Source organism: Pelmatolapia mariae, linkage group LG16_19 (assembly GCF_036321145.2).
Source record: "Pelmatolapia mariae isolate MD_Pm_ZW linkage group LG16_19, Pm_UMD_F_2, whole genome shotgun sequence".
NCBI lineage: Eukaryota > Metazoa > Chordata > Actinopteri > Cichliformes > Cichlidae > Pelmatolapia > Pelmatolapia mariae.
Window position 1 is genome coordinate 9,697,486 of NC_086241.1, and position 266,697 is coordinate 9,964,182.

Consider the following 266,697-nt stretch of genomic DNA (forward strand, 5'->3'; position numbering starts at 1 on the left):
CCCTTCTGAAGCTGTATCGGAGTGTGTCACATTTTGCTCTTTGACCTCTGAGGCCAGGTCATCATAATAAAGCGATTCATTGGCTTGAGCTGCTGTGCCTTTCTCTAAGGGCTTTGCTCAGTTTCTCATCAAAGGTTTCCTGCTCTGAGCTCTATGCCTACTGAGATCAGAGGGAAATGACCCGAGTCAGGGTTACCTACTGCTCCGACAGAGCTTTGGCCCATCCTGCCGCTGCTGGCCCAAGGGCAGGCGTGCCCTGCTAAACTCTGGAAGTATAAGAATTATGATCAACTGGCAGAGAGCCCAGAGAATGTCTGTGAAGAAGGGCAGCATTGTGGACCTTCCTCCGGGGTTTGAGAGCCCAGAGTCAGTCTTTAACCCAGATCATGACCTCTCCTTAGTTATTCTCTATTAGCAGCCAAACTGGAGGTCAGATGGTCTGAGAACCTCGTCATGAGTAGGCCGTTGAGGAATGCCATAGTTTGATTGAAGTTAGGAGGATTCGTGTGATTAAAGGCTTACGTGAATGAGAGAGCAGGCATGTGTATGACCTTGTGTTAGTTATTGCTCAGAAGCATTTTGATTGCTTCTCTTTTATGTTTTCTATACTTTTCCTCTTCCTGTCATAACCAGCACAAAGAATACGCCCACTCATCTCCCTCACTCAATGCATTCTTTAAAATGAATGCTGTGTCATTCGGATTACAGGGGCATAATTGTACACTTGTCTGCTAGGTTGAAATGAAGCCTTTCCTAATATTCTTGTGTACACTGAAATGATAGATCTGTTATTCTGGCAAAGAGAAATGTACTGGGTAAACACCACAGGGAGAATGGGCAAGTCAGTTCCTACCAACGTTCCTTTGGTTAGGCTAACTTGCATTTTTTGTGTAGGCCACACTGACCCAAGCATCTTTCCTTTCTTTCTTCAGGAGGAATAATCATGATTTTAACTGGTTTCAGCAGATGGCATCACATCACTTCAGCCCTGGCTCCTCTCCACTGACTTCCTATACATAACAGAACTAACTTTAAGATTTAAAGTATGCCTGCGTCTGGCTTCCAAGGTTCATTTCGACTCTGTGTGAGAAATTTTGACCCCATGAGTCAGTTCACTTTAAATCCTTTTTGGGGCTCTTAATGATGGTTCAAAGTCAGGGCTTTATGCAACTTCTTCTCTAATCTTTTAAAGACTTATCTGATTGTCTTGGTTTCCTCGAGCAGCCAGTGGAGGATTTATATTTGAAGACCTTGGCTTTCAAAGGACACTTAAGCTCACTGTTGAATAACACTGGTTCCCAGCACAGCACAGACATGACATGAGCTCCACATGAAGATTTCATCTACCAAAGCCTGTCTAACCAAACAGCATTCGACTGTCAGTGAAAACTACAGTCAGCGCCAGTCCAGTAGGATGGTTTATTCATGGTAGATGTTCCACAGATCTCCTTTAAGTCTGACACCTAGTTTTTGCTTGCCATTGTCACCCTCATGATGCACAAAGTGACATCACAACTTATGGTGCACGCCACTTCTTGTGTACCAATTTTGTAACCTGGCTGGGTGTTACATGTGTTATTATGTTGGCCTTTCAGTCATTGGTCAGCACAGAGGCTCAGAGAGTCTTCAGAGTGAGAGGCTGACTTGACTTTGTAAATTATGAATTAAAAGCTCTACAAAAATAAAGTTTACACAAAATATTCCAAAGGCTGTTTCTCCACCCTGAACCTGAACTCTTAGCCCTTTGGAGTTGTAGTTGATGAGTTAGTATTTTCAGATCCCACAACACTGTAATTATGTAGTGGAAATGCCATCTAGAAATACAGTCTGAAAGTCTGAGCACAGCTACAGTGGAATGATTGGCCTTCAAAATGAGTTCTCTGCAGTAGAACTTGCCCTTAAAACCTTGCAAATAGATATTTCAACATGTTTGTTTTTCCTTAATCATACAGTCCTGGAAGCACTTAAAAGAGCCGAGCACCGAGATAATCTTCATCCCATCATAAATCAGTGGAGCAAGGAGGAGACTGGTGCCATACATTATTTTAGAGAAACCAGCCAGCCACGCAAAGCTGTGGGGTCGGTTTTCTTTGACTTCCACCTAGTGACTTAAGAACAAGGCCTGAGCATCTCACAGATATCATATATTCGTCATTCTGTCCCTTCAGGCAAGGAAGGAGGTCTGCGAACATAAACCTGCTGAGACAAAACACAAATTGTTTCCTTCCATTCAATGCACAATGCCACATAAAGTTAGCTCACACTGCAGGTTTGTGTAGGACAATAAAACCAAGCAGTGCTGTTAGAAGGAAGAAAAAAGTGTTGTGCTGTTTTGGGATCTAATTCTTTCATTCACCATGAGCTTCTTGCATCAGTTTAAACCGCATGAATTTGACTGCGTGTCATCTAAAAATACACTGAAAGCTGCTCATCGCTGTCCACGTCGAGTGAATTTTGGTTTACTAGGTAACCATCAAAGGTTCCCGCTTATTAAAAATGGACAAGTGTCAAATGCCTCTTCAACTGCAAATTTTAATTAAGCAGATTTACAAAAGGAATTCAGACATTGAGTCATTATCACTGTGCTGATGCAAATTCCCTAAATATCCCACACAGCCAGTATGGCCATCAAGTAGTGAATGAAAAGTGAGTTATGTTTATGTAAAGTCTTTATATTAATTTAAATACAGAAATAGATCAAAGATAATGATAAATGATAAAAACCCAGTATATTATTCCTAACACTGTCACTGGGCCACGTAGCTGATCACTTGGTAATAAAGGAAAATGAATTCTGTGTGAAAAGATATTTAAAATATCATCTTCATGTCAGGGTGGTTGATGACACTGTGATAAAGACAGAAGGAAGACAGTACTTTTTAGCCATATGGGGTAATCAGGGAAGTGGAGACAGCTGGGTCAAACTGGACACAGGTAGGACAATCAAGACAACAAGACAGGGAAGGATGAAAACTGAACCTAAACAGGAGGCAACAAACTACCAAAATAAAATAGGAAGTAACTCAAAGGTTAACTACTACACAGAAACAAACTACACTGTACAAAAGGACCACTGAGGAAACTCAGGCTCTATAAACAGTGACTAGGAGTCAAATACATGAACTAAGGGATCCGAATTCTAGTGTATAAATCAAAATCTCAAGTTATGAACAAGAACAATGAAACCAAAATATATATTTTGAAAACAAAATATCTAAAGTTCACCAAAATACAGAACCCAGAGAACACACACTAAACATGATATCAAAGGGCGCAGGGAGGTTAGAGTAACAAACACAAGGAACCACATTTAAATAACACAGCAGTGAGCTGATTTCTAAAGTTACAAGAACAACACCTAAAATACTGAAACAATATCAGGTAAACAACAGGAAATCAAAACTTTAACCTAACATTAATCAGAAACTCTGAATAAACCAAACTGAAAACACCAAAAAATAAACAAAAACCTATCTATCGTGGGAAAGATATCTTGACATTAGATCTTAGACTTTGAAATATAAAAATTTAAAGGTACAAAAAACCTGCACCATCAGTGAAACTCAGTGTAGTTAGACTAGAAACAGACTTGCTAAGCTAATGCTAGCTACCTTGTTAGCAAGTTCCATCAAAGTTCCACAAATACAAATCCCTACTAATTAGTGTTAAATAACCTTGTAACAACACACTTTATTTTTCAGGCAAATCCATCATTAATGATCTAAAAGTAACCAGCAGCACTTCAGTGACTTAAATCAGTGACAGTTGATCCCCGAGACAGCTAGTAGTTCTGAAGCTGTTATCCAAAGCAGCACATCCCCAAGTCCTTCCTGTATCCAAATGGAGTTTGGGGTTCTAAAAAACACATCCAGTGAGAAGTTTTGTGAAAGAAAACACTTTTTTAAACTAGACTATAACATTTCTGTTGTAACAACCACAAAAAATAGTCATCTAATAAATCATAAACAAATCAACATGGGGTTGAATCCTCCAAAAATATGTATAGAAAAAAATATGTTCTCCTAGTCTTGTCAAAAAAGCCTGAAGAAAAATCCAGGGCAGGCTTTTAGTGTAACTCAGGTACAGCACAGAAGGCCTCACTGATATGTCGGCTTTTAGCACTCCAAAGTGTCAAAATGTCCCATTTTAGGTGACAAAGCATTATCACACATCTAATATCCAGCAACATGGGTGGGGGTGACTAAGAGCATCTTTTTGACTCGCAACAGGACACCCCTGCTACACACTTAAATATCCAACACAGCCTCTACAGCTGCACAGCTATTCTGAGCTAAACTTGAGAACAGTTCTCAGCAATGTCACACGTTTAATTGTTATTCCTTCATTTATGCATAATATCTACATATCCAGTGAATATTACTGAGCGTAAATTATATATAGCTGCAATGGTGTGTTTAGCTGCAGGAAAAACACAAGTAAAAGATTTATTACCATATTTTGCCAGCCAGAAAGATTTTTGGGTTTTTTTATTTTCCTGACAAAAAACTTCAGTTCCTAAAAATTTTTGTTTTTTCTCTGTTTCTACAAAAAAAAAAACATTACAGGAGAAGTAAACATGTCAACAAACTTCTATCAATTTTAGTTTTAAACTTCAGCGAATTTTACCTTTCATAGCAACTTTACAGTGGTGAAAATGTTTATGACTCGCCTGTTTAAAGGTTGCATTACCAAGTTATCATGGTCTCGTTGAATGACAGATGGATGGTGACACAGTTGGCTGTATATGGTAGGTATCTGCTAGGTTTCACCTTAGCTAAATAGAGTCCATGAACTGGACCTTTGGACTGTGTCTGTGCTATTGGAGCCTTTTGGAGCATTTTTAATTCAATTAACTGACCAATAACGTAGCTTCTTTTGCATTTAATTGTACTAACAGGCCAATCCAAGAAGTCTAAGTTTCAGTATTGGTGAGTGAAATTCTAGGATTTACTATGGTTGTTATCTGATGCTCCCATACAGTCTATTGATGAACTCACGCTAGCTACCCTTAGTTGATAATCATATTTAGATGATGAGGTTGGATGTTATTTTTAGTGCTAAAAGCCCAACATGGCAGCAGTCAAAACAATATTACTGAGTTCAAAACCAACATGTGACGCATGTTTCTACAAAGTGTCAAAGGAGGGAAGACCTTTTGGTCCAGCCACGTATGAACAGCGTTGATTGATGTTCTTAGTCCCTAAAGGGCACAAGAATAAGACAGTGATGAACTCACAGCACACATTGTCATTTGAGAAGTGCAATTTCAGGATCAAATAGAATTATTCTGCATCGTAGGCCAGATGAATGAGATACCTACAGTGACTAAAAAAATTAATCTTTTTTTGTCTTAACCAGAAAGTAAATCAAATGTTCATAACCATCATAGCAAGTGCACTTTCTTTGATCAGATTAGCCATGTTTACACATCATGCTGTCACTAAGGTATAAAAGCCACAGAGTGATGGTCCTGATGCAGACGTCATGTGAGCTGGCAGCGGTTCAGGGCCCCTGAGTGTAAAAGCTGCTCCCTGTTCAGAGTGAAAAACCTGCTTTGTACTGAATCAAAAACCCCTGGCTGGTTCTGCTTTTCTCCTCTGGCTGCATATCTCAGTGACAGCGGTTGCAGGAGCCAGACCCTCACCACCAACCCTGAAACCCTCCCTCTCACTCCCCCCTGCTCATTTCTGTCCATTAGCAGTCCAGAGGGGGAGGTTTAGCTGAAAACAAACAACAACAAACAAAAGACCAAAGTGGGGCGAGGAGTGCAGCGGGGGGGGGGGGGGGGGGGGGGGGGGTTGCAGAGGCAGAACTTCTGTGTGAAATAATTGCGAGGAACAATTTCAAACAGATGCCTGTTTGGACTTGGCCCTGGGCTCGTGTCCCCGTTAAATATAGTGATTTGATTGGAAAACAAGCAGTATGAGATGGGCTGGTGGCCAGCCGCACCATTCGGGGGCTCTCTAATGACCCCCGGGGGTCGAGGGGTCGTTGGAGTAAAAGCAGATCAGAGAGGATGTGGGGCCAGCGGCCAAGACAGGGCCCATAAATCTAGCCCATTCTCAGAGGAAGCTATCTTTTTTCACTTGGCCATCAGAATTAAAATACAATCACAATCGTCACATTGTGCTGCCTCCAGTGAGCAAAGGTTATAATTCAAAGGCAGCAGACAGAGTTGGGGGGCTGGGATGGGTGGTGGTGGACTTCTGGGAGAAAGGTCAACAGGGTGGTGTATTTTAGGCTGGATGAGAACCGCGGCTCAGGGGGCTGTGGGAAACTTATTTTTCCATATTTTAAAATCTGTGATTACTGACTTTGCTGAAAAAGCATGACATTACTCATAAAAGCAAGTGTGACAGTGCAGCCTGTAGCTCACTCTTCCAAAGTTCACAAAAATGTTTATTCCAATCCTCTAAATCTGCTTTATGATCTCTGCAGTAAAGTATCGTGAATGGGATGTATTATTGCAGCATTTGTGAGGGGCAAAATCTCCGATGGCACATCGGACCGAGAGTTTTTCTTCCGATTTTCAGCCGGCTCAGCTTTTCACAGATGTGCTAATGTTGGGTGGACAGCTGTGCTTTATGGCAGAATGGCGCAAGATGATCGGGATCATTTTCATCCCCGCTGACCGCTGAAGGAACACACGTGCTTTTCAGTTCATCAAAAATGTAAAAAAAAAATCATCAGGCTGCCAGAGAAAAGAGAGTGAGAGCGAGGGTGAACAGATTTCTTTCTCCTGCAACAAAGGCCTTAGTCAGTCGGGCCTGTGAGCTCAGATTAGTGTTACACAGCTCTAACACGCTCCCTGCAGGAGGAAGTCATTCATCAAAACCACTCTGACACAGGGCAAATTTTGTGCAGCGTGCATGTTCAGGTTATATCGTGACTCAGTATTCTTCATGCCTCTTGCTACTTGTTCTAAATTCCTGTGTTTAGTTAAAGATCTTTTTTGTAAAAACCTATGCCTAAAGAGTTTGAAACCTTCTAAATGAACTGAAACGTTCGGTTCCTGGATGAGCAACTAGACTCATGCTGCCACCTTCTGGTGAAAGTTTTCACTGATGGTTTTTCTTTGCAACAGAATTGAAAGAAACAACCACAATGACGTTACGTATTTGTACTGACCTCTGTGTATTGTGTTGAAATGATATCAGCTGAAGGTGAACTAGGACCAGTTGTGTTTGTGTAATACCAATATGGACTACAACATGGTGAAGGAACTAAATCGACACAGCATTATCATTGCAATAACAATGGGCAGCACGGTTGCACGGTGGTTAGCACTATTGCCTCACAGCAAGAAGGTCCTGAGTTCAATTCCACCATCAGGCCAGCGTCATTCTTCGTGGAGTTTGCATGTTCTCCCTGTCTTTGCGGGGGGTTTCCACGGGTCCTACGGCTTCCTCCCACAGTCCAAAGGTTAATTGGAAACTCTAAATTGCCCATAGGTGTGAGTGCAAATGGTTGTCTGTGTATAGGTGTTAGCCCCACGACAGACGACCTGGCGACCTGTCCAGGGCGTACCCTGCCTCTCGCCCTAACACAGCTGGGATAGACAACCCTGAAAAAGGACATCAAGCGGAAGCTGATGGATGGAACGGTATGGCGAGAGAGAATTATCAAAGGTTTAAAGAACAGCAGAACAGATTTGGCAACATTTCAACTCACACGCTCGTAAAACACTGCCTCCAGTGATGATAATTAGTCTTAAAATTTATAGAGGGTAATTATAAATAGTACCGTTTAAATGTAAATCCTGTGTACATGACCATTTATAATAATGACTTTTTTTAATGAATAAAACATGGTAGTATATCGTTTTTTGATAGTCATAAGATGAACCTTTTAATGCATTTTATAAATGGTATGAATATCACTGGTTGGTGAGGTTGTGTCAGCGTTGCAGGTGCCGCATTGGCTTCGTTTTATCTTTGACTGTACTGTGATGATATAAAGAAAGTGTTTAACAATTTCATTCATCAAACTCTGCTGCAGGTCTTAGAAATTACTAGTTTTGAATGATATAGGCAATATTTGGATTGTGGATTATGTGTACTAGCAACCATAATATTATAGTGTTATGTAGTACTATGATATTATTATATGAGCGTCTGGCTAAATTAACTTTAAAGTATTTTAAAATGTGTTCTTCATTGAAAGGACTCACTTTTAGTTCTCTAATTCACATTGTGTGAAGCAGCAGAAACTCCTTTCTCTGGCAAGAGCATCGGGTTTCACTCACATGGCCACTTTGACCTTTTCACCTCCCGTATGCCTAAAGTTTCACTTTGGTATGAATGTCAACAAATTACAGTGACATGACTCATCTAAATGTAACAGAAACTAGTTAAAGTTACATCTCAGGTTGCCAAGCTACGTCCAAGTGAAGCTCCTAAAAGATTTACAGCATGTGTTCCTCTGAATCTACATCTATAGATGGCTCACACATCTAACTTTCTCCATAATATGCTAGAGAAAGGCTACACTTATCACCAGAATGACCTTCTGACCCCCAGAAGTGACCTTCTAAAGATTGCTTTCAGCCATGTGGTGCAGGGGTACTTATACTTGGAGATATCGTCTGACTCATGTCAGAAAAACAGAAGAAATCAGGAAGAATAAGCCATCTGTGCATAAAGAAACAGTGGGTACTCTGTCTAAAGTATTATTATAATGCATTGATGTTATGGTGAAGTTCATTTATAAATTCTACTTGAATTGTATTAAAATTTAAGTTAAAAAAACAAACGATAAAGGTTGAACCACAAACACATTTACTGGCGCGACAGCCTAATTTTTATTTTTGTTTATGTTTTTGTATATTTAACTAGTTTATATACCTCTAGGGTGCGAGCAGATCGACTGTTCAAATCAGTTTCGAACCTTGCTTAATTTGAGCTTTAACTTTAGCAGTTGCAGAGACACCAATCAAATCTTAAGCCAGATCCAAGATATTAAACTATTTTTTCTGTTCAGTTGTATTTTAGTTTTGTGGGGTTTTTTCAGTCCAGAGGGTTTTTTTTTACTCAAACCTGACACCAAATTCACAGTTTTCACTCAAAAGCTATCAATCACCCATCAGAATATAGAAAAAATGGTAGCAATTATCGTCTTTAAGCCAGCATTCTCACACTCTTTGCTCTGGAGCCATCCAAGTGACAGGTATCCCACCTAGCTGCTGCATAGAGATCTATTATATTTTCACTGATTGTCCAGTAAAGGCAGGGCAGCCCCCTTTTTTGAAATTTTCTTACCATGGCCATATTTTTGAAACCATTAACGTGTAAAGCAAGTCCTTGGGATTCTTATGGTTCAAAAACCATTTAAAAATGAGTTACGGGCTCAGATTTAGAAACAGTTTATCAAGAGGTGCGCCGAGCCAAATTTAACAGGGATTTAGAGTGACAGTGAGTGATGAGAGATGATATCACCGTGGCAACTGACAGCTGATTCAAATGTGGGCAATTATTTTCAGTTCGTGATTTTAAATCAGTTCGACTGGATCATTTGGATTAGCAGATTACATCTCAGGCCTGTTTCTGATTGGTGGATTTAATTTAAACAGGCATCTTATTAGAGTATGGACAATTAATATCAGGATTTTAATTAAATCACCTGCGAGCTCAGACAATTTGATCAACTGGACTTTTTTAAAACCACTTTAATGTCTGTTTTTACTGTCAGCATACAGTATGGAGGGAAAAAGCCACAGATTTTCAACTAAAACCCGAAATACCATTATAAAAGCTACAAAATGATTTCAGCTGCAGACACTGTTCAGCTTGTATTTCAGAATTACTTCTCTCTTACACACTATTGGCTTTTCCTAATAAAACAAATGAGTTGCTGCCCCCTGGTGGTACGTTTTAGTTAAATTCTGCAAAAGCTCTACCTCCTTATATTAGTGTACTTAACTACTTATGTAGTTTGTAGACAAACATACACTGAATGTTAGCGTACTAACATTGTACCTATTAATATTAAAATGCCCTTTTAGCAAATTAAACTGTTTTCCATTGCAGGTTAATATCATCCAAAATTGAAGATGCATTAAAGGCCTTCACAGAAGAAATGCAGTGGTGATGCTCACTATCTTGTGTCAGATTTAGAAATGTAATCTCTTATTGATGTGTGTCACATGGTGAGCCATCTGCTGCTTTGCCATGTGTGCGAGACAGACTAGATTTGTTTCTGGGGGCCATGAACTTATACTCACAAAGCCCAGAAAGTAGCACCCACATTCAGCGAGACTCCATACTTTACCTATCATCCTGACCCACAGGTATGATGATAGGTAACACCATGTGGAGCCTGTGTGTTCAAAAGCCTGTGCCGGGCAGGGGGGAAGTAGATGGGAAGATAAAAGAGGGCAGCACTGCCCTGTTAACTATTCACATTTTATGTATTTTATTGTTTGCATGACAATAAACTGTAGTTATCTATTTTTGACTATATATCCTGTATTGTTTTATGTTTCATAAATACCTTTTTTGGTCTGTCATCCAAAAAAAAAGCATAAAGTATCTCATACTTTAAGCTGTATGAGGAGCAGTCACGGGGTTATATAATGCAAATGCTTCTTAGAGCTTTTGCATATGACCTAAACTGATCAATTCCATTTCATTCTCCCCCTTATTTGAACATAGTTATGCACTTCTTCATTTCTGGAGTCTACATATAACTATTTGAGTGCATGTGCAGTGCATTTTAAAGTAACCCTTACATAGTAATGTTACAGTACATCTTTATTAGGCAGCAAAGGTATTGCAAAACTCAGTGCTAGATTTTACATGGAAAACAAAAAACAAATCATGTTGTTTTAAACAAAACTGCAAAAGTAATATAAGACAATATGATAAAAGGTCAAGTGTTGGAATTCTAAACGTCAGACAACTTCATATACAACTTAGTTGTATTAATCAAATGATCATTATGCAAAAAATTAGTAGTACAAAAGTACACAATTCATATATAAATGTACTATAAAACAGATGTAACTATACTATTAGATCCATCATATATCACTTTCAGTCATATAACCTAAAACGCGACAACCAGTAACAGTTAAATTCATTTTCAAATATCACATAACAGTTATTAAAAAAAGAATCTCACATATGCAGTGACTTGTGAGCTACAGTATAAATGTTGTTAAGACATTGCTCAAAGGTTTTGTATGACAAATGCCCCCTCCCGTTGCAACAATAACAAAAATACAAACATCATTTATGTAAAGTACACAAGAAAACATAATCACATATAAGCCAAAGACGACAGTTAGTCAGATGTCCAGTGCAAACTCTGCCAGATAAAGGTAGCGTGTTTCAGCTCTGTCATGACCATGCATAATCATTTTTGTCCAATGTCAAATGCAACAGGTCCTCTCATGGAGAAACCAATGAAGAATGACACTTTTGACCCCTCTGCATGCCCACTAATCTGGCTTCGATACATTGGGGTGACTGGAAAACCAGTATCTGCCATTATGCAATCACTATGCACCTCCCCTGTGGCCCTATAAAGGAGCTCCTCCACGTTCCTCTCCTTCCATATTTTGCCACTTCCCCACATGGAGGCAAACTGTTGGTGCCCATCCACGATGCACTTTTTGATTTCTCCAATGTGAACCAGTCGTTCATATCCAGGCTTCTTCCCCAGCAGGAAATGGATAACGGGACTCTTGCCGTTGTACACTTCCTTCATCTCTGCATGATAAGAGGTTTTCATCTGTGAGATGTACCTTCCAAGTTCTCTATATACCGGACGGTTTGGCTCTGGCCATAACAGCAGAACTGCAATGAAGTAGAGCGGCAAACTCTCACTTAATGGGATTTGCCCACAAAGAACTTGGAAGAGAAGGTTTACCATGGCTTCATATGCCTGTAACAGATGTGATTCCAGTTTAAGACGACTCAAAACAACATTGACATAGATAAAGTTCACTTTCTCCTTTGGAGTTGGGCAACGCCGACATATAAAGAGATACTGTCTGGCAATCTTTTCCAACTTTACAGTTGAGGTTTCATTTGAGAGACAGCTCAGAATCCCAGAATAGGTGTCAGCCTTTTCCTCTTCCAGGAACTGTCTCGTCTGGTGTAGTTCCAACATGGTGTGCAAGGTTTTATTCTTCAAAAGAGATGCAGAATCTGTCTTACAGAAAACCTTTGCATAATGTCTGAAACATCTGAAAAGCTCATTTTGGGACATTTGCTCGCGGCTATCTTTCATTCCAAATCTGGAGCCCAGATTTACATAAAAATTGTCAAGGAAGTCAAAGTTCTTCTTCATCCTGTATTTGAGGTTGTAAAGTACATCCTCAAAGTGTTTCAAAATGAAATAGTAGTGTTTGTTTTTGGTGTGCCAACGATCCCTACTTTCTAGGTCGGAAAGTTTAAGCTCTCCAGAAAGAACCTGGCTCATTATGTCATGACGAAGACCATCAGAAGAGAAAACAGGGGTCTTTGCCAGCACATCAGTGACAAGCACACCAACCTGAATTTCTCCCAGGCAGCCAGAGGTGTTGAAAGTAGAGTTGTCTGTTTTGATTTGTAATCGTTGGCGTGACTCCTTCTTTGCAAGGTTCTGTGTTTCCTGGAATGCTTCCAATGCTGACTGAGACAGTTTCAGAAGTGTTTTCAGTTTCTCTGGACTGATGGGTTCTTCCTTGCAGTCTGCAATGGCATTCTTGAGCTCATGCTTGATCACTTGTGCTGATGTATCTGCAATATAGGAGTTGTCTTTGTAAAGATCTTTTGCTTTTTTTGCCCAAAATTTTGCCTCTACAAAATCTTTCTTTCTCAGGTAATAGTACCGAGCAAGTAACTGGGAGACAATGGGATCTTTCTCATATCTCTTTGAGGCATTTTTTAACACCATCTCTTCCAGTCCAGGTGTTTCATTTGCAATGTCCTGAATAAGTGGAGAGAACTGTGATTCCTCTAATTCATGATATCGCTTGACCAAAATGTGGTGAACGTCTTGCAGGAGCTTGCTTTTGCCTTGTGTGCTTTCATAAAACTCGTCTGTGGTCAGCAGAAGGTCAGCAATTTCTACTTTTTTGACATTGTGTGTTGCTTTAAGTTCCAACAAACACTGCTTTGCAATTCTTGAGTGGATCATTTTCACAGCTCTGAAGACTACCTTACCCTGAACTGAACAGCTGGTTATAAAAGTAGAAAATTTTCCAAAACCACGTTCAACTTTGTTGGATCCACAAAACGGTTTTGGTTGAAGGTCAAGGAATTCCTCACACAGAGAGACTGATAGAGAGGCCCCGCGGCAGTAAACATCCAACAGAACTAAAACTGCAAGAAGCTGGGCATTTTTCTGATTCATATTGAAGCTCTTCAGTGTGTTGCGGACCACACTCTCAATATATTCTGACTTAAAGTTCTTCTTCATGATCATGAAACCATAGAATGTTTCAGTGTTCTTGTAAGTTTTCTCAATTTCGACTAGTTTTTCCTCAAACAGTTTCTTTTCCTTATCAGAGAGATTATTTCCAATGAATACAGTATCTGCCGTTTGCCCAGTCGTTTCAGAAGACTCTGACCTCATGCAGTTCAAGAAAACCACCTGCGCAGACTTAGACTGAATTTTTTTCTCTTCGCATTCTTTTTCAATGAGCTGCTGCAAGTCAAATACTTTTTCCATATCATCAAAGTCATCTATCATCAGCAAAACAGGGACACGTGGCAGCTGCTCCTGATGTTTATACATGAGAAGTTTGGTCACCTGACTGGCTACTTCAGCAAAGTCAGCATTGTTGTTCCTGAGGACAGCACAACGAAATGTGTTCCGGAGAGACCACAATATGTGCATGGCCAAAGTTGTCCCACCACATCCAGGTACATGCAAGAGGTTAAACAACACACAGGCTTTTCTCAGAGAGGATAAATCAGGTATGATTGTATCCTTGATGTAGTCAAAGTGGTCTCGTTTGATAAACGGTGTGGATCCAGGCTGCTCCGAGAAATAGAAATTCCACCACGTTACCTTTCCACCCTTGTAGAAGTTCTCCTCTATCACATTTTTTTCCTCATTTCCTCCTTCACATTGGTTCACGCAAAGGACATCTAAAGTATTCAGACTTCGCTCTACTTTCTTCTCAAATAACACTTTGCTTAACCCACCACACGTTAGGAAACGACTGGATCTGCGATTCTCTGACCAAAGGCTAAGGATAGTGCCATTGACTTCTGCAAAGCTGAGATCATGTATGCATCTACCTGAGATGTCGATTCCACATCGAGCCTCAATTAAGTCTCTCCAGGAGGTGAATGCTTTGTCATTGTCACATATGCAAAGGATCTGATCTGTGCCTCTGAGTTCCTGCAAGAATGTACTGAAAGTCTCCACAAGGGGGTCCATCTTCTCACTCACTCTTGACAAAATTAAAAAAATGACGAGGAACCTCTTGTTTGGAAGGACATCTTTGCGACACAAGAAGGAAATGACATCTCTGACGGAGGCTCCCTTGTCCATTAACCACTGGTCAATGTCTGAGGGCGACTCGTGCTCAATGCCTCCATTGCAGAACACCCAGCTGGTGTTTTGAGTTAATTTCAACTTGTTCGCAATGTCTTCAACTCCTTCTGTGATTTTATATCGTGCTGGTGAATGAACATTTACTGGGCTCTGCTGGTCAAAATATTGCTCTAATCCCTCTTTAGCTGATTCTGGATCAAAGTCCAACACAGCTGTTGGGTTCAGATCTACAAGAAATTTTAGATAATCTAACTGGCTTGGGTGTGACTTGTTAGTTATTATCACATACTGCTCAACATTTGATTTATCTAAAGACAGAGAGCCACCAGTGATCATGTGACTGAGTCTAGAGCCCTGAGTGCTGTTTTTTATCACACTGAGGTGCTTCTCTTCTGCCTTTTTCCGGCGTTGTGATCGCTGAGCCATACTTTCTAGAAACTGCTCGTACTCTCGCTTGTTTGGTTGCGCAAGAAGATCTCTGCTGCTACCACCATCACGGATAAAGAAACATTTTGATGGTTCTGATTCAGTTTCTTTACTTTTGCCTTTTTTCTTGCCCTTTTTTCTGGTGTTTGTGTGGTAGCTGTTTTCTTCACAGATCGTAGTCTCTGGAACAACGTCGACTTCTATGACACATTTGTCAGATGATGTCATGTTCTTGTTGAGAACTTCAACAAATCGAGGATGTCTGACGCATGTCTGAGCAGTTTGTTTATGTTTATATTCAAAATGATCATCAATGGCAGATTTTAGTTCATTTGCAAAAGCCTCTCTGTCCTCAACAACCACACCCAACACTTGACCGTGGGTGAAGTCCGGTTTGTCTCCTATTCCAAAATGTATGGTGCCGTTGGTACGGCTGTTCATGCAGGCAGCTGCAAAGCGAATGACCTCAGATGTGAACTTGTTCATTTTAGTTTCTTCTGTTGTGCTGGTGAAAGCTTTGTACTCGTGGCAGGGTTCAATCAAATCTGAGGCACCTGATTCTGTAACATCAAGAATGCTGCTCTCCGTGTATCTGAATGTATCGTGGTATCTACAAAATGGATACGGCTTGCATGGTTTTCCAGGCTGGTTTCTAGAACCTACTGGCTCTTCTTTTTTAAATTTCACAACTTCATCTCTAGCACGAATGAGAAGTTTAGCCGGTCCAAAAGTCACGCCAATTTTGGTTAAGTCAGTTGTATCTAAAAGCAGAAGACTTTCGCCATTGATGTCTTCATTAAACAATATTTCAGCAACTTTGTCATCCACGCGATCCAATTGGAGAACCCATTGCCTCACTTGATGTTTACTCCAATCTTGTATGTCTGATGACAGATCCTCCTCCTGGAACTGAAATATAAAGTCCAGTTAACATTCCTAATTTCTAAATTAATTATTAGACACTTCAATATTTAGTGAATATGTCTAGTATTATGTGGAACAGTTTAAAACATGAACCTATGTTTTAATTAATAAAAGCTCACTTCTTAACATTTGTTTTATTGAAGCATTTTTCAATTTTTACTTACCTTCATTTCACCTTGATCTGCCATGACAGTACTGCTTCCTCTTTCACAAATATAGATTAGTGATGCTACAAAATAATTTAAATAGAAATATTAGCAATAGAGAAAAGGGAACTGTATTGATAGTAGCTCAAATTAAGCAAGTTCAGCCTCACCTTAATTTTTCCTGATCATCAATGATGGCTGGTCAACTTTTCACACATATTGGTAACTAATGCTGCAAAAAAGTAGAAGTATTATAAACACATGGCTGAGGCAGTTTAGGAGTAACAAGGGAGGGATTTAAGAACCAACGAGACTAACTTATTTAGTTTCAGGGGGAATATGTATGACATTGTTAATCTCAATAATCGTTAAGATGTGCTTTGCTATACAGGATTTCAGTATATATACAGTTTTTGGTCTCCTTTATTTCTGTGGTCTCGATAGGTGCCAAGTATTGATTACAGGGTGGGCTGTTTAGCAATTGGTTACCCAGCAACCACACAATTGGAATTCACGTAGTATATGACTTTGCATTGTCTTCATGAAATAAGCAAAAACTTGAAAAAGATGTAATCTGGATGGCAGCATATATTGCTGAAAACCTATAAGTTACCATAAGTTGGCACCTATGCAGAGCTTAGATCTTGATAGGGTTCAGGCCTGTACTGCATTAGAAACAGACCTGTGTTGGAGATCACTGCATGACCTTACAAACACTTCTGAAAAGTGTCAGCAGTTAACACAGCTCTTTGTTGCATTCACACATGCAAGGATCAAACAGAGAAGCAAGATACAGAAACACTGCTTCCTTCCTTAAAACCAGGAAGCAGCCTGTGCAGGGCTCGCAAAATTTCAAAATCCCTGGTAGCCCTTCGGGCAGGGACTCTTCAGTTTTTGGTAGCCCAAAATAAATTTAAGTAGCCCGAATAAAAAAGGGAGCAATTTTTTTATGTTTTGTTTCCGTTACAATATTATACATTAAAGTATAATATTGTAACGGAAACAAAACATTAATCAAAAAATTGTTGAAACACAAATTACAACATTGTATAAAAATTACAATCATCAACTCAAATGCTTGGTTCTAATTGAACAGAAATTTCTATGAACTTGTAAGAACTGTACAACAGGAATCAGTCTGTGTCAGATCCTGAATTTGAAATTTCCACTGAAGTCACGGATAAGAAGCAAGTGGAACCAAGATCTAGGCCATTTGCTTTTTGAAGTTTGCAAAGACTGCTAAATTTTGCCAGTGGTAGTTCACTCTTTGCAACATAGTAGGCTGTTCTAAACAGATTTTTCAGGTTGATTATTAGTATGTTATTTGCAATTGGTGTTTGTTCTGGGAAAGATATTGCAGACTGAGCGATAATGCATTTCTTGCATTTCTCATGGGTTCTAATGGGGGCCTTTCTTAAAATTACTGGTCCCAGTAACAAAGGCACTTGTCCACTCAGAAATCGAGGGAAACCAACAACACACCCGGCAGAACATTATGTTATTTACACGGGTGCACATAAGTGGTCCGCATTCGCTGTCAAAATAAAAGACACGCACCAGATAAGAAGTTGCAATGCACGTTTGCGTCCATATAAAAGGCACTGTTGTGGGATTTTCACGGCACATTCTGCACCAAATCTCTGTGCGTTCATCATTTGTTTAAAGCCAGCTCACCTCCTGCAACCACTTTTCCGAGAATACGCGCTTCTTTTGTGGTTCGGACTCCTTCTGACATTTCTTTGGAGGTGGAGGAACACCAAAGTAATTGCTTAAAGGAGCTTCTTCGACATCTTTAAGAGTTCTAAACAAATGCCTGTCCTCCTCCAGAAAATTATGTACGCAAACACGCGTTGCAACTTCTTATCTAGTGCGCGTTTTTTATTTTGACAGCGAATGCGCACCTGTGGACCACTTATGTGCACCCCTGGTTATTTAGCTTGTCATATTGCAGCCACAGAAATTCTTTTGTCCACGAAACCATAAAGCTGCACTTTCTTTTTGCCTTATAGTCTGATTTGTCATAACTTTTCCGTTTTGTGGTAAGCTTTCCTTTGGCTGTCACTTCTTCACCCTGACCGGTCTTATTTGGCTCAGCAGAACTAAAATATATATCCTGCTTCTTTTACACACGCACTCACATAACGCTCAGCGATTCTCTGCGCGATCAACCTCTCACATGTTTAAGCTTCTTGCGGGAGATTTCACTTGTCATGTTCGCATAGTAAGCTAACGATTGATAAGACGATGTCAGAGGAATTTGTGCGCAAATTATCGTCACTCACCAATCAGTACTGTCGCTCTCTATACACAGTTCGCGCGATTGCAAAGTGAAAGCAAAAAACAAGCGCAAATTCAAATGCAATTTCAATATGTCACATATAGGGCTGCTCGATTATGGCAAAAATGATAATCACGATTATTTTCTCTGAAATTGAGATCTCGATTATTTGACGATATTCATTTAACAATAACAATGTATTGAATAATGGCTTTAAAGATTGTCAAAAATAGTATAAAATAGTGTGCAAATACTGATTACAGTGCAAATGTTTGCAATATAAAAAATAAAATGTAAACATCTATGTTTAGTGAACCCATAATGTTTCCACACCACTGAAGGTTCTTTTTGTACCTCTCTTTTCAGCCAACGGCAGTCACTCTCCTCTCCAAATAACTTCTGCTTAGCTTTCCGAGCTTCCGTCTGTTAGCTCCTCTTAATTGTTGTGGCGCGTGTTTGAAACGCAGAGAGGTGCGCTCGATTTGCCACACGGAGCAGCGCGAGAGTAAAGCACGAGGGAGGTGCTAATAATCGGCTCAGTCATTTTTAATGATCGTTGAAAGCCCAGATCGTAATTTAGATTAAAATTCGATTAATTGAGCAGCCCTAGTCACATATTGACAGTGGCTCACCGACGCCAATGACATAATTACCCAGCTACATTTCCGAAAGAATGCAAAAGCATTGTCATATATTTTTCCTTCCTATGATAGCCCGACGGGCAGGGCAGGGATAGATTCTGGTAGCCCGACTGGAAAAATCGCTAGCCCCGGGACGTCGGGCTAGCGATTTTGCGAGCCCTGCTGTGGTCTCACCACTTATCCTCCGGACTAAAGAGGATGTTTAGTTACATCGAGACAGCAGCCTCGATAATACATATAATAATACAGGATTATAAATTAATGTGCATGGTATAGGTAAGTTGTACGTGTGAGAAGGCCCCATTGACGCTGAACTCTGTGTACCGGTTTAGTAGCACTGCTGCTCGTGACGGCAGAGGAAACAGAGGTTCACTGATCTCAAAGTGAGGAGTAATGATGAGTTTTAAAGAAAAGTTTAATTTTCATGTGCAGCTGGTTTATTGGCAGAAGGCTCTGCTCTTTGGCTCAGGTGCACTATGTGGCATATTACATAGTAAGATGTTTTGAGTCAGTTGTATGGTACAGTGTGTGCTTGCATGAGAGGCCTCTGTGGAACTGTGTATGACTGAATTAAAGCAAAGTACATATGTCAAGCCCTTGACATGATTCTGTTTTTCCAGTGTGGTCCTTAGTGAAATATATTCTAATGATACAAAATTAAGAAAAACCATTTACATACATTATTAGGATTAAGAAAGCTGCCTGAATTTTTTTTGTAGTAACCCCGTTGCAATACAAGAATCAGTTTTGGAGTCGAATTTGTAGCATGATTTAGTGTCAGTGAAACAGAAATCTGAATTTATTATGTTCAGGACTATTATTACAATTATTAGTAGTAGTTTTGCTACTAAGCTAAATTCTTTTAAACATGATCGTATCTGTTTTCTCTGTATGGAAGAGGATTAGGGCCACTAGATATCACAAAGAAAAAAAAATCTCTGGTGGAATTTTCTGTTTATAAAGTCTGCAACACGGTCAGCTGTGGTCAAGGCATTTAAATTACTGTAAGCAGGAGAGCTAACACAAATCAAACATCACAGTTCTACAGTCATGAGAGCTCTGAAACAGAAGTAGTGCTCCCACTCTTTTATCCATTACAAGGAAGAGGGAAAAAGTCACAAACTTATCATAACACACATCGCTGTTGTTTTGTGCCCTTGACATTATTAGCACCTGCAAAGGGAGTTGTCTTCTCCAACTACTGAGGCTGAAATAAGTTCATATAGTTTTAGAAACTTACACTGAACAGTCCATTACAGTGTTAAAACTAGGCATATGCATAAGCCACTTAAACACTTTAAATGAGAATAATAGAAATTTTCTATTACAATTCCAAATGACTCCCCACATTTTTTAATGGTTCTAATCCTCTTCCGTACTTCTGATTCAGAAGCACACCAGTGGTTTCAGTGGTGTGCTCTACAATGCCAGCTAGAGGTTAGAATAAAACCAGGAAGTGGTTTTAGTGTTTAATGTTTTTGTTCAATCCACAAATCCAAAAGACTTAAGGCAACAGAACCAACAGAATCATTCAAAAACTGATTAAAGGACCCGAGCCGACTGACTTTTTTCTTTTTAAATGTGATACAGTAGGTATTAAGTGGAGACAGGAAGATATGTAATGTATGGTAATATAAGTAAGCTAAGTGTCATCATAGAAAGGCAAACCATGTAAAGTTAAACGAAGAACCACAAAATAACTGGTTGCATCCTTACTACGCATTTACTATCTTTCCATTGATCTTTATAACAATGAAGGCTCAAAACAAATATTGACGAAAACTTACATTTCATTCAGTCTGCTCTTCAGTCCTCTCGGTTTAAAGCTGAGCTCCTCTATCAGGTTAATATGTCGGTTTTGGAGAGCAATAAACCAAAGACGCTTCTCCTGCTTGTTTGCGGAGGATACAGATGAGAGAAGACTGAGGAAGAAGACTTCAGCTGGGCGGGTCATTCACGGGAAATGAAACCTAACCAAAACTGTCCGTGTGTTTCGATTATTCTTACCGAAACGACACTTGTTGCGAGATGGGTGACTTCCTCCGTGATTTGTCAGCATTGTATCATGTTCTTTTCGTCGCCTTAACTAATTGTGAAACGATATAGTAAAACCTCTGATTCCGGAAACCCTCCCAAACAAGTCAGTCTATGAGGTCCTTGAAATGTTCCACTGGGAGTGGGAAAGTGGTAAAGTTCAGTTCCATGGTTGAAAGAGCGCCCTCCTTCCCAACTGTAAGTTACACCGAATTTTAAAACACATGTATAATATCTAAGAGCTGAAATTTAACTGAGCTGGAAAAAAAAATGTGAAAAATAAAAAAAACTGAGGGATTAAAAGCATCCTCCTACTGCGCATCACTGCATCAGCTGCAGCTATCTCCGCTGTGCCTCCCAGCAGCGGGTGCCACAGCTGAAAGTGAAGCAACAGCGAGGTAGTAAAAGTTGCAGTTCCACTTATGTCCACTTGAGGCTCCAAAGTCCCCATAGACGCCCATGTTGAGACTTTGGACCAGTGACGGTAGAAAACAGTTTCTAGAGTCATTGCTTTGGAGTAGCGAAACACACCCCACCTGTCATTTGCTGGATGTTAAGAGATTTGAATTTAAAAATGACTGTTAAATCGCAGTTTTTTTTTTAACTGGAAGGACTCAATGGGGTATGGCCCTTATTCATATAAAATATATAGTGCTAATGCAACAGCACTTTTCTGTTCATGTTTGACTAACACATGTACATTTGTAGTATAAAATCACCCTGTGTGTTCTCAACAGTGGAAACAAAATCAAAGCATATAACCGAGTAAGTAGAATAACACTTCACATCATCTTCAGTTAAAATGATCACAACTGGGCCAAGTGCAATCACCTGGATCACTGATGACTTTTAAATGACTTCTTATGAGACAATCTACAAAAGACAGCAATCGGTCCCTTCCATTCAGCCAGTGTTTGCACTGCAAACCATTTCCATAAGAAGGGTTTTTTTGTTTGTTTCTTTTTGTTTATTAAGCTGCTTAACACCAAACTATGAAGCATTCAAGCATAGCAACGGGCTCCTCATGAACCTGTTTTCCTCCACTTTGATGGAAGGGTGCAGTCACAGCTCTCGCCTAAATTATATGAGGACCTAATGGCCTGGAATATTGAACCCAAAAGGACATAATCCATAATCCTGGATGGTCCATCACCCATTGTCCCTCCAGAAGTCAAACAAGGGTGAAGATCTGGTTTACTGTTTTGTGGCCAATTCACATTACTCCTGAATCCAGGGATCAGCAGGGTGCCAGAACCTTCTCACCACCACAGCGGAATATATTTTCCTGGTGAACATCTGCAAGGGAAATGATTATGGTGGGGCAAGTTCACCACATATAGCACTGTGGGGAACCAGTGGTTCAAACATTTCATTGATGAGAAAAAGTTGATGTGTATTATTAAGGCCAAAGGCACTAGGTATACTATTTCACTAAATGCAAAATGTACAAATTATTTACCACCGACATCAACTGAAATCACAGGTATTAAAACATGAAAGTTACTCAATAATACAATAACGTCTAGTGACCTCCTATATTGATTAATGTAAGTAAAGAAGGTAATGATAAATACTACAGAGAGCACAGAGGTGAAATAACAGTAAATATTCAGATTGCAGAAGAAACATTAACAGGAGTTGTAGAGCGTGCACCATGGTAGAAGAAGAGTTGTTATACGGAAGCAGGAGAATTGCGTATTTGGACAGTTGGAAAAGCACCACTTCATAGAAATGTTGATTTATTGATCAAATGCAGTAGCTTGGAAAACTGTAAGATCCACACTGCACATATTAGAGGCAATTTTTCACAGATATAGGTAGGGAAAATCATCTGGACCTTCAAATATCAGGGGCTTAGCCCAGACATGAAGTCTTCTGAATTTCTACTCCATAACAGCACTTTTTCAAAGTTATTTACTATAGTTCGTAATTCAACCTAAACACCATTTTCATACTGAGTTCCAGCTGTGGCAGGAAAATATAGCTGTCATGTTATGTAGTTGTTGTTTTTTTGATGAGAATGAAGAGTTTGGCAGTTGAAAAGGGGAAGATATTTACAGGTGTTGGCCTTAATCTCTCATGTTTGTAGAAGTAGTAGCAAACTATAAATGTGTTTTATTCAATAGATGTCTGTTATGTGCTTAGTCTAATGAGCGTTGAGTGTCCTGTGTTTACAAAGTGCATAAAAAAAGGCAAAATATACATAAGACATACAAATGCAGCTTGTGCTGTTTTCATGTGCTTAAAATTAAGACCAATTTTATTGCATCTGTATTTTTATATTCTTACACTGTAGAGAAAACCAACCACAGAAAGACGATCTATTCCTGACAATCTATTCCCTGAAACACTAACCTACTCACAGTGTGCACTCTGCTTTTCTAAAGGTTGAGAAAGATAAGGAGTATCTCTCAATCAGGGAATCAAACCTTGGTCTTGTGCAAAAGAGGCAGGGACACTCAATACTGTAACCGTGGGAAAAAGAGAAGAGTGCAGTAACCATGTTAACCACGAGACAAAGTGAAACACTTTCTCTGTTTCATCTTTTGGATACTTCCAGATTTACATACAAGCTTCTGTGTGTGGGATTTGACCAGGAACACTGCCACATTGTGGCCAGAGGGGGTATTACTTGTGTACTGAAAAGAATTACGACTGGTAACTGCAAAAATCAGAAGGAAAGAAGGATCCTCCTCCAGTGAAGTTAAACTTATCTTTACATACTTTTTCAGCATACAGAGACATAGTGAGTCACATCCTTTTAAGGTTGTTTAGCAGAAGTGCTGGCAGTGCAAAACTCACTTTATGGATTTTGGGTCGGGTGTCCAAGGTAAAGGTAAAACAGGTAAAACATCTAGGTTTAATATGCACAATAGTGCAACAGTCCTGTGAATGTTATGTCATCATCTGAATCAAAATGACCAAAAAGAAAAGTCTGATCAAACACCTGTTTGTTATAAAGTGCAGAGCTACATGGAGAAGCAGTTTCCAGATAAGGTAATATTATTTACAGGTTCTTTGTGGGTCAAAGGATTCAGGGTCTGTCTCCGAGCTTTATCCCCAAGCTTGAAGTAACTATTAAAAAGAAAACATAATTTATCACCGTATCCAGCAGATCTTGTGGCCACAGTATTAGGTCTACAATTAGTGGAAGAAAACATGTTTTTTAGGGTATAACTCATAGCAGCTCCTTCACAACTGAGCCTCCAGTTAGCATCAGCTGAGACAGTTTGTCTATAACTTCTTGTCTGGTGTGGTAGGTGTTCAAGTAAAATTCTACTTTTGAATGGTCAGCAAACTGCACGAGACATGTCCATGCAGGTGGTTGATAATACTGATCATGAATTCTCTCACGCAGGGCAAGTTACTACTGCCAATACTGTTTGAGCAATCCACCAGGAAGACAATGTCTCTGAGCACTATTCGTGGTTGCGCTGTGGTTACCTCCAACACCAAGGAAAAGCACAAGAACTCATTAATTGCTTTCTGCAATTATAATCGTAAACTCCAAACCACAGAGATGCAGGGCCAAAGTGCCTACAAGTGAAACCTTTTAAAAACATCTCTCGAGTTACCAGCACAACCTGGTGTTTAGTGTTCACTTCAACTTCATCATGTTTCTTTCGGTGCGAGAACAGGATTTTAGTGGTTTTCCTTAATTTAGAAGTGTCTGAATGAGATGTATTTCCACCCATTTATTTATGCTTTTCTTTATGTACTGCATGAATTAAACATCACTGTGATGTGCAGTTTAAGTTAGGTGTATTGAATCTAAGAGACAAAGAGCAGTACCTGGCATTATGAGGCTAAATAAGACAGAGCATGAAGAATTTTGGTGGTTTTCTAAGTAGTAGTCGGAAGTCCTTCGTCATGAACACAATACTGTCTGGAAAAGCAATCTGCTTGAGCTCCTGTTTGTCAGCAGCCTTGGAGCCTGCAGCCTGAATCAACACACCCATTAGCTGTTGCAGATTCTTCCACACTGTCATTGCACATTTCAGCAACAGTACAAGCTGGTGTACTCCCTGCTGAATATGGCTGCCCCTCTCAGGCAGTACAACATATTTTCCTGGACAAAGTTCAATGCTGCTCCAATGTTGACTATCTGTCGTGGTCTTGATTGGAAGTTGCCCAAAGCAGAAATGATTGCGTCTCTGTTACCGTGGGTGTTGAGAGCTATCCGGAGTCTCCGGAAAGCACTAAACTGGGTGATACCCACTTAAACTGCATCTGGACTGATTGGCATGCTTTCCACAAACCTCCTGATCAATTTACAGGCACTGTTGATGGCTGCTGTTTCCATTGTACTATTGAGCAGGAAAATTATGTCTCATTTTTCAATTTCTGCAGCTGAAAGAGTTAAAAAAAAATTATGTCAGTCAAACAATATCTATCAATAGTTATCATTCAACTGGAAAAGGGCAAAAGGTGTCATTCTAATATCAGCACACCAGTTCAGCTTGGTGCTGAACTCCTCTACCATGTAAAAAAGGCAAAAATGCCACAAAAAATCTTTTAAAAAAGATATTCTAATATCAGATTTATGCAGTATTTTATATTTATATTAAATTATGTGGTAAAGGGTTAGGTATTTTGGATAGGAGAACTTAGAGTTACAGCTTCTGATTTTTAGCAATGTGATGCTTTCAGTTATATAGCTCTTAAGATACAATATATATAATAAAAACTACAGCCAAACAAAAACTGGGTCCCAGTTATGGTGTGATGTCTCAAGTGGGCATTAGAGTATGTCCTGAGCGATGACCCCTAGACACATTTTATACAGTACAGTACAGTATAAACATACAGTTTCATATATTCTGATGTGTCTATTTTAAAGCTTTTGCCCAAATGAGAAGAACTTTTTGAATTCAGGTCCAAAACATAATAACTGCAATAATAAAAATAACCAGTCCAGCAGGTGTAAATAGAAACTAAATATTTTAGACAATAAAAATCCCACTGACTGCTGCTGAAAACTTAACATCTGTAAAATGACTTCTGCCGCTTCTTTAATGAGATTGACTTGACTGAACTTACCTTCCTGAGCACTGAGCTTAGGAAGAAGTCCTGCAAACACGACACCCAGAAGGGTACACAACGGTAACAACTGATCCCTTCTCATCTTCAGAAAAAACTTAAAAGACACCTGTGAAAAAGAAAAAAAATAAATGTCAACTTTGTTTTCATAGTAAAAGCAGGCTGAAAAGCAGTTATGCTTGATTAGGGGTGTGGCCTCTTTGATTGATAGCTAGCTTTTTGCTAGGCTTCACCTCAGCTAACTGGCATGCTTGTGCTGTTGCTTGTGCTGTTATTTGAGCATTTGTTATGCAATTATCTGACCAATAATATGTCTGCTTTGCGGCAAATTATACCAGACTGTGCTATTCAAGAAGACTGTGCTACAGTTTTGGTGATTGTATTTTCCAACGATTATTAGTTTGTTACCTAGAACTAATTGACAGATATCTATATCCATGCAATTACTAAAAAAATGTTTAGCAGAAAATTCCTCATTTGATCTCATGGAAAAAACGGTCTTCCTGGAATAATAATTACTTTACCTAAGTTTACTTCCAAACATAACTGGTTTTAATGGATATTTAGGAGTGCTACACTAGTTTAACATGTCAGATAAATTACATTTCTAGAATTTGACTCCACACATTAGTTTAGCTCCTAGGCAAAACATCACACAGAAGTGAGGCATTTTTAAGCACACACACATACACGCACCGTTCACATGCATCATTGTCCAAGTCACCTTCTTCTCCAGTCACACTGCTATCTGTGATCTTTATGAAGTACAAGTCAGAAACTCCTGCTCAAACATATGATTCTCTCACCTTTCATTTGCTTACTGACTTGATGTCAAACCTAAAGTAAAAATTAAATGAATTGAGAAATCAAACTCTTTCTGCGACAACACAAGCAGCAGATATAAAACTTACCCTGCGTCCAAGTAGCTGTTCTCCACTGTATTTGTTTTAGAGATAAAATGACAACAGTGATGTAAAATGAATGAAAGGGGGAACTATTGGTCACCATTGTCCTGGTAAACAGAAAGGGACAGACACTCCTGCACTGAATCTGTGTTGTTTAGGCCAAGATGGGACATATTTCCAGTTCTGCCTCCTCTCTATTCCTAAAACCATTTTTAACGAAAGAGGAAAAAAGGCGGAGACAGAGTGGATAAGAGGGGGAAAGTGAAGTAAATGAAAACCAACCTGTTTGCTCTGGATGTGACCAGTGAGGAGGATGATGTCCTAAATTCTTTAAGGAGTAAAGCTGACTCCAAACTTCAGAAATACTTTTCACAGGCTTTTTGATATTCCTTTTATTCACAGCTTTCCACTGTGTGTTCTTTCAATTTGGGGGTTTTCTGTAATTTGCATTATCTAATTTTTTTTTAAGCTGCAACAATATAATGCAGTTTAAGTATCATTCATTAATCTGTACCAATATGTACCAGTGTACCTGCACATGTGACGTGACAATAAAAGTGATTTGATTTGATTTGATCTGCCGATTAATCCAAGCTTAGGATAACTGGTGACCTGAAAGACCTTATGTATAAAAAGAAAAAAGCCTCCAGGTGTGGGAATAGGAAAGTAGTGCAGCATGACCTGAGGATGCTAGGACTCCTACAGGAGGAAGGTGGTGGACACGCTCGAATGGAACAGCAGGAAAGTAGTCTTTTTTTTTCTGTAGGTCACGAGCAGTTGTCTAAGCATTTCACTGCATATCGTACTGTGTATGACTGTGTATGTGACAAATAAAATTTGAATTTGAATTTGAAAGATGTGTTGAGTTGAATGAAGTAGTTATACAGCACAGACAGACAAAGAACTGAACAATTTCTTCAACTGTTAACATGATAACAAGCGAGAATTTCCTGGGGAGGTAGTACAGATGCATGCTAACGGCTACCAGATCAATGTCTCTGCTGCAGAATTGTTCTTTCACAGTGATGTGCCCAGGGTTACAGCATCTGTCGTTCACAAACACTGCCAGTCCCCCTCCTTTCCTCTTTCCTCTCGGAAACTTTTAATGGAGTGAAATCTGGGGAATGGAGTCTAATAGACTCATCATCAAAAGGGTAAAACATAGCATTAGAAATTTTGCTGGTTGACTGATACAGCTGTCTCAGGGCCTCCTGAGGACTGTGCAGTTAACCTCATGATAGTGAAACCAAAAGGAGGAATGAAAGAAAAGAAAAATGTTCCGCTCTTTTCCCCTCTGCTCTTCTTCCCTTTTCTAGAAGGCAGTGGGGGGGTAGAGCGTACAGCCCGATCCGGCAGGGAGGTGTGGGAAGCCAGATCGAGCGCCCCCCTTCCGGCTCTCCTCTCTGCTCTCTTGTCCCTTTTATCGTACTTCTCTCTATCACCTTTTCTATCCCTTTGAAGAAGTGAGGCTCCATAAATGTTAAAGAGGTAAGTATTATTTCTCAGTTGCAGTCAATAGATAAAAGAAAAAAAACTGTAGAAAACTAAACAGAAGAAAAAAAAGAAATAATAATTTAACATAAATTATTATTTATTCAGTGACAAACTCCGGGGCCTGATCAACACTGCTAGGGCCTCTTGGATGAGGGTGTCTAGTGATAATGGTCTTGCCCAAGGACACAACGACCGGTTGAAGCAACCTTCCGATTACAAGACGAACTGCCAACTCTTGAGCCACGATCGGTACCAATGATGAATAGATCAACCAGCATTGCAAGTAATGGACCATCAATGATGGTAGGAAAGAAGCTGCAGAACTGCATTTGTGGCTGTATACGGGCCTTAAAATCCACCAAGGCAGGAAGAAGTGCCTCAGCAAGCTGAGAAAGAGGCCTCACATTGACACTTTTAAGAAGTAAGTTAAATCAGTCGATTGAAGCCCAGAGGCAGGAGAATGCCCACAGTCCTCAGGGTATCAGCACCCCGATCGAAGTTCATTGTCATACAGACCCTCCTATAGCCTCCAGATTGGAACTCAGTCAAATCCAGCCGGTAGCAGCTCCCAGTCATCATCTACAGCTATGGGGCAGAGCGGTTTGGAGTAAAGAACAAGACTCAGAGACAGCAGTAAGGCCTTTTAAACCAGTTAAAGTCCAGGAGATAGCGTGAAATTGACAGATTAGTGAAAGAGAGAAGACAACTGAGGAAACAGTGGAAGAGGGCCTATGAGACAGAAAGGGAGGGACTTACTACCCTGGAGGAGGAAATAAATCAACAGCTTTAACACGAGACCACCTAAACGGAGTGAAGTGGAGAAGTTAGTGAAGCAGGCAAGAGCAGCATCGGCCCCAGTACCTAATGGCATCTCCTATAGCAGGGGTGGGCAACTCCAGGCCTCAAGGGCTGGTGTCCCTGCAGGTTTTAGATGATTGAACCAACACAGCTGATTTAAATGGCTAAATTAGCTCCTCAACATGTCCTGAAGTTCTCCAGAGGCCTATTAACGAACTAATCATGTGATTCAGGTGTGTTGATCCAAGGTGAGATCTAAAACCTGCAGGACACCGGCCCTCGAGTCCTGGAATTGCCCACCCCTGTCCTATAGGCTCCATAAAAACACCCTACAAGTCCTCAGATACCTGTGGAAGCGGATGAAGGTAGTGTGGCACAAAGGAGTGATTCCAAAGGCCTGGTGAAGACCAGGAGGTATTCTGATCCCTAAGGAGAAGAACTCCTCATCCATCAGCCAGTTTCGCCAGATCAGATCACACCTGCAAAAAAAACCCTCCCAGCTTGGTTCATTACTCAAATCATGGGTAAGACTGCCGACCTGACTGCTGTCCAGAAGGCCATCATTGACACCCTCAAGCAAGAGGGTAAGACACAGAAAGAAATTTCTGAACGAATAGGCTGTTCCCAGAGTGCTGTATCAAGGCACCTCAGTGGGAAGACTGTGGGAAGGAAAAAGTGTGTCAGAAAACGCTGCACGACGAGAAGAGGTGACCGGACCCTGAGGAAGATTGTGGAGAAGAACCGATTCCAGACCTTGGGGGACCTGCGGAAGAAGTGGACTGAGTCTGGAGTAGAAACATCCAGAGCCACCGTGTACAGGCGTGTGCAGGAAATGGGCTACAGGTGCCGCATTCCCCAGGTCATGCCACTTTTGAACCAGAAACAGCGGCAGAAGCGCCTGACCTGGGCTACAGAGAAGCAGCACTGGACTGTCGCTCAGTGGTCCAAAGTACTTTTTTCGGATGAAAGCAACTTTTGCATGTCATTCGGAAATCAAGGTGCCAGAGTCTGGAGGAAGACTGGGGAGAGGGAAATGCCAAAATGCCTGAAGTCCAGTGTCAAGTATCCACAGTCAGTGATGGTCTGGGGTGCCATGTCAGCTGCCGGTGTTGGTCCACTGTGTTTTATCAAGGGCAGGGTCAATGCAGCTAGCTATCAGGAGATTTTGGAGCACTTCATGCTTCCATCTGCTGAAAAGCTTTATTGAGATGAAGATTTCATTTTTCAGCACGACCTGGCACCTGCTCACAGTGCCAAAACCACTGGTAAATGGTTTACTGACCATGGTATTACTGTGCTCAATTGGCCTGCCAGCTCTCCTGACCTGAACCCCATAAAGAATCTGTGGGATATTGTGAAGAGAAAGTTGAGAGACGCAAGACCCAACACTCTGGAAGAGCTTAAGGCCGCTATCGAAGCATCCTGGGTCTCCATAACACCTCAGCAGTGCCACAGGCTGATTGCTTCCATGCCACGCCACATTGAAGCAATCATTTCTGCAAAAGGATTCCCGACCAAGTATTGAGTGCATAACTGAACATAATTATTTTAAGGTTGACTTTTTTGTATTAAAAACACTTTTCTTTTATTGCTCGGATGAAATATGCTAATTTTTCGAGATAGGAATTTTGGGTTTTCTTGAGTTATGTATGCCAAAATCATCAATATTAAAACAATGAAAGGCTTGAACTACTTCAGTTGTGTGTAATGAATCTAAAATATATGAAAGTCTAATGTTTATCAGTACATTACAGGAAATAATGAACTTTATCACAATATTCTAATTTTTTGAGAAGGACCTGTATATTGACACATCAGTGCAGAAGGCCGGCATCCGGGGCTTCTCGGGATGTCTGGAGCATGCCAATGTCATCTGGTACCAGATTCAATTTGCCAAGAAATAACAAAGAGACCTTCATGTGGTCTTTTTAAACCTTGCCAACACCTTTGGGTCAGTTCTGCACGAGATCTTGTGGATGGCCTTCAACTATTTCAGCATACCAAACCACATCACAGGACTGGTCAAGACCTACTTTCGGGATTTACAGTTTTGTTTCACAGATGAGGACACCACCACAGCCTGGCAGCACCTGGGAATTGGATTTACGGCAGGCACGATTTTCCCTCCGGCATTTATCATGGCAATGGAGTTGGTCATGCGAGCACATCGGTGGGTAGTGGGAGGTGAGAGACTCAAGAGTGGCCTTCGTCTTCCTCCCATTAAAGCCTAAATGGATGACATGACCATTATTACAACAACAAAACCATGTACTAGGCAACTGCTACAGAGGCTCCAGGAAAACATCAAATGGGCAAGAATGGAGTTTAAGCCAAGTACGTTTTGCAGCATCTCCATCATAACAGGAAAACTGACAGCCGAGCAATTCTATATCAGTGGAGAACCAATTCCAACAGTCTTAGAAAACCATATAAAGTCCACATGGCAACTAGACCAACTCAGGCAGAACTTGGCTAATGACCTCAACCGGATTATTAACACTGCACTTCCAGGGAAAGTGAAGCTCTGGTGCTTCCAGTTTGGGTTATTACCCAGACTACTGTGGCCATTGACAATGTATGAGGTCTCACTCAATCATGCCAACAAACTAGAGAGACTCGTGAGCTCCTACGTTAAGAAGTGGTTAGGACTGGTTCCTCTGATGGTACTGCTCTTGAGCTCAAGGAGAGGACACAGTCCTTGCTAGGAAGAGAAGATGGCGGATTCCTCTTCACTGCGGTCTTCCTCCAACAGCTGCCGGTGCGAGCCAGCCTTCTGCTTGCCGCGAAGGATTACCGCTCACTCGCAGAAGAAGCGAATCATATTCTCCTGGCTACCAGGAACTTCAGCATCCAGGCGATAGTTCCAGACTCCCCGGCGGCATCTCCCGCACCCCACAACCAATCCGAATCATCAATGGTGGCTGGGATCGCGGCATGGTGCCAACGTGGAAAAGGGCTGTGTTTTTACTATTAGCGTGCTGCCTTTGCAGTTTTAAGGCCCTACTGTAAACAAAGGATCCATGCGCTGGGTCCCCAAACACAGGTATACTATACTATGTGTAGTGTACTTAAGCTCAGTACACTGAAGTAAGAGTACAAAATATATTTTTTAGACAAACTTCATGCTGACCATTAGCATACTATAATTGTACCTATTAATATTAAAATGCCTTTTAGCAAATTAAACTATTTTCCATTGCAGGTTAATATCATCAAAAATTGAAGATTGCATTAGAGGCCTTCACAGAAGAAATGCAGTGGTGATGCTCACTATCTTGTGTCAGATTTAGAAATTTCTTATTGATGTGTGTCACATGGTGAGCCATTTGCTGCTTTGCCATGTGTGTGTGACAGACTAGAAGTGTCTCTGGGGGGCATTAACTTATACCCACAAAGCCCAGAAAGTAGCATTCACATTCAGGAAGACTCCATACTTTACCTATCATCATGACCCACAGGTAACACCATGTAGAGCCAGTTTGTTCACAAGCCTGTGCTGGGCAGGGGGAAGTAAATGCAAAGCTAAAAGAGGGCATCACTTCCCTGTTAACCATTCAACAATCATCACTTTGTCCCATATCAGCTGCCTGAATAGACATATTTTATTGTTTTCATGATAATAAACTGTAGTTATCTATTTTTGACTATAAATCCTGAATTGTTTTATGTTTCATAAATACTATTTCTTCCTTTTTTTGGTCTGTCATCCCAAAAAAAAGCAAAAATCATCTCACACTTTAAGCTGTATGAGGAGTAGTCAATGGGTTGTATAATGCAAATGCTTCTTAGAGCTTTTGCATATGACCCTTTAATGAAATTCTAAACTGATCAATTCAATTTCATTTTCACTTAATTTGAACATAGTTATGCACTTCTTCATTTCTGTAGTCTACATGTAACTATTTGAGTGCATGTGCAGTTGATTTTAAAGTAACCCTTACATAGTAATGTTACAGTACATCTTTATTAGGCAGCAAAGGTATTGCAAAACTCAGTGCTAGATTTTACATGGAAAACAAAAAACAAATCATGTTGTTTTAAACAAAACTGCAAAAGTAATATAAGACAATATGATAAAAGGTCAAGTGTTGGAATTTTAAACATCAGACAACTTCATATACAACTTAGTTGTATTAATCAAATAATCATTATGCAAAAAATTAGTAGTACAAAAGTACACAGGTCCAAATATAAATGTACTATAAAAAAGATTTAACTACACTATTAAGTCCATTATATATCACTTTCAGTCATATAACCTCAGTCATTTTCAAATATCACATATCAGTTATTAAAAAAGACTCTCACATATGCGGTGACTTGAGAGCTAGGTGTAAATGTTGTTAAGACATTGCTCTAAGATTTTGCATGACAAATGCCCCCACCCCTTGCAACAATAACAAAAATACAAACATCATTTATGTAAAGTACACAGGAAAACATAATCATATATAAGCCAAAGACGACAGTTAGTCAGATGTCCAGTGCAAACTCTGCCAGAAAAAGCTAGCGTGTCTCAGCTCTGTCATGACCATGCATAATCATTTTTGTCCAATGTCAAATGCAACAGGTCCTCTCATTGAGAAACCTATTTAGAATGACACTTTTGACCCCTCTGCATGCCCACTAATCTGGCTTCGATACATTGGGGTGACTGGAAAACCAGTATCTGCGATTATGTAATCACTATGCACCTCCCCTGTGACCCTATAAAGGAGCTCCTCCACCTTCTTCTCCTTCCATATTTTGCCACTTCCCCACATGGAGGTAAACTGCTGTTGCCCATCCACGATGCACTTTTTGATTTCTCCAATGTGGACGAGTCGTTCATAGCCACGCTTCTTTCCCAGGAGGAAATGGATAACAGGACTTTTGCCATTGTACACTTCCTTCATCTCTGCATGATAAGGGGTTTTCATCTGTGAGATGTACCTTCCAAGTTCTCTATATACCGGACGGTTTGGCTCTGGCCATAACAGAAGAACTGCAATGAAGTAGAGCGGCAAACTCTCACTTAATGGGATTTGCCCACAAAGAACTTGGAAGAGAAGGTTTACCATTGCTTCATATGCCTGTAACAGATGTGATTCCAGTTTAAGACGACTCAAAACAACATTGACATAAATAAAGTTCACTTTCTCCTTTGGAGTTGGTTGACGCTGATTTATAAAGAGATACTGTCTGGCAATCTTTTCCAACTTTACAGTTGAGGTTTCATTTGAGAGACAGCTCAGAATCCCAGAATAGGTGTCAGCCTTTTCCTCTTCCAGGAACTGTCTTGTCTGGTGTAGTTCCAACATGTTGTGCAAGTTTTTATTCTTCAAAAGAGATGCAGAATCTGTCTTACAGAAAACCTTTGCATAATGTCTGAAACATCTGAAAAGCTCATTTTGGGACATTTGCTCGCGGCTATCTTTCATTCCAAATCTGGAGCCCAGATTTACATAAAAATTGTCAAAGAAGTCAAAGTTCTTCTTCATCCTGTATTTGAGGTTGTAAAGTACATCCTCAAAGTGTTTCAGAATGACATAGTAGGGTTTGTTTTTGGTGTGCCAACGATCCCTACTTTCTAGGTCGGAAAATTTAAGATCTCCAGAAAGAACCTGGCTCATTATGTCATGACGAAGACCATCAGAAGAGAACACAGGGGTCTTTGCCAAGCACACCGACCTGAATTTCCCCAAGGCAGCCAGAGGTGTTGAAAGTAGAGTTGTCTGTTTTGATTTGTAATCGTTGGAGTGACTCCTTCTTTGCAAGGTTCTGTGTTTCCTGGAATGCTTCCAATGCTGACTGAGACAGTTTCAGCTGTATGAGGAGTAGTCAATGGGTTGTATAATGCAAATACTTCTTAGAGCTTTTGCATATGACCCTTTAATGAAATTCTAAACTGATCAGTTCCTTTTTTTTAACTGAAAATTTCCTTTTCACTTAATTTGAACATAGTTATGTACTTCTTCACTGCTGTAGTCTACATATAACTGTGAGTACATGTGTAGTGGATTTTAAAGTTACCCTTACATAGTAATTTTACAGTATATCTTTATTAGGCAGCCAAGGTATTGCAAGATAAGATAAGATAGATAAGATAAGACTTTATTGATCCCATGGCGGGGGCATTTTTGTGTTACCTCAGCTCAGCTACAGATACACAAGGAAAATACAAAAAATACAAATAAAATACAAACAAATATAAAATATTTCTTTCCAAACGCCTTCGATGCTTGTTCCTGCCTGGGAACACGGCGGGTCTGAGCCCGCGCTGGAATGGTAGCACTGGGCAGGATGGCTGCTGTGTTTGCTTCGGATTACTCCTCACCCCCTACCCAACCCTGTGGCTTGTCACGTGTTCCATAATGTTGTGCTGTGGACATTTATGTGCTTTTTTGTGCAGGGGAGTTTTTTTTTTTCCTGTTCTCATGCTGTCCTCCCATAGGAGCCCAGCATGAGTACAGGTCTCTTTTTTTCCTCTTGTACTTTCCCATTGTAGTGTATATTTCAGTGTTTTTTCTGTTACGCTACCGATCTCCGACCTGTATCCCCATGTGATGTCTGTGTTGTCTGTGTGTAAGGTCAGGGGGGGCCATTTCACTGCAGGGCAACCTGCACATGGCGAATAAAGCCTTGATTGATTGATTGATTGATAAGTAAGATAATAAACTGTCTTACAATGGTAGCATACACAGTATGTGATTATGGATATAAAACTCAGTGCTAACTTTTACATGGAAAACACAGGAAGTGCACAGGAAATCATAGCCACATATAAGCCAAAGACAACGACTATTCAAATATGGAATTTTTTCTGTGCTTATCCCAAACTGAACAACTGGTTAAAATAGATAATTTTTCCAAACACATTTAAATTTTGACAGTCACAGAGACCCAACGGCAGTAGACATTAACGAAAAGGCAAGGGTGCACTATGTGTCCGCTCATGTGTCCTAGCTTAAAGTTCTTCTTCATGATCATTAAACCATTCAATGTTTTAGCGTTCTTGTAAGTCAAAGGAGCTTGCAAAGAAAAGAAGAGATAAGATGAAACTTTATTAATCCCTCGGGTGGGTTCCTCTGGGAAATTCAGTTTCCAATAGCACAGCACCAACAGAATATATATTTTATATATATATATATATATATATAATTAATTAAACCCTGATTCTTTTGTCCGCATGATAGAACAGAGAAAACCGACTCATAGTGTGTTAAAATATTGATATTTCTTTTTATTCAATCATGTTCCGGAAGAGAGAGACCCCTGCACAGCTCAAACGCAAGAGCAGTTGCAAGAGCTCTAACATTAGAATCATAAGCTGTGCCTCATATAGATTTTATTTTGGTACTTTACACGTCACACAGGCTCAAACATTACTTATATGGAAAGTTACTCTTTTCTGGGTCTTATCTATTAATATGCCTGTGCACTAAAACTTCCTGTTTTTCAGTCTGGCTAAGCACTTAGTTTGTGAGTCAAAGGTGGCCTTGTTCTACAAGCCTTCATTATTAAAGTACATAAAACAATATAATGAGCAGATACACATTAAAAATATTTCTTTTATTCCTAACAGTCCCCCTTTTTGTGTTTTGTAAGAAACAACATAATTCCTAATTTAGCACATTAAGTTTACTGCACTGCAATCCAACTGAATTTTATTTATATAGTGCCAAATCACAACAAAAGTCGCCTCAAGGCACTTCATAGATACAGAGAAAAACCCAACAATCATATGACCCCCTGTGAGCAAGCACTTTGGCGACAGTGGGAAGGAAAAACTCCCTTTTAACAGGAAGAAACCTCCGGCAGAACCAGGCTCAGGTAGGGGCAGCCATCTGCTGCGACCATCTGTTGGGGTGAGATAACAGAGACTTTTATGAGAGAGACCTAATATTTAATAATCCACATTTCACTGTTTCAATCTTTGGTTCAGATGTGGATTCTGTATTGTTCTTTCTTTGTGATTGTTTATGTTTAAGTTGTTTATTGCTGGCTTTTAGTTTGTTTTTTTGTCTGTCTGGGAGCTGACACAGTCTCTATTGAGATGGGGTTTTTTGACGGGGTAGCATCAGGAGAGAAGCTCCAGAGAGGCGTGTTCCATGTTAAAAGCTAAAATATAACAAAAGAGATTATACTAAACAAACAATACATTTCAATTGCCCAACCCTATCTGTCCCATCAACGGGTTGTATATTTTCAATGTTTCCTTATTATTTTGTCATAAAAATAAATCAAACAAATAAATCAAGCTGTGTGACAGCACCTTGCATTTACGCCGGGCTGTGAGCTGTCCTAAATCTACTTCCTACACCCCCTTTTCAACTAGAATCCCAGTTTAAAACTATACCTGACTTCCCTCAGTGCACACTATAAACACCAAAAGATACAATTAGCTTTTCTGGTAAAAGGTCCTAGATTATTTTGTCAACCTTTGGAAACATCCTCAATAGAATTAACCCGTTTCATCTTTAAAACTTAGGCCTGATTTCTATAAGTCCATGTGCGGGCCTGATTTCTTCGCCCCCTTTAACAGGTAGCGCACTGTGTTTGGGCAATTTACATAACATAAAAATCCTGCAACAATTCCTAAAGTCCCTCTCATCACTTTTATGTTCCCATTATAACCTGTGTCTAACAAGCTTTTGATCTTCTTTGCAATGTAAACAACTAGGTGTCTTCGTGCTCTGTTCTTCTCCATTCTCTGGTTGGTTCCATTCGGTCTCGGGCTTCCAGGATTCTCACCACCCCTGTGGTCGCTGTGGTACTGAAATCTTCTCCTGTAAAGGATAGAAAACAAAAAGCCTCTCTCTGCTACACCTCACTAATCTACTGTGTTCATCTAATGTTCCTTTAATCATTCAAAGTTGTTTCACCATATCATGTTCCGGGCTCTGTCCTTTATATTAACTTTACTTAATCTCAATGGTCTTTATGTGTGTAAGCAACACTTTTAGTTTTATTAAACACACCCAGGGTAAGATATACACCATCACCATCTAAGCATAAAAACAGACAGAGATCTTCTCCAAACAACTCAATTCGGAATGGTTTCATTCATCAGGGTTACGCCCCTTGATGCATCATAAATGAACCTAATATGCATCAGTTACAGTAAATGGTCAATCTTAAACCCCTAAAATTAGACAGAAACGTTCCTCTTTCTATCACACCTTCCATACAAGGCAATAAGTTTCAAGCCTACATGGTCCCTGAGGCAGATGCTCTTCTTTAACTTCTCTCCTGTCATCTGTTACCAAGTAGACTAGAATGCAGTTAGAAGCTAAATGAGTTTCAGGCCTTTGGCCTGGCAGGTTTATGGGTTCTATGTGTTTGTAAGCGTGTATGCGGTTTATCCTTCTTTGCTCTAAGTCAGCGGTCCCCAACCCCCGGGCCTTGGACCGGTACCGGTCCGTGAGTCATTTGGTACCGGGCCGCGAGAGTTGAGGCTCAGGTGTGAAATGTATGGTTTTCAGGGTTTTTATCGGTTTTCAGCGTTATTTTGTTATCGTTTTTATCGTTAACTCGGTTTTCCTGGGTCTTTTCACGTGTGTTATGAATAAATCTTCTTTTTTTTCGGTACCGGTACTAGTTTTATTTTGTTGTATTTATCCGCGACACTTTAAAGGCCGGTCCGTGAAAATATTGTCGGGCATAAACCGGTCCGTGGCGCAAAAAAGGTTGGGGGCCGCTGCTCTAAGTCACTTACACAATAGATTGTCTGACATCGCGCCAAACAAAGCTTAAGACCCTCTGTAGACCAAGCAACAACTCTGAATGAGCACAATCGCAATGTGTATAAAAAAAATCACTTCTACGTATATAATCTTCAATGTTATTCATTTGGGTAAGCGACACTTTTAACACCCTCTTAAGAAGCTCTCTCCTTCTCTCATCTGATCATCTCAAGCACGTCCTGTACAAAACTTACTTCCTCTTTTCAACACACATACAAGCTCTACCACCTTTGCCCTATATGGCTGTCTCGACATGTTTCCGATCAACTTATTCATGGCATGTCTATCTTTACAGCTTCTGCGTCACCAGTTCCTACACAAAGACAAAGCTAACTATGTTTCACCTCTACCCTAGAAATAAATCTATGTAATATCTGTATATGTAAGCCTGCATTATTACCACTTCTTCAAAAAGAACATGAAAATAACAATTTCTGCCTCAGTTTTACCATATCTAAATAATCAAAAACCCCAAAAGTCATAAAATGAACCTAAAACCCATTTCAAATTAAACCTTAAATCCCCCTTTTGAGACACATCTTATGTGTCACAAACTCAAAATGCTTCACCTGAGCTTAGGAAATTAAAAGAAAAAGGTCAGTCATATCATTTCTCAAAACACCTCAGCAATCCTCCTCTCAGGTATATCTGCTCCGGCCCTGCAAACCTGTGTTTAAGGAATGAAATCAATTTAATCATCATGTCAAATCTTTTCGAACTCCTGACTCCATCCAGAGCCTGCATCCTTGGAACTTCCTAGAAACAAAACCTGTGTGTTAACCTGAACTTCACATTTCATACTCAGTTTTCCCCACTTATGATCCAATCTGTGTTGTAGGAAAGAAAACTTAAAACAGAACAGTTATCAGTCATGTGTTTCTTCAGGTAATTGTAACATGAGTTATATCACAAAATGTTTCCCCTTTAGCATTTGGCATTTTACCAACACTATAATGTAATACCATAATCTAACCCCAGTCAATAAAACAGAAATTTTCTCAAAGCAAACGTCAGCAACCAAAAACCAGCATCCCCAGAATTAAGTCTTCCACTCCTCTGGCTTATGGCAAAAGCAAAAGCAAACAAAGCAAAGCAAAGCAAAGCAAAGCAAAGCATCCCCTTTCTCTTGCTGGCATGGTACATTGTTTGTCCACATTTATTCATCCCAACCTTGGTCCAGTCACACACATTCATTCACACGCATTCACACCAGGTATTGCAGACAGTGGAGACTCCCGCGCAAATAATCAGATTCTCCACCCTCAGCAACATGAGCTCATTCAATTGTTTTATTTTGTTTTGTAGGAAAATAGTTCTTTATGCTTTTGGACTGGATTGGCTCGTGGCAATCCTTTTAGACAGGGACTTTCAGTCTGATCAGGTCCCCACAGGTAGCCTTTTCCTCCGCCCATTGTAATCTGGAAAGCCCACCTTATGTTTGTTCTCCCGGAAATTTTTACGGCGCTGTCAATTCAATCTTCCAGGCCTGCTTAGAACAAAAATTTTTAAAAAAGAGAGCCGATTATTAGCTCATCAAAGCACAAAACAAAATCACCTGTCTGGTTTTCTCTAAGTGTACTGTTACAAAAATAATGGGCAACCTTAGACATGTCCATGTTTAATAAAACTCCCTCTATTAAAATAAGAAAACAACCCAAACCTAACCAACAGAATCAAACCATCACTAAAACAACAACCTCAAAAATCTTAAACACAGGAAAGTTTTGCCACAAGTTCTTCAGGGTCCTGACACTCCCAGGTCAACTGACATACAGTCAGGTCCATAAATATTGGGACATCGACACAATTCTAACATTTTTGGCTCCATACACCACCACAATGGATTCCAAATGAAACGAACAAGACATGCTTTAACTGCAGAGTGTCAGCTTTTATTTGAGGGTATTTACATCCAAATCAGGTGAACGGTGTAGGAATTACAACAGTTTGCAAATGTGCCTCCCACTTCTTGAGGGACCAAAAGTAATGGGACAGAATAAGAACCATAAATCAAACATTCATTTTTTAATACTTGGTTGCAAATCCTTTACAGTCAATCATAGCCTGAAGTCTGGAACACATAGACATCACCAGACGCCGGGTTTCATCCCTGGTGATGCTCTGCCAGGCCTCTACTGCAACAGTCTTCAGTTCCTGCTTGCTCTTGGGGCATTTTCCCTTCAGTTTTGTCTTCAGCAAGTGAAATGCATGCTCAATCGGATTCAGGTCAGGTGATTGACTTGGCCATTGCAAAACAGTCCACTTCTGTCCCTTCAAAAACTCTTTGGTTGCTTTTGCAGTATGCTTTGGGTTGTTGTCCACCTGCACTGTGAAGCGCCGTCCAATGAGTTTTGAAGCATTTGTCTGAATATGAGCAGATAATATTGCCCGAAACACTTCAGAATTCATTGTGCTGCTTTTGTCAGCAGTCACATCATCAATAAATACAAGAGAACCAGTTCCACTGGCAGCCATACATGCCCACGCCATGACACTTCCACCACAATGCTTCATTGATGAGGTGGTATGCGTAGGATCATGAGCAGTTCCTTTCCTTCTCCATACTCTTCTCTTCCCATCACTCTGGTACAAGTTGATGTTGGTCTCATCTGTCCATAGCAGGGCTCTAGACTAACTTTTTGACATGGGCGCACCGGTACGCCTAACTTAAAAAATTTAGGCATACCGGCACAAAAGTTAGGCGTACCGGCACAAAAGTTAGGCGCACTCAAATTTTTCAACTGCTTCGCTTAACACCGCAGTTTTACATGTGCACCTTCTTTGGGGGGAAGTCCATACAGACAATATTCATTTCTAAATTATTAACTAACAATCTTGTGCTTAAAGTGCTTTGTCAATATTGTAGAAAATGTTAAACTTAATCATCAGCTTGGCCTCCTCTGATGACCTGTTTGCCACTGCCTGCTGCTGAAAGGCAGTGGGGAGAGGGGACACTTGGGCAGTGCATTTATTGCAGCATGAAGTGTGTTTTCTGGATACACTGCTGCTTTTTCAGCATTCAAAGATTGATGGCACTGTGTCAGAGCTGGCTATGAATTTCAGACAGATCAGGCCTTAACTTAACACAAAAGTTATCAATAGTTCTTTTCATCTTTTCTTATTACCCACAGCTACATCCACTTCTGTCAGGCCTAGGCTGCTCACTAGAGCTGGGTATCATCACTGATTTCTATAATCCATTCGATTCCGGTTCTCAAAGTCCTGATTCGATTCAATTTAGCCTCAGACAGTCAGAAATATTATAATTCTGATCATTTATCAGTACTGATACATGTGAGACTTCATCAGAATTGTGAACATCACAGTAGATGCCTTTGTGTCAAAGTAACTGACAATAAAACACAGAAAAACATGAAGGAGATTTTCCTGGTCTGGCTTTTTATAACAGATAACCTTAAAAATATTCTGCAATATTCTGCAATTTTGCATAATTTTAAGAAGTTTAAATTTCTTCAGTATTGAACAGCAGAAATTAGGCTTTCTTGTCGGACATCATTTACATGAAAAAAGAAAAAGACAGCGCTGTAAACAACGGTAGACTGGTGGGTAATAAGCGAATGAATAATCCAGAAAACAGATTTGAGACGGGAAACTGTTCTTGAAGTACACACAGGGAGCTGTGTAGGAAGTGTAATTTTTATCGTGGGGAAGCAAAACAGCAAAAGTCAGAGGGAATTCATGACGACATTGATCAAATGTGAAGCGTAGTTTGCTGCTTCTTTTGCTGCTGGCTCGGCGAATTTTGGTTGGAGAGACAAAACCTGCAGCTCAGAATCAGCGCAAAAAGACGTAAACACAGAGCGACCCGACGCATCAGAATCGCTAAGCTCCGACAGCGTGTCCGTCTGCGGGCCGTCCGGTGAGAAAGCCGAGAAAGACAAAGCTGATTCTGATGCGTCGGGTCGCTCTGTGTTTACGTCTTTGTGTGGAATCCGTTAATGAATTGATATCGCCTTATTAAAGCTACTCACCTCCCTCTTCTACCTGCACTTTCCACTGGACCACGGCCAATCAGAGAGGTCCCGCCCCTGACTATCTCTGATTGGTTTAGTCCACGATAGGGGCATAATGTGTGTCTGTTGTTGACCACACGGAGTTGCAGAGATTTTTTTTTTGTTACCCAAACAGGTACGACCAAGTGTTGGTAACAGTTGGTCGCACCGGTGCGACCAAATGTTTTTCTTTAGTCGCACCACGGAAAAATTTGGTCGCATTTGCGACCAAATTGGTCGCACTCTAGAGCCCTGCATAGGATGTTGTTCCAGAACTGCGACGGCTTTTTCAGATGTCGTTTGGCAAACTCTAATCTGGCCTGCCTGTTTTTGGGGCTCACCAAAGGTTTACATCTTGTGGTGAACCCTCTGTATTCACACTGGTGGAGTCTTCTCTTGATTGTTGACTCTGACGCACATACACCTGCCTCCTAGAGAGAGTTCTTGATCTGGCCAACTGTTGTGAAGGGTGTTTTCTTCACCAGGGAAAGGATTCTTTGGTCATCCACCACAGTTGTGTTCCGTGGTCTTCCTAGTCTTTTGGTGTTGCTGAGTTCACCAGTGCGTTCCTTCTTTTTTGGAATGTTCTAAACAGTTGTTTTGGCCACGCCTGATGTTTTTGCAATCTCTCTGATGGGTTTGTTTTGTTTTTTCAGCCTAATGATGGCTTGCTTCACTGGTAGTGACAGCTCTTTGGATCTCATCCTGGCAGTTGACAGCAACAGGTTCAAAAAGCAAACAGCACACTTGAAATGAACTCTGGACCTTTTATTTGTTCATTGTAATTGGGGTAATGAGGGAATAACACACACCTGGCCATGGAACAGCTGAGAAGCCAATTGTCCCATTACTTTTGGTCCCTTAAGAAGTGGGAGGCACATATACAAACTGTCATAATTCCTATACTGTTCACCTGATTTGGATGTAAATACCCTCAAATAAAAGCTGGCAGTCTGCAGTTAAAGCACATCTTGTTCGTTTCATTTGGAATCCATTGTGGTTGTGTATAGAGCCAAAAATGTTAGAATTGTGTCGATGTCCCAATATTTATGGACCTGACTGTAATTTCACCTGCTCAATACACAGAAAGTCTTGTTAAACGCCACACAGTCACAGTGTCTCCTCCAGTGCAAGCTTCACTCCTACAGTCAAACAGGAAACCCAGGTTCCTATTTTTCTTTTCCTGTCACGAGTCATTCAACTACTTTGCATACTAAGTCATATCCCAAGAAGTTGCCGTGACAAGAGAAATACATGTTTAAACATTCCTACCTTATTAAATTATTTTATTTCTTTCTACAGTGATCACCTTTTTTTGATCAATCTGTACAAGAGCACTTCTAATTCGCTATTCTAAAAACTACTACACACTAAGCGATTTGGACAAGATGATAAACACTCACACGCTCAGCATGCTGTCTAGTCTTCATGAGCTCTCTTGTAATTCTAAGGTTAATGCATTTTCTGTTTCTGTGTGTGATTTTGTATATGTTTCTTTTCCAGTGTTCCAGACTCCTTCACAATTTTCTACTTAAACAGTCAGTTTTCTCTTTCCCCGATTTGCTCACCCAAATTTTGATTCCACACCTTAACAGCATTCCCTGTCCTCAGCCAGAGGTCAGAGCTTGCTTGTCAGGTTCATGGACACATCGCCCTGTTAACAATCCAACCAAAAACTGACCTGAACATTTCCAGTGATGTTAACCTATAACTTTCTTCCGACCGCTGCATGTGGAAAATTGGTCCAGGTCTGCTTCCACCTACAGATAACAAACAGACATTTTCATTATTATCATCAGTGCTTAAACGACCCGTTTCTCTCCGGTCAAAAATACCAATTATGTCATGTATACAAGTGTAAGCGTGTCTTCATTGCATTTTTTATGTATTCATGTTAATGTTCAGTGAGTGTAAGCTGTTTCTTCATTGCATTTTTTATTTTTGTAATCAGGTGTAATTCATGCCTCTTTGCGCTGAGCTGTAGATTCAAACTGCCTCAGTAAGATTTTACTCAGGTAACGCTGCTGAGAGTTGTGGCCTCAGAAATAGCTATGATCAGAGGATCATTTTGAGATACACTTATTTGTGAGTAAAAGAGTAATTCCGGACGTGGAAGTCCGATGAGAAGGACACCTTGGACTGGGCAAGGTGTCTAAGTGACTCAGGATTTCAGAGAATCGAGTCACTTGTGGTCTTGAGTTTTAATGGTAAATTGATTTTAAAGGAAAATCAATATTTGCCATGTTAAAGTAATTCTGAAGATATTACTAGATGTGCTGTGATACAAGTGAAGAATAAGTTGTGTACACGTGGACACACACACACACATACATATACACACACATATATATACATATATACACATATATACACACATACACACATATATATATACACACATATATATATATATATATATATATATACACACATATATATATATACACACATATATATATATATACACACATATATATATATATATACACACATATATATACATATACACACATATATATACATATACACACATATATATACATATACACACATATATATACATATATATATACACACATATATATACATATATATATACACACATATATATACATATATATATACACACACATATATATACATATATACACACATACATTATATATGTATATATATACACACATACATTATATATGTATATATATACACACATACATTATATATGTATATATATACACACATACATTATATATGTATATATATACACACATACATTATATATGTATATATATATATATATACACACATACATTATATATGTATATATATATATACACACATACATTATATATGTATATATATATATACACACATACATTATATATGTATATATATATATATATACACATACATTATATATGTATATATATATATACACATACATTATATATGTATATATATATATACACATACATTATGTATATATATATATACACATACATTATATATGTATATATATATACACATACATTATATATGTATATATATATACACACATACACACATATATAAATACACATATATAAATACACATACATACATGTATACACACACATACATACACGTATACACACACATACATACACGTATACACATACACATACATACACGTATACACATACACATACATACACGTATACACATACACATACATACACGTATACACATACATATATACATATATATATACATACACACATACAGACATATACATACACACATACAGACATACACATACATATATAAATACAGAGACATATATAAATAAAATATATGAAAGGGATAAATAGAATAAATAGGAATAAGAATACAAGGGAATTGTACATTTCAAGTATTGAAGTCTATTGCACCCTTGACTATTAACAAAAAGTATTGCACAGTGAAGTGAAGAGGCACTACAGCTTAGTTGTTCCCCCCTCCTTTGTCCTCCTGTTTCCCCTCCCTCTCCCCTCCAGAGAGGAGTTAAACAGTTTGATGGCGTGTGGGACAAAGGAGTTTTTAAGTCTGTTGGTTCTTGTCTTTGGGAGAAGCAACCTGTCAAAAAACAAAACAAAAAGAACCCCCCCACCCCCCCCACCCGAGGCTCATGTAAAGAGAAACAGAACAAAACAAACAAAAAATGTATGTCACACATCTGGAAAACAAAAGTCCAAACTTAACGCCAGTGCAGCCTCAGAGCAAACGTTTAGCCTCCATAAAAGCAGCTCGTTCCTTTGCCACCATTGCTGTAAAATCAGGAAATATGCTTATCTTCATGTCCTGCAGCAGCAACGGCTGCGACTTGGCGGCCCTTTGGAACACCTCTTCCTTCTCTTGGTAATAGTGAAACTTCACCACGATTGCCCTGGGGGAGTTTCCCTGTTGACCCAAGCTTTGATGAGCGCGGTCCAGCATCGGAGTAAAATCAAGGCCCAGTATGTCTTTAAGCATTGCAGCAATAACCGTGGGTTTCCCGGTGTTTTCAAAGCCCTCCTTTACCCCTACAATGCGTGCATTGCACCGGCGTTGTCACCCCTCAATGTCGTCCAACTTGCTGGTCAACTTAGCAAGTTGACCAGCTATTGCCAGAGGTTCTTAACCTCATTTTCCAACTCCACTGTCTGGTCTGAATAAGTATTCAAACCAAACTCAACACTTTCCAAACGGGTCTCTTGCTTCTCCAGATCTTCTTTGATTGTGTCTATTTTATCATTTAAATCTTTCGTGCTTGAATCGATATGGTCCAGTATCCTCTTTTCAGAGCTACCAATCGCTCTCATAATCTCACTCATGTCAGGGGGTGGTGCCTCCGGTCTGTCCTCAGCATGGTCCAAGGCTTTTGCGGCCTGCTCTTTCCCTGATCTAGTTTTGCTCATATTTCGTACAACGTAGCTTTGAAGATGTAAAAAGTGCCTCAGAGCAGCACACGGGCGTGTTATCGTACTCTTATTAAAAGTTCGTTAGTTTTGGAGCAGTGGAATTATGAAAAAAGTGAGTTCATTGAGGAGCCCTGTACAACACGTCTTCACATGGCTAACAGACACGCCCCTCCTTTCTCCAGCATTTTTTTTTTCAGATATTTTTATTGAATTTTTTTATAGTACAATACAAACAAATGTTGAACACCCTCACATTCACACACCCATCCATACATCAAACCTGCCTACATCACATTCAAATGTAGAAATGAGCATAGTTCTCACAGTAATACAAAAATACAATGGGTTAGGATAGACAAGATTTTCCCCTCCTTCCCTTCTTCTTTTCCTTCTTTTTCATAAATGTCCTTCACATCCACTCCCTAAAATATCCATATATGGCTTCCACATATTCACAAAGTCCCATTGTTTGCCCTTGGCAATATATGTTAGTCTTTCCAGGCCAAGAGAGACTGCAATTTCCTTCTTCCAGAGTCCCATGGAGGGAGCATCCATACTCTTCCAACATTGCGCTATGGCTCTTCTGGCTTGAAGTAGTCCATAGTCCAGTAATTTAGTTTTTTTTTTTTTTCCGAATACTTAAATTCCCTTGGGTATATTCCAAGTACACAGAGTTTTCATTTTAAAGGGATTTTTTACCTTAAACACTTCGGACAGATATTTGATAACATCTTTCCAAAATTCCTGGATTTTAGAAGAAGAGTTCTAAAATCCAGAGTTCCTTTTTCAACTAAACATTTAGTACAGATGTCCGGAATATCATTGGACATATGATGAAGCTTGACAGGTGTTATATAGGTTCTACTGAGCCATTTATATTGCAGTAGTTTAAAGCATGTGTTTATTGTTGTTTTTGTGCTTTTAAGCAAGCCTGGTTCCAGTCATTTTCATCTATGTCCTCTTGGATCTCCCTTCTCCAAGCATCCAGTTTATCTGCTGCTGAGTCTTTGGAGGAAAGCATCAGTAAATTATAATATATAGAGAGAAAACCTTTCCCTTTTGTATTCTTAATGCATGCCTCCTCTATTTTTGTCAATGGTGGAAGTATTCCGGACTTAAATGACTCCTCATACATGTTAAGAAGTGGCTGTATTAATTTAGTTTTAAATGTTTTATAGAATTCCATTGGAAGTCCATCAGGGCCAGGCGTTTTACCGCTATTCAGGTCGTCTATGGCTTCTGACGGGTCTTTTATTGTTAAAGGACTATCAAGGGCTGTTCTATCCTCTTCTGAGAGGGTTTGAAATTTTAGCTGATCAAGAAATGCATCTTGTGTTTCTCTGTTTCCTGTATATTCAGATTTGTATAAAGATTGATAAAACTCTCTGAAATTTTCGTTTATTTCTAAAGGGTCTCTTGTTATAATACCCGATTTGGATTTTATGTGGGTGATCGCTTTTTCTGCTTGCATCTCTTTTATCCTCCAGGCCAATAATTTTCCTGCCTTCTCTCCTTGGTCATAAAATAATTGTTTGGTCCACATTAAACTTTTTGCCACTTTCTCTGCTGTTAATTTATCATACCTGGCTCTTAGAATAGTCAGATTGTTTAGTTTAGTGGGATCATTGCTCTGGTAAAATTCTGTTTCATTAGATTTAATTTGCCTTTCTAACGATTTTAATTCTTGGTTATATTGCTTACTCTTGTTGCTACTGTAGCTTATAATTTCCCCTCTTATGTAAGCTTTAAATGCTTCCCACCTAATACTAGCTGTGATTTCATCTTTATTTATTTGAAAATATTGATCAATGCAAGTTTCTATAAATTTGACAAATGTTGGGTCCTTTAACAAAAATGTTTGCATCCTCCATCGCTTTACCCCTTGATCAACTTCACCCAATCTAACTGATAGACATACTGCTGCGTGATCACTAATCACAATACTGTTATACCAACAGTTCTCAACACAAGGTAGTAACTCTGTAGAGATAAGAAAGTAGTCTATCCGCGAATGACTTTGATACGAACTAGAATAACATGAAAATTCCCTGTTATTTGGATTCCTTGTCCTCCAGACCTCATTTATTCTCAAATCTTTCATATAGTTAAAAAGTATTTTTCTAGTCTGGGTATGAGTAGTGTCAGTTTGAGACGACCTATCCAGGTTAGGGTCCAGGGCGCAATTGAAGTCCCCTCCTATGATATAAAGGCCCTCCAAGGTTGATATTGTGAGAAAATGATTTTCATAGAAGGATGGGTTATCCTCGTTGGGGCCATAGATATTTATCAGGTTTATTTCTAACATGGAGATACTGCCCTGCACAATTACATATCTCCCATTTGGATCTGTAATCACCCTCGTAGTTTGAAATGGGATTGACTTATGTATAAGAGTAATGACTCCTCTGGCATGTCTAGTAAAAGAAGAGTAATATACCTGACCCTGCCATCTTTTGTTTAATAAATGCATCTCTGATGCAGTAAGATGAGATTCTTGTAGGAAAATAATTCTAGAGTTAAAATGTTTTAGTCGGTTTAATACTTGTTTCAGTTTAACTAACTTCCGTATCCCCCAGGTCATAATGTTAACGTTCAAAATATTTTCTTTTTGTTGTCCTCTCCATAAAATATTTTGCTTATTTTGAAATAAACAAAATAAAGGAAAAATTAAAAAGCAGGTTTGCACATACATTCACACACTCACACATACCATATAAAGAGCTTGTAAACAATTTCTGATTGAACATTTGCATTTCCTTGTTGGAAATGTCTCCCCCTCCCTTGAACAAATTATTTGGAGGGCATTAATCCACATCACTGAGGAGTAACTAGTCAACGCGACCTCTCCAAAACCCCATATATCAGACAGTGTACACTAACCATATAATGATACTGATTTTCCCCCATAATAAAGTAAAGTTTACCCTTGGTAGGACAAAACAAAACAAAAAAGACTTAGTTATGGTTCAGCTGTTAATATATAACCCAAAAATGATTGCGATTAAACTTAGAACGAATATGCGCTTAAAAGACGCCCAGTTATGTTAACATAAGTTCCACATAAATTTGAACTCACAATTTTATCTGTCTCTTATCAGTGACTCAATTACTGGTCAGTTATGTTGAAGCAGAGGCAGTCTTATGGAGTGTCTTAATGATTAACCTGTTGTTTAACCGACTCACTGGTGATGAGCACCCTCTGCTGTTTCCTTCGGCAGATTCTTGTAGAATTTTTCGGCCTCTTGAGGTGTTGAGAAGAGGTGGATCTTTCCACCGTACAGGATCCTGAGTCTGCATGGGTTGTGCTGGAATCCACGGAAGGCATTGATATCAATAAACAGCTTGACAACCGGGTGAAATCCCCGTCGGATCCGAACCGTCTCCGCAGACAGATCCTGCACAAATGTGATCTTGGCCCCATCATGTGTAATTTGTTGTTTTCTTGCTTCCCGATATACCAGTTCCTTCTCTTGGAATTTTAAGAAGCGAACAAGCACCGCTCTGCTCTGGTTTAGTTTCCCGGAGGCAAGCGTGCGATGCACTTGCTCCAGTGTGAATGACTTGTCGGGCGCTAGCCCCAGCCACTTAGGTAGCATGATGTTAATAAAGTCGAAGAGTGATTGTTGCCCCTCTGCTCCCTCTTTTATGCCGAAGATGCGCAAGTTCTTTCATTGTCCACGATTTTCCAAATCATCTGTTTTGGCTTCAAGAAGTGCGATTCGTTTGATAGCCGAGTTCAGTGACGTTTCTGTTTTTTCAAGTGTGCTTTCAACTTCGGCAATGCGGGCTTCGGCCTCCTCGATATGAGCCCCCTGGTTCAATATGTCTTGCTTTACCTCCGAGACTTTACCCTCCAGTGCAGTCACAGCGCTTGCCATCCCAGTCAGTCTTATATCAATGCTGTCCAACTTGGCTCCAAAATCCGACCGGATTTGAGTTCATCCAAAACTTCGGCTATGCTAGCCATGTTAGCATCTGTGTCGGACGTTGATGGTGTAGCGCCTGTCTTCCGTCTTCGGGTAAAGATTTCACACTGTTTCACAGATGAAGCTTTTGACATGTCAGTGCCGTATATTCCAGACCACACTGACAGCATATACAAGGGTTTTTTATGGAAAGTTTGTACACTGTCTTGAGAGTGACCCCACTAAGCTGCCATCTTCCAGAAATTGTTTTAAGATAAGATAAGATAAGATGACCTTTATTAGTCCCACACGTGGGAAATTTGTTTTGTCACAGCAGGAAGTGGACAGTGCAAAAGTTATGAAGGACAATTAGAATAAAATAAAATAAGAACAAATACAGTACACAACTGTACAGAATAGAATAAAAATAGAATACTATATACAGTAGAATAAAATAGAATAAAATATACAATAGGATAAAAATAGAATACAAATGCTATATACAACAGAGTGAAAAATACAACGGTGCCAGAAAGATTATTGCACATTTGTGTTATTGCACATTTGTGGATGTGTGTGTATGATCAGTTAAAGTCTTTGTTGTGGAGTCTGACAGCAGTGGGGAGGAAAGACCTGCGAAATCTCTCCGTCCCACACCGTGGGTGCCGCAGTCTCCCACTGAAGGAGCTGCTCAGTGCTGTCACAGTCTCATGCATGGGGTGGGAGATGTTGTCCAGCAGGGATGACAGCTTAGCCACCGTTCTCCTGTCACTCACAACCTCCACTGGGTCCAGAGGGCATCCTAGAACAGAGCTGGCCCTTCGGATCAGCCTGTTCAGTCTCTTCCTGTCCCCAGCAGAGATGCTGCCACCCCAGCAGACCACACCATAAAAGATGGCTGAGGCCACCACAGAGTCATAGAAGGTCTTCAGGAGTGGGCCCTCCACTCCAAACGACCTGAGTCTCCGCAGCAGGTACAGTCTGCTCTGCCCTTTCCTGTAGAGGGCGTCTGAGTTATGAGTCCAGTCCAGTTTGTTGTTCAGATGAACACCAAGGTACCTGTAGCTGTCCACAGTCTCAATGTCCATACCTTGGATGTTCAGTGGTTGCAGTGGAGGATGTTTGTGCCTGCGGAAGTCTACCACCAGCTCCTTGGTTTTACTGGCATTGATCTGGAGGTAGTTCAGCTGGCACCAGTCCACAAAGTCCTGAGTCAGTCCTCTGTACTCCTTGTCGTCCCCATCAGTGATGAGGCCGACTATAGCAGAGTCATCAGAGAACTTCTGCAGGAAGCACTGGGTGGAGTTGTGGGAGAAGTCTGCAGTGTAGATGGTGAAGAGGAACGGAGCCAGGACCGTTCCCTGTGGGGCCCCCGTACTGCAGACGACCCTGTCCGACACACAGCCCTGAGTCCTCACATACTGTGGTCGGTCGGTGAGGTAGTCCAAAATCCAGGTAGTGAGGTGATGGTCCACTCCAGAGTTCTCCAGCTTGTCCTTCAGAACCGAGGGAAGAATAGTGTTGAAGGCACTGGAGAAATCAAAGAACATGATTCTCACAGTGCTCCCAGCGGTCTCCAGGCGAGCGAGGGAGCGATGTAGGAGGTGAATGACGGCATCATCCACTCCAATGCCAGGCTGGTAGGCAAACTGAAGTGGGTCCAGTGATGAGCTCACAAGGCGCCGAAGCTGAGCCAGGACCAGCCGCTCCAGGGTCTTCATCAGGTGGGATGTCAGAGCCACCGGCCTGTAGCTGTTGAGGTCCTTGGGGCGTGAAGTCTTTGGCACTGGAACAACACAGGAGGTTTTCCAGAGCTGTGGGACTCTTCCCAGCCTCAGGCTCAGGTTGAAGAGGTGCTCCATCACACCACACAGTTGGTCCGCGCAGGACCTGACGACCCTCAAGCTGATGCCATCTGGACCCGCTGCCTTCTTGCCATTAATCCTCCTCAGTTCCCTCCTAACCTGGGTGGTTGAGAGAGACAGTCTGGAGCCTTGTGTTGATTGTGTATTGGATGCTGTTGTTGGGGGTGGGGAGGAGTGAGCAGGGTGAATAGAGGAGGTGTGAAGTGTCTGAGGTGTCAGAGGTGGAACCGCAGCAGTGGGGGTGGGTGAGTCTGCAGCCGATGTTGGAGACTGCCTCATGGCTGAATCAAATCTGTTGAAGAAATGATTCAGTTCATTTGCCCACCTCACATCCCTCCCAGGCAGAGAGTTCTGATGTTTGTGGCCCGAGATGGTTCTGAGGCCTCTCCAGACTTCACCAACGTTATTTTGCTGAAGCTGGTTCTCCATCTTCTGCCTGTAGCTGTCCTTCCCATTCCTTATCAGTCCCCTCAACTCTCTCTGCACTCTTTTCAACTCCTCTTTGTCTTTGGATTTGAAGGCCCTCCTCTTCTGCTTGAGGACAGCTTTAATTTCCGGGGTAATCCAAGGTTTGTTGTTGGAGAAACACCGTACAGTCCTGGTAGGTACGGTGTTATCCACACAGAAATTAATATAGTCCGTAATGCATGTAGTAAGGCTGTCGATGTCCTCTCCGTGGTCGTCACAGATCACCTCCCACACAGTCGACTCAAAACAATCCTTAAGAGCCTCCTCGCTCTCCTCCGACCATCTCTGTACTGTGCGGGTGGCTGGTGGCTCCCTGCGCACTAAGGGCTCATACACAGGGACAAGGTGCACCAGGTTGTGATCAGATCTGCCCAGGGGAGGGAGAGGTGATGAACTGTATGCCTCTTCAGCATTGGCATACAGTAAGTCCAGTGTTTTATTGTCTCTGGTTGGGCAGGTCACATACTGGGTGAAGGTGGGCAGTGTGGAGTCCAGTGAGGCATGATTAAAGTCCCCTGATATTATGAGGAGGGCTCTCGGAGATTGTGTTTGCAGTCTGCTGACCACTGAGTGGAGAGTGTCACAGGCTGCATCCGCGTTAGTGTCCTTTTCTCTGCCACTGTCACCAAAGTGTCCAGCTTCATGTCGACCATAGAGCAAACCTTCCTGATCAGTTTTTCCAGCCTGAATGAGTCCTTCTTTGCTGTGCTGCTCCCCCAGCACACCACAGCATAGAAAAGTACTCCAGCAACCACCGACTGGTAAAACATCCTCAGGAGCTTCCTGCAGATGTTAAAAGACCTTAGCCTCCTGAGGAAGTACAGTCGGCTTTGGGCTTTTTTATACAGGTGCTCTGTGTTGCATGACCAGTCCAGTTTGTTGTCCACCCACAGCCCGAGGTACTTGTACTTGTTGACCACCTCCACCTCCTCCCCCTCTATCTGAACTGGCAGTGGACCTGCTCTGGAGCTCCTGAAGTCCACAACCAGTTCCTTGGTGTTTGAAGTGTTGAGTTGCAGGTGGTTTGTGTGACTCCATGTGACGAAGTTCCTCACCAGACTTCTGTACTCCTCTTCCTGATCATCCCAGATACACCCCATGATGGCTGTGTCGTCTGCAAACTTCTGAATATGGCATAATTCAGAGTTGTAGCAGAAGTCAGAGGTGTACAGGGTGAAGGAAAAAGGGGACAGCACAGTTCCCTGTGGTGCTCCTGTGCTGCTGACCACAGTGTCAGACATGATGTCCTTCAGCCTGACGTACTGTGGTCTGTCAGTGAGGTAGTCTGAGATCCAAGCGACCAGGCAGGGGTCCACCTGCATCCTGTTCAGTTTTTCCTGGAGCATACAGGGCCGGATGGTATTAAAGGCACTGGAAAAGTCAAGAAACAGGATCCTGACCGTGCCTTTTCCCTTGTCCAGGTGTGAGTGGGCTCTAACACAGACCCGACAAAAGTTTCCAGATATAATAATGAAAGCCTCGGGGTCTAAGGAGCTTGGAAAGAAAAGCGTCTGGACTTCTTTAAGTTGCTTGAAGACGTTTCACCTCTCATCCGAGAAGCTTCTTCAGTTCTGACTACGATGACCTGGATGACTGAGAACCTTCACAGACACGAAAGCCTCTGGGTTTTGTGTCGGCAGTCTTGCTGTAACTGTGTGTATTGTAAGTTGTCTCAATTTCGACTAGTTTTAAATCAAACTGTTTCTGTTTCCTCTCAGAGAGATTATTTCCAATGAATACAGTATCTGCAGCTTGTCCGGTCTGGTCAAAAGACTCTGATCTCATGCAGTTCAAGAGAACCACCTGCGTAGACTTAGACTGAATTTTTTTCTCTTTGCATTCTTTTTCAATGAGCTGCTGCAGGTCACATACTTTTTCCGTATTTTCAAAGTCATCTATCATCAGCAAAACAGGGACACATGGCAGCTGCCCTTGATGTTTATACATGAGAAGTTTGGTCACCTGACTGGCTACTTCAGCAAAGTCAGCATTGTTGTTCCTGAGGACAGCACAACGAAATGTGTTCCGGAGAGACCACAATATGTGCATGGCCAAAGTTGTCCCACCACATCCAGGTACATGCAAGAGGTTAAACAACACACAGGCTTTTCTCAGAGAGGATAAATCAGGTATGATTGTATCCTTGATGTAGTCAAAGCGGTCTCGTTTGATAAACGGCGTGGATCCGGTCTGCTCCGAGAAATAGAAATTCCACCACGTCACCTTTCCACGCTTGTAGAAGTTCTGTTCTATCAGAAATTTTTCCTCATTTCTTCCTTCACATTGGTTCACACAAAGTACATCTAAGGTACTGAGACTTTGCTCCACTTTCTTCTCAAATAGCACTTTGCTTCCCCCACCACACGGTAGGAAACGACTGGATCTGCGATTCTCTGACCAAAGGCTAAGGATAGTGCCATTGACTTCTGCAAAGCTGAGATCATGTATGCATCTACCTGAGATGTCGATTCCACATCGAGCCTCAATTAAGTCTCTCCAGGAGGTGAATGCTTTGTCATTGTCACATATGCAAAGGATCTGATCTGTGCCTCTGAGTTCCTGCAAGAATGTACTGAAAGTCTCCACAAGGGGGTCCATCTTCTCACTCACTCTTGACAAAATTAAAAAAATGACGAGGAACCTCTTGCTTGGAAGGATACCTTTGCAACACAAGAAGGAAATGACATCTCTGACGGAGGCTCCCTTATCCATTAACCACTGGTCAATGTCTGAGGGCGACTCGTGCTCAATTCCTCCATTGCAGAACACCCAGCTGGTGTTTTGAGTTAATTTCAACTTGTTCGCAATCTCTTCAACTCCTTCTGTGATTTTATATCGTGCTGGTGAATGAACGTTTACTGGTCTCTGCTGGTCAAAATATTGCTCTAATCCCTCTTTAGCTGATTCTGGATCAAAGTCCAACACCGCTGCTGGATTCAGATGTACAAGAAATTTTAGATAATCTAACTGGCTTGGGTGTGACTTGTTAGTTATTATCACATACTGCTCAACATTTGATTTATCTAAAGACAGAGAGCCACCAGTGATCATGTGACTGAGTCTAGAGCCCTGAGTGCTGTTTTTTATCACACTGAGGTGCTTCTCTTCTGCCTTTTTCCGGCGTTGTGATCGCTGAGCCATACTTTCGAGAAACTGCTCGTACTCTCGCTTGTTTGGTTGCGCAAGAAGATCTCTGCTGCTACCACCATCACGGATAAAGAAACATTTTGATGGTTCTGATTCAGTTTCTTTACTTTTGCCTTTTTTCTTGCCCTTTTTTCTGGTGTTTGTGTGGTAGCTGTTTTCTTCACAGATCGTAATCTCTGGAACTACGTCGACTTCTATGACACATTTGTCAGATGATGTCATGTTCTTGTTGAGAACTTCAACAAATCGAGGATGTCTGACGCATGTCTGAGCAGCTTGTTTTTGTTTATGTTCAAAATGACCATCAATGGCAGATTTTAGTTCATTTGCAAAAGCCTCTCTGTCCTCAGCAACCACACCCAACACTTGACCGTGGGTGAAGTTCGGCTTGTCTCCTATTCCAAAATGTATGGTGCCGTTGGTGCGGCTGTTCATGCAGGCTGCTGCAAAGCGAATGACCTCAGATGTGAACTTGTTCATTTTAGTTTCTTCTGTTGTGCTGGTGAAAGCTTTGTACTCGTGGCAGGGTTCGATCAAATCTGAGGCACCTGATTCTGTAACATCAAGAATCCTGCTCTCCATGTATCTGAATGTATCGTGGTGTTTATCAAATGGATATGGCTTGCACGGTTTTCCAGGCTGGTTTCTAGAACCTACTGGCTCTTCTTTTTTAAATTTCACAACTTCATCTCTGGCACGAATGAGAAGTTTAGCTGGTCCCAAAGTGACACCAGTTGCAGTCAAGTCTGTTGTATTTAAAAGAAGAAGACTACAGCCATTGATGTCTTGATTAAATAATATTTCAGCAACTTTGTCATCAACACCATCCAACTGGAGAGCCCATTGTCTCACTTGATGTTTGCTCCAATTCTTGATGTCAGGGGACAGATCCTCCTCTTGAGTCTAAAATAAAAAGTTAGTTTTCTTATTTTTAAGTTTAAGTTTAAGTCACTACATGTATCATCTGATCTTTACTCCAATCTTGTATGTTTGATGAAAGATCATCCTCATGGCAGTGAAATATAAAGTCCAGTTAACATTCCTAATTTCTAAATTAATTATTACACAGTTCAATATTTACTAAATATATCTAATGAAAAAAACATGAACCCTATGTTTTAATTTATAAAAGCTCATTTCTTAACATTTGTTTATCACGAGAGAAATTATTCAGTCTCACCTTAAATGTTCCTGATAATCAATGATGGCTGGTTAACTTTTCACACATATTGGTAACTAATCCTGCAAAAAACGTAGAAGTATTATAAACACATGGCAGTTCAGGAGTAACAATTCTCTGTAAGCATTTAAGAAACACGGAGACAAATTTATTTAAATCCAGGAGGAGAATAAGAATATATTAAAGTGTAATATTAAGGGTAATATTAAAGGCCAGCTATGAGGGTTTATATACTGTGGTTGAGGTCATTAGACTGCTTGGTGACATTAAACTGTGATAAAGAGGAGCTTTAGTGGAGACTTTTCAGAGAATGTAGCTCATGTTTGTGCTGCTAGATGATAACAACAGGAGACGACCTTCGGGTCGTGGAAGCCAGACGTGAGGAATTGGGGTCGATAATTGGTGCCGTTGACCCGGATCCAAAATGGCTGAGAGAGACAAATTCGACCTAATCATGGGGTCGTGGAACGAGGCAAACAGAGAACCGGTCCAACAGAATGTAAAGGTAAGCAACACTTGTTACATCAAAGTGTACATATTGGACAAAGTCTAAATTATCTGTTCGTTAACTTAAACGATACTCATGCAAAATGCTTCCAGTGTCTGGGCACTAGAGAAAGAGACCTTTGCTAAGAACTACAGGTTGATGTCTGCTGGCCATAAAGTGTAAAACTCACTGTGACTGTTTAAATTAAAAGGACTTTAAGAGTCCTGTATGTTGTCCCACAGGTGAGTGAATTATTTTGTGTTGTTAAATAGCAGCTGGGTTGAGAAAAAGAGGTGGGTCAGATTTAGTGTAGTAGATCTACGCAGCTGTGTGTGTGTGTGGAGTAGAATGTGACAGGCACCATGTCACATTCTAGGAGAGGAGAAGGCAATGGGCTGTGAAGGTGAGAGAGGAAGTGGCTCTGGGTGGAAGACAGTCACTAAACAAATGGAGAAGTTAGGAGAGGCAGTCTGTGTGACTGCATGGGGAAAAGTGCCTAAAACAGAGGGCGAAGAGGCAAAAAGGGAAGTAAAAGAAATGCTGAAAATGCCAAGGGGAAAAGAGTATCATTAAGTAAAATAATTACAACAATTGCACAAAATTTAAAGGAGAATTAAAGGAGGAATTGGAAGAAGAAGACACGGGAATATTTAAATTAGGAATAAAATGAAATGCGAAAAAGAAGGGTAAAGAGGTGGCTAAATCGCAGGGCTCGCAAAATCGCTAGCCCGACGTCCCGGGGCTAGCGATTTTTCCAGTCGGGCTACCAGAATCTATCCCTGCCCTGCCTGTCGGGCTATCATAGGAAGGAAAAATATATGACAATGCTTTTGCATTCTTTCGGAAATGTAGCTGGGTAATTATGTCATTGGCGTCGGTGAGCCACTGTCAATATGTGACTAGGGCTGCTCAATTAATCGAATTTTAATCTAAATTACGATCTGGGCTTTCAACGATCATTAAAAATGACTGAGCCGATTATTAGCACCTCCCTCGTGCTTTACTCTCGCGCTGCTCCGTGTGGCAAATCGAGCGCACCTCTCTGCGTTTCAAACACGCGCCACAACAATTAAGAGGAGCTAACAGAGGGAAGCTCGGAAAGCTAAGCAGAAGTTATTTGGAGAGGAGAGTGACTGCCGTTGGTTGAAAAGAGAGGTACAAAAAAAACCTTCAGTGGTGTGGAAACATTATGGGTTCACTAAACATAGATGTTTACATTTTATTTTTTATATTGCAAACATTTGCACTGTAATCAGTATTTGCACACTATTTTATACTATTTTTGACAATCTTTAAAGCCATTATTCAATACATTGTTATTGTTAAATGAATATCGTTTCTCAATTTCAGAGAAAATAATCGTGATTATCATTTTTGCCATAATCGAGCAGCCCTATATGTGACATATTGAAATTGCATTTGAATTTGCGCTTGTTTTTTGCTTTCACTTTGCAATCGCGCGAACTGTGTATAGAGAGCGACAGTACTGATTGGTGAGTGACGATAATTTGCGCACCAATTCCTCTGACATCGTCTTATCAATCGTTAGCTTACTATGCGAACATGACAAGTGAAATCTCCCGCAAGAAGCTTAAACATGTGAGAGGTTGATCGCGCAGAGAATCGCTGAGCGTTATGTGAGTGCGTGTGTAAAAGAAGCAGGATATATATTTTAGTTCTGCTGAGCCAAATAAGACCGGTCAGGGTGAAGAAGTGACAGCCAAAGGAAAGCTTACCACAAAACGGAAAAGTTATGACAAATCAGACTATAAGGCAAAAAGAAAGTGCAGCTTTATGGTTTCATGGACAAAAGAATTTCTGTGGCTGCAATATGACAAGCTAAATAACCAGGGGTGCACATAAGTGGTCCACAGGTGCGCATTCGCTGTCAAAATAAAAAACGCGCACTAGATAAGAAGTTGCAACGCGTGTTTGCGTACATAATTTTCTGGAGGAGGACAGGCATTTGTTTAGAACTCTTAAAGATGTCGAAGAAGCTCCTTTAAGCAATTACTTTGGTGTTCCTCCACCTCCAAAGAAATGTCAGAAGGAGTCCGAACCACAAAAGAAGCGCGTATTCTCGGAAAAGTGGTTGCAGGAGGTGAGCTGGCTTTAAACAAATGATGAACGCACAGAGATTTGGTGCAGAATGTGCCGTGAAAATCCCACAACAGTGCCTTTTATATGGACGCAAACGTGCATTGCAACTTCTTATCTGGTGCGTGTCTTTTATTTTGACAGCGAATGCGGACCACTTATGTGCACCCGTGTAAATAACATAATGTTCTGCCGGGTGTGTTGTTGGTTTCCCTCGATTTCTGAGTGGACAAGTGCCTTTGTTACTGGGACCAGTAATTTTAAGAAAGGCCCCCATTAGAACCCATGAGAAATGCAAGAAATGCATTATCGCTCAGTCTGCAATATCTTTCCCAGAACAAACACCAATTGCAAATAACATACTAATAATCAACCTGAAAAATCTGTTTAGAACAGCCTACTATGTTGCAAAGAGTGAACTACCACTGGCAAAATTTAGCAGTCTTTGCAAACTTCAAAAAGCAAATGGCCTAGATCTTGGTTCCACTTGCTTCTTATCCGTGACTTCAGTGGAAATTTCAAATTCAGGATCTGACACAGACTGATTCCTGTTGTACAGTTCTTACAAGTTCATAGAAATTTCTGTTCAATTAGAACCAAGTATTTGAGTTGATGATTGTAATTTTTATACAATGTTGTAATTTGTGTTTCAGCAATTTTTTGATTAATGTTTTGTTTCCGTTACAATATTATACTTTAATGTATAATATTGTAACGGAAACAAAACATAAAAAAATTGCTCCCTTTTTTATTCGGGCTACTTAAATTTATTTTGGGCTACCAAAAACTGAAGAGTCCCTGCCCGAAGGGCCACCAGGGATTTTGAAATTTTGCGAGCCCTGAATGGGCAAACTGGGGTGTAGAAACTGAGGAATGCAGTGACGTGAAGAATCAGAATCAGAATAAAAGTGTTATTGAGCAGTGATGAAAATTATATTAAATGAGTGTCTTAGTGTGTTAGTACAGGTGACCACGGACCTGGATCAACCCTCCACGAGCATAGCGGCCGGAGCAAAATGATAGATTAACATAACTGGAACCATAACCAGGCCATGTTTTGGCTAAAAATTTCACAGCTTCACCTCCACGTACATCTTATTCTGAAAAACAGGCGTTGAAGCTAATCAGCCACTCTCTGAAGACAAAATTCGGCTTCAGAGTAACAGCATCTACTTCAAGGCTCAGCAGCTAGGGAACAAACAGCAGTGATGATAGAATTAGAGGAGACCATGGAGGAGAGATGAAGGCTATGAGAGCACATGAAAATTGTATCGAAGTTAGGGGCCAACTGACTCGTGGAGGAGAAACAAAATGTCAAACGAAATATTCAGAGGATGTAGCTCCTGTTTGTGCTGCTAGATGATAACAACAGGAGATGACTTTCGGGTTGTGGAAGCCAGCCGTGAGGATCAGGGGTGTAGATTATATTGCACATTTTGTTGGTAATGCAGCAGATCTGCAGAAGGTGTTATTAAAGAAGATTGTATTGAATAAAGTGATTGAATATATTTTGAATACACTGAGTTTGCGTCTTCTCTGACAAGCCTGAGGACAAAGGAATTGGGGTCGATAATGCCAAGTACTGATGACAGGGTGGGCTATTTAGCAATGGGCTACCCATAAACCACACAACTGGAATTTATGTAATATACATTTTGGCATTGTCTTCATGAAATAAGCAAGAACTTCCCTGAAAAAGATGTTATCTGGATGGAAGCATATATTGCTCAAAACCTATAAATCACCACAAAATGGCTCAAGTGAAACTAAAACATGAAAAAACTGTATAGTCCTAAGTGAGGGGGCTGAGGGGCTGAAGCATCTCCCTCACTAAGGTGAAGTACGCACCCACAATGTCTGACAGCAAGTTTTGATTTTGTTATGCTTTTGGTTTGAAGACCATTGATCACTCTCTCTCTCTCTCTCTGTTTTGAGGTCAACTTCCTGAAGGCCTGAGTCATGGAGTGCACACATGATTACAGCCTAATGATGTTCACCTGAAAGGAGCTCTCCAATTATCCATTGCTAGTGTGTTAAACCATCAGGTGAGAGCTGAGGGTGGGAGTAGGCCGAATCTTTAGTTTGATTTAATTTAGTTTGTTTGTATATTATTTAGTTGGGGTGTGTTTATAGTCAGATATGTGTGAGGTGTGTTAAAATAATTGCAGTATTTCACTGTAGATGTTTTTGTAGCTGGACTGTATCGGGGGAAATCATTTAAATTTTATTTGTGGTGGTATGACCGGCACCTATTTAAGGAGGAGTTTTCTGAGAGGCTGGGTTGTTCATCTTTAGATGTGTCGCTGTTAAGAGTGTTAAAATTCTGTATCTATATAAGAAATATATTCAGAGCTCTGAAAGACGTCTGAAGGCTCGTGTGGTTGTTTTTACCCGTCTGGTCCCTTCACATTATCTTGCGACCACTACATGCTAAAAAATATTTTGAATAAAATTTGTATAATTTGACTGTGTTTTAAAAGAAAATCCCTGACAGGCTGAATGTTTCTATAGTAAAAATAGGAAATTCATCATTCTATGAAACAATTTAAAAATGAAAGATTCCGACAAGTCTCTGCACACAGGAGCCAGGCCGCAGAGCTTAGATGTTGATAGTGTTCAGGCCCGCACTACATTAGAGACAGACCTGATTGGAAATCACTGCATGACCTCACAAACACTTCTGAAAAGCGTTGGCAGGTGATACAGCTCTTTGTTGCATTCACACATGCAACCATACAAGGAACAAACAGAGAAGCAAGATACAGAAACACTGCTTCCTTACTGAAAACAAATCTGTGGTCTTACTACTTATCCTCCGGATGACTTTTTTTGTTTTTTATTTTTTTTAAGCCCTTATAGTCCCACACGTGGGAAAATTTGTAGTCCTCTGCATTTAACCCATTCACTCAGTGAGGCAGTGGGCAGCTACCAATCCAGTGCCTGGGAAGCAGTGTGACGTGACAGTACGTTGCTCAAGGAAACCTCAGGGTAGCCGTTCAGTGGATTCGAACCCCCAACTTTCGGATCATGGGGTGAACGCTCTACCTACTGAGCTATTGCTGTCTTGATTACATTGAGACAGCAGCCTTGATAATATGTTTAATAACACAGGATTATACATTAATATGCATTGTATAGATAGGTTTTACACGTGAGAAGGCCCCATTGATGCTGAACTCTGTGTACAGGTTTAGGAGCACTGCTGCTGGTGAAGGCAGAGGAAACGGAGGTTCACTGAACTGATCTCAAAATGAGGAGTACTGATGAGTTTTAAAGAAAAGTTTAATTTTCAAGTGCAGCTGGTTTATTGGCAGAAGGCTCTGCTCTTTGGTTCAGGTGCACTACATGGCATTATGTGCATTACATGTTGTAAGTCAGCTGTATGTTGTAGTATGTATTCTTTTGCATTCTTTTTGATTATGTTACTGCAATACAATAATCATTGTTGGAGTCAGATTTGAAACATAATTTAGTATCAGTGAAATAAAAATCTGAATTCATTATGCTCAGAGCAATTATTACAACTACAATAACAGTAGTTTTGCTACTAAGCTCAAGTGATTTTAACATGACCTTCTCTGATTTATCTGTACGGAAGAGGATTAGGGCTACTAGAATTTACAAAATAAATAAATTTAAAAAAATAAAAATTAAATCCAAATTAACCCTATATTTTCTTCCCCAATGGCTCTAACCCTCTTGTACTTTTGAGTAATAAAAGTGATTTCACTAGTGTCCTCTATGATGACAGCTAGGGTTAGAATAAAAACAAGAAGTTGCATCAGCGTTTAATGTCTTTTCCACAACTCCAGAAGACTTAAGGCAACAGAACAGTATATAATTCAATAACTGCCGATCGACTTTTTTTCTTTTTAGATGTGATACAATTGGTATCAGTGGAGACAGGAAGGTATATTATGTCACGTAATGTAGCGTAATGTTAGTAAGCTTAGTGTCAGGACAACAACAAAAACCATAAAGGAGCTGGGACAACTAGTTAAATCCTTACTACGCATTTACTGTTTTTCATTGATCTTTATAACAATGAAGGCTCAAAACAAATACTGACCAAAACTCACTCACATTTCATCCAGTCCGCTCTTCAGTCCTCTCGGTTTAAAGCTGAGCTCCTCTATCAGTTTAATGCGGCGGTTTTGGAGAGGAGTAAACGAAAGAAGCTCTTCCTGCTTTTTTCGATCAGTGGCTGCAGAAAAGATGAACCACCTGGCTGCACTTCTTCCGACTGTACAAAAATGAAGCCAAACGAATTTCCCGCGTGTAGGAGTGTCACACTTTTGGAGAGGGATTCGGCGCAGTAGTTACTTGAGCTGACGTGTCTGTGTAACACTGAACCCCGGCAAAGAAGACACCGCCCACTTATAATTTCATTGGTTAAAACAGATGTTCCCAAAGTGTGGGGCGTGTCCCCGAGGGTGAGCGCAGAGCCAATGCAGGGGGCACGCTATAAATTAAAAGAAAGAAAAAGAAAAAGGAATGCTTGGACGCTGCTCGTATAATGGACACGTTTTTGACAGGGCTCCCACACAAACGCAAAGCAGAAGATGAAGCATCGGCAAATGTGTTTCCAAACCAACTTCCTTCCAAGTCAAAGATTAGAAAATATGGTAGTTTTTAAACTCTTTAGTTTTTGTTTTAAATTTGATTTTCTTTCAGTCTTTTATGAGTTTTGTTACTTTTGTTACAGTGTGGGCATTTGTCAAGATTTAAGACATTTATGTATGACATATGACAGTGCCTTCACAGACAAGTTTAACTTTAAGGACCTCTAAGTAGTGAGATATTGGCCTGGTGATTTGGTTTTGCTTGTAATTACTGTTGACTCTCCTTTTTCCCCAGTGCAGGTTTAATATCTTAAAAGCAGCCAAATAATTACTCTCAAACACAGCACAGTTGTTCAAAACAAGTCACTTCACCCAGAAAATACAGATCCTCAGAGCATCCGAACGCGGCACAACCCAGCAGGAGAACAAAGAGAGCCGAGGCAGCGGGAGATCACACTTCTCATTAAAACAGCATCATACAGTTTTGTTTGTTCATCGTTTCATTTTGTCTGCATGATGATGTGTTCCATTTATTTTGCTTTATTATCATCAGCGTCATTCGGTTGCATTTACAGCATTGCATTTGACATATTAAAGAATGATACAGCGCTCGTTAACACTAATTGCAACATAAAGCAAGAATCAGCAACTGAACAAATATGTAAAAAATGACTGGGAAACATTAAAGCTCAAAATCAACAGTAAGCTAAGAGCTGACAAGCATTTTCACTTTGATAGAAATCTTATTAAACATCACATTATTATTGGTATTAATATTATTATCATTACAGTGTCTAGTAAAACATATTTACAATCTGTACAACTCCACTGAGGCACGTCCCGGAGATCATTTTAACACAACGTGGTAACCATCAGTGTTTTCATCTGTTAACACACAAAGATTCAGTTAAAGATCATTTAAAATAAAATAAAAAAAACATCCTGATGAAAGCTTGAAGCTTAATATCAATAAATTGTTTCCTCTTGGTGTGCTCTGTGACTCTAAATAAAAACACAATGCAAAAGCACTGAAAATAAAACAGCTGAAAATGCTGAAACTGAAGAATTTGATTTATTCATTTTGAATTTGATGCCAGCAACAAGAAGCTTTTTCCCACTAAACTGCTTCATCTGTTCTTTGGAAGTAAGAACAGAGGAAACATCCTTGCTGCAGGAAACCAGCTGCTCAGTGGCCACCTTTGGTTTCTGGACTGCATCTGGACTCTTACTATAAAGCCATGCTTCAGGAATACAGCCACAGCCATGGTTTGGGATGATCTCAGTGAAATAAACAAGACTTTCCCAGTAAAACATCTAGATGGCAGCAGACGACTCCAAAACCTATAGATGCCATCCTGCAGGGATGTTCCTGTTCACTGTGTCTGAAGGCCTGAGCTCCACCAACATTCACTGTTTCAGCTCTTTTCTTGATATTATTTAGCAGATAAAGAAATCCTAAGTTTGCGTGTTATATTGAGAAAAGTTCTGTTCATGCTGTTTACCCACTGAATTCATCTGCAGCTCTGGGATTACAACTTTAATAATTACAACTTTTCCAGCCTTTAGTTGCCCCTGAACCAATTTCTTTGTTTTCCTCTCCAAAATGCTGAACAACAAAGGCCTCGAAGCAAAACATGCTGCCATCCAGACGAAGTCCTCTACAGGGAAGGTCTTGTGTATAACACCGTGACTATGCCAAGACTTACACTGCATGAATTCCACAAAACGGGTCAGGGGGATAAAGTGGTTTTCAGTCTTGTGTACAGAGATCTTTCCAGATTCTCTGAATCTTTTGATGATGTTATGTAGAGCAAAAAATCCCCAAACTGTTGGTAGCATTTCTACACTGTGGAATATTTTTCTTACATTATTGTTCAGTGCAATGAGTTGTTTTTTGGTTGGTTTGTTTTTAATACATTCATCATCTTTTCCACTTTCTTTTTGACCCTGCTCTGATTTATTTAAAATGTTTTTGTTGCATTAAATGTAAAGTGACCACTGATTTTTTTTAGTTGAGTTCTTCGTTTCAGTGTTTGATTTGCTGCCTTTGTAGCAGAATTACGTTAATTAAGTGCTTAAAGTGTTTGGAAATGAGTGCCTTTCTTTCCCTTTTCCACAGCTTCTTAACCTTCCCTGAAACAGGGCTGTACGGATAAAGGTCAGTTACCTCGTATGGTGCTGATGATGAAACTGGTTTCTTCCCTGAGGTTCTGCACCATCTGAAACAAAGAACACCACACACTTTGGTCTTGAAACAGCTGAAACATGTATAAAGTGCACTTCATGGACTTAGAAGGAATCTGGAGCTCATGATAGAGCTTTTATTGATGATCACTAACGGAAAACTAAGACTTCCTGTTCTGTCTGTCATGGTTTCAGAAGGCAGATATATTTTTATGGGGCTAATAAAAAAAGACAATAGCATCCTGTTTTAAAACTGGATTAGAGCAAAGCAGGCGCTCTCTCTTCCTCTTCTCAATGATTTTTCTAATCAAACTCAACTCAAAGATGACTGCGTTAGTGTTAGTAGAAGTTAATAGAAGTTACCTACAGATGGAAGTCAGGAAGCTTCCGATATCCGAACGTTACCCCTTGCCTACAGAATCTACATCCTCATTTGCAGATATGCACTCATATTAATCATTGCTGGACAGATACCTCATCTGAGACTAAGATGTGGATCCCGGTGGGTTTCTGTCTGTAGATTTGTGTGATCTGTTGTGGAGTGATGTTGTACAGTGTAGCGATCTTTTCAGACAGGTCCAGCAGTGTCAGCTCTTCCAGGTACAGAGCGTGGTAGACTGCAGAGGCAAGACAGACATACAATGATCACATCAGGTCAGAAGTACTCTCTGCCAGTTTCTGTGATGATTTCCTGATATTTTAGGATTTTGTCTCTGCCCAGTTCCAGCTGCAAACATTTATTTTTGAACTAGTAGAACAGAGTGCATGACTCGAAGTTCAAAATAACCCTTTTTTATCTTATACTGAGCCTTGGTGCAGCTCCCCAGTTGATGGACTGTCTGAAACAAGCATCTTTAGCTCCTCCTCTGTTGCTTCCTTTTATTTTCTCCTGATTGGCTGTCCCTTACAAACACAATATTTAAGGAAGAGAGTATGGGCAGATCCATGTATATTATCAATTGGACTCAGTCTTTTTCATGAGTTTTATTTTGTTTGTAGTTTAAGGACTGACTCTAACATCTGCTTCAGGTCTTCTTCAGGTCCTCTGACTTGTTTGGTCCAGCTCCGGCTGCCATCAGTCTTAGTTTTGAATATTTCATTTAGGGCTTAATAAACCTGCAGTTGTGTTTGGTGTTCAGGAATTGCTTGTTTAAAACCCATTCAGTCACACTACAGACAGAGGACTGAAAAAAAAAAGGACAAAATATGAGCATTCAGAGCCAATTCTCGTTGCACACTTACTTTCTCCACAGCCTGGTTTGATGGGAGGTTGATTTCTGGCCTGCTGCTGACACACATAGATGGTAAGACGGGGCTGTACACACCTGAAAATGTGAGCAAAAACTTGAATTGAATGTATTTCAAGGACCTGCAGCACTAAAGCTTAAGACGCAGTCTGCTCAAGAGGCCGATATCAAAAAATTTACTGTAATGGAGAAACAATGGATCATATCAGTGTCCAAATCCATCTTTATATATAATGTATGGCTGAGAGAAGAGACTAGACTAGACTTTAGGAAAATCCCAAAGGACCAGAATTGTGTGGACTTCCATATGACCTGACTTGTCTTAAAAGTCAAAGGAGTCGCCCCCTTCTGGTTATTAAAATGAATGCAGGTTTGAGGCACTTCAGCTGGCCTCACATCCAGAAACAGAAGCCATGCCTATCTTTTGTATATTCCATGATCCTGTGTCTGTAGATGCACCAACCAGTAAATCATGCAAATGGATCTGGGTGTGGCTGGGCAGTGTAATTTAATGTCTCACCTTCCCTTCATCGTGTTAAAGAGGCGGATGCCATCTGCTGGCCCACAGATCTGGATCAGATCCTCTCTGGTCATCCTCAGGAGATCAGCACCTGCAACAACAGCAGAAATCTGGTTCTGCTTGCTGCCCTGATCTACAGCAGATCTGATCTGACGCTGCGGTAGACAAACACATCGACACTAATCAGTTCTTCCTCAGTTTGTCTTTCCTGCACTGCATGCCTGCGCTTTCTGACAAAAGTTCCAAGACTAAAGTGTGTGGTATGTTTTTCACACGCGGTACCTGAGAAGCTGGTGAAGAGCCTTGAGAAAGGCGAGAACCTGTGACGGTGCAGCCACTGCTGAGTGTCCTGCGGCGAGGACGACGGCAGAAGGTGCTACATGTCAAAAAGAAGAAGAGCCCTTGAAATGAGTATAGCTGCACAGCATCCACTGTCTCCAAATAATGGCCTAAAAGGAATAAGAGAGCAACATTAACACTTTCACACTGCACCGGTCTCTGTTACTTACATCAGAGCAGCCAGGCATGAACAGCTCCCCCTGCTGGTTTGGAGAACAGTTGCTAGAGAAACGCACACATGAGGAGGAAAGAACACATTGGGATGATTGGTTGAGTATCTTCTTCTAACTGCCCTGAGACACATCTGTCTGCTCTTCATATGCTGTTAAAAATTCTCTGTTTTGCATCTGCTAATAGCTGCAGAAGTTCGTGCTTGTGAAAGTACTCTCATAGTGGGCAAAGCAAAATCACACCAGAGAAACATTTTCAAATTTTCGACCCGTAATTGAAACAAAACACAGTTCCCCTGCAGACCTTGACTGAAGAGATGTGTTTTATGTCGGTGGAAACCACCAAACAAGTGTTAAAGTGTGGTGTGAATGCTTACTCACCCCTCAGTGAAAGTGCAGGAGGTTGGTGAGCTGTGGTAAATTGGTGAAGGTGTGCTGCTGGTGCTGTGGCTGGTTAGATTTAAGGCATCGGGCCACGGTGAGCACTGCACACAGAGAAGAAGAGAGAAATAGAAGAAGATGTGCAATGAAGTGAAAAGCTTTTCACAAAGATTAAAGGATTCAAAATCACATTCAAAGTGCAGTGAGTGAACACAGATGTGTGCAAACTTATGGTCTACATAGTAACAACTTTAGATAGTTCATCTCTTTTAGCTCACTAGTTTGGTTTCATTCCATTAATGTGAGATTTAGAGGCGGTAGAGGAGGCAGTGCCATTCACCAATATTTCAGTTATTTTAAATGACAAACAGATGTAAAGACCCTACAATAACAGAGAGCTCTAACCTCACATGGCCTCAGCTGAACATCATGCAGACTTTGTACCAGACACGCGCCAGGATAAAGTCTATTAATGTCTCATCGGGCTGACATTTGTGTCGTAATATACAGCTTCACAGGTTGTCTAGTACAGAGCTCTGAAGAAAACTTTATTCCAAAAAACTCCAGGTAACTTTAATTGATTTCAGCAAACTCCAGAGCTGAAAGACAAAGCTACAGTAAACCTGCAGTTCCTCTAATGTCCACCAGAGGGTCCAGCAGTGAGTCAGTTCCAATGGTCTCCCATATTAAAGGAATTTTAGCCTGACACAAAAACTGCTTTGGTCTCTATACTTAATTTATCCCTTCATAACATCTGTATATGTTTGTAACAAAATAGGCTTTTAATTTGATATATACTTAAAGCTTGTATTATTAGGGGCGTGGCCTCTTTGACTGACAGGAGGATGGTGGCTGTAGCTGCTAGCTGTCTGCTAGGCTTCACCGCAGATAGAGGCACTGCTGGAGCCTTTGGAAGCATTTTTAATGCGATTATTTGACCAATAATGTGGCTGCTGTGCGGTTAACTGTACTAACAGACCATCCAAGAAGTCTGAACTCCTGATTAGGTGAAATTTTAGGATTTTATTTAACCAATTTAACACCAGTTAGCAAGTATCTATGTCACACTTAGCAAACACTTTTCACTTTCTTCCTATAAAGACTAAGTCTGTTATAAATGGTTTGTAATGGTAAGTATTGCTACAGTGTCATAGGTGATATTTGTAGTGAACATAACCAGTGCAATGGTTCCTCAGGTTCTCTTTTCCTCCAGGTGAATAACAAACTAGCACCGACAAAGCCTCAGTCACTGACAGCAGCAAAGAAAGAACACTTTTAAAACAAACAGTGCAACAAGCAAAGTGACATATTAACAAACAGTAATGTAATAGTGGTTTACATGGTTTGGTGAGCAAAGAAGCAAAACGAAAAGGAGGGGGGAAAATATTCAGATCTGATCAAATTCCAGAAACATCCAAGTAACCCAAGAATTTACAGCTGGGTTAAATAAAGTCAAAGCAGAAGGCAAACAAAGGGTCCTCTCAGGCCTCACCTCTTTCAGCAGGGTAGTGTCATGGGATGGCTGATACTTTTCTCTATCTTGAGGGGTCTTTTTATCAATCTTTTCCCGATCTGTCTTCAGTTTGCGATCAGCTCCTTTAGGCTTAAAAAAACAGGACGTGTGGTGTAAATCATGAGATTTGAGGATGTTAAAGATCAGAGATGAGCATGAGATAAGAGTAAATAAAGTGTTGTACCTTAAAGACTTTGACCTGGCAGCTGGATGAGTGGACATGCTCGACGTATTCTCCGTGTTCATTGGTGGTGTAAGTGTCCACCTGGATTCGGAAGGGCACCCCTTTCTCCCCGCCGTGCTTCCGGGGGGTGAACTCGGTGCTGATGCAGTTGACCTGAAAGGACAAGAGAATAGAGAAGAGCTGAAAAATAAATTCAGCTAAAGACCCCAACCTCCCCCCTCCGAGGAACCGAGACTGGAATCGAATGTGTACCTGGATGAAAACAGAAGCGTTCTTCAGGGGATCCCAGAGGAATTCGATGGTGTTGAGGTGCAGAGGGTCTGAACGAGGCTCCAGGATCCCCACTGACAGAGGGATATCTGCAAGTAATGAGCCAGCTAATTATTTTAGCTTTGATTTTAAAGCCCACATGAAGACATTTATGTTTTGGTTATCCTGTTAACATCTGAAGCTGAGGTGAGGTTTAATGTTAAAAGTTTAGCCCTCTGAAGTCTAAGAACCTAAGATTCAATTCAGTTCATGTAGCGTTTAGTCACAACAGCAGTCACCTCAAGGTGCTTTTTAGCAAAAGGTAGAGACCCCACATTAATACAGAGAAAATCCCAACAATCATAAGACGCCCTTTGAGAAAGCGCTTGGTGATAGTGGGAAGGATAAACTCCCTTTTAACAGGAAGAAACCTCCCGGAGGACATCTGCCATGACCTTTGGGGAGACGCGTCAAACGGCTATTGGTCATTGGTTACTGTCAATGCATTGGTCCAGCACAGCTCCATAATCATTCATACTTAAGTATGACACTACAGTTCACCACACGCCATCAATCATGGCATCACTTCTGCTGCACACTGTTGTACACGAGGAAAACCACAGCCCTATCTTAATCTTTGATATTTAGCATATTTAATTTTGTTGTGAGCGAATATTTGTGAGTTTCCAAAATCACTTCCCTCACTGTAGTTGGGTATTCACGCCATTACTGGACTTTCTGTGCAGTCAGACACACAACTAGTGACTTTGACCAAGAACCACCACAAATCTGTGAGTATCAGTGATCCATGAGTATGTTGGTATGGTGAGCTCACCTATGTCCAGGATTCGATCTCCAGGTCTGTTCCACCTCCATCCCTCCAGCTGCTGGTGCTCCATGTACTGCAGTCGACGGTCATGGAAAACCACGCGCACAATGCTCTGTGAACAAGCGGGATCAGGCTTCAGACAGGAGTACAGCTGTGAGCTGAGCACAGGGCAGCTCGCACCAAGCTGAACAGCAGGAATGTTGGGCAAAGTGCGAAAAGGCTCCCCTGTTTTATTTATACATGCACTGAAACAGGGCGTGGAGGGAGTACTTGCAGCTCCTTTCTTACCAATTCTTAAGCAGTCTTAAGAGTTAAAACTGTAGTCACAAAAGCCCAATGACCTGCTGCCAGTCAGGCTGCATGTAATACCTGAGGCATGCAGTAATGCTGGTGACTTTCCTTCTATGTGACAGAGCTCCCACAGTCTCTGCAAAACAAGATCCTCTCAGTGGACCGGTTTATGCTTCATCTCTGAGCAGGTCAGGTCATCTGGGGCTGGGGTCTGGTTTTGTTTTAGCGACATGCTAAGTTGAGTTTCAGAAGCTACAAGATGGTGGCCAAATGTAATTTGGGCATTTCAAACCACTGAAAATCCAGAAAAATGCGATGGACATTAACTAAACTGAAACCCTCGCAACTGAAAGACAAAAACCCTGGAAATTTGTATGCTGTCACAATTCTGTGTTGATGTTAACACATCAATACCTACGTTCAACTCTATGTACCTTAACCTTAAAGGCATTAGACATTTATAGTTTAATTAACCCTAACGACAACATTTACATGCCAAATGTATGATACAAATTACTGGCTGTAAAGATACACATAAACATGCATATAAGTAACAATTTAAATAATTAAAGGACAAAAAACAACCGATAGAATAATCACCAGACAGCGCAGTGCATTCAGCCTCCTATGATCAGGTAGGAGATGCCTAACCAACAGTAATAATACCAAAGGGACCTGGTAGATTTTAAGAAGTCAAGACTGACCTCTTCACTGACCTTTGGTAGCATGGATGTGATTTAGTCAATAGGAAAAAAGGAGCAACTTCGCAGCCCTTGAAAATGGTGCATTTCTCTGCAGTCTCATCTTGTTGTAGTGATGTGTAAATGTGCTGCACCACACAGCTACAACTTTAAATACAAGCAGACAAACCTAAAGCCCCGCGCTCAGTTATAAAGTAGTACTGAGCCATTTCTTTTGTATCAGTCATTGGTGGGTCCACTAACCAGTGACCTCCAGAGTTCGGGGATGGGGGTGTTGCCACTGGTCATTCGCCTTTTTCAGCAAATGCATAGAAATGTCTGTCAGACGCATTATCTCTTTGGGAATATTCTGGATTTAACGCCTTCTTTCATTCAACCCCACTTTTGAAGACTTACTTACAGAACCTTTTTCATCCAAATCCTAAAACCTTATGACATGTGGGAGCTCTGATCTCTTTTCAGTCACCTCCAACTGTTGCATAAAACAGCTTTAGCTACCAGCTAATAGAACCGCATCATGCTTACGCTCATCTGTAAGAAACTGAGCTCGATCAGGTTGGAATTTTAGCAACAGCCACCTTTTAAAATCTGCGTGGAGAAGACACAAATCCACAGATGAAACGAGCAGCCTGTAGAGACATGTATCATTGGGCTATTTATGGGGGAGGCTCGTGCATGACTGAGCAGCAGAGCTCGAACAGCTCTGGATGCTCCACGTCATGTGTTTGCACAGACGCCACCTGTCCCATTCCTGCGTCTCTAGGATGCTACGGCGAACATTACGATGTGTCCTGACGACAGAGACGCGTCAAGAGGATGCACTCACACCAAAATGAAGTAACTCTTAGGTGAGTGTGTGACTAACTTCTTCTTAAATGAGGAAGTAGAAACTTTGACTGCCATCTGAAACTTGGAGAACCCCAGAGATGCTAGTTTCGTTTTGTTTTTTTAATTTGTTTTTCACAAGGCCGAGGGATTTTTCTCATTTCAACTTCAGGAAACAACATTTCAGAAAAATTACAAGCACAAGGATCATGTGACTTAGATCCAGGTAAAGCAGACAGAAGCAGAAAAGCCTGGTGAGACATACCAAAGAGAGAAAGAGTGTGTGTGTGTGTGTGTGTGTGTGTGTGTTGGAAATGCGAGAGGAAGCTGAGCTGCACGTCTGTAGAGGGCTTATGTGAAGTTTAAGGAGGAGGAGCGGTGAGTTTGGGTGATAGTACCAAGCTCTTCAGGGTCGATACAGCACCCCCAAAGTGGAAGGGAAGGTCGAGGGACCGGCGACGAACCAGGGAAGTGAACAGACGAGAGGAGAAAGAGGGAGAGGTCACATGAAAGACAAAGTAAACAGACAAAACATACACAATACCTTACACCTACCTTCACATATTTGCTGCTTATATCTGTATACTCCACTAGTTTTCTGTTAAGCATACGGATTTCGTAGGACTGACCTACATTTTAAAACATTAAAAACATCCTGATTAAAAATTTTTTTAAAAGGGAAATCAATCAATCAATCAATCAATCAATCAATCAGAAAAGAGGCGTAGATATCAAGGCCACACACTGGAAAACGTTTCCGTATCGTCCTGATCAGACATAATACATTATCACAACAACATGTCAATAACACAGCCAATGAGGGACGCTAAAACTAACTGTCAGTGCTTCTATAACTAAGCTACAAACCCTGATGGCAATTAACTTTACTAATCAATACATGCCATCTTTGCATGGCCACAAGCTGCGTGGAACAGCAAGCTCACTTTCATTGTGTTTTTACTGCAAACAAATTACTGTAGAGCAGATAAGCAGGGCAAACTCGTAGAAACACAGAGGAAGATAAAGCACAGATAATAAAAACGTCACTGACAAACACGACAGACGGAAACAATCAGAAGGTTCCAGAAGGCAGAAAACGAAGGAGAGGACGAAGAAGAGGAAGAGGAGGGGAGAGTGTGAAATGCAAACAGCAAAAAATACATGAGAGAGAGAGCGAGAGAGAGAGGGGTTGATGAGTGAGGTTAGATGATACAAGTCAGACAAATTAACACTCACGTAGAAGCTCATCTTGCACAAATCAATCAATAAATATGAATACTTGATTCTTTAAATAAATAGATTCTTCAAATATTAAACATGACAAATCTTAATCATCAATAACAGAGACTGAGTGTGTGAGTGTAACTATGTAAACAGGATGTTCTGAGATTCAGGTCTAAAGTCAGAACCTATGGAAGCTAAGTCCAAAATTCATTTGCACTCTACATTACTACGAACGAAAAAAAAATGTGACCAATTTTCAGTAACTAATATTAAAATTTTAGAAATATTATCATATGTCCGTCAAATGAGCCAAACTGGAACCAATCATGTTTGACATGTCAGTCACTGGAAACCTCAATGACCATATTTTGAGAAACCCTCAAAGAGGGAAGTCCAATCCAAAAAAATCTAGAAATAATTAAAGCGTATTACATATCCAGAAGTTTTTAATTTTCGTTCACATGTGGAGGTGAAGGAAAATTTCCTGAAACTTGGAGTCTCAGTCAGACAAAACAAGCAAAGTGAAGATATTTAAACAATTATGACTTTTGGTTTTGCTTCCATGGAACTGGACAAATATCAGAAAACTTCAAGCTGATTTCTGTTGCAGAACAAACCTAATTGTTCTCTTAATGTATTTAAATGAATGGATTGAACTCTGAGCATGTCCCATGCTTCGGCTGGGACTGCGTGTGACAAAATGAGCTTCGGTCTGTACAGTCGTCACGGAGACTAACAGTGTAAGTACCTTGGTTGAGATAAGTGAGCGCTTCCTCTTGCAGCTTCACAGCCGGTGAAGTGGCTGCGCACAGAATGTACTGGAACGGGGTCCTTTTGGCACCATTTTCAGCCATGAGCCGAGCTTCTTCGTTCTTTAAGAAAGGTGCCAACGCCTCTCTGGAAGAGACCACGAGGAGATGCATGGGCACTGTGAGGCCAGCTGTCACATCTGATCTTCAGTCATTTAAGCCCAAAGGTTTGTTGTCATGCAGCACGGTTCAGGTTAAATACATCATTAAAGAAAAGAAAAGGTGGGCTAAATTGGGTGTTTTCTTTTTTTGTTTGTTTCTTTGTTTAAAAGATAAACTTAAGTATAAGATAAAATGTCTCTTAATTTTAGATCTGGTGTCAGTTTGATCAGATTTTTAAGTGCATGACTGTGTCGTGTGTTTTTGTTGCTGTACCGTTAGTGTTCTCTTCTAAATCTCTTAAACTGCACACTTTGAAAAACACCACACACATCATGATATCCAAAACTAAAAATCAAACTGAAACTTTTACAAACTGACATGATAAAGTGGAACTAACCTGAAATGTGGATTTTGAGTGCAATTCTTTGCACTCAAAGAATTGCAAAGAATTCTTTGCAATTCAGCAAAGAATTTTGTGTCATTTATGAAATGACATAAAACTCATTTCATGTCAATAACACATTACTGAAATGTGCTCCTGAATCACTGTGAATCAGCACATTTACCAAAGCCACACGAGCACCTGTGGAGCTGGTAAATTGCTGCACCTGTGTGTGAAATCCTGACATTTCTGGAGCTTGGCAACATGGCAGTGCTTTACCTAATGTAACTAGCAGAGTGCTGGTGGTAGGACTCAGGCTGGGGATGGCAGAACAGCATATTTTCCAGTGTGGCGGCGTTGTCTTGTATTCCAGGACCACAGAGAAGGCGTGGAGGCAGAGGGCGCGAGCGTTGTGCCTGCTGGCTTCCTCGGATTTCAGCTCAGAGAGGTTTGCAGCCCAGCCTCGCCACACACCCCTTATATGGCTCCAGTGATGTCATCAGTATACCTTGGATGACCTTTGAGAGGCGGAGAGCGCCGGCACACCTCCCACTACCAATGTCCACCTCGGGTGATGCATTAATAGCAGCTTCAGTTGATCAGTTGTTGACACTGCCAACAAAACACTTACTGTGGGTGAGGATGTTTAGAGGGGACTTATAGGAAACAAACACAGGAAGAGCCCTCAAATGAATGTCAGTAAAAATATTTATCATCTCTGATATTTCTAAAAGCCAACACAGCAGCTTAAATGACAATTAAATGATATTTCAATTTTAAAAAGGCACATTAATCTTTATTGCAGGTTTAGTTTCAGCAGGTTGAGTAGAAACCCCTGCAGCTCACCCCTCATAGCTCCTCAAGGGAGTGACAGATTAAGAGCAGGTCATCTCAAAGTCTGCCCGAGTTAATGTTTATCCAGAGCCGCTAAGCACACCTCAGCGCTCGGATGCAGGTCCAACCTGCGAGGGAAACAAAGACGACGACGTCCGAGCTTTGATCCACTCTCTGAACGTTACACAAGATGAAGTAAGAGGGGGGAATTGTGAAATGTGGAGTGAAAGGCCAGAAAGCGCTGAGATCAGTTCTCTGTCTTTTTATTTCTACAGCAAACAGTTTTTTACATCGCTGCAAACTGATCACACATTGATGTTAACATAAAAAACAAAACAAAAAACCTTCTGTACAGTTCATCATGACAGAACTAAATACAATAAGATCAAATAAAATATATAAATACAGGTGTGAATATTACATGAGCGCGTGAAGCCAAAGAAAGACTGCTGAACATGCATAGTGAACAGTCTGTGAGGAACGCCGACGCGTCTGTTTTAGATCCAGCGACGAGAGGACAGATGCGAGAAGATTGGTGGGTTTTCACCAGTTTGCAGGTTTGCTTTTGCAGTAAAAACTCAGCTGATTAAATGAGCGTGCTGAAGGACGCTGAGAAAGAAAAAGTCAAATCCTTTTGAGTACCAGCAAATTCACCGTGTTGTTTCTGTACATTCATTTCCTTAAAGAAGCAGAGTTGGACCATTCTCAGCGGATTTTGACAAATCAGGAATCAGCATTATTATTCATTATTCAGAGTATTATAAAGAAAAAAACTACAGCAGATCAACTGACCATCAAAACCAAATCAGGTCCAATAAGCTGATCAGACTGAGAAACTTCTTCCCAATCAGGGAATCGATGAAGTGCTTCACAGCAGGAATCCACCACTTAAAACTTTACAGCAGAATAAATTAAACACAGAGTGTGTACCTTTTCCGTACGAGCGCCTCCTCAGAGTTGAGTGATCTCATGATGTTAAAAGTGCACTTTAACAGCCGAAGAAGCTCCGGTCTCTCCGCGCAGCACTGAGTTGACGCGTGCCGCAGGTTCATGCAAGCCAAAAAAAACATAAAAAGTCTGCTTTTCTGTGAAGCAGCGGTCAGAAAGTGTATGTACAAAACACCTTTGATTTCTTTGTGGTTATTGCAGAAGCTGTGAAAGAGGAAAGAAGTAATACTGTGTTTGCACGGTCACAAGTCTGAGAGCGACGCGGCCCACTAGGCACGCTTCTCCTGCAGATTCACATTTTTTTGTTTGTTTTTCTTTTCTTTTTTTTAAAGAGCCGAGAGTGACGGTGCCGTACATCCCATTCACTCTCCGCAGTCCACAAACATAAGGCCTAGTCTCCCCCGACTCCTCATCTGCTGTATATACAAAGGACTTCCTGTAAGACAGAGTAAGCGCTCAGACACAAATGGAAGCAGGAAGTAAAAACAACGCAAACGTTACAGCTTTTAACAGGCTTAGCTTCCACCCCATGTGGCAACTATGGTTTGTGTTCTCTGTTAAAAGATCTGCACGAAATGTGAAGGATTGTCAGTTCTGTTTAGAGACGAGATCTGTATTGTAATCGTGACAGTTTGGGTTTTAAGCCACTCCTAAAGAGAAACGAGCACATTAAAAAAAGAAAAGAAATTACAATCAAAGATGATCCTTGGACTAAAATGCTCACATAGGACTTCCTCGTTTTGTCTTTCTGTCCATATCTAATTTTTTTTTCCTCCTTGCAATATTTGGTCTTCATGCCCTTAAAACAGAATTCACTGCACACTTTATGGGCTTGTTGCCATCACTGGGCCAGCCAAATGACATTTCATCCCAAACTGAAGATGATCTGACAGAAACATTTCTTTGATGTGAATATTTTACGCTTATAGAAACAAATCTAAAAGCAGAAGGGATGAAGGAGAAACAGATTGGAGCTGATGTGGAGATGGTGGGAACCACAGGAGGAGGAGAAAGCGCCATATCCTAAATCCAAAAATCCAAATGTGTCCAATCCTTCCCCACCAACTTGAAACCAGGACAGCAATCCAGTTCAGATGTTTCCAGAGTAGAGGCGGATGACACGAAGGAACAAAATGGGTTGAGAGGATGAGCTGCAGAGCCGTGATGAGGAGGGTGATGCTCAGAGACAGAGAAGCCTGATCTGGAGTCTTGGAATGGATGAAACCACCTCCATTAACTGTGAGAGGAGACATCTGAGGAACTGCTGCTATTGCTGTTTGTCGTCTGAGCACGCTTGATGTACAGGTTCAGTAACTTCATCTGCAAAAGGAAAGAATGGAGAAATTACTCTTAATATCAGCACACAGAGTCCTGCGTGCCCAGGACTGTCTTAAAGAGGAATACACTTCTTCATGAGTCAGATAGGGCGATAGGAAGCAAAAAGTACACACAATTTGGCTGGTTCCTTTAAAGTGATGAAAGCATTCATGACATCTTGTCATGCAATTAAACCGAGCAGAGGTAGAGTGAGGCTGAAACTGAAAAGCACAAACACCTGCAGTTCCTCTAATACTCACTAAAAGCTCCAGCAGAAATAAACAAGTTTACAGCCTGCTTCAAGAATGTCTTTATGTAGTTTACCAGTTCAAAACAACTCTACAGGTGGTCAATGCAATTATAACTCACTCCATTGTATGGTAGCGAGACTTAAAATTAGGGCCGTGGCCCCCCTGACTGACAGGTGGATAGCGACACAGGTGGCTGGAGCTGCTAGCTGCAGCTAGTTGAAGTCCCTGAACTGGACTGAACTGGCCTGGACTGTTTGTGCTGGTGACCGGCTTCTGAGGGATACCCTTCGGGGAAAAACAAACAAACAAAAACAAAAAAAAAAAAATCCCCCCCACAAGTTATTCTAATGGCTGTCAATCCACATCTTTACTGATATATGTAACAATCAGTTAACTATACAGGGAAGTACTAAGTGAAGTACTAAAATGTGCTATAGGAGGAGAACCACAAACTGTTTCGCAGGAGAATCTCATCACAGGGACAATTTGCTTTAAACAGGATAAAGAACTCAAAATAATCTCTTCGTTTCACATACACAAAATATTGGCACAGGCACTTTTTAAAAGATTCCCTAAAATGTAGCTGCTGATAAGAGGAAGGATTGTTATTAATGATTAACTGCATCCACTCAAAGTTATTTTAGCACTAAGATGATATCTTAGAGTGCAGCTGAAGACTGCAGCGGTGACTCTGTTTAGATAACCAGCTGACCAGGTGGTGGTTAGTAAAGGGGAGAGGTGGGGGGGGGGGTTGCAGTCAGGTGAACCTGACCCTCAGACCTTAACCATTACATAACTCAAGGACACTTTAGAAGGGCAAATATGACCCTGTGCTTTATAATTTGAGAACCAGCTGAGAAATAACAACATGGGAAGATGATAAGGCTCAGCGTCTGTTCAAGTGCTTTCGTTGTGAGGACATGCAAGTGGAAAGACTTGCTGGCGACGGTCAGTACCTTGCTTCCCGTAAGCTGTGCCAGGTGGGGTTTGAGCTCCTCACCAATCACAGAGTAGATAGCCACCAGACAGAACACACTGGCCTTGCGAACGCTGCTCTCTGTGTTGTCATAGCCCTGCGGAGAGACCGGGGAGCATCAGGTATCAAAGGCGCGTACACGCAGACAGACACACACACACATACACACACACCCACGCGAGGTCAGCAGGAACGTGGGAGGGGTCGCCAAGAGTGCAGACTACACGCAAATATTTCCAGGGACAAATAAGGCAAATAATTCCCACTGTCCAAATATGAACATTGTCCAAATAAGCCTCTGTGGCACTGATACGGATGTTTCTGCTCTGTCTGTGTTATTTAAGCTGGGTACCCCAGCAACACATTTAAAAGTAAAAACTCTGTTTAATCAAGTTTCTGAAATGTGAGTTTTTATTTCACAGTTTTGGAGGTTTGATCAGTTTTCAGCCTGCAAAACAAAAACAATCACACTCCAACAAATCTGCACTTCTGTTTTGGGCTCAGACCTGCAGGAGTCCGGGGATGATGTCGGGCAGCAGCTGCAGCAATGATTCCTTGGCGATGCGTTCAATTACTTTGGTTTGCATCTTGATGGCTGCCAGGTTGATGGGGTAGTCGGCCGTCTGCACTATGGGGCACAGCACCTTGATGCACTGCTCTGGGTGAATGGAGCCGGCCAGTGTTGCCGCCGCCTCCTCGGCTGCACGCACAACCTAAAAACATGTTTTTTATTTTTAACAGATAAGGCTGGTAACAATTTTATATCACACATCGTAAATCCAATCAGCTGGTGTGTTATTGAGACAACAGCAGGATTTCTGTATCACAGGCATGAGACTAAGTCAGACAAAGCCAAAGTCCCTTTTCCCCCCCCAAAGTCAGACATATTTAATTTCATATTTAAGAAGAGAACTTCAATCACATAAATGTTTTCAACAACCAACAGGAGCTCCGTTCTGTCAGTCAGTGTCTCCCTTTTTTTCTTTTGACTTATTTTTCTAGAACAAACAGAGACACGAGGCAGCTGCGTTCCTCCTCCACCGCTCAACACTTTATCTTCTTGTAAATTTCCACCAGGAGCATGATGGGAAAAACAAAAAAGACTGAACGCTCCTCTTTGGTGGCTGACAAATTGTCACGTTTACAGGCCGATTTGGATCTGAGAACTTCCCCAGAAAACATTTACATTTTAAACTTATTCTAATGTATTCTTACTGTTGCACTTTTAGTCCTGATTTTACACTTGAACCTAGCATGGCTCTGCTTTAAACTCACAGTTATTATATATCCTCACCTTTATGCTTGTATTTTAGGCTTTTATAAAGCTTTTCTTAATGACTCGTCTATGATTAAAAACATCTTTTTATAGTCTTCTGGTGTGTGGTAAGTACAGTGTGGGACAGTACTGAATTTCGCATGTTTCACAGGCTTTGAAAATTTGTTGGCTGCAAAATGACACACGTTTAGATTAACGCAATTATTGAAAAACTAAATACAGAAAAAACAAAAAAGTTTAAAGATAAAGAATAAAAACCTCTGGGATTTATGAACCCCTTTAAAGAGTGCTTTACTTCAGCATACTTTACACTTCTTCAGCAGGATACTATTCATTTATGCTGAAAAACGTTTTTAAAAAATTCCTCATGCTAAATTTCTTTGATTGATATGAGTTTTTTTGGTTATCTGCATGTTTCATCTCAGGTTGGTCGAGTGCATTTTTGTGTATTTTATGTTCAATTTGCTATCAACACGTGATCTGTGTTTATCTACACTCTGTACCCCTGCTGCACACCTGACCGACATGAATGGAAAATCTCTCTACAAGTAACTCTGAATAACTGCTGGAGTGAAGGGTCGAAGGTTGGACTTACTGCCTTCACTTATTTTAGTCCTTTAACCACACTGTAAAGTATTAATTATCAGGTTATTGTGAGCTATAAGAGGGATTAGAAATTATTAGAAACCAATAATCATTAATCTCATTGACTGCAGGCTTTTTGTTTATGTGTCATGAATGGCATTCGTCTCTTTCTCACATGTGCTTCTTTGCATATATAAACTAACTTCATGTTTAAGTGAACACGCTACTCAGTCTTTAAAGACATGAGAACCGCATCACTTTCAACACGGCACGGCCACATTCAGATATCAATGACGACTTTATGAAACAAAAATCATGCTCGGTGCCTTCGGTGCTTTTAGCTGAGTGGTGGGAGCTGCGTACTTCCTTGTGAGAGTCTTTGTGCGCCTCCAGCGTCTTCATGATGGTCAGCTCGGCATAGTTTTTAAAGCGGGCAGGCTGATTCCTCAGAATTTCCTTCAGCACTCGCAGAGCCAGAGCTCGAATGGTGTGCTGCAGGAAATGGGAACATAGAGAATATCATCCATACAAAACTACCTTCAGTTTCTTCAGATTACTCCGAATCACGACAATGCAAACACAAATAAAGAAGCCAAAAAAAAGAGATTTACATGTACACAAACTATCAGGTTACGTACATCTTTATCACCCAGGGTCTCCAGCAGGAGGAGGAGGATGGTTTTGAAATGTTCGTCCCACACAGCCATGCTGTCTTCTCGTGTGATCTTCAGCAGCTCCACCAGGGCGCCTTTACGTTCCTCTGAGCGCTCGTTGTGATTGGACAGCTCCTTCAAAAGATCGGCCACCAGGTCTGAGTGATCCTGCCCGACTGCTCACCGAGAGGGGACAAGAAGAAAGAGTTAAGAATTGAATTTCACAGCAAAAGGATACCTAATGACTACTGCCATGGGCTAATAATCACCCATCAACCTTTTTTTGTTTTTAAAAGACACCTAATGTCCTTTTCTTTTCTTTTTTTAACCACACATCCAGATTTTGACACAGGAGTCCTAAAAGCATCACGGCCCGATTTACTAACAGACTGCAGCAGCGCAATTCCTCCTTTGGCTGTTGTTGGACTTTAATAAGGAGGTGTGATGAGGTGCAGGTATTTTTGCACATGTATTTCCCTTTCCAGGGACCACATTTTGGGAGGAGGGTACTTAAACTGAATGTAGAAACTTGATTTGTGTCTGATGTGGCTGTGACCATTGCTGCGGTGATGCATAAAAAGCATCAGTATATTACAGGCAACAAAGAAACTCACAGTGAGCAGAAAAGTCACTGAACTAGAGCATGAAAGTCTCTCTAAACGAGTTTCTCCTCCTGCTGCCTACCAAAGACTTTTGGCTTTTGCACTGAGGGAATGTGATAAAACATTATTTTAAACTTTCTTTTAATGAACATTATTTTGTTCATAAAATGGGCAAAACAGACTCTACTTTTCTACTTCCAGAGTGATGCTGCAGTTGTAACGGATCTCTTACATAACATATAGAAATGTCTGTCTTGAAACAGCTAATATGTTTAGTAGTCAGCACTAAATGTAATTCAAGTTTTTCTAAAAGCTGTTTATGTTGCAGGGGTAGCTGTGAGTCAGATTCTTTCCTTTGACTTTAATAAATATCTGCAGCCTCAGGTGGCATGCAAGAAACTGAGAACAACGGGCATTTTCATGCATGTGTCAGTCTTCATGAACTTCTCTGGATCACTCAGGATGTGACTAATTAACATTTACTTTTGTTCTTCCACAGATCCAGTAAGTCCTGTAAGGTGGACTTTTGAAAAAAGCCCACAAATCCTGTGCTCCACCTCAGCTGTCAAATGTATTCATTAAAAAAAAAAGAAAATAAAAAAAGGCTGCCCTGATCTCCACAGTTCCCATCTATTTCTAGCTGAAGTCTTTAGATCAGAACGTTACTGTTCACTGTTTTCACCTCACTTATCAGATCTGGTCCGTTTTAATCCACCAATTTTTTTTGCCTTTGGTAGACTGTGCTGGCCATTACTGAAATGAACTGGCTAATATCCATTCATAAATCAAATTCACGCGTTGTTAGTAGATCACCCACAGAAAACTTCCGTTCCCGTCAGCAGCCTCATGTTAATTTTCCCCGGCTGGACAAAATGTGTGTCCTCGGAGGATGCAGATATCTACAGTTTGAGCAGTTAATATTAAAAATATAAAGTTAACTTTTTCATCTCTACAGACAAATTAGATGCAGTGAAAACATTAGAAACATTCAAATATTACAGCTGTAAGCAGAACCGCTTGGACTTTGTTAACAGAGAGGTGGAGTTAAAAGATGGAGAGACGATGAGGGGAGCTGAGTGAAGAATGCAAACACAGGTGGAGGGTGAGTGGAGGTGCAGGGTGGGCATGTTTACCAGGAGCAAAGACCTTGGAGAGTGCCATCTTGTTTTCACCGCTTTCCTGACGTCGGCCTGGAGAGGAGGAGGGAGGAGGAGGAGGGATGAAGGTGGGTGGGGGAGGGGAGGGTGGCAGAGAAAAGGATGTGATGACACCAACAACAACAACAAGTGAAGCACAGAGCGGCTGCGACAGAGGGGCTGGACGCTCACTGGTTTCTTCTGTCTGCTGTAAACACGAGCCGGCTGGTTCAGGATGACGTTTGACAACTAACCGAGTGAAATGGAGGGAATCTGCCATTTGTTGCCTCAACATTGTTGCTCCTTTGTGTTGTCACAACGACATCACGTGCTCACAATGCACGACCTGACGTTTGACTGAATGACAAGAAAGGCTCACTTAAATCTGTTTTTTTCACAGGAGGACACCTCAGATGGTAGCGTGTGCAGACCTATTCTGCATTACCCTCACGTTTAACAGCTTCTCTTGAACTCTTTTGTAGAAACATTTTCATACTTTTATTGCTGACATGCAATATCACAGTAAGAGCTGTTTTTTCTTTGTACTCGTTCTGTGGATGTCGCTGGTTTTATTTAACTTGTTTCATGTTTTTCTACCACCAGAATAAGCATGAGGCTTATTCTGTATAGATTTCAGTTTAAATGTCACACTGCAGACAATGTATAATAATCACAGAATTAAAGGGACAGTTCGCTCCAATATCATACTGACTTATTGTATAGATGGGGTGTGGGTGACATTATTTTTGCTAAGGTTAAATACGCGAATGACCACAAACTGAATAACTGAACTGATACATTTCTGGGGAAAAAGTGAAAAGTTAATAATATGAAGACTCAAAGAACATTTAAAGCAGTCTACATTTTCCTCTGTAGGTCAGTTCCAGCCTTAAGCTGCTTCTTATTCGTGTTTTGGAACTTATTTTGCTTTAGGATGTTGAGGGCCGGATTGACTCGCTGTGCGGGGGTGCGGCCCTTGGGCTTTGTTTTGCCCATGTGTGACCTGGAGTGTTTTGGTATGGGTAGTCCAGTTTTAGATATATCAGTTTTGGATAAGTCTGCCTTCTCTTCAGTATAAAGAAACTAAATGGTGCTCATCTCATGGAGCTTGGACCACATAAAAAGACTGCCTGAGATGTTTTCTTTGTATCGAACTACATCGCCAACCAGAAGAAAAACGCAGCTGGCTGACATTACTAGATCTTATCATGATGCCACAAGCAGATACAGTACTGTGCAATAGTCTTCAGTCACCCCTCATTTTTTGCAATTACTTGCTTTCAAGTAAAAAAATGCTCTTTAGCAACAGTTATCCAGGCTTTCTGGAGGTCTTTCTGGAAGTGTTTCTTACTACACTGGCTACTTTTTAACCTTTTCAGTCCAGTCCTTGTACCTGACCATTTTCAGAGGCATGTTGGTTGTTTGTTGAGCTACATAACAAATTCTAACAGCTAATGCACGTGTGACTGGGGTACATAGGTACTTTGCTCAGAGCTGTAAACATAAAAACATAAAATCGGCATAAACTCACAGTCTCTGAACTGCTCCACATCATCGTCGAACACGGCCTCCTTCAGGGCGCTCTTGTCGTACGTGCAAATGGTTTCTCCGTAGCCGTATGGGGCAAATTCTCGAGTCCGCGGCCCAGAGAAGGAGCGCGGCGATGGCGTGTTGAGCAGCGAAGTTTTGTTGTCCAAGGCAGTGCGACCGCCTTCCACCACGTCTAAGCCAAGCCGGGCATCAGACCCAGGAGAGGAAGCTACTCCTTCTCTCCCTGCCTGCGAGATGGGAGAGGGATTAGGCAGTGGTATAAAGAAGATCTGGAGCCATTTTAGCTTCAAATAACCATAAAAATATAAAAGCAAACCAAACAGTATGCAAAAAAATGACACAAGCCACACAAAAAGAAAGAGTATCCGAAGACTAATCAGTGCATTACATACACAGTCTGCCTGCAGTGGCTACAGAGGCTGAGTCAGCACTGATTAGTAGATGTGATGTTCTCATATAGTCAATAGACGTAACTTGGCAACAAGTTATCAAGCATTAGCTGACAAGTTAGAGCACCCTCCTCTCATCTAAACATGGTCACAACTGCTCTAAACACCGCCCAAAATAGTGGCGACTAAAATGTTTAAAAGGGTTACAGAAACCAGCAGGAGATACTAAAAGCACAGTTATTTCATGGTCAACATACAACCAGAAAGCCAAACCACTTTTGAGGTCTAAGAACCTAAAAACTGTTTGAAAAATGTCTTGAAAAATGAAAAATGTAATGCAGCAGTGTCTTAAAAAAGGATCATAATTCATTCTAAGCATTTAATGCCAAATCAAATTCCAGATTTTTCAGAACTGGTTCTGGATAAGAAGCTTGTGGCTTACTGCATCATCCCTCTTTGCCTCCCGTCTAATAGGCTCGTTCAGATCCTCCTGGCTCCGGTAGGAGAAGCTCTGGATGGCTTCAGTGACGCCACGCAGCGAGCTGTAGATCTCGTCTGAGTTCATGTTCTCCGTGTCGTACTCCATCATGCTGCCAGACACACGGACATAAAAAGAAACGCATGCATGCACTTTTATATAAAATATGCAGCAGAAGCAAAATACAGCCACATGAATCTGCAGACATATGCATGCGAAGAAGCTGTGCTCTTGACAGACAAGGAGACTGATTTAGAGCATGAAAGGTCAGCACTGACATAACCCTTAAAAATTATGGATTTTCAAAAGGATGCTTCCACTTTATTAGACATGATGGTTTAATGCATGAGCAAAACTAAAAAAAAAACAAAAAACAAACACTCTCAGATGGTTTGGCAAACTGGGTAAATAAAGGATGAGAGTGTGGATTCCTTAGGCCACAATCTCCAACGTGCCCGCCTCATTACCTGGGTGAATACGCTCTGCGCAGGACCCTTATGGTGGGGGCAGCAGAGGTGGAGTGAGGCGTAGGAGGAGGAGGAGGAGGAGGGGCAGGCGGGTGCTTTGATAGTCCGTCGACACCCCAACCCCATAACCGACTGTTGTCACAGCGCGGCCGGGAGGGAAGGACGGACAGACAGGAGTGAGAGAGCAGGGAAAGGTGGATGGAAACCGACAACACGAGGAGAGAGCACGGGACGAGACAAGAGAGGGGAGGAGAGAGAGGAAACAGCAAGTGCGCAGGAAGAGAAAGAGAAAAGACAAAAAGAAACTAGTCTGAGCTTTAAGGTTACGGGAAAGTGTTAATTAAAGAGGAAAGCAGAATCCCGTAAAAAGTGAGCATGTCGACTTCATCCGTGTAAATAGAACTTTTAACTGATTTTAAATTGGAGAGTCTCAATGTCAAGGTTGTTTCCTTGTTCACCTCACCGAAAGTCCTGTTCTGACCATAAAGGTGCCAAAAACAAGCTTCTCTGTTTTATAATTAATGGCAGGTCATTTCTTTTACACAATTCATCCATTTGGATTTTATTAAAGCATAAAGAAAGCACATTTTGTCCCTATTAACATACAAAGAAACATGTATCAGCTTCCAGGATGGAAAAATCAAGTGCAGTTCCTCTAACATCAACCAGAGGCACCAAAATAATCACGTTTACGGCCCTGTTCAAAAACAGTTTCCGTCTCTACAGCTAATCTCTACCTTCATAACGACTGTACAGGGGTGAATATTTTTACAACACACTTGTTTAAATTGTATTACGGTTTAAAGTTCGTATTGTCATGGCCTGTTTGACAGGCAGGTGGCTGTAGCTGTTACCCACCCTGTTTGTTCTGTAGGAGCATTCTGGAGCATTTTAATGCAATTATCTGAGCAATAATACGACTGCTGTGCAGTTAATTGTGCAAACAGACTGTCCAAGAAGTCTGAGCTCCAGTTTCAGTGAATAAAATTCTAGGATTTTTATTAAATGCTACTCAGATACTCAATCTGTATCTGTGTGAGGCACCCATATGGCCTGTCATTGCTAGCTAGCATCTTCTTGCCAGGTCTGACTCCTTGACTCCTGACTTCTTCACCATTTCAGATAAATCTCAGATGCACAAATGCAAGTGATCAGAACAGGACTTTGAGGAAGCAATCTGATCATGGCAGCTGGGCTGAAAGTGTTGCAACGCTGCCCAAAAGAAATGTTTTTTTTGCCCACATTTCAATTCAGTATGGTTTGTGATATTTATGGGTGAAGCTGGGTAAATTAGTTAATTGTGTGACTGTGATTTTATCTTGAAAGATAACCTTGAAAAAGCATTTTTGTGCTGCTAATGCTCTCCATACAAGGTGCACTGCAGGTTCAAGTGCAGTAACAATAACTTAAATAACTTATCAATGTTTATGGGTTTCTGCTGGCAGATAAAAGGACAATCCAGGCAGAGTGTGTGTGAGCTGAATGAGCTGCTCAGCGTGGAAGAATGAAACTGGATTTTAGGTAAGTGGGCTGCATTATGCTGTAAAAACAGCAGATTAATGCAGCAATCACCCTCCTCTGGTTTTCTTTTACAACATGATCGTGTATGACAACTTCAAAGGCTCATTTATCAGTCGCTATGCCGCGAAACTTTTAGCAATCAGACAATTGGCAGGAGGAGTTTTGCAAGATTTCTTTTGTCTTTGTAAATAATTGCTTCTTTGTTTTCACATATGTGTGAATGAATTATGGGCCGTAATCTCTAGAACAGCTCACTCAGTCTCAAGCTACTACCGACCCACCTGGCTGCGCGTTACTTTGTCTACAGGTGACACATGATGACAGCAGCAGTATCCCAACAGTTAAAACACAGCCATGCATCGACACAGTGAGTGTGTCATTAAGGACATAGTGTCATCAAAGGCGGCTGCCTACCTTGGAGAGAGTCCTCCATGGGAGCAGTTTGTCGGTGAGGTGAGAGGGCTGGTCCTGCTGGGTGTGTGACGAGCCGGCATTCGGCCAATAGTGTTACTCGGAGAGCCCTGAATATCAATGACATGAAATTACATACAACGTAACATCGTATTGAACCTAAACAGAAGTCCACCTCAAGTTCAATCAGTTCAACTCATCTTAGAATACCGCAACCTGGGTGACTGTAAAATTTTTCGCCTCAGTGACATAGAAATCTTACTGACCACATTGCTGCTGGTGTTGCTCGTGTTCTTCAGGTGATTGTGCAGCAGTTTGGTGGCGCCGTCCTGGAAAGTTTTGGGCAGTGCTCCCAGCAGCATGGTGAACTCTGGGGTGTTGAGCTCAAACAAAGCAATCAGCACCACCTGTGCCGCCTGCAGGCAGCGAGCACAACAAGTTAGGAAAGAAAGCAGAACTGCAGAGAACCTTCAGATACCTTCAAGCTTTCATGGTTTCAGAAGCACCTCAGCCAGGTAGCTACCTGCTCATTATAATGCACATTAGCAACATAGTGTCTTTAAATTAGCCATTTTAAAGCTCTCATTAACACCCTATTCTTCCTGACGATCTTCTCCCAATACTGGACTATTAACTTGAGATTTTTCCATCTGGTTGCTGCTTTTAGACAAAACGTAAGGAAGCAGCTGTACCTGAATTATGATCTTCAGAGGAGGCTATACCTCCACTCTAAATCATGTTTGACTGAATATGAACAAGCTACCCATTCTAATTCCTGAGGTTTACTCACAGTTAACTCACATTTACTTTGATAAATATGAATCTACAAAAGATTCCCTACTCTAACACTGGCTCTTCTTCACCCATGGCTCCCAACTATTGCAGTTAAATGATGCTATTCCAAAGTGAGGAGTCACAGGTCAAAAATGAGAGAATTCTACAGAATTTACAGGAAGCAGGGAAAGGGTTATAAATGCTGAACTGTACCAGGAAGCAAGAAACAGGTGAATTCCTAACACTGACATTCTCCTAAACTTCAGTGCATCTTATTCTAAAAAGCAGTTAATGATACTAAAAAGGTTCAGGTTCAGTTCTTACAGTTCAGTTCTCAAGGTTCAGTTCTTATGAGGCCATGAGTAAAGCATATTAAAATCATAATTTATGTACAAGATCTTCTTTATTTATCCAATAAGCAGTAATTATGAGGGTACTGGCAAAAGACTCATTGTTGCATCCTAAAAACTGCAGAACATGCTCGTGTAGAATAAGGCATCACTGAGTGCTTTATGGCTAACCTAAAGCCAATAGGCTAATATGCACACTAATGAGGAACTAGTTAATGCTTAACATGTGTATTCCAATAGCAAGCACATACAGTGGACATTATGACTTATCAAGTTAGAATAACAGTAATGTTTTACAATATTTTACAGAATTTGATACACAGGTTGTTGCCAATGCACTTCTGAAACCATGGAAGACATTCTTTCGCTTTCTGGCTCCAAGATGGGCTTCTTGGTGCAGTAATGGAGGCTTTAGCCTGTAGAAAAACATTTTTTGAAAGGTGAGAATTCAAAGATGCATTCAGTAGAAAACTAAAGGAAGAAGAATCTTTTCAGGAAAATCAGTGCTGCAACATGCAAGTGAGTAAAGATAAAGGAGAAAGTACTGGTGTGCTGCTGCTGCTGCAGGAAAATAGAAGTTGATGTTTAATAGAACAATGTTTGGTCTATTATTGGGAATAAGTTGTCAAATATGTCATGTTTGATCCTTGTGCAGGTTTCTGGTAAGAAGTGATGGAGAAATGACAACTGCACACCATTTTTACTTAGGGATGCACCAATCACAGTTTATATCGGCTATAATTCTGATTTAAATTACCCGATTGCATATTTATGACAAAACGATGATCGATTAAACATCCAACAGGTTGTTTTCAGGAGGAAAAAACTTGCCTTCCAGCATGTGCACAGCCCAGTTTGATTACTGTAAATATCTCTTTAAAGAATTTTCACACTTTATTTGAGCTTAACCAACATAGGGTCTAAAACATAAAATATAAAATCCTGATACATCGGATGAAACAAAGGATTTTGTGTGTGTTAAGAGTTCAGATGAGCTAATTGATGTATTTGTGGTTCCAAACACAGCGAAGCTGCCCATCTCTTCTTTACTTTTATAATTTCCATTTATAAACTCACTATAGATCATACCTTAATTTTAAAGTAAAAACACAAAAAGCCAAACATTTAAATCACCCTGTTGGCCCTCTCTTCTGTCTTTCACTTTGTTGGGATTAACAGTGCATGAACAGCTTTTATTGCCCTTAGTGCAATAAAAGTGATAACAAGGTATCATCAACTCAATTAATGTTATCTTTGCTTTAGCTGCTCTGCTCTGTGTGTGAATATATACAGTAAAACAGAGAGCACGGGAAGACAGGAGACTAACTCGAGCTTAAATGAGATGAGATGTGAGCAAATAAATTACATAATTAACTCAAATGTATTTTTTTTCGCTGTTAATTTAAGCCTGATATCTTTAACAGAAATGACTCTTTCAGGGTAATACAGTGTATTAATACTGGTGTGGAAAAACAAAAAAAGGCTATTGGTTAGGATTGGTTTAGTTTTGATGTCTTAAAAACTCTGGGTTGCTTTTTAATTTTGCAAAATGAGCAAATTCAGTAGACGTTTCTACTTGAAGTTTAACTATTAAGCTGATTCATAAAAAAAGATTTTAGGCAGTTCTCTTCATTTGTGCAATGGCTGAACTAAAAGGATGAGTGATTTATGAGCTTCACTGGGGATATTTAGTGTATCACAGTAGCACAAAGCACTTACAAGGTACTGCTGTCCGACACAAAAATCAGATTTGACCATGTGCTTCACTTTACCATAATTCCTCAAATATTTAGGGCTAGATAGAAAATTCAAATGGTTATTAAATGAGAATTATTTTGTATTTTTACAGCTAAAATTACAACGTAAATCCAGCCGGCCTGTATGACACTTGGGTGATAAAGGGTTAATGACATCCAGCTCTTGGTGCGACTATTCCCGACACACATATCTAAAATCTTCATGTTGGCATGCAGATATGCAGGTGGACGGCAGGTTGTTAGCGTGAGTCAAACAGTGTTAGGCACAAACTATTAAAACAAAAAAACGAGCATTCCTATTAATGTTGCACTGCAAAATTAAAATCCATCCAAATGCATTCAAAACTACAAGCTTTCCTGGAGAACTACGAATGTTAAAAAAAGTCTTTCCTGGTTGCACAACAAGCTCAGTTTATTTTGTGAGTGATCACTTTGCCAGGCACACACTGACTTTATTTGTTCAGCAGAACAGCTGGAGTGTAAATGGTGAGTGACAGGATGCCGCAGTTGGCTTTTTTCTTTTTCGCAGTCTTGGAGGTTTGGTGGCTGGTTAGGTACCGGGCAGGCGGGGCATTGCGTGCTTGTTGTGATGTAATTGGCTGCTGAAGAGGGCTCTACCTGCTTACACCTTTCTTCCTGGTTGCACTCAGTCGACTGCAGTAAGGCTGCAGTGCTGGACCTGCCTGCTAGCTCCTCGCTCACCCAGTTATGAAGGGTCTGGGGCAACAGTGGCAAGGCAGAAGGGGCATTACAGAATGGCACAGGACCCCAACCATCACAACCATCATCACAGAAGCAATATTTGAGAAGATCTGTGCATGTGGATTAGTATCCCCTGATAATAGATGTACCTATTGTATTCTTGTTGGTCTATTTACAGCATATCTAAAGATTTGGGCCCTGATTTGAAACTGGGTGAGGATTTCATTTGGAAGAGCGGCAGTGGAAAAACAAACAGTGAGGAACACAGAATGAGAACATATGACGCGCATTAGACAAGGGAAAGATAATGGGCCATTGACCCAAGGCCATCCACACGGAGAGTGCCTATTATCAAAGTTTACAACTGCTGCTGGACAAACACGACAGGCCGAGGAACCCAAATGAAATAAAGGAGCAGAGGAATACTATATGATTGTTCTGTAGTCAACAATTTTCTGTAAATTCCAACCCCACATTTTTGTTTTTGGACACTCCACAGACAGCTTTACATGATTCAAACACATCCTTCAATACGATCCTTCTTTATTTTATACTGTTTTTTGGTCCAAGCCGTTTTAGGTCCCACTGTGCCTCTTTAAAGGTGCTTTCGGTACAATAAATAAATAAATAAAACGTTCTAAAAATATCTATAGAATGTAAAGAAAGTGCAGAGATTAAGTAAGACATCTGTGTATTGTGTTGTAGAGATATCAACTGAAGATGAAAAAGGGGCCACACTGTACTCTTTGATAATACTAGAATGAAATAATAACTAGAATACTAAGTGTGAGAGCCTTAGGACATATTTTGGCCTACCTTCCGCACATCTGAACTTTTTGGTTCAGTGGTCCAGGTGATGATGCGAGACACCGCGAGCCGAGTCTCGCTGGAGTTGACAAAGTCTGTGGGATCCATCTGCCGTGCCAGGGACTCGATGTACTTTAAAATGGCCACTTTCACCTGAAGAGACAAGAAACCTTTAGTCTTGCTGAAATTATATCTGCCGACCAAAAATCAACTTTACTTCTACTTTACCTTGAGGTTTGGAGTCTGAGTCTGATCCACAATGAACCTCATCAGAATGTTGAACTGCTGGTCAAATGGGAAGGACTCCCTAACACAGAGAAAGAGAACAGAATTCACTTCTTTCCTTCATGTGGCTTTTAAGTGGGTCTAAGGAAAAGCTGAAATAGGTTTCGAAAATATCAATATATTTGCAAATGATTGGACAGCAGTGTTTATATCAGTATAATTTGATGTTGCCTTTGCTTTAAATTTACTCTCTAAATTGCCATGCAGCAACGAGGGAGATATAGTTCATTATTTGCAGTCTAACTGCAAATAATAAATCAAAGTTTTAAAGGTCCACATTTATATTAAAACCACAGCTGTGCATGTAAAACCCAAAAGGTTTGTTCATTTGTGAAAAGAATACACTAACAGAGAATAAAAGCAATAACTTTTACCCTGCAAGCACGGCTTGCTCGACTACTTTTTTGTGACTTTTGCATTTCAAGATGTTAACTCAGAACTGAATTGATCCTTTAAAACACCAAAGTGAGTTTTTGTGGAAATAGCCTGGTGGAGAGAGGCTTCACTTCCTGTCTGATGGCAGGTAAAGCAGTGACAATGTTCCATTTGTGTCCACAGCAGCACATGGCTTTAGATTATGTGTGTACTTGGGGCGTGTGGTCTACTACCACCTGCTGCAGGTAACACACTGACTGTGGATCAGAAGTATGAGAAAACAGTTTACCCAGTAAAATAGTTTTAATTTTAAACACAGACTTTCTTCAAAACTGCAGCAGCTTCCGGCTGAGAAACCAACGGTCTATTTTTATGGATCCGTCTATCTTGTTGCTTTTATTGAAAAATAATGATCTGTATATAACGTGTTTCCATCTGACTGAATTATATAACATTTGATCCTGCATGCCCACTCCTTATCGACCAGAAATGCAATAGGAAGCAGCCATGACTGGTGTAACTTTCAGACCTTGTGACATCCAGGGCTTTCTGGACTTTGGCCTGGACTGAGCCAAGCAGGTCTGCACCCATCTTCTTCAGCAGCTGGGTGAGCAGGACAAAGAGCCAGTCCTGTAGGTCCTCCCTGTGTACTGTGACGAAGTCCACGAGAGTTTCAAGGAACATGCTGAACACCTGCAAATATGTAGATCATACATTTAAAATGCAAAACATTTTTAAGGAGGAAAAAATATTAAACTTTCAGTTTTTTAAAATCTCATATTTATTTGCAGAATATGAATTCAAAAACAAACTTACTCTCTGTTGTTAAGTCCACAGCAAGGCAGAACATGCAACAAAGGACGCCTCATTAGTACCAAAAAGTCACAGCATACACATGTACCATGCATTCATACTGACGTCAGTATTCATCCAACTCATTGTTTTAGTTGGTAAAGTTCTGATTCATTACCTTGCTGTGTGGATCTGCAAACATCCGTGTGAAGATCTCACAAAGTCTCTTCAGCTCCACGCGACTGCAGCCAACCAACAGAACCAGACAACCAATCAGCCATCACCAATCAATCATCAATCACTCAGCTTTAAGCAAAAAGTCAAATATAAAATCCATCAGGTCACTGCCAGCTCATTTGGGGAAAGGAAATGATCATTGTGTACCTGTTTATCCTTGAGTTTAAATGCACCTGTGGTGATCTACCATGTGTTTCCAATGGGTTCAGCTAACCACCTATTTTCAGATTTCCTTACAGTCTATCTCACTCTGGCTAGCAGGTTGCACACAGTTATTGTTCTGGTTCGCCACCAATCTGATGGCTTATTTATTTAGTAAGGGTTATAGAACAGACAGACATACAGGCTGTTCCAACTGAGAAAGAAAGTCACCTGTAACTTGCAGAAAAGCGCAGGGAAACCACAGATTCTTTTTTTTAATGAGTCCTTTGTTGTGCATGTATCCAAACACATTGGGATTTGCATTACTCAAGATAACCAACAAATCCGAAATCACCTCTAAAAGTGATTTGATGGGAAAGGGTCTACAATTGTGCCTGTTTGAGTCCAAAGACTAAAATATTTGGATAGTCAATGGTGCTGTCACTCAGACTCCTTAAATTAAGTTTTACTAACAGGAGAAAAGGTGGACAGTGACTCAAGAGTTCATGACCAAAGTTCCCCAAAAAGTGAGCCTTTAAAGTACTTAAGATAGAAGGATTAGACTCTTAAATTTAAATGGATGGTTAGGAGAATATATTCAGCTGGGGCAGAGTTTTACTCATGTGGTATACACAAATGAATATGACAATAACGAAAGAACTGTAAGGGTCAAATTCACATTTGAGACTACACTGAAAAAGTGATGTCTTCTATTTTTGAGTCTAAATCAAAAACCTTACATATTTGTAGTTCCTTTTAAAGCGCACAGACTTTTAAAAATTTATTATTAAATATATTTATAGGCTTTTCCTTTGCTGTTACTTAATTGTCACAAAAGTTTGATCAGCTCTGTTCTTATATGACATAGATCATAAAACAACTACTACTGTTACAAGCTAAAGACAGTGAAACTGGAGCCTGTCCAGTCACAAGACAAGAGTCTAATTGGTTATCCAGCTAACTGACACAGAGACCCATGACAATAGCGACCTGGACTAAAGCTAGCCGGGGGAGAAAATACCCGACAGAAAAAGGCGAGGCTGACTGGTTAGCGGTGGCTGAACTTTCAAAATGAGAGCGAGGAAATTATTCACAATAGAAAAAAATTTGAATTAATAAAAAATAAGGTGTAAAAACAATTGAGTAGCTGTTAATAAACCTGGACAGCCGGTCAAGTAAAGTCTGTGAGTGGGAAACATTGTGTAACTCTAACTGGGTTACAAGATCAATGTACGACGTGTGACCAAAGTTCAGAGAAGCTGCCTCGAAAAATCAAAGACCTTATCTGATTTAAATTTGGCCGATCTCCCGTTCAAGGTCATCTGCGAGTGCATCGCCGGACTTTCATTTATAGATCCACCGCTGAAAGTCACCTTCTGCCCCCTTCAATCTTCTTTGTGATCTTTCAGGTTAAGTTTAAATAATTTTGGGAAGTGGATAAAATCGCAGGGACCCAAATCTGGCAACTTGGGTGGGTGGTGAACAAAGACTGTATTCGTGTTTTTAGTGCACCTTGTACCCACTAGAGTTCAAGCTGTACCCGCTACAATATTTTTTCACAGAAAGCAGAGGGCGATCGGACAACTTGAAATCTAAGTTTTGATTCTTATTGGATAATGAAATTATTGAATGTACTTTGTGTGCACCTTTGACACACTCTGAAGAAAGATAATAATAACAATAACTAGTCTACTACTAGTAGACTACTACTACTAAAGCACATATTTCCTGCATATGTATTTTTATACCCCACAGACAGCTCGCTCCCACCTCAGTATTCTTTGGCTCTTGAGTAGGTTCTGCAGGCCCAGCAGGCCCTCCTTCCTCTCAGACCAGTTGGAACTGGCACAGTGGTTCAGGACCTCAGCCACATCCTCCGTCTGGCGCAAGTAATGTGGGATTCCTCCATTTCGTGACCCGTACGAGCGCTCCGAGCATGCGCTAGATGCGTCGCTGTTGGCATCGTCGTCAGAGTACATCCCCGGGGATTCGTACCTCCGCCTCAATGTCTTCCTCTGAGAAGGAAAGACGGACACTGAGGATTTGATACCGAAATACTGACCAGCTGTGATGTAACATTCTTGATAAAAGCTTGCCTGTTGCATCTGGTAGCCATGCGGTTTTCTAAACAGTTTAAGAAAATTAAAAGTCCAAATTTGTATGTAGATGATATGAAATTATTCTAATACATTTTAAAGCATTTTCTTTCATTCTTTCTATAAAAAGCCAGTCAAGCAGTGCCACAAGTAAGCAAAGGCCTTGCAGTGGGGGACACATCAAACAGAAGACCATATTTAATCTTATCTCAAAAAATGAGCAATGTGCCAAAACAATGAGGTTCAACACATTTATACCACAAAGACGTGTCTCTGCTCTGGTACCACAGATGCTCACATCAGGGATGCGATGGACAAACATTCAAAGTGAAACAAAAAAATAAAGAAAAATAAAGAAATAAGGCGGCTTTGGGGTGGAGGAGCGAATATGATGAGGCAAGCTGCATTACTGTTTTCTTAACTTGGTTAGTGCATGATGGCATGGATACAGGGACAGAAATGCAAAATGACCAACTACCTTATTCCTGGAGTCTCCTAAAAGCTGAAATGGTAACAAACAACCAAGAGGAAAAGAGGAGAAAGGGAACGTTTAAAGGAGGATCAAAGAAAGAGTGCAGTCCATTTTTCTGCGTGCAACACACATGTGACAAGACGTGTTAGAAATATATCTGATCTTAGTAAACGTAAAACTTTTTCATGGAGCTCCGTATTCCTGAAAAAAGGTCAGAATGTTTGTTAAGTTTGGTGACATCTACTATTTTAGCAGTAAAGGAAGTCTTCACAGTGGCCTGAGCATCCATACTTACACTTACTAATTAAGATTGCATAAGTGACATGTAAGGCTTCATGGAGAGTACAAGTACCTGGATAATAACATTTAATTCAATTCAATTTTTATTTATACAGCACCAAATCACAACAAGAGTCGTCTCAATGAGCTTTATATTGTAAGGTAGACCCTACAATAATACATACAGAGAAAAACCCAACAATCATATGACCCCATACGAGCAAGCACTTTGGCGACAGTGATAAGAAAAACTCCCTTTTAACAAGAAGAAACCTCCGGTAGAACCAGGCTCAAGGAGGGACGGCCATTTGCCGCGGCCGGTTGGGGTGAGAGAAGGGTTTAATTTAATGTTTAACAAAGAACCAGGGATTTATTCTAGTAGGAGAACTCTCAGAACCACCAGTTTAATAGGTCGCACTTGGGATATAACAGCTCAAAAATGTTCTCAGGGTTAAAATTTTGTTTGTTCTAGCCAAATATATCATGATTTTAACGGAAGAGCTCAAAACATTAGAAATGGCTTCATTTCTGATAGTAGTAAAAAACCTTTTAAGATTGTTGTCAGTCACCATTTTGATTGCCACAACCAGCTGCTTCTTACACACTCAGAAACATTTCTGTTTGATTTAATTTTGCTTCAAATGTCTGTTGGAGGGGATGTGTGCAAACAGATGCTTATATGAACATGTGTGCTAACTAACCAATCAACATGCAGCACTACCAGCTACATCAAAAATGGAGTCAATACAATACTGTATTTTTTAAAAACTAAAATACGGCCCTCCTTCCAAATTCACTCTTATTCATTGTGGACCATCTCATGAGAGCCCTCTTAGTAAATCCAATTTATAGCCAATTAAATTTATTTTATTTTATTTATTTAGTGCCAATTCACAACAACAATCATCTCAAGGTGTGTTATACTGTAAGGTAAAGAGCGTACAATGTTGGAGAAAAAAAAATCCCCCAAAACAGACAATCTCCTGTAAGCAGCACTTGTTGATGGTGGGGAAGACGAACTCCCTTTTAACAGGAAGAAACCTCCAATACAAACAGGACAAGGGGAGCGGCCATCTGCCTCACTGATTGGGCATAAGGACAAAAAGGGGAGAACATAGAGAGACTAGCAGTTTATGCTAGCTAGCTACCCCACAACAGTAGATTTATTTATTTATTCTTTTTACATCTGGTAATATTGAGACGACTCCTGCCGCTGACTGGTGTTTATGTATGTCAAACCTTCATCCTCGCAGTAGAAAAATTAAACATTACATGCGGTCAGAGGTTTGATAAGATATCTCATACTTGATGATAAAAGTTTACACAATACATCTCCACACTGATAAACTTCTTAAAAGTGTTGCCAGTAGAAACAAGTCCTTTTGTTTGCTATGCAACATTCAGTCGTGTTAATTTAATATAAAAATATTTTTTAATGTTAATCACAAATTTTCTATTATGCGTCTTTTCTCTCAAAAACCATCAACTTACCAGAGCATCAGCGACTGCTGCCTCCACCTCTGTGCCGGTGTTTAGGACCCTCATGGCATTAACGGACGCAGAAATTCTCGCTTGATGCACCAAACCGTACCGATCTGCAAACAGAAACGGGAACAGAGGACAGTAAAGTGAAAGTGAATAAAAGAGCAAATGCTCACAGTTACTTACCTGCTTCTCTTACTTACTGGTCTCTTCAAGCAAAAAGAAAAATGCTGTGAATTAACAGCTGAAAATATATTTAAGGCTCCAACCACCAAAAGCAAAAAGAAAAGCAACATCTTATAGAAGAAAAACCCAAACAGCAGGTGACCAGGCCCTCGGCCACTAAGCACAGACATGCATCACAGCGCCTGTATACTTATCCCTTGGAAGAAGAAGGATTTAAAAAACCAGCAATTCACCAAATAGGAAAAAACATAAACTTGTATGTTAAAAAAACAAAACAAAACAAAAAACATGGAAAAACAAACAAAAAAATATTTTCATAAGAAAGATATTTAATGCCACGAAACAAAATTCCATATTAGCACAAAAAAATGTGACTGCAGCTACAAACACACTAGAAGCCACTGTATTAAACAAAAAATAAATAAATCACAGCTAAACCAGAAAAAATATAAAAATAAGGCACCGGGAATGCAAAAGAGTGAACAATGTATCAAGAACATAAAACAAAATAAATAAAATTTTCCCTTTACATGCTCAATTACAAAAATACTGAATAAAATACTGACCAGGGAACATAAAACCAACTATAAATGATGCCTGCAGTCACGTCTCTGTACACATCCACAGAAGCATGCTGGCCGGCATGATTTGTGTGTAATTTTTTAAAAAATGGGAGGAAACTGAAAGTGGCTTGGCTAGTTGGGGAATCTGATCATGCAGGTCACCTGACTGGCCGTGGGGGTCGGCTGTGGAGAGGGCGCTGGTTGAACGGGAGTGACGTCGGGAGGCTGCGAGGGAAACGAAAGGTGGGCGACATCCGGACCAAAGGGTTAGTGGTGCAAACACACAGACAGAAGCCATTTTTACTCTGCTGGGCTGAGCTTCATGCAACACTGGCTTCAGCACCTCCTCCTGGGCTCAACGGGCTCCCAGGCAGTCCTGAAAACTGCAGTTCCTCTCAAGTCCACTTGAAGCTAGAGCCAAAAGTGAATTAATTGCTATCATATTAAAATGTCCAACTTTAAAAAAATAAAAAACAAAGCAAAACAATGTTACAATTATTATATGGAGACCAAACCAGTTCTTTGTTTATCTGTAAACATGTTGATTTCTGCTGTAAAGTTGGACATTTTAATGTTGGTGTCTAAGTCTATATGGGAGTCTATGTGGACACGCGTGCTGCTGGAGCCTCTAGTGGACATTAGATGAACTGCTTTTTGTTTGATTGTCTGAAGGTTCTCAGTCATCCAGGTCATCGTAGTCAAAGGAGTTTGCAAAGAAAAGCGTCTGGACTTCTTTAAGTTGCTTGAAGACGTTTCACCTCTCATCCGAGAAGCTTCTTCAGTTCTAGGGTCAAATGGCCGAGAGTCCCAGATTCAAACCCTGTGGGAGTATCCCCCCAAAGAGGGACAAAGGACCCCCTGGTGATCCTCTAATCACATGAGCCAAGGTGTGAACCTCAGACAGAAACTGGTTCACCCGAAAGACAAAACTCCAAAACACAGACTTAACAACGTGGTGTATGCTGTACAGTGCAGCGAGGAATGCCCAGACCTCTACATTGGAGAGACCAAACAGCCACTTCACAAGCGCATGGCACAACATAGAAGAGCCACCTCCACAGGACAAGACTCAGCAGTCCATCTGCATCTTAAGGATAAAGGTCACTCTTTCGAGGATGCCAATGTTCACATTTTGGACAGAGAGGACAGATGGTTTGACAGAGGAGTGAAAGAGGCCATCTATGTCCACTGTGAGCGACCATCTTTGAACAGAGGCGGTGGTTTACGACACCAACTGTCTGCCATCTATAATCCAGTTTTGAGTTCCCTCCCCAGACGCCTTAATGCCCACTCACATCCTGGGCCATCTGACCTCAGGAATTCACATGACAAGGTGGGGCCAGGTTTCACAATGAGCTCACCCGAAACCCTGGCTGATTAGGTCCCACACCCGCTTTCACACCTTGGCTCATGTGATTAGAGGATCACCAGGGGGTCCTCTGTCCCTCTTTGGGGGGACACTCCCACAGGGTTTAAATCTGGGACTCTCGGCCATTTGACCTTAGAACTGAAGAAGCTTCTCGGATGAGAGGTGAAACGTCTTCAGGCAACTTAAAGAAGTCCAGACGCTTTTCTTTGCTAACTCCTTTGACTTTTTGTTTGATTCACTGATTTTTCACCCTGGAGGCTGCATCTTGGCAGAGCTTAATGGATTGGGAGCAGTGTCAAAAATATTTGGCTAGTAAAGAACGCTACTCTTGTTCTTACATTAGTGATTTTGTCCTTTCTGAGTTTAATGTGATAAAAATGTCCAAAATGAACATCACATTTTATTCAGTAATACCTGAAACTAGTGACTGAGACCATAAACTCATCAGGGAAGTGTTTATTTTCTCATAGACAACAATATGGAATCAGACTTGCAGGTTTAAGCCACTCTGGCATCATAATGCTACCCTTTCTAGCCAAACTGAAACATAAATCTGCCTTTTTGCATTATCCAACCATTCTGCATTTTACACTTATAAGTGTTTTGATTTGACATAAAACTGAAGAAAACCTGCTTTAGCTCCATTTCTTGCTCTTAACCTGTGCAAACACTGTGATATCTTTCAGATCAGTTCAGCAGAGTAAAAACAGGTCACGTGTACAGGATAACAGGAGGTGTTGCCCATCATAATAACAAAGAATTTTTAACATTAAACGTCGGTGAAAACATGTAGCCTTTTTCCCAGCACATATTTAGATTTTCAAAATAAGAAAAACACAGGTGTTTCTAATAATTGAAAAAAAAAATGGAATCAACCGCTATTCATTCACTAATTTTTTTCTACAGTGATAAGACAAAATATTAGCTGTGAAAAGGCACCAAAATGGATAACTGTGTCTGCTGGCAGAGCAACATAAAACAAAAAATTCTTTAACAGAGAACGGAAAAAGATGCTGTTACTCTCACAGTTTAGAGTTTTTGGGTTTGGGTCCAAAGAAATTTTGAGAGATTTTCCTGGCAGAGATATGGGGTGATGACAGTAAGCAGGACCAGTCTGCATACAGTAGAGGCAAAGGCATTTCTCACCATTTAATTGGAAAACATGTCCATTATTTTTGAATAAATCCAAATCCAGTTTACTGGAACTAGTGACTTTGGGTAGTTAGGTATCAAGTCCATAGAGACCTCCACATTTGACCACTACCTGATCCACAAAACAATGGACCCCTCCTCCTGCAGGTGGTGGACCCACAGGAGAGCCAATCCATGCATCTCCCCTTTGTGTTTATCAAGAAAACACTTCAAATCTGAGGTGAGAATGGTTTGCCCACTTATGGAAATGTTCAAACATCTCCAGGTCTTTTTCACATGTTGGGGAAGACAGATTGACAGCTGGATTGATGAAACATCTGCGGGTATGTGGATGCTGTGTCCACATCCCCGCAGTTTGTGGAAAAAATGCTGATTGTTCAGGAGAACAATGCAGCAGCTACCTGCTGCTGAATGTGGCTGTGTGATTACGTCACCGGTTGCGTGCAGTGTGACCAATGTAGTGGTGGCCTTAAGAACAGGATGATGCATCTCTAGCACATCCTGGGTCTGGAAAGAAGACCCAGGATGTGCTAGAGAGATATGTCTTTAGTTTGGATGTCCTTATCCAGGAAGAACTGGAGGAGGGTCTAGACAACAACTGGTTACTGCTTCTCTCAGAAGTAATTTTTACTACTTTGCTTATGCTTCAATTTAAAAAAAGATTAGATTAAAAAGCCCTTCATCTGCACATGATTTCACTTTCAATTACAGGAATCCCTCTTAAAAAAAGCCCAGCACAGAAACACTGAAGTAAATTTCTTATATAGGAAAACAATCAAATTAAGAAGAGAAAAACAGAGCAGACACAGTTCATGCACAGAGGAAGGCATGCTGAGATTTCAGATGCTACAGAGAACACAGAGACCAGACAGAAGACTGGAGCAGGAGGCTCGTTTAAGCATCAGGTACAATTTGTTCAGTTGGTAAGCTCACTAGGAGAGAGTCCAGACAGCCGTGAGCTCGGAGATACTCACCCAGAGGAGTGAAGCCCCGAGCGGGGCTGGTGTCACGGCTGCTCTCACGACTGGTGTCGCGACTGCAACCTTGACTCATGCTCGGACGGGGAATGCGGCTCCGGGCTAGCGTGCGGTAGGGGAGAGCAGCAGGAAGAAGAGGTTTACCACACAGGCTGGCTGTTAGGACAACAAGTTAGGTGGGAGTGTCAGTGTGCATCCATAGGAGAAAAGGTGGGAATGAGGCTCAGAGAGAGGAAGACATAGAGAGAGAAGAATACTGGAAGCATGAAGCCTCGGATGAGGGTCCTGGAGCATGTAATAGCCAACAATATGAACTGTTTTAAGTGGTTGAACAATAAGTGAGTAACTCTGGTTTTCCATGAAGAGATTAAAACGATGTGTATGGTCATTGGAGACAGGAGATTTCTGCGCAGCCCATGTTTATGAGTTTTGGCAGAACAGTGTAAAGGACAGCACAGAAAATCAACTGATTCATAAACCAATCAATAGAGTCAAACTCTTGACCTCTGTCATTGAGTCGGCTAATACAGAGAGACTACGGGAGATTAAAAAAAAAAAAGCAGATACAGAAGGAAAATGGTGAGAGTAAACAGTAGTGGTGAGTGAGAGTCAGTCATACAGCACATGGCCAGGAAAGGTTAGATCCAAACATGAGCCCAGGCTTCAAACTGTTAACTTGTGAGAAACGGATCAAAACAGCAGGATTCCTGAGTTTGTAAAGAAGAAAAAATACAATACAGGAAAATTCAGCATTTTAAATGAGCAAGTGAAGAAAATAAAGACCTCTTTCCCATCTCAAATCAAATCTATAAACAAACACAAAGAAACACTTGACAAGAAACCAAATTTATCAGAAAAACCAAACAGTTTTTGACTTATAGTCTTTCATCAGGTAACCAGCAACTGATCGAGGGTTAAAGAGCTTCATGAAAAAAGACCAATAAGATTTTGGACCTGTAAGTCTGAAAAGTCATGACTGCACCTGGCCCTACAGCAGGGCAGCCAGAGAGGAGAAGTGTGGTGCACAGGAATTCTTAAGGTGCTGAACTATGAAATCAATGAAAATAAAACATTCAAGATCATTAAAGATCATCTTCTTGGGAACGTCCACAATACTTCCAGCAGCTCTGCCATCTTTAGATTTCTGTTCTGAACACTTACACTGCTCAGTCAAGAACTGCCGTTTTAAAGTGACCTAAACTTCACAGAGAACATGTTTCTGGTGATGAGAGCTGTGTCTGCGGGTAGGACTGATCAGATTTTAGATTTTTATTCTGGATTTTCATCCACAGTCTACAAACCAAAAGACAGCACATCAGGTGAGATGCGAGACCAGGAGCATGCTTGCATCCACAAATATTCTTTGGGTTGAATTTGTCTCCCGAGGTCAGACTGTGAACTTTAACTGTAACGTCTGAGAAAAAAAGATTCAGAGGAAACCATCGGACCTGGATTAAAAACAAGTTTTTTTGCCCACAGCAATGTAACTTTCACTCCCCACCTGCACTACTTGCCAGACTTGGCTTTCTGTGGCTTCATCCATGTATTGTATGTAAATTAAAATCAAGTGGAAGGATCACCTTCTTGTGACACTGGAGGAGATCCAGCACATCAGAGGCACAAGCGTAGGAGGACATAACAGAACTTGTACAGAGATATCTAAAAAAACAAAACAAAAAACAAAAAGCAGCCATGCTGGAAATGGTCCAGAAGTGCACGTGGCTGCCAACATAACTGAGAAACAGATTTGTTTGGGTTTGTTTTGTAGTGGTGCTCTCAGTTTTGGTTTCCATCTTTCTTTTACAGTGGAGGTTTTTCATTAACACCACCAAGTAATCTGCACACAGGCTGCAGCATCTTTAGTAATTTTTCTCAAAAGTTTAACAAATACAAGTTCAAACCAAACAATTTCAATTTAAAAAAAAAATCTCTAACTTCAATTATTTTTTGGCCCTGTTGTGAGAACTCGTATGTCAGAATACACCTGTGAGGAGTGAGTATTTAAGGACGGGGATCATATAATAAGCAATTCATTCCCTGCACAATTACAATTCCTATTTATGCATCAAATATCAGAAAACTGCAGAAACAAGTCAGGACTAAAGTGTGTTTAATGGAATAAATACAGACTGCTGCTGGCTTCAGGAGCCATTTCAAAAATCATCACTTGTAAGAATTCAATTAATAAGAATCATTATATTCAGGGTTTTATAAACAAGCCGCGCATCATTAACACGTTTTTCAGGCATTAGTTCTAGTTTCAACGTGCCTGTGACTGAACATCTACCCTTAAATCTCTCCTTAAGACTTTTTTTAAACACATATATTTTTCATATGTTTTTATTTCTCCTCTACCACTTTCTTCCTCACTTATATTTTTTTATTTATTTTATTCATACTTACAGGTCATATTATTCTGATTGTTCTATGTTTTGATGGAAGCTTTATGCCTCATTTTAAATAGCTGTTCATCCTTATTGTATCGTTATTACTGATGGTGAGCTCTTTTATTGAATTCTATATAGAACTCTGCCTAGGCATTTTAAAAATGCTAACTAAATGAATAGTATAACAGTAATTAATTATTATTAATTACTGAAACGTGGATTCCCTCAGTTTGCAATGCCTGGTGGAGACATGCATCAGTATGTCTCAGTGCACAGACTCCCCGTTGTTTATGTCCACTGTCACTTTTTCATACTGCATTCTCTTTAATGTGTAGATTCTCTTATTTGTTTATTCTACTTTTATCATAACTGGGGTCTAATTTACATTTTTACTGTTATTTATGCAGGTTTGTTAATTTTTGCTGTGCTCTTTATTGCATTGCTATCACATTTGACTTTTAATTGTTCTAAATGCCATCATAATTGAAGTTTTATGTTCCATATTTTTGTACACTTTTACTGTTTGCCTTAACTAGAAGGCACTTTCTGTGAACTTTTCCTGTTTCTGAAGGTGCTTTAAGTTTACTTCTATGTTATTGTCGTATACAGATAGTAAATGCAGTGAGTGTGCCGCTCCGGAGTCAGGTCCTTACCAAGGCCTAATCGGCTGGGGCTGGTTTCCCGGCTGCAGCCCTGGCTGCGAGGGATCCTGCTGCGCTTGTCCGCCGGAGTGGTGGAGGCTGATGCCGTGGCTCGAGGGATCCGTCCGTAGCTGCTGTGACTGAGTAGCTTACCCGGAGAGCTGGAGCGACTGCCGGCTGTTAGGACAAAAAAATTAAAAATTAAAAAGGACAAACAGGAAAAAAGTGGCTGAGATAGTGGCTTGGATGAGTGAGGGATGATGAAGTCCCGTGAGGACACTGCAGCCCATAAATCTGACAGATTATGATGTGTTCTTCTATTTTAGGCACAAACCCATCACTTATCTTTAAAGGTGAATCAGAGTGACAACACAGAGCTTCAAAGACAGGTAAACTACAGTCGTAAACCATCAAGTGACCGAGCTGTGTTAGCCACTAAAATGGCCAAGTGGGACCATCAGATTTTAGACTTTCTTTCTTTGCTTTTATTTTATTTTTGTAATGGATCTGTCTGTCCCACCCATTCACTGTTTTGTTTGTTATATGACAGACCATCTAAAAAAGGGATGTTAAACTCCACGGTGATGTGGCCCACCAGTTTTACATAGTGGCATCAACTTTGAAAATCTGTGGGCCAGACCAGTGAAACTCTCCTCTCTGAGATATCTTACTATATATATAAAATAAAAAGTGCAAGTTCAACTCACATCTTAAATGTTCTACATGATAAAGAAATGCTGCTGTAGAGCAGTGTTTCTGAACCACTGTGCTGCGGCACATAGGTGTGCCGTGAGAAATGATCAGGTGTGCCGTGGAAGATTATCTGGTTTCACCTGATTGCTTCTCTAAGCGACCAGCGTGAGTAACGGACAGAACAATTACATTCTCTTCCACTACGGGGGCAGTACAACTTCTCGCACCAATTAAAAGAGTTGCCAACTGCCAGTAAAACAGAAAAAGACAAAGAAGAAATCATGAAATCCGAACCACTTCCGCTATAGCTGGTGCTCGGGGAAAAATGATCAACATGCTTTTTGTGACATTTTTGTTTGGGGATGTGATGTGATTTTTCTAATGTTAAATATATGCCGTGGCTCCAAAAGGTTGGGAAACACTGCTGTAGATAATGCTTAGTAAATGTGCACAATTACAGAAATATCAGGCTGTTTGTTTGTTACTTCCACACGTCTGTTTTTTTTGTCTTTTAGATGTGAAAGATTTCGCAGATTTTCTAGAGAAACACTAAAATATCTGAAAATGAACAGCCTAACTATAGAAAAATTACCAACAAATTAATGATTTTAAAAAAAATTCACACAGCTTTCCTCACAGACACCATGTAGGAAGGAAACATGTGGCACACAGAAACACGTTCACTTGAAGGTTAAACAATCAAAAACAAAAGCTACAGCTTGGACATGTGGGGTGAAGGAAGGGGGACACTTGTTCTAAGTGAATGGGAACACACAATGCCTTCCACAGTGGGAACCCCCCCCCCCCAACAAAACCTCACAAAATTACTAATAGCTGGAAAGTGTGAGAAACATGCAGATACTGTACGGTGACACAACGAGACTACGTGCAAAGCTTTAGAGTGGACTTAATTTATAGAACTGCGTTGAATCACTGCTGTCGTTGGCGATGTCACCGTTTGCATTCGTATTTGAAATGTCATAGTTTGAATAAACTGCAGCAGTTTAATGTCTGCGACATAGAGGAGATGAAACAAGTATGGTAGTTTTCTGATCATTCACTGGAGAAAAGTGCATTGTGGGTAATGCTTGTTTACCAAAATTTACCAATTTTACCTATCAAATTTACTGTCTTGCAGCTGTTTCTTAGATTTATAATGTATCACTTATTAATGCAATTTGCACTACTCTCTTGCACCAGATGAGTCTTACTTTTACTTTTCTTCAACTAACTTCAATTTAAATTTTTGTCTTTTTTAAAATCACTGTTGTATATATACCATTTTTGCACTCATTCTTAAAGTATAAGGCCTTTAATGTGCAATTAACTATGTTGTTTATTCATTGTAGACTGTACCATTTTATTCGTTATCTGGCTAATGCTGTAACACAATCATTTTCCTTGTGGGATCAATAAAGTCTCTATCTATCCAACCAACCATCCATCCAGTCGCTAAAATTAAATTGGTGCAGTTTTAGACTATGATGGGCAAAGACGGTGGTTGACTGATATTACTGACCAAACAGTGAGGATACAGTGAAGATTTAACGCAGTGCTATAAGTCAGGTATGAAAGGTGAGGCATCTGTCTTGTGATTGGATGAAGCTGAGGCCTTACCACTTATGGGATTGGCTGATCTTGATCCTGGGTGATGGACGCGATAGGCAGGACAGGGTGGAGATCGAGATCAGTCAGAATGAGACAGAAGGGGTTATGTTCATTGATTTGTTCCCAGCATGCACTCTGGGTGGCTGTGGACATGTTAGCTGTGAGCTCACAGATCTAAGCAACGTACAAAGATAACACAACACACACAAAAGCAACAAAGCGTGCATGTATGGAGGCACACATGCACAAAAACACAAGACTGCACAGAAGAAACAGCAGGATATGTCGAGGGGATGTTAAAAGCAGCACACAACAATGAACGTTCAGCGCAGGCTTTGCAGCTTTGTAAAGCCGGATGTACAAAAGTTGGTTAAACGCTCACATTTCACTCTAACATCACTGTTTAAGCACGTGCATGAGGTGTCTATACATACGCTGGGACTGTGAGACCACTTTGGCCCGACTTCGCCCCCTGCTGTCCACCACTGAAGAAGAGCTGGCTCCGCCAACGCTGCCCGAGCTCTGTCTCCTTGTGCGAACGCGACCTGGATGAAAAGAAAAGGGAGAAAGAGCAAGAGGGGGGGTAGAAGGTTTAATAGATGGGAGTGACTGACTGCGGTTCAACCCAGCCTTGGACAGAGACGCTGGAGAAGAAGTCTGAGGAAACAGAATGAAGCAGACCTGGATGAGGAGACAGAGCTGCTCTGAAAACATGAAGGGGAAACAGACAAACCTGGCTTTGTTAGTGTTCACAAATAGTTCTCAGTGTTTCTTGTGACCCGCCAGACAGGAAAGGCATTCCTGAATCTTTAACTCGTGCTATTCAGAAAAGGACTTTTTACAGACCATACATTGAGATAATTCCAATGTTTCATTAAAAATGAACTTAAAAAGTATTTTTTTAGGTAAACTTAAACTCTGTGTTCATATGTAAAGAAGGGAAATAAGAAAGCTCTCTAAGTTCCCTCGCCCACCCAATCAGTAGATAGTCATCGTCCATGAGCCTCATTCTGCTGATTGTCTACCTGCTGTCTTAGTGTTGCCCCATGGTTCTCATAAGAAATCAATGGATTATTGGGTTTACTTCTATAATATTGTAGGGTATCTATGTTGCTTTGATTTTTGCTCTGAAAAAGGGTGTCTTGGATTTGAAAATGTCGTGTTCAGCAGTTTAGTGCATGGCTGCATGTCACTGGAGTGTATTGTGGTGATCGTCAAAGGTTATTTGCTTTGCCTGTTTAGTAATTCCTTGCATTACTTTTCAGTTCTAGAGTTTGGATTCAAAACCATTCTGTGTAATTACAATAAGCTTCCTTCATTCATGGTAAGAAGTGCTGTCACTGTCATCTGTCCCTGCAGGCCAACCGAGCTACAAAGCAGCTTTGGCAGAGTATGGTAATCAATAATTGGTGTTTTAATTTAATGTGCGTGTTGTATTTTCTCAAGTTTCTAGAGTCCATTGAACCTGGATTCTCTTCTATGGTTGTTTATGGTCTCAGTCTTTGATTTCAAGTGTTAATGACTCAAACCTGATGTTCATTTTGGAAATTATCGTCCCTTTAGAGTCAAAAAGGACCTTAAAGTATGAGATGTTTTAAGGCAGGACTACCTTGTGATTGACATGTTCCTCTTGTCTCAGCATGAAGTGTCTCAGTCAGATCCACCCCTCGGCCAAAACACTAAGCTAGGCTCAAGGCTGAACCTCCCTACCTGACATGAAGTCTCAGATTGATTTATGCAAGCAAAGCTAACCACTTCCTTTTTACCCTAACACAAACCACAAGAAATATCTTCAGACTTTTTGACCGAGACTTAAAGATAAACAAACACTGAACATCCTTCAGAGCTGCTCTGTGGCTGAAGAAGATTAACTGTAAAGAATACTCTGATATTTTAAACATGTACACATTGTTACATCACATATTCTACACAATAATTAAAATCCTTTCTGCACTATGAGTTTTGTAATGGAATTTCTTTCACTTATGTACTAATCACATTATTTTATTGTATAATGCCATGTCTGACACCCATACTGTAAGAGGGAAGTTGGGGGGGAGCAGACCACTCCACAGGAAGAGTCTTTTGTCTCTTCAAGGACTCTGGGAGGTAGCAAGGGAGTGTGAACCTTAAGGTGTGAAACAGCTGTGTACTGCCTTTTGTTCCTGAAGAAGGTATTTAAACGGAGAGCCATGCTAGGCTCAGTGGGAACTCTGCTGACCGTCCGTCCCGCGGAGATGCAGGCTCTCCACAAGCTTGGTTGTCCGTTGTCTTTGTGTGTCTGGATTAAAGAATGTTAGCTACCGCTCACCGCTAGTCTGCAGGCTTTATTTAAATGGAAAAACTTCCACAACAGTTTAGACAACATCATAAACCTTCATAATTCCAACCAAGAAGAACTGATAAACTGGAGGCTAAAAGGTTACGATCAGTTAGGGTTTAATTATCATAACCTTCTCAAGTCCTCAGCAATGATAAGTAACCCTAACTGTGACCTTTGGATTTTCCCAAATGCTCTCTACGGTCTTGGGAATTGGGGACAAAACAAACATTCAAACTGATATGCAACAAAAATTATTTGCATTGCTGAAAGCTAAAAGATTAACTGAAAATCCATCCTCCAGAGCATTTGTGGAAGAAAAGCTAAAACATCTTTCTATCCTAACTTTTTTATCTTCTGCAGATCTTTTTGCTTTTGATACAAATGTATTTCTGCGATAAAGGTTTTCACCCTCTCACCTCTACAGCCCTGTTATAAAGTGCGAGGTGCAATAAAAGTGAAGACAGCTGCAACCACCCAGTCTGCAGGTTCACTGAACGATTGTACGATAAGTTATGGGCAAAAGCCAATTCAGCAAGAACATCTAAAGTGTGCGCTTATGCAACACGTCAAGAATAGCACCTGAAAACTGGCGACAATGATAACAGGGATTATACAGCATGCTAAAAATAAATGCCCTTGAGGCATATAGGAAGTGATTAGACTGTGTGCGTTATCTCTTCATATATTCATCGAGATTTACAGCAGATCATAAAAAACCTCATCTGATCGGCCATTCAAACTCATCTACACTAATGACACCACTCAGGTTTTCTGTGGAAAATCACAAAGTAGATTTTTCTGACTGTTCCTTCCTCTCACAGTTTGCATTTCTTGATCCATGGAAGAAGGCTGAGCTTCTTTATTACACAGTTTCAGGCATTATACTAGACCGCCGCTGGTACAGTGAGCATCAGTGCACTTCCACCTGCGGCTGCAGGCTCAGTAACAGAACTTCCCTCGCTCTCCTACCTGCAGAGCGAGGGCTGCAGAGACTGACTGCAGCTCTGATTACGTCTCACACTTGGCACGACATTACAGAGCAGCCGGTGTTTACAGCCACGTTTTGGTTTTTATCATTACAGCTCTGACACAGTTTAAATGGGTGTAACACTGACTGACTAGCTGAAGCTACTGGCTGTTGATAATGCGTGTCCTTAACTCGAAAACTAGGTCCGCTAGTATTAGAATTAAACTGCAGTTCCCTTTGATGACACTTTTTAAAAAAACTTGCCTGTTTAAACTGTATTAAGGCTTAATGTTTGCATTATTGGGGTTTTTTAAATGGAAGTGTCTGACTAAAACAAACCATCTGAAAATTCCGGGACTTTATCTGGATATTATTGAGCACCAATTAGTTTGTGTCTGTGTTACACTTGTATACAGTCTGCAAATGCGTCTTGATAAAGTTACCTGAAAACTTCAAGTGTGATCCATTACTGTGAACGTTTGTCCTTGGTCTGTCTTTCAGTTTACTGCCTGAAGGTTGCTTTTACTTCCCTCCTTTTCCTTCCATCCTTTTATTCGATGTGTTTTTTCCTGCGATCTATTTTTTGAAGTCATCAGAATCTAAGTTAGTTTTTAGTTTGTCTTTTTTCATTAGCGTTAAACAACACAAGGACACTTCAAAGAGACCCCAAACCTATGAGTGGCACTGGAGGTAGCAACACTGAAGATAATCAGTGTTTCACATGACAGGAAATCAAACTGTGAACCCATTTAGTGCATGCCACCCTGCAGCACACCATGTGAACCTTTTCTGTAGAGTATGATACAGTAACAGTGGATTCAACTGCTGTTCAAATTAGACAGCTGATGGATACAGTTGGGTCATTCCATAAAAAAATCAACCACATCAAAAAAGACCTGAAGCCTCAAAATCAACTGATTTTTTTTTTGTACATTAACTTCAGTATACTGAGTGAAGCCTTCATACTATGACTATTTTCTCAGTTACTGACCCTCAAAGTGCATTTTTGATTCCTCATAACTTCACAAATATAACATTTTCCACATGAGTAAGCTCCAGTTTTACTTATGTACTCTGATGGTCTGTAAGGCTGAGAATATTCAAAGTATGGAGGTAAAATTTAGCGTGGTGAAGTTATTGTAGAAAAATGTGAGGGAGTCAGGTGGTAGCCGCTGATTGATTTTTCATGCAGTGACCCGTTTGTTAGGGTTACAGTCAGAAGGAGGAAATCCATGCAGACAGTCCATGCAGAGGTCCACAAAACTGAAGACTACTTAGAAGGGATAAAGAGAGGAAAAGAGAGCACAGATGAAGAGGAAATGTAAACATTGTGACATCTGACAAAAGAGAAACACTCATACACACACAGTCCTTACCATCGCTTTTACCAGGAGTGCCATCTATGGGGCATTTAAGAAAGGCGGTGCAGCAGAGAGTGGGAGGAGAGGCACAGAGGAAGTCATTAGTAGCAATTGAAGCAGCAACAGGCGTGAGTGGGTGAGCAAGGGGCCTCATCGTAATTAGTTAGGGTCATTATGGAGCCATAGGGACTCATTAGAGGAGAACAAGGCAGGGAGAGAAGTTTGTGCATGGGGAAAAGATTACAGAAAATATCTCATCTTTTGGGAGGGAGTGGCTTAAACTTCTCACATTAGCTTAAACAGGCGGTCATCACAGCAGGGGGCCACTCAGCCTCAACCAATCAATTTGTGTAAAGTGTCAGTGGAGGACTTAAACAGTTCCTGTTGACAGAACAGTCTAATGGCAACATCAGCAGTTATTAATATTCCCGGGCAGCTCCATAAAAGCCACTGATTACAGGAGAAATGCTTCAATAGCTCAAGATGACAGGAGACTAATCTGTTTATTTGGGACTTTTTCTAAACTGCCGCTTTAGTAGTTCTTACTGTAACATGGAAGAGGCTCAGTTTGCCCCTCAGCTACTTGAACTGCTCTTCTAAACATCATGGCGCCCAGGAAATCCGACTAGTGTCATATTCACCCAACGACAGGTGGAAATTATAGGGTCAGAGGGGTCACCTTCTTCTAGGGAAAACAGTGTTCTCCTCATTTAACCCTTCTAACTGTAAAATAGAGATGAACTGATTGGTCACCCTCAGAAAAACCTATAGCCTTGCTGCTCATCTGTCCAGAAATCTAAGTAACGGTCAGGTGAATGGCATTAACTGTACATTAAATTTAAAAATGACTGTAGTTCAGGATTTGTTACAAAATATCTAGTGGTTTTTCAAGGTGTAATTATAGAGTCAGAGTGAGTGATACGAGGCAAATCATTTTTATTAGTACAAGAAATCTATGTTCAAAGACAGAGGCTTCTGAAATGTGGTGAAGCTCTGTAACACATGACAAAAATAATCAGTGTTTTATGATGAAACTGAACTCCTGTAATGAAAAACTGTACTGGCCAGTTTCAGAATCAGCAGGTCAGACCTAATTGTAATCAATGCATCTCGATTGTACGATATTGAATAAAATAATGAAAGGCACTGAAGGCTTGTGTACTGATTATATATAAGACTCCTTCACTCTGCAAACTTAAACGAAGGATCTGCAAGACTTCCTCTGTTTACTCTGTGTTGTTTGTTCACTGGGTGAATCTTATGGTTTGTTACTGGGGAGCTATCTGTCCTCGTGCACGTTTATGGAGACCAGAATGTTTCATTTTGAGAAATAAGAGTGTGAGCAACTTGTGCTGAATACCAGGAAGTGGTCTTCCTCTTTGGTTTGAGCGGGTTAGAAGGAGAAGAGTGATCAGTTACCTAAAGAGGCGTAGGATCCTGGTGGAAGAGCGGCTGCAGAGCTGAACGGCGAGGAGGTGGGAACAGTGGACAGACGAGACTTGGCGCTGGAGGCGGCGTTTACGTCGATGTCACTGCGGGAGCGTTGGAGGGATCCTGGAGTGGACGGCACCCTGGATCCCACAAGCTTACCTGTGGCAACACAGAGATGTTACTTTATCATGGCTACCTTATGATGCTTTTACATTTTCCAGTTTCAGGATCCATTTTAAAAATCAAATCTACACTCAGATGAAAGCATGGCTGAACTTCTAAAGCACTTAAACTGAGTTTAAAAGCCAGATTCTGACATTTTTGTTGAATTCTTGTACTCGTAATTCAGTTTTAATTCTTGTGCAAAAAGCTCTGTACTAGCTGTGGTAAAACACTCTGCAACCAACTGTGAACGCATCATCTAAATGTTCTTCTTGCTTTCTTTAGGTTTAATTTCCACTCCATGCCCACTGCCAGATTCTGCACACATATGTTTTTACAGCACTACATGTATGTTGCACCTAAATAACTTTAACTTTAATTTAAGCTGGCTATGTAGTAGAGGAGGACAGAACAGACAGTTAATAATCAGCACAGAAACATCAAAAACTGGACTACAAGTCGACTTTCAAGGCAGAACAATGTGAATGTAATGTTGGTTGGGGTGGGCATCTACAATAAACCCTTCTGCTGAAATACTGCCACCTTGTGGTGACAGTTTTCAACTGTTTATTTTACTGCTGCAATGTGACTTCCACCATAAATTGAGGTGAATTTAACACACTTAACACAGCTCCATAATTTAGATCTCTAATTTCTCTCATCTCTCAACTTGTGCAATCTTTCAGTCTGAGGCATCTTGTATTGATCCTCTAACACCCCATACTCTCTCCACCATCGAGCTCCCCGATTTTAAATCTCAGGAGTTCTTGTTCAGCTTGATCCAGGGGAGATTATAACGTGAAGTGACACAGAGCATGCGACTCAAAATGGAAATGCTCAGTGTATGCATCACTACTGAAACCCAAAGATGATCAGTTTCACTGATCTAAACATAAATCTGTTAAGAGCCAGGGCTCATCATAACCAATGCAATGGGCTACGGCCAGTAAAAAGGTTGGGCAGGTTGAATGGCCAACTGCTGGCCTGTCTACTTCAGTGGTCTTTTCGCCTCAATAATAGAAAGGTTTTTTTTAAGTTATCATTGGCCTGCTTTCATTTTGAAGGAAATCGTTGCTGCAAGACATCATTGTGAGTGCTTTATTTATATTTGTGACTAAAAACAGATGCATTCAGACTGCATTCAAAGTATTTAATATTCAGCCGCTTCAAAAAGGTCGATTTCTGGAGGACCTTCGTCTCTGATGCAGAAATCCTGCTCGCTGGATACACCTCAATCCTCCAATCAGAGTCCTTTATCAGAGCACCTGATTGATGAGTTTAAAGGTTAAGAGAAGTTTATTTACTGCTGCTTCACCGACCACTCCTTTGTTACCATAGAGAGAGAGTAAAGCTGAAGACGTGGATTTCTGCTGCAGAATACTGCTTCTTCACCACTCAAAATATTGAATCAATAAATAATCCCAGCTCTTTAACCTGTGACCTCAGGAATCTGTGCTTTTTGTGAAGCTTTCGATTTGTCTGAAGCCTTTATACAAACTTTATATCCTTTCCACGCTGACGAATAGAATAAAAAGATACTTACTCCTCGTCATGCTCCCTCCAATCACGCTCTTCACAGACAGTGGCCGGCTGGGGGAAGAAAAAAAAGACACTTTTTAGAATTTATGTGTATCACAACCTAAGACTCATGATTTATAAAATTAAAATGTGTGGACTCCACTTTGGCACTATCAAATTCAGGTTCTAGTAAAAGCTTTGACTCATCAGCATCTAAACTGGGATGACCCCAAAAGACAAATGAGTTCAGACTGGAGACCACTGCAGCTGCAGGTCCGATGAGCCGAGCATGAGGTCATTACCCAAGCGCGCTCCACAGGGAGTCTACAAACGGGATTAATGATGGCGATCGATTCACCCACCCGCTGCACATCTGACAGTAATTACCAACATCTTTATCACCATATTCAAAACAGCAGATGCATTAGTGGTTTCATATCAGTCAGTGAAATCCAATGTGTGTGCTCAAGCCTTGAGGATGCAGATAAAGGACACGAGTGCTTCCAGCAGGAGGAGGAGAGTAGGAGCCAAAGAGCAGGAAGAGCAGCGCGGTTCTTACTTCAGACTCTCCTGCGAAGACGACGAGGACCGGTCTGACTGGGGCAGAGACACGATGCTGTCTGAGCTCTTCAGGTGGGACTGGAGGGCCTTCTGATAGGTGGCCTCCAGCGCCTGGAAAAGATGTTCTGCCTCCCGGCTGTAGTGACCGTGAAAGCCCCAGTAGCACCTACAGGGTGGAAAAAAAGAGAAGAGGCAGTGTAGTGAAAAACAAAAAAACAAACTAAACTTTCTCATTGAATTTTAAGACAGGACACTTACTTTCTAGCGATGGATCTGGCTTCAGAGTCGGCATCGTGGATTCCTTTCTTGATGGTCTCAGTGAGAACTGCCACGTGCCTGGGATAGTAAGGAAACATGGCAAGGAGAAACGGTTAAGACGGAAACGAGCAGTACTGATGATGTGGAGCACAAACAGCTCTCAGGGGAGTTCCTCGTTCCTCTCCTCTCTCCTACAGTTTGAATCCTCTGCTGATCCACAGGGAATGTAGCCACCCGTGGGGCTTTTCACCCGCTTTTTAAAGTCCCCGCTGCGGTTGCCATGGTTACATGTATGGCAAGCGTCCCCTTGATGATGATGATGATGATGATGGCTCGCTCAGGAGTCATCAATTTAACGGGCCTCATCAGTGGCTCAGCGAGCCAGCTCAGCTAACTGCAAATGCTCAACAACCTAAATGTCATCATGAGAGAGTAGAAGAAGAAGCCGCATGCACGTCTGCGCCTCAGCAGCACACACGCACACACACACAAACACACTCTTATATAGTATACTTCCAGGAGGAAACAGCAGACTAGCTCACCTTTCCAGTGTATTGGTGTGCCACTCCTGCAGCATGAGGTCGAGAAACTCGTAACAGCGTCTGGAAAGAAATTAAAGTTTATATGAATACGTCTTTAACCTTTAACACCTTATACTTTTTTGCACCTTTGGTCACTGAGATTTGAACCTGTCTGACATTTTTAGTAAATGCACCTATGGTATTTATTTGAAAATTCTAAAATGTATAACTGCAAAGTAATTCAGAGTATTTATTCATTCATTATTGATTTCACTGGATTTAAAGTAAACAATAACCTTTCTGTGGCTGAAGCTCCGACTTGAACATGAACTCTCATGCCCTCAAAAATTATCTAAAAAAAACCCAGCGGCATTAATGACTGCATTATATATATATATATATATATATATATATATATATATATATATATATATATATATATATATATATATATATATATATATATATATATATATATATATATATATATATATAATTTAATGCCTCTGAAAATAAATTCATTTGAATGACTAAAAGTTAAAAGAAAAGATATATAATGAAATTTTACCAATGACATATTATTATACATTTTAACATTCACAATTTAACTTCACTACTAGGAAGCAACTCTTTTCTTTTTCTTTTAAAGCACTTCGCCCTCAGACTGCTGGCTTACTTGTGGTTCCTAGAGCATTTAAAAGTAGGATAGGAGGCAGAGCCTTCAGCTTTCAGGCTCCTCTTCTGTGAAACCAGCTCACAGTTTGGATTTGTATATGTGTGTGTATATTTACACACACACGTAAAGTGGCTTTTTAATTTATTTGATATTTATTTTGTTTTTATCCGATTACTCCCCGTTCTTGAGTTTTTACATTTTCTCTTTTTTTCCTAAATTTTTCTTTCTTTTTAATCTTGATTTATTTTTCCCTAACAGAAAATCAGGTTTATTGGAAAACAAATAAGAAAACTGAAATTCTTGTCTTTTATTTTTAACTTGCAGCTGGTGTGTTTTATTTTGAAAGGCATTCTTACCGTCTGACTGCGACTGATTTGGAGGTGCAGTTACTGGTGATGATGGGGATGAGCCGTGGGTAATGTGTGTGCTGGGAGAGAAGAAAATGTCAGGAGGGATTATTTCTTCTGACAGCTCTGCGAGGATCAGTTATTTGCATGCAGTAATGCTCTGAGATCACTCACCCTGAGGATGAGACGGATGGCGGCCACCCCGGACGTGGCCATGACTTTGGCACTGTTGGGCACGAGATTCAGCAAGGTTGGCATGACGCTCTCGGCCGCGTGGTCAAACTTGTTACCGAGAATCGATGACAAATGTCTGGCAGAAAGAAAGAAATGGTTACAATGCAAAAAGCTTTCAAAGACAAACTGACAGATTGGCAGAAATACAGAGGAGTGAGTGAGGGATGATGGGAAACGTCTGCTGTGTTGGCATTAAGAGGGATGATAGGATACATGTAGGTCTCATCTATTCATCAGCCTCCTGCTCTTTCAGTGCCTCTCTGCTCTGTTCCACCTCATCAGGGCCGGATTAAACTCGGGATGACGGATGTTTGTAAGTCCAGAGTGATGCTGCAAGACTGGTTTTCATTAGCTTAAGCTTTTCACTGTATAACCTCATCAGTTACGGATCCATGTTAATGTCAGCGCTGCTAATCAAAGCCATTAGAAGCACGTTGATCAATGAATAAAAACTGAATGACTCTCATTACGGAGCCCTAATCCAGAGAGAAACCCATGAAAATGACATGAAATGCAATCACTTGTGATTTAATGAATCAATCCTGACATGTACTCTGCTCATCTGGTCACACCCTGATGACAAAATATTCAGTAAAGATGAACTAAAAGTGAGCCTTTATAGGCAAAGGTTTCAATTAGACACTTAAACCTCTTGTTTGTCATACTGACAGTTTCACAGCTGAAAAAAAGATCAGACTATGCACTTCACTATCAGGTATACTGACAGGGCGGTCATAAACATAATCTGACCAATTGAGCCCAGCCAGGCAGAGAAATCTAAGCAGTGTGTCATATAGAAAGATTCTGGTCTTAAAATTTTTTGTGAAAACACCTCTGCAAACATTAATAAAAGCTGTCACCACTGAGGCGATCGTGGCTCAAGAGTTGGCAGTTCATCTTGTTCGTCTTGTAATTGGAAGGTTGCCGGTTCGAGCCCCGGCTCGGACAGTCTCGGGCATTGTGTCCTTGGGCAACACACTTCACCCGTTGCCTACTGGTGGTCAGAGGGCCCGGTGGCGCCAGTGTCTGGCAGCCTCGCCTCCGTCAGTGCGCCCCAGGGCAGCTGTGGCTACAATGTAGCTTGCCATCACCAGTATGTGAATGGGTGGATGACTGAATGTAGTGTAAAGCGCTTTGGGGTCCATAGGGACTAAGTAAAGCGCTATACAAATACAGGCCATTTACCATTTATCATTTACCACAAGGTGGCAGCATTATACCAGAAAGTCAAATCATGTTTACAAACTCAAAGTGTTTTCCAATCGAGGCAAACAGATCAAAACCCCAGTTTTACAACAATAAAAACAAGACTGAATAAATACAAAAGCATAAATAACAATAAACACTGCAATAATTAATAAGCATTAATTGTTTATAAAGTTTTTGAAAAACCCTTTCAGATGCTCGTTCAGATGCAGTCGCCAATGCAGATGGAGTCGCATGTTTAACTTGGGAGACGTTTGTGTTGCTGGATGCACTTCCTGACACAACCTTGTTTATTTGGGCCTGTGGCTGACACTCAGAGCACATATGATTCCTGAAGCTGGGACTGGGTCTCCTCCTGCTCTTAAACCAGGGATGTTCACGGATAAAAGGATTGTTAATTACCCTCAGGTTTTCATTTTATTTAACTAATAATTTTATTATTAAAATAAATTAATTGTTACACATTTAGATTATAAAAAGATCATTTAAAAAATCTGCTATGACAGGAAAACCAATCAACTCAAAGAGGAGAAAGAAAAAAAGCAAATTCAGTTTTTCTGTCATTTACTTAAAGTTCTTTTTCTTGCCATCCAGGGTTTAAGGTCAACTATGTTTAGTTTTTTAAGGTACATATTACTAATACTGTTTTTAAAAAGTCTTACAATTAACTACAGCTTTAACAGAATTTGAAGACACAACAGCTGCAGTGAGTCAACCAGGGAAATAAGAAGAAGAATTCAAAAAGGAGGTCTCTGAAAGAAATGGGAAAAGAAAAAGAAAAACAGCAGCACACTCACTGGTATAATTCTGCTGCCTGCTGGTGAACGTTTCAGAAAACAATTTGCAGGTGACTGATTACAGCAGGTACTTATACCTAATGGCCAGTTGACAATTTACAAAGGTGCCAGCTTGCCAACGGGTCTGAGTCAGCCCACTGGATGGGTTTACACAGCATGAAATAAATCTTTATGTGCATATTATAACAACAACAGACTCGATGTATGTGGAAAAACTGAGATGTTGTTGAAATCTCACTTATTTGTCTGAATACATGTCATCTCATCTGTTCATCATCTGTTTTTTTAAATGTTAAATTATTCTATAAAATTGTTCCCAGACACATGTTGATGTTGCGGGTGGTTAAGGGTGTTGCAAGGCTTCTAAAATCTCAGTCAGTAAAGTCTTCTTGTCTTACCCCAGCGTGATGCAGGCCTCTCGGACCACCTGGGAGCGCAGGTCTTTAGCTGACAGCTTGAAGGAAGCCTCAAGAAGTCGAAGCTGCTGAGGGAAACCTTCATAATCAGTGGCCCCCGCCAACATGAGGGAACGGACCTTCTTCAGCTACAGAGGAATGAGAAAAGAGAAAAAAAATGTCATGATCAAATATACATTACCTATCATCTTTACATGTAAGTGTGTGTGTGTGTGTGTGTGTTTCAAAGAGGACACATGTGCTTCCAGAATCTCACCGCAACCACTCGGTGCTCCCAGTCATGTTTGTCATCAGACAGCACTTCTCTGATCTTGCTCAGCTGGTCCTCGAGCTCTCTGTTGGAGTAGATCTGTGCACAACAGGACAGGAAGGGAAGCCACAATTTTAGCAGGACTTATTTCAATATGGCGCACCAAAGTGACTGACCCCAAATCACCAGACTGTGCAGTTCCTCTAATGTCCACTAGAGGCTCAGGCAGTGAATCAGTCCCCATGTTATAAAAATGTCCAACTTTACAGCAGAAATAAACATGTTTACAGACTGATACAAAGACTGTTTTGGTGCTATGTTTTAATCAAGGCTTAAAGTTTGCATTGTCGGGGGCGTGGCTGTAGCTGCTAACTGCCTGTGAGGCTTTACCTCAGCTAATTGGAGTCCCTGAACTGGAGCTCTGCAAGGTGTTTGTGCTGTTGGAGCCTTCTGGAACATTTTTAAAGCAATAATCTGATTACTCTTGATAACCAGATAACCAATTAGCTAGCATTAGCTGCCTTTCTACCCCACCCTTTTGTCTCAGTGCAGCCAAGAGCAATAAAGCTAGAATTATATCAGTTTTTTAAATGCTGTCTGTTTTGATTAAACATTAAGGTGGTGTGAGATCAAACATCATGGATTCATTAAAGTCAATCTGACATGACATCCAGAAATCATGAACGCCTTTAAGTCATGTGGAAGTAGTTTTAAGGCACTTCATGATTCAGCTGTTCAGGTATTTTCAATAAAGCCAAGAATCCCAACCACATGATGATAGCACAGGTTGCTATCATCATGAGATGGACCAAGTATTTTGGACCATCACACAGGTGTGGACCAATTACCTCTAACACTCCTAAAGCCACACCCTCTGGGAAGGCTAACTACCATCATACTGAGCGAGGTTTCAGGTGGAGAATGTGGCCAGCTCACCTGGACCGAGGGCACGTCTTCAAAGGCTTTAATAAAATCCTCTTCATCAACAGCACCAGCAGCAGCTTCTTTACCTTTGAAAAATATACATAAGGCATTTTAAATGGTATTCAACAGCATCTTTTAAACTACGAATTTGACCAAAGAACAGAAGCCTTGGTTCAGTCATTAACAACCTGCTCTCAATGCAAGCACATCTATGACAAACTAAAAACTGCCGTCAAACAAAGATTTCTTTCTAAAACTTAATGAATCGCCAGCCAACAGAGCTCGGCTGCCTGAGGGTAAACTGTTATGACACAGGGTTAAATTAAAATGTGAATAACTGTTCATTAAATGAGAACAAATAGTGACTTTCAGCAGCAGATTATTTATTCCCAGCACTGAGCTGAGCTTGAACCTCTCCCTCACCTGTGGGCTTTGGCGTGGTGGCTGAGCTGGGTCTTCTGACAGAGCTCACTACAGTCCTCCTGCCACTAGGTGGTGCTTTGGAGGAGGAGGAGGAGGACCGGCCTCCGTCCACAGAGTCCTCATCCTCAAAGTTCTTATCTGCAAAAAAGAAGAAGAAGAAGAAATGAGAAAGGGTGTAAGTGACTTAGGCTTTCGATATAGGCTGGCTGACTGTGAGAATTATTTCCCGCAAGGATCAATAAAGCACCGTTCAGTCATCGTGCAGAGGCTGAAATCATTCTCTTAAGTGTTAATCAGCCCTGAGTCATTGCTGCGTTGGATAACCTCTCAGGGGGGAGAGTGCAACACGGGCAATCTGTCAGGTGGTGTATGTATCTGTGCACGCTTTAATCATTCCATCCATCTGACTCTAATCTGGTTTGGCAGCAGTGCATACATGGCCCCCGGCGTCACCTGCCCAACGTGACCACTCACACGAGGGATTAGCCGGTGGTGATATCCGCCAGCTGAGGCACGGAGATAAAGGCGGTGTTTGCAGCCATGATCATGACCGCTGTCTGAGGACATTTAGAGACATTAACTTGCTGTTTAGGAATCAGGTTTGTGCCTTTTCTTTTATCTGTGGAGCCACATATAATAAACTGATACATAAAATAGAAGCTTCATCCACACAAGCTGCTCCCTGCATGAAAATCATCATCATGACCAAGAAATACAAAACATGACAGGGACAAAAAGGCAACAGGTTGGCAGACATGAGACGCACAGAGGCAGAGAGAGCAGAGCAATAACAGACAGACAGGAAGCTGTGCAGGGCGAGACGAGCGCGGCGAGGATGAAAATGAGGACAGATAAATGCATCGTTCTTACGAGGGCAGATTTTCTTGCACATCAGCTTCCTCAGCATGTCTCGGCAGCAGCCTCTAACACACACTCTTGCTTTCTTCAGGCATCTCTGTCGAATGGATTGTGTGTGGCTCCGGCACACTCCCAGACAAACCAGCCCTCTCCCTGAGGTGTGTGTGTATGTGTCACAGTAACATCACTGCTGATGCTGTTGGACTAAAGGCTCTAAAAACAGGGAGGGGTCTGAGGTTATGAAGCATTTTGTATTTACTGAGCACAGTTCCTGTACGATGACCACACTGTCGTGTTTAAATGCAGTTTCTCAAAAAGAAGTCAATAACAACAACAAATTTCCCACATGTGGGACTAATAAAGGTTATCTTATCTTATCTTATCTTATAATGATGAAGCTTTGACAATATTTTCAGGGTCATAAACAAAATGACATGAAAATATTTGTGCTTTATCTGCTGCTTATCCAAATGCAGGTCTCGGGGGAATCAGAGATGCTCAGACCTTCTTTATCCAGCCTCCTCCTCCAGCTCCTCTGAAGTGTTCATAAGCCAGCCGATAGATATTTCTTTCCCTGGGAGGTTGGAGGCATCCTAGCCAGTAGCCCAAAGCACCTCGCTTTTTGATGTGGAGGACAAACCCCTCCTGTATGCCCAAGTTCTTCACCCCCTCTAAGAGACACTCTCCAGAGGAAGCTCCTTTCTACTGCTTGTATGGGTGATCTCATCCTTTGTCACTGCCCACACCTCGCGTCCATAGGTGAGGGTCGGAATGTAGATCACCAGTAAATCAATAGCTTCTCTGTGGCCCTCTGCTCTCTCTTCACCACAATAGACCAGCACAGCATCCTCATCACTGCAGACCGTCTCTCAATTGCTTACTCGACTCTCAACCCACTCATGAGCAAAAAACCCCTGAGAAACACAGCCTTAGCTCTGTGACTTAGCTCAGCCAATTCTCATCCCAGCCGCTTTATACTTGACTGAAACCCCCCCCCCAAAAAAACAATACAGTGTGAGCTGGAAGTCAAACTGACACGTCAGCCAGAACACAGATGATGAACACGTCTCAAAGAGCCAAGATGTGGTCCTGGGTCCATGGAAGTGTGCACTTTAGAGTAAAATAACCAGTACAATCCACACACGAGGTGCAACCAAAGAAGCTCGGTGGGTGCTGAGAAAAGACGTGCAGATGCTATTCGCTCTCTATTCTCTATCGATCTATCTCTATGTGGCTAAACCTCTCAAACAATGAAAAGCCATTAGCTTACTGTAAACCCTTACTTTGCTGCCTGTAAAAAAAATAAATTAATTAAAAAAAAAAAGACGCACCCCCACGTGCACCTGATATTGGGATTCTCCGTCCCACAAATGCTGCAGGTTGAGTTCCGTTTTGTATTATTGAGGCGCAGAAACACGTGGGGCTCGGCGTGACAATTATACACTTACTCTGATAACATATGCCCCACTTGCTCCAAATAACATTAACACACCTAAGAGAGGCCAATACAGCCATATCAGACACAACATAACACATGGTATTAAATCTGCAGTAAAGTGTCTGCTGTAGACATTCATGAATTTAAACTTTGTGATTAAATTCATGATTTTCTTTCCAAAATGTTGGACACTACAAAGACACCTGTGTACACACCTTTTAGGCCATTTTAATATCAAAAGCGTTGTTAGTAAATATGGCCCCATATGGACTTTCTTTCCTTGAGACCATGAGACATAATCTCTCCAGTGTGTCGTGGGCCTCCTCCCTTTAGGACATGACTGGAACATCTCACCCAGGAGGTATCCGGAAAGCATCCTAATCAGTTGCCTGAACCACCCTAGCTGACTCCTTTCATCTGTTTGGATTTATTTTTGTTTCTGGAACAGCTCTTTTAGGTATGATCCTTGCAATCCATCACACCACTGTTAGAAAGTCTGATTAAGTGGCCAAGCTGCTCATCAGCGCATCTATTTTTTTTTCCAGGTTAAAGGAAGTAATCAGTTATCAGACATCATCCGTAGGCCAGCAAAACCAATAGCCAATCACCTAAACACACACAAACTGACAAGACTTCTGCCCCCTCGCCTCTTCGTAAAGGCTAACAGCTCGCACACCTGAGCAGAAAGCACAGCGGCCCGACCACACAGATGAGAGTATCGATCACAGCTGTCAGAGCAGCTGCTGCCAGCAACGCTGACACAAAGGCTGGAGTGATTTATCCAGGGAGCAATTAAAGCGGCATGCAACATGAGATGAGCAGTTCTCTCTCTCTCTCACACATGGAAGAGTGTGTGTCACAGCCTGAGGCGGGTCATTAGAGCGTCTGAAGGTAAATGAGTGGTGACAGCAGCAGTCAGCCCACAAGCCTCTGGACATCACCTCCATCTTCCTGTAAAGGTTTCATCACTTGTAACAGGCGGAGGCCGTGAGGGACGTCAGCAGTTTAATGTTTTGGTTTTTTTTTTGTCTGACTAAAACTGTTTGTTCAGTTTCTCATCGATCTTTACACAACTGTGATAAAACACAAAACTGGTTTTAAGTACTCTGGAAATGTATCAAAAGTATCTGCTGTAGCTGTGAAAGTAAAGCAGGTTTAACACCTCTCTGTTTTATCATAACAGCGAAGCAAAGCAAAGAAGCAACCAAACACGTGAGACATACATTTCATGAGAAAACAGTCATATCGCAACAGTTTATCTGCAGGGGAGAAACAGCAAAAATACTAATCATGTGACTTTAAAAGGGGACCAAGATCTGCATCCATATTACGTTTTTATTTCATCTTAAATTCACTTAAATGAATGAAAGCATGCAAAGCATGAAAGGTGCAAATCCTGTTGTTTGAGGACTGAGAGGTGTGCTGCCTTTTCTGTCCACTAGGTGTCAGGATGCACTGTGGGTGCAGTGCACAGTGGAGCTGTCAGAGCTGGCAATAGTAATCTGCATGAAGCTCAGATTTATATAACAGTGAGGATCTTTTTATACAAACAGAAGAAAAGCTCAGGGGAACGGGGGATTAACTGAAAGTTTAGCTCAGGAAAATTCTCTAAATCGAGGACAGAGGGAGGGCCTCTTGCTATCCCACCAGCTCGCTCGGTTTTCTTCTTCACCTTTTTGTCCCTTGGTACCCCCTAAGGGAGCAAAAAAGAGTCCAAAAGGGATCTTCATGAGGCCCAAGGCGGTGTCTCCATCACTCACTGCAGCAGTTTAGCTGGTGTTATATAAGACAGCTGACTGGTGATCAGTGTTATATCATAAGAAAGACTTCCTATGTTTTCCTAAAACAACAGAGGAGGATTTAAAAAAAAAAAAAAAAAAAAAAAAAATCACCTTCTGCCTGCAAATTATGTGCCGATGAAATCTGATGTTTACCATCTCCTGAGATTTGCACAGTGTCCCATTTTATTTTAGACCTCGTGACTTCTGTTCATACCCGTTTGTTACAGACGGGATTTGATCCGTCAAATATTGAACAGAAAACTGAGCTCATGCTTTCTTAGAACCACCGAGCAGGAAGGAGCTCACGTCCCTGTGAATTTCTTAGCTGACAACAATCAACATGTGATCAGTTCACCTATAAATCTGTTTGTTCTCATCTTTGTATGACTGAAAGAAAAGTTATAGAAATATAAAACAAAACCAGATTAAGAATTATAAAAATAAACACGGAATAAATTAATTTGGAGTAAAAATGAACATAAGAAGATAATCCAAATAAAAATAATTAGTAAATTAAATTATAATTACAGGGGAAAAAATCCTAAAAGATTTGATCCCCCCCCTTTTTTAAGGTGAATAAATACTGAAGTAAATTAAGACAAATATCAGCATTAAATTAATTGTTTTGGTTCACATTAACAGCTGATTTATTTCTCTTTATTTTTTAAATACTGCCAGCAAAAAAAAAACACTCAAAAAGGTCACTCACATACACTCCTCTTGTGGTGTTCAGTTTTTTGCTTTTTTTTTGGCGCTATTTAATGAAAACCTGTCATTTTTATCACTTCCTGTCCAACAGGATGGTGTGGGCAGTCTGACACAGTGGTCTCATTACTTCAATAAGCCTGTGGCTACACATGTCTGTCTCTGTTTCACTAAAACTGTTTTCCCTGGTGTCACCCTGCTTTCAGGGTAGACAAAAAGCGCAAAGAGAATTATCGATCACAAGTCCAATGAGCTACTTTTATAATCCACTGTGGTGCTGAGAAAAAGATCCACCTCACTGTCTGTCCCAGTGTTAAGACTCAATTTGTGCAGTCTTTGTTTCCCTAATAACTTTTTCCTCGGGTTTCTGATTTGCTTTTGATAGCACTTGACTTCATTTTTTGCATTATCACAGATTTTTTTTAAATGAGAAAGCAGGATTAAGAAGCTAAATCCATACATTACATAGTCAAAGGAGTTAGCAAAGAAAAGCGTCTGGACTTCTTAAAGTTGCTTGAAGACGTTTCACCTCTCATCCAAGAAGCTTCTTCAGTTCTAAGGTCAAATGGTCGAGAGTCCCAGATTTAAACCCAGTAGGAGTATCCCCCCAAAGAGGGACAAAGGACCCCCGGTGATCCTCTAATCACATGAGCCAAGGTGTGAAAGCGGGTGTGGGACCTAATCAGCCAGGGTTTCGGGTGAGCTCATTGTGAAACCTGGCCCCACCTTGTCGTGTGAATTCCTGAGGTCAGATGGCCCAAGATGTGAGTGGGCATTAAGGCGTCTGGGGAGGGAACTCAAAACTGGATTATAGATGGCAGACAGTTGGTGTCGTAAGCCACCGCCTCTGTTCAAAGATGGTCGCTCACAGTGGACATAGATGGCCTCTTTCACTCCTCTTTCAAACCATCTGTCCTCTCTGTCCAAAATGTGAACATTGGCATCCTCGAAAGAGTGACCTTTATCCTTAAGATGCAGATGGACTGCTGAGTCTTGTCCTGTGGAGGTGGCTCTTCTATGTTGTGCCATGCGCTTGTGAAGTGGCTGTTTGGTCTCTCCAATGTAGAGGTCTGGGCATTCCTCGCTGCACTGTACAGCATACACCACGTTGTTAAGTCTGTGTTTTGGAGTTTTGTCTTTCGGGTGAACCAGTTTCCGTCTGAGTGTGTTGCTGGGTCTTAAGTACACTGGGATGTCGTGCTTGGAGAAAACTCTCCTGAGTTTCTCTGATACACCAGCTACATAGGGGATGCGGTTATCCTAACTGGGCGTTCATAAAGTCAGCAAAGAGGCACAGAAAAGAAGATCAGACACCAGCGAGGGAGGATAAGAAAGACAGACGCAACAACGTTGTCATCCCCTATGTAGCCGGTGTATCAGAGAAACTCAGGAGAGTTTTCTCCAAGCACGACATCCCAGTGTACTTCAGACCCAGCAACACACTCAGACAGAAACTGGTTCACCCGAAAGACAAAACTCCAAAACACAGACTTAACAACGTGGTGTATGCTGTACAGTGCAGCGAGGAATGCCCAGACCTCTACATTGGAGAGACCAAACAGCCACTTCACAAGCGCATGGCACAACATAGAAGAGCCACCTCCACAGGACAAGACTCAGCAGTCCATCTGCACCTTAAGGATAAAGGTCACTCTTTCGAGGATGCCAATGTTCACATTTTGGACAGAGAGGACAGATGGTTTGAAAGAGGAGTGAAACAGGCCATCTATGTCCACTGTGAGCGACCATCTTTGAACAGAGGCGGTGGTTTACGACACCAACTGTCTGCCATCTATAATCCAGTTTTGAGTTCCCTCCCCAGACGCCTTAATGCCCACTCACATCCTGGGCCATCTGACCTCAGGAATTCACACGACAAGGTGGGGCCAGGTTTCACAATGAGCACACCCGAAACCCTGGCTGATTAGGTCCCACACCCGCTTTCACACCTTGGCTCATGTGATTAGAGGATCACCAGGGGGTCCTTTGTCCCTCTTTGGGGGGATACTCCTACTGGGTTTAAATCTGGGACTCTCGACCATTTGACCTTAGAACTGAAGAAGCTTCTCGGATGAGAGGTGAAACGTCTTCAAGCAACTTTAAGAAGTCCAGACGCTTTTCTTTGCTAACTCCTTTGACTACGATGACCTGGATGACTGAGAACCTTCATTGACATACATTACATACAGACACGTAGCCAAATGAGGAAAGAGGCCAACAGAGAGTCAGACTAAAAAGAAGCCAGAGCTAGGTGAAGTGGTTCAGGCAGATAAACCAGGTCAGAGCCTGAACCATGTCATTCCAGTAAGTGTGCACCTGTAGGAAGCTGCTCAGCACCTTGGGCTTTGACACATGACTGGCTCTCAAACATCTGCACATGGCGGGGACCTCACACAATCAATGAGCAAATACTTAAATGGTGACTGGCAGGTAGAATCAGCTGAAACGGAGCAGGTTTCATGACCTGATTCGGCCTACCAGCACTACAGTTTAATGCGCAGAGGCAAATTTGGTCATATGTTTTATGGACACCCATGACCACCGATGGGTACTAGGGCAGGGCAATATGGCCAAAAATATTTATCACGATATATATTTGAAAATTTGCGATAATGATATAACTGACGATATAACTGACGTGAGACAAAATACTTTACAACTCCGCAACCTTATTAGTGCAAAAAAAAAACAAAAAAACCCCAACACCATCAATGTATTTTCACTTAAACAAGCAGCTGTTTTTTTATGCAAATTCCTTGCTGACAGTTTAACCAAAAGGCATTTCCAGTGGAAATTGGCCGACATACCCTGAGCATAACCATGTATAATATCCACAAAACTTAAAAAGAGGTTATACACACACAATACCGTAATATTATGTTGAAGAACAGTACGTATTACTCGGCGAGGCTCCGACAATCCATCAAGCGGCGAGGCTTCGTAGCTTATCAAAGTTATACTAAAACATTTTTTGACAGATTTTTGAGCGCTGTGTACCACATAAAATCAGTTCGAGGTCAGTAAGCACAACCAGAATTCATACATAAGGTGCACCGGATTATAATGGGCACTGTCGATTTTTCAGAAAGTAAAAGGATTTTAAGAGCGACTTATTTTCCGAAAAACACTGTAATAACGATGGTCCGCTTGCATGCTCTACCAAAAATTGTGCTTTGGTGTGTATTTGACGGACGAAAGCCAAACCAGTTCCACACCACTGAAGTTGCACCATTTTTACAAACCAATTCTGGTTCATCCGCTTCATTCAACGATCCGCTTTCGCCCTTCTCATTCTCCGTCGCTGCCATGCTTTTTCTGCCATGTGCGTATGAAAACAAAGGCACTGCGCATGCGCGTTTGACCCATATTCTATCGCAATATTTCATTTTCTTATCATTGCCTAACATTATACCGGTATTACTGTGAACGGTATGATATGGCCCAGCCCTAATGGGTACCTTTGATGTTTGACTCTGACACTCAGACAGAATTACAAGCAGACAAGACAAGCAGAAGAAAATAGAGGGATGGATATCTATTTTTAAGAGTAACAGAAAAAGAATCACCAAATGAGAAAAAACTGCATCACCAGCTGAATCCTGCAAACAGATTACAGTGGATTTTTCTAACAAATACATTCTCTGAGATTAAAATCCTTCTCGGAGGGCAGCCATTATTGGTATTGCGAGAAACTCCTTAAAAGGTTTGTTGACTTTATTCCAAAAACAAGGGTTGAAATGGAAGTTATACTTTGAATTTGCTAATATTGAAGTCTCCCATAGATTTCTATTCAGCATTAATTAACATTCTCTCAGTGTTTGCAGTAACAGTGTTTGCTTGTTACTGTTTGGGATTTGCTTCACATTCAGGTTTGTGCTCCCCCAAATGAGCCTGTTCACAAACTATTTGCACAGATTGTCAGTGCGGCAGATAACCCCGAGCCTGTTTCCCGAGCAGAGGGGCCACCGCTGTACCGGCCTCTTATTGTGCCCATCAAAGACGCTGTTTAAACCCCAGAATCACAGGACCAGAAGGGCTGTCTGCACGATTCACTTGGCAGAGAGCAACAGTAAGACAAAAGCATCATTCAAGAGGTTTATACTCGTCTCTTCATTTCTGTGCATCTCCCTTTGTTTTATATAAAGTCCTCCAACACCCCCCCCCCACACACACACAGTCTCGCTCGCATCAGCTGTGTACTGATGAACAATTATTACAAAATTATTTATTTGTGCGTAATATTAAAATTACGCACAAATTACGCAGGGGTTTAAATACCTCATTCAGCTAAAATTAAAGGCATCTTTCATTCAGGTGCTGAATGATTTTGCAACCGAAAACATTAAAAACAGATGATGTTGAATTACGTCTCTTGTAACATTTAACTGTCCTGCTGTGATCTAGTTTTTGCAAACAGCTGGAAATTTGTACATTTTGCTAATAAACTCAGTTGGCAGTGAAGAGTGAACTAATTTGCTCGCAGCTGTCGACATGCAAAATGCATGTTTGAACCTTCTATTTTTATCAGTATGGCCTCTTCAAATCAAAGACATTTAAAGAAAAGGTACTTCTTTGGTGCTTTAAAGCCAAATCCTCCTCCACACAGTAAAGCAGCCAATGGCAGCAAATACACAGCATGCACACACCCACACACACACACACACACACACATTAATGAGCTTGTTAAGCTCTCTGCAAAGCACCGCTTTCACTGTGTGTGTCACGATCAAAGAGCTTCCTTAGAATGAAGCACTCTCCTTTCTCCTCGTTCACACACTGGAGTTATACTTGAAATCAGGTTTCACAGCTCAGAGATTCATGTCATTTCTCATTTTACAGACAGTCCCCGACATGATGTCACATGAGTGAAGAAACTCTGTGACTCTTACAACCTGAATTAACACGTTTTGTTTATTTTCCAGTCAAGTAATAGATGCTTAAACTGGCTGTCATGATGAGGCTGAGGATGCAGATCTGCTCATCACAGCTGAACACTGAGGGAAACAAAAACCTGCAGAGTCTGCAGGGTTTATGTAACAGCAGCAGAGCACAGGAAGGGGCTTGTGAGAGGTCTCACACACACACACAACAAATACACACAAAATGCCTTGGGAATTCAGCCAGTCACAAAAACACTGTGATTGTGTTCAAGAAACTGAGAAGTGAGCAGCTGACATGGCGTCCCACCCACCCACAGCTCTCCTCTGTGGTTATAAATACAGCCTGGATCTGAAGCCTCAGTGTGCACAGATCTGGAGAAATAATACAAACTTCTAGCTCACATCCGAGATATCCACACACAAAGCTATCCATCTGAACGATGTGCCACGGTAAACCAGACCTCCAAACAGTTTATACATGATTAGAAATCGTCAGAACTCACTGATTTTACGAGTGATTTTAAATAGATTTGGCTTGTTACAAAGCTTGAGCTGTATTTATGATACGGGACAATTTAAAGTTTAAATGCAGCTTTTATTACCAAACTTACAGCTTATTTTGTGTTGAGAGCAAACACACAGATGCTTGGAGGTTTAATATCTGTGCATAAGTGAGTCTTTATGTTTCAGTAGTTCTTTCTCCTCTCGGTAGTCTATAGAAAATAAAACATTTTATATGCATGAAATGTATATCATACATAAGAAAGGAAATGTAAAGAAAATGGAACCAAAACAATAAACAGACTACTCCCACACGCTGTTAAGAAAACCTAAATATTAGTCACAGGCGAGTAGAACCGCTCCTTTTTTTGCAGCTGGTCTTAAAGTCAACATTTGGCTTGCTAGCATTAATGAAGCTTTGAAACAAACTGCACTGGATTTATTTGGCTAATTTTTGTGGCCTATACGACTCTGCTTCCAGGTAAAATCACCTGTTACCCCTGAGCAGCTCGAGATTACCTTCGCCTCACCCCTGTGGCCGTGTAAAAGCCAAGCACAACAGCAGAAATGAAGCATGAAGTGATCGCAGCAGATCTGGAACACGACCAGGATCACCCTCACCCCTCACCACACGGTGTCATCTCTCCTGTCAGAGGAGCGCTGACGGTCTGTTTCTGATTTTATGTTGACCTGCAGAATGTTTATTTGGTTCCTGCTTAAACAGAAATTCCCCAACATATCACATGCGCAACATATTTATAGAAACTAAGCGAGTGGAAAGGACTCTTGTTTATTTCTACATGTGCTGTATCAGTAGTGAAAATACTGCAGCAAAATAAATCTCTGACTTCATGTTTCCTAAAGCATTTTTCGCCCACTTCATCAGGTTTCTTGGAGCATCCGCCTATTTAAAAATGCACCACTCCCACTGTGAGGATGACCTGCTTTCTTCACACAATTCAAGTGCTGCAATAACTTTAGTTCCACTTTGGTTCCTAAAAGAGCTGCTGACTGCTGCTCTGCCAGTGACTGAACCGCTGATGTAAAACTGCAAAACAAAATTCATGTCGAACCTGAGGAAGATGCTCATGTCGGGGCTGGCTGCTTTTATAACGAAACGTCAGCAGAAGGAAGATTTTTTGTTCTTGTATACTCCTTCCATAAAACCGAGGGTCAGCTTATCAAAAATTATACGCACAAAAATATATAATTGAAGGGATTACGTAACAAATTATCTAAATGATATAGAGAAATGTGTAACCGTTTCCAGGATAAAGAAAATCACATTGTCGCTGGTGGCTTCAGGCACCAGCAGGCATTCTCCAAACAAGAGGCAAAAAATGTGACACCACCATGTGCACTGCATGGAGAAATCACAGTGTGACCGCTGAAAGCTGCTGCAGCTTCGTCACAGCAGTCACACTTATAATTATAACGCCACGCTGCTGCAGAAACAACCGAAGACTCCCTCCTCGATTGCCAGAGCTATCAGAAAAGTACAGAAGCGGCTCAGAGCGCAGTTTGCAGCAGAAAAAAAAAAGATTACATAAAAAGATTAAAACTCAAACACAGAGCAAAAGAGACGATGATAATATGTGGGGTGTTTCAAAGTGTGTGGTCTGAGAGCTCCTCGCATTTCCAGTCTTACCTTCTCCAGCTGTCATGGTGCAAAGCTGCTGAGCAGAACAGGAATGCAGATCCACAGCTGATCGCTCCACCGATTGCTCAGCTCTAACCGAAGTCTCTGCCACCTCTCTCTCTGTTTACCTCACAGTACTGCCACAGAAATGGCTGCTTTGTTTTGCTCCCTCCCTCGCTCTTGTCGATTTATCCCTCCACAATCTCTCACTCTGCTCCCTCCTCCCTTGTCTCCTTCCCTGAAAAACCAGCCTGTCTCTTTCCATCTGTCTGTAGTCAACCATCTAGAGAGTGAGCAATCGTATATTTTTGTACTTTTGAGATATTTTTAATCATAAAAGTAGTCATTTTAGCTGATCTGTAACAGATAAAGGAAACACTAAAGGGATGGGATACACCAAGAGAGCTGTAAAAACACGATACCCGTGTAACATATAGCACTTTAGTTGCTGAAATAGCTCAGTTTTGTGAGAGGTAAAGCGACGTTTCGTAATTACCATCTGCAACTATATCTATTACCACCAGGGGGCAGCATTTTACCAGTGGGTGTATTGAGATGTTTTGGGATGTGTGCTGCCCTTAATTTAATTTCTGACATTTCTTTTAAGTCCTACTCCCCATTCCTTCCGAGGCTTTGTCTTTTCCCCAGGATGCTGACCATAACGGTTAAATAAAAGGTGCACTGACTCAATGCTTCCTCTTGTGGTAAAAAGTGGTATTACATAGTTGAGCTTTAGCTGACATCCCTCCAACACTATGCATCCTTTAGACATGAATTCAAAGCTGCTTTTTTCAATCTCTTGTCCTTCAGTTAATTTTGGAACATTTTAAACTTCTGCCCTTTGCAAAAAAGAAAAACAACAACAACTGGAGTTATTACAGGTTTCCATTTTTATTTCTTTTGGAATATTTTTTCTCTTAGTTCACTTTCATTTTTACTGTGTTATCTAATCAGTGTAATTACTTTCAGTTTTAGACTGAATCATAATTACTGTAATGTGAAGGGTTTTCAGGGGGAAGATTTGGGGACAGAGCAGAATAGGATAGAACCAAAATTCAACACGAAGCTTTATGCGGGTTTTTTTACTCACAGTCATGTAGAAATACCAGACTCAATAATCAGATGCAGCAACGCTTCATCGGGCCAGTTGTGTCAACAAATTTGACCAACCTTACAAAAAAAAATAAAACTAAAGACATTTACTGTAATTTTTTCTCATTTCAGTTTCATGTGTGCACATCTTCAGCAGTGTTCACTCCTAGCTTTTTGCTTAGTTTTGGTACAAAAAACCTTTGCAGTGCCTGAGTTATCATGATAGTGAACTAAAACTAAAGTCAAAACTTAAAGTTTAATGAAACTGTTAGTTAATCAAAATAAAATTAAAAACTATACTTTAAAAAACCCCCTGAAACAATACTTTGTACTTACAAAGTTATATATATTTTTTTAAATATATAGATGAAACATCAATACTCTCTCTCAGTTTGGTCACACTACCATCCTCAGGCATCCATGTGTTCGTTGAAACTCTAAATGACTGTTAAATTTAGGCCCTGACAAATGTGCTCATTACATAATAACATTAACTGAGCATTTTCAAACAATATAAACTCAATGAAACATCAAACTCACTCTTCAAACTACAGTTTAACACAATTACAACTGAAGTGCAAGAAAAAAATGTAAAACGAAATAAAAATAAAAAGGACTATAATAACTCAGTGCAGTATAATAACCCATTTCCTCGATGCTTAGAGCTTATTTTGCTGTCACGACGCTCACTGCCCGTCCACATTAACACCAGACATTCCCCTCTCTCTAAGACTGACAGATTTCAATTAAAACAAGTCACAGAGTCAATTTCAGTGGAGCTGTGAAAGAGACGAGTCGAGCCAAGCAGCAGATCGTGATGGATATAAAGGCTCAATATCTAATAACCGCTGAAATGAGTAACGTTTACATGCTCCTCTCAGTCCTCAAGTTAACTTTCACACAGCAACATGAACACTGGCTAAAGTGTCCACCTTTATTTATTATTAGGACTCACACTCAGGAGTCGCTTCATATGTCCTGAGGAGCTGAACAATATTATTTATCCTAAGTGTCTGAAATTAAAGGAAATTACAAAGAAACTGACTGATGAGAAAAAATTTTCTGGACTCTCTACAAGTAAAAAACAAGGATTAACTAAGGGGGGGGTCAGGTGGGATTTTTTTCTCCAATTTGATGGATTTTATACAGATCAATTTAAGGAGTCGAATAAACAGAACAACAAAGATGAAAATATGGTGCAAAAATAACCGATAAAAATAGCAGGAAAGAGATGAAAGAACTTCAGTGCCGACTGAAATGCTGTGTCATCATCTTAAGATTGCGACTTCGACTCAGCAGGCTGGTGAATACAGCTTAAATCTGACAGAAAATCGTGCAGCATCATGATTGATCAGGTCTTACTGAAAGTTAAACTTCACATGACACTCAAAGAAACTCAGAGCGGCAGCTGAGACGGGAGGTGGAGACTGTTTTGAAACACTGATCCCCATCTCACCGTGTTCTCCTCGGATCAGCTGTTCTTGCTGTAAATGCGGCGTTAGCTGTAATTAGACAGAGTCAGCAGCTCCAAATGCAAAGAATTTCTAACATCCACCCAACTGCAGTTTTATTTTTTCATGTTTCTGATATATTAACAGAGTCTGCTAGTCTTTTTTAGTTCCACAGAGGGACATCTGAAATCTCTGACTCTCGCCCCAGGCTGTCCGTCGGGCCTGAAACCCTTCCCCATCCTCCTCCTTTCTCCACGTCCATGTACACATTCAACATGGAGGGTAGACTCAGAAGCTGACACGCCAGAAAAAGAGAGTGATGACACAGGAGAGAAAAATCTGCCACAAGGAAGATGTTGTCTTCAAGCTCTGCTGTCAAATAACTCCTAAATTTCACCCTGCACCATATGACAGACACACCAAGCTGTCCCATCCCCTCAAAACAAAAACGACTTAACCACCAGAAAGAGAACTGTTTATGCTCCAGGGCTGCAATTGAGAAACCTTAACCCATGTATTTGTAGCTAAAAATCTCAGATATCCCCTGAACACTTTACAAAGAGGGCAGCTCTAAGGACACACTCACTGAACCATGAGTGCTTAAAACACACTGTGCAGATTTCTTGAGAGCGGCTCATCTATACTTTATGACTAAAGTCATTTGTCACAGAAGACAAAGACAACAAAAAAACAAAACAAATGCAAACATGTTCATATGTCCTTGTGAGAAGCAGTCTGATACAAATCCCCCACCAAAAACAACAACTACAACAACAAATGTATAAACTACAACACAGATGAAGCCTAACACCTCAGAGGAAGTCACAGTCTCATGTCAAAAAAAACAGGAGCAGTAATATTCAGCTAAAACTTCTGCAGCCTCCAGGTTCACTGAAACCAGCTCCGGAAGTTTCAGCTGATTTTGCAGCTGACTCAAAGACAAAGGTGCAGGAAATCTGAACCTTTGCAAATTCACTTTCAGGACAACAGGCCCTCAGAGACCGGCTGTTTGGTCAGCCTGACCGACCAAGCAGGAGTCAGACAACGGGGAAAAACTACAGTCATCAACAGCAGGATCAGCAGCTCCTTTAATAAATGTCTTGGAGACATCCCACCTGTTGCTTTTTGATAGAAAATACTGAGGTACATATAATTTATCCAGCCTAAAACTACAGAGATGTGATTTGAATTTCCACATCAGCCAGCCCCTAATGTGCTTTGCATACCAGCAGAAAGAAGCCTGAAGCCAAGGGGAATAGCACTAACCTGAACCAGAAGATGAGATCATGTTTCCGGATCTTTGGACTTCATCGAATTTGCTGAAGATTACATTCAAGCTGTAACAGAGGGACAGAGAGAAAGACAAGAATGTGAAGATAATTATGCAGATGGCACATAAAACAAAGCAGATGGGCAGCAGAAAGTAACTAAAAACCTGTTTACTGCACCATCCATCACCTCCGAGGTGAGAAGCCCTCCCTCGGCTTTCTGCTGCAGGGACCAAAATAGACCGAAACCACCACACAAATGACTAACAGGCAACGGGGCCAGAGAGAGAGCGAGCGAGAGGGGTGATGGAGGGGTGCAGAGACATATGGCCCAGTGTGAAGGAGGAACGAAGAGGACACAAAGGGAACAAAGAAGATGCCGCATCTGAATGTTCGCTGGTATCTGATATTAAACGTGAAATCACGTTTTGAGCCAGAGCTACAAAATTCTGGCGCCGTTTCAAAGAGCTTGTTCATGGCTGATTACAAGAGCGATGACCATAAATCCGATTTAGGAAAAAAAAAATCATCTGGGGTGTTCAGTCATGAGCCACAGCTCAAAAAAAAAAAAAAAAAAAAAAAAAAAAAAAAAAGCCAGAAAGTAACCTCTGCAGTGTGGAATGAGACCAAAAAGTGCACACACACCAGCTCTACTGCAGTTCAGCTCAACTTTAAATCTGCAGCCAACTTCATCAATAATGAATCATAACAGAATATATATTTTATGTTTAAACAACCATTTATTTTACACTCTGTGCTGATTTCTGATGTTAAATCATAGGTTCACAGGTGCTCCGGTGAGCTGCAGAATCATGTTTTAGAAAGGTATAATCCTTATATATGGATAATTCGATAGCAATTTAAAACAGTGGTAATATAAAGAAAAAACATATAATTTATTTAGCGTTAAAAATGGGAAATTCCTGCAGTACATCAGCCAAATCTGTAGAAAAATGTTCAATAAAAATGAAACTCAATATGTGAAAAAGGCTAAATAAAATTTAATACAATCCTAATTAAAAAGAGACTCTTGAAAGCAGGGTTGCTATAAAATGTTTAATGACTTTCACATTTTACCCACTTGAACCAAACAGCGCGTGAAAATCAAGCTGTGGGTAAAATGTGAAACTAATAAAGGGCTCTCTGTTCATTAACCATCGCTGTACCATTAATCAATGAAGGCTATCAAAGAGAAAAATTGTTAAATGGCGACGGCCTGTTCTCTTACCGTGACTGTGGCAGGCCCTTCTTGCTGAGATCCAGCCTCACCCTCTCACCCACATGTCTGTAGATCTCCACCAGGGAGCTCATGGCTCCATCACGGACCTGGTGACCAGCATCACACAACAACATCAGAGAGGAGTCAAACAAACAGATGTTTCTATTCAGATGTTCCACAGCAGAGTCACCATGAATAAAATGATGTAGTCAACTCATCAGACGAACCAATGGGGGGAAAAAATTACAATTGAAAAAAAAGTCATACACACTTTCACCTCCAGATGGCAGCGTTTAATCAGGTACTCTATATGACATCCCTAGTTAACTCACTGCACCACCTGGTGGCACAAAGTGGTGCCGGCTGGCTTAATTTAAACTTCACCTGGTGTCTCTCTTCAATGTTTTGGTCATAAATTTTACAAAATCTTCTAAAAAGAAAAATGAAAAGAAGAGAGATGTCATGGTAGGCTTTACCTGACTAGTGGGGTCCCCCAGGAGGTTACATATATGAGGAACAATTTTACTGAGAGTCAGGCCTTGGGCTCCATATCTGTAAGACAAACAGATCAGAGTAATGAGCAGCGGGACAAAAACCAGGAGACGCGAGGACACCGATTTTTAAAAATGAGGTCACGTGACGGCCCAATCGGCCTGCACGAGCAGAACGAGCGAAGGAGGGAAACTCACGTGTTCAGCGTGGCGATGAGACAAAGGCACACTCCTTCTCTGGTCCGGTTGTTTTTATGCTTGAAACCTCCCAGCATTCGGTCCCACACGTACTGCAAAAACACACAACATCATGTACACAATGAAACAGGACTTTTTCAAGCTGAAAATTCTGACGTCCCGTCAGAGGTTGAGAATACACTTTTGTCCTGCTGTTTCATGAAAGATATTCGTAGTAGTCACATATTTCTTTTAAAAAAAAGGGGGTATAACCTTAATGGCTTACATTTACTCACATTCTTTAAATTCATGTAAGATTTTACTGTAATATTTGGAGAGTACTTTGAAGAACATATCAAAAATCAGCTAATGTGTTTAAACACAAAGCTACACAAGCTACACCTGACCAAACCAGTTTCCAATGAAAGGATTTCTTCTCCCTGGTCTTTATACAAACTCAGACACATGTTGTTTAATTGTATTTAATTAATCAACTTTTCATCCATTTCATATTAGCTGCATGCCTCATTTCTACTGATCGCACAGCAGTCCAGTCATCACAGCGCCCAGCAAGCGCCTTTTGCACTTTCACAGCAGTGACAAAGTGATGCTTTTTGGTGTTATCTAATAAAAATAAAAAAGCACAAGCCGCGTCCTGTGAGAAAGCATATTCAGGCAATAAAAGTGTAAAGGATGACTGTAGTTGTCAGTTAAACCTGATGGTGAAATGCCTTAAACCTGCATTCTTTTGACCACAAAGGACCAACAGCTGTGGCTGCAAAAAATCATCTGTTTATAGAGAAGTCTACGGGTAGATTGCCCTGACCTCAGTAAACACTTTCCCATTTATGTATATCTTAATTGTGGCTGGTTTTAGTGTTAAAAGGGAGGATTATCAATGTTATGTTTATTGGCTAACGACATGTGATTGATAAGTCGGTAGTCAATGAGTGTGCTGTGTCCTCAGGTTTATAGCTAGCTCTATTGATGCAGTTCACCCAGATGATCAATTTGAAGCTTCAGAGCAGGACTTGGACAACCAGTGGTGGATGTCACCGTGGTTACTTCTTTCTTTTATGCTGTCTGTGCTGGAGACCCTGGGTGTAACACCTGTCTAACAAGGTCAACCACTGGCCCCCTGCCAGCCCCAGCTTCCACTGCAGGAAGTCTGTGGGTGCAGACAGGTGTGGCAGCAGACTTTCACACCCAGTGAGACCCCCAAGCTCACCACAGAGTAAACAAGTGAGAACTAAAGCCGACATCCATCTGAATTTGAGCTAATGCATGATCATTGGAACTGTGCTGAAACCCTGAACTGTCTTAGAAAAAGTGAGCGTGTTACCTGCGGATTGGCGGCTTGTTCCATGATCTTTAGCAGCAACGTTTGGTCTGTTTCTCGCACCTGATCTTTGGCATCTCCCAATCGATCAATAAGGCTGGGCAGAACTGAGTGAGAAAAGAAAAGAAAAGAAAAGAAAGAAAGAAAGAAAGAAAGAAAGAAAGAAAGAAAGAAAGAAAGAAATTAGTTGACCAGGATGCAAATATGAGTTATTTATTGGTACTTAACGATGGTGAAATGGCTCAGTTGTACAGTATGTTTTGTCAAGTTATTCTCATGCAAAGTAAGAGCAGATGAAGTCATCAACAGCACTCAACAGAAACTTGGTGAGAAGAGGTGAGAACAGTAGTTTGAAACTCTGAAACAAAAGCTTTTGATTTTTCACGCATTTAAATTCAGGGGAGGATGCACTGAGGAACTTAGGCCATGTCCAAACTAATACGTTTTCGTTTGAAAACGCATCTTTTTCTCTCCGCTTTGGCCTTCCGTCCACACTGAGACGGCGTTTTTGGTCAAGAAAATCGCTCTCCAAAGCAGATACATTTGAAAATGCCGTTTTCGCGTCGCAGTGTGGACAGTGAACCCGGAGCCTTTTGAAAACGATGACACATTTTAGTCATGTGATGCAGTCATATGACCAATTAAACTAAGATAGCGGAGGGCATTGTACAGCAGTTGTTTTGTTTGCTCTCAATTTTGACAGCCCTATTAAAGATTAATATCAGTTTGTATATGCTCCAGATAACTTTTCTTCAAATTCTTTAATTCTCACTCTCTTTTGCAACTTTGTATTTTTGTGTTACTCGCAGAAACAACTCCACCTCATTGTTAGACCATTTAAAAAACTCGGTGCTTTTCCTCAACATTTTGCCAACATGTTTCAAAGAGCCTGAAAAAATAAAATACAAAATACAAAATATGTCTTGTTTGATTATTGTTTATGTGTTTAAATGTGGATGAAAATTCATCCTGAGGGGACTGGGGCAAATAATAAGAAGTTGACTCTCACTGAGAGTCAACTTCCCTCAATATCAATCAGTATCCAATATTAACATTAAAATACATAAAAACTAAAAATTGAAAGTAAACTTAACAAAGTTTGCATTATCTAATTAAAAAAACTTTAATTTATAAAGATAATGACAAATGAACAGACTGTGTTTCACTGGTCAGGGTTTTTTTTAATTCAAGCATTTGAAATAATATGGAGAAAAGCTCTGACTTCACTTCAACTCGATCAGATTACCACTTTAAAAATCCAACATTAAATAAAACATTAAATTCACATCAAAGATTGAAATTTGAGTCTTACCTGTTCCCACCTGGGCTCTAAATCGCTCCTGTAACCTTGTCACTAAGGCAGATAAGAGGTCCAGGCCGAGCAGCGCCACCTGGTGGAGACAAAATGAAAGGCATACATTAAATACAATTTAATGTAAAAAATAAAACAAAAACAAAAACCATCACAGAAATCTTAAACATATCCAATTAAATGTAAATATTTCTTTTACATTTAACAGAAAAAATGAAATCAGAATGAGGAATTTATCAACAAAGAAACACTCGACACAGGCCTGGGTGTGAAAAGGGGTGGGGTTAAAACAACAAACTGTGTGCACCATGACTCAGGGTACACACTCACAACACTGACCTGTAACACAGGCCCTGCCTCTTGCAACTTTCCTTGTCATGGGGTGAGAGAACTGCTCAATGAACGCTTAGTGAGAGCAGTCTAGCTGACACCATAACAACAACACACACGCATCGCCTGGCGAATGTCCAGGGTTTGGTGCACTTTTTGGAAACCCAATTACTGTGTGCAACAATAATAAAAACAACAACGAGTAAAACAACAAAGCAACAATGGCTGCAACACTCAACACTGCAACACTGGGAGCAAAGATCCTACTGGGGAAACTTCAATATTAATCATCTCAGGATGAAGTTTAATCTGTACATAGAACCTTTTTTGTCTCAGCATGTCAGTACAGATGAATTATTTTAATGAAACTGCATAAAAAGTGCTGTTTAATTTTATAAATATGAAGAAAAGGCTTGTGATCCACACATTAACCCTGGAAAATTGATTCTGTTCCTCTGGATGTTACTTTTTCACTGGGACAAATGTTTCTTCACTCATCCAGTTTACTTTTACAGTTTCAGCTGACTGCAGGTTTCCTCAACAGTATAAACAGTACATTTGCATAACCAGCACCACTGACTAACAATTAGTTTCTTGATCATTAATATGCAAATTGTCATGAACATTCATCAGTGGCTATGCGCACCATTTACAGAAAGCTGGGAAATGGCTGCAATCCCATCACTGTAAGATGGTGAAGTATATACCTCAGTTCCGAGATGGTCTTTTTTGTCATGAACATTCATCAGTGGCTATGCGCACCATTTACAGAAAGTTGGAAATGGCTGCAATCCCATCACTGTAAGATGGTGAAGTATATACCTCAGTTCCGAGATGGTCTTTCCCTCTTCTACCGGAATGGCCTCTATTATGTTTTTTGTATTTCCTCTATTTTAATTAAAATATAAGTTACATTTTATGACATAATCCCAACCATGAGTGAGAGGTGTTGCAGAGGGGGTGGGGACCTCCACTAACTGAACAACCTCATTCACCCCCAACCGGATGGCAGATGGCCACACCTCCATGAGCCTGGTTTGGCTGGAGGTTTCTTCCTTTATAAAGGGACTTTCTCCTTGCCATTGTCGTCAAAGCGGTTGCTCATAAGGGGTAATTTGATTGTTGGGGTTTTGTCTGTTTTCTTGTATTATTGCAGGGTCTTTACCTTACATCATAAAGTGCTTAGAGCCAACTGCTGTTGTGATTTTTCTACCAGCAAATTTACTGGGAACATAAGAGAACTTCAACACCTTAATTTAATTGTCTTTAATTTAGGGCTGTTTTAAAGACCTGCAGGAATCCTACCCTTAAAACCACCGAACTACAAAGTGCTCTTCCCTTTATATTTTCCTCACTGTCTCCCACAGAGGGAGCAGGTAGCAATGAATGCCTCTCCCCTGCTGCAGGCAGAAGTCCTGGTTATCTGCAGCTCTAATCCTCAGATCAGCCCCTTTGTTCTGCAGCTGGAGAGAATGACGGTAATTAGACTGACGACAGGCCCCACACAAAGAGAGAAACCCTGCACAGGAACGCAAAACAGGTTCACTTGAGCTCTTTCTTGGAGTCATAGCTGGAGGTAAAGAGTCTTTTCTGAAAAACTGAATTACACAAGGAACGCCAAAGAAGAACACGGTCCAGTCCAGGACAGACAGGCTCCACCTCTTTGCAGACAGATGGCTAACTCCCTTTTTGCTGCCACCCACATCCAGAGCCCCCAAAACATACACACACACGCAGATATATCTATCTCTATTTCACCCCCACCCTGAAGGCTCTGGACCCAAATCTCTCAGACATCATCCCTTCCAAATTCCCAAATCCTACAATCCGACATGCTCGGCTCTAGTTTCTTCCCCTCCTCTTATCTGCTGCATTTCAATCCTGACAGTGACTGTGTGTCACCAAATGTCCACACTGTAAGAAAAATTCTCATCTGAGTGTCCCTTTCCTAACCTTAAAACATAGTTAAAAGAAACTCTGTCGGGGTGAAAAATAAGGTCACACAGTCAGAAAACTAGAAACGTAAAGTAACGTAAAGTAATCCGACCCCCTTAAAGCACAAGGCTGGGCCACTTGGTTTACTGTTTTCTAAGAAACCACCAAAGGCAACAGCAGGACAGCTGCATGGGGACAGCATAATTTTTACATGCTGACACTGTAAAATAAGCTGGCTGAAACTGGTGCAGGGCATCAGCATTGCACGTCCCCTCATGTTGAGTTTTAATATGTTTTGAGTTTGTGGATTTAATTTATTTAGTCTGACAGTAAAAGAAAAGAGCTGATTTTTCCTAATTTACAATGTAAAAGCAGCAGTTTTAAAAATGTGTCCCATGCATCAAGGGCCCAAAACTGTGGCCTACTTTTCACGCACAGTCTAGGTCACACTATTGCACAGCAGTGTGGGATCACAGGGATTTGCACAGGCTAAACTTTATTAATATCACAAAGAAAGAAACAACCACCTCACTAACCGGTAATAAAAGAAAAAAAAGAACTAAAGACCAGCAGAAAAATTACAATAAGCAACACAAACCATGCGATAAATAACCAATAACTTTCAAACCCTAACCAAAGTAATACTCCACATAACAAAACAGCAACCCTAAACAGAATGATGTCATCACAAGCACTACAAGCTGCAGTTCATCTAACATCCACCAGGTGCTCCAGCAGTTCTCATAGACTCCCATGTTAAAATCTACAACTTTACATTACAAATAAACATGCTTACAGCTGGATACAAAAATATGTTTTTTGTCTCTATACCTAACCCTATGTAGCACCAGACTATTTTCCCTTCCTGAGATTGTACCACAGGTTTTTTTCCTGTAAAAAGAATGTTTTTCTTTCCCAGTGTCGCCAAGGGTTTGGTCATACCTGGTTGTCAGGTTGTTGGGGTTTTCTCTCTATTACCTTATAGTATAAAGCACGTTGAAGTGACTGTTGTGAGAGTGACTGACAAATGAAGCTGAACTGCACTAAACTGAAATGGAATTGATTTGAAATTCAATAATGTGAAAGGTAACTAGGGCTGTGCCATAACACTTGGTCTGTCATAATAACCGTATAATTTTTTATGTGATAGGAAAGTGTCATATTGTAATATTGTTACCATAGCAGCGACATCCATTTACATTCCCTAGTGTGCATAACAACTGCTAGAGGTGGAAACAATAAATGTGTTTTACCACTTGAGACAAAAACGCACAGCTGAGTACAACCAGGCTACAAAGGAGGAGATGATGATGATGAGCAACCCTCCGAGCGTCGCTGGAGTACTCGCTAGTGACACTCCATATGACAGGAAGAGCAAATGGTGGATGGAAATTACTGATTCGGTCACGGGGAGAAAAAGCAGGACTTTAAACAGCTGGCTAAAAAGCTCAATCCAGCATACAACATCCCAGGTAGAAAATATGTTTCAGTTTTATTCTATGACAATATTGTGCAACCACTAAAAGGATTACAAGCTTCAATTAATTTAGTTATTGTTCAATTAAAGTGTTAATCAGTTATTTTATACTTTTATAATACTGTGTCGCTATAATGCTGCTGGCACATAGTTTCAGAAGATCATCATCATCATCATCATCTATATCGCCCACCCCTGTAGGCCACTTTTAAAAAAACCAAAAAAACCCAACTGAGTTTCTAAAGATTTTCAGCACAGGTAAAGGTCTCGGAGCAGTAAAGCTACCCAGCTGGAGCTGAATGTGAGCTCAGTTCACACAGCTGTAAGACGAGTGGCCTCTTTCAAAATCTGAGCTCACAATGAAGGTTCAGACTTGAAGCATTTGTGGCAGTTAGTGGTCAGACCGTGACGCGTGTTTGCCTCAGCTCAAATATGCATCCTGCCGTCACTGAAAGCAGCTTCAGCCTCGCTCGATATTTACTCTGTCAACATGCACGTGTTGGTTTAGCTTTCCATTCACTCAGATGCTGCTTCATGAAGCAAAGACAGCAAATCTCCCAATGTTTACATGATTTCAGGGGCAACCCGTAAGTATGAAGATTTTTTTGATCACTAAGGTCTGGATACTCAATCCATGTGCTGTCTGATACATCTGGCGGGCTGGGTGGTTTTGTACATGATAAAAATGCGGGGAAAAAATGATTATAGTAAATAAATCATGTGGAAATGTGGTAAGTAAAGTAAAACAAAACACGGGATGCATATTTAGGTTAGAAAACTAGCGAGGGGCAGCAAACTTTAGAAGTCCAGTCAGTTTGTTTCCTGATCATGTAAAAGAAAAAGTTCAGAAAAGACTCTTGGATCAGGCTGTGATCAAACTAACCCACTAGCATCAAGCCTCGTTCAGAGGAACACGAGTGCCTCTTCGTCGTCATCCGAGTGGCTGGAAAAACCCAGCAACCCACAACTGGCCACTCTGATGTGGAGAAGCCTTTAAACTAAATCAAGAATTTCTCTCTCAACTCGCCATCTCATTACCATTGGAAACACTACACACATACACACATAGACACACACACAAAAGGAAACATGTTGCCATCTCTGCCGTTACACACACACACACACACACACACAACCCCGTTCAGCTATCTTAGTGAGGACCCTCATTGACATAATGCTTTCCCTAGCCCCTTACCCTAACCTTAACCATTAAAAATGAATGCCTAACCCTAACCCTTACCCTAAACCTAACCATAACCTAATTGTAACCCTGACACTAAAACCACATTTTGAGCCTCAAAAATGCCTTTAAATGCCTTCAAAAATGTGAGGACCGAGTTGTGTGTCCTCACAAGTGACTGCTGGTTCTCACAAGTATAGTAGAATGCAGATTTCGGTCCTCACAAAGATAGCTAGACAGGAACACACACACACACACACACACACACACACACACACACACACTTCTGCAGCAACCTGTAAAGACAAGCAAAACTCATACATCGATCAAACTCCTCAAAAATTAGCCGTGTCCCTCACACACGGAAAGCCGGATCATTTTCCTGCTTTGTAATTATATACAGCATACCTGTCCCTCCCTCCCAGCCTCCTGCTCTGTAATCACCACATTCTCATGTCTCTCACAGTCCCATAAATCAAGAACTTTTGTCTTTACTTGGTCTACTTTTCAGCTTTAACTCTAACTGTAGCTTACAGGCCTGTTTTCTGGATGCAGCTGCAGGTCAGAGATGAGTGCAGCTGACATTTATGGCTTCATTTTTAAGCTGCTGACGAGCATTAACATTTGAGTCCTTTTGATAGTTTGTTTATCGAAGCTGTATCTGTGCTGCAGGCTGAAGAACACCGACAGACAGTGCTTCATGCAAACACAGCGCAGAATGAGAAGTTCTGATTCCCGGCATGCAAATAGCCTCTCTGTTGAGGTTTGCAGGGAACAGGCAAGCTGCACAGGGAAGATGGTGCTCAATTTAAATCAGTCATTATTTAAAGTTTTTCAAAAACAACACCCTGTTTTCTGTGTGACAGACTGGACACCTGCCTATCATCCTATGGAGGCTGGGATAGGCTTCAGGCACTACATAAGCGGAAGAAAATTGATGGATTGCAAAAGACAATACAACCAAAAAAAAAGCCCATAAAAATCAAGACATGAGAGTGAAGACTGAATCAACCAGAATTAATTAATGAAATGAAATGAAATGACATGACATTAACTTTGAACTACACTGTCTATATTTCTCATTACAGCTATTGCACAATTTTACTCCTCTGGCAGATATGCATCTCTTCTAATTCTGTCTGATTTCATAATGATATAATAATATAATCTCTCCAATTGATGCAGTTTGAAAAGAGATGATTTGATGCTCTGTATGCTGAAATTAATTCAATCGTAAATTGTTATTAAGTGCATTTTAATAAATAGTCTATTTGCTGGTTCAGCTGATCCATTAATAACCGGCTGCCCTCCACAAGGTAGATAATGCATCGAGCTATCAAGGAACAACACAACAAATTCTGTTTGATTCAAGACACCTTTACTGTTATGTAGCATTAAAATAGTTTTATTAATACGCATCAATATCAAAGCCTCCATCTGGATGATGAGTTGTTATAAAGGAGGGTATCAGCTACAGAGACCAAACCTGGTTTTTGTATTAAGCTGTAAGCATGTTTATTTCTGCAGTAAAGTTGGGCATTTTAAAATGTCAGTCTGTGGGGACTGACTCACTGCTGGAGCCTCAAGTGGAAATATTGTAATATGAGGAAGTCATATTTAAATGCACAAGTTTACATAAAGTCAAAGAGAATGGAAAAGTCCAAGGATGCTGAAATCATGATGAACTGTGGACCCACCAGAAGTGGGTTTAAACATGGCTGTTTCACCTCTAATGGCTTTCACAGAGTCTCGACTGTTGCCAGTGTGTTTCTTTGAGCGCGCTCAGTTGTTGCTGCTGCTGTTTTTAGTAATTCGCCCGTGGCAAATGGGACTCATGAGCACCTCAGCCCGCGTCACTGCCTGTCCCGTGGTTACCGTCTGATGGACCTCAGCTCTACCTTTAGGACACTGCAAAATAAATACCAGTCGCAACAAGACCAAAGAAGAAGATTTTGGTTTGTTAGAGTCAGAAAAGAAGAAGAGTCTTTTCTAAAATAAAATGCAGCTTTAATAAAAGCTGCTATTTGACCTCTTCAGAGTTTACAGTTACTAACTGTTTAACAGTGGGTTTAATTAGCAATGACAGTCTGTATATAAAAAGATGGAAGTAGCTACTCGGTTTAAAATAATAATAACAATAATAATAATGTATACTTTATTGATCCCCGTGGGGAAATTCCTCTCTGCATTTAACCCATTCACTAAGTGAAGCAGTGGGCAGCCGCTGGGCGCCCGGGGAGCAGTGTGTAGGGACGGTACCTTGCTCAGGGGTACCTCAGGGTAGCCGTTCAGTGGATTTGAACCCCTGACCTTACAATCATGGGGCCACCACTCTACCTACTGAGTCATCCCTGCCCCCAGATTAAGATTAAGCTGCATTCCCCCTGATGTCCAACAGGGAGCAATTTCTTTGTTGCAAAAGGAAGTTTGGTTATATAGAAATTAACTGCTAACATTTCTGATCTTAGGAAACACCTACCTGACTCAGTCGCTAGTTTCAGGTCTCACTGAATAAAATATGATATTCTGGAGACTGTTTTCATTGAAGTCATAAAGGACCGTGAACCAGAGGAGAATCACTGGGAATTTGTCATTTTTTTCTACTCTTGGATCTGTATGATGTCACTGGGGAAAAGCCCTACCCACATGAATAATCATTTTGAACTGTGCAAAGTTCAAAAATCATGCAAAGCCGCTCTAGAGGACTCCAAGAATAAAAAATATTTAGATGGAAATGAGGACAATAGGTCGCCTGCATATTATTCCACACATGCAGACTGGGAGTGTCCCAGTTCAACCACAGGCTCATACAGGCGGGGCCAGACTCATCCAAACAATTTCCAACATGCACCAGATACAGTAACAGAGTCGGAGTGATTAACTGTGATGCTATGCCACCATTTGGAGTTTGTGGTGATTAGCCAGCAGTGACTCAGCGGCACTCAGCAGAGCTCAGGACTCCGGGCAGGGTGGCAACTGGATGATGGAGCTGTGCAGTAAACTCTTATTACAGCCAAGTGCCAACAGCACTTGTAATACAGAGCACATTTAAAGACGCACAGACACAACGCTCTTTCACGGTTCACTTCCTCCTGAGATGGCGCTTCATGCTCGAATTGCTGCAGTGAAAACACTGAAATGGGAGCATCCTCCTCCGGACATACTGCCACTGACACTAATACATGCTTCGCTCAAGTTCAAACATGCTTTATGCTTTACATGAAAGAGTGGAGCCACTAATTACAGGAAAAAACAACAACAGAAACAGCAGTAATAGTGTTTGGCCTCCAAAGAAGTGTCAGAGCTTTTTGCTACAAATGATCACGTCTGTTTAAACCTCCTTAAACCATGATCAGCAAATTTATGTAATAGATACTGAGAACACAAATCTGTGTCCTTTCTTTCTTTAATGGGGTTATAAGGCCATAATACCTGAACCTTATTTAAGTATAACAGCAATCAAATGAAAATTGAAAACACATTTGTAAATGCTAAAAATCAGCCGCAGACAAAACTCAAGGTTATAGATTAGACACATTAAAGTAAAAATAAAACAGCAACTTCTTTGCAAATAGGAAAAACATTGGTTTGCCAGTGATTGCACTGAATTGTCTTGCATTTGGTGAACAACTGCAAGTAGTTTTAGTGAAAAACTGGTTGTCCAGAGGGTTTGATTGCACATGTTGCTAGGTGGGAGGCAACCTGTTGCCAAACAATTGTTGCCCGATTTGCACTGCAATCACTCTCAGCTAGACTGGTGAAGCTTTGCAAATAAGAATCATCTAATTTGTTTGCACCAAAGAATGCAACTCACATGCGATGTTGTCTCTTACATTGTGAGATCTGACTCTGACAGCTGGTCATATCCTGCATAGATTCCTTTATAAAAGCAAGGTTGAGCACCTGTGTCCTTGTTTTTGAAGCCAACATTTCACAGACTGCAAATTCACTGCTAACATTAGGTTAAATTATTTTGATGGTGCTGGAGCTTCTTCTTTTGGTTGTTACAATAAATGTTTACTGAATGCTGCAGCCCCTGAAGGTCCACAACACTGTTTTTTTTTTTTTTTTGTTTTGTTTTTTTTTGTCTGTCCCATTTGGTTCTTTAGCCGTCAGAATTGTTGTCTGAAGACCAACAAGGATACCAAATGGATTTATTTTGCCAAATGGATCATCATGGCATTGCCGTATTGGTCCATTTGATCAACTTTTGTTGTTATTATTTATTTTATTTTCAGTAGTTACAGATGAGACAGACATGATTGGGGGATAGGAAAGGGAGAAAGAAAGAGAGGAAGGAAAAGAAAAACAGAAGGGAAGAGGGACAGTGAGAAAGGGCACTTACAAAGACAAAGAGAAAAAAAAAATCTCCTGGATCACCTGTTGAGAGAAAAAGAATAGAAAACAAGCAAAAAAAAACAAAACAAAGCAACATACTAAACACAACACCATCATGTTAATCTAGCTAAGTGTAAACAGCAATAAATACTAAATATTGAATGTTGTTGTGCAGCACAGACAGCGCACAATGTGCTTTGAAGTAGCAGCTAAGAAAGGTGTAGTTTATGTCTACGAACAGTGAACACCCGTGTGCACACTCGTGTGGATCAGCGCGCTTGTATACAGAAGGTTTCCCCATGTAACGGTCTGCTAGAGGGTGTGGAGGGCCATAGCCCGTCCCCCAGGGCATGAAGCAGGCATGGAGGAGATCCAGGCTCCAGACATCCAGGGACCCCAGAGTGCGAGAGCCCAAGGAGTACCACCAGAGGGGCATCCGTGCCACCCTCCTGGGAAGGGCTGAGGAGATCCCCAGACGAGGGGTCACCCAGTAGCCACGGAGCAGAAGCCAGAGGGGGCTGCACTGGCGCGCCCGCCGGCTCTGCCGGCAGCCAGCTGTGCCAGAGTGAACCGAGCTGCAGGCCCCGAGGCCGGAGGTTCGAGGGCCCCCTTTGCCCCGGAAGAGGCCTGACCGAGCGACAGGCACCAGGCCCCGCCAAGTAGCCACCGGGAGTAAGCTGGTGTATACCTGAGCGCCCAGCCCCGGACACCAAGAACCACCAATGCACCGACCCCTGAGTGCATCAGTTACCGGCAGGGAGTGTGGTGAGGGGAGATAGGCCTCCACACTTTGGAGGTGTTGTGGACCTTTGGAGGTCCACAACACTGTTTAATATAACGTATAACGTAATTCCTCCACTAATGACTGGCCCTATTCATCCATACATAGAAAACAGATCTTGAGATTTTAATAACCAACTGTGAAAAATGATGAAAGGAAAAAGGGCAATAAAAACAACATCCAAAATACAGCAGGAAGTAAATTGAAAGAGGGATGGGACTAAACACACACAGATAAGATACACACGTATCTTATCTCTTAGAATTAGAGTTTATAAACTAACCTTTATCAAATAAGATAAAAAAATAAATAAAATCCTTTAATTTCACTCACTAAAACTGGAGCTTAGCCTTCTTGGACTGTCTGTTAGTACAAAGTCACTCCATAGCAAGTTTTTCTAGTTTTAAAAAGTGTTTGGACAAAGCTTTTAAGTCCGAAATTTCACACAATCTACTTGTGCTATACTCTCTTAAACGTGTTTAATACACACATAGTCAAATACCAAAACAGACGTCAAACACGAGTAGAGACAGAGCGGAGTTTTGCCTAAGCACACCAGACGCCAAAAAAGAAACCCAGTTTGACACACACCTCAGCCAATCACGGCTCTCCGATCGGCTGCATGTGATATCAGGAATAAACAAACAGTGGAGCTGCAGCTCAGCGCTGTTTCTCAGAAGAAAGAGCGCCGAGCGAGCTGGAGGCCAAACAGAAGAAAACTCATCAGGTGGAAAATGAGCTGATGTCCTGGCACACGGCGTTAGTCAGCATCAAAACTTTTCTAGCTCATTTACTGTGCTAGTTTTAACGACACTTGATGGAAGGCTGTGTGAAAAGGAGCTCAATTTCCTCCTTGAAGGGCTGGAAGACGAGCAGACAGACACACTAACTGCCGGACGTGTTCGCTGTGTTGGCAGGGTGTGGGCAGAGATATTTTTCCTGCTAACTCCAACTTGTTTAGAGACGAGATCAAAGAGCTCCCCATTTCGATTCTTGGACTCTACAAGAGTAGTTTTGCATAATTCGCAGTTCACAATAATCCTTCTTTATCTGATACTTGGCCTCAGTCCATCCTATGTAACAGGTGGGTGGATGAGAGATGACCACAAAAGGGTGATCCCCTCTCTATGACCCCTTACATATGAAAGAGTTAGGAAACAGCAGGTATATATGACAGAAAATAAAAGGCATGCTTTAATATGAAACTGCTAATTTCACATTTACATAATAGCTGAATAAATCTACAAACAGGATAAATAACAGATTAACTGAGTTTTGGTTGCACTTTGCTGTGTATTCTGGGCCTGAAATGAAATATTTAAACCTCTAACACAAAGTTAGTGTCATCCATAAAATGCCATGACACCTGCCAGGCAGGACAGAGGAGGACATCAGTCTACCAGTAGAGGCAGCGAACTGTCAGGACGAACAAACTCAGAGAGCTGACTCAGTGTGTCGCCGTGAGGCTGCAGGCACGCAACAACACGGGGCTGCAGTTTGGACTGATCAAAGTTAAATTACAACCACAAAGGCCCACTGCGGAAACAGAGGGACAACAGGCCAACAGCATCTGCACACATCTGTCTACATTTAATGCAATCATCAGATGGAACTACGTTAAAGTTTATTAATTGGAGCTCTTGCACTGGAACTGAAAGTTTGGATCTGCACATCCATAAATTAAACACAACATTTTTTTTATCTTCAAAAAGTGTAATTGTTTTCATTCTCCAGTGTTATGGTGCTTATTCTCAGGCTGCAGTTACTTATTTATTTATTTTTAATGATTTTATTTCTTTTGTGTGCTCTACTAAAGAAATAGATATGAAATATTTTACCTTATAAATCCACTTTATTGTATGTATTGTATGTATTTTATTTAGCTTTTTACTTTCTCAGCTCATTTAACGTGTTTTATTTTTTCTATTTAACCTACTTGTTTTGTACTTTTGGATTTTACTTTAATGAGTTACACATTTATTCTACTTTACTGAAGATATTTTGTTAGAAGTTTTGGCTGCTGTAACATAGAAATTTACCAATACTGGTGAGAAACACAATCAATACTTATATCTTAAGGTCATTATTCATAGAGTCTTAAAGAACGGTGTTTAGCAACATTATGAACAAGCAGTCTTATTCTGGATGGTTAGAGCATTCACCTGAGCACTCACATGAACATCATGGATTCTGTTACATGAATATAAAGAAGATGTGAACAGTGAAATCCAACAGAGCAGATGTGTGTTGTTCATATTAATCATTCAGCACGAGCCAAATCACCTTCACAGCAGTGCAGTACCTTTATATTAATGTAAATGCAGATTATATCCATGGCAGTACTATGACACTGACTTTAACAGGACTGCCAAGCCCCAAATATAGCTCCATGTATTATTGAACCGCATTCAGAGACAAGGAGAGCAGAGAAATGTTACTACTGAATAATTCAGTTAAACTGATTATGTGTATTCCACTTTACTGTTCTCTCGGAGTGCGACATTTCTTCTTGTGGAGCCAAAGCAGCTGATGATGGTGCTGCTTCTCCACGTTAGTTCATCGACAGGTAGATCACTGTGCAGGAAATTTAAGAAAAATAAGAAACAATGTTTGCTGTAAGCGAGTGTATTTGGTGCATGCAGGTTTCCAGGGAATTACCCGAGGCAACAAATGTTAATCTGAGTTAATTGTTCACCGCTCATAGCAATCGCACACTTGTGATCCACTCACCTGAAGGTGAACTCGACTGCTTCAACCTTCACGTGACCTAGCATGGTATATTTCTACATTTCTGCTGATCTCTAGACTGAGGCCAGCCGAAGGTAGGTACAAAGAAGGGCACTATAGGTAAAATACCATTAAAAACTTTAAACAAAGAATCATAATCACAGTGGCTGCATTAAAAGTTTTGTAGGAAAAAAATGTTCCCAAAAATTTAAAAAAAAAATTTTAAACTTAGAATTCAGACTACGAGCAAACAAAACCTTCAGCGACTAGCTTAACAGTAGCACATAGATGACATCATAAAGCGAGACCAGATCTATACAGACATCTCAAATCCTGCCAGAAGGTGGCGTCTGCCCCTGCCTGGGCTGTGTATAACCCCTCAAAATAACCCTTCTCATCCTTTTCCTGATGTCTGACAGCATCGAGCAAGATTATTACAAACACCCCCACGGTCCTCACGTCACAACAGTATGGTCCAAACAGTTAAACACTAGGGACAGTATGAACAGATGCACAGTGAATATGATGACCTACGTTGTTTAATCACTGAGGGAAAAACTTCAGTGACATTAAAAGACTGTTATTAACCTGACCTGCTCTGTAATCCTGTAAAATGTGTGCGACGTCATCATAACACAGAAAAACAGTGTGGCAAGCTGACATAACTTGACCAAAACAATGACTTCTTTTAAGATTTGATGCATCACTTCATTAAAAGCATTTCTCTGGCTTTCCTCTCCCTCAGCTGTAGGGGTTTATCTGGGTCCATATCACAGCATGACAAAGCACATTAGTCTGTGGCTTCCTTCCTAGGCTAGGCTGACTCAGCAGAACAAATGGCCTAACTGATAACCAGATACAGATGTTGGACAGAGTCGAGCAGATCGAAGGAAGCAAACACTGTTAAAACCAGGCCGTTGGAAGCAGCACAGCAGCCGAAACTTTTTATTTACATGTAGCAGAAATTACTGCTTTTACATCAATTCAACAAACATCTGGATTCTTTCCAAGTACCACAGATGCTCTCAGTGTTTCAGTACCCCTCTTCACCTTCCCAACACTAACAGTGAGTTACATTAGCGTAGAAGTTAACCTCGAAATTGAGTTAACTAATCAATCAACCTTTGTGGACACAGGCTCTCACCCACGGATCCATGGGTTCTGTTAGGAAAAATTGTCAAAAAAGGAGTTCAGTGATAGAGTTCAGTGTTTTATGACTCTAAATGAGCCTCTGGTGGGGATAAGTTTACACTGAAGCACATTTTATTAGCATATACTAAAGGCAATGAGGCAGTGTTCGTTAATTTATTCAGATTTTTTTATGCTGGTTCCAAAAATGTTTCAGTGCATGAAGAACTCAGAAACACCCTCTGAAAATGTTGTTGGGCAATCAGACGCTACGTTGAGACGACTCAGGACTGTGCAGCAGATCTGTGCTGCTTGGGTTTTCTTTATGGTGATGGTTTGCCTGATGAACTTTCAAACTCACAGATCAAGCTCTGGTATGTTGTTCCACTTCCAAATACTTCAGCCCAGTCTAGCAGGTAATACACAGATCAAAGAGCTGACCTTCACCTTACTGAAGGGCGTCTCCTCTGACTGACTGCTGCACCGATCATGATGCAAGTCCTGAAGCAGAGGCTGAGATATTTTCTGCCACGTGCTGCACTGCAACACTAGAGTCACAACATTACAATGGACAGCAAACTGCAGGCACAACATCACAGTCCACACCCGCTGACCGCTTTATGAAATAACATGTGAAGGTGGAGCGTGGGAGGAGGCAGCCTTAAGGGCCTGAATGTTGCTACTCAAGCCACATCTGACCACAGTTCAGGTTCAGAACTGTAGTCAGATAATAAGCCTTTTCCTCTAGTACCTACTTGGCTCAACTTGGTTTCGGTTTTTTTCCATTTCAATCAAGTACCACTTAGGCGCATGGAGTTGTTATAGCAACACAGCCAAACATCCTGTGACATCATTTGCATGCGACGTAAATGTCACAACAAAGGAGGACTTGAGACGATGGTATACCTGCTGCTGTGTATGGCTATTTGTCAGACTCGTGGCCACTGTGCTGTCTTTTGTGTAGCCAGTTTCAAAAATGGCAGGCGCTTTCATGACTCATCGAGTGACGAGTGACACCAGTCGGTGGCTCAGATCACCTCAGATCGTTTGGAACAGCGGCCAAGTAGGTGCTAAAAAAAGGTAACTGGTACCACATATTACAGCCTAAAGGAAAACCAAAGAAAACGAGTTGAGGCGTGCCGAGCCAACCCGAGTAGGTACTAGTGGAAAAGAGCTGCATTCAGCTGCTACCTGAGTTTGTGTTTAAGGCAGCGGTTCTCAAACTTCTTCTGTTATGTCCCACTTCAGAAACTCTAAAACAGTTCCTACCCTACGATCCAAGTAGGGCTGCTGCTATCGATTATTTTAGCAATCAAGAACTAAGATTGATTGATTGATTGATTAATTCTTAGTAAAATGCAAAAATAGTTCTGACAGTATTATACCTCTAGGACAGGGTAGATTTGGCACGTTGTCACGTGAATGTGTTTTTGTTGAGAGGCAGACCAAAGAGCTACACTGGCTTCCACCGAAAATGATTTGAAATCTTCCCATTTGTTTATGAAGCCACATAAACAAATGGGAACACGTTTCTTATTCATTTCTTCTTTGAATCTCTCTCAGACATGTTTTTCCTCTCCGGCTTCTACTATAAATCTGCTTCACGTGTACGTTTGAAAATATACAAAGATCATTAAAAAACAGACTGTAAGTCAGACGTATGAAACCAGGTTTATTCCAGTTTTAGGAACATAAAGAACCACTTTTAATATGTCAGTGTTTCAGCTGAAACAAACTCATTGACGTTCAGCTGATCAGTGCCTGAAGGATAGCTTATGAGGAACAAACATAGAGAAGGCCTCTTTTCTTACAGCTTTAACACACTCCAACTTCCTCCTAGGCAGGAGGACGACGTGGTTAAGGTGGCTGGCTCAGTGAGTGCTTTATCTGCACGGCCTCAGGTGTGACTGCACACTCAGCATGATGCCACCTGATAATTTTTGGAAGACAAAGTAAGATGGCTGCATTACTGCATGGCTCTCTTCAACCTTTAAGTGGTTTACTTCCTCGTTTTATTCAATTTTGCTGAGCCTTCTTTCTCTAAGATGTCACCATCAGACTCTTTGTTGACCTACACTGGTTTGATTAGCCAATGAACAAACTACCGAGCACACATTTAGTTTCATTTTTTAAGATTATTTTATTGTTCTCTTAACTTTTTTAGCAACACAGTGTGCAAGTTTTTTTAGTCACTGTTTTTTGGGGGGGTTTTTTGGTACTGAGCAGTAATGTCAGTAACTGGGCTTAAACCTCTGGGAAAATAAAGGCTCAACTAGTAGCCATGGTTGATGGCTTTTTTTTTTTTTTGAGTTGGGTGGTGGAAGAACCGGAGTAACAGTGGGAACACAAAGAGTCCTGATGTCAGAGAAGTTTAAAATAGTTAAAGAGAGCTGAGAGCGATGGAAATGAGCAGCAACCCCCGAGGATATAAAATGAAGCTGTAGCGCAAAAAGGTGGAGTTCCTCTAATGTCCTCATGAGGCTCCAGCTTCTGCTGAATCAGTTCCATATACTTCCATGTTAAAATGTCTGAAAACAGCAAAAGTGAACATGTTTACAGCCTGATATGAAAAACTGTTTGGGTTTCAGCTAATTTTGTCCCCAGCTAAAATTAGTGAGAGCGATGTGTTCTCAGTACTGCAAATACTCGGGTGTGGTTTAGGTGAGGCAGCCGCCTGGATGTTGTTTACATCTAAAGCCACACTGTTTCTTTACTCAGGAGACCGACTAATCTGAATTAATCTGTTGAACAGTGTTCGCTTCTATCAGGTTAGAAAAGCTCAGAAATGCAGAGCGTGTGTGAAAACAGCTTCAGCAAACTTTGGGTCATACAAAGCACCTTTTTAAACTACTCACAGCAGTTAGAGCTGCCACGATTAGTCAACTAGTCACGATTACGTCGACCATCAAAATCGCCGACGATTAATTTAATAGTCAACGAGTCAGTTGAGGCTTTGTAAGATCCTGAAAGACGCAGGAATAAGTAGTAGGATTTAAGAGTGTAATAACGGAATGAAACAGAAGATGGCAGCAATGCGTCTACAAGGATGCCAGCTGCCGTTAAATGCCAAAGAAGAAGAAGCAGTCTCCGGTATCGTAGCTGTGTCCAAATTCATGGGCCGCATCCTTCGGAGGCCGCACTTGTAGGCCGATTACGTTACAGCGACGCATGCTGTCCAAATTCGTAGACTGCTCCAAATACGGCCGACAAATGCGTCCTCCTTTTCCCCAGATTTTCAAGGATGGGTCGGGTGCATCCTTCGTGGTCCAACTAACCCAGAATTCATAGCGCGGCCCTGCCAATTCCAGTTTCCAACAATGGTGGCTGCTACATTTTAATATTACTCTTTCTGGGTCACAAAATAAACTTTTCAGATATTTTCAGCCGAGAATGTAGCTGCGTAAACTTCAAATATCTGCTCAGTTTATTAAGACATCCCATATTTGCAAAACAATTTCTGGAGATGTCTGTTACTCACCAGCTCGATAGCTAGCCAGGGGTTCAAGGCTCACTAAAGCCGGCGAGAACAGTGAACTCCCGGCACATCGTTTTCAGACTCGACTTGGTCTTTCGCTACTCAGGTTAAACACGATCTATAAGTCACTTAGATAACTTTAAAAATTTATTGTTTGGCTTTTTTCAGTGTTTTATTTGTTCCTGAGTAAATCAGTTTGGCTGAGATTAAGTTATAGTTTTCACACAGCTGAATAAATGTCAAACAGAAAACTGATTAAACAGAAGTGTGAGATGGTAGAATTTACTCAAATGTCTTGTTGTATTTTAGATAGCAAGGAGCAGACGGTTTATTAAACTCCACTGAGACAATCCGCAAATTTCATTAAAAGTTTAATAAACTATCATCTTGTCTTTATTTTTAGTTAACACATACTTTTCTTCAAGCTTTACGTTCAATGGATGCATGATCTGATTAGTTGACTAATCGCAAAAATAATGAAATGAAAGACTAGTCGACTATCAAAATAATCGTTTGTGGCAGCCCTAACAGCAATACAACTGAGCAACTTAAACACACTCGCAGGGACGAACTCTGAGGGATGAATCCTCAGGCTGCTGTGCTGCTGATAAGACTCTGTGTATGTTATAATGACAAAGGCAAACCAACCCAGGCTGAGCTGACTCAGTAGTCTCTTCTATGTCTATCTGCCAGACTGTCGTGCTCATTAACTGCCAACTAATTGTTTACTGGACAAAATTTCAAATTCAATTTACATCGGGGAGGATTCAGCAAGACAGCAGCAGGGTGAAATCAGACTCTGTCTTTCACAAACTGGGGGGTTGAATCACACATGGAAACGTTAGCTTATCTGAGAGAAAAAGGGGAAAAAAATCCTCAAGCTGAGCAGATTAAAGAAGAGAGCAGATTACGTCTGGGCTACAGAGGGTCCCCCCCCACACAGGACAGAGTTTTACTGGCAGAGGGGTGGGAACCAGGAGAAGGGCATTTACAGCAGCTGCTGGGGACGGTACAGTGGTGCACAAAAGGAACGTCTCCAACACTGCGCGATTCGTTTAGATAAGAGGGGAGGCGGGTTTCACAGGGCTAAAAACAGGACTGCAGACATAATAACTAAACTGATGAGTAACGAACACATGAAAAGGATGCTTAGTGCTTCAGAACATTAGAAGGTCCATCCCTCCATCTACTAGCCTGACACCTGACCCCATTAGAATAGGCCTATTTATTCACAGTAGCTAATCTGTTTAACATTTAAGCATCATTAGAAAAATTCATGTCATCCATGACATTGCAAAATTACCAAAACTTTTACAGAAAAAAAGTCTCTATAATCTACTAAAGGACAGGAAGGCGGTAATTAAAACCGAGAGAAGCCGTCAGGGATCACTGACTGTTTTTAGGGGCTTGTTGAGATTAAATAGAACAAGATACAAAACATTAAAACATGTTAAAAACACAACAGCCTTATTAAATGCAGAGTACTTTGGGCCCGGAAGCAGGATTCATTACGTCATCACTTAAAGACCGGATAGGCTCAGGATGTTGGAGAGGGGTCCAAATGGTGCTTTGAGCACTTGTTGTCATTAACTTTGTTTTCTCCCTTCTGTAGTTTGTGGAAAATATCTCATAAAAAAAAAATCATATGAAGATAAACTCTTTTTACTCAGAATTGTCCAAACAAAAACCTGAAGAGCTTCTAAGCCAAACTCCACACAGTCTGAAGGATTTGGGTTTATTAAGCGGATACCGCGCTGGGTTCAGCTTTAATACTGTTGAATGGTAACCTTAATCCTGACGGCATTAATGGTGAATATTCCTGGTTTGGTTTATTAGGGTTCATCAAGGTAAAAGGACAATTATGTGGATTCTGTACATGGATTTATTAGAATAATTTTGTTATTCACAGTTTCCCTGCTGATGTTTTTTGAGTTTAAATACCTGACTTCTTACTTTTTCAAACTGCGGTCCCTTTATTATTATTTTTCTTTTTGTTAATACAAGCTGTGTTGTGTTGCCCGTCAGTCTTCTGTTCAGCATTACTGAGGACACGGTTTAAGTCTGGGATTAACGACAGAATTAGTCCTTTATGTGATGTTTGCTGCAGTGGTGGTGTGGCCGTAATTGGGTTAAGCCTCAAAATTTAAGACGGGTCAGCGTGACACTGTAACAGTACTTAATGGTGGTAAAGTCTGTTTACCACAGAGAAACATGAATCAGTGAAAATATGAAAAGGCTATTTCAGAAAGCTCTTATAAAGGAACACCTGACCTTTGCTTTCACACTTGAGAAATGTAGAATTTTTTTGTGTGCTCGCACTCTTTTCCTTCATTTTTCTCTCTTTTTTGCGTTGCAGTTTTCCCCTCTGAGCTCTCTCTGCACACATCTTGACAAACTAAACTGAGATTAACATTTAACGCAGGATCCAAAGTTCTCTGCAGAGCTGAAACCGGTTCAGTCGGAAAGTTTTCCCGGTAAACACACTCAATGATCCTGGTCAGTTTTCCATAAAGAGATTTAGCCACGAATCCAAAAGTGCATTGGTGTGTGTACATGTGAACAAGTGAATGAGTGAACTCTTCTCCGCTGTCATTCAAACAGAAACACAAATAACGATGTCATAGAGATGTGTTATTGATCGAGTAAATCAGAGATGGAGTTCATGCACAGGAACGTAAGTGTTCATAGTATTTGGGAGGGATCTGATTTTTGTGCATGCTTTCTCCAAGGAGAAAAACAACAGCTTCAGAGCAAAACAAATGCAAAAGAGTATTTGTTTTTAATCTGAATGATCTTTTCTGGAAGCCAAACGCATACCTGAAATTCTAGTTTATTTAATCACCCAGCCCAGCACTCTCACAAAGTAATTATTAAAGAACTTTCTTCATTGCACTTGTTCAAATGTTTCATTTGCCAAGTACTTTGTGACACAAGAAAAAGGTATGATTTTTGTTCCTCGGAAAACACAAAGCTCCAAGTTTCTGTTTTAAATAACAATTAAATCCTTTCTTCTCACGACACAGCAAATAAAATACAAGTCATACATCAAATCATCTTCCCTGTCAGTGCTGCTTTGATCCTACCTCCATTATTCGATCACGAGGAAGTAAAATACATTTGCTTTGACTCTGTTTAAACAACACAATAACAATAACAACCAAAGAGAAGAGGATGTGTCCTCTTGAAACCACAGATCAGGTTTTCCTGTGATCCTGTGGCTTTTACTCATGATGTCAGCTGAACACAGGCAGTGTCCCGATCACTTGGCAGCTAATGTGGAAACTATTTAGTTAGAGAAAGAGAGAGGGGTAGAAGGGGGAGAGGGTGATGGATTCATTTGCCATAAATGGAGGTTTGGTGGGGATGCCTCTGATACCAGGCAGCTGTTTCAAGAAAGAGCTTTACAGTCTTTTATAGTCGTCTTAACTAAATGTCAGCTTTCACTCACTCGGTGTGCTTTTATTCTGCGCTTATCTTTTGTGTTTAGACAGTAAACATGAGATACGGGTTAGCTGTGAGGTCAAGGTCAGGGGAAAACACTCCGTGTGGAGGGGCAGGATATTACTCGGGAATATGGGGAATATAACCGAGATTTCTGATCAATTCCCAGAATGTGTTCTGGGATTAAACAAGATCCGTTCCCTGATGATACTGAAGATGATCTGCAACAGGTCATTTAGAATAAATACTTTTTTAAAAATATCTGATTGAGTTAAATTGTTATTTCTTGCAAGATTAAAAAGTAGATAAGAATATCTTTTATATGACTTCTGCAGGATTAACTGTCAGGATAAGATGCACGTTGAGGCTGAATCACATGACTCTGCAGGATACAGTCCTTTGAACAGATTTTTACATTAACAACTTATCTCTCAAGTTTTGCAGTTTAGTTATAATTATTCTTAATTTTCAGACCTAATTTTGATCCTGAATTCTTATTATGGCTCATCATTATTTGGAAACACCTTAATTTGAAAAGCAAAAGTGTTGAAAGAGACTCTTCAGACAAACAGGTAAATCGTCAGAAGACCAAAATGCATTACTGAAAACACAAAGGAAGTGCTGAATTTTCAGCTTGCGTGATCACCAACAATATGATTAAAGGTCTAGCTGGGCCAAAGCTGGTTTTCCCTGGTTTCAAGGCGCAGGAGTCTGAAATTCAGGAACTTTAAAATGCCTTAATTCCAATATACCGCACACATTTAGCAAAAAGTAACTTAAGGCTAGGGATCCCCATCGGCTCGATGCATGCTCAGAATCATCAGGCAAATCTGATAAAATCTTCTTTAAAAGTTTCCTGTATTTGCACAACACACAAGATTTTAAACAGCTTTTTTGGTCCTGCAAGTTTCACTTTTTCCATCATCTTTGGTGCAGCTGAATTCTCCCAGAGATTTATAGTTCAGTGGCTCTCTCTGTCTGTGCTAAAGTCACCAACAGCATACAGCACGAGGTGGCTCAACAAATATTCTTAGAGCAAAATGAAACTGTTTCTACAGCAACTCTGCTCTGTTTTTCAAACCAAACAAAAGGCTCGAACAAGTTTACAGACAGAGGACTAGTGTGTGCTCCTTATCCTAATCTCACGGGGGGACTTTCAGCCTGTACAGTATTTATCATATCTTATCTGACAGCATATCCAGTATATTCTTGTTTCTGGATATAACAGACTGTGATGTGCAAGACGCATGAACATCAGGCCTTTCTGACTCTCTGAGTGACTTTGTGATTCATGCACTTGCAATTTCAAACAAGAACAGTCACGCTGGCAGATGACAGACACCTTCTGAAGAAAATATCCTACTCGTGCGCGTGTGTGTGTCTTTTCTTTGTGTCCGGGTGTGCCAGGTCAACAGGATCCTTCCAGCTGTGGTTTCAGCTGCTGAATCATCTCAACAGAAGCGTGGAGGCAGAGCTGTGACATTACAAGGAGGCCTGACCGAGGAGACTGTTCTCATGCTCCGGATAGATTCATGCTTAATGTGGTGGCTGTGTCACAGTCACCTGAAGATTCAGACTAATCCTCAGAGTTCCCCTGTGATCAATCAGCACGTCAGTTTATTTCTTTCACATTCATTTCATCACATTTATGGTGTGTTTGTTTTTGTTTCCACTCCCTTGTGTGATAAAGGAAGTGCATCTGGCTCTTAAAAAAAAACAAAAAAACAAAACAAAAACACTATCAAAAACAAAAATACAAACAAAAACCATGATTGTTGGAAAACTTCAGGCAGCTATCAATAATTTTTGAATAGAATTCCAATGAAAACCAAATTGGTAAATTATAATTAAAAAAAGAGGCAAATCAATGTAATTTATGAATTCAAGTCCACCTAAGGAGCACCTGTCTAGGTGGTGCATTAGGATGAATCTTCTGCACTTTTACTGTTGATGGATTTTGTGCCACAAGCAGGAACATAAAACTGTGGGGAAAACAAACCATAAACAAGGATGGGATTTGTGCTACAGCCTCCACCCACCATCCCTTTTTCACACTTCCTGCTTCAAGGAGACAAGGTGGTGTCCTGTTTGTAACCGTCCATCATGCCTCTGTTCCTCTGCCTCGCTCTCCGTTCTGCCATGCAGAGGTGAGAGCGGGACTGAAGCTGACGGCAGTGACGGTTTCTGGGTTGATGAGGCTCGAAGTCATCGCTCCGACAGCCTGGTGTCACCTGTGATGCTTCTCAACCGTGCAGGAGACACGTTTGCAGGATCAGCTCTTGTGCAGCTTTGTCTTACAGGCCGGCAGTGAGGCACCAATGACATTTTTTACGTTTTTCTCGTTTTTGCCATTTCTCAAGTTTGTGTAAGTACAAAAAACATGCAGAAAATTTACTTTGTTTCTTTTCCCCAAAGTAAATTCCCTTGTGTTTTAGACGATCCACGGGTCCAGCCATTTATGTTCTGTCTGCACCATCACATGGTTCCCCTGCCTCCCCTGCTCTGGGGTTTCAGTCAGCTTAGCTTTAAGTGTTGGTGAAATGTGTCTAAGTTTGTGTTTTGTCAGTCTCTGAGGGCAGGATCTGCCTTTATGTCCTCATATAGAAGCTCCTATTAGTTCTTCCTCAGCATAAAGCAAACACAGGTGGGTGTTTTGTGGTGAAGATGCTTCAGGCTTTCAGCCTTTAGTTCAAACTAAATCACAGTTTTACAAAGACACAAACAAATGCATAGAAACGAGACCGGACAGAAAAGTCGTCGGCTTTTGTTTGTGTCTGAAGCGAAAACCCACCAGCTGACATCATCAAAGACGGGACAGGCGATTAGCAGAGAGGGTGTAGCTGAATGACACTTCACTTTGAAGTTAATATACAGCTTCTATTCCCCTGCAGGGGATATGATGTATCAGCAGTTAACGTGGCTGATTAACACAAGAAAACCATTTCCCTCTGCTAAGTGTGAGGCAGCTACCTGAGCTGTGTGCAGTTCAATTGGAAGTCAGCACCTAAATGTTATCCATAATACACTTCTCAGGCAAAGTTATGTGCCTCCTGAGGAGTTTCACAGTGTTTACTGCAGAATTAGATTCTGAATGTGGCCACAGCGCATCTACTCTATATGCTTTGTGACAATAAATAACAGAGCTACGCCTCCCTCAAACAGACTCCATCTCCTCCATGTTGCTCTGCAGCTGGTAGTCATGGTTCTCCACCTGCTGCAGTCTCTGGATAGAGTTATCCTCCCGCTAACAGAGGATTTCCAGAATAGAACCAGCACCACCATCACCAGCTGCAGCCCAACATGGACCAAAAGTCAGTGTGAGACACTCAATCAGGGCTGTGCAATTAAGCAGCTTTTAACTTCAGTTATAATTTTGGGTGTCTGTAATTATTAAAACAAGATAATTGAGATAAAAACCATTACTGTGCTGACTTTTGTTTTGCGAGTCTTATTTTGCCCTTCAGCACATCTTTCAATAAAAGCAACTTGAACCAAGTGCAAATAATAATAAAATGTTAATGACAAAATGAAAACAAATCACACAATACATGTGCAGCTTGCTCAAGTACAGAGTATGCAATGAGAAACACTGAAATTGGACCCATGACAGGACAAAAAAAAATGTAGTTTGGCAGCAGCCTCCTCATATCTGCCCCTCCATCTGAGCTAAAACCAGCGAATTAAACACTCCTAACCCCAAACTGCAAGCTCTTTCTCTCAGGCATGCACCAGACATCTCCCAGCACAACCATCGCAGTGCCAGATGTGGTCATTTGAAGCACACAAAAACCACCATCAGGCTCCGCTGGACCAATGAGACTGCAGTAAAAGCAATACAAGTGAAGTCCTTCCCCATCCTCGCAGAGCTGCAGTATGTAGGGCATCGAGGGCAGGCTTGGCTTTGTTCAGGCACATATCTCTGACATTTTCAGGCCTGCAGAGAGCCAAAGCAGCATATCGCAACATGAAACCCGAGCTTTGGTAAACAATGTCTTCTTACAGCCACGGCAGAGAAAAGCAATCAGTGTTTGGGCACAGAACGAGCTGCTGATGGAATCGCTTTTCAGGTCAGATAAAACTGTGCCCTGGATTGAACTCCCAGAATAAAGTCCAATCAATCAGAGAAGAATGCCATCCAACTACAGGGCAAGGGAAACAATAATGTTAGTCTGAGGAACAGTTTGCCTTGCAGCGCCGCACTGATGAATACTGAAAATTCCTGCTCAAACAAACTACAAAAGCTGATTCTATGAGTGCACAATAACAAGGAAGTGCACCTCCTACACAAAAGGAATAGTTTTGATTTGAATCTGTTATTCATGGAAGGTAAACTGTTATCATTCGACCCTACATGACTCAGCCTTTTACATAAAACCATAAAGTCGCTTCATCTCAAACATGAGCAGCTTTGATTGTGAGCTATGGCAGACATTTCCTAATAAAAACACCTTGAGCACGCTGTTAAACACAACAGGCTCTAAGAGGAGCGTTTGAGTGGGTGGAAAATGGGCTGTTAATTGTGGAAAAAAGCTCTTTTGCAGAGAAACATGAGTGCTGTGATAAACGTCTGTCTGCAGGCACGTTCGCAGGTCCTCACACTTTTCACTTTAATCCCACAGACTGCTTATTAAAGATGGATGTAGCTTCTGCTAAACCAAATCTTCTCTCTTTCTAATGACCAGCAGGGGGTGAAAATGAAAATAAAATTCTTATTGTATTGAAATATATGAGAAAACTTCTCATCTTCTGCACACCTGATCTCTGAGCTCAGTAAACACTTGGCTGGAGAGTTCATGGTCTCTCTTCTTGGTTTCATGACTTACTGAATAAAACATGGAGATCATTTTTAGAATTTCTGCTCCTATTTAAAGTGAAATAAACAACAAAGATGAGAATGATTTAGAGGAATTAAAAACAAATATATTACCCTATATTCTGGTTGGACTTTTAAGTGTGAAAAGGTCTTGAAACAAAAAACGAATGGGAATTAATTCATTCCACCCATCAATCTACATTCTTCACAGATTATCCATCTTGGGCTAAAAAAGAAAGACCTCTTGCACTTATATCCACACCTACAGCCATCTGAGAATCTCCCATTATCTACACATAAGTATCTTCAGACAGAAGCAGGAAACCCAGCAAGAAAATCCACAGACATGCATGAAGAACAAGCAGACAGGCTTCAGCCTCTTGCTAACCACTACTACACCAATACACCACGCCATCCGTGGGGAATTATAAAGCTACTTGATCCTCTGAGGGGTGTCTGGAAGACACATCAGGCACATCCTGAAACATCAGTCTAGTTTACCTTGAAGTTGCTGGAGTTGACCCAGGAGCTGGCGATGCCATCGACCATCTTGTCCAGCGCTGTCTGGTCCTGCTCCAAGTCATGGGATTTTTCCTTGTCCAGAATGTAATCAATGATCTCCTGGCCAACCTGCAGCCTTCGGCCCATGTCCTTCTGCAGGACCAGGGCCAGACAGTTTTCCATGCTAGGCTCCATCATTCTGGTGTCTGGTAAACACGCCCTCTGGCTTCCTCAGTCTGCCCGGCTCTATGATTGACTGATCGCTAGCAATCCTCCACTGCTCAGAGCAGCGGGAGTGACAGCTGGACAAAAGGAGTTCCACTTGGTGGGTATGACCTGAAAATTGAGGACAAAAGGAGGAGGCCACTGTACAGTCTGCTTGTGTTTGGTCCCTCAGGACAGGCCTTCTTTCTGTGCCAAATGCTAGCCTGCTAGCAAGCTAATGGCCGTGCCCCCGGGATAGATGGAGTAGGGCTTGGGGAATGGTAGCAATGCAGCATGTGTGTGTCTGCACAGCAGCTGGGGGAAGTTTACTCCTCCCTCTTCTTCTCTTCGAGGAGTCGGAGCCAAACCACAGCAGCAGGCTGGAAGAGGCGCTTCTGGCAGCAGATGGAGATGGATGGAGAGTGCTAGCTTAGAGCTCCATGACCTGTCCCCAAATCTGAATGGGGCTGCCCTGCAAGAGCAAGAGAACACAGAACGAAGGAAGGTTATTTCAGGCCATTATTGATCACATATTTATTTACATATTTGTCCAACAACATAAAAAGAAACATCTCCCACTGCAAAAAAACAAAACACTGTAAGCACACAATGTTTGGCTATTCCAAAATATGACCAGATTATTAAGATAATGACCTTCCCCTTGTAGCTTGCTGCCTCTAACAGCCAGTGGACGGATTCCCACGTGAAGGAATATATCTTGGGGCTTAGCTGGTTTCAAAGTAACATCTCCTGCTTCAAGCAGGCAGCAGTATTTCTCTGCCATGAATATACTCCTAGCTTGGCTTTGCAGGGACATTACTTCCACATTTTTTTTTTTTAATTTTGCTGTCACCCTCCATTTTATGCTATGCCTCAAGAGCCAGGTGGTAACAACCAAATACTTCCCAGTGAATGCCAAACAGTATTTTACCTCAAATGCCCATCCTCTGTAGTGTTTTTAAACCTCCGTACACGCACTGGGGTAAAAAAATAAAGCAATAAACTTTTTTACATATTTATGAATAAATTGGTGAAAAATTCAAAATCCATCTTAGACATTCTTTGGATATCTTGATCTTGAAGCAATGTGTGTATGTATATATATCTATATATATATATATCTATATATATATATATATATATATATATATCTATATCTATATATATATATATCTATATATCTATATCTATATCTATATATATATATATATATATATATATATATATATATATATATATCTATCTATCTATCTATCTATCTATCTATCTATCTATCTATCTATCTATCGATAGATATAGATAGATAGATAGATAGATAGATAGATAGATAGATAGATAGATAGATAGATAGATAGATAGATAGATAGATAGATAGATAGATAGATAGATAGATAGATAGATATATATATATATATATATATATATATATATATCTATCTATCTATCTATCTATCTATCTATCGATAGATATAGATAGATAGATAGATAGATAGATAGATAGATAGATAGATAGATAGATAGATAGATATATATATATATATATATATATATATATATATATATATATATATATCTATCTATCTATCTATCTATCTATCTATCGATAGATATAGATAGATAGATAGATAGATAGATAGATAGATAGATAGATAGATAGATAGATAGATATATATATATCTATCTATCTATCTATCTATCTATCTATCTATCTATCTATCTATCTATCTATCTATATATATATATATATATATATATATATATATATATATGTGTGTGTGTGTGTGTGTTATTTTGAATCAGTCACCTGCGTGTACCTTACACTACTGAATTTATACACATCTTTATGTATGAGATATGGGTGAATACGAGGAAAGAAATGGATCGGACTCCAGAGAGTTAAAAACAAAAAAACAAAATAACATGATGGCTGAAAATCTGCTCTCAACCACACATCTGCCCCCATCATTAAAACACAAACACAGGAGCTACACTCCCAATCGGCTCGATCTCACCACTCCTTCTCTTTGTAAAACATGAAGGAATTCCTGCATAGCCTCTATCAAGTGAAAATTTAACCTGCATGTCCTCAAGAAGAGAGATACGAGCCAGACTTGCTGGACTATGACCGTCACAGTGCCGTAAATATGTTGAGTACTTTCTGTTTATTGGACCAGCAGTAAACAGTGTGAGGACTTCTTGTTTTCATAGGTACTACGACACAGAGCAGGTTGTCTGCCTGTTTCACGGCTTTTAAAGTGAAGTTAAAATAGCTAAAACAAATGACAGGATGAGACAATCAGGCTGTGTGTGAGTGTATGTATGTGTGTGTGCAGCTCAGCACTACCAGCTAAAATTGGCCTGTCAGTTTGAGTCCATGGTCTGTTTTTTCCACAAAGCATGGATTAAAAAAAGATACTCGAACGCCATCATTTCCAAACTCTCACCTCTGCCTGTGTGCTGCAGGCAGTTTCAGATGATCACTTGACCTGAGGGTCATCCTGGCCAGCTGTGAGCACTCAATTTGACCACACTGGGAAGTGATAAGCTGACACAAAAGCCCTTCTTTTCCTGCAGGTTAGCGACCTCACTGCCAGCGAAGGACACCGTTACTCATAGCTCTGGTCACATGGCTATACGACATTTGACCCTGCTGATTTACAACCAGTTTCCCTTCCTGCATTCGAGTACTGAAACTTGTAGGTTAGCACGGTTGTCATCTGCTCACTTTCACCCTTGTCTATTTACAACGTTACGTCACACACACAGGTGAGCTGCAGATTTTGACAGGTGGCACTGTAACGTCTCAGAGCCAAATAATGAAAGTGCGCTGTGGTATTAAAACGTAAATAATGTGTTAAATCAATTGGCCAACTATTGCAGCAGACTAGTTTTAAGATGAGCGTGCCTCAAGCACGAGTATAAATGAGGGGCTGCATCGGCATCACAGTTCAGCTGAGCAATGACCAACACGGTAGCCATAACCGAGGCCTGAGAGACAAAGGCAGCTGCAGACAGTCACTCCACAGGTTCACCTACAGAAAGTGGCTCTCAGCTTCATCTTAGCTCGAGCAGAACTAAACAGCGAGTGAGTTTGAGCTTTCAGGGAAGGGCCGAAACGCACCGCTGGAAAAGAAAAAGGTACGCTTGAGTTACAACACAAGAAAAAACAAGAGCTTCAGAGTGAAAATGAAAGCAAAAGAATATTTTCCCTGATTATTTGTTTTTATAAGTGAGATTAAAATCTAACTCATCATTGTTATGTCAAGTTTTTAAATCAGAAAATTTCTAGTGCTGCTCAAACAATGGGCAGTGAGAAGAAAACTCCTAGTTTTACTTGATGATTGTAAGACCCCCAGCTCACACTTTTTGGGGGAATTTCCTCCACTGAATTATCAGTAAACAGATCAAACATCCAGGTTACCAATGCTCGTTACTGTTCCTGGATGTCACAGAGATCCTGGTGAAGGAATCATGCTGAGGAAAAAAACAGATTTTGACACTTGAAGGAGGTACAAATGTTTAATTTGAGTATCCCCTCTACCTATGAAATTATGGGGGCTCAGAAATGCTGGAAAAATAATTAAAAGCCTTTCAATTTGGAGAGATTTGTCACAGTACTAAGGTAGAATTATGCACAGCTTCATCAAATACACCAAAGTTGTTTTTTATAAAAACAGCTGACAGTGAGGGGGTAGGTAGGTAGGTGGGGGCTGTTAATAATAATCCATCCATTCAACAGAACAAGCTCATTCGTCTGTCTTCGCACCTGTTTACTGTTTCAATGCTAAAATGACTATTTTCACCACTTTTACCAGGCCAATCATTTCAGACAGACACACACACACACACACACACACACACACACACACACACACACACACACACACACACACACACACAGCGCTTTGCTTTTGTGCAAACGTTAGCTGAGCCCCTGCTAGCCTTGCAGCCCTGACAGCTCCCAGCCAAAGCCCGCTCCCCCGCCCCTTCCCCGAGCCCGGGTTCCTCCGCCCCAGCTGACCGTGAACCTCTTTTTCCTTCTTTTCCCCCATAAAACAGAAGGCCGGCCTCGGTCTGTGAGCCAGACAGAGGTGTGTATAGGAATAAAAGCTGCAGCTAGCCCTCCTAGCAACCTTTCAATGAAACGTCAGTCCACAGCCGGGGCGGCACAAAGAAGAGAAAACCTGAGAAGGAGGCGAAGCGGAGCAGCTTCATCACCCTTTCTTCTACTCACCATAACCTCCGCAGCTCGTCCTCACAGCCAGCCCGCGTCTCCCCGGGTAAATATCCTCACTCCGGCCTTAAATCTCTCCTATGTCCGCCTCTCTTTCTCTCACTCTCTCCACCCGGAATGCTGCCTGCAGGACAAGAATGGGATCGTCGTGCGCAGGCGCAGTAGATGCAGGGATGATGTTGGCACTTGGAAGTCTGTCGCATGGCAATGCTGAAAAAAAACAAAAGTCCCCGACGACACATAACCCGACCTCTGGCGACATCTGGTGGACACACGGTGGCTTCACAAACACGCATGTGTGTGTGTTTATTTATTTGTGTAGATTTTCATATTTGAGGATTTTCGCATTTTATGTTAAATTCTTTTAACTCCAATTTCCACTTATAAAAAACTTTTGGTTCTGTAAGAATTGTCTCCTGTAAGAGTACTGTTAAAATAATAAAAACATCTTTTTATTGCTGCAGCAAATATCATGATTAATAATATTATTCAGTTCTCTAAAATATACAAATCTTCAATGAAAAGAAAATATCTACACGTCAATTCTCTTAAACTTGACGTTCATACTTATCAGGGTTGTGGGAGGGCTGGATTTGGAGCCAATCCCAGGTAACATAGGGCGAGAGGTGGGGTACACCCTGGACAGGTCACCAGTCTGTCACAGAGCTAGCACATAGAGACAGTCACTTTTAATCATTTCTATTATCAATCTCAAATGCTTTGTGATATTATTAATAATTAGAAGTATGGGAATGGAAAGTGAGGATGGGATGGGATCACTGGTGATGGTTTCTTAATGTTGACAAGTTGCTTCTGCTGGGAAGCCATGTCTGTTGCCACCGCAATAAAAATGGGCAAATAAAGCTATGAAATTGTTGCTAAGACATTGGAAACTGCTTGTACAGCATTCAGAGATTTGTGAAACCATCTTTTAAGGTGTGAGTGTCTAAAAGTAGTCTTGGTAAACTTGTAGGAATCCCAGTTAAACCTTCCCATAGGAGCAGTGACAGTGGGAGCTGCTGCTGTGAGAGGGAAAAGGGGAGCAGCCTCCACTGAGGATGGCATAAAGTTAAACTGAAGGTCGCAGAACATCCTCTGAACTGTTATTTTTACTAAAAACGAATTTCCCTGGAACTCCTACGCTAAGGCTGCAGATTGTCACCTCAAGTGGTGCATTGAATGTTTGGGGAACATTTCCTCGTTCGCTGGGATACAACCTGGCACAATGATCTACTTCTGCCTGTTTTGAGAAATGGTGTTTGTGATTGATTAGTTATGCCTGCAGAGGTCTTTAGGGGGAGCTCTTGCCACCATACTGAAGATGTTGAAAGGAAAGCTGTCCCAGCATTTTCACTCATTTATCCTCTTTTCAGGTATGAAGAGAGAATTTATACATTTGAACTATGAACTATGATGTGGGGAACTGTGCTGCTTGTATTTTCTAAACATGCTAACTGAAGTTTGGAAATCTTTTTAAGCTTTCTTTCAGTTTTTAGTGCTAGCTGGTGCACGGTACAGTTAGCTAAGCTAAACACTGGCTTGGTGGCTAGGACAGAAAAGCATGTCCCCAGAATATATACCACACATACTGGATATACTTTAATCATGTTTAGTTCAATAGGAAACACATACAGTGTGTGTGTGTGAGATTAACCTTTGCTATATTTCTGTGTGAAACTATCCACTGATGTGCTTGTGTTTGTTTTATAGTAAGCATTGTTATTAAAAAAAGGGACAAATGATTGTAGATGTGTTTTATAAATGTTTATTTCCAGAACATTTGAGGTTCATAATCTAGGTTTATGTTTATTGATTTGTTTGTTTAATTTGTTGTCAAGTGTTTTTCAGCAAATCAAAGTTCACAGTGATGGATGTTGGACTGATACAAAGCAGATGCTCACAGTTGGTTTCAAAGGTTTCAGTCATCTGTTTAAATTTAAGCTAATGTATTCGATATTACTGTTATTCTGTATTTTTTTTACCGGTGTCATGAAGGCTGGGGGTTGGAAAGCGGCCCCAGTAGCCCTCGTAACATCTTCTTAGCTAAATGTAGCTAGTTAAATCCAGAGCAGTACAGCATAGTTCTCAGCCTGTCCACAAAGACAACTGTAATTCACAGTACACATTATTTTTTGACTAAATGTTGAATGAGTCATTTCCCACCTGGCAATCCCTCTTTGACACTGTCTGGAACTTCTTCTGAGTTTTAAAACAAACTTTCTGGAAAGCACTTTCCTGATTTTACTAGAAATATAATTTCCTTTTAACTGTCTTTCAATAGACTAAAAGAATAAATAATAAGACTAAAGTATAAAAAAAGATTGTTGGCACACAGTAGGACTCTATGAAACCCACACCAGCACCAACCAACCAACTCTGAACACCTTTCATGACCAAATGAAGTACAAAATATTGGTAAGTCAAGAAAAATAAATTACAAAGAGTATTAACATTTAAAAATTGCTAGTTACACGGTGGTCTGCACCCTCAGTGTGCCCCTGTGATTGCCCTTCTTTTACTTCTACTTCCTGCTGAAGAGACAACCAGGAGGAGATTATAATGATGCAAAGGTAGGGTGAAAAATGCAAAACAATTAAACTAGTAAGTTTGAATTATGGATAGTAAAAGTGTCTCCATGGCATGAAGTATTTTCAGCATGAGGTATAATCACTCCTCTGGAGTAGTCCATTACCAAAACCAGACCCTGGTAGCAACAGCAGAACATGGATGGGTGGATCAGTCTATGTCAGGTGGCTGAAACAGACAGATTAATGTAGCTGTAAGTCTTGTATGAAAATTGGAAAAGCAATAAAGCACAGTAGTTGTTTCCTTTAGGCTGTTACATATGCAAAGATGTGGGAATGTCATTCATCTATGTTTCTGTATCGAAAATGCTGTAAATAGCCTAAAACATCACCTGTTTAACATGATAGATCCTAAAGAGAAAAAAAATCAGTAAATTATTCAGACTCACCTTTGCTGTGAATCACAGCCAGTGTAGAGCTGTTAGAAGAAACACAGCAGCAGATATCAGACATTCAGGGGAGCTCGTCACTCCAGCACCTGCAGTCAGAGACACACCAAAATGTAAGCTATTCTGCACTGCTGAAAAAATTAGGAACACTTTGAAAACACACATTCTTTACTGATATGACTGGGTACCCACAGAGGGCTGAATTTAAGGACAACACGAAAACCAGCGTGAAAACAAAATTATACGACAAAATTATTTTCCCTAAATTTAATTACAGCAACTCAAAACAGCAGTAAGTAGCTTGTGTGGGCGTGGCCAACATGCTTGCTTGTATGGATGCCTGACAACATCAGGGCATGCTCATAACTGGATGATGGTTTATATCCTGGGGGATCGCTTCCCAGATTTGGACCAGGGTATCACTGAGCTCCTGGACAGTCTGAGGGGCAACCTGGCAGCGTTAGATGGACAAAAAAAAAAGTCAAAAATACTTGGATTGGGATTATTAGGTCACGTGGGAGTGGGAGCCTAATATAAGAGAAAAACTTGCAATTTCAACAGCACATCTCAGTCATTCTACATGATGAATGTGTAAAATTACAGAAAACATTCTGGTAGTTCACTGCCTATACTTTCCTGGATTTATAAAAAATATTTTTTTAACTGAAATTTCTACAGAAGACAATGACAAACAGGAACCTTTCTGTTATATAACTGCTTTTTAAGTACTTGAATGGCTGCGGGGGGGTCTTTATCTGCAGGAAAAACTGTCAAACCTATAAAACTACAGTTAAAAATTTTTTTTCCTTCCCTCACATTTTCCAAAGCCATCCTGCAGGACAGTTTTGGAACCTTTGCCAGGCCAATTCAGGCCCGGGGGCTAGATCTTTTGACACCTCTGCCTTAGACTGATTCTTATCTTTGCACATATACTAGTTTTAAAATGTTTGTGCCCTGAGCCAGAACAGAAATAGCCACATCAGCTTTAAAAGCCTCTTTTTCCAGGAATAAACTACAGGAGGTAAAACTGTTACATGAGAGTTTAAGTCAGTATTACAGGACTGAGTAAATGAGTCTCAGTCAGTGGGACTGCTCGTAAATTGAAGATGAAATCTGTCTCAAACTGAATGTGACTTTCTGCTTCAAGCTCTGAGCTGGGGGGAGGGCGTTTGACATGTAATTTGACATTTCCTCTGCACGAGAACAGATCATTGTTGATCTACTTCAGTCTGAGACCGGAGATGAGGTGATACAGATACAAAAAGAATACAAATAAATATGACAAAAAGCAACACCGATAACGCAAAACTGCAGAAAATGGTTGATATCCTGAATTTGTGAGTGAACATTGGAGGACCCTTTTGTGGTTTCCTAATTTTAATAATTCAAGCTTGTTAAAAATGTAAGTGCTTTAGATGATTTGATTTGAGCTAGTAATTTTTCTGGACTGATTCATACCAGCGTTGTTTTGATTATGAGTTATGATTTTTGGCAAACAGCGACTACAAATGCATTTATTTTATCATGCTAAGTATTCTTGCCATGACAGCTACACAGTAGAGCTCAGAAACTTTAAAGGTTACTCAGTGTTTTGAGGTCCTACTGTTTCACATCCTGATGACAGAGACGTTGAAATTGCTGCTGTTTTTGTTCTTATTTGTGGCTAACAGCTTTCTGCATATGAGCTCATCATGTCTAGTTTGCAAAAACAAAAGTGGTGATTATGAAACCGCTCAGCTCATAACAGCTGCAAACTCCCTCCTCTCTTTTTTAGTTGAATTTGTTTTCAGCACCAAATAGATTAAAATGGGCATTACACAGGGTGTATCAAAAAGAATCATCTGATTTCATGCTTGATTTAAAACATGCACTGTCAGAAAGTGGGGATTCGTGAGTTTCACGTGCTTTACTGGTAGATAGCGTAACATCAGGGGGACAAGTTTTCTGTCTGTGAAGAGGGAGACATTTATACGTTTGGGATGTAAAAATTTATTTATTCAGTCATGTATTTTAAAATGTCCATTACTTAAAAAATATAGCCTTTTGAATTAAAACAATTCTTTTTGATACACCTCAAAAACTTTTAAATGAGCAATTATTGTCATGCAAGTCGAAAGATGGCCAAGCTTTAACACTGGAAGAGAATAATGAGCTACAATAAGTGGACTCATAGTTCTGGCTTCACAGCACCTCCACTACTTCCACTGGAAGAAAATTGATTTGACATTGATGTGATAATTATTCATTCTTTCATTCATCAATTTTTTTGCGGGTAATTATTAAACACAGAAAAAGTGATCAGAGTTGGAAAATACAAAATATCTGACCGCGAGAATAATAACCATAAAGTAGATATATGGTTTTTACTGTCCATTTTATTAAATTCTATAAAATAAAAAACACTACCACAAATATTAGGGTGTGTAACCTCGAGTGACGATGTAGTGACGATGTACTGGCATGTAGATTACATGTGAAATTAGTGAGATCCCCTCCATCTCCAGTTTAACGTCTCTCAGTCCACTGGATGGCGCCAAACATACCTTTGCTGAAAGTACGGGTGGCCCTCATTGTCCTGTTCAAAGTCGGGTTGTGGATGACACAGCTCACGGCCTCGTGAGGACCTGCAGGGATTGGTAGAGTGCTGCGGGAGCTGTAAAGGCGATCGTGGTAATTCTGCATCGTTGTAGTCTGGATGTTCCTCGACTCTACTGATTGATGAGAGCTTTTATAGAGGAGGACCCATTGTATCTCAGGGGCAGGAAATCCTCCTTGGGTAGTGCACACTGCAGTCATTGTTTTCATATTAACATCTAGCCTGGGATTCTGGTAAGGAACTGAGGAGAGAAGGGGACAGAAGACCATTTCCATCTTTCTAAAATTTTTGAATTAAAAAAAGTGAATATTACTCTAACAGGAGTAGCAATTCTTCATGCCAGATTCTTCGGAATGGCATAACCCCATCAGTCCTTCGGCTGGATGAGGTGAATATGTGTAATTCCTGAATAGCTTGTGCACTTCAAGCACATCTTGACTGTTTGATTTAAAACCCACTGTGGTTATGCACAGAGCAAAAATACACAAACTGTGTCCAAAATGATTTGAACCTAGCTGTCACTTGATTACCGATTAATAATCATTACAATCACTAAATGCAAATATTAGCATTGTCACTGTTAGCAAAGCCTGAAAGGAGGAAACTACACATTCTACATTAACCACAATAGCATAGAATCAGTGTCATCTCCACTGACTATAGGTGCTTATTTATATGACAATATAACTTCTCTTTCTTATTTTTGTGAAAAAGACTGAAAACCTTTCTTACCACCTATCTGTAAAGTTACTTGGCAGATCTGTGTGTGTTCCAGGTGGTATTTCTTCATCACGCTGCCGTCCAAGACTGCCGCAAAAGCCCAGAAAGTCCTTTCGTTATCTTCAAGAGTCAGGTTTTTGATTATGATGCTGATATTTCCTCTATTTATGTCCTGAGGGAAGGCTGTGACTCTGTGTTTATAGTAGTCATTTACATGCTCAGCCATCTTTCTTCCTTCATTATAGGAATACAACACAAAATCCCTGTTATCTTGCCAATAAAAACGAACATTACTCCAGTCCGTGATATTTTTATTTTGTATACTACATTCGAGGACTGCTGAGTCGGTGATAGTGGTGTTAACATACACCAGTGTTGCATTACCCACTGAAAATGGAAAAAAAAATAAAAAGGACAACTGTTAATGATTGCTACTTCCTCAAATCCTGTGGCAGTCTAATACCAAATACTCTTATCTTTAAAACGAATTTCTTCTCAGATAAGCCAAACGGTACAGTTCCATCATGTATACAAACACGCACACAGCTTTGAATGAAAATGGTCTTAAAAAAAGGCGATAGCTTACCGATGGTGAGACTGAAAAAAAGTACAAATAGGATCAACATTTTTGTGAGCCTTTTGTCAAAGAGCAGCGAGCAAAACACGTGTTAGTGAGCACGAACACTAAAAATGAGGTCATGTGCAATGGAGACTAACAAGATGCCTTCTTCTTTTGACTCGACAGTCTTCATCGGGCCTTTCCCCCCAGAAAGATTAGTAATAAAGTCTTCATAATACCGAAGTAAAGCTCTGCTACGGAGAGCAGCTAATATCTGCATTATCAGTGCCCTGTGACTACATAAAGCCTACGTGCTTTGGTTGCCATTGAAGAGGAAGTGAGAGTTGGGTAACATGTCGGAATATTAAAGCAGAATATTAAACTAAGTGTACTTTAAGGAGACTCAATAATCTGAGCCTTTCCGACATTGAAAGCTAGAAAATAAAACAGAAGAGTGAGCTGATATTCTCTGTTCACCTCTGCACGACAAGCTTCCATTCTCTGTCAGACAAAGACATTCAGCTGACTTCCTTAATATTGAGAACCACCTGCCATTAGATACAGATATGAAATCAGTTTAATATGATAGAAAAGGAAGAACATGACTCACGTATGTTTACAGATCCGATGAGGATACCTGAAAGTTTTTCCATTGCCCGCCTAACATAGAAACAGTGTGTGTGAAAAACAACATGGGCCCAAAGGTAAGATTCTCAAATGGATATCTCATGGTTAGACAAAACAGAAAAACTGTTGCATAAAAAAAATCACACAACTTCCTGTTGCTCTATTTGCTCTTTTTTTCTTCATTGATTTTGAAGTTGTTGTCTCTCTCTTACATTTAGCTCCTTTGATCTTCACTTTGATCATTTTTTGCCTTCTTCTCAGTCTGTTCGCTTGCTCTGTGTTCAGAAATCTTCTTGTTGATCTGATACAGGCAGTTTAATTTACACTGCTTTCTGTGGTAGTATCTTTGGATTCCATTGTTTCTGTATCTTCAATCACTGTACACACACTGCCCACTTTATTAGGTACACCTTGCTAGATCCAGGGTGAACCTCATTTACCTCATTAAGAACTTAATTCTTCATTAAACAAAATACTATAAATATTCGTCAAAGATTTCAGTTCATATGATATTATACATGATAGCATCACACAATTGCACCAAATTTGTGCACTGCATCCATGATATGAATCTTTTGTTCGCTATAGTGCTATACTGGATTGAAATTTGATGACTGCAGTAGTCTTTTGAGCCAAGTGAACTCGTGGTGTTATCTTGTTTGAGGCAGCCATGGAAAGGGATGGACATGATCAGCAACAATACTAAGGGTAGCTGGATTTTTTAAAGCTCATTTGGTGCTAACGGGCTGAAGGTGTGCCAAGAAAATATTCCCCACCCTACTACTTGACCACCACTAGCAGGAACCGCTGATAAAGGCAGAATGGGTCTGCGTTTTTATGTTGTCTACATCAAATTCAGATATTGTTTTTCCAGTCATCTGTCGCTTAGTTTTACTGAACCTGTGTGAACTGTACTCTCAGTTTCCCATTCTTAGCTGACAGGAGTGACACCTGGCTTAATTGTCTGCTGCTGTATCCCATCAGCATCAAGATTCAGTATTTGCATTTGGACATGCTCTTCTGCATTCCCTTGGTTGTAATCTTGGTTGGTCATTTGAGTTACTGTTGCCACTCATTGAATATTTGCTCTCCTAAAACCCAAGAGATGTTTGTGTGGGAAAATGATAGTAGATTGTTAGTTTCTGCCTGGCAACAACCATACCATGTCCATAAAATTAACATAAATCACCTTTTCTCCCCATTCTAATGCTCAGTTTTAACGTCAGCAGGTTGTTTTGATCATGTCTATATGACGAAATGGATTTAGCTGGCACTTCATTGGCTTACAAGCATGCATCAGTGTGAGCTTTGGTTTGTTGTTTGTGTTTCAGTCAAATATGAACATCTTCGTCCTGCACCATCATCATAACTAATCATGATAAAAATTAAAGTGAAATAGTATACTACTGTTATGGAAACAATAAATTACTAATATTCATATATAGCTTGTTATATAATCCTCTTTTTTAGGTCATATTTGGGCCTTGGAAGCATAACATTGGCAGGTTAGGAATCACAGCAAGATCCTTGTGTTAAATTGATTGTTCCTGAGCAGCCATCAGAGTATTTAGGGGGATAGGAGCCTTTAAATTTTACCCACAATGCACTTGTACTTTAGTTGTCTTTATTTTGCAGCCAGAAACCATGGCAGCAAAGCAAAGCAAGTCAGCAGTGTTGCTTCATGATGATGCCAAAATGTAAATTTTATTTCTCAAGTCTGTATTACAAGAACGAATCACCGTCGGGATATCTATTCTCCTTTTTGCAACTGTCTGCTGGCTGCAATTGTTAGTTACCAGAACTATTGGTGCAGCACAGCAGATTTGTGGTCCATGGATCCTTTTTTGTTTTCGTTTTCTGCCACAGATGTATTCTTGCTGACTGTCTGTCTGCAGATTTGCCTTGCAGAGACAAAGAGACATAAGCAGACTCAGTTTGTTGAAGTGAAAGCGGTTCAATTTTTTTGTCTTTGTTTCCTCAGGCATAGTCATCGAAAAGGAAAACTTTGTAACTGATTATAAAATGGCAATGATATCTCAGAAGTAATTAAGAACCAGTCAGACAGCTTGTTTTAAGCAGTTTTCTAATAATGTAAGCATAATGCAGCTAATTTCAGAATTTACTAAGCAGTTGTTTTTGTCCTGCTAAGGCCTTTACACACCAAAAGCGTTCCGTAAAAACGACACGTAATTCCGAATTTTACGGATCCAAACATGCTGTGTAACCTAAATACACACTGAACATGTTTGCAGAACGTGTTTTCATCCCCAAATAACACAATGTGAAAAAAAGGAGTTGACATCAAGCAATGATGAGCTAGTCCTGATTTTACTAAACCAAAAAAAGGAACAAACAGAAATTCTTTGTTCCTCCCATTCTCAAGAGAAAGGAGCAGCATGCAGAACTTCATGTTGAGATCCAGGAGCTGAAGCTTTATCGCGATTGCTTTTGCGCATATTTCTGGATGTCAGTGGGGCCGGTTGAACGCTTGTTAGCAGAGATGAGACCATACTTGAGGAGGCAGAGAAATAATTTCAAGAGCCGATTGTGACATAACAACAATCAAATGTAACACCATGTTCAACACTTTGACTGCGTCACCACCAGACAATGATGTGATTGGTTAGATGTGTTCATATGCAACCGAAACACTGGAAAAATTTAGCTTAACCTGAAAAAATTAACCTGCAAACTCCTCCTACCTAATTTCGTGTTTGGTGTGAAGGGCTGCATTAAGAATAGGTGAGTCAGAAAATATTTTTAGTGCACGATATATTTGCACAAATTTTATGTGTCTGGTGTGTAGAGGCTTTTACTCAGAAAAACCACCAAACTCTTTTTAAACAGTAAAAAAAACAAAAAAGAAACAAAACATTTGAGGAACTGAATAAAAGTTTTGATTGCTGTCCCCCTGATGTGACCCACTGGTTATGTTTTACTTTGAATTGAAGAAGTATTACACTGTTGAAAGAACACAGAAACACAACAAGGTCACAACACAACAGTCTATCCAAATGCAGAGCAGTGGGTCTGTTAAATGAAGCATTGTGGCGGACCACCAGATGGCTCCACTCACACCCAAGTTGAAGGGAAGAGCTGGGTGGAGATTTTGGCGCTTACTGTATCTTAAGTTCTGAGAGACAGTGTGTGAATAAACAGTTGGAGTGAGACACAGGAACCTCTCGTGTCGTTATTACATACCTCCACATTGGTGACCCCGGTAGCGAACATGCTAAGGCTCGACGACGAAGCCAGCTCCGACCTGGAAGCATCGGCTGCCGCCGGATTTGCACCTCCGCCGATGGCTGCGTTTGCTGTGGCGCTTAAATTGCCGGATTTTTGGCTTCACGATCCCCCTTCATGGTTCGTGCACGTAGAAGCTCAGTTTGCTCTTCATGGAGTTTCAGCCGACGATACTAAATACCACCATGTGGTGGCCTCTCTTGACCCGCTGTCAACCCGCCGCGTGATGACTCTCCTCCGGGACCCCCCAGCCCAAGGCAAGTACACCGCTCTCAAGGCGCTGCTGCTGCGGCGTTACTCCCTCTCTGATGCTGAGCGAGCCGAGAAACTCCTTTCCCTCGCGGGCCTGGGCGACGGCACCGCCCTCGAGCTCATGGAGAGCATGCTGTCCTTGTTGGGCGCGGATGATGGAGGATTTCTCTTCACCCACCTCTTTCTCCGACAGTTGCCGGCTCCAGTGCGCGCTGGCCTTGCCAACTCCCCGCTATTGGCCACGAAGGATTACCGCTCTCTGGCGGAAGAGGCAGATCGCATCCTCCTTGCTACCAGGAGTTTCGGCGTCCAGGCGGTTGTTCAGGACTCACCAGCGTTTTCCCCTGCCTCCTCACCGATGCTCCAGAGACCCTCCGACTCGTCCACGGTGGCCGGAATCGCTGCGCGGCAGCACCGCGGAAAAGGGCTTTGCTTTTATCACCAGCGTTTTGGGGCGAAGGCCCGGCGCTGTCTTCCACCTTGCAGTTTCCAGACCCAGGGAAACGGGCATGTCAGCGCTCGGTAGCAGCTGCGACCGCTGGCAACAAGGAAAGGCTGCTTTTCTTAGAGGACTCACGCTTGGGGAGGCGTTTCCTGGTGGACTCCGGCTCACAGAAGAGCCTTCTTCCCCCGGTTGGCTTGGACAGGCTAGCTGAGGGCTGCGGGCCATTGCTAACAGCGGCTAATGGCTCTCCCATCAAAACCTTCGGTGAAAGGTTGGTGACTGTTTGCTTTCATGACCGTGACTTTCAGTGGAACTTTGTTGTTGCTGCTAGCTCTGTGCCTATAATAGGCGCTGATTTTCTTTGTGCTCACGGACTGCTGGTTGATGTTGCTAACAGACGTTTAATTGATGCTGTGTCATTTTCCTCATTACCCTGTTTTACTCGGGGTGCTCAGCCCGTGGTGCATGCTAACTCAGTGGATTCGGGTGACGTTTTTCAATGTTTGCTTTCTGAGTTTCCCTCACTCACTGTCCCCACTTTCTCGAGCGCTGTGACGAAGCATGGGGTGGAGCATTACATACCTACAGTAGGGCCCCCGGTTTTCGCGCGCGCGCGTCGCCTCGACCCTGCTAAACTGGCTGTCGCTCGGGAAGAATTTGCCACCATGGAGCGCCTGGGCATCGTGCAGCGTTCGAATAGTGCCTGGGCTTCTCCGTTACACATGGTGCCTAAATCTGATGGTCGGTGGCGACCTTGTGGGGATTTCCGCCGTCTTAATAACGTCACAGAGAACGACCGTTATCCCATTCCCCACATCCAAGATTTTTCCGCCCATCTTGCGGGGACCTCGGTTTTTTCGAAGATCGATTTGGTACGGGGATATCATCAGGTTCCCGTGCGCGCGGAGGACGTCCCCAAAACCGCCGTTATTACACCTTTCGGCCTTTTTGAGTTCCTGCGCATGCCGTTTGGCCTGAAAGGTGCCGCCCAAACCTTCCAGCGGTTGATGGACTCTGTCTTGCGCGGGCTGCCCTTTGTTTTTGTATATCTTGATGATATACTGGTGGCCAGCAGCTCAAAGGAGCAGCACCTGTTCCATCTGCGTCAGGTTTTTCAGCGTTTGACGGAGCATGGACTGATTATTAATCCGTCTAAATGCCAGTTTGGGTTGCCCGTTCTCGATTTTCTTGGGCACCGCATTTCTGCTGAGGGCGCGGTTCCGTTGCCTGACAAAGTCTGCGCTGTTTCGGAATTTCCGCGTCCTGCAAACGTTAAAGCACTGCAGGAATTTTTGGGGATGGTGAATTTTTACAATCGTTTTCTCCCCAGGGCGGCACATCTGCTGAAGCCCCTTTACGGGGCGTTAAAAGGTAGGAAGGCTAATGACGCCGTCGACTGGTGTCCAGAAGGCATCCAAGTGTTTTCTGATGCTAAGTCAGCGTTAGCTAATGCTGCCCTTCTGGCCCACCCGTCCCCCTCAGCGCCGATTGCGTTGACCACCGATGCGTCGGACATAGCGGTGGGTGCGGTGCTGGAACAGCGAATCTCGGGTGTCTGGCAACCGCTCGCCTTTTTCAGCCGTACGCTGCGTGACAGCGAACGCAATTACAGCGTTTTTGACAGGGAGCTACTCGCGCTCCATCTGGCGACTCGCCATTTCCGCTTTTTTCTCGAGGGTCGTCACTTTACCACATACGTGGACCACAAACCCTTGACGTTTGCCATGTCCAAGGTTTCTGATCCATGGAGTGCACGCCAGCAGCGCCAGTTGGCAGCCATTTCTGAGTTCACAACAGACATTCGGCACGTGGCTGGTAAATCCAATCATGTGGCTGACTGTTTGTCCCGTGCGCTGGTTTCTCCTGTCTTTCTCGGCATAGACTACTCCGCCACGGCTGCCGATCAGAGCGGTGACCCGGACATCCTCGAGCTTAAATCCACCCAGACGGGCCTCATACTGGAGGACAGACCCATGCAGGACGGTGGTCCTTTCCTGGTCTGTGACCGCACAACTGCATACAACCCGCAAGCTAATGGGATGTGTGAACGGTTCCACCGGCCGCCCTCGCCCAGTGGTTCCCGTTTCCTGGCGTCGTCGGGTTTTTGACTCGGTACATGCTCTCTCTCATCCGGGGGTCCGGGCCTCTGTTAAACTGGTCAGCTCTAAATTTGTTTGGCCAGGCCTTCGCAAATCAGTTAAGGAATGGGCGTCGGCGTGCATTCCCTGCCAGCGTGCGAAGGTTCATAAACACATCAAGGCGCCTCTGGAGCAGTTCTTTATACCCGGCAAACGTTTCGATCATGTGCATGTTGATCTGGTGGGTCCTCTGCCGCAGTCACAAGGTTTTACGCACCTTTTGACCAGGTGGCCGGAGGCAGTCCCCCTGGCATCCACTACTGCAGCAGTGGTGGCCAGGGCATTTTTGTCAACCTGGGTCTCGCGTTTCGGCCCGCCCGCGGACATTACGTCAGACAGAGGCCCCCAGTTCATTTCCGAGCTTTGGTCGGCCATGGCTGATGGACTGGGGGCTAAAGTCCACCGCACAACTGCATACAACCCACAAGCTAATGGGATGTGTGAACGGTTCCACCGGTCGCTTAAGGCTGCTTTTCGTGCCTCCTTACAAGATGGCAATTGGGTTGACCGCCTCCCGTGGGTTTTGCTTGGGCTGCGCTGTGCGGTTAAGGAGGATCTCGGCGCTTCCCCAGCTGAGCTCGTGTTTGGTCAGCCCCTCCGCGTGCCTGGAGAATTCTTGCCTGAGAACCCCCCCCCCTTGCTTCGATCCATCAGTGCTATCGCTCAACTCACTTTTGCGCTCGCTTCGGGTTCCTGGTCTTGTGCACCATTGCGTGCCTGACACTTTTGTTCCAAAGACCTTAGAGACTGCTAAGTTTGTTTTTGTCAGGCACGATGCCCACAAGACACCGCTGCGGCCGCTGTATGACGGCCCATTCAGGGTTATCGAACCGGGCCAGAAACATTTTGTTTTGGATTTTGGAGGTCGCAGGGAGACTGTGTGTGTTGACAGACTTAAGCCTGCACATGTTCTTCCGGACAGTAATGTAGTGCCGGCCCAGGCCCCTCGCCGTGGCCGCCCTCCTTCAATGGGGTTGACAGACTCTGGTTTCCCCCGCAGGACTACCCCCGGACCACCAACGTTTGAGCCCCCTTCTGCCTTTCCTGCTCGCCTTCACCAGCCTCGTTCACAGGATGGACCTTCCTCTGCCTGTTCTGTCCCTCCCAGGTTCAGTCGTTCGGGTCGTTTGCTTAGGCCCAGGGTCCTGGACTGAATAGAGACCTCACTGTGTGTTCACGGGGGGGTATGTGTGGCGGACCACCAGATGGCTCCACTCACACCCAAGTTGAAGGGAAGAGCTGGGTGGAGATTTTGGCGCTTACTGTATCTTAAGTTCTGAGAGACAGTGTGTGAATAAACAGTTGGAGTGAGACACAGGAACCTCTCGTGTCGTTATTACATACCTCCACAGCATTCTTATAAAGCTTTTTGTTTTTAATTATTTATGAGCTTCCTTCATTTTGTTGCGGGAATTGCCGTCTTGTGCGTGGCTGGGTGCAGTGAGCAGTGTATGTGATGTGCGTGTGAGCATGCGCGTGAAGAAAAACGCGGGGAGCGGAAGGAAAAAGAGAGTGAGTGTCACGGGTAGAGAGGGCGACCGGGAGCAGCGTTCTAACGGGCTACAGCCTATGCAGTGTGTCTTTTTGAAGTGTGCAGTACCGTAATAAAAGCCTCATCTCTTCAGTACTCTCCGGTGTCTCGGCTGATTCCTGCCTGCCTCACTACTCCACAAAAGTGAAGGGAGTTAACCCCGAAGGAGGACAAACTTCGGCCCTGGAGGAAGCATCTCCCCTCGCGTCTCCCGACCACGGTCAGGGGACTGACGGCGAGGAATGGTTAACACTGGCGACCACGAAGGGACCCTTTCACGCTGTCAAAGGAGTGGTGAGCACTGAGAAAAACCGACAGGCTAAAGTGGCTAACGATAAAGCCGAGTGACTGTAATTACAAGTGTATTGGCCCATAGCTAAGCTAACTCGCGATGGCCGCTGCTCGCCATTCTCGTGAAAACTACTCCAACCCGTTCATATCGCTGACCAGTGTCTCCGAGGGTGCCGCGAGCATTAGGGAAGCTAACAGAGACAGAGCTGTGGCTAAATGTGAACATATAAACCCATTCCTGTGTGCCGAAAGTTGTACTAACACACACGCTAATGGAGAGGGTGTATTCGCGTCGCCCGATAGTCCTGCCCAGCCGCAGTTTTCCCGCACGAATCCCTTCGTCGATGCTGAATGCCGCAGCTACGGCCGTGAGGGAGACACAGGCAGCAGCATGAACTATTATCCAGCTCCTACTCCCCAAATGAAAGTGCACTATCCAGACTCAAACCCATTTTCCCCCGCTCACATGAACAGTTTTGTACACAGCACACCGGCTCAATTTAACGCAATGTTAAGTACACCCATGCAATGTGTGCCTTCCAGTAGCCTTAATGAAACCATAAGCTATGGGCAAACCACTGCACAGCATAAACCCCGCTCAAAACCAGGCAAGACCCGCTGTGTGCCCCGTCAGCCCTCATCTGACAGTGAAGAGGACGGTGATCCTAGAGAGAGAGTCCCCACCCTACGTCCGGGCCAATATGACGGCACCACACCGTGGAAGGAATTTCTGCACAGGTTTGAGAGCTGCGCTGAAGCCAACTATTGGTCAGAAAAGACAATGACAACTCAGCTTAAATTCTGCCTAGTTGGAGCAGCAGGCGCCATTATCCACAGAAATCCCCGCTCATCCAAATGGGATTACCGCCGCCTGGTGGACGAACTGGAAACTGCATATGGCCCTTCTTCTGACCATGCAGCTGCTGTTGCTGTAGAACTGAGGCAGCGAGTGCGTAAACCTGGTGAGGCCCTGCATGTTTTCAGAGATGACATTTATGGGAAAGTGGCTGTTGCATATGGTGATAGAGCAGAGATTGAACAAGACTCTATAGCTGTTGAAGTTTTCACCAATGGGCTGGGTGATGCAGAAATAGTACAGAAGTTGTTAGAGAAGCACCCAGCCACACTTGCCTGTGCATATGAAATAGCCCACCGCCACGAAACCACCAAAAGGGCTGCATCTTATGTAACCAGTGCCATGCAGCAAGGAGCCTGTAACTCAGCTGAACGCCGGCCCCGAGCTGCCGTGGTCAGAGAAAAAGACAAAGATGAGACTGTTGCTGAGAATGCACCTGCAGCTAGCCCCTCACCGAATCGCTTTGTTCCACATGCACCCTTGACAACACCGAAAAATCACAGAAACTTTAAAAGGGGTGGGGTTCGCTGCCATAACTGTCAAGGTTGGGGCCATGTCCAAAAGCAGTGCCCTTCCCCTCACAAAACCACCAAGGCCTTAACATTGAACGGTAGCCCTTGGGACAGCCCAAAACCCACTGTGCTCCACCTTAAGTGCCAAAGCCAAGAAATGAGTATCCCCATGCGCCTCTACGAAGTGGAGGTATGTGCTGTCTTGGACAGTGGGGCCCGGAGGAGCGTGCTGCCGCTGCCCTACTACAACTCCATCCACCCAGACGCGAGGCCACCACTACAGCCCTCAGTTGTTGAGACCTTGCTTGGTGTGGGACCTGGGGACGTGCCGGTGCTAGGTGAAGCCCAGATACCTGTCAGTATCAACAATCGACAGGTGGATGTTGATTTCCTGGTGGCAGATATAGCAGGAAATGAGGTGCTGCTTGGGCATCCCTTCCTCACTCAAGCTGAGGCACGTCTTGATTTCGGCAAACGCCGCATCATCCTGTTTGGTGAAGAGGTGCTCTACTACCAAACCGAAGCCAGTACAAAGTCACACGCAGTGAGAATAGCTAGGACTGTGGTGGTGGAACCGGGGCAAGAGTATATGGTGAAGGGCAATGTGCATCCTGGTGCAGCAGCTCGAGGTGACATGATGCTTAGTCCCACCAAAGGTTTTGTTGAGAAGCACAAAGTACTTATCGCCAGAGTCCTAGTCAATGCACAGCCTTCTAAAGCTGTCCCACTTCGCCTTTTTAACCCCGGCAATAAAGCAGTAACAATTAAGGAAGGATCCATTGCCGGGCTCCTCCAGCCAGCTGAGGCCGTGGAACCCTCCATGGTCTCCCCAGCTGCAGACTCATTGACCAGCCCTCCTGTGGTTCCTCTGCACCTGCAGGAGCTCTATGCCCAGAGCTCCACAGACCTCAATGACTATGAACAGCTCCAACTGAAACGCTTGCTTTGCACTTATGGACATGTGTTTTCTACAGGGCCTGCTGACCTGGGCCGAACCAGCCTTGTGCAGCATGACATCATAACCCGTCCTGGTGCCCCAGTCAAACAACATCCACGAAGAATGGCAGGGGAAAAGCAGCAACACGCTGATCAGCAGATCTACGACAGCCTACAGAGCGGTCTCGCCCAACGCAGCTGCAGCAGCTGGGCCTCGCCCATCGTTATGGTGCGTAAGAAAGATGGGACGTACCGTCTCTGCATTGACTACAGGGCTCTCAACGACCGCACTATAACAGACGCCTACCCGCTGCCCCGCATCCAGGACACGCTGGACACACTCTCGACTGCCAGATGGTTCAGCACATTAGACCTCGCGTCAGGCTACTGGCAGGTTGAGCTGACGCCTAGAGCACGCAGGGCCGCCGCTTTCTGCACTAGGACAGGCCTCTTTGAGTGGAACGTCATGCCATTTGGACTATGCAATGCCCCGGCGACGTTCCAGCGGCTGATGGACCGCGTCCTGGCTGGCATGCAGTGGGAGACCTGCCTGGTCTACTTGGACGACATCATTGTGCTGGCTAAGGATGTGTCGGGGATGCTGCAACGGCTTGGCCAGGTATTCTATAGACTTCAACAAGCTAACTTAAAGCTGAAACCTGCCAAATGCTGCCTCTTCCGCCGCGAAGTTGCTTATCTTGGCCATGTGGTGTCCGAGCATGGTGTGGCTACCGACCCCAGCAAAGTTCAAAAAGTTCAGATGTGGCCTGCACCTACGTCCATCCAGGAGGTCAGACGCTTCATTGGCCTGGCCTCATATTATCGCCGGTTCGTGAAAGACTTTGCCTCTATAGCCGAACCCCTGCACAACCTGACCAGGAAGAACGCACATTTTCAGTGGCATGCTGAGCACCAAGCAGCTTTCGACAAGCTAAAGTGTCGACTCACCTCTGCCCCTGTTCTTGGCTATCCACTTGACCATGGTGAAATGATACTAGACACTGATGCCAGCGACACAGGCATCGGCGCGGTGCTGTCACAGATGCAACAGGGCGTGGAGCGTGTGCTGGCATATGGCAGCCGTAAGCTATCGAGAACTGAACAAAACTACTGCACCACACGACGTGAACTACTAGCCGTCGTGGATTTCACGTCCCATTTTCGCCAGTACCTCCTCGGACGGCCTTTCAAAGTGCGCACAGACCACAGTAGCCTGCGCTGGCTAACAAAAATGAAAGAGCCAGAGGGACAGTTAGCTCGATGGCTCGAGAAGCTTGCCGAGTACAGCTTTGAGATCGTCCACCGTCCAGGTCGCGTGCACACCAATGCTGATAGCCTCTCCAGAAGACCCTGTCGCCAGTCCTGTCCATGCAGAGTGCAGGACCCCTCCAAGCGTCTCGGGGGGACCAGTCATCAGGCGGTCCAATGTGAGTTGGACTCTGACACCAGCTTCCTGTTGCTGAGTCCGGTGAGGGTGGAGGGACAACCGGCTACTACAGCGGTGTGTCCAGTGGGGGTAGGTCATAACACCCCTACACCAGACACAAAGACTTTAGACCAAACTGCTCTTACTATGTCAGACATTTTATGTCAAAACACTCCTACCAACACAGACGTCTCAGAACAGATAATTCACACTAGCACAGACATATCACACCAGAACATTTCCACTAATACACACACTCTAAAGCTAACTGAGAAAGTATATGTGGCTAAAACTCTTGATACTGCTTCTCTGTTTCATGGCTGGACCATGGGGGAGCTGAGCCAAGCCCAGGACGCTGATGCAGACATTGCACCCATACGCGCCTGGATGGAGGCCAGCAGTGAGCGCCCCCCATGGACTACTGTCTCGCCATGCAGCCCGGCCACTAAGACATACTGGGCTCAATGGAAACGGCTCTACTTCAGAGATGGAGTTCTGGTCCGTCGCTTCTACTGCCTTGACGAGACCCAGTTCTACCCCCAGATCGTACTGCCACGCAAGCTACAACCAAAAGTGATGAGCCAGATGCACGAGGGGCCAGTGGGCGGACATTTTGGTGTCGAGAGGACTGTGGCCAGGCTACGAACCCGATTCTATTGGTATCACATGAGGGAAGATGTCGCTCTTTGGTGCCGTACTTGTACCAGCTGTGCATCCAGAGCCCGACCCCAGAAGACACCACAAGCTCCCATGGGAACTGTCCGGGTAGGAGCCCCAATGGAGCGCATTGCGCTGGACATTATGGGACCACTGAATGAGACAGAGCGCAGAAACCAATATGTGCTTGTGATACAAGACTACTTTACAAAGTGGACTGAAGCCTTTCCTATCCCAGATGAACGGGCTGCAACCGTTGCTGAGGTCGTTGCATCTGAGTGGGTGTGCCGCTACGGGATACCTCAAGCACTGCACAGTGACCAGGGACGCAATTTTGAATCTGATGTGTTCCAGGGGGTGTGCAGTTTGTTTGGCATAGACAAGACTCATACAACGCCATTCCGACCCCAGTCAGATGGCCAGGTTGAACGTTTCAATGCCACGCTCCAAAAGATCCTGGCCTCCACAGCAGAGCGTTGCCATTGGGACTGGGACCTGATGATCCCGTACGCTGTTATGGCCTACAGGGCGACCAAACACAGTGCTACAGGTTTCACCCCAAACTTCATGATGTTTGGCCGAGAACTGAGTGAGCCAGTGGACCTTGTCGCAGGTCTACCTCCTGATCCAGACAACCAACCCTCAGCTCCAGAGTATGTGCAGCAAATGCGTGAGCGGCTGGAGCTGGCCCACCTCATCGCCAGGGAAGCCCTGCGCGAGTCAGTCACGCGTGCAAAAAGGCAATATGACAAGAACTGTTGCCACACACAGTATAAGACTGGAGATCCTGTGTGGTATCTCATCAAAGGAACACGTCACATCAAGAACAAGGTCAAAAAGTTCCTTCCATCGTATGAAGGACCATTCTTTGTCCTGGGGCAACTGGATGACCTAGTTTATCGGATCCAGAAGAACCCAAGGTCTAAAGTGAAAGTTGTCCACCATGACCAGCTTAAGCATTATCGCTGCCGTGAGCCCCTGGACAACACCTGGGTCCTTGATCAAGCTCATCAGTGGTCACCTACAGAGGTCCCACCACCAGCTTTAGAGGATGACCCAGCAGACCGTGACCTGGGTCTGCATAGTCTGTTCTCTACGACAACTGGCAATGGCCTCAGCTCCTCTCAGCCATCTGTCTCAGTTGCAGCTGATCCCGCTCCGGTTGTGGTTGTCCCATCGTCCCCTTCCCATGTAGACCATGAGAATGGTGGGGGTGTGGTGGGTGAGCCAGACCACCTGGGCCAGCAGTTTCAGCGACCAACTCGTCGGCGCAGAGCACCAGACCGGTATGGGGTGTGGATCACTTAGCTTGGTTTACCTGCCATGGACAGTTCCAAGTAGGACTGAAGATTCAGTTCAAATTTAAATCGTTTCAGCCTCCTACACTGTTAGCTACAATGGTTTAAGAGAGCTATATTTTTCATTGTTCCAGTGTTTACATTTTGAATAAGGGGAGTAAAGTATCTGAAGGACCTACGGGGTTATCTACATGCACCTATCCATTTGTATTTGTGCCTTCCTAGATGCTAGGATAAGTTAGTTATTCCCGGTCGCCATGTAATAGTTACAATTGTGTAATTTCTTTCCTACTTAACAACACTTGAAATGTTTTATTTTGCACATGTATGTACACCTTACTTGAGCCAACGTCTTTGTCACTGAAGTGCACTAGTTGATACTATACCTCACCTTATATGCGGTAATGGCTAGCACTTTTATCTCCTGTGGGCTCCAAGTGGTAAAGGGGATTGTGTACCAGTTTTATGCATTACAATGCTGGAGTGGAATTATTGTTTAATTGCCATCCAGAGTGGGGGTAGTGTTGCGGGAATTGCCGTCTTGTGCGTGGCTGGGTGCAGTGAGCAGTGTATGTGATGTGCGTGTGAGCATGCGCGTGAAGAAAAACGCGGGGAGCGGAAGGAAAAAGAGAGTGAGTGTCACGGGTAGAGAGGGCGACCGGGAGCAGCGTTCTAACGGGCTACAGCCTATGCAGTGTGTCTTTTTGAAGTGTGCAGTACCGTAATAAAAGCCTCATCTCTTCAGTACTCTCCGGTGTCTCGGCTGATTCCTGCCTGCCTCACTACTCCACAAAAGTGAAGGGAGTTAACCCCGAAGGAGGACAAACTTCGGCCCTGGAGGAAGCATCTCCCCTCGCGTCTCCCGACCACGGTCAGGGGACTGACGGCGAGGAATGGTTAACAATTTATTCAATTCATGAATGCGGATAGAGAGCCACAGCTCCACGTTAGATAGACTGGGTGCTTTCTAGTTTTTTGTACTTTTCCAGCCCTGGACTACATGATATCTGCCACCTCATGCTACAGTAAGTAGGCCCTAATTTGTTTGCTATTGGGGGACTAAGTTGCACCACATAATAATGTTTAATGTGAGCCAAATTTCAGTCTTCTCAGTATAAAATCCTCACGGGACAGGCTTCAGTGAGGGGTGATATTACACAGAACAAGGCTCCCCTAATTCTTTGTCAGACAATTTAGGCTTTGAAGATAATGAGGCGAAAGGTAGCAGTGGGTACAAAGCTGATGCTACGTAACATAACTCCAAAGGAAGTGAAGCTAAATAACAAGCAGAAGACACAAGACTAACGTTTTGTTTCTGTAATATAGACCTAAATGCTGCGGAGGATTAATGCACTTTGGATCGGGTCCAGATTTACATGCGAGTCACGAAGCTGCAGACGCCCCTCTTGCGCAGTCTGCGGCTCTGCCTTTCAGACAGCGAGGGCTGCGGTTGTTTACGCAGTGTGGGTCTGATTCTTTCTTTCAAGTTCTAGTTTTTCAAAATCCTCATCAACCCGTCACACATATTCAGAAGTCTGCACGGGAGCCATCTATTCTCTTGTCAGGGTCTTCAAGGAATATTTCATCTAATTTTTTCGGCTTCAAACTCCAATCATCAGGTAGGGGGGGAGGGGGGGTCACTGTGGTCCTGGGTATCCTTTAAAAAATATTTTTATTGCATTTATGTTGGTCAGTTGAGCTACGTAGTTTCTTTTTTTTTCTCCATAAGAAGTGAGCTTGATTCTTTTCTTAAAACCTTATTTTTTTCTATCTATAAACCATATATAAAAAATATATAATATTTAACTAATTGGGATACTTTTATTCTTTATACTGTGTTAATCCTAAGAGCATTTATTTATTCATTTTTAAATTCATGTATTTATTGTCTGCTTTTCAGGCTACTGTCAGTGAAACAAGTCTAAATAAGACATGAGCCCAGAATTGAAGCATGTTTTGATTTATCTGCTTTAATATTTTATTTTAAGTGAACTGTGGAGCAGTATGGAGAAAATCATTTACATTAGTAACACATACAGGTATCATTTACAGTATCCTTAAGTCATAACAAGAATGAGAGCCAAAAAATAAAATTAATTAATAAGTAATTAATTAATTAAAAAATATGTTTTTCTGTTTTTTTAAAGTTTTTTCCCCATATGTAGTTGAAACTACATTTGCATATGCTCAAACGCTTCCTTCCTGTTTCGTCATTCTGTATCATCCTGCTGCTGACAAAAGAGACGTTCCTTTTATTTTAAATGGAAATGAGTTGTTTCTCCACCTTGTTTGGTATGTCTGAAAATTTGTTATATGCCTTCAAGACACTGCAAAAATGTATGTGAAGCAAAGTGTGCGTATATGTACTTCTTTTAGCATGGTGACCTTTGTGCTTATTAAATACTCTGCTCTTTCTATTAATCCAGTTTATAATATCATTATTTACTAATCTCATCAGTTGTTATTTGTTACATTCAGCGATAAAAATGTTTTGCGTGAGACATGAAAGTAGATCGAGGAGAGCTCTTTTTGTCTGATGACCACGTAACCAACAAAATGGCTTTCATTTGTCAGTCTAAAAATTGAAGTGTTGCCTTGGAAGTGAGATCCTGAACCTGAAGGTTGCTCTATGCATCTAACTGTGTGTGCGTGTGGAGGGTTAAAAAAAAAGGTGAAGTGGTCTAGCACCATTGTGTGAACTCTAAGGTATTGTGCTGTTTAGCTCACTGGAGCTATTTTCTGACTGAGGAAAAGAATAATCTGGTTGAATTAAAGCTTAAAATAAACTGGCTGAAGGGCAGAGCAGGGAAGCTGGAAAACTGCACAGTTGGCAGCTGTAAAATATGGCGGCTAGGTCCTGCGTATGGTGAGGCTCGTCTGCTCAACCACATCGTGCTCAAACCGTTCATAGAGTGGGTCTAGAAGTAGGCCCACTCCACTGCTAGCTGGTTAACCAGCCTGTGATTGCAAAAGCTTCTTTGTGCCTGTTACCATTAATGTACGTCCCATTTAAAGGCTTTGGCGTCGACCTCATTGGGCCATTTTACCAGAGTGCTTGCAAAGATATGGCTTTGTATTAGCTCATTATGTAACGTTTTATCCCAAAGCAGTGAGGCTGCGGCACAATTTTTGTAAACAGTGTGGCACAAGCACTGTTTCAGGTCATCTAACAGTCTGCATCCCGACAGATATACTGACTGACCAGGGCACATGGTTCATGTCTCGCATACTAAAGGAGCTGTACGAATTATTGGGCATTAAATCTGTTTGGGCCAGTGTCTACCACCCTCAGACTGATGGACTTATGATTCATAAGTTCATTCACGGATGATCGCAATTGGGATCGCCAATTTTCACCAGGAGACAAAGTGCTTGTATTATTCCTTTCTTTTAGCTCAAAGTTACTTGCCAAGTGGTAAGGTCTCTTTGTGGTCACATGGTGAGTTGGTGGCGTTGACTATAACATAAGACTGTCAGACAGGGGAGGAGCCACACAAATATATCACCTCAAACTCTTCAAAGCATGGAGATGAAACCGCTTCTCTGGTGAGCCTGGTGAAGGTGAGAGATGAGTTGGGGCTGGCGGTGCATAATTCCACCATTCCTGCCTCCCACCATTGTGGCAACCATCTCACACAGCCCCAGAGAGCAGAGGAGCAGTGTTTTGCAGATTTATTCTCCGCCCTGCTCAGCTATACTAGTCTCATGACCAAATAATGACTCCGATATCTGCGAGTATAATTATAGTCTTATGAGCACCATTCTGATACATGCACAGGCGTGGCCCTATTGGTTACCTGAGCATAAGTGGCAAATTGTTCAGAGGGAATTGGCTGAAATGCTGAAAATGGGAGTAAAGTAACATGTGCTTTTAGTGAAGAAAGATGGCTCTATACAGTTTTGTGTTGATACTGTAAGGTGAATCAAGTTTTACAGTTTGACACTTATTCCATTCCCTGGGTCAATAAGCTCCCTGACCAGTTAGGCACTACTCACTTTTTCTTGATGTTGGATTTGACCAAGGGCTACTGGCAGATTCCCTTGCCTTGCCTGAGTCCAAGGAAAAAACGGCCTTCTGCAGGTGGCTTTGTGCAGGCTCTCTGTGGGCAACCCTTGCTCTAGACGCCTAACTTATCTCCTATTTTGAACTCTTTACACAGGCTCCTGATGTATTTTAAGACTAATTATAAAATACTTGTACTTACATAGCAAGCAGTAAATGGAGCAGCTCCAGTCTACCAGTCACATTTGGACTTAACTTTTATTGCATTATAACTTGCATTTTTTTTTCCATTTCACCAGCTGGTTAGTTAGGCTTAAACAAGTCATCAGGTTATGACATCTGAATTGAGTGAATCTAAATGGACTTCTTTTATTTTCAATTTAGTGTAGGCTATAAAGTACAATAAAGTACTGTTCTACAGGTCAGAAAGTGGCAGTTTACGAGATTCAGAGCTCTACCGTCTGGAATCTTGATTTGTTTTAGCTGGATGTTTCTCTGTTTCATTGCAGGTCTGCTGTTCTGGTTCTTGGTGCCAGTTTCATCAGAAACAAATGGAACCAGAGGGGCACCGCTGGTCCTTCAGTGCCATCACAACCTCAGCAAAAAGTTCATTCCTGAGCAAACCTCTATATACTGGCAAAGTAATTCCAGCGTTCTTCATGTTTTTTCAAAAGGACAAGAGGAATTTCAACACCAAAGTGAGTCATTTAAAAACAGGACTGCAATTTTCCGCGATCAACTGGCTTCTGGCAACTTCTCCCTTGTCATCAATCCGCTGATGCTGAAAGACGATCAGCTCAGCATCGAAGTTGCTTACATACCAGAAAGCAGGACGCTGTGCCAAACCACTGTTCATGTAGCAGGTATAGTTCACCTTAATTAACATGGATGCAAATATCAGTATTTGTTAAATATGTGAAATGCAAACTGTATGTCCAATGGGATTGAAAAGATGAAACCCTTCAGCCAGTGTTCAGGCACATATCCTAAGGATAATAAAACAGGTGGCTCGTGATGATTATTTAGAGTGCTGCATGCATTTCTTCAGTGAGTTGAGTGATGATTGAGGGATAAAACTAGTGACTAGTTTATGTTGTTGTTAATTTGTACAACAATGATCTCTGATTAGTTAAATTTGTATGAAAAGTCTAACATTTATACATGTGAAAAAACTCTGACTTATTTCCAGCTCGTTTTGAGATGCCAAATATCGTGGTCAACACCATAGATATGATGGCTATGTGTGCAACAAAGGGGGGCTTTCCTGAACCAGAGCTATCATGGGTCTCCATGGACCACGAGGGACATGAACGTACACTTGAACCACCTGATGTCCAGACCCTTGAGATCTACAAGGAAGATGACGGCACCTACAGAGTTACCAGCACTGCCAACATCAGAGGATCACAGAAAGTTATCTGCAGCGTTTACAACCCAACTTCAAAGGAGACGTTGAATGTAATTAAAGACGTAATTACAGGTACTCCAAGGATCATTTTTGCTTTTCAGTCTGAAGTTGACTTTTCAAATATATTCAGAATCCATATCCATAGGTTCAAAATAGATATGTAAACCTTTGTGTTTATTAATCAACCAACAATGACAAAAACGTAGAATAACTTGAGGTTCAACCCCTGAGGCAGAACTCTAAGTCTTAAGTCACAGTTTATCTTAAACACAGAGAAAAACACATATATATAAATTTGCTGTAAATTTAAAAACGCACTGTGAAATTTGAAACTGCCGGAATTACATACATCTCATCCCAGATTAACATCAGTTGTAGGTCTGTTTCCCTGTAATTTCATGTCATCGAGCCAAAAGCCTTGACAAGCCTGGAAAATAACCTAATTCTCCATTGCACACATAGTAGTAGTAAATCTTTTATAGATACAATTTGAGTGAATGAATTCATAGTTATATTAACACTAATCTCTTCGAACCAGAGAAGATCTTAAAGTAACTTTTTGAAAAAAGTGTGGCCCCCAACAATCCTGATTTGAATTACAGTAGCTTACAACGTTACCATTTTCATGCAAGAGAATTCAAGATCCACATCAATTCCCATCAGTTTGTGGAAGCTTTCTGTGTTTCATTCATACAGATTCCCATGAGCAGTTAACCTAAAGTTCAGTTTACAGTGCTGTTTAGATGATTTTTGCACTAAGGATTAATTTTGTGTTGAAGTTGTAGGTAAAGCAACACAACTGATTGTTGTGACTGTGTCTTGTTCCTGATTTACAGATGAAGGCTGGAGTCTGCCTTTGGGAGCTGTTCTTGGAGTACTGGTAATACTCGCAGTAATATTCGGAGCAGGAGCCGCCATCGGCTGCCGAAAAATGAAAAGTCTGTAAACTTTTGAATTTTGCTCCTTTTCCTTTGTAATTATTAATTATGTAATTAAATGTTTAAAAATTGGTTACATCAAATACTGCGCGGAGGATTAGTAACAGCAGTACCGAGTAAAATGTATGACTATATACTCCATTAGAAAATGACAAAGTGACTCTGACCCCTTAGCAACCTCTGGTTGCTGGGTAAAAATGTGTTATTACTTGATTGGCTGGTGAGTGGTTGCTTGCATTTGCTATGAAAAAGAGAGTGCTACACCATAAGGTTGCTGCATTTGCCTGTAGTTTGCAAGAAAGACGTCCACTTGTCTGTAAATACTATCCAAATACTCTTCGAGTTTTAATGAAAGTGTGTGAAGTTTGACACAAACTGGAAACTGAGAGTTTCAATTTAAAGTAAAAGAAACACATTTGCAGTGTTTGCAGACAAGTTGGTGTTTTTCATGCAATCACAAGGATTCTTTTTGTGCGGCACCGTATATTTCTTTGCAACCGATTTGACACTAGTGACTGGCAGCAACAACTGGACAACTGAGTGCACACTTATTTTGCTTTTTTCTTCCTTTAATTTGCAAACATCTTTGAGAGAATGCACCAGGTTTAAACCGCTGTGGAAAATTAGTATCAATCTCCTAATTTCAGCTCACCTTCTGAAGCAGTTACCAATGAAAGCTACAACACAAAGTTTGTGAGAGAGAAACATTTCAGGGTGTAAAATAACCTCAAACTATAACTTCATGAAGACCACTTTTCCTCCGTTGGAACTCTGAACACGAAATTAAGCACAGGCACAGATGTCCCTGCTCTGTGTCAACCCTTTACGCTGTTGAGATCCATTGGAAAAAGATCCACACATATGCCGTACACAGCTGCTCTGTTGAAAGTTAATACATGAATCATTTCTCTTGCAGGGAGAGACTGTTCAGGACAAAACCTACAAGAACTGAGCGCCAATGAACCTGCACCATTGGAAGACAGCACTCCTCATCCTGCAGCTGTTGCAGTTGATGATGTAGCTAAATAAAGGGAAAACACTAAATAGAAGACATGGCAGGAACTCATGTTTCTTCCTGTCTAGAAATAAAGACCTCATCTATGGAGGACCACAGAGCCACACACACCGAAAAATAGTGTTTTTATTTTAAATTCAATTATTAAATAATAAATAACTTTATTAATGTTTGAATAAGTAAAATAATGAATAAATGAATCTGTAAATGAATTTACAAATGCATAATTTATTGTACAATTCATTATTTAAGCAAAAAAAGTATTTACTTCGATGCGCGTGGCTCTTGTGGTCCTCCATATGTTAGCATGTTACCTTCAACAGGTGGTTATAGGCTGAGTCTACAGGCTCACACTCGGAGGATCAACTCTACATTTCACTGCAGGGCCCCTTCATTTTTCACAAATCCGTGTCAGGCAGAATGTAAATACATAGGCTGAATGGCCTTTGTACAAGCACACACACTTCTTAGCAGGGCAAAGCTGTGAGCAGCCAGCCACACTCTGTCCAACCTATCAGAAATCTTTTTGGCTAATTTGCATTGCTTCGGGATTTCAGAAACGAGATAGCTAATCCAACATCTGATCTGATCCAGTAGTTAATCTCAAAGCTAATCCAATAGCTAATATAATAGCTAATCCGTGAGCAACAGGAAAGGGAAATGGATTTTCAAATGAGGACTTGAATCGCCATTTTAAAAGTCACCAATACATTTTTGATTTTTGAACCAGTTTACTTATTTCACTTTTTAAAATTGTTTTAAATACGATTTTGAAAATCTATTTTTTAATTTGGAATTCGAAGGTGGTTTTTGAAATGAGGTTTTTATTGAGAGTTTAATTCTTTTTTTGTGAAATTCATTTTCGATTTGAAGTATTTATTGATGGATTAATAATTCATTTTGAAAAATCAATTTAAAAATAGTGTTTTTATTTTCAGTTAAATTATTAAATAATAAATTAGTAATGTTTGAATAAATAAAATAATTTAAAAAATGAATTCATAAATGAATCTACAAATCCATAATTTATTGTACAATTCGTTTTTTAAACACAGAATTGTTTATTTCGATGCGTGTGGCTCTTGTGGTCTTCCATATCGAACAACCAGCAAGTTGCACACAGACAGCACCTTTATTTCAACAAAAATTTTTGAGTCCTTCATATTCCTCTATGAATAACCATGCTGGATGCATCTGGATGCTTTGAAGTTTTAAAAATCAGATCATCTATCTCACAAGAGCTGAATGCCTGATGAAAACCTAAAGGCTTTCACGTAAACAGTAGGGGTTCAAAATCAAAGATAATTTAATAATATAATATGATATAAAAAATAATAATTTAATACTTCTTGCCACGCAGAGAAAATCTGATTCATATTACAGCTTGAAACATGACACAGTGTTACAAAATTTGCAGCAGACAAAAAGTCTGCCATCATCATTTACCCGCCTTGAAATGTCATTAGATGAAGCTGAAATCTAAATTTTACATTTGATGTTTACATCTAAATTATTTAGCTGTAACAAAACAGGAATAAAATGTTACACGCAGTTTACTGATGGATCGAGATATTAGTTTCCCAGATAGCATCAGACCCCAAGGGGGATCTGCCCTGAATACAGTGTATTAAATAAAAACTGTTTTTGTAGCAGTTTATGAGCATTACATTGTTTTAATGAGTATTTAGTAAAATTTTAATGTCCCAATTAAATGTTACAAACCTTTTTTCTTTAAAGAGAGGGTTTTGTTATTTCTACCGTTAGTGGATACATATCCTTAGATTTGCTTTAATGTCTCCCAGTTTAATCATTTCTAATATGAGCCAATCCCACTTTTACTCACAGATGATGGATCTCTTACAGCCACAACAGAGACGTTTCAGAGTAGAGTAATAATTTCACGTATACCTCAAAGAACGCAGGGCAGCTTTCCAAGTCTTTAAAGAATGTAAAGCTTTAGCAGTACATGCAAACATGTCAGAAGAAATCTCTCGGCTTTTATAGATTTTAAATATTTCAGTATAGTTTTGGGAGGATTCAAAATGTTGTGACATTATAAACCGATCTGGGTGGGATGAGCTGGAAAATTAGGAGAGGAAATAAAATATTCACAGTTAGTTTAACTGGTTGAAATTCCGTTTCCACTGTTAGAGTATTTCCTGCCAGAAACGTAATAACAAGCGATCAAAGCTGTCATCATGATATCAAGGGCAAGATTAGGCCGAGATGTCAGTGTAACGATGCATTTGCAAAATTGCACCCATGCAAGTGGAAAATTCTTTGGTTGGTCTATTAACAGTGCACTGATTTCCATGCAAAGATGCAGTCAGTACATCTTAATGATTACCTGACCTGAGTGGATTAGCGGCTCAGAAATAAGCACACAGTGAGAGACCGTGAGGGAGCGAGTGACAGCTCTGCAACAGCACAAGTCACTTTTGTGCAGTTTCTTTTTCTTTTTTCTCAGATCGGTGGTATGCAAGTGTCTTTCAAAGAGGCTGCTATTAGTGGGACTCAGAAAGATCAAGTGCATTAGATTGACAGTCTTACCCCATATACGCAACATTCACCAGAGAGCAGATGAAGGAGAGAGATGGCATCAAAGTTAAAGAGAGGCGGAAATTACACCTCAAACATGCACGCGCATGTGTGTGCGTGACGGATGCGCTAATTAAACACATAGCAATACACTTCTGGTTTTGTGCAAGCAGACTCCAATCCAGACACAGTTTACAGTAGAGCCTATGATACCTTTGGGTGGATCAGGTTGTCGGTCGACCCACTGAGACTGATTTGAGTGATTTTTTATTGAAAATATGTCAGCAATCAGGCTTAATGTGAAGTGTAATCAGATTAAAATCAGAGTACCTGATGCTTTAAAAACATCATTTAAAAATATATTTTGTTGAGTTTTAAAAGCTTAAAGTCATTTTAGTCTCATCTTCACTCATACTGTATATTCACATTAAGAAACAGAAGCAGCATTAAGCCACAGCTGCACAAACCACCCAAATGAAGAACAAACACAGCTTAATGTTAAATAAAAGAGATCAAACATCCAGCTATGAGTGAATAAACACTGATGAGCACAAGGCCTTTGTGCTCCTGAAATGACTGGTACCACCTGTAACAAAGCCTCCACCATCATCAGCACAATCAGGTTTAGAGCACACTGCAGACGGTGCTGGGATGCTCAGTTTTGGTTTCATTATTCTAAAAATGCAGCACTTTAAATCTTTAGATATCATTAAATTCTGGTACCGGTGTGTGTTTTTCTGTAGTTTTGGGGCCTGATTCGATTATTTTACCATTCTAGTGTTAAACTTTTTGAATTCTTACTGCAAGATGTATTAATTGGGGCAAAAATGTGAGCAAAATCCACAAAATAGCGCTTAAAGGTGTGGTTAGTTCTGTGGTTGGTTTTCTAAACACAGATGCAGTCAGTTCAATATGACATACTCAGTCTGCCGAAGGCAATGCAATTTAGAGCACGGTCAAAAAATAAGAGATGGTAATTTAAGATAATTTTCTAGCAGGACAGGTGCAGCATTATAATTGTAAACAGAAAATGATGATTAATATGTAACGTGTACGTTAAATATAGGCCTACAGTGGCAGTCTAGCAGAGAATCGTTATAATGGAGACAAGCTTCAGTAATTGACAGGCTCCAATGTAGGACTGTAAGAAGTAACAATTGGACATCATGTTTTGATGATGGGAAATGTCTGATTTAAAAAAAAATGGGTTTGCAGATTTCGTGGGGGAATGTTTGTGCGTGTGGTGGATCAGAAATTTGATTCCTTTCAGGGTTGTACATTTTTGTTCCTTATATTTTGTGGATTGACTTCATTGTTGTTTTGACTGTGTTGCTGTGTGGAATATGCAATAGGAATGTAAAGGGAGATGAGTGGTGAGAGTTGTGCCTGGGTTGATTGTGCGTAGATCCATTGGTACTGTCTTTGGTTGGGACTATAGTTGGGGAATTCACGTATCTGATCTTCACTCAGTACAGAGGAATGTAGTGATTCATCTCCCCTCACTATTTCCCCTGTTTAAGGTAACTGCCATGCACAGAACTCTACAAACTTGGCAGCATGTGTTGCTGTTAACTATTACTCCATCATTGTTCATTGTAAGGGAAGAGGTGAATGGTGGACTGTTTCGGCTGTGTAAGCTAGCTTTCGCTACTGTCCTGCCATATTGAATGATGTTTTTTCTGCCACTGTCTGTATATGTAAGTTAACTACTGAAAGACATACAGAACTAAAGTATAATTATGTTACAGTTCATGTTGTGCACTGCCTAAAGTATTCTCATCAGCTAATACAGAAAATAACAGTAACTTTGTTTGGAAACTGTGGTCCTGAGACTGAGTTTATCAGTGCAGAGAGAATACGGGTTAGATTGTGTCATTTTTAACTGACACTCTATACAGACGAGTGAAGTCGAGAGCTGCATGTAAGTATCTTCATTCATCTCAAGTTTAAGGGCACAACATATGCACGCATGTTTATTTGTGATCTATATCTTACACACTGTCAGAGCGTGAACTCCATTACGTGGGCTGAGCAATTCCTGCAACTGTGAAGCCACAGTATGTTGAAGCGTTGAAAGACGTTTTGTTGATTCCTTTTGAGTTTTGTTGAAAAAAGAATTCCCAGAAATGCCTATGCAAGAGGGTCAGTCCCAAAACATCCACATTTTACAGGCAATTTGTCACTGCACTGTCTTTTTAAATACTGACAGTACTTTTTTTGTGTGTTTTTTTGTTTCACAAAGTTTGCAATGTGTTAGTACATCTAGTCCATACTGTCATTTATTCTTGCTCTGATTTAAAACTCTCTCTGAGTGAACCAGAGAGCTGCAGTGCCTTGTGGTGACTGTTCTTGTGATTTGGCGCTGAATAAATACATTGAAATTGAACACGAGTTCAGGTGTTTAGTGGTGGTTCTTGGAAAGGACAAATTCCGCTTCTGTTTTTTTTCCTAAAAGCTGGACAGGTAAACCACTTCAGCTTCAACCATCATCCACACACACAGTGAGCACAGTGTCAGACACTCAGAAAAAAACAACAAAACCCCCCCCCCTAAATACGTGACTTTAAATTTAAATGCTGTCCTGCTTTCTGTGCATTTGCAGAAGCTAAGAGTGCAAACTAAAAAAAAACAGTCACACACAAAGGCAACTCACACACATTCATACAAGCACTTTTTTTTCTCCACAGCTAAGCACTTTATATGTAACACTCTGAGGGACATATTGGAGGTTTTATGTATCTCAGCTGGCTTGAGAACATACTGGTGTTCCCCAGGGAGAGGTGGAGGAAGAGGGAGGAGTGGGTGCCTCTGCTTAGACTGAGATAAATGACATTCCATGGATGGAGTGATGCACAGCTTTTTTCCTGTTTGTCCAAACTAGCAGCCCCCTTCACAGTTTTTGGTTCACTGGTATGATTTAAAACAGATATTGACTTTGGTGACACCTAGTGGTAGACTAAAACATGGCAAACAGCACATGTTCACAGGATCCATTCTTTCACGTTCACATTCCACGTGAGACTGTTAGACCCAACAAAACACCTTTGGTTTGTGACTGGTTTATGGCTGTGGCTGTATTTTGTTTTCCCAGAACTTTATCAACCCAAGGTGCTTTGCTACAGACACATCAAGTGCTGTAAAACATGGTGTGAAACAGACTAAAACTAGTCTTCTTAGAACACATTCCTAATGTTTTAGGTATGCACATGTCCGCTCTGTAATAGGTAATAGAGAAAGAATTATGCGACAAAGAGATCCAAGTCCAGTTAGTTTTGCTTAGTCTTTATTTTTGTCTTAATTTTGCTAAATAGAAATGATCTTTTAAACATGTAACAGAATTGAACAGAGGAACAGAATGTTTAAGGGGAACTTTTTAGAACTTCTGTGTTGATGACTAGTTTCACAGAAGGAAAACTGTTCATCTTCAAAGGTTTTCACTTTTATTGAGAAGCCATGAATGCAATGACTGTGAACTATGGTGTGATCAGACCCCAGCCTCATGCTCCATTGACTTAAACATTAAGTAATGAAAGTAAATAAAAAGTTCCTAAAAGTTAGAAATCAAAATTGAAAAGGCCAATAAAGAAAAGTTCAGAAAATGAAAAGGTACAGTTTAAAGTTTATTACACAATATCTGCGTGTAATCAGGTGTGTTTATCCAAATGCTTAACATACACATTTCAACTTTTGAATTCCTTATTAATACAAAGACCATTCAACCAAATTGTTTAATCAGTAAATGAAGAAAGCCCATTACTCCACTCACTAGTGGCTCATGCAACATTCCTCTATTCTTTCATTTTTTCCTTGATCCAGGGAATGAAGAAATTAATTTTAGTGTAGACATGAGGATATTTTGGATTATTACAATCATCTGCCAAAGTAAAAGCTGTTAAACCTTGAGACATCTTGTTGCAAATAAGTGGTCCACCAGAATCGCCCTACAAAAAAACAGAGCAGAGAGACTTGATTAAGTCATCTGTAAAAACATTGCACATTTTTCTTGTTATGAATAAAGAACAAAAACTAGTTTTTCTGAATATTAATAATGGTGTACTGGTTGCCGTTAACATTTGATTACCTGGCAAACTCCTCCATCCTTCTTGGTAAACTTGGTGCATATCATTTGATTAGAATTAAAATATGCTTGCCAAATACTTTTGCACTCATTGCTGAATTGCATCTTCTCTGTGGCTTCCTTTAGAACATTTGAGGCGGGCATATTTTTTCCAGTCCGACCCCAGCCAGCCACATAACATTTAATATTGGCAGGTATTTTCCCATTCTTCTTAGGTAGTCCGGTGGTCTTCACATACTTATTCAGTGTGGCATTCTTTTCTAACTGTGAAAGACAGCAGAGTGTTATTGAAAGGGGAGTTTCTTAAAGGTCAGCAATTAACACACACTCACACCTGCTACCTAGCACAAGTGTGAAATTGCATAACAAAGCTTTAACTGTGAATAGGTACACTACACACAAATGCTTTAAATTGAAATTTGATGGCCTTTTAGCTTTACCTTAAGCAACATGATGTCATAATCGTATTTCCCGTTGAATTTTGGATGAGGGTAGTACTTGGCCACTTTGATGCGTTGTTGACTTTTCTCTTTCTTGCTAATGTCATGTGCTCCAAGCACCACTGTGCAAGGACCTCTGTTGTCATATCTGAAAAAAGGTAACATTTTTATGTCCTGAAATCTCGTACAGTTACACTGATTATACATAGAAATAAAAGTTTATAAAGTACAGCCATGAAACACTCATAACAGCAAATTTTCTTCAGCCAGGTTACAATATGCTTAAATACTGAACAGGTGACAAATTCAAGGAAAAACCCGAGTTCTTGACTGTTATGCTGTGGTGGATATTTGATCAGTGTAGTTTGCATCCATTTGTCTTACAAAGCTCACGACTCTACAAATTTGGGCTGAGAAATCATCTTTACAGTATTATGAAATAGTTAGACCGACATCTGTGTGTGTGTGTGGTTTTCATTTTAAGATATATTTTGAATAAATAAAATCCTTAACTTTTTGGGGGGTAATTGTTACATAAATACCAATTTCTAGGACTTTTTTTCTTTAGTTCTTGATTTACAAAGAAACACATAAAAAAAAATGCCCCTGCACTCACTTGCAGTGTGCTGTTGTTAGAACAAAGTCCTCCCGGATTAGTATCCCACCACATGAATGGTGTTCTTGATACTGGACTGATGCCATGTAAGGTCTGGAATGCGGTTTTGCCTCCCTGCCACCAACTATACCGCTCTCAGCAGCCCCTTACAAGAGAAAAGAAGGTAAAATCAATACACTGATTACATCAAAAAATGCCCATCTCTTGTTTATGACCTTAAAAAGGAAAAGTGAGATGCTTTAATTATATCTCTTCCAAAAATCTTACCTGTGAGGGAGACTTGTAGAAAGATGAATATGATGCAGCAGATCATGGTGGCACTGAAGCAAAAGCTGAAAAGTTTGGCTTTCAAAGCCCCCCTAACTCTTTTTGCTGTCTGCCTTCCAACTGCCACAACGGAAACGCTGTGGGCAGGTGTCAAAAACTTTGTTGCACAGGCAGGAGTTGATATCACACCCTGCTCACTGCTTTACATGTGAAACACAACTGTGAAAAAACATATTAAAAAAAGATCGTCTGTAGCCATCTTTTCAAGCAAGATAGCATCGAATATTGTTAAATTGTCAATGATTTATTGTTTTTCTATACTGTATGTGTGTTTGTGCCTTCATGTGGTATTGTGGTTTTATGCAATTCAGATTAATTCAATTCAAAATCCTACGTTTTGTGGTTGTGCTCGCTAAAAATCACACACCTCTATGAGAGGATAATTCCAATTTTTGCTCTGATGAAAGTTCCTTTTTTTCTGTCGATCACATTTATTTTAAAGGAAGACGGTGAAGGTTGGTGGTAAATCTTGAAATGGAAAGCGTGTATTATCGTCATAGTAACCACGGTGTGTACAAAGATATTCACACCTCTCACTATGAACCCTATACACACATTACTTCTTCCTTTTTTCTTTCTTTCTTTTTCTTTTGTTTCATCACATGTGCACATACAGTGCACATGTTTTTCTGAACTTGATTATTTAAAGCCCAGTTTAGTGGGTGTCTTTACAGCATTCTCTATAAGGACATGAACTTGTTGACTAAATGCTGTAAATGTAGTTGAACAGTACATTCATTGCCTTACACAACAAAAGGTTCTCATTTTGCCTTTGAATCTGTGAAGCTGAACAAATTTTGATGTTTGATTTACTCTCTCTGTTCTCTCAGATGTGTTCAATCTCTCATCATAATTGAGGGTGTCACTGACAAACTTCACAGAAACATAAATTTAATAATCACAGCAGACGATCCCCTCTGGCAGCCCGTCCTCATTTCATTAACTTGTAAAAGCTTCAAAACACTCTTGCTCTATTACAAAATACCTATGTTTTATTTTAAATTCACGAGTTCAAAATGATCTAACAAAGCCAATAACTCACATTTAATTAGACATTATGCCAAATATTGCTTGTTGTAACATCAGGAAATTAGTGGGAAATCTAACACGGCTCTAACTACACTTTTTTTTTTACTGCACATGCTGTAAAATACAGAAACTTTGTTTACACTTTCAAGCTGCTTCCTGAAGAACAGGATATAATACTACAGCGGTTAAGGGGTTTTACACGATCCCAATATATAGAAAGCAGTCAGATGGGCTAACCAACCTAGCAAAAGCCACATGATTGCAGCAAGCAGAGGCTACCACAGAGTGAAATATGATTATAGTTGCTGTGTGATCACCACAATAACAAAGATGATAGGTATTATTTTAATAATATGATATAGGCAATGAAAATGCTGACACTGATAACATTTCATTCAAACTAATATTTGCAAAGACTAAATAGGATAAACCGAAAACTAAGAGCACTACTTAAAACATTAGTTTTATTTTTTAAACTAAATAGCTGTATGTATGAATACAGATTTGTCTGTATGGGTAAAAAGCCATGCACCAGTTAACCGCAAAGGTTTTCCCGAAAAAAACAAAAACAGAACTATTTATCTTTTCAACAGCACATGGTCCTACAAGTGTAAATGTCACTGACTGTAAATCCAGGTTTGCATTTTTAACACATCTTCTGACTCATAATCAAAGGGGCGGAGTTAGAGTGAAACCAGTGGGCACTCTCACCTCATAGTTTAAGGATGAGGTAAGTTTTGATTTGTGAGCAACACTCACTTGTCTAAACAGCGTCTCAGTTTTCTTGAAAACTGAAACAGATCTGATCCTGAGTACAAAACATATCCACAGGGAACCTCTACAATACAGTACAGAGAACAGCAGAGTATTCAGCCAAGCACACGGTGTACTTGTCCACATTGGCCAGAAAAGAGGCCTAACCAAACAGCATAAGAGAGTGTGGTTGGACCATGCAGTGACTGAGAGACAGATGTTGCAGATTTAAAAATATACTCTTTAACTAGTTTACTACTTTTATCAGACCACCACAAAGTGTAAGGTTTATGTTTCTATAAACTGGTTAATCCACCAGTATTTGGGAGCTCTTTAATCAAATTGATATTTTCAATTCAAAAATATATTTACTGTCGTTTTCCATTAATTTCCTAATATAACTCAATGAATGTCTTGGTAATGAACACCCCAGCAGTAGCTCTTTGCTCCACCAGAGGAGGCCACTCCACAGTTTGTGGCCCATTGGTATAAGTTTAAATGTTGGTGACTTTGGCAACATCTAGTGGTAGTATAAACTAACACATAGTAAAAAGCACACATTTGTTAGGATCCTTGTGTTGTTTTCACTTTTGCGTTCCATACATGAAACTGTCAGACCTGATTAAACACCTTTGATTTGTGCCTGAAGTGCTGCTCTTTTCCCCAGAACTGCATCAACCCAAATACCCTGCCTGTTCAAATGAATGTGTATCTTCTAGTCTTCTTAGAACACATTTGTTTTGTTCTTGGTACGTTTGCGTATCACAGTGTTATAATTATTTTGCTAAATGGAAGTATCTTTTAAATATGTGAATTAAGTTGTCTAAGGAATGGGATTAAGGGGATCTTTTTCAGGTGTTCTATGCAGATGACTGGTTTCACAGGGGGAAAACTGTTAGACCTCAAATGTTTGCATATGATTGAGAAGCCACGAATGCAATGACTGTGAACTATGGTGTGATTAAACCCCACACTTTATTCTGAAAGTAAATCTAGAAAAAGTCAAAGTTAACAGATGCTGCACAATTAAGATAATCTAATGAAATAAAAACATAGGAAGTAGTGCTGTCAGCATTAATCTCCTTAAAATGACGTTAACGCCATAACCGCATTAACGCGGCAAATCTCCGTTAGCGAGCTAACCGCGCTAACGCATTGACGCCGTGCAGCCCCACTCTCGGGGAATATATGCGCTAACTTGCTAACGGACATTTGCCGCGTTAATGCGGTGTCATTTTAATGAGATTAACCCTTATAGCACTAATAGGAAGACATGATAAAAATTACGAAAAAGAATCATAAAATTAGAAGATTCGAGTAAAAAATAAGATAAATAAAAGTAGTAGGAACTCATTCTGATTTAAAACCCATGGAATAAAAGTGGGTTTTTAGACAGGTTTTAAAAGTGTCCAGCGTTGGGGAGGTCGTGACGTGAAGGGGCAGTTAGTTCCAGAATTTAGGAGCAGTCACAGCAAAGGCCCGATCTCCTCTGTGCTTTAATCTGGACCTCGGGACAGCTAAGAGCATTTGATCCGCAAACCTCAGTGATGCAAGATCACTGAGGTTCTTTAAAAGTTGAACATGAAATTTGAAAAGGGAACTGAGGACATTTCAGAGAACAAAAAGGCATGACCTTTGACATTTGTATTTTTATTATACACATTCTGAATATGATCAGTTATTTATTATTATTTTTTTGACATGCTAACATACGCGTGCTACAAAACATATGCTTTACTTCATCATATTGTTTAATCAGTAAATGAAGAAAGGCTGTTACTCCTCTCACTAGTGACTCATGCAACAAACCTCTCTTCTTTCATTTTCTCCTTCATCCATGCAATAAAAAAATTAACTTTAGTGAAGACGTGCGGATACTTTGGATTATTGCAGTTGCCTTTCATGATAAATGCTGTTACACCTTGAGGCCTTTTGTTGCAGATAAGTGGTCCACCAGAATCACCCTACAAAAAATAAATAACAGACCGATAAATAGATAGATAAACAAATAAATAAGCAACACAGAGACTTGACTAAGTCACCTGTGTAAAAACAAATAAACACTTTCTTTTAAATTTCTATTAGTTAGTTAATTTAATGTATGAAGTTTCTGATTGCTCAGTCTTCCATTTCCTTTAAGTATTTGATTACCTCGCAAACCCCGCCGTCCTTTTTGGTGAACTTGGTGCATATCATGTGATGAAAATTAAAAGTTGATCCCCAAATCTTTTCGCACTCACTGCTGAATTGCGTCTTCTCCGTAGCTTCCTTCAGAAAATTTGAGGGACGTAAATCATCTCCAGTTCGACCCCAACCAACCACATGACATTTAACGTTGGCAGGCGTTTTCCCGTTTTTCTTGGGTAGTTTGATGGTCTTCACAAATTTATTCAGTGTGGCATTTTTTTCTAACTGTGAAAGAGAGCAAGAGTGTTATTGGAAGATTAATTGTTTCTGCATTTTTGGTTCAAATTAACCTACGTTTTCACCAATTATTAGGCAAATGTGTGGCATCCAACAATGTGGAGTTAATTGTAAATAAGTCATAAAAATGATCAAATCATATCAACCTTCTTGATAGAGAAACTTCATTTTGATATAAAATTTGATACTCTTTTACCTTCAGTAACATAATGTCGTAATCGTATTTTCCACTGAATTTTGGGTGTGGGTAGTACTTCGCCACTTTGATACGTTGCTGACTTTTCTCTTTCTTGCTAATGTCATGTGCTCCAAGGACCACTGTTGAAGGACCTCTGTTCTCAAATCTGACAAACAAGGGAAAAAATACTGTTAAAAAATATTCAGTTGCACTGATTTAAGACATATCTGTGTTGAGTGACCAAAATGGACAGGCTGAGAAATAAGTTCATAATAAGCTGTTTGCATAGACAGCTCAGGTTGAGGGCTTTGGAGACAAAGTTAGGGACAGTGGACATAATGGACAATAGATATTAAATTCGGAGTTTTTAGGCAGGATGAAAAGAAGAATGCAGTGAACGAGGACATACAGAGGGTTGTTGTGACAGAAGAGGATACTATGGACAGGATGAGTTGGAGACAGGTGACCCCTAAATGAGCAGTCATGAAACAATCATAACTGAAAATTTTGCTCAGCTATGTTATTGTATGCAAATATGCAGAACAGGTGACAAATTAAAGGAAAAACACAGGTTCTTGTTATGCTGTGGATATTTTGTTAGCATTGTTTGTGTCCATTTGTCTTCTTAGAGAAAAAGCTGACAGCTCTCTACAAAGTTGTGCTGAGAGCTCATTTCTAATAGGAATCACATGCTGTGACTGTCACATTCTTATATATCTCAACCCAATGAGGACCCATGACGTGTGTTAACGCATTATCAAAATGCCAAATTGGTCAACTGCATTTTTTAACAAAACTACAAAATCTAGAGTCTACAAAAACACTTGGTTTTCCTTTAAATTTGTTTGTCACTTCATTACATAATATTAGACATTTTTTACACAATTGATTACTGAATGCAAATAGAAAAGTGATTCAGTAGTAAATAAATAATTAACCTTTAACTTTTAATGTAACTTTTTTTCTACTCACTTGCAGTGTGCTGCCGTTAGAACAAAGTCCTCTCGGATTAACATCCCACCACATGAATGGTGTTCTTGATACTGGAGTGATGCCATGTAAGGTCTGGAATGGGGCTTTGCTTCTCTGCCACCAATTATACTGCTCTCAGCAGCCCCTTACATAAGAAAAGAATGTAGAATCAATACACTGATTATATCAAAATCATGCCCATTTCTTGCTTATGACCTTATAAATATATAAAGTAAAGGAATATGCTTTATTCACTTGTCTTTCAAAAATGACCTTATCTTACCTGTGAGGGAGACTTGTAGAAAGATGCATGTGATGCAGCAGATCATGATGGCACAGAAGCAAAAGCTGAAAAGTTTGGCTCGCAAAGCCCCTCAACTGTTTTTGCCGCCAGGCTTCCAACTGCCACAACGGAAACTTTGGTGTCAGGGTGTCAAAAACTTTGTTGCACATGCAGGACCTGATACAGCAAAAAGTACACCTTACTCAAAATGCAAGATGGGAAAATATAGTTTGTTTTTCTTCCAAATTAACATGAAATAATGCACTGCTTAAAATTACAGCATCATTTGATCATCTGTTTCCTTTCCTGTAAAATACCTGAATTTATGCAATACTTAAAATTAGTCGTTAGGTTATGTAAAAGAAAAACTTATGCTGTGTTTAAAATTAGTTACACACCAGTTGAATTTTGAATTTTATTTTAAAACATTTTTTACATTTCTAGTATAGTTTCTTTGTTTCCTGTCAAAAACCGACTTGTTACAACCTTTATTCTAGTCTACTCACCTTTGAATACATGTAGGTAAATATAATCGCATTGAAATTCCAGTTAATTACAGGGGAATTACTAAAATACTAGTTTCACTTACTAAACTACATCGCTCTGTGTTCATTCAGATTTGTCTGTACAAGTAAAGAAATGAAGTCATACACCAGTTACACAGGTGGTAAAGCCATAAAGTTTTTCCAAGATAAACAGAAACTGAATAATTTGACTTGTCAAAAGCACATGTCCCAGCAAGCCTGAATGTCCTCATTAATATTGATATTTGTGTCATTATTAGTTTTTAAGGTTTTACATTCTCTTCCTCGTTCACACACCTGAAAACTTCTTTGCAGGACTGCGCTGTAGAGCCAGCGTTGCATTTTTAACACATCTTTTAGCTCCTGAGTTATAATCAAAGAGATGGAGTCAGAGTGAAAACAGCGGGCACTCTCATTATCGTGGTTTAAAGATGAGATAACTGTCACACTGGTTTGAGCGACACTCAGCGCCCACTTGTGGCCACAGCCTCTTTGGTACATTCTTGAAAACTAAAGTACATGTTAGCCTTTCAAAGGTAAAAACTCCAGGTTTTATGGTTGTATTTTTAAATTATCTTACAAGATGTTGATATAGAGAGTAAAAAAGGCTCTTTCAGTCGGCTGTTCTGTTAAACAAATGGATAATTTCAGTTTTTATATGAGTTATTTCTCTGGGAGAGATGCCAGTTAACAAATACGTAGTGTAAATAACACTAGAATTGTTGTCTTGTTAGTTGTTGGGATTCTGCTTACTAACAAGGAACAGAATTTCAGCCATTTAGTGCACATCATGCAAAACCAGTATTTAACATCCTGGCACACTGATTAGACAATATGATTGTTAAACTCTATTGCTAGTATTAAGGCAGCCGTTGTCTGATTATGCATTTTGGAATTACAATGATAAACTAATGTTATGAGCTAAAATTAGAACAATAAATTAATAAGGTATAGTAAGGTATGCACAAGGTATTTCTAGGACCAGCTACCAGAACTATTTAACAGAAACAGCATTATGGCATATTAATGTAAAGCTTGTATACTGTCCCTAAGAAAAATAGAAATTAGAAAGCAATTAAGTCCCACAGCCAAATATTTGCTTGAATCACTAGTAAAATCAACAATCCAACAATCTGATGACTGATAAATGGTCCCTCAGTCTTCAAAGTATTGTTCCATATACTACATTCTCAAATTTTCAGAAATATTACAATTAAATCCACACATAAGTTCTTTAAAAGCATCATTTATTTGCCTGGAATTATGTCATTCATCATCATATTTCACTTCTTAAAGTCAGTAATAACACTTTGGCTGAGATTTCACATTACACATATAAAACACTCGTACAGTACATCCAGCTGAAAGTTCAGTGCAGTGTTTCAACCATTAGCTTTGTCACTGAATATGTAAAAACTAAAGAATGCAATGAATATAAAGGCTATTCAGATTTTCTTTTTGCAGTTCCTATCCTGCAACACTTGCGGATACAAAATCGGCAGCATTTCACTGTCATCCACACAACTGTTATGAGAATGACGGCGAAAAACGACAGCACATCCAAGCTGTGGTACTGAAACCAGTTCAAATCATGAGCGCCCACTCTGAGATGCGAAGCTCCTTTGTGTCTCATGACAAACTCGGTCCAAAAAGCAGCTAGGTCCACAGGCTCTGTGGGACGGTCTAGGTGTATCGCTGAAAGCTCCATCATCTTTGCTTTGTACCTGAGGACAGGTAATATTTGGTTAAAGGTTTAATGTTTTCCAGTTACTGATTCATCAAGCATGTCCACATAGGTTTAAAGTTATTAACTTTTATTCCTTAACAGGAAAAGTAGTTTTAGTGGTCGAAGGTTATGCTTGATTAATTTCTAGTGTGCCAGCTCAATAAAAAATATAAATTTAGTCATTTTTAGTCTTGTTTTTATGATGTGGGTCCAATAAATATGTTAATCACAGTATTTTCAACACCATTTTTTTTTTTGCATTCTTCAGTGCGTTTTTATTCAATAACCAGTTTCCTCACCTTTTGTCATAGATAAGTTTCTTTAGCGCACCCAGTAGCTGTTCAGTTGTCACGTCGTATATACTGAGTGTCACTGCAGCGCCGCGGGCCACCAAGCGATTCACATTGTCTCCCTGGTCTCCAAAAAGTGGAAACATCAACATGGGCACACCATTACAGATACCTTCATAGATACCATGGGAGCCTCCATGAGCGATGAAGACTTTAGCCTTGGCATGGGCTAGGGAGCACAGACACAAACTCGGTTACAGGTTGAATTAACCATGAATCACATGTAGATAATTTCATCTCAGTGTCGTATGTTTTTAGCTTGTAAGGTGTAATATTACAGCAGCACACCATAATTTTCTTTAGACTTAACTATGCATACCTAGGAGATCATTTTGAGGTAACCACTTCATAACTCTGACATTCTTGGGTATATCATCAGGTAGTGCACCAGTGTATCTCCACACGACCTGAAACACAAATAAAACCGTCTCTGTTCATTGTGCAGAGTACATGAGTAATAAATGGAGGGTTTTGTATGTTTAGAGCAAGGCAAGGCAGAGGACAAAGTCCTGCACTTTAATCTGATTAAACATTTGGCCTCATTGCACAGTGTGAAAATCTCTGGGTATTGTGTAAATGTTTGTGCAGCTCGTGCAGCTGAATCCTGTGTATTAACCAGCAATTTATAAACAGAAGTATAAAAAAGTGAATCAATTCCATTGATGTACAGTGAGCTAATCAGGTTATCATTACCCTTTGAGGTATTTTTCGAAAAGCGTCTAAGAAGTGCTTTGCTTTCTCTTCAGGCATGGTGGACACGACTGAACCCATGCTAAACACAATGAAGCCGTCATCTCCTGAGCCATTCACAAACTCTTCCAAGTCCTGCAGAGAGGGGAGGAAACAAGCACACAAAAAAATTTGTAGGATGTATGAAAATGTTAAACATCTAAAACAAAGACAGTTTTCCTACAGCTGTTATGCATTATTTTAAAATATACTAAAAAGAATTCATTTGATTACCAGTTTGTGTATTGTAGCCTCCTTGTGTGTGTATAAACAAACCGTTTGGTTTTGTATAGCTTTTGATCTCTGTTGACATAACACTGCCCCTCACTTCTCTTCCTAGACTATTCTGGCCACCGTTTGGGAATCTGCATTTATTTTCTAACGTTTCTTTGTTTTCCAGAAAAACCAGTTGTCCCTCAGTATCATAACTCATTTCTTGGTAAAACTCAAAAAACAGTCAAAAATAATTTGCATCTTTATTTTTGAAACTAACAGATCTCTTGTTTTCCCAGAACCCTTTAGCAAGCATTAATGCGAATGATCACTTCACTAAGCAGTTCATGTTAGTTGTAGTTAGAAAAGTTTCTGACCTCCTCTTCCATATAAAACTAATGACTGCTGATTCTCTGCTTTTCAGTAAGCTCTGAGTATATGTGATTTGGCTTGATTAAATCCAGACGTGACATGTGCTTGTTTACACTTGCGTTCATAAATTCACATACTCACCGCTGGCAGGGGAGCCCTCTTTGCACAGTTGATCCCTCCAATTAACACCATGTTTGGCATGAGAGGTCTGGGCCATTCAAAGGTAAAGTCATATCTGAAAAGCCAGATAGCCCCGTGGCTGACAAGTTCTTGATAAGTTGAAATCTCTCCTATATACCTGCTGACTAGATCGTCAAAGTGAGGATAGATAATTGTGCAAATGTAGGACTGCACACCATACATTACAAAGTTTTTTACTCTCTCTGGGAAAGTCATCGAGTCTGTATTTCCAGAGAAAAACACTGGAATATAGGAAGGAGGAGAAGGACACTTGTTAGCCTTCATATCCAGCTCACATGGAAGCATACGAAGGAAATAAACAGCTGGAATGGAAAACATATGAGCCAGGACAGACCCGCAAGGAAGGAAGGGGTCTGTAAGCACAAGATCAAAACCCTGCTCCCTCAGTCGATTCATCAAAGGCTTATTGTCCAGCAAACTCTCACAACCTTTCACCTGGAGAGAAGTAAAGTTGACCAGTCGCCTCAAATTCACTATCAAATCTGCAAATTCTGCGGGTTTGATGAACACTTCATGGGTGTTGAAACTTCCATCCAGTTCAGCTTTGGTGTAAGGCACTTTATAAATCTCTGTCCTGAAGCTCTCTGAGCCTTGGATCAACAGGCTGCTTTCTGGCGCCAGCACTACGACTTCATGGCCCCTGCGGATGAGTTCCTTCACCAATATCTTCATGCTGAGCCAGTGGCTTCCATCCACAGGCACAACCAGCACCTTCCCCCCTTGAACCGGCCCCATGCTGAAGCAGCATAGCATGGCCAGCAGCCCCAGAGTAGGAAACCACACCCCGTTGCTCATTGCCTCCTCTCAGTACTGCAAGCTGGTTTGGTGTGAGACGTAGTGGAGCCCGTTGTTAAGAAGAGGCTTTATGTATATGGGCAAGTGGAGGGGGTGTGTGTGTGCTTAAATTCTGCAGGAAGTTCAGGCTGCATTTGGGCTTGGCCTATTACACAACAGGAAGACAGGCGGAGAAGGGATTCCTATGGGAGGGAAGTGGGGGAAGTCTAGCATGCACAGTTCCATCTCCCGTTAATCATTCTTTTGTGTCCTGTGAAGTCCGCTTACACTCAACACATTTATCATGCTAACCTCTGTGACAGGTGCATTTAACAGCATTTATAATCGTATCCACCGCCAAACTCTAGTAAGATCAGAAAGTCACATACATACTGCATGTACTGCCTACCAGTTTGAGCGGAGTCATCTTTATTTACTTTGGATGTTCCTTCTCCCCTCCCCCTGAAAAAAAACAAAAAAACAGGCACATGTGGGCTAAAGGGAGTTCTTTTTTTCTCTCTCCTCCAGACACGCAAACCTTGAGCCATTGTAATGAGACTGATGGCGTGCGAAGCCAAGTGTAATAGAACACCAACACCCTTTTTCTTGGAGGGGGTTGATATTATCAAAGAAACAACATATGTAAGGAATTTTACCTTTGGTTACAACTTGCTTTATCTCAAGAGGCTGATTTGAATAACCATAGTGCTAAAAATTTATTAGAGCGGTAAGATTTATAGAGAACAAGAGTACAATATCTGGAATAAAGTCACAGCAACAAATTCCCATGTCCTGGAATGCGCTGTGGCTCGTTGTGTCTGCAGTTTTCACAAGGAAATTATGAATCGATTCAGGGTTACACACATACTTTTATAACTTTCAGTGCAGTGATTTTGTTATTACATAAAAAAGAAGGGGTTAAAAGGAAAGGGAGGAGGTCTTAGCGGGTTGGAGGGGTTCCCTACTGGCCACATTGTTGACCATCTTTAAATAAATAATTTCTTTAGAAGAAACCAGTTCCAATCCAGAATGTAGCCACTCTGTTTGGAGAACTTTTAAGTTGCAGTCATTTAGTCTGAAGGCTTTTTAAAAATGATTATTGTTTGTTCGATCATAAATGACTGAAAACTGTTTCTGTGTGTTTTTGTTTTCTTGTTAGGGGTTTAAACACAAATTTCCAGTGGGTACTGACACAACATGTGGCTGCACTACGTGACAAAATCATGCATTTGTGTTTGACTGATAAAAATACAAGACTATGTTTAGTATTCATTTCATTGCACGCCTTGAATCCAAATCTGTTAAATCCAGTGATATCCTTGCTCGTGATATAACTGCAGTTTGATTTGCAGCCTGTTTTGTATTGTATCTCAATTTAGTTGTTAGTTACAAGAGGTGCAGGTTCCCATGATTATCCATCTATAATAAGACATCAATCCATGAAGGACAAATAATTGTGGTTGTGTTCGTTGTGGTCCAATAAGCCTGGTTTACTTTATTCCTGAGTGAACAAGAAAAACTGAACAAGACTTTGTTCCTGACTGTTTGCATGCATGCGTGTGTCTGTTTGCACGTGTGTTTGTTTGAACAATAACGAACAAAAAGGATGTTGTAAAAAAAACACTACTTCAGTCTAGCCTCTACATATTTGTTCAGCCGAGCAAGCATTATAGTCACTTTAAATTAATCCATGAAATTCCATTGTTGAACATAAATGGGTTAAATGTCAAACTCTAACAGTCAGTAGGAGTTGCAAGTCATGGTGGCAAAGCATATACAGATGATCAATAAGAGCAAAGGTCCTTATTTGCTTTGTGTGTGCTTTATGCTCTTTAAATAACAGAAAACTATCTACATAATGAGAGCCTGCCCTTTATTCCAGTTTACCTATAACCTACAAGTGAGAGTGGTGGCACGTAAACCCACACATACTAGAACAGTTATGTGGAATTTTACCTTTGTGTAAACATCGCTTTGTCTTAAAAAATAAATTTATGTAAGTAACTGTTACCATGGTTACAATTAATAGAGTGCAGTATGATAAAACGAATAAAGTAAATCAAGCTATACAGACAAAGAATAACACATCCAGACTCATTTGTCCTGTGGTTTGATGTCTTATCGTTTCTCTACTATGTAAACAAGCAACAGTAGAATCTAATCAGGATTGTAGATTCAGCAAAAACAACAATGGCACCCTATCTATCTATCTATCTATCTATCTATCTATCTATCTATCTATCTATCTATCTATCTATCTATCCATCTATCCATCTATCCATCTATCCATCTATCCATCCATCCATCCATCCATCCATCCATCCATCCATCGACAGTCAAAACACTTTAGACACGTTTGACTTACACTACAGTGAACAAGCCTTATTGTCCTAAAGTCTGAATAATGATGTCATTGACCTTTCACATGAACTGCATTTCAACTCTTTTGCAATAGGACATGCTGAAACAATTACAAGTTAGCAGCTACTGAAGTGAAGTGTAAAATTACTGTGCCAGAAAAAAAGGCAACAAAAAACAAAAAAACAACAACATTGGCAGACAAATCTTCAGTTGTTCATAAAATGACATTTTTGTGGCATTATCTGTTATCTATACTGAAACTTAGACAGCAGGCTTTTCATTCCATAGTCCTCTGTGGCTCTTAAGAAAAAAAAATGTTTTAGCCTTCAGACATGGTTAGAAGACAATATGTACAAACCAGGCAGTTTCAAGATTACCGACACTTGAAGAGCAGATATTTATACTTGTAAAGGACTCTTGAGGTGTGACTACTTTCCTCACCTTCGTTGAACTTGAATGACTATTAATTACCAGCCCTATTGTAACTGGAACTAGAATATTTTTGTAAACTGTTGGGCAGTCTGCCACTGTGGTCTCACATATTTTCTCTTGTCCAAAGACTTTTTGTTTTCTGAAAACAGGGTGAGGATTTGTCACCCTGATACAGAACACTGGCCCTTTGACACTGGGAATGGACTGACAGAGACATTTTCACAAAAGAACCAAAGTTGGAAAGATTCACTTTCTCACTAGTAGCAAAAAAAAAATAGGACATTGTCTGTGCCAGATGTATTTTCACTACTGGAAATACTTTTTATGTGAGGATAGAACCTGCATAGAGCATCCAGGATGCAAGACACATGACATCCATTTCCTTGCATGTGTGGATTTACTGAGCAGTAACCTGAGTACTTGTATATAATTGGATACACAATGGCTGTGTACTGAGGAGCCGGCAGGGTAAAGTCTGTTTAATGTTTGAAAGGGCTGTATTGTTGTTTTTGAAAATCTAAAAAGGCTAGATGCTATTGCGACAAGAAAGCCTCAGCACGCAACACACTGTCCGTGCTCACAGATAAACAATCACAAAACAATAAACAATCGTGACAGTGGAATAAAACATCATACAAACGGGACTATGTTATAGTTCCTGACCTTGACCACATTATTATTATTTTAGCAAATAAGACACATGCATAACAAACAACAAACAAACAAACTGAAAAAACAAAAAGGCTGTGCTGATATCATGATGACTGTCAAAATTGTGAAGTTGATTCTGCTGTTCACCTAGATGGCATGGTGCCAAATCATTGAAACACCCTCCAAGTTGAAGTTTTCTGTTGGTTTGCTGCCTCTTTACCTGAGCACCATCCTCTGATTAGGACAAAGACACGTTGTGGAAGAGAGCCAGAGATTAATACAGTTTTTCTCAGTCGCTTTGGTGCGTTTCTCAGATCAGAATTGAAATTCTCATAACTATTAGTTCAACCTCCACAACACTCAGTCATTTGTGCACATCATAGTAGCAATTTCTCCCCTCTCTGAACAAACTGCAAATGATCTTGGACATGAATCAGTTGAGTAAGTACAAATATCTAAAGAATGGTCACTATCTCCTTGCTTTCATCATGAATGTCACAATTATTTATACTTGTACCAGCTGAATAGTCATTGTCCATACAACTAATAGTCTTCATTTCATTGCTTGTGTCAGTGCACTCAAAATTGTTGAACATCTTGTCAAACAATTTGTACACCCATTTTGAAAACCCTATTTTCAAGGAGTTTCCATGAAAATCTCCATAAATTACTTTTCTCAGGTGAACCTTATCTCACACTAATGAAAATTGGTGTGTGTTACTGTTACTTACAACCAATGAAAAGCCTCTGCTATCCAGTCACACGTGAATCGCGTTACAGTATCCCCTACCCTACAAGTATATATATAATGTAAACCAACAGACAGGATTGGCATGAGGTGCATACTGAATCTACAAAACTGGACGCTCTTTATAGGGATCTAATCCCACAAAATGAAAGGGATGATCCTGGTGACAATCGGACAATGTATGTAGTGGTTTGGGATAATGTTAGCTTCCATCACTCTGCTGTAGTCAGGCAGTGGTTTGCAGCACACGACAGGATGCTTATGGAGTTTCTTCCTCCTCACACTCCATTCCTAAATCCAATTGAGGAGTTTTTCTCTTCCTGGAGGTGGGAGGTATATGACAGGCATCCACATACCCAAATGACCCTGCTAGCAGCTATGGATGCAGCTTGTGATGACATCACAGCAGAGTCCTGCAGAGGGTGGATTCGACACTCCAGAAGATACTTTCCCCGATGCATCGATAGAGCTGACATTCGCTGTGATGTTGATGCAAATATGTGGGCAGACAGACGGGAGCGTCTAATATCAATGGTTGATATGCAGCAGTGTCTGTTTTTCATTTTTCTTTTTGTGTCATAACTACTGCAGTAAGGTTTACTGTCTAAGTGAGTTTATGTTTGCTGTAAAATGTTTGATTTACTGTGTTTCCCCAGTTGCACAATTCTGTGCACAGTTTCAATCGAATATTATCAAGAGTGCATATGAAGTGTCTTGATTTTCCTTTACAATTTATGGTTTTCAACATGCCATGCATGCTGTCCAGACTTGACATGTCATTGGGAAGCACCTCCAAAGAAATCCGTCACAATGAGAACATGTTTAAACCATTTTGTGACCAAAGGTGCTGGTGTAATGACTTGTAATTGTGACAGCCCTGACACTTGGATTGATATAAGTACTTGCTTTTGATGAATATATTATCTGTTTTGATGAAGGGACTCACTTTTGCAAGTTATCCACCATGTTTTGCAGTTTGCACTAATTGTTTTGAGAAAAGCCTTAGTAGTGGTGCAGAGATCAATTCTGTTGTGAGAAATGCACCAAAGCAACTGAGAAAAACTGTAATAACTAATGATTAAATGCAGAGTGGTGTATAAACACATAGTGAATGAGAAAATGTAAGTGAAGAAGAAACACTCAGCCTAGACCCATTGCAGCATAACTAAGGGAGGATTTAGGGTCACCAACCTTGAGCGTTTTAAGCCTGGTCTCAAATGTAGAGAGGGAGTCTGTCTCCTGAATCTAAACTGGGAGCAGGTTCCACAGAAGAGGAGCCTGGAAGCTGAAAGCTCTGCCTCCCATTCTACTTTTAAATAGCATGAATCAAATGGAAATGGCCATTTAACAGGTGAATGCTACTAATATAAACAGGTGTCTGTTCAAAATGATTCCCTTACTAACCTCAGAATTTAAAGTATAAGCTTGCCCTTTAGTGTGTTATCATTTTGTTGATAACTTTTTAACATTGACTCAAACATATTGACCTGCTTTACACCCTTGTTGATTAGACAGTGTGGTTGCAACATTGCCACTGAGTGAAAGACTTAATTAGTTACAAATTCTTATGAGGGAACTTTTAGAAGTTTTACAGTCCCGATGGCTGAAATCCAGGTATTATGAAAGGTAGCAGGAAAACTGATATGAGTTTAATGTTCAGGAGAGTGACATTTGATCCACTTCGTGGCAGTTCAACCTGCACGTGCGCAGCCAGCACACCATTAAAAGTATTTGTAGACATGTGAAGTAAAGATTGAGTGGGCACTGTTTACACTGTTTTCCTGAAAAAGAGAGGATTGCCTGTATTGAAACATTTCAAATCAAATGCTGGTGGCTCTAAAGTGCAAAGTTTGATATAGGAACAGTATTAAATCAGTGCAGTCACTGTTCTTAATTGTTTTCCTTTGGTTTATCTCTTTGAGTTTCTCCCTTCAATGAGAGCCAGTGAAAGGATGCATTGTCATATGAAGAGGTCACTTAACTCTATGATTTAATTATTTGTAATACACCTGACACCAGGTATTGAGTGTACAATTTAGAAGTACATGTTTCATTTTAATGTAAGAATTTTTTTTTTGACAAAAATCCAGCTCATTTGTATACGGCTAAATAAGATTTAGCCTATAGCACAACTAAAACATAGTGTGAGTGTTTATGCATGCATAAAGTCTGTTTGTGGGATAGAAAAGAAAGTAATATAAGGTGATACATTCACACTGATCTGATACTGCCTTGATGGCTTACTCAGCAACATATTGTGCTGATCTGCTCTTATTGGGTTTCATTCTTTCACCTTCATATTTGGACTTTAACTTCTCAAGCACAAGCCTTCTCTTGCCAAAAATAATTGTCACACATTCATGTTTACATAGAAATTTAAATAAATTCAAATATTCGCTAGTTGAAATGAAAAGATACAAACTGATGCTTTTAGTACAAACTAATTTCACCTCTGCTGCTGCAGCCTTTTCTGTAAAGTCACATTTTTCGCTTTAACCATATGATGGCGCCAAATTCAAAAGAATCGCTACACCAGTACTAGTCACGGTAGAAAATCTGCTTGCACAGCCACGGGGCCCCAGCAGTGAGGACACTCCGCAGCTCTATTTAACAGTTGAAGGATTTTGCTCTGCGGTCTGGTTCCATTTGTGCTTATACAGAAAATCACTGTTGATCAATACAAAGTTATCATGAGCGATTACCTTTTTATTCTCTAATGAAAGATTTCTGCTCTGGTGGGAGTGGTCTCTTCCAGATGAGGGTCAACAAACGGTTAGATTGATATGAAAATGATCTGCAATGTGTAATCTGTCGATTTTAAAGTCCACAGATTTTAAAGTCCACAGCCCCTTTCCACTCCACCGCCATCTTTAAAACATCTTAACATCTTTTAGAAAAAGGTTGTTTCATCCCTCCAGTGGAGTTTTTGGAGATGTGCACATTCAGAGCCAACGATATTTTGGCATCATGTGGTGGCTCACCGCCTTAGTAAGAAACTTTCATTTATCACTCCTCTGTACTTGCACAGCGGTTGACCTTTTGTTGCCTGCACTTTGTGGTCAGGATTGCAGCATCAGCTGAGTTTCCAGAAGAATAAGTGTCTCTGGTTGCTGTGCTTTTAGCTGCACGATGCAAACAGGAATGTCCACACATCTTGCGTTTGCAAGATGGGTTTAATACATGCAACGATTTTAAAGGCTTTTCTATACATTCTGCTAAACACGGCTTGCATGCACTCTTATATAACTGGACATGTACGCATTCGAGTCATTACACAAAACTTCCAACGAAAATCACGGCATAACTGTTCTCTGCGATTAAGCATCTAAACGTTAAGGGGTTAAACACGTGCGCGTTATGATGAACAAAACCGGACAACGGTGACATCAAGCTTTTACTTGTCTCTTAGATGGAGAGAGTAAGACTTCTAAGGTACATCTTTAGGTCTGAGTCTCTGAACGGATGCGCGCCGACCTTGGAGTCTCCAGACGCGCAGAAGAGGATTTTGCGCACTGAAATCAAACAGAGCCTAAAAGCGAAGACAGCGAGCTGACTATTGTCTGTCTGACTGCAGTCCTGGCACTGGGATACGGGCACGCTTGGCTGTGTTTTACTGCGCATACTGACAACTTAAGACCAACATTGCTCCGGATTGAGTAAGGGAAAATATAGTCCACAGTTTATTTCGCTTTGTCTGGATTCTAAACTTAGAGGAGCGTTGTTACAACTGAACTGCTTAATGTAGACGCTTCACTACTGTAGACGAGCCAAAGAGTCCCAGCTGCTCGGGGGAAAGTACCTCGACATCCTGAGAGACGTTTTGAGAGGATTTTAGGTCTCTTTGCTGAACGTGGACTGAGAGAGGATGATCCCAGCCGCCTTACCGAAATAAGTGAGGTATTGCCTTTACGAAACGGTAAGGAAAAGTTTAGTATATTTCTTGAATAATTCACTGCCCCTAGCTTTGATGTCTTTCCAAATTAAAAAGAGACGTTCTAAATGATTTAACGACGTAAATATTTCCACTTTTCCCTCTCTCTCTCCCTCTCTCTTTCTTGCAGGTGATCATAGCGATGTTTCAGTGCCATGAGCGTCTTCACCTCTCCAAATCTTCCAGAGAGGATTTAATCCCCGCTCATCGTGAATAAGTCGACAAGTCGTTGAAGATGAGTCCTCTGCAAACATTCTTGTTGTTTTTCCTCCTGCACCAGGTGAGGAGTGAGATGAGTGAATGAGAAGAGGCTAATTATGCAGAAGCATGTCTCCGACTGAGAAAAAGTGGAGATGAAGCGTTTTTATTATGCTGTAGGACTCTTACGAGATAATTATTTCTTCACTCTAGGTTATGGTTTAAACTTCTTTTGCTTATATTTGTTTTGTTGGCCTGTCTTTTATGTGGATCCTTATCACGCAGCTGTGCAAGACTTGTCTATCTCCACATTGTGCCAAACTGAATAATTTCCTGGCATGAAATTTTATTTGGCACAGTCATCAGGAGCAAATTCATTTGCCGAGCAGAACTCCTCATTCAGTCTTACAGGGATAAGCTTAATTGTTTTATGTTATCAGGGCTCGCACACTATTCAGTGAAATACTTTTCATGTGTTTTTTTAAAATCCATAAAATAGTAAATAATTTAATACCCTTAGAAATGGCACCATTTCTTTCTTTTCTGTGGCCACTGAAAAATATGGTAAAAACAAACATAATGAATAACATAATGCAAACATAATGCATTTAGTAATCCTGGAAAGACTCCAGCTTTGCTTTAATGCGCATCATGTATTCTACAATATGCCGTTAATTACCATAAAAGCATCTGAGTTTATTATTTCTATTTGATATTGTGGCTTTTTGTAAGACCATCAGCTTTCTCAGCTATGGAAATTTTACATTACATGCAGAGTGTTGCAAAAGGTAATAGGTTAGAATTAACAATTATGTAGTATTCTAAATAGAGACAGAGAATTACTGAGGTAAAAAAAAATCTACTTAAGATATTTTATAAAATATGCTGTTAATTTATGTGCTGTTTCAGTGTCTTTCAGTGTTTATATTCACTATTATGTCCTTGGGTGTGTTGCTTCTCTCAATCACGGCTCATCTGAAAATACAACCTGCCTCTTCATCCCTTCAGGTGCATCACGTGCACCTTTGGTGATCATTAGAATCATTAGACGTCTGTGTTGAACCTCTAACCTGTTTTAAATGTCTTTGCTCTCAAATTGTGGCCAGAGTTCTTTTTTTATTATTACTTTTTCCCCTTTCAAGACAACTGAGAACAATAGATGGAAATTGAAAAACCCAGGGATTTTAAAAGCTTGATGATAACGGTGACGTCCCTGTTAATCCAAAGAAAATTATTTAGTATTTACCAGAGAATGATTGTGTTAAGCTTCTAGACGTAATCTTTCTGTAGTCTAGTTCAGGTTTTAATGCAGCAAGCACTCGGAAGAAAGTTCATGAGCTTTTGGGAAGTATAAAGGCCTTTCCTGCCCTTTCCCCACCCCATCATATCGTGATGTTGTCCCCTATAGATAGTTGAATACAGCGAGGGTATTAGCGTTTTCGTCCTTGCTTTATGGATTCTTGCCATGATCAAACTTGCACCGAAAATGCCATGGGATCGAAGAAGTTCTTCACATCTGTGCCATCCTCAAAGAGGGCCTCTTTAAAGATAGCCTTCAACTGTACAGCTGCAGCAGCAAAGTGCTGTCTGCTTTGGCTGCGGTTGTAATCAGCCCTGTGCCTTTTGGGAGCTGTGCCTCCAGAGAGAGACAGACTGCCTCCCTGGAGAGGCTCTCTTTGTATGCCTCAGTAGCTTCCCTCCCAACAGATTCACCAATGTCTGACTGGGGATGTAGTGGCCCTTATCAATATTACCCTACCTTCTTAGGTTCAAAAAAATCCCAAATATCTGACCCTCAGTAAAGGAATGGAATAAGTGCTGCAATACATCATGAAGTATGAATAAGATTTCTTTTTTGTTAGTGTATGAAACACTGAAAAGATGCACAAGGATAACGCCCATCAGCGCAAGGCCAGATTTTGAACCCGAAAAGCATTCTGTGATAGAGGATTGCACGCAGGACACTTAAACCCTTTGATATGAAATTTTTAAGCTTCTTGTTTTAAGTAAAAATCCAGAGTTTGAAAAAGTGGTTCAAATCCTCAAAGACCCCCAGATAAAACCACACTTTTCTTCCCATCGCTCGTCACATGCACATTCAATTAAAAAGCGCTTAGAACATGAATCAAGCGGTGAAAATGTAACCCTGGACCCAGCATCTGTGCCATGCCCCAGGGACAAATAAGAGGGTCAAAGCCATCCTGGGAGAATCCATTCTTCCCCCTGACATCTGCTGCAGTTATCCTCTGTGCAATGACAGCAGAACAATGTAGATGAAGATGAAACATATTTGAGAGCCGTGCTCTCTGCCATCTCCCTCAGCCCGTCCTGCCCTACGTCTATACCAGAGACTGCACGCAGGGAAAGTGGGGTTTTCAACTCTGCTTGGGATTAAGTGTTAGGAGACGTTGACAAAGTCTATTACGCCTTTATGTCTTATTGCCGGGGTGAGAGCTCCTCTGGTAATATTATGTCACAACACAGCATCTATATGGCCCATGCCAAGAGGATCAGTCGCAGCGTTAGATGTATTGCTGCCTTTTCTGTTACCGAAAACACCACCCAGGGTTGAACTGAGCGCGGAAGACGAGAACGTCTTAAAAGATGGGTGTGACGCACTAGCGAGACGAAGCTTAGCTGGTTACTAGTAAGCTGAATGTGTCTTGTACTCCAGATCACGCCAGGCTTGGAGTTCATCCCTGCAACTTTGATGTGCAGTGATTTAAGGGATTACGAGTCATTTCCCAAAGGATTTAGCGTTAATTTTCTACAGTTAATAATTTATTTAAAAACGTGTTTACTTATTTGGTCATGCGGAGATTTTAAAAAGTCTTTGTTACAAAACAATCAGATATGAATTTGATGTGATTCAATTTTAGACACAAATATTGCTGTAAAATTCTGCCAGAGGATTTTCCCCCTAGTTGTGTTTTTTCCCCCCCTCTGCAGTGGTAGAGTGAGACAGTGATGCTCTATTCAAAGGCAGAAAGGGTTCTGGCAAGGACAACAGTTTTATCCCTGTCTTCATAACAAAACACAAATTCTACATAAAATCCCTCTCTAAGGGCTCTTTAACCCTTTTCCCCTTCCCCATGCTCAATTAGGTTTGGTTTTATTATTTATTTATTGTATATTTAAAGGCAACTAACACTGGGAAGTGTAATAAAATGTACAGTGGGGGGATTAGGAGCAGCTCTTTAATCTCACGCTTCTGATAATACTGCATGGGCTGATTGATTAGTTTTTCAGGAAGCTTATGTCAGAAAAACCTAATCCGTCTTTGGATTGTGCCAGCCTTGTAAGGTTTTCCGCGCTGCCACTTTATCATGGCGGCGAATTACAGAGCTGCTGGGCTGTGATAAGGTCCTCGTCTCTTTTACAGACCCCACCGCCCAACCCCCTGCACCTCCCTTTCCCTCTGGACAATAAAAAAAAAAAAAAATGTGTTTATATTCTTCACATCCCTGCTCTGCCTGGTCTTCACATCAACCTCTCCCAGGATTTGCCTTGTAAGAAAGAGAGAAAAAAAAAAGAGTGGAACTTAAGTCTTCAAAACCCCACCAGAGAAATTGGGTGGAGAGAGAAAAAAAATATGAGAGAACACGTCTGGCAGACCAGTAGAAATTTCTGTGGAAGTGATTAAACATTGGATTGACAGAGTGAAGGGGCCTTGTATGCATGCGCTGCCTTCCAGGAATCATTTTGGAGCTTACATGGAGCTGATCTGTATCTGTGCTCATATTGGGGTCACAATCTTTCTAGCCAGGAGGCCTGACTTGATAATCCCTCATAAACAATACTGTCCGTGGCATTTTCAGTCCTCAACTTGTATGTTGTCTCAGTCCTCTGAAGAAAAGGTTGTTGCTTCTCCGAGTGAAATCCCTCAAACGTAGCTCGCAGCCACTACAGGTTGTTCTGACTGTATTGAGCCCCGCAGCCTGCTCCTTTCCCAATCATCAGTCATAATTGTGTTTGTACTGGCAATAAATCCATGATAAAGGTCTTGAAATGAAGAGAAAGAAGCTCCAAATGATTGATAGCTATGACACAATTGCCCTTTGCTTTGACAATAAGCCTAATCACGCCACGGTATGGCCCATTAAAGACTTTAGTCAAACAATTATAAGCGGCACGGCTATTTTCCCGCTAGCTGCTCGTGGGATGTGAACTGTTTAGGATGAAGTGCAGAGCCTCTCTAGTGGTGCAGGAAACATTATGTTTAATATGATGTTGAGTTTCCTGATCTTGGTCCACAGCTATGAATTTTTATGGGCGATGTGCAGCCCGAGGCGGTGTTAGATCTAGAGGCTCTGCTACCTTATAGCATTGTCATTACCTCTCTGCAGTGTCAGAAGCATCCAGCACTCACTGATGCACAGCGCCAGTGTTTTGAAGACTGTTGTCTGTATTGCTTTTTACTGCCGTGCTGCAACAAAACTAAATGTCGCAATCAATTTATGGAGAGAAGAATTTTTGTCTGCACCCGGCGAGGGGATGGAATATGATGCCACGGTGCCACTTTTTCTTTTAATTAGTCAAATATTTACATTAACACTACGTGTACCAGCTACCACACTGCAATCACACGAAACCGTGACTTAACAGGCGATGTTTCTTCTTTAAATAATTTCAAATTTCCTGAAAACTCTGACATAAGAAGTTGTTAATTACCATCTGTGTGGTTCTTGGAGAAGGCAATCACATTTCATGTCAAAGCTCTGAGAAATGATTGACCTCTTTAATTAAAACTGTATTGCTTTTCTGTTAAAGGAAAAGTGTGACAGCTATAGAATAAGTACAATAAATCTCCCTTCTGATTATTCTCAGTTTTGCATTTCCTCCTCTGCCTCCAAGCTTTGAGCCCCCTTTTCTTTTTCAGCATGTCATTTTCAGCCATAACAAAGCACTGTCAGCTCCCCTCTGTCTTTGTATATTTCTTGTGAAGTACCTGTCTTCACAGCTACTCAGAGGAAAAAGGAAGCAACGTCTTTCCAACTCTTGTTTCTTCTTCAAAGAGCCCTGTTTCTGTGAAATCAGCCACGGCGCAATCTGCTCGGAGAACAGAAACATTTTGCTCTGTCAAATTTAGCGGACGTGCTTTTGAGCAAATCAAGCAAAAACATTTTGGAATAAAACACTCCTATCATTCAAGAGGAGAAAATGTAAAACTGGCGTTGTCGCATGCTCACAAAAAAGGAGCTCAGAGAGAGAAACATTTAGATTACGTCTTCCCGAGATGAAAGCAGAAAAAAAACCCTAAAAGTAGAACTTTGAAGTATTAATTTAACAACAACACACCATGCCTCTTTAAGCTGCGCAGTTTTACAAGCACATTTACCATTGTCGTACCAAGTATAAGGTGTTAAAACCAGTCAAGAGAATGGTAATTACACTGAGTCCAATGTGCTTTGTGGTATTATCCTACTCAATCCCTATCAGCTATCAGGCATACGGAGGTGCGTGGCAGGTGTCAGGAGCCAGCACAGGAGTTGGCGCTCTGACCATGTAAGGGGATTATGAAACTGATGATGCGTTGAAAGGTAACGCCTGCCTAAAAGTGAAGTGTTCAGGGCTTTGCAGCTGTCATATATGGCAGGTGGCGAGATAACACAAGTATCCAGATTACCTGGAGGCTCTCGTCCCAGAGCCTGCCGTCACTCTCTCTCTCTCTTCTCTCTTGGTGGGATCTTTGTTAACACTTTGGAAACACCTGACATCATCGCTGAATTCAAAGTTTCCACACCGAGCCATACTCACTAACATCCCATTTTCACCCCCGGGTCTCATGCAGTTAATTAACAAACTGTCAGAATGCATTTTAATTGATACTGAGAATTTTATAGCAAGATGATGATGATTTTCATTGTCTTTTGCTACAACACATAGTCAAGGTTTATGTGTTATTATGCTGCTAAAGTCACTGCATGTATATCCTAAACTTATCATGTGGGTTTCCACATTTTTACAGCTGCAAACACCTGTAAAAGGTAATTAAATGTCATATTTTAAGTATTTAAAAGCATTTTTTGCTCAAGCCAGTTTAAAGTTAATTTGAAGATTAATTTTCAAGATGCAAAACCAATATATGTATATAAAATGGCATTTATGAATTCTAAAATATTATGCAGATTATAGATGAAATTGCCCAGTTTAGTTAATAAATGCCCTCCTGACCAGCATTTGATGTGAACAATGGAACAATAAGAAAACAAAGGCAATTATTCAAAAGTTGTTGTTGTTGTTGTTGTTTTTTTTTTTTTTTTAACTTTTTCCTGGCTTGAGTAGAGATATTAAACACCACAGGACCTCTGTGAATGCTATTTCATTACTGAGATTAGTTTTGGGGGTGGCAGCATGTTTGGTTGTGATGCCCCCACCCCCACACACACATACTCACGCTCACACACACACATGGGCCCCTCCCAAAAATGTAAATTTTTAAATAAAGAAGTCTTAAAAACAATTTTACCCAAAGAAAACAAATATATTGGATCTGGTAGGAAGTTAAATGACCTCTTACTGAAACTGACTTACACATGAAATACATTGCAAAACTACCTTTTTTTTCCCCACATGAATGACACGCCCTGCATTACATTGAACAGAAATTTTGTGATTTCTCTTGTCAAATGCATTGACAGATAACAGATAATTCATAGCCTTAAATACGGCTTTACAGTGGCTGCAAGCAAAAGGTCAGACAAGTGAGCAGACATAATGCGTCTCTTGGCATGGCAGGCTCTAACAGGACAGGCTCTGCCTCTCGTCGCAATCAAAGTATAACAGGTCCGAGCTAACGGTGGTGTAATTTCCTGTAATTTGTTCAGTTTAACAGGAGTCGCTGAAGCATGTTTCCACAACGACACGGCGGGAGAAGTAATTGTGTATTATTTGGACTGCCTGGTACATTGTCTCCTGCAGGGCAATAGGTGGCAATAGTAAATGTCCAAAAGAGTTGAGGCGAGGCGACGTTTCGGTCATTGTCATTTCAGATGCAGAGGAAAAAGAGAGGATTGTGTGATCGAGCCAGACAAGAACAACGCTGACACTATTAACATGACTAATGGCTCACATCGTATGATTTATGCTAGCCAAAGGAGGGTTATATTACGTGCTATAATTTATGCTAATCATAGGTTGCAAGCAGCCCCGAGTGACATCATGAGCTGTCAGATAATGTTTTGCCACAACGTGTGGATGCAAACAGGCACAAATAATAAATTTGGGTTCAATATGCTTTAGATGCTATAATAACTCAACAAGGCCAGATTTGTTGCACTGTATTTGTGTGAAAGCAAATTCGGCATACTTGGAATTTTTTTGAAGATGAATGTGGGCAGGTGTTGGAGTTGCTCTCTTTTGAGACATATTGTCCTTTCTTTTTTCATCAAAAGAGGTTTAGGGTCAAGGGCAGCTTTAGATCAACAGCATTGCAAGTAGTGGAAATAAGAGTGCCTCTCACTGGGATGAATGCTCGCTGATGTCGGCTCTAAGACATTAACCCTCATCCTCTGCTGTCTTCATAGATAATTTCTGAAAAATGGCTTCAAGTAGTTAATATTCAGTGATGTAACACACAACAGAAGGTCTAAGCAACAGCTGCAATTCTTCCTAACTTCCTAAAAAAGGTGGGCGGAGGGGCGAGCCTGAAAATTAAGTGTAATATTTTTAATAGATGAAAATATGCATCCAACTTTTGGGAAAAGCAATCAGATATATTATGTTTCTTTCTGCTGCTTTTTGTACACAAAGCTCTCAATTTGTAACAATTCTTCTCTTTTCACATGGCTCTCAATTTTTAGGCTTTAGTTACACTCCATTAAATATTGCACGGCTAGAAAAGATCCAACCTAAAACTAACAAGGATTTTTATGTGGCTGGGTGCCTGCGTTTGCCTTTTCTCTTTGCTCCAAGCCAACATGAAGAAACGCACCATAACAATCTGCAAAGTCACACACATTGGATTTTTTTCTTGCAATTAAATCAACAAGGTTTCAATACATATTTCATGCGAAGCAAGAAATCCAATATTCATAGTTATTATTATCTCTGTGCTCAAGCACCAAAGTTGGATTTTATTTTACTCATAGATATGCCTCTTCACCCATCCACCGAATATCCTGATAGCGCCAGCGGACTTGTTACATATTATGATAGCGATGCGATGATCCTCTATGTTTCGGGCAAATCTGTCAACAGTAAGAAGGAGAAGCGATGAGTGTGTAGATACAGAGCTAGCGATACAGCTGGGATTATAGAAATGAAAACATCAGCATCACGTCTTTTTGAGCTTGTCTTCCTGCCCTCTCCTCATCGTCAACACTTGTACAGAATGTGTAGACAGCCACAGACTGGCCTTCTGTAAACACACGGCAGTGGTTAAAGGAGTGGCTTTACAGTCAGTATGAAAATCATATACTACACAGAAATGTAACCACTAAAGAAACGCACTGAATTTCTACTCGGCACCAAGTGTACCAATATATTTTCACCACAAATAATGTCAGCTGTGTTCGCTGAAGATGAATTAAAATTGAGATCTATAACATCTTTTGCAGGAATGTCATGACACTGGAGGCTGTAGTCTGTCTCATTTTCACAGAGGTCAGGTGGTAATGGCCTAAAGGATTATACTGGGGGGTAGCAGATATGCTACATGCACACTCACTCACTAACTGTAGCCTCCTGTGATTGGTAAGCTGCCCCCGGTGTGTCGATTTGCTGTTACGATCCACCACAGTGCTGAAGCACCTGCCATGTGATTCCCCGGACGGCCTCTGATTAAAAGTGATGGGTTTGGAGCGTGAGGCTGTCCCAGCGATCTGAGCACCAATCTATTCTTCAGCAGAATGTAGACTCTCTCTGTGGGCTGCTTTAGCGCCTCCAGGGCCTCCTCTCATGGAACCGGCTCTGGGTGTAAATCATTACAAATGATATGCCCTGTAACATCAGGAGGAAGATGGCTAAGGAAGGACTTTGCGCAGGCGATTGCAGGCTGAGAATAGTCTTAATCTGAAAGATGCTACTTGTCATGTTGAATGTTTGAAAGCAAGAGTCTGCAGTCCATCCAGCTCTGCTACATTTTTTGGTCTAATGCTAGCAGCACTGGCTGAGCAGCTCCTAATATGACAGGTGTTTCGTCGCAATAGAGCTGGGTAAGTATTACGAAAGGCAGTGGCGAAGGTGGTGCAATTTTTGTGGGGTGTCCAGATTTTTACTATGTGGAAGCGCATCAAGTTAATGAAGCTTCAGACACAGAAAATTAGCAGAGAAATGAATTTCACCACCAAAGTGAGGTCAATTTGCACAGATAAATCCATGAAGAACAGTCGAGTGCATCATTGGAACTGCTCGGTTTGCACTGATGAGCAGGTTAATTGCCCATTTTGTTTATTGTGAGAAAGATGCCTGAAACCAATTTTCCCCAGACGCATATCTCAGCCTTATGCACTGGGAAAAGAAATCAGCTATGGAAAACCCAGAAACAGATTAGTTTAGCTTGCCTCTGCATCAACTTCATTTCCTGAGCAAAATGTGATTTAAAAACAAAAACAGAAAAGCAGACTTCAGATCATGAGTTGGCCACATTGTCAGTTGTGAAAGGCTGTGAAAGATTTGGTCACCATCAACAAACAAAAGCTGTAGACCTGCCCGTGGACCAGAACCCATCACAACCAAACACACTGCCACCAGCTTCTCTCTCCAAATGCATTTTAACGGCATCTCTTTAGATGATCCAGAAGCCAGATGTCACTGGTTTCTTAATAACTTTCTAGAGGCTAGTTCTGGTCACTATGGCAATTACCTTTATGTCAAGCCTCTAAAAGATATGTCTACCCACGGGACAAGCAGGCAGCCAGCTCCATAATGCTCGTTACAGATGAATGTCGAGGCTGATTCATTCTGACTCGCTGTGTGGTTCGCTGCTGCTCAAGCTACTGTCAGGATGTAAGTTTCATGAAAAGCTCTTGATTGTACTGATTGGCACAACATTAGATTGAATTGCCTATTTATGCATGGTTCTGTAAGAAAAGGCCCCTGAGGTATAGAAATGACAGGGGAAAAATAAAAGCCACAGATGTTCACGTCTGTAATAATACCAATGCACTTTTTACACACAGTAAAAACAGGTAGTCCTGCTTGTAAAGCAGCGTAAAAAGCTGGAGGTTCATAGACCATTCACCCAACTCTGACTTAGGCACAAATGTGTATTTTCCACTTTGTCTTTAACAGCTAGACTAGGGTGTGTACTTTGAGGATGTGGCTGATGATTAATTTTCGAAAACCTTTTTTCCGTTCATTTATGCAGGAAATTAATGCGCACATATGAAAAATGTGATTGCCACTTGTCAGCCAATATTAACAGTTTAATGTAAGCCTGTGACAAAAATATGAGTCCTTAAAAGTCGGTTATAAAAAAATGTTTAGTCAGGATGTGCAATGTTTTTCAGTTAAAAATGTATTTTTCTGTATTCTTTGGAGATATTTAAGCATTTTCAAAACAAAATAGAATAAAGTAGATAATACTGATAGATCTCTAAGTAGCTGATTCTTTTTTATGTATAAGAATGCATTACTTAAACAGTCCTTTTCCATTTAAATTTAATTGTGGGTTGTAAACTATATATGGCCCCATAATTTCCTAAAAAAATGCTGTTTTGAATGCAAACATATACAAGCATAAACATTTTACTCCTGACATTATATATGTATATACATATACATTTTTACCAGTCCAAATGTGTTTTATTTATTTAAATTTAGAATTCTAGTCACTATAACGTTAAAGATGGAGTGTCTATTAAAAAAGAAGGCTTAGCTTAGCTAATGAGAGTGATTAAGGTGCTCTTTCAGAGAGGAACCGTGTGTTTTATGCATGACATTTGATAGTGAACTGGAAATATCAGCTATTAGCACCTTGTGTGAGACTTTACTGTTTTTGCTCATCTTGGTGGATGTACATTAAAATTACCAGGAAACTGTTTGGTGCATAGGCCTTTATGTTTACTGCTGTACCACTAAACATAGTCTTTTATAGGGCAGAAAGAACGCTGACTGTTGTGGTGTAAAAGTGCGATATCTGTGCCGGGGTGTCTGAGGTTCACGCATGTCTTTGTGTTTTAATGTAGGACATGCAGGAAAAGGAAGAAGCTAAACCACACTAGCAGATATCCGCAATGTTTGCCACGAGTCACTGCGCCTTGTGCTGTTGAAATGAGGTCTGGTGTTTTCAGCTCCATAAGTCTACAGTTATTATCATAATAATGTCTTGTTTCAAGTTGCCCTGAAACGCCTCTAGCACGGCAGCACCGATTAAGAAATCTTAATTAAGCTTTTGTAGATTCTCCTTCATCAGACCTTGCCTTTTTTTCCCTTTTTTTTTGTACAAAACCTCAGAATCCTTTAGTCGGTTTTAAGAGACATCACTGCTGCCTAAATGAACAAGGTGTGCTCGAGTGTGTGTTGGTGCTGTGGTTGTGCAGGGAGGCAGCGAGAGAGAAAGAAACCAAAGCCTATGTGTCAGTGCCAGCTTTCAAGTTCCTAGTGCTTCATCTCTCTTGGGGCATTTAAGTATTAGATATCCCTCTGCTGATCCCCTTGTTGTCACAGCAATTTCCCTAGTTGCTCATCATACTTAAACTCCTCTCTCATTTCCATTATAATCATCCTATACAAAGCACACCTGAGATTTACGCAGAAAGACAATTTGGTTTCACCTCTGAAGTCGCGCAGCATGACACCCAGTGTGTTAAAGATATAACAGTTTGAGCTGGTGGGAAGACAAGTGCCATATCTTCCTTGTTCACAGCAGAGGAGAAATGTTCCTATTGAGAGCCTGCAGATTTTATGCTTAGCATCATCTGCTGTTGTGATGTTATAAGAGTCAAATCAAATTAACAGCTGAGCTCACATAAGGTATTACTAAGTGGCTGTATCAGTGGGGAATAACGCCACTGGAATTGGTTGATTAAATGACTTTGGATGTGATGAACTACACATAGGGGCATTATTACAGTGTTGCCTCATTCATCCATGTTTACAGGGAGCAACTGTCTTAATTAAGCATTGTGAGAGGTGATAAATGGGCCAGGCTCACTGTCCGTGGGAGACCCATTGATTTCACATTACATATCCAGATAGGCGAGCCATTACCTTCCGCTTTAGGCATTAAAGTGTTACCGCAGTCTCGGACATGAGCAGCACAGTAAAGCAAAGCTGTAATTATAAGACACAGCAGCTCAGCTTAAGGTGAATGTAGCCCTGTTACATTTCAGATGGAAAGGTTTGGGAATATGTGACAAAACAAATTGTGCTAGACAGACCTAGTTTGTTAGCTTTATGCACATATGCCTCAGTTCAGCTTACAGCAAAAATATAATTAGTCTGGAAATAGTATGCAGCATCTCTGTGAGAATTCAAGCAGCCGCTGCCCTGTACTTTCAACATCTGCTTCTCTCAGTGATCCCTATAACTGGGCCTGGGGAAAACCCAGCACTACTAATTACTAATAAAACTAGCTAAGCTTATTGCTGTGAATTATTAAAGCTTTATCTGAAGTGTACCAGGAATCGCTCCTAAAGCTAAACGGCTTTGAGGTACAAGGAGGGATCACAGTTCATTGCTGCGTCTGGATTAGCACTTAGCACTATACTTAGCGTACTTTACGACACTACCGTGGAAGAGTGTTTATAGGTGGACACGAGCTAAAGTTTAGAATCACAGAAAATGTGAATCTAAAATTTAAGTTAACCTTTCCCTTTAGTTCATGGGAATTTCTGTGCACTCGAAATATCAGAATCTGCTTAAGTTCATCAGTGCATCGTGTGTTCAGTTTATTACAAACTTCTTGTTTCCTCCCTTCTGTGGTGCTCCTGCTATCTAGCAGTAGTGTATTACAGGCTATTTACTTGCATGTGCATGACCTTTTTAATATTACATTTATATTAATTATTATTTTCTATTTATTTATTTATTTATTTGGTGAATGTTAAGTGATGCCCAGTGAATGCTATTTAGCTTCTTGCACAGACCTGTAATAATCTTCAGCATCCTATTACTGGGTTTACAATAGAACGAGATGTTGCCGTTGAATTTTCTATATTAATCTTTATTTCATTTGTGATAACGAAACCAACACGACCATTCAAACAATTTCTCATTTATTGAAAAGAAAATCTAATTGAATATGCTTTTTTTCCCCCTTTTCTTTATCAATGAACCCATAATGAATCATTGCATAAATACCTCTGACAAAAGATTTTAGGATATGCTAGAAGATGAATGTGAAAAGTGTCCATACTGCCCCTAGAGTAGTAGTTATAGCTGGCAACCGATTCCAGGAAGAGCCCCAAACCTTTTGGAGGTGTAAAAATCTGCCAAATGAAACATGTGGAGCTACCTTCTGTGGTGACGCATTGTGAATATTATTTATTTATATTTACTCCATGGGTAAATGTTTTTACCATCTGCTTTATACCAATGGCAATTCTCAAAAACACAGATTTAAACTTCATACATGCCAAACCCAAGAACCTATTACTGTTAACTTGTGAGGTGGAAGTTGCTTTTCAGAACTGGCAATCGTGCGTAAGGTTTATCTAACATTAACCACATTAGTTATTCATAGGCTCATGTTGTCTATATGCACGCTATCATTTTAGCTCTCTGCAGCTGCAGCTTTGCTGCTTTTTTCATTATTTGTGTATGTACCTTTCTCTTCCTCTGCTCTGCTACATGTCAGTGAAACAGACAAATGCAAAGCAGAGGAGCAAAGTATAATGAATGTGAATTCATCTATGTAGAATTACCAAATAGAAAGTTTTTAAAGAACACCCATCAATCCATTTTCTTAAACCCTTAACCAACTAGGGTAGTAGAGGAAGCCTCTTAGCTGACAGTGAGTGACAGGTAGAACACCTTGAACAGGCTATCAGTCCATCACAAGGCTAAGACCAAAAGACACACAACCATTCTCAGTCAAATTCCCACCTATGGCCAATTTAGAATCACAAATTAACCTAGCATGCATATCTTTTGGAGGAAACCAGAGCACACAAAAAAAAAACCTATGCAAGTACAAGGAGAACAGTCAAATTCTACAAAGAAAGTCCCTGAGCTGAACAGGAGGTTAAAACCCAGAACTTTCTGGCTTTGAGGCTGCCACTTTTAAATGAAAGTCTATAAAACACTTGGGAAAAGCTACTGCCATCTGAAAAAGAACATATCAGAAAAACTAAGTACACCCCATGATTCATGAGCATCTTTAGGGACAATAACTTGAAGTAATTGTTTTCTGTGTAACTTTATCAGTCTCTCCCAGCATTGTGGGTCCACTCTTCTTTACAGTGTTGCTTCAGTTCATTGAGCTTTGTGAGCATTCATTTATGCAGTTCTCTTAAGAAGTGAACATAAACAATTGCAGATTGTAGATTTGTTGGCATGCTTGGGATCATTGCGAGACCTAGTTGGGGCCAACCTTTAGCTGGTGCTGTGGCTGTTTTGATGGCCTTGGGGTGAATTTGGCACTCCTGGGAAGATCGTGGCATTGTATTATGATACACCTGAATGCTCCAGACCGGTAAACTGCTAAAATGTATTTATAGAGGTGATCACACTTGCTAACGATCAGTTATTATTAGCAGCACTTGGCTGCTATCTATCTTTTTCACATGACTGCATAGAGTTTTGTCAAAACTTTCTTATACACGTCACGTTAACAAGCAATGAATTTGAATGAATGAAATTGCATGTCACAAAGGTTTTCACGTCAGTTAATTGTTTTTTCTATCTACCTCTGTTCTGTTTCCTATCAAGGTCTCGTGCAGGAAAGTGCATGGAGGAGTCACAGAACTCATCGAGTGGAGGGACAGCGATAATGAACAGAAGATATCTCCCACCGGGGCCAGTCCACGGATCCTCAATCCCCTGCGTTTGTTTGCCAGGGGCTCCCCCGAGTTCAAGAGTAACATAAGGGAAATGACATATTTACACAGCATGGAGGACTTTTGGGACTGGTTATCTAACCAGACAGATGTTCAGGGCGCACAGGCCAGAACTAAGCGCAGACCCATCGTCAAGACTGGCAAATTCAAAAAGATGTTTGGTTGGGGAGACTTCCACTCCAACATCAAGACTGTCAAACTCAACTTGCTGATCACAGGAAAGATTGTGGACCACGGGAACGGCACATTTAGCGTTTACTTCCGCCACAATTCCACAGGTCTGGGGAATGTGTCGGTGAGCCTGGTGCCACCTTCCAAGGTGGTGGAGTTTGAGATCGCCCAGCAGTCCACACTGGAGACCAAAGACACCAAATCTTTCAACTGTCGCATTGAATATGAGAAGACGGATCGCAACAAGAAGACTGCCTTGTGCAGCTTTGATCCATCCAAGGTGTGCTATCAGGAGCAGACGCAGAGCCATGTGTCATGGTTATGCTCAAAACCCTTCAAAGTCATATGCATCTATATAGCCTTTTACAGCGTAGACTATAAACTGGTCCAGAAGGTATGCCCTGACTACAACTACCACAGTGACACACCTTACTCCTCAACAGGGTGACCTAGTAGTTGTTAGTCTGCATCAGCCTTTTGTTTTATCTTCAAATAATGTAAATGTCAAGCTCTAAACTCCTTATCCCAAAATACCTAAATACCTGAGACATGTTGCAGAAAGTGCGACTTATGAAGGGACGCACACTGGAGGGATTTGGTGAAACTTTTGCATATACTACACAAATACACAAGTTTAACACTTCAGATAGTTAGGTGTACAGGGACTTGGCTTTAGGGGTTGGCTTGGGATTCAAAAGGTAGTTACCAACCCTGGAAGAATCCACCACATCACAACAGCACATGTTCTCTGTAAACCACGGGTATAATTAGTATGTTGTCCAGATGTTTCCTTCAAGGCTAGACTATAGGCATGGAGCCCTGCTGAGTTGGAAGCGTGTAGCTGGCTTCTGGAAGAGCTGCACTCATGCCAACATTTTCAAACAATTTTCGAACCTTGCTTAAATAGTAATGAGACAAAATATGACAGGACTTTAAATAATGTTAACAATTACAATACCTAAACATTAATAAAGCTATTCAACAGGGCATAAAATGAAAAAAAGAAATCCCATTTGGAAGATCACTGCATTAAGAATGATTAGTCAAAATGATCATTGCCTTTGAAGTGGCGCTAACATCCATTTATACCTGTTAACAGAACACAGACAGGACAGCCTCTATTATTTCAAATTATTTTGATCAATGGAATTATTTCATTAAGGAATGAATAATTAATATGGTCTTTAAACTGATCTGTTATCGTTCTTTTGTGGGGACTAAAATCAAGTGACTTGACTGATTCAAACCAATTCCTAAAGTGCTCATGACAAAATAAGTCCATCCAACTAATCTAATGCATAAGAAACCTGAGAGCATGATCATACATTACTAACAAACTGTATGTAGGCACCTATCCTAGCTTAACACGGCTGCAGCCTTGTTTGCGCCTTAAAATGTGTTGGTTTTCTGCTACAATTATCATAAGGCATGTGTATGCTAAACTAGTCTGAGATCCAACATCTGTGTTTGCAGGATGCACTTTGAGGCATCAGCCTGCCTACTGAGCCCCACAGTGGATTAATGTGTCAGGAGAGGTAGGGAGGGGGAAGCAATAATTGCAGGACAGGTGGATTTAGTGAGTCTGGCAGACAATTATCAGCACTTTGTCATGGTTCTGCCACCAGCCCTGACATTACCTGTCTTTAATAGGCTTTAATTAGCCTGGGAAATTTCATTTACCAAGAGTGGAGAAACAAAAAGGTGGGGGTGAAGGCAAAAGTACAAAATCCATCTGCAATTTTAATGAGAAGAGGGACTAAATTTGAAATATAAGACATTTCCCAATAGTACAGCAGGCTTAAGTTGGCTGACTTTGTGTAAAAGTGGATAACATCCAGTCTTGTAGTACATGGTGTAATGTGTTCGACTCAGAAATCACTCAAAGTTTTTTTTAAGCTTTTGTTAAAAACCATTCGCATATTAAACGGCATGAGTTTTGTTATCTGGAGATACCCAGGGTTTTTAGGTTAGGGCATGTGCCACTAAAGACAAAGAATATGTTTCTGTTAGCGTCATTTTATTGGATGTATCTCACGTCTTTCCACTTCAGCTGTAAATGATTCCATCACCTTATACATGAGGTGAGGTGTACGATAAGGAACTTAACTCGGAGTTGATCTATGTTGATGTTTTGGTTCTGCTCCTTTGTGCAAATGCTGTGTGTTAATGTGTAAAACTAAACGTGTTTATTGATTATGGTTTCAAAGTAAATGATGTCAGATTACCTTAATTTTTCCAGAGAACTCTATCAAGTATACTGTATCTTCTTTTTTGGTGTTTGTTAAGAAATATCATGTAGATAAATGTCATATTTCAGCTTACGGTTAGATTGCTTTGATTTCATTTTTTGTAACTGCAGATTGTACCCAGTTTGATTTCTGCTTGCTCAAAATTGTTTCAATAGTTTCCCTTGTAAAATACGAGTAAAAGCTCTTCTGTGTATAGTGTAATTACACTTTTCATTTTGGAATATTTGATTTCAGATTTTGTTAAAATGTAACTGTAAAGATCAATTTAGGTTTTTATGGCATTAAACCTTATTTGAACTTGGCTCAAAGCATGCTGTCACACCGAGTCAGGTCTAGTCTGTTGGTGCTCGTAGTTGTCTCGTTTCATTCCTGAAAGGACTTCTCAACAGGATAAACACACAATTTTAAGAGGTACATTTCAGGGTAGCTTTTTAATGGGCAATAAATCTGTGTCCACAGGCGTGGATGATACCAGAGGTACACCTCAGGGAGCACATCCATTTTGCCGTGGCCATCAGGGACAGGGGTCTTTTCATTCGCTTCCATTACTCTTATCTGATCAGGGTGAGGCACCTACTCCTTATAGGCATCAAGTCACGCTACGCTTTCCTGCTGCATGCACCCAAATCCCCTGGAAAACTACAAGGAATGTTAACATACATTTCACTTCTCAGCATCCAGTGCTTATTTCCGACAATCAATATAAGAGAAAAAAAAATTTCAATTTTGACACTGCAGGCATCTCTCTCTTTCAAGCTTTAAAGTTAGTAGAGGAGCGCGAAGGAGGAAGATAAAAGGTTGGAGAGGCGTCCTAAAGCAGAGATGGTATCAGGTCTTTTCCTGGGATCTGTGCTGAGAGGGGCGGATGAGGATCAGCGAGCTGCTGATGAAGACTTCTCTTCCAGCAGAAAAGAGTGGCCTCACATTCACTTTAATTAGGGCTTGTGCCAAGCATTCACACATAAAATGGGGGGGGGGGGGGGGGGGGGGGGGGGGGAAGCACGTCTTTTATGTGCTGAACAAAAGGTTCAACATTTAACATGGCACTATGCTAATGCAGTTAAAGCACATTTTCTTTTGATTATCACAGTGGTGTTGTTGTCTAATTATTATTTTTTTCAAACGAGAACCCTTCAAAAAAATAAAAAAATCACCCCAGCCTGATACCTGCACCCATTAGTACAACCATTAAAAGAAACGGTGTGGATAATAACCATCCTTCCTTAGGCTGAAATCTCTTCACATTGAGCTCAACATTCTCCAGTTAAAAACAGATATTAAAAATTAAAAAAAAAAAAAACCTAGGCCACTTCAGACTGCTGGAAAATGTTTTAATGGGTTAATGCAGGCATTCTTGCAGACAACAACTTCATCTTTTAGTTTTTTTTCTTCCAACGTTTCAACATCTCAACATGACGCTGAATGATGAGTAATATCATGTAAAAATGATGCTACTCGTAATTTACAAAATCCTCTGAAGTGTCTGTCACGCCACAACATACAAGACGGACCGAATAAAAATGACAACCCCTCATTCAAACACAGAATAACATTGCCAGTAGAAGTGATGCTCAGCATCCTACAGATATCCAAGCATGTTAGAGGAAGATTTTGCACATACTCAATTAATTTTATTCTGCACAAATATGTCAGATAATTGCAGAAAAAAAATGGTTAAAACAAAATTGGTACTTGGACACTTTCTTTTGACAATAACATGACCATGCATTAGTCTCTCCACTTTTAGTTAACCACAATATATTGAGAATATATAATATTTGCATGTTGGCAATACTAAAGAAACAAATTCTCAAAATTGAATCTATAACAGTTCACAGACGTATGATCTGGAATAAGTCATTCAAATGGGAGACTGAGTAAATATGTCCATATACTTCCAATGTTTTAATATATTAGGGCCAAAGTACAGACACTTTTGTCTTACATGTTTCACAAGGATCGACACTGTCTTCATAATGGCAGATCACTATTTCCCCCCACAAATACGCAATAGGACACACTTTCTTGTACATTGGTCTTTTGAAGATGGTTCAACTGTCATTTACATAGAAATGGTGCCATCAATATGGGGCATACACATCTTTTAAAAAGTGTAAAGAACTGACCTTGCACTGAAAGTGTTCATGCTTTTTAATGTCTAGTCACAAAACGGGCTAAACATTACAAATATATAATATTTCCCATTTAGTTAAACCTTTGTTACGTTCCTATAGAACTCCATATCAAAATGACTATTCATGGGAACTAGTGCAACCTGGAGGAGGCCTGGTCTTTGTGACAAGGCAGGCACAGAGTAAAATAGACAAAGTACTCCAGAGCAGCTCCAGAGCAATGGCAGATATATTAAGGCCATTTTGAAAATTACAGGAAAAATAAAACTGTAGCAGAGAGCTTGACTTGCTACCCAGTCTGAACAGAATTCAGTTCGGGCAGCAAAGCAAGCAAGCAACACCGAGTGAACCAATTTTTTTTTCCTCCCCCCAGTCAATTGATGTCAGTCTTCCACGTGCCAGCCTCCCCACATCCCTGGCCAGAAAGCCCCACTCTTCTTTATTCAAGTGTGTTCAGTTTTGGTGGAAATAAAGAGTGGTATCCTTGCTAGTCCTTCTTTTTTGTAAACCCATGCTTCACACCTCCAGTAAAGTCCTGGGACACAGTCGAGCAGTCAAGACTGTTTTAGGCGCTTCCTGGGAAGACCGAAGGGTGGGCACTGTGCTGAAGCCAGGGCACGAAAGGCTTCGGCTACCAAGTGAGGATGGGACTGGATCATTGACTTCCAGCCTGCAGTCTCCATTATATCTGTAGCATGACTGTAAGCACATGCAAAATGAAGTCAGACACTCAGACATGATAATCTGCACATTAAAAACCAATAAACATAAATGAGATTGTAATGACAAAGCAAATAAGTGGGATTTGATTTGTGAGTTGTATGCTAAACTTGAAAAAGGGCCATTAGTGCTTTCCGCACACATGCATAAACTAAAATTAATAGAGCGGTGGAATGCGTCGCGCTGTGAATACAACAGAGAGAAATAAGCTTAATATTTCAAGGTGTCCTGTAACACTGCACTACATCATCTGGAAGAGAAGTAAGAAAAAAAATCTTCCCACAGCAACCACCTCCCTTCTTTTTAAAATTCTACAAATATTCCATTTCCAGGGTTTATCCAGGAATGAGTCTATTAATAACTTGGATACAAAGATATGGAGCTTCAAACTGAAAAGGCAAATAGCACTCTGTCTACCTGGGCTAAAACAATGAATTCTAATGCATCTGGTTGGGGAAAGAGATAAGAGTGTGGTATTAATCTTGTGTCACATATATCAGCTAATTACATACTTGCTATTCCAGTTCTTTCCATCTTTACAGCCCAGCTGTCTCAGGACACTGCACCTATGGCAAGGAGATAAAAAGGTAAGCATTCAGGGCTGGTAAACAGAAATGGCAGCAGGAATTTATCACTGGAGTTTTTTTTTCTTTTTTGCGATACTTGCCTGTTGATAAAATCTATGGCTTGTGCTTTGAGCTGCTCGGCACTGTGCAAGTCAGCCAGGATGAGGGTGTCGGCCACATTCTCCACTGAAAGGCTGTTGCACAAGGCCTCTTCACACATAACCTTTAAACGCTCAAGAGCATACTGGGGTGGAGGTGATAGAACGAGGGGGGGAACACAGAGAGCAGCGATTATAGTCTACATGTTAAATAAATGCCTGTGACTTACGGTTTTATCACAGTTAGTGCAAATGCACATTAAGGCTACGGATGCAATCATTTACTGGAATGGATGACTCAGCAATCCTAATAGAAATGGAGAAAAATTGACGAGGATCCAAAATGCTGAAGCAGAAGGCTCTCTAATAAGCATTTTAAAGAAAACTAAAAGCACTACCTTGCAGTTCTATGCCTCTGTCGACCAGTTAAGTTGCAGTTTACATCCAGTTTAAACTTATGACTTATGTAAGGGAGAATGAAGGAATTTGTGTTGTGTGTTTACAGTAGAAGTGTGCAAAAACTCTTCCTATGTCCTCATACTTGGGGATGCTTTACAATTAGAGGTGATTACAATAAAGCAACCATTAAACATGTTGAGAACGGATGTTTCTTAAAAAATTGTAAACTGTAAAAACAACCAAAAAAAACCAAATCAAACCAACAATGACAACCAAAAAAATATATATATATTTTGACATTTGACATGAATCCTGTATGAGTTTAATATTAGGAGGATGCCTGCTTTGACTGGCAGGTGTGCCGACACATGGAGCCTTAGCTGACTGCTGTCTGTGTGGCATAACTTTGCCAGTTCCAGCCACCACAGTGGACCTCTCCACTATGCTTGAGTATTTTAACCGAACTGAATGATCTGAAAAAAAAATAATCATATAGCTGTTTGTGCGGTAAAGCTGATCTGAAAAGCCTGCGTTTCTGTTTTGTTGAGTGAAATTTTAAGACATAATTAACCTGCTGCTTAGCACTAATTAGCTGATTTGTGCCTATATGTTGTACCCGTACAGTTTCTGAATGCAAACCAACACAGCAGTGACAAGCACGTCGACAATGAAAATTTAAATGTTGTCGACATCAATCTTTTACACACAGTTTATAACAAAATGTTTCGTGAGGTCACAGAGCTTGAGGTTTGACAAGTAAGACCTAATAAATGCATCCCTGAGTCAGAATGGTTTGTGCAGAATTTGAAGAAATTCCCTTGAAGCGTCCCTGAAGCACCGTGTTTACAGGAATGACAGAAAGCTCACTCAGTACAGTTTTGATTCTTCTAACAGTTTATCCTTTTTCCAGCTACACAATAACAGCCCTAGATGAAAATATTAGACAAATCAGTCTCAACACAGAAGAGAAACCACATCACAATATCAGTAACCTTAGTTAAATCAGCCCTTAAAGTTTGAAGAGCTGCCTATAAGTATGTGTTTGGAAGCACACACCGTGGATGAGCACATTCTCTCCCCACCACACACACACACACACACAAAAAAAAAAAGGTAAACAATACAGACTACAACGGCTAACAGCTACATAATTACAGAATAGACCGCATTAGCCCTTAAGCCTCATTGACTTACATATAGTGTTGCATGTTCCATTCACTGAACAGCTGGAGGCTTCAAACGCTCACAAAGTACACTACTGTCCATGACAATACTGCATACAATTACCATTTCAGCTTTACTGTTTCACTCTTTAAGTTACTAGTGAGTTAGTAACTGAATACAACACCAAGAAACACCATAAGACTAAGGTTAATTTTCTACTTTTACAAGAGAAACTGGCAGTAGATGTCTGGTCAAATAAAAGCATAATCTCATTGGGCACTTACTTTATCTGCAGCTGCCAGCAAATTGTCTGCCATTTTCTCCAAATTTGGCGCTTTGCCTGTATAGATGAAGCCCATCATTTCCTTAAAGACATCAGGATCCACATCACTGATGTCAACACGGTTCTGCAAATTTAGACGGCTTTCTTTAGTGCACAGAACCTAGTATGTATATATACAAAAGCAATAAAAGTACTGAAAGGATTTGCTGAGGGCATGTGATAATTAAAGTTTTACTCCTACCTTTTTACTCTCCTCCATTTCATGTTCAAACATAGCATTAAAAACTGGTGACCTCGCTGAAAAAAAAAAGAAAAGCATAAAAATATATATTAAAAAAATACACACTTTTGGCATTTACCAATGACTCGTCAACAATAATGAGCACATTAGCAAAGCAAATAAAATGTCTTAATTCATCCAGGCATATAAGCATCAATGTCACATAACAAAACAGCACATAAATTACAAAGATCTTAGAAGACAGATGTAAAAAGTCCACAAAATATCTATACTATTAAAATAAAATGCTGCAAAATTTAGATTGCTGCCACTTTGTTAGCACTTCCTCTTTGAGCACTGAGGCTTCCACCATGTCTAATGAAGATGAGCTAGAGAGCAGAGCCAGCCTCTCAATCTCCTGAATCTTACAGTCATCTGGGTCAAGCAGGGCCAAGCAGGGGTAGTGGTGTGGATTAGCACCCACTGCAGAAGTAGGCCGCTACAAATCAAGCCATGAACACAGACTGCTCATAGCCTTTCGAGGTACTTATAGCTCTCCACAGAAGCTGTTCATAGGCGGCACAGATGTGTCTGTCTTGGCCCATTTTGAGGGCTTTTCTCTGAGTTGTTACAAACTTAAGTTGTGGAGGCCAGGGAGGTCTTACCTGCAAGGATGGATTTGTGGGCTTTGAACTCCTGCCCTCCCACATAGAGGCTGCAGTCTGTGAAGCGTGAACACTCCCACAGGTTCCCGAGGTCATCAGACAGCTGACACTCTGGTACCTTCAGCATGTTCATGTTAGACTGGCCTGAAATGTTGACAGAATCCTGGACAACACTAACCTGTATAGCAGAGAGAAAAACAAAAAACAAACTAAAGCTGTTGTATCAAGCCAAAACTTGCTAACAAATCCAGCAGCAAATATGTAGCAAACATTGAATTAGCGGCCAATGTGTGTTTGATTTCTTTCTTTTTAGTGTGTATTTTCCAGACTAGGGAACCTACAATTAGGATGGCAAAATGCTTGAAAACATATAACCACTTAAATCCAAAATTAATTAACTTTGCTGACATCCCTAATTGACGGGAAGAGACAGTTTGTCTTTAATTTGAATGTAATTTATTTATCAAAGTGGCAATTTCTCTGAAACTGTTTAATCCTTGTGGAAACGCTGGCTGGCAAATTGTAATCCTAGCAATACTAACTCAATTGCACGTACATGAAAATTCACTGCCACCTCACTTAACTTGTCCCTTGAAAGAAGATTTCAGTAGATGTTCATTCTTCTTGACACACCAAATTCAATTATTTCAGAAAACAAGCTTCAACACAAACGATGTGTGATGGGGGAAGCATTTCTTTTGCCAACAGTTCAATGTCATTTGAAGCAAATCCTAACAATAAGTTGCACCACAGCATGCACTCAGGTGTAATGTGGTCATGTCAAGAGCTTCAATCCATTAAAAGGTCGCAACATGGGTGTAATTAAGTTCATATAAGAATGGTCTAATGTTGAAGACTTCATTTAAAATTTAACATAACAAATGAATACTTTATAAAGCCAAATATAACACAACAACTGGTACAAAAAAAAAAAGAGAGAAGACAACCAGGTTCTTTCCACTAGCCAAATGTTAGTGGAAAGAACACAAATATGAATTTAATCGCTTACAATTTTTACAATCGATAGATGTTTTGACTGCAATCGAGTAGAGAAATTGTGGTTCAATGTCATTTGTAATGCTGCTAAATCTAATGAACAAAAAAGACAAAATGGTAGCACTTTAATTTGAAGACCAAAAGGAAAGATTACCTCACAGAACAGGGTGAGCTTGTCATCTGGTAAAAGTCCATTGGCTTCATCAAGGAGGAAATCTCTCCGTATAAATTTTTTGAAGCCCCAGTCTTTGCCTTGGACAAATCTATATGCTCTTTGGCTTTCTGCAGCCAAGGGGAAAAAAAAAATCGCAGTCTTGTTATAGCTTTTACAAGTAGGGAATAAAAAGGAACCCAAAAAACACTCAAAATCCTGCACTCACCCATTGCTTTTGTCTCCTCTCGTTTAGCATTCAACAAAGAAAACTTGAACTTTGCTCTGACTTCACTTTTTGGACAGCTAACAAGAAGTAAATACAATGACAGATAATCTTTGCTTTCATCATCAAGTCCCTTTGGATTGACTCGCAGACACCTGCCAAGCGAACAGATAACACTGCACGTCAGTTATCGTACAAACTTAAAACAGGAGTGCTTTCAATGCTTTCGTCAAAACAACACTACGACGAGCCCTTAGGTGCAATTTTCGTGTTTCTGAACAGCTGTGTGTAATTATCACCTATGTGCAGAGTTCACATACTGAAAACAAATATACTTTTTATTGACATGCTGGTTTGTTCTAGAAAATTCTAGGAACTCAATCAGGCAAAAAAATTGATATAAATAGTAAAAAGCTAAACCATGTTTACAGTTCCAAAACTCTAAAAGCTATTCAACACATCAGTGATTTTCATGGCCACAGAAACTAAAGGGAAGAAGAAAAAACAACAAACATCTAGCAGCAGCAGTAAAAGGTTTATCTTGAGTACTAACCATTTCATTTTGTCATTAGGGCCAGAAGAGAAAGTTGAGCTCTTCAACACTTCTCCCATTTCCTCTCTGCAAAAACTAAAGTTGTTTATGGTCCACATGTAGGAAAACTTCACAACTTTGACCTTGAACAAGAATAAGACACATACAGACCCATCAGACCCCTAAGGTGAAACTTAACATACTCCCACAGTAAATTCTGATCACTTGCACAGTGTCACTATAGGGGGGGGGGGGGGGAATCACAAAGATGTAAAATTGTAACATTAATGAATGCTGAATTCAATTTAGCTGCTGTTGTATGGTGTCATCTTTTGTATGCTGATTTACTGTTGATATTTAACAGCTGTGCCACCCCCACCCTTAGTAATAATATACTAAGGAGAATAAAATTTGAGAATGAAAAACAGCAATATGATTTTGAAACTAACACTAAAACAATCTACATTTAAAGTGGCAACCAAGAAGCTTTCATTTTTCTAATGCCTGTCAGGTCACTGCCTATTTATAATGAGATAACCTGATAACGATTTACTCTGCAATTTGCATATTAAAGTAGGAAAATATTTATATGCATATATTTAAGAATATTAGAAATACTGTGCCTTTGACAACATACTTGGGAGTAAAACGCTGTATTAAGTTATCCCAAATGTAAAATAAGTCGTTCTTACTGCTACAGCTTCACACTGCGTGCAAGAGATGAATTGACTTTTATTATGAAATACAAAAAGTGGGTGTAGCCAGTTAGATGAGGAGCTGCAGGTGGCAGGCTACAGATCAACCTCTCAACCCTGCTAGTCAGACTCAGCTATGTGCAACATTTAAAAGGGGGGGGGAGAGAAAAAAAAAAAAAAAAAAACACGACAGGGAAAAAGCCTGTTTTCATCATCAAGTCAATATTTTACTTTATTGCTCCCAGGATTTGGTGACTTGTGGTATATTTACCTTTATTTTTCATTACTACCAGTAACTACATGTGTATGAGATTGCCACTTTAAATACAATTATATATAAAAATATGAAAACAGTTCTATCATTATGCAGAAAAGAATAAAAAGAGTGCAGTTGTGACCATACCTGTGTGTAACACCAGCTCTCTGCCACAGGTCCACTTGACATCTCCCCAGGAGGAGGAGGAGTGGGAACCCGTGACATCGCTGGCTCTGTGGTACCACTCACTCACGTCCTTAAAGCACTAACATTACAACAAAACAATAAACAACGAGTATTTCTCAAGAATTTAACAGCATAAAGTTTAGCTTTCATGAATCAGCCTGGAAACACATTTGAAACATGAGTAAACAAAATGAAAATGAAACCATCCTCATGTACAGTTAACTGTATTATCTGTACTTTTCCTTTATGTAAAAAGTACCTTAACCTTGACAGCTATTCACCAGTCACCCTAAAAGCACATCTCCAAAGTTTGAGTAAAGCTGTAGTCAGCATAATTTATTACAAATATGATAACAGCAAGAAAAAAAAGAAAAGATTCAATGAAAACAGCCAATATCACATAACTACATAAATCAAAAGGTTATCTTTCAGCAGTCGTGGCTGAAAGACAAAAGGTGAAAACAATGTTGGCTGTTCAGAACAGCAGGAACTGAAGCAGGATTTATATGTCTAATGTTTGGACACCTATAACACATGCCTTTCCACAAATTTCTGAAATAAAATTATTATTAAGTGCTCCATACTATTTTTATAACAATGGCAAAATACAAATGCCATTTTTATTTCACTTATTCAGGGCATGTTTTATGACAGCAATATACCAAAACCTACCTACCTACATATAACAGCTCATATTTACCAGAGCTGGATCACACCGTTTTATTTTTATTATTTTTTCCCCTAACGTAAGATCATTTAAGTTCATACTTTCTTGCAGTAAGTTCAAAAGTCTCTAAAGCCCTGTGAGCCTTATCACACTTTCCTGGAGTAAATTTCTATTAAAAATGATGAAACTGGTCATGTTTTTAGACAACTGGCAAATGTTGCAAAAGCTTCACCTCACTATATACAAATACAATGCTTTCAGGAAGTAAAACAAATAAACAAACAAACAAACAAACAACCCACAAGAAATTTCAAAAGATAATGCTGTTGAAAATACTTCTCCTCTACCAACGGTGCTCCCGAGCATTAATCATCTTTTGTACCTCCCTCCTACCATGTGCTACATAAAAAAAATACAATAAAATTTCTTTCACTTCCAGTATTTAATTTGAGGCCAAAAGTGTTCCAATTCTCAGACAATATCCAGTGTCAAAGGGCGAGCTGATGTCACCATTTCCATGTTTTATAATACATTATATTAATAATGTGAACTTAATTTTTTGCGTAACTGTTTTACCTAAAAGTGTTCTTGTACTCCTGTGTGTGTAATGACTTTGCTTAACCATAGCACACAATCATACATTATGTAGTTTTATCACCTAAAGAAAATATTTTGTTAAATAAAAACCAGCAGTCAGTGAATTCGCTGTAAACACAGTACGACTGAAACTGGTGTGGATTATTGTAGACTCAGATGAGACTTCTTTCTATGTCTCTATAAAAATATAGCGTGATATGATTGCTATATCAATGCTATACATTTACACTCCCTACTTTGTTAAACAACAAATCAAACCCGGGTATGACAGTCTGAGGCTGACACACCGTCTGACTTGGATTTGGTACGTAAAAAGGGAGCTACTTCCACAATTTCCAAATAAGAACAGAACTTTTAAAAAATTCCAAGAAAACTGTTCCTACTACAGGTGGAAACAGCAAACATATTTTACCTTCTGAGACAAAAAACACACCATGAGTACAACCAGGCTAAGAAGGACGAGACAGCAACTGCTGACGATGTCCGAATCAAAAGAAAACAAATGACTCCACCAAACATCACAGGAAGACTTTCTGCTTGCGCTCCATATGACAGGAAGGGCAAACGGTGGATGGAAATTACTGATGCGCTTACATGGTGGAACCATGTAATTAATAAATAAATAAATAAATAAAAGCTGGACCCAAGATGCAACATCCTAGGTAGAAGATTTTCTCCTTTATTCTGTACAGTATTGCACAGCTACGAGTTTATGTCACTCTAGTCATTGTTAAAATTTTCAGGAAAAACACTACCTAGCTACTTGTTTGCTTACAGTGAAATTATACTGTCACTACTATTGCACTATAAACGCTGCATTGTTTCAAATTAGGAAGTGTGTCATCAGTGACAGCAGCTCACTGGAAAAGCAGAATGGAAAATGCTCATCATTTACTTGCACTTATAAATGCTGCTGCCTGCAAGCATCAATTAAACATCCTTCAGTATCTTTTACCTTCTCTGTAATGTCAGAATTATCGCTATGGCAAATTTTCTAGAAATATTGTTATATAATTTGCAAGCTATAGCGCTCACTCATGCTAATGTGTATGTGCGGTTTCCAGTATATAGCCTTGTATCAGTGCTTCGAGTAGTCAAACTGAATCTACACAATCAAGTCTGCACACATCTGAGCCTAGTGCCCTAAAGAGCAAGAGCCAACTCCTTATAATCACCTCTTGAATGGTTGAAATGTACACAGATGGATGTTTTTAGGTTATCACAGGATCCTTCATGACCTCATCTTCATGTTACATACTAGAAAAAAAAGGAAACAAATATTAGGCCTTGAATATAGAGCTGTTCAACCTATCTAGTAGTAACTGAAGAGCCCCCATGTTACAGAAGCATCTAGAAATGAAGAGATTGCTCATAACAAACCCCTCACATTTATAAAAAAAAGAAAGAAAAGTCAACAAATTGAACCACAAGAAAGTGATTGCTTAAATAAATAAATAAAAATCAGTCGTGAATGCCACGTTATTAAAAACTGAGTGCACCACTCACGATAACATACTGGTTGTCCGGATGAGTAATTTAGGTTTGTAGTATTTTGCTAAACGTTAACGATAATTTAGGACAATTTATCGCTCGCCACATCCTTTAGGTGGCTGCTCGGCTGATAGGTCAGTGAGTTAAACTTAAGATTCACCTGCAACTTTGTTTGGCCAACACATTAGCTGGAGTTGTGCTACCTCGCCTGTAACACAACACAGATGATGCTATGCGGACTAACATTCAACTAGCTGGATTGCATTAGCTAAAAGTTACACCGCAGGAGTTGTATTGAGCCTCACAACTTACATTACCCAATATGGTTTTCCAGATGTAAACAAGTGTGACTAAGAGTAAGTTAGTATGAAAAACATTGAAAAATAAATAGCAAATAAAGCAACAGCTCAATGTTAGCTAAAGTATCAATACAAATTTCCAGACCATCATCTACGCCGCTTCACCATATGTCGTCATTTAACAACAAGCTTGCTCAAATAAGAACAGTAATAAAAGGGGAAGCATCATATTTTAGATATTTATCGATTTTTATGTTCAATACGTATGTAGCTAACCTTTTCATTAGCAAGCTTAACTTCACTTTAGCAGACCGCAAATACGGCGAATAGTCATCAGCTAGCACACAACATGTTAGCAATAAATCTGTTCGCATGTTTCCCAGCACACTTAGATCAGTTGTATTACTTCTCATCTGCGACACAAACTAACTAAAGATACCTCAAGTTGATTCCGTGCCGTGTTGTTTAGACCCCGCATTAGCCGGCGTGAAACAAAAGGGCCTTCGCTGAGACAGGATGCTAACTAACGAAGCGCTTTGGTTCAGCCTGCTGGTGGGAAAACAACATCGGCTAACTAGCGGCTAGCTAGCTAATCTCTACACTGGCTGCTGGCAAAAAAGTTTAAAAAGACGTGGTGACTGCGTACCTCTCAATTTCATACTCCCACATATATCGAATAACGCATAAAGCTTTGTGTTACACCTGCTCCTTTCACGGTCCGTCACTTTGAACTCTTTTTCATTCAGTCTCTTTACAAGGTTTCTTTGTCTAATTTATATCTCTGCTAGCTTACATTTGTCTAGCTGGCTGGGGTAGCTTGAATGGCTAGAAAATATAGCTACTGCGCAGGCGCGAAATTTGGATAATGTCCACAGACTGATCATGTCTTCCTCCATCTCAACTATGATAATAATAATAATAATAATAATAATAATAATAATAATAATAATAATAATAATGTTCCCCTTTCACCTAAACTCTGATCTTAAAAACTGAAAATAGCAGTGGTTACTCTGGAGACTAGATAGACCTATTGATTAGGCTATTCAGGCAACAGGATTACACACATACACAAATACACACACATAAGTGTGAATCTTTGCCATTTTGAGAAACTGGATAGAACAGTACCTCATCAGTATCCACATGGACTTATAATACTTATTTTAGATCAAGTAACTCTCGTAAGTTCCATGTTTGTAATTGGGTTCTTGAGACCTGGATTACAAGTGTAGGCACCTGTAAAACCCTATTAGCCAGCAAGGGTTGTTTAAAAATTTTACATATGAATCAATTGACTTGACTTGGTAACTTTGGGAAAGGATTGTGCACTCATATATTTACCTACAGGTTCTCACATCTTTTTAGGGTTATATTATTTTTGCTGGTGAGAATATACACATTGCCTTACAACAAAATTAAGTACATTGCAGTACAAATAAAAGAATAATTTAAACTTAACCCCCTCTCTTTTTCCCTTTAAAAGCACCTCTGTGACTTTGTGTTGGAAAGTTTCTTCTTAGCTTCTTCAGACTGGATCTCATCTTTTCATTCTGCGTTTAACTTGCATTGATAATGCCAGCTCTTAATGAGATTGCTATCACTATTCAATCAGCACTGTAGTGGTCCTTCCCAGGTGGTAATGGTCCTGACCAAGAGCAATACAAGAAGTATGGCCCTGCAAGTAATATGGTTTCTCTTATACCCCCAAGCTACTATTCTATCGATGTGTCAGCTAAAGTTCAGCAGCATAATACTCAGCCAGTTATCAAAAATGTGCAAAATGAGCATCACAAGCTAAAATTAAAAAGGCTGGCTGTTCATATGGTTAGTCTTAAGGAGAAATAACATGTGTGATCACTTTTACTTCTGTCGTGAGAGTAAACAGATTTCTGTATAATACTGTACTAACTACCACACTGATGTGGAAGTTTTTATTTCAGCATTTTACTGATTTTACACAGGGATGTATTCAGATTCATGGTATAGGTTAGGTCCATGTGGGATTTTTTTCTTTAAGAACTGTATTCCGAAGTAGGAGAATTAATGTATTAAATCACATGAAACACGAGACCACCTGTAAGCAACGTGTGTGTTAGGCTATAACATCACAGGCTGGAGAAAAAATTGGGGGAAAAAAACATTTAAATAAAGAAATCTAATGTATTTACACAACAGATGAAACTTCCCACTGCGTCTTCTCATTGTTTCTTCTTTCTACTTCTGATGTTGCTCATTTAGCAAACACAAAGCAGCTTCTGGTAAGCCATTCTCTGAAACAAAACTCTGTTAAGGCTCCCTGCAGGCCCGTGATAACTAATTCCCTTTCAGATGGATGGACACTATTGTACAGAATGAGCAATAAGTGGCCTTCTTGCATTAGTCTCGATTCACAAGTAAATATGTTACAGTTTTTGAATGTTTGCACCATATAATGACAAAAACACCCAAATATCTGAGTCGGTTAGGTTTTAGTCAAATATACTGTAAACACAGCAGTGAAATGTCACATTTTGCAGCCCACATCAAATGCCTTTAATATCACAGCGATGATACACTGACCCATTTTGAAGTGGAAGGGATGGATGATAAGATCACAGCTGAAGAGGCGATGCTTATCGAGCATTTAAATCAGTTTAATTTAAGGGCAGGGAAACAGGCTTTACTGAACGTGACCACCGGCAACATAATCTAAAAATTCAAGAATAGGACGGCTCAAGAATAATCATTTCATTGTATTAGTCTCTTAGACTTTTAACAGCCCCGGCTTTTCATTAGTGTGTATGGTGCACAGCACATACACTTAGTGCATTACAATTTTCATTTACAAGTAAATAAATAAATAAAGGCTTATTTCTTCAGATTGCTTTTCATATTTTCTATGTGTTGCCTAGTAGTTTATGTATGGCATTTGTTGAAACTTTATCTCACCCAAGGTGCCATCCGCCTGCTAATGCTAGCTCCAAAGCCGTTGTGCGCTCTGACTCAAAATTAGAACACGATGATCTGAAAAAAATGCAACCAATGAAAAATCATTGAATTCATCACACCTTGCTTCACTACACAAAACACTTTCACTATCTGCCTTTTATAATGCACAGGCCACACTATGGATAGTGCATTCCTATTCTATAGACATTCTGCAAAAGATATATCATGTAAATTGTAAATTAGGTTGTTTTCAATATTTTTGCTTGTTTAAATAAAGAAAATAAGTAATATCGATCATATTCTTGGCTCGTTGAGATGAATCTCTGTTTAATCTCTGTCATATCTGCTGTATTGATCATGTATGAATAGGCCTCTGCAATAATGTACCCTTGAACAATGACTATAGCAGTCCTCTACTGCCAATCTCAAGTACTTTTCTAATTAAAAAAAAATTCAAGTTATCACTGATATTATTACTGACAAGTATTCAATGCTTTGAGTGATGAAGACTGATATAGACAGAACTTATGAGCAGGAGAAAAAAGGGCTACAGTGCCAAGATGAGTCCCAGTGACCTTATCAGAACATGGCGGCGAGAGAAAAATTGATTTTGACATTAGTCACATACTTCTTTTCGAGACTGCCTTGGAAATAGTCATAATACTGAACAATGGAGATTGTAGAAAAGCCTGAGGATCCAGTGTTTCTTCTAATTTGATTTTAATCTATGTAATAAAAATTCAAATAATCATTGGATGGAAAGTGAAATCTAGTAGTTGATCAAACAGATCATTAGACCTTGAGAAACTTACTTGTGTAGTAGTTTTCAACTCTTCCACCTTCTGCTAAACAAATATTCTGTGAGGATGTTTTGTATTTTGTTTTATAGTCATTATACTAAAAAAAAAAAAGACTACAGAATAATTTATTTATCCCAAGTTAGAAATCACTTACTTTTTCATATGGAAAAAAACTCACTTCACTGACTTTTGAGTTTCTTTGAGACTTCTTTTCCTTTCCTTTTCTCCTCTTGAGTTCAAGTAGCTGGAGTGGTTAGTGTCAGGTAAAAATTAAACAAATATGTGACTTGTAGATCATTTTGCTTACAGGATCAATTCAATTAATTTGGAGATCTTAAATCATCTGCCAGACTTTCAAGTATTCACTACACTATTCCTTAAGGGCTTAAGATCTTGGGAGGTTGACACCACCCACTTCTGTAGCAGAGTGAACACTAGCATCAACTTGCCAGAGGTTTAAATACGACAGGTTACACCTGTTGCTCCTGGATAGCTTTGCCGTCGGCCACATAACTTGATGAGGTTTTAGTTTCCTTTTTTTGATTTGAGTGAAATTAGAAGAAAAAATACAAAAGGTCACATTTTTGTGGATATGAAATTTATATATATATATATGTATATATATATATATATATATATATATATATATATATATATATATATATATATATATATATATATATATATATATATATATATATATATATATATATATACATAGCTAGACAAGGTTTCAGAGAACATCTTACCTGTACTTACATACCCGAATGCACTTACTTTGTCACATAACTTGAAATATGCTGTCATTAGAGAAATTTATGCTTTTGTCTTGTTGGAAATTGTTTCCATTGTGGTTAATCAATGAATTTTGGCCCAAAATTCTGATATTAGAAAAGCATTTGATGTTGGTGTCTAAGGGACTGATACTTCCAAACTTTTTAATGGTGCTGTAGCGTATATTTAAAATTATTTTTGAGAGGACTAGAATTATTATTAACAACCCAAAAAAGTTCTGAGCTTCAAAACTGTAGGTTGATTAAAGGCTAGATTTTTTTTAAAAATTGAACATGGAATGATCATCTAATCCTAGCTCAGTGAAATAATCCAGCAATTCTTTACACTCTCCTTAACTTTGTTTACTGTATAACCTCAAGTCACCTTCTTAAAATAATTTTACTGGCTGACAGAGAACTGATGGATTATTTCATGAAAAATATGTAAAGTGGAAAATTTGTCTTCTCGTACTCCAAGAACATAATTTTTGCCAAAGATGTCCCATACTTAATTTCCAAGTGCATCAAAATTTTATGTAGGATATCACATCTATTGCCCATATTTACGACACTGAAATGCATGTGGCATATTAATATCTTCCAGCTGTAACATTCTGCATGCCAGTTGAAGGAGACCAACTCTGTGATGCTTTTAGCTGCTAAACACTCATTTCTGTATTGTTTGTGTATTACGACTCCATGTAATTAATTATGAATTCCAGTCTGAATTTTTTCTACTGTGGCGTTTAATTGCTGCTCAGTCTTATTGTTTGTGGCAAATTAAAAAGAAACTGATGATGTCACAATGACTAATAGAGTCCTGGCATCCACCATAAAAAATGTTCTAATCTTTTTTGTAAAATGAATAATAGTAAGGCAGTTGAAGTCCAAGTTGACACTTGTGTCTTGTAGTAGCCTGCAGCAGATTTCATACATGGGCTGCCTGTCTAATCCATGCACACATTTCTTAGTATCTTCATTCATTATAAGCTTGAGCCACTGTAATCCATTTTTTCCCACCAACGGTACACATAGCTCTTTTAATCTCAGTAACACTGCACTGAATGCTCAACGCAATGTCACAAGGATGTCTCCGCAGCATAGACTGTAGATTTTAGCAATCCATCCCTGCAAGCATTAATTTTAAATATATTTCTAATAAATGTAGAACTCGCTCTGTGACTGAAGGTCACCATATATTCAGTTAATATATAACATTCATTAAATCCTGCAGCATGTCGTCTGTCTGTGTGTAAATTTGTAAATTTGACTGAGATCTGAAAAACTGAAACACACAAAACCATTTTACTTTGTGCTCAACTTATCTAACTTGTGCATTTTTGTTGAAGCTGAGCATTAAATTCATCTGCTATACAAAGCCAGGACTTTTAAATTGGTCGCTCATAAAATGGGCATGATCTTCATATAAGTAGCAATCATACACAAACATAGCCTAAGTTAATAACACAGATGCCGCGCTTTGATGTCGTTGTTGAACACTTGGCTGTGAATTGCAAAAAACTTTATTCTCTAGACTAATTAGCTAACTTCTGTTCATGTGAGCCATTTTGCCTCCTGTGTGCTTTGGGTTTCATGTAAGACACTGCTACCT

General features: G+C 40.7%; 9 protein-coding genes and 1 non-coding gene across 12 annotated transcripts; 2 read left to right on the forward strand and 8 right to left on the reverse strand.

Annotated features, from left to right (window-relative positions):
• Positions 1 to 10,752: 10,752 nt before the first annotated feature.
• Positions 10,753 to 21,049, reverse strand: LOC134645110 (sterile alpha motif domain-containing protein 9-like). Its single transcript, XM_063498400.1, has 4 exons — positions 20,693 to 21,049; positions 16,157 to 16,218; positions 16,005 to 16,069; positions 10,753 to 15,825 (listed from the first exon to the last, which is right to left on the reverse strand). The coding sequence occupies exons 3-4, from the start codon at positions 16,026 to 16,028 to the stop codon at positions 11,353 to 11,355; spliced, it is 4,497 nt and encodes a 1,498-aa protein (XP_063354470.1). The 5' UTR covers positions 16,029 to 16,069; positions 16,157 to 16,218; positions 20,693 to 21,049; the 3' UTR covers positions 10,753 to 11,352.
• A 44,763-nt stretch (positions 21,050 to 65,812) lies between these two features.
• On the reverse strand, positions 65,813 to 77,331 carry tfcp2l1 (transcription factor CP2-like 1). The gene is made up of 15 exons (XM_063499197.1): positions 77,273 to 77,331; positions 76,449 to 76,597; positions 75,032 to 75,105; positions 72,666 to 72,771; positions 71,834 to 71,940; positions 71,582 to 71,734; positions 71,377 to 71,487; positions 69,885 to 69,988; positions 69,504 to 69,555; positions 69,277 to 69,370; positions 68,995 to 69,085; positions 68,470 to 68,552; positions 67,702 to 67,844; positions 67,211 to 67,262; positions 65,813 to 65,928 (listed from the first exon to the last, which is right to left on the reverse strand). Exons 1-15 carry the CDS (start codon positions 77,329 to 77,331, stop codon positions 65,891 to 65,893), a joined length of 1,416 nt encoding a protein of 471 aa, XP_063355267.1. The 3' UTR covers positions 65,813 to 65,890.
• Positions 77,332 to 78,063: 732 nt separating this feature from the next.
• clasp1a (cytoplasmic linker associated protein 1a) lies at positions 78,064 to 175,725 on the reverse strand. The gene is made up of 41 exons (XM_063497072.1): positions 175,604 to 175,725; positions 171,166 to 171,841; positions 145,040 to 145,118; positions 143,731 to 143,834; positions 142,410 to 142,501; positions 142,197 to 142,272; positions 141,730 to 141,827; positions 140,500 to 140,570; positions 124,889 to 125,026; positions 124,478 to 124,551; positions 123,548 to 123,640; positions 123,274 to 123,419; positions 120,813 to 120,948; positions 120,648 to 120,718; positions 119,637 to 119,696; positions 119,095 to 119,172; positions 118,835 to 119,002; positions 118,301 to 118,347; positions 116,584 to 116,754; positions 110,948 to 111,058; positions 110,523 to 110,549; positions 108,225 to 108,389; positions 105,182 to 105,286; positions 101,849 to 101,911; positions 100,947 to 101,050; positions 98,379 to 98,623; positions 96,409 to 96,472; positions 96,255 to 96,257; positions 95,968 to 96,131; positions 95,007 to 95,085; positions 94,788 to 94,931; positions 90,655 to 90,804; positions 90,392 to 90,498; positions 88,457 to 88,588; positions 87,954 to 88,101; positions 87,103 to 87,349; positions 83,819 to 84,009; positions 83,544 to 83,672; positions 81,826 to 82,032; positions 81,300 to 81,416; positions 78,064 to 80,095 (listed from the first exon to the last, which is right to left on the reverse strand). The coding sequence occupies exons 2-41, from the start codon at positions 171,361 to 171,363 to the stop codon at positions 80,009 to 80,011; spliced, it is 4,689 nt and encodes a 1,562-aa protein (XP_063353142.1). The 5' UTR covers positions 171,364 to 171,841; positions 175,604 to 175,725; the 3' UTR covers positions 78,064 to 80,008.
• Positions 145,405 to 145,533, forward strand: LOC134646462 (U4atac minor spliceosomal RNA). The gene has a single exon (XR_010096704.1). It is a non-coding gene; the product is annotated as a U4atac minor spliceosomal RNA (small nuclear RNA).
• Positions 175,726 to 178,039: 2,314 nt separating the features above from the next.
• Positions 178,040 to 182,644, reverse strand: LOC134646286 (CD276 antigen homolog). Its single transcript, XM_063500137.1, has 5 exons — positions 182,480 to 182,644; positions 181,906 to 182,280; positions 181,121 to 181,414; positions 178,578 to 178,666; positions 178,040 to 178,357 (listed from the first exon to the last, which is right to left on the reverse strand). Exons 1-4 carry the CDS (start codon positions 182,517 to 182,519, stop codon positions 178,590 to 178,592), a joined length of 786 nt encoding a protein of 261 aa, XP_063356207.1. The 5' UTR covers positions 182,520 to 182,644; the 3' UTR covers positions 178,040 to 178,357; positions 178,578 to 178,589.
• Positions 182,645 to 209,853: 27,209 nt separating this feature from the next.
• Positions 209,854 to 212,051, reverse strand: LOC134645266 (granzyme B-like). The gene is made up of 5 exons (XM_063498652.1): positions 211,968 to 212,051; positions 211,701 to 211,845; positions 211,085 to 211,232; positions 210,648 to 210,908; positions 209,854 to 210,507 (listed from the first exon to the last, which is right to left on the reverse strand). Exons 1-5 carry the CDS (start codon positions 212,011 to 212,013, stop codon positions 210,355 to 210,357), a joined length of 753 nt encoding a protein of 250 aa, XP_063354722.1. The 5' UTR covers positions 212,014 to 212,051; the 3' UTR covers positions 209,854 to 210,354.
• Positions 212,052 to 215,518: 3,467 nt separating this feature from the next.
• Positions 215,519 to 217,767, reverse strand: LOC134645265 (granzyme-like protein 1). Of its 2 annotated transcripts, none has more exons than XM_063498649.1 (5): positions 217,667 to 217,767; positions 217,384 to 217,528; positions 216,430 to 216,577; positions 215,961 to 216,221; positions 215,519 to 215,773 (listed from the first exon to the last, which is right to left on the reverse strand). In XM_063498649.1, the coding sequence occupies exons 1-5, from the start codon at positions 217,710 to 217,712 to the stop codon at positions 215,606 to 215,608; spliced, it is 768 nt and encodes a 255-aa protein (XP_063354719.1). In that variant the 5' UTR covers positions 217,713 to 217,767; the 3' UTR covers positions 215,519 to 215,605. The 2 variants fall into 2 exon arrangements, with proteins under 2 accessions (XP_063354719.1, XP_063354721.1); XM_063498651.1 differs by having other exon boundaries at positions 215,678 to 215,773; positions 216,050 to 216,221.
• Positions 217,768 to 219,438: 1,671 nt separating this feature from the next.
• Positions 219,439 to 222,613, reverse strand: LOC134644880 (UDP-glucuronosyltransferase-like). The gene is made up of 5 exons (XM_063498014.1): positions 221,722 to 222,613; positions 220,960 to 221,091; positions 220,586 to 220,673; positions 220,216 to 220,435; positions 219,439 to 219,914 (listed from the first exon to the last, which is right to left on the reverse strand). Exons 1-5 carry the CDS (start codon positions 222,574 to 222,576, stop codon positions 219,632 to 219,634), a joined length of 1,578 nt encoding a protein of 525 aa, XP_063354084.1. The 5' UTR covers positions 222,577 to 222,613; the 3' UTR covers positions 219,439 to 219,631.
• Positions 222,614 to 229,822: 7,209 nt separating this feature from the next.
• nxph2a (neurexophilin 2a) lies at positions 229,823 to 248,559 on the forward strand. The gene is made up of 3 exons (XM_063499270.1): positions 229,823 to 230,663; positions 230,809 to 230,958; positions 245,691 to 248,559. The coding sequence occupies exons 2-3, from the start codon at positions 230,914 to 230,916 to the stop codon at positions 246,435 to 246,437; spliced, it is 792 nt and encodes a 263-aa protein (XP_063355340.1). The 5' UTR covers positions 229,823 to 230,663; positions 230,809 to 230,913; the 3' UTR covers positions 246,438 to 248,559.
• A 993-nt stretch (positions 248,560 to 249,552) lies between these two features.
• On the reverse strand, positions 249,553 to 261,397 carry spopla (speckle type BTB/POZ protein like a). 2 transcript variants are annotated; one of them, XM_063499223.1, is made up of 12 exons: positions 261,228 to 261,397; positions 259,967 to 260,048; positions 257,489 to 257,606; positions 256,412 to 256,533; positions 255,862 to 256,013; positions 255,636 to 255,763; positions 254,486 to 254,663; positions 253,842 to 253,897; positions 253,602 to 253,724; positions 251,758 to 251,900; positions 251,603 to 251,656; positions 249,553 to 251,069 (listed from the first exon to the last, which is right to left on the reverse strand). In XM_063499223.1, the coding sequence occupies exons 3-12, from the start codon at positions 257,564 to 257,566 to the stop codon at positions 250,925 to 250,927; spliced, it is 1,179 nt and encodes a 392-aa protein (XP_063355293.1). In that variant the 5' UTR covers positions 257,567 to 257,606; positions 259,967 to 260,048; positions 261,228 to 261,397; the 3' UTR covers positions 249,553 to 250,924. The 2 variants fall into 2 exon arrangements, with proteins under 2 accessions (XP_063355293.1, XP_063355294.1); XM_063499224.1 differs by lacking the exon at positions 261,228 to 261,397 and adding an exon at positions 261,021 to 261,207.
• Between the last annotated feature and the right edge of the window lie 5,300 nt (positions 261,398 to 266,697).

Bases quoted from the DNA above. Each gene is read 5' to 3' on its own strand.
- LOC134644880 (XM_063498014.1), bottom strand. From the start codon at position 222,576: ATGAGCAACGGGGTGTGGTTTCCTACTCTGGGGCTGCTGGCCATGCTA. The intron at 221,092-221,721 runs GTGAGTATGTGA...CCCTCTCTGCAG, and splicing joins AGAGGGCTCCCCTGCCAGCG to GACTTGGAAGAGTTTGTGAA. The intron at 220,674-220,959 runs GTAATGATAACC...TTTGTGTTTCAG, and splicing joins TTCGAAAAATACCTCAAAGG to GTCGTGTGGAGATACACTGG.
- tfcp2l1 (XM_063499197.1), bottom strand. From the start codon at position 77,331: ATGCTGTTCTGCCATCCCCAGCCTGAGTCCTACCACCAGCACTCTGCT. The intron at 67,263-67,701 runs GTATCTGTCCAG...TCTTTGTTTCAG, and splicing joins ACATCTTAGTCTCAGATGAG to ATGGTGCAGAACCTCAGGGA. The intron at 65,929-67,210 runs GTAACTGACCTT...GTGTGTTAACAG, and splicing joins CATCATCAGCACCATACGAG to ATGAAAACACTGATGGTTAC.
- LOC134646286 (XM_063500137.1), bottom strand. From the start codon at position 182,519: ATGTTGATCCTATTTGTACTTTTTTTCAGTCTCACCATCG. The intron at 181,415-181,905 runs GTAAGAAAGGTT...TTCTCTCCTCAG, and splicing joins AGTAACTTTACAGATAGGTG to TTCCTTACCAGAATCCCAGG. The intron at 178,667-181,120 runs GTATGTTTGGCG...CTCTGACTGCAG, and splicing joins CACCCGTACTTTCAGCAAAG to GTGCTGGAGTGACGAGCTCC.
- spopla (XM_063499223.1), bottom strand. From the start codon at position 257,566: ATGTCACGGGTTCCCACTCCTCCTCCTCCTGGGGAGATGTCAAGTGGA. The intron at 251,901-253,601 runs GTAAGTGCCCAA...CCTCCACCCCAG, and splicing joins TGCTGGCAGCTGCAGATAAA to TATGCTCTTGAGCGTTTAAA. The intron at 251,657-251,757 runs GCAAGTATCGCA...TCCTTGCCATAG, and splicing joins GCCATAGATTTTATCAACAG to GTGCAGTGTCCTGAGACAGC.
- LOC134645266 (XM_063498652.1), bottom strand. From the start codon at position 212,013: ATGATCTGCTGCATCATATTCATCTTTCTACAAGTCTCCCTCACAG. The intron at 211,233-211,700 runs GTGAGTGCAGGG...ACCTTTTTTCAG, and splicing joins CTAACAACAGCACACTGCAA to ATATGACAACAGAGGTCCTT. The intron at 210,909-211,084 runs GTAAAGCTAAAA...TGTCTTTCACAG, and splicing joins ATGACATCATGTTGCTTAAG to TTAGAAAAGAATGCCACACT.
- clasp1a (XM_063497072.1), bottom strand. From the start codon at position 171,363: ATGATGGAGCCTAGCATGGAAAACTGTCTGGCCCTGGTCCTGCAGAAG. The intron at 140,571-141,729 runs GTAAGAGAACAG...CCTCTGTTACAG, and splicing joins AAGGGCCTGCCACAGTCACG to CTTGAATGTAATCTTCAGCA. The intron at 96,473-98,378 runs GTGGGAGCGAGC...GGTTGGCTGCAG, and splicing joins AAGAGCCAAAGAATACTGAG to TCGCGTGGAGCTGAAGAGAC.
- LOC134645110 (XM_063498400.1), bottom strand. From the start codon at position 16,028: ATGGCAGATCAAGGTGAAATGAAG. The intron at 15,826-16,004 runs GTAAGTAAAAAT...TTTATATTTCAG, and splicing joins CAGATCAAGGTGAAATGAAG to TTCCAGGAGGAGGATCTGTC.
- LOC134645265 (XM_063498649.1), bottom strand. From the start codon at position 217,712: ATGATCTGCTGCATCACATGCATCTTTCTACAAGTCTCCCTCACAG. The intron at 217,529-217,666 runs GTAAGATAAGGT...TTCTTATGTAAG, and splicing joins TCTACAAGTCTCCCTCACAG to GGGCTGCTGAGAGCAGTATA. The intron at 216,222-216,429 runs GTAAAAGAGTAT...TCTCTTTCACAG, and splicing joins ACGACATTATGTTACTGAAG to TTAGAAAAAAATGCCACACT.
- nxph2a (XM_063499270.1), top strand. From the start codon at position 230,914: ATGAGTCCTCTGCAAACATTCTTGTTGTTTTTCCTCCTGCACCAG. The intron at 230,959-245,690 runs GTGAGGAGTGAG...TTTCCTATCAAG, and splicing joins TGTTTTTCCTCCTGCACCAG to GTCTCGTGCAGGAAAGTGCA.